Below are 288,358 nucleotides of genomic sequence, written 5' to 3'. Positions count from 1 at the left end.
ATATGAACCGGTATGGTGTAGTAAGAAAACTAGCAAGAGAACCAGTATGTCGATGTAAACTGGTATTTATGAAAAATTCAAGCGGTATGTTTGTTCAAGGTGAACCGGTATGTTGGAATAAGAACCAGTAAATGGAAGTTTTGTATTGGGGTTTCATGACTACTGGTTGGTAGTCTCAGCTTCAAGGTTTCCAGCTGATGCATTCCAAGCTTGTGTGATTCAACCGATGACATCTTGTGATGAGTTAGCATTGTATGAAGACCAAATAGTGTTGCCACGTCAGCCTTGTGCGCGTGAAGGATTTCCTTGAGGATCTTGCATGGAGAGTGATCCTATCTTTCTTGGGAATGTGTGAAGTATCCGTAAACAGTGGAGAGTGCATGATGAGTTATTAGCCTCCTGAAGAGGAAAAGATTGAACATTGGAGAACATCTTGAGATCTCTTCAAGACTGTTGTATTCAATACAGTATGATTAACGGTCAAGATTGAACTGATTGGATTGTTAAACCTAAATGTTTAGGGTTTAGGGTTTATGCTACCAGCCTATCTGTTTCCTATAAGGTCGATGATATTTTTTATTTTAAAGTTGTTGGCAAATGGTATTTGTATATCCCAGTGAGCTATACTTGATTCTTCCTAGACTGGAGAAGTGTGTTCATACCTGCAGAGTGTGATTGCAAAAGAAAAGGAGCTTAAGTAGATCTGCCTTGGCATTGAGTGATGTTATCAGATCAATGTATTACCTGTTGACTTCTAACCATTTTAGCAGTTGGAAAATCCCTTAACTAGGTAGCTTTAACAGGCTTTTGTGTAAATCCTTTAACAGGGTGACTCAATTCAATGAGTTCTTCAAATCCTCTTGCGAGGTAACCTTTAACAGGGTTCTAACCTTTAACCGGGTATTTAGCCATGCCTTAACCGGGTGATCCCTAGCACGATCGGTTCCTAGTAGAACCTATTATAAAAGTCTCTAACCGGACTAGGGTCCTAACAAAGTGGAATTCAAAAGAGTTCAAGAATAGCTTGTGGGTATTCATCCCCACCGTGGTTTTTCCCAGTTGGGTTTCCACGTGAAAAATCAGTGTGTCATGTGTGATGTCTTTCATGTGATGGTTTAGTGCTTTATGTCAAACTGGTAAAGTATGTTGAACTAGCAGTCATTATATTTCTGATGATAGATTACTCATTTATGCATAAGGGTGAAGTGGAAATGAGGTATTAGATTGTATGGAAAGAAAAGGGTTACTAGTTTAAGTCTTTGACATTCTTACTATGTTTTACCAGTAGTAATCTGGTTTAAAGCGGTGTTATCGCTTGCCAGTCAAAGTGCACTGTTTGCAGTCAAACCGGTTTAGGAAAAGTGTTTTTGCCTGTACTAATTCACCCCCCCTCTCAGTATTGGTTTTGTAATAACTATTCATCATTTATTCATCACTTTATTTGAGGACAAAACACATTCAACTTAGCTACCAATTCATACGGTCTCTTTTGGATGATGGCCAGTTATGACTTGAGAAGATTCACACAATTGAAAATCCTGCAGACATGTTCACGAAGGTAGTCCCATGAGAGAAGTTGATTTCCACCTTAGTTTCTCTCAGCCTTCTTGATTGAAAATATTGGAATTAAGGAATAACTGTGTCAAGGAGTTTTATCCAGTGGGAGCTACAAGTTCAGCAGTGTCATCTAGGATCAGTCTCCAGGTGGGAGATTGTATTGGTGTGGAGCCTGATTAGTCTCCAAGTGGGAGATGTTTGATATGGGGCAACTGATCATGTAAGTATTGTACATTTTTTTTGTATCCTCGTTGGGGTTTGGGGCCGGGTTGGGTCACGATTGGTGGTTCGAGTGCAACAACCCTGGAGAAAGCGGGGGTTCAGGGGTGCAGCCCTGGAGGAAATTTTTTTTGCTGTTTTTTGTTGAAAAAAACAGACATTTAAAAAAAACCCTAAAATAGCTGACTTTGTATGTTGCCCTAATAAATAATATATTATAAGTGCCTGGAATGAAAAATGCATTGTAATGGTGTTGTAGTGATTTACTGGATAATAAAGAAAAGATTGGATTACTGTGTTCCGTGGATGTAGCCAACCATCTTGGGTGAGCCACGTTAAATCTTTGTGTTATTTATTTTTCTTCATCTTTTGTGTTTGTATTTGCATATAACTGTTAATTTGTATTTGCTTCGGATCTACCTAAACCCTAACATCCTTAATGACCAATCATTTTCTATAGGTAATGAGAATACAAGCTCTTCCTCTATTGTGTGACTGGACTCTTTGTTTTATGGATACTAATGAGAAGTTATCAAGGAGAGGAGACAAACCTGTTTAAGGGTAAGGATGTGCATGACTTCTGCATGGGCTTGATGATGTTGGTAATTGTGATATGCAACAATCTCTTCTCCTTCTTTGGAGTTTGTTCCACATGCTCTTCACTGTCATGCTTTTCTTTTATCTTGCCTAAACTCTGAGATAACTTGTTCATTCCCTTTAAAATTAAAAAATGTGGCATGAATACCTATCTTTTGAGCATAAACTCAAGATGCATCGATAAAGCAAGCCTTTGACGGGTTCTCAAGCCACCATTTTAGATTTGTACATGAGAAACTTGCAGAAGAATAGTATTCCTTTTGACAAACTACTCAAGTTTCTTCTCAAATAAAATACTAGTTCCATCATGATACATGCAAAAGATTTAAAGATAAGGTATTCAATATGACAAAGGCAATTTTGGACTCTTTACTTCACATACAACATGAGGAAACTTTGTTATTTTAAATTTTTTCCTCCCTCCAACATCATATATGAGTACTTTTTTTTACTTGGACCATTGTGTGGAGAAGGGGAAAAATATTGTATTAAACTTATCAAAAGACATTTGATACAACATTTTGACCCTCCCTTTTAATCATTTAAAACCTCTTTCACACTCCATTGAGGACATATAACCCTTTGTAAGGCTACTTTTGGCCTGGAAGTAAAAAATGGGTAACAAGGTTATATATTGTATCTTTTTTCTTCCATTAAATAAATTATTCTAATAGTAGTCCCACATGTTAAATATTCATATTCTTCTTTTGTGATTAGTTATTAGATATTTCATCTTGGATAGAATTCTTATTTATATAAAATACTACTATCTTCATAGCATATTCCAAGATGCAACTTCTCAAATCCTCAAATTTGGATGCCTAATCTACTTCTCCTCGAAGGCCATGAAATATGCAATCCTCTATTTAGAGGATGCCCTACTCTTTTGCAACATTCCTTTTATCTTTACCTTTGTGACTTTTTAAAATTTTCCTCATTCTATGTCTTAACCTCCTCTTTTTGAACAAAGAAACCATATTGTATATTACCCAATACCCATAGGTGATGTGGTATAAGTAAGGTCCATATGTTATAACAACATATCTTAAAAATCCCCTTGTTGCCACCTTTGCTGAAATAAAAAAAGCCTTAGCAACTTATTAATTCATTCAAAATAATTCTAGCTTGATTTGTCATGTTAGCATATACTAATCACAAAGAATTATCCACCCATTATTGAATTAAATAATATAATTATCGATTAGTATCATCAAATAATATATAATGTGATGACCTTACAATTTAACAATTTTTTACATTAGGGGTATGTGCAAGGTCAAAGGGGTCCAAAAAGTGGTGATGTAAACAAAAAAAAGTGTTTTTCCTTTGCCCAAAAATGCAAAAATCTGCTTTGACTTTTACTTGGGTTGGGGAAAAGTACATGTTGCCATGGTAAAACCCAAGGCTAGATAGATATATGTTAGTAACGGATATCCATTTTGTATAGGATTTAAAATATATAATATATTATAATATAATATATTGTATAGTATAATATATATAATATATTGTATTATGTATAATATTTATACTATATATAATATATATTATTTTTTATGTATAATAATATATATTATATATTATTATACAAACCACAATAGAATTAAAAAACAAAAACCACCACGTAACATATATCCATTTGTAATGGATATTTGTTACTCAAGACAACTATAAAAAAAGAAGACCTGTCAATAATCTTTTTCACCAAAACACATGACAAAACAGACAGAGGATTGAATTAAATATGTGTTCCTCTTTGATATCTATTTCCAAAAACTCAATTTCATTGCCAAATTCATCAAATATATGTTGAAATGATACCTTTTATAGATTTTTTTTGGTTTTTGCTTCATTTTTTGGTTTTTTTTTTAAATTAGGTTTTTTATATATAAATTATAGCCCATAGTGGATTTTTTTTTTTTTATTATTTCTACTTCAATTAGGTTTACCAATGGATGACAATCAAAACACTACCCCACCAAATCCTCCGGCACCACCAACAACCCTCCCCAACAACATCCTCCTTCAATTCATGACCTTATTAATGAAAATTTGACTAAATTGAGAAATATTTCTCAAATCTACCATAGGAACCCTCATTTGTCTCCAATGATAAATGCCTTAGATGCCAACATTTCTAATGTAGAAACCCTCACATCCCAACATGGTACATTTCTACAGTGGTGAGATTCCATGCGACAACATTATGCTAATGGCTTATCATATGACCAAGTTAAGGATTTGGAATTTTCGAAAGCTGAATTAGCCACACTTTTTAGGAATCCCAAAAATGGGGAACCATGTGGTATGCGGAAGCCCAAATATTCAATTAAATGGTGCACACATTAGGGTATGAAAGATAATTTTTTGGATCGTTGGTGGAGAGTTTTTGGTAAACCACCCAACAACAATCTTGATGTCCCCCAAATTTTTTTAAGGAAACTATGTGTTGAATTTATCTTGGGTGAGCATGTGAACTAATTTTACATGAGAAGTTTCCAAGGTGTTGGTGGGGGTATGCCTCAAGATAGACTAGGTGCAATTAGAGTGGTACAAGGTCCATATGTTTTCCCTCCTTCTATTCCTCCCCTACCTCCTATACAACATTCATGCATTGTTCGTGATACAACTTTAGAGAGCATTGTAATACCCACCAAAATACCCTAGAGAAATACTCTAACTAACATGCAAATAGAGATGATTTAAAAAAAAAAAAACATCAACTAATGCAACCATTACCATCATCTAATCAAATGTAATAATTATTCATTAATCAAATTACATCTAACCATCATAGTCAATTCACATAAGAACATAATGCAAGCGGAAATAAACACAACATATCTAACATCCTCTAGGGCATCTCAACTCCATCACTTAAACTAACCATAAGCAATTAACATAACATAATAAACTTGATAACACAATTACCACCATAGTATAAATGCATACTAGTTACTAGCATGATTAATTCTTCCATGCATACATGAACATTCACTATTCTATAACATGAATACATCCATTTACTAAACCTACCTTAACCACCCCATATTAAGTTCATTTTAAAACACCAATACCAAATGTTCCTACTACCAATTATTTATGCATTTTGATAATCTATCATATCTAATCATAAGATATTCTATCATATTTCCAACATCACATAAGACTATAAGAATATCATAAATCAATTTCCATTAATGAACCAATATCACAAGTTACATCATCAATTCTCCTAACATATTATTACAGCATATATGAATACAATATCCTTCATAACAAGGATCATAGTTCTATTTACAATTTCAATTACATCATGAATCATTACATACATTGCCTTATAATCATTTACATCAATCTACTACAAGGATCCATCCAAAGCTGGGAAGACAAGATATCTACATCCACGCAAGAGCATCTAATGAGAACATACCAATGGTTGAAAAGCACCAACCATCTGACCATGTGGAACCAAAGGAACCACCCCCCATGCTAGGAGATGATATAAGATCCCACTCATACTCTAGATCTAGGCTGACACCTAACAACCAAAGCAAGACCAACACAACAAACACAAGAAACAAGAAATGCAAAATTATAAAAACCAATAAGAACTTCAACACAAACCTCGAGAGGTGACACACCAAAGAAGCTCAAGGTGGTAACCTACATGTAGGGAAAAGAGTTTCATCACATGCAACATGTGGGTACCTGGGCACTAGTCTCGGCTATCCCAAAGCACATGTGGAGCCATCTCCCTTTATAGAATGAGGAAAATTAGCTTACCTGGGTTGCCAAGGCCTTCCCGGTCCTATCTCAGTCCTCTACCGGGAGGCAAGGTAAAGGGGCCAACATTTTTATTATCTTATTAAGATTAACTAATCTACCCAACCTAGGTATTTTTAATTAGCTTATCAATTGTTTACAAGGAAAACTTCCCATGAAATAGCCAGTAATCTAGACCCTAGATACACCTGCCAGCCTACTCCATGTGATCCCAGTCACTCATTAAGAAGCCCACTCTTCCCCTAGCATGCACCTAGACCTCAGGGTAATGACAAGGAAAAACCATAACATAAATACTTCAACACAACCATGGGCTCACAACAATACAAGACTGATGCAGGAGCATCCCCGGTTCATGATAGTCTTGCATCAACCAAAAACATTTTCCTTTATGTTTTGTTTTTTTGTTTGTAGTTTTAGTTTTCCTTTCTGTGTGTCCCATTTTTGGCTCACCGAATCTTGTGGAGTTGGATTCTACTTGAAGACTTGATCATCTTTCTTGATTTTAGACTGCATTGCATTTGGATCACTTTCCAACAAGATATCACTAACAGTTTCCATGATAGTTTCTTGTTACCGGTTGTTCCTTTTTTACTGGTTGCCTGAGACCTCTTCTGGTGATCTATCCGAATCCATTCTGAAGCTTGTCGGGCCTTGAGCATTGATTTTGGTGTTCCTTGGCATGTGGCCGACTTTTTCCCATGATCTACGTTTCATCCTTTGTATTTTTTGGAGGAATCTCTTGGCGGAGGCCGACCTTGTTCATTTTGCATGTTGGGTCTTGTTCTTTGGGTTTTGATCCCTTTTGGGCTGACTAGATCCTTTGGATCAATATATAAATATATTTGTAACCATGCTTTAGAAGGGGAGAATCAATCAGAATATCAAATAGATATACTATGCCTAGAAGATAGATCTTTCGATTCAAGGTCTCAGTTGTGACCTATTCTACCAGGCATGTGTGATGGTATGTTGTAACCCGGTTGGATGTAATCAAATTTTATGCAATAAAATTTTTTGTTCTTCATTGCCTCCATCATATATGTGTGTTTCTATTGTGTTTACTCTTGTTGATCGGTCTGGATTGATCTCTTTGAGGTCCCTCCTCACCGATGACTGCTTCAAGTGGTATCAGAGTGAAGTTTCATTCTAGAGGTTGTGTGTCCTGAATTATTTTATAGGGTGGCAGATTGCGGATCTGACCTACAATTGCATAGGACTAGCATGAATAGATGGCGCGAAGAGGAACTAGGAATGGTGGAGCGCGTGGAAATGCAGACTATTATGATGGAGATGTTGTGAGGAATAGCAGTCGGGTTAGAAGCTGTGGAGACAACCCAAAGAAGAGGCGGACATATTGAAGATGTAAGTGAAGATGAAGGAGAAGAAGCCACAAAAGAACAAGTAAACTGACTGGCAGTTGATCCAGATGAAGAAATGTTTTTAAGGGTTTTGAGTAGGGCGAACACTAAACCTCATTTTACCCCACCGAAATATGATGGAAAGTTAGATTCAGATGAATTGATGGATTGGATCTCAGAGATGGAGAAGTATTTCAATTTTGAAAACACTGCAGAAGAGAGGAAGGTGAAATATGCATGTACCTAGTTGAAAGGTCATGCATCTCTTTGGTGGGAGCATTTGCAAGTTGATAGAAAAAATAAAAGATTAAGACATGGGATCAGATGATTGCTAAGTTGAAATCAAAGTTTGTACTGATGAATTATCAAGTGGATTTATTCAAGAAGTTGTAGAATCTAAGACATAAGGAATCTAGTGTGGAGTACACCGAAGCATTTTACAAGTTGAACATAAGATCTAGTCATGTTGATGATGAAGTTGAACAAATTGCAAGGTATTTGAATGGATTGTGGATGTCTATACAAAATGAACTCAATATGATCAAATTGGAGAGTGTTGAAGATGCTTACCATTATGCACTAAAGGCTGAAGAGAAATTGAACAAAAAACATGAGGAAAGACAGAGAGGTAAGGGTGGAAGGTTTACCGAAGGAAGATTTCAAGGAAGAAGAGGATATACCAGAAGAAGAGGAACCAATACATATCAGAACAAGGACAAGGAGGTGAGAAAAGAAGGTAATTCATACCAAAAGGATGATATAAATTTCTACCGAAGGAGAGAACCAGATGGTTACCGGAATGAGAACTTTGGAAGACAAGATAAGAGGAAATTTAGAGGAACTTGCTTTAAGTGTAAAGGAGAAGGACACCATAAATTTGAGTGTAAGAAGATAGAGGCTACCAAAAGAGAAACATTGGTGGAAGAAAACCCCACCAGATCAGACAATAAACTGGAAGATGGAGAATTGTTGATGATGAGGAGAGCTTTGTGTCATACCGGAGGAGATGAAGAACCCTTGTAGAGGAAGAATTTGTTCAAAACCAGATGTAAGGTATCTGGTAAGTGTTGTAAAGTTATTATTAATAGTGGTTGTTCAGATAATCTTATTTTAGAATAGATGGTAAATAAGTTGAAATTGGAGAGATTGAAACACCCTAAGCCTTATCAAATAGCATGGATTTAGGATGAACATAAGTTGTTAGTAAGTGAACAGTGTTTGGTGAAATTGAAAATTGGGAATTATCATGATGAAGTTTTGTGTGATATTATGCCTATGGATATTTGTCATCTTTTGTTGGGTAGAACTTGATAGTTTGATAGATAGGCAACGCATGATGGGAGGAAGAATTTATACACTATTGTGGCCAATGGGATGAAGCAAACCTTGTTACCTTTGGAGGAACATTTGAAGAATGAAGTTTGCACAAATGCCAGAATCTATTTAGTAGATGGAAAGAAATTCATGGATGGACTGAGACATGAGAATGTGTGTTTTATTTTAATTCCTAAGAATACTGAGAGACCAGAACCGGAAGAAGAGCACTCAGAAGAGATAAGAGATTTGTTGATAGAATATGAGGACAACATTTCAGATAATGTACTTGATGGATTGCCACCTGTTAGAAGTATTAATCATTGCATGGACTTGGTTCTTGGAGTTAGTTTGCCTAACAAAGATACACATCGATTAACACCAGTACTAGCAATATTAGCACCTAAGAAGAATGGAGAATGCAGTATGTGTACCAAGTCAAGAGCAATAAACAAGATCACAGTTAAATGCCAATTTCCTTTGCTTACGATGGATGACATAATGGACTATTTGAGTGGAGAAAAATACTTTACAAAGATAGATTTGAAGAGTGGATATCATCAAATCAGGATCAAAGAAGGTGATGAGTCGAAGATAATATTTAAGACAAACAAAGGACTATATGAATGGTTGGTGATGCCTTTTGGATTGACTAATGCACTGAGTATTTTCATGAGGCTGATGAATGAGGTATTGAAGAAATTCTTGGATAAGTTTGTTATTGTGTATTTGGATGACATTTTGATTTTCAGTAAAACAAAAGAGGAGTATGTGTTGCAATTAAGACAAGTTTTGCAGAGGTTGAGAGAAGAAAAGTTGTTGATCAATATCAAGAAGTGTAATTTCATGAAGGATGAGTTAGTCTATTTAGGATTTGTGATATCTGAGGATGATTTGAAGATGGACCCTAAGAAAGTGAAATATATTGTTGAGTGGCCTACACTGGAAAGAATTGGGGAGGTAAGATCATTTCATGGATTGGCTAGTTTTTACCGGAAGTTTATCAAAAATTTCAGTTCAATTTGTAACCCTGTGACTGAGACCATGAGAGGAGATTGGAAGGAATTCAAATGGACCACCGAAGCAAATAAAAGTTTTGAATTGTTGAAGTAGAAAGTGACGAGCAACCTGTGTTAGCTTTACCAGATTTCAATAAAGTATTCCAAGTGGATTGTGATGCAAGTGGAACAAAAATAGGAGCATTTTTTAGTCAAGAAGGGAGAGCAGTAGCCTATTTCGGTGAGAAATTGAATGATTCCCAGAAGAAATATTCAATGTATGATTAAAAAGTTTATGCCATAATTCAAGCCTTGAAGAAAGGGAGACACTACTTGTTGCCTAAGGATTTTGTGTTGTATACAGATCATCAAGCTTTGCAGTATTTGAATAGTCAGAGTAAGTTGAATCAGAGACATATGAGATGGGTAGAATTCTTGCAGAGTTACACCTTTGTGTTAGAGCATAGAAGTGGGAAATCTAACAAAGTTGTTGATGCATTAAGTAGGAGAAGCAATTTTTTGATAGAGATGAGAGTGAGAGTATTAGGTTTTGAAGATTCAAAGACCTTGTATGATGAAGACCCGAATTTTGCAGATTCTTGGAAAGCATGTAGAGAACCGGTTATGGTTGATAGGAGCAAATGGTTGCATTATTTCATTCAGGATGGGATGTTATTCAGGGGAGTGTAGTTGTGTATACCTAAGAGTTCCATGAGAGAGAATCTGATAAAGGAGAAACATAGTGGAGGTTTATCCAGACATTTTGGCATTGACAAAACAATTACATTGGTGAGTGAGTAGTAGTTTTGGCCACAAATTCCAAAGGATGTATGTGTAGAGTTGTAGAGTTTGTCAAGTTGCAAAAGGTAGTAGTCAGAATGTGGGATTGTATAAACCTTTGACAGTATCGGTAAGACCTTGGGAGGATATAAGCATGGATTTTGTACTTGGATTGCCTAAGACACCGAGAGGGAATGATTCTATATTTGTGGTAGTGGATAGATTTTTGAAGATGGCTCATTTCATACCTTGTAAGAAGACATCAGATGAATTACATGTAGCAGACCTATTTTTCCAGGAAGTGATGAGATTGCATGGATTACCTAAGAGCACAGTTTTAGACAAAGATAGTAACTTTGTTGTCTATTTTTGGAGAACACTTTGGAAGAAAATGAAGACAGATTTGAAGTTCATTTCTACTTTTCATCCATAAACTAATGGACAAATATAAGTTGTTAACCAAAGTTTGGAAAATTTGTTGAGATGTTTAGTGGGAGATAAAACCAGAAGTTGAGATTTGATCCTTGCACAAGCAGAGTTTGCCTACAAAAATTCAGTGAATAGGAGTACCAAAAAAACACCTTTTGAGATTGTTTTGATTAATTAGAAAAATAGGTTTTAAGGACCCGAAACCTTTGACAAAAAGAACAAAAGATAGTTCAACAAAGAACAACTAGACGAGCATAATGACAACAAACAAAAGACTGGCAAGAAGGCCAGTAATCTGAACAGACAACAAAAGACTAGGAACATCAAAGCATAAAGAACCAGAAAAAGACCTAGTCAGCTAACAACACCTACAGAGTCTTAAGAAGATTAGTAGCCTTGATGACCAATAGGTCATAATTTGCCGAAGCAACTTTGAGCTCTTCAATTTCCTTGTTTGGGTTTTTCTTCCTCTTCTTGCCTCTGGTCCAGGTTCTTGATCCTTGCACATCTCCCATGCCTTACATGTCAAGTTCCTGCTCCAGGGATCCCTTCTCATTCTCCAGCGTACTGATCAGGATTTTGATGTTGTCAGTCGAGGCCTTCAGAATGTTATAAATTTGTTTGGCAATGCTTCTGAGACAGGTATCAATTTTGTTGAGTTTGTTTTCAGCATCCACCATTCTCTGGTCCCTAGCAGTGTCATTGTTTTTTATTACACCTTTTGAGATTGTTACCAAAGTGCATCCTAGAGGAATATCAAAATTGAGAGACATTAGTAGTGAAGATCGGAAGAGTTCAGAAGCAGAAGATTTTGCAGATCACATGGCAACATTGCATATTCAGGTTAAACAATATTTGGAAGACATGAACAACAAATATAAGGAGAAGGCAGATGAGAAGATGAGACATAAGGAATTTGAAGTTGGCGATGAAGTGATGGTATATCTAAGAAAAGAGAGATTCCCAGTTGGAACTTATAATAAGTTGCAAATGAAAAAGTTTGGACCCTGTAAAATTTTGGGGAAGTTTAGTTCTGGAAATGCATATGAAGTGGAGCTACCAAATAGTCTAATTATTTCACCTATATTCAACATTGCAAATCTTCATGAGTACCATGAACCAGAATTCAGTGAGGACAATGTTGCAGAACTTGAGAAACAATTGCCCCAGAAGGAACCAGATCAGATTGAAGAGATTTTAGATAGTAGGATTGGGTGTAGTACCCAGAACCAATACCCAGAACCAATCAATACAAATAATATCTTGTGAAGTGGAAGGGCAGACCAATTGAAGATTCATCTTGGATTTCTCAGGAAGAGGTAGACCACCTTGGTTACCCTCTGAACTTAGCAAAGTAAGAGGCTCACTTTTTCATTAACCCTAGATGTCTGATGTAGGAGTATCCACATTTCACAACAATCTTACATCAGCCAAAAAAAAATTCCTTTCTATTTTCTTTTTTGTTTGTAGTTTTAGTTTTCCTTTCTGAGTGTCCAATTTTTGGCTCATCGGATCCTGTGGAGTTGGATTCTACTTGAAGACTTGATCATCTTTCTTGCTTTCAAACCGCATTGCATTTGGATCACTTTCTGGCAAGATATCACTACCGGTTTCCATGAGAGTATCTTGTTGTTAGTTAGATGAGAGGGGGGGGTGAATCAGATAAACTCACAATCCAAACTATTCATCAGATTCAACCTCGGTAGAATGAACTTGATAAGGAACTATGACTGTAAATCATTCAAACTCATAAAATGATAAACTTGAAACAACAAAACACATTTAACACGAGATTTAACGTGGAAACCCAAATAGGGAAAAAACACTATGGGATTTTGGACCCACTAAGAAAATATACTCTTCTAGAGTATGCTCGGTTAAAAGCCAATCCTGTTAAAGATTACATAAACACATTGCTAGATGTGACCCGATCAAGGGATTTCCCTCAGATCTATCAGAATCTTGCACTTTGTTAGAAGTGACCTTGTCAAAGGATTTCAAACACTCATTCAGAATGTTACCTTGCTAGAGTATTTACAAATAAGACTGTTAGGTCCACTCGGTTAAGAGATTTCCTGTCACTTACAAAAAAAAATAACAGTAACAAAATATATCTGCAACTTCACATCTAAAATGTTAGAGCAGACTCTATGTGCTCAAAATAATCTTGTCATAAGACTTATCTTCCTCCTTGCTAGGCTTCTCAATCTGTTCTTCAATCTTCTATATTCGGTAAGCACCTCTGCAGTATCACTGCTCTTCTATTTGCCTGCATTCTTTGTTCATCAACTTTTCTTTATTTATAAGCAATTCCTAACCGCTTAATCTCCTTAATCACATTTCCCATGATTAATCTTAGCCATCAGATCTTCAAACTTGACTAGGTTCATTGAATCCTTCAAACTGAAAAATGTTTTATCTTGCCTTGAAACTTGTATACCTTCCTTGGTACTTGTGCTCGGTTATGACCGTTCAATCTGTGTTGTAGATCTAACTCTTGAATTTTCATTGCCATTGATCCTTAACAAATTTCTTGCATGACATTCCAATCTTCTATAAATCTCCAGCTCATTGGCATCCTTCATTTAATAATGTATTTATTCATCCAATTCATTATGTTACTGCTATGTTGCCCACATTCTTTGTTCATCAACTTTTCTTCATTAACCGACACTGATAACCTTGGTGTTTATCGACTAGCTCCTTGCTTGGTAAAATAGAACAGTATCAAACCTTTACTCATTCAGTTGCATGAAATCTTTTCTCCTTCTTATTCAGTCTTAGAATACACATATATAGGATATCAAAACAATGAAAATATCATAATCTCATCACTTTCTAACTCGGTAATAGTTACCCATTGAATAACTTATTACTCCCCTTCATTTTCACATTCTTTCTGTGTCACTTACCAACATCTTTATACTCATAAAAACATACTCTTTAAGATATGGCAACATCATACTGAATCAGAAAATCAATTGCTTGACATCAATGACAAAATAATATTATTAAGATAGTAATCAACCTTTATCAATTATATCATCAATCTCCAACAACCTTCTCAATATCATCATACCAACAAACTTATTGTAATGCCAACAATCTCCCCCTTTGGGATTGATGGCAATACCAACTTGATTTATTCTAATTGATTCAGACTATTGTTATTCTTCTCCTATAATCTTCTCCCCCTGTCATTAGTCCTCTCCCCTTTTGAAAACAATGCCAAAAGTAAAACTAATCCATGATTACTTCCCCTATGAAGTAATTTCCATGTTGTTAAAACATATACAAATGTATCATCTCGGTCTCGATCAGGGCATCTTGTCATCATTCACTGTTCCCTGCACAACTTTAGGCAACCTCCTAAAGTGTGTAAATCAACATCAACTCACAAATAGTATTCTGTAGAGTCATAGAATTTATGCTTTCACCAAACTCTATCAGTGAGTACTAGATAGGGGTAGGACCCCTAACTTACTTCTGAGATACTCAAAAGTGTCCCTTGGCAGTGGCTTTGTGAAGATGTCTATTGTTTGTTCCTTTGTGCTAACATACTCGAGCACAACTTTCTTTTCTTGAACTTCTTCTCTTAGATAATGATACTTTATAGAGATATGCTTTGTCTTAGAGTGCATTACCGAATTCTTTGAAATGTTAATATCACTTGTATTATCATAAAATATAGTTACTGGCTCGATAACTATCTCATTCATACCTTCCAACAATTGTTTGATCCATGCTATATTGGTACAATTCAATGCTGCAGCGACATATTTAGCTTCAACTGTTGACTGTGAAATGCATCCTTGTTTCTTTCTAAGCAAACTCACTAGCCTTTCTCCCAAAAGGAAAGCTCCACCGCTTGTGCTTTTCCTGTCATCAATATTTCCTACCCAATCAGCATCAGTATTGACTTTTAAGTCAAAATCATTCTTCTTTTTATATAGTAAACCATAATCTTCAGTGCCTCTCAAGTATCTGAAAATTCTCTTGATTGTTGTCATATGGGTTTCTTTCGGATCTGCAGAAAATCTTGCAGCTATACCTACTACATGTGCTATATCAGGCCTGATGTGAACTACATATTGCAACTTTCCAATCATAGATTAGTAAAGTGTCTCATCAACAAATGCAGATTCATCATTCTTTGATAGTTTACAATTAGTAGTCATAGGAGTACTTACAGGTTTAGAATCCTCCAATTTCTTCAAGATTTCCTTTATATACTTGGATTGAGTAATGAAAATCCCATTTTTCATTTGCAGTATTTGTAAACCTATAAAATACTTTATTTCACTAATTAATGACATCTCAAATTCTTTGCACATTTCATTTCCAAAGTTTTTGCATGAAGAATCATTTCCACAAAAAATAATATCATCAACAAATATGGTTGAAATCGGTATTCCATTATCCTCAACATTCTTCATATACATATTGTTGTTTTCACTAGTCCTCATAAATCCGATCTTGATTAAGTAGGAGTGCAACCTTTCATACCATGATCTAGGTGCTTGCTTTAGGCCATATAAAGTTGTGTTCAACTTACATACCTGATCTTTATTCTTCTCTTCAATAAATCCTTCAGGCTGTCCAATATAGACTTCTTCTTCTAGTACACAATTCAAAAATGCAGATTTAACAACCATTTGATATACCTTGAAATTTTTGTAAGTAGCATATGCCAACAATGTTCTCACTCCCACAAGTCTTGCCACAGGTGCAAAAGTCTCACCATATTCTATTCCTTCTTCTTGAGCATAACCTTTGCAAACTAGCCTTGCTTTATTCTGAATGACCTCACCTTTTTCATTTAGCTTATTTCTGAAAAATCCAATTTGTACCAATTATATTTTTCTCTTTTGGTCTTGGGAGCAGTGTTCATGTTTCATTTTTCCTGATTTGTTCAATCTCTTCTGTCATAGCATTTGTAGCGTCCTAAAATTGTGACACTTGCTTATGACACCAAAAACTACATTTTTCAGAACCCTGGCCTGATCCCTCCTTGCAACCTGTTGTCCCGGGAGGTGGGACCATGGCGCCTAGCGCCCTGGTCCTTCAGGACTAGGGCGCCCAGCGCCCTGGTCCCTGGCCCTATTTTGGGCCCGGTCTCTTATGGGGCTTCGGGTCTTTAAGTTTGCAAATTGGAAAATATTATTTCCTGGTCAGCCCAAGGTCAGGAAAATCAGTCTATCAGCCCTAATTGACAAGTATATAAACTACATTTCCTCTCCCATTTGAGGAGGTCAAAAAAGAGAAAGGACATATGTGTACAAGAGGCGAAAGCGCTAGGCAAACATTCAAACATCCAAGCATTCAAGCATTCCTTCAAGCAATTGAGCATTCTAAGTCTCCATTCAAGGCTAAGTGTTGCATTCAAGACAAGGATTCAACCATTGAAGAGGAGATCACATACAACATACAACATACTACATACATTACACCTTCGCATGTAAGAATACAAACATTCTTACAACAAGGTATCATTACTTGTTTACATTACAAACATTTACATTTACAGCATTCTCATTTCTTGGTTAATTCCAAAACCGGGGTTTGACCTAAAGGCAAACCCCTCATCCCTAACCCCCCAATCGTCCTCTCTTTTCTGTGTGTAGGTTGCAGGTACGCAGCTGTAATTGAAGATCTGGAATCCTTGTGCAGAGACGAACAGATCCCCCTTCATTTTGCAGATTTTTTGGAGGACCGTGTGCACGCCGGGCGCCATCGTCCCGTCAACTTTCGCTCAAATTTGCAAAACAGCACCGTCTCAACATTTTACTGCTAATTCCAGGTCCGCAGCTTCATCCCATATCCCTATCTCTGTTTATAAGCGAATCTTTCCTACTTTACATGCATTCTTAGTTCAATCTTTCTATCTACATTCTTTACAAAAGAGGGTATCCTTGATGTCTTAACCCTTGAAACTCATATAGAATCCAATCTTGCATTGCGTGGGATTGGATCTTGTGGGTTTCAACCCCTCTTTTGAATGTAAATTCTCCCCTAAGTGAAAACCATCAACCCTAGTGACTCCCCCTTCTCTCTCCTTGGAGTTGGGGAGGGGAGAACGACTAGGGTTCAATTTTTCCGCTTTACATTTTGGTGAACCCGACGTGAACATCCTCATTCTGATTATTCATGGTTAGATCTAAAAATTTTGCTTTCCTAATTATATTTCCATGTTTGATCTTTTGCAAATTTTAGAGGTTGATTGCATAAAAACCCTAAAATTTTCTTTTTAAGTAATTAAACTTGTGAAATGTTTAATTGTTAATGCTTGTTTCAGATCTACCCTTCTATTGTAAATTGTTAATTCATATTTGTGCTTTAATTCTGAAAATTAAGTGGTTAAATGTCAAAACCCTAATTTTTAAGACCTTCTTGATTCAACCTTTGACTGATAATTTCACTAATCAAAACACCTCTAAATCGGCTGTAACTTTGGATTCCGCAATAAAATCACAATATCTTTCATCCCTGAAAATTTGGAAAAAAGTTGCGAGCACCGTGTGCACCCCGAGCGCCATCGTCCCTGACATTTTTTCCGAAATTTCGGGAGCTAGATCTTACTGTATTTTTCTGCTAAAATCCAGAATTTTGGCTGATTTTATCAATTTTAACACTTTCAAAATTAAAGTCAAAGTTGGTCTAGCGATTGCTTGGATTGAGGCTTCTAATCATTCAAAAACTGTTGAAATTGAAATTCATATCAAAATTGTGTTTCTTACAGTCCTAAATCTGAAAAGTGTGTTAGCATTCATTCGAAATTTCAGTGTTTTATTCAAATTTTTGCAGTTTGTGACTTTTGAAATTAAGTGTTTAATTGCAACAAATTTGATTTCCGCTTTCAAATTTGAATTTTGCATGAAATCGAGTCAACTTTTAAATTTCAAAACTTGCATTGCTTTCAGTATTCCTTCTAAAATCATAAAATTCAAAATTTCAGTTTCCCCCTCTTTTTCAAAATTCAAATTTTACATTTTTCAACAATCTTGGTAGGGTTCAATTTTGAGATTGCAACTTTAATTTGGCCTATCTACAGATCGTAAAATCACTCAATTTTTTCAAATTAGCTTTAAAATCATCATAACTTTCATCCCTAAAAATTTTGAAAAAAGTTGCGAGGACCGTGTGCACTCCGTTCGCCACGGTCCTGGACATTTTTTCCGAAATTTCAGGAGATTGTCCTGATTGTATTTAACAGCTTAAATCTAGGAGATTGGCTGATTTTATTGAAATTTGCTACCTCTAAAATTCAAAATCTTCTCTCTTTCTTTAGTGCATGAGTTTTACAACAATAAGCCCTACTTACACTATTCCTGTTAGACGAAGCCTTAGAATTAAGTCTTTCCAAGGTGTAATTACCGAGGAGATGGAACCTAATTTGAATGGCCTTTTTAACGAGGACATGGGTAATTCCTCTAATCCTCTTAATGATGAAGAAGCTCTCCATGAGGTTTCTGTAGAACAACTTTCAAAATTGGATAACCAATTTGATGATTTTCGACAATGGATGTCTCAAGAATACCCCGATAGTCAAGCTCTTTCATTAATTGAGGGTCTAAAACATATGGTTCAAAGTGATAAGAATGGAATTGATATTTTGCGTGGTATTGCACACATTTTGGATTCGAATGTGATGCCTATGAAAAGTTGTGCTGAAACCTTAGGTTACACACAACCTCCTACTCAAGTTAATCATTCTATTCTTTTGACAACTCCTATTGCTAGTATACCTACTTTTACATCAAACATAATGACTACTTCAATACAAGACATTCCACCTATGATCACTAGTCATGGGGGCAATCCCTCTTCTTCAATCAACCCTCTTCCTTCATTCAATCTGACTTCTTCATTCATTCCTTCAATGAGTGTCCCTATTATATCTCCACAAATGAACATGACACAAGGGGGCAATTCATTTAACCCTTCCATTCCTCCTTGTAGTGTTCCTCCTTTCCAATCATCTCTTATGACTAACTATCATAGTGTCCCACCACCTTACTCTCAATCAATACCTTCTTTCAATAACATAACACCTCCATCACAATCTAACACGTCTAATATGAACTCTTCGACTGAAGTGACCATTAACAATCTTGCACAAACTGTCTCTTCTTTACAGCAACAAATTGCCTCTATGAATCAATCTAAGTTTAGTGTGCCCACATTTGATGTTGTGAGCCCACTTTCTCTTGACATTTTTCGAGCTATCCCCCCTAAACATGTTGAAATTCCACATTTGGAGCTTTATAATGTGTAAGGGTGATCCTCTAACACATGTTAAGACCTTTCAAACAATATGTACTGATTTTGCTTATGACCAAAGGTTGCTTGCAAAACTGTTTACTAGAACATTAAGAGATAAAGCCCTACAATGGTATTGCTCGTTGCCTTCTTATTCTATTACTTCTTTCGAACAACTTGCAAATGTTTTTATTCAACAATTTCAAAACAATATAAGTCCTAAAGTTACTTTGATTGATTTAATGCATTGTAAACAAGGTGCTAAAGAAAAAGTGACTGATTTCATTGGTAGATATAAGCATTTGTATGCTCAAATTTCTTTTCCAGTGCCTAACAATGATATTCAAAGAATCTTTATTTCTAATTTACAAAAAGATATTAGAGCAAAACTCTTGTTTTCTGAGTTTACTTCTTTCCACCAGTTGTGCGCAACTCTTCACAATTATCAACTGACTGTGAGTCAAATGGAACAAGCAAATCCTATGGCTCCGGGTGATAAGGGTGATAGTAGTCAACAACCATTTGGGAAGTTTAAACCGAACAGAGAGTCCATTAAATTCAATGAAAACATCATCAACAACAATGTGAATGCAGCATCAGGTGTGCCTCCTATTTCTAAGTTTTTCAAGAAAGAAAGAAAGTTCACTCCTTTGAATGAATCATTGCATAGTATTATGAATAAGTTATGGGAACAAAATGTGCTTACTCTTCCTCCTATAAGGCAAATAGACCCTGCAAAGATTAATTCACCCTATTTTGATAACAAATCTTTTTGTCAATTTCATCGTCATCCTGGGCATGATACTGAAAAATGTTTTGCTTTAAAGGGTAAAATTCAAGATTTGATTGATAATAATAATATCTTTGTTTCTAGTGTGAATGATAAAGGCAATACATCTGTAGCTCCTCCTAACCAAAATCTTAAGATTTTTACTAATCCATTACCTTCTCACACCTCTAATGCGATTAATACTACTGATTCCTCTGTCTCACCTGATGATCTTGTGTCCATGACTCCGAATGTGATTAACTTTGTAGAGCAGCAGAAAATCCCTAAAGAACCTTCCATCACCTTTGATTCCAGTGAAACTATCAGGGCACCTGATGGTCCTTTATATATAGTTGCAAAAGTCAAGAATACACCTTGTCGTGGAGTGCTTATTGATCCTTCTTGCATGGTTAATATCATTACTGAAGAATTTCTTTTTACTTTGCAATTGAATCAAGTGATCTATGACGAAACAAATGTGGTTGTGAAACTATTTGATGCATTTTCTTCTCCTGCAATTGGTTCTATTACATTACCTATTGAGGTCCATAACAAATCCCTTGATGTGGACTTTGCTATTATTCCATCATCCGAACAATTTCGTGTGAAGCTAGGCTATCCTTGGCTATCTTCCATGAAAGCTATTGCTTCTCCTATTCACAAGTGTTTGAAATTTCCCCATAATGGTGAAGTTGTTACTGTCAATCATAGTCTCTTTAAACCAGCTGAAAGAACTTCTAGCGTTCCTATTGATTACTTTTGGCCTAAACAATTCCAATCTCTTCCTCCACGAAGTGATCATCTTTTCAAATCTTATCAAAAGTGGAAAAAAGATATGATCCTATCTCTAAGTGAACCTAGAACACCCAAACTTGATATTCCTACCATTCTTGAGAAGGAAGTTCTTCCTTTGAAAGATAAAACTAATGTCTTTCCTCAAGAAGATTCCCAACCCATCCCTATGGATGTGACTATGCCTATATCTAATAAACTTCCTAAAAGTAGACCTATACCTCCTCGTCATAATGGACTTGGTCTCCTTCCTAAACCAAATATTTCTCCTTTATATGGAGCAGTTCTTCCTCCTTCCTCTTATGGAGAGAAGAGACCTTCCTCTTCTCCTATTGTTCAACCTAAGAGACCACAACCTAAACACCCAAGTGATAAGGATGAGAACATTCCTCCTCCTCAATCTTCTCAACTTCCTACTAAGACTAGACGAAATCGTTATGCACGTGAACGCCGACGAAAGTGTCGTCTTAGAGCTCAGGCAGCTGCTTCTCAAACTTTGCAATCCCTAAAAACACCTTCAACTAATATTATTCCATTTTCTCCTCAGCTGATGATTGAGCCGAAATCTCCTGAACATAAGATGCATGATGGTCTTGATCCTATGCGAGTTAATGATCCTATTTTTATAAATCTTGATGATGACATAGATGAAAATGTTATTCATGATGAAAATGTTACTCCTGTTCATTCTAATAGTGAATATGAATATGTTGATGTTAATAACCATCTCTCTAACGAATTTTCTAAAGCACTTATCCTAGCTCCTAGACAAGAACACCATGGCTTGGGGTATGAACATAGCCCTTGTTTGGATCTTGTGATAGCTCCATCTGCTGTGTTGGATGTTCCTCCTCTAGCGTGTTTCCTACCTTCCCGAAATATTGATCAGCAAGATTGGGGGGTAGATGACGTGCTAGACTAGTTCATTAGCATAGCAGACTCTCTCCTCCTCTCTTTTGTTACTTCTTCTATGTGTTACTCTCATTCTTCTATTTGTTGTCCTTGGTGTTGTCTACTTGAGGACAATGCAAAACATTGAGATCTCTTTTGGTCTCTCTCGTGTTGACTCAAAAGACACATGTGTTCCCTTCTTCTAGGCGACCTTCCTTGATTGGGGAATGAAGAACAATTATGCATACATACATATGATATACATGAATTATCATACAGCATACTGACCCCGAGGAAAGCGAAGTCACCTTGTGCTTTGTGTTTTGTGTCTATTATCCTTGGGCTTATCTCACACTTGGGGGCTAAATCCTTGTGATAATGTGCTCCTTTCTCATTTCTTATATGTATCACTACCTTAAAGCAATCACCCGCAGTGAGGCATGTGCGATCGCTTTAACGTAGGGGGCCATACATCCCGTTCATATCTTTTCAAGATACTTGAAAATTTCTTAACAAATTTAGCTTTGCCTTGAAAATTTTTGATATCTTTCTTGCATGACTCATAGTGAGGGAACCTTACTACTGACAGTCATGGTTCTCCCTCATGATCTTCCCTTTTACTTTGTCAATTGAAGTCGTAAGATCCTTAGTCCACTGGGGGCTTGGAGTATCTTGCCTCCTTGACGTGGTGAAAGTCTCTCAATGTTGTTTCCTTGTACTTTACCGAAAGTATGAGCGTACGCTTATACTCCCGCTAAAGTGGGGGCTAAATGTAGCGTCCTAAAATTGTGACACTTGCAATTTCGACTACATTTGGGTCTTCACGATGGCGGCGCAACACTGAACCTGAATGGAGACCCCGAAACTTGCTTATGACACCAAAAACTGCATTTTTCAGCACCCTAGCCTGATCCCTCCTTGCACCCTGTTGTCCCGGGAGGTGGGACCATGGTGCCCAGCACCATGATCCTTCAGGACTAGGGCGCCCAGCGCCCTGGTCCCTAGCCCTATTATGGGCCTGGTCTCTTATGGGGCTTCGGGTCTTTAAGTTTGCAAATTGGAAAATATTATTTCCTGGTCAGCCCAAGGTCAGGAAAATCAGTCTATCAGCCCTAATTGACAAGTATATAAACTACATTTCCTCTCCCATTTGAGGAGGTCAAAAAAGAGAAAGGACATATGTGTACAAGAGGCGAAAGCGCTAGGCAAACATTCAAACATCCAAGCATTCAAGCATTCCTTCAAGCAATTGAGCATTCTAAGTCTCCATTCAAGGCTAAGTGTTGCATTCAAGACAAGGATTCAACCATTGAAGAGGAGATCACATACAACATACAACATACAACATACTACATACATTACACCTTCGCATGTAAGAATACAAACATTCTTACAACAAGGTATCATTACTTGTTTACATTACAAACATTTACATTTACAGCATTCTCATTTCTTGGTTAATTCCAAAACTGGGGTTGACCTAAAGGCAAACCCCTCATCCCTAACCCCCCAATCATCCTCTCTTTTCTGTGTGTAGGTTGCAGGTACGCGGCTGTAATTGAAGATCTGGAATCCTTGTGCAGAGATGAACAGATCCCCCTTCGTTTCGTGGATTTTTTGGAGGACCGTGTGCACGCCGGGCGCCATCGTCCCGTCAACTTTCGCTCAAATTTGCAGAACAGCAACGTCTCGACATTTTACTGCTAATTCCAGGTCCGCAGCTTCATCCCATATCCCTATCTCTGTTTATAAGCGAATCTTTCCTACTTTACATGCATTCTTAGTTCAATCTTTCTATCTACATTCTTTACAAAAGAGGGTATCCTTGATGTCTTAACCCTTGAAACTCATATAGAATCCAATCTTGCATTGCGTGGGATTGGATCTTGTGGGTTTCAACCCCTCTTTTGAATGTAAATTCTCCCCTAAGTGAAAACCATCAACCCTAGTGACTCCCCCTTCTCTCTCCTTGGAGTTGGGGAGGGGAGAACGACTAGGGTTCGATTTTTCTGCTTTACAGCATTCACCCAATTTTCATTGCTTAATGCCTCTTTTACTATCCTCGGTTCAAACTTGGATATCAGACATGTGTTATGTCTCAGTTTGTTCCTTGTCATCACTGGATCATCCTTATCTCCTATAATCTGACTTGATGCATGATTTCTTCTGACATATTTTGCTAATATAGGCTTGGTAGGCTCTGTATGTTCTTCTTCATCACTCGGTAACTGAGTATTTTCTTCATTGGCTTTCTTGGTTAGACTTCTCAATTGTACATTTACAAACTCTTCATAATCTTCTTGTTCTTTGGAGTTTCCTTCATCATTCCTTTCTGCAAATTCATCAATTTTCACATTTGCACTTTCCACTATTTTGTTAGATGATTTGATCAGACATTTAAATGCTTTACTCCTAGAGGAATAACCAAGAAATGTTCCTTCCTCACTTTTCTGATCAAATTTTCCATTTATGTCATCTTTGTGAACATAACATCTACTTCCAAATATTTTAAAATAACTTACATTTGGTTTCTTGTCATACCAGATTTCATACAGTGTCTTCATTGTTCCTTTCTTCAGTTGTACTCGGTTCAGGGTGTAAACTGCAGTGCTTATTGCTTCTCTCCAAAATATTTGAGGTACTCTCTTTTCTATCATCAAGGTTCTGGCACAATCTACAATTGATCTGTTTCTTCTTTTAGTTATCCCATTTTGTTATGGTGTTCTTGGTGCAGACACTTGTCTCTTTATACCATGATCATTGCAAAATAAGTTAAATTCATCTAAAATGAACTCTCCTCCTCTATCAGATCTTAGACATTTCAATTGTCTTCCTGTTTCATTTTCAACTCTTGCCTTATACCATTTGAACATTTGAAATGCTTCTGATTTCTCTTTTAAAAACATAACTGACATCATCCTTGACTAACCATCCACAAATAATATGAAGTATTTATCACCATAATAACTTTGAACTTTCATAGGACCACAAAGGTCAGTGTGTACAAGATCTAAAATTCCTTTAGAAGTGTAAGACTTACTTGTAAAGCTTGATTTTGTCATCTTACCCATCTGGCATCCTCGGCATATTGCATTCTTAGGTTTTTCCAATCTCGGTAGACCTCTTACTCGGTGCTTCTTACTTATTTTGATCAGGTTATCAAAATTTACATGACAAACCTTTTATGCCATAACCAGGTATCTTCTATTTTTGCATACAGACAATTGTTCCGAGTTGAGTCAAGATGAAATGTATTACCTCTTGTTTGAGTCCTGATAGCAACCAACTTTCCATGTTTGTCATGAACTTTGTCAATTCCTTTCTGAAATTCTATTCGGTATCCTATATTGTTTAGTTGTGCTACACTCAACAAATTGTATTTCAAACCTTCAATCCAATATACATCATCACATTTAGCATTGTCAAGAAGTGTGATAGATCCTTTACCTTTCATAGGACATGGTGCATCATTACCAAATCTTACATAACCTCCATCATAATCTTCTAATTTAACAAAGTTGTGTTTATTACCTGTCATGTGATGTGAGCATCCACTATCTATGATCCAAGAATCATTATTATTTATGTGTGATATTAAGGCTTTTTCTTCATACCTTTCTTCATCTAATCCATCTTTGATAGCCATAGATACAACTTCCTCTGTCTTAGTCCCATCAGATTTATCATCATTGGATTCCTCATCAGCTACTAGGCATGTCTTTCTATCTCTCCTTCTGAAGTCTCAGTGCCCTCTGTATTGGTTGTCTTTTTATTTGTCATCTCGGTATTCTCTCTCTTTCACTAGATTCTTTTTCAGGACAGTTTGAAGCCATATGTCCAATTTTATCACAGTTAAAACATTTCAAAGGTAACTTTCCTTTATACTTACCTTTGCCTCTTGGTAACCTTCTAGCCAATAATGCTTCAAACTCTTCTTGCATTTTGATTTCCTCATATAGTTTGTGTACTTCTTCCATGTTTTTGTGAAATCTCTCACTTACTCCACTGTGATTTCCTTCAGCATACTTATACATTCTATCATTGTAATCATAGATTCATCAAGATGAAAAGAACTAAATGCAGATTCAACTTTGTTAACCGAAGACCCACTGTTATCAAAATTACTCAACTCAAAAGCATGTATCTTACTGATAGTAGCATCCAAAGACACTGGCATGTTTGGTACAGACCTTAATTCATTAATTGCAGAGACTTGAATGGCATAAGCAGGTAGAAGTGTTCTCAGCAACTTACTTGTTACATCCTTTTCTTCAATAGTTCCTCCTACTCCTTTGATTTGATTGACAGTTTCCTTTAACCTTGTACTGTATTGTATTATGTTCTCACCTTCATTCATTCTCATGGATTCAAGTTGTCCTCTTAGACTATCTACTTTTTCTCTTTGAACATGTTCATCACCACCATACATAGATATAAGATTATTCCACATAGCTTTGGCATCATTACAACCTTCTAGATCATTAAACTCTGAGTCGATCAATGCTGATGTTATTTCAATCATTGCTTGAATATGTTCTTGCTTTGCCTTTATCTCTTCCATTGTCATTGGGTAGGTGCTAGGTGCAGTGTAATCATTCTCCAGAAAATATGTTGCATATTCTTCAATTCCTTATAAGTGCAGCTTTATCCTTTTCTGCCATGTGGAGAAACTTGACTTGTTCAACTTTGGTGCATCCCTTTTATACACCTTCGGATCTTGCCTCAAGTTGCTTTAAACTTTTCTTTCGGAGTTCTAGCTCTGATACCAATTGTTAGTTAGATGAGAGGGGGGGGCTGAATCAGATAAACTCACAATCCAAACTATTCATCAGATTCAACCTCAATAGAACTTACTTGATATGCAACTATGACTGTAAATCATTCAAACTCATAAACTGATAAACTTGAAACAACAAAACACATTTAACACTAGATTTAACATGGAAACCCAAATAGGGAAAAACCACTGTGGGATTTTGGACCCACTAAGAAAATATACTCTTCTAGAGTATGCTCAGTTAAAAGCCAATCCTATTAAAGATTACATAAACACTTTGCTAGATGTGACCTGGTCAAGGGATTTCCCTCAGATCTATCAGAATCTTGCACTTTGTTAGAAGTGACCTTGTCAAAGGATTTCAAACACTCATTCAAAATGTTACCTTGCTAGAGGATTTACAAATAAGATTGTTAGGTCCACTCGGTTAAGAGATTTCCTGTCACTTACAAAAACAAATAACAGTAATAAAATATATCTGCAACTTCACATCTGAAATGTTATAGCAGACTCTATGTGCTCAAAATAATCTTGTCATAAGACTTATCTTCCTCCTTGTTGGGCTTATCAATCTATTCTTCAATCAGATCTTCAATCTTTTGTACTCGGTAATCACCTTTGCAGTATCACTACTCTTCTATTTGCCTACATTCTTTGTTCATCAACTTTTCTTTATTTATAAGCAATTCCTAACCACTTAATCTCCTTAATCACATTTCCCATGATTAATCTTATCCATCAGATCTTCAAACTTGACTAGGTTCATTGAATCCTTCGAACTGAAATTTTTTTTATCTTGGTTGAAACTTGTATACCTTCCTTGGTACTTGTGCTCGATTATGACCATTCAATCTGTGTTGTCGATCTAACTCTTCAATTTTCATTGCCGTTGATCCTTAACAAACTTCTTGCACCACATTCCAATCTTCTATAAATATCCAGCTCATTGGCATCCTTCATTTACTAATGTATTTATTCATCCAATGTATTCTGTTACTGCTCGGTTGATACTCGGTAAATATTGAACTTTACTCGGTAGACATTCTATCTTCATTAACCGACACTGATAACCTTGGTGTATACCAACTAGCTCCTTTCTCGGTAAAATAGAACAGTATCAAACCTTTACTTATTTTGTTGCATGAAATCTTTTCTCCTTCTTATTCAGTCTTAGAATACACATATATAGGATATCAAAACAATCAAAATATCATAATTTCATCACTATCTAACTCGGTAATATTTGCCCATTGAATAACTTATTACTCCCCTTCATTTTCACATTCTTTTTGTGTCACTTACCGACATCTTTATACTCATAAAAAAATACTCTTTAAGATATGGCAACATCATACTGAATCAGAAAATCAATTGCTTGACATCAATGACAAAATAATATTATTAAGATAGTAATCAACCTTTATCAGTTATATCATCAATCTCCAACAACCTTCTTAATATCATCATACCAACAAACTTATTTTAATGCCAACACTTGTTACCGGTTGTTCCTTTGTTACCGGTTTCCTAAGACCTCTTTTGGTGATTTACCAAAATCCATTCCTAAGCTTGTAGAGCCTTGAGTGTTGATTTCAATGTTCCTTGGCATGTGGCCGACCTTTTCCTATGATCTACATTTCATCCTTTGGATTTTTTGGAGGAATCTCTTGGCAGAGGCCGACCTTGTTCATTATGCATGTTAGGTATTGTTCTTTGGGTTTTGATCCCTTTTGGGCCGATTGGATCCTTTGGATTGATATATATATATATATATATATATATATATATATATATATGCTTTAGAAGGGGAGAATCAATCAGAATATCAGATAGATAGACTGTGCCTAGAAGATAGATCTTTCGATTCAAGGTCCTGATTGTGACCTATTCTACCAGGCTTGTGTGTCGGTATGTTGTAACCCGGTTGTTACCGATTGGATGTAATCAAATTTTATACAATAAAACTATCTGTTCTGCATTGCCTCCATCATATCTGTGTGTTTTTGTTGTGTTTACTCTTGCTGACCAGTCTGGGTTGATCTCTTTGAGGTCCCTCATCACCGGCGACTGCTTCAAAGACCTGACTGGTGCAGGAGCACCTCGTTTTGAGCTAGTTTTGAGTCCAACTTCTTCATTTTGGTGTGTTTTTTCATAGTTTGGTTTGGAGTGGTGAATAAGAGTCTTCTCATAGGTCTTCATATATTTTTGTAATGCTTTGGTAGGTTGAATGTCCTTAGGACAATGCATTTGCTCAATTTTAGCTTGTAAGCCTAAAATGGAAAAATCTTGCATTTATATGAAAAATGCCTTGAATGGCCTTGGTTGACATTGGGAGATGTTAATGTAATGGTTTTTAGTCATCCTAGATGGTTTTGAGTAGAAAAAAAAGCATGTAAGGCAAAAATGCACTTTTGGCAAAAGTTGTGAAAGTTGCTTGACAACTTTTCGCAACGTTGAGCAACTTTTTGCATTTTTGAGCAAAGGATTGGTTAGGAAACTGATGGAGAGTTAGTTAGGAAAAAAATGGAATATAAAATCCCTGAGAATGAATGTAATAAGGTTGTTGAACGCTTGGAGTAGATTGGAATACAAATTGGAGACCATTTTTTTGAGTTTTACATAGCATTTTCCAAGAATCAGAGCAGCAATCTGTACCTAATGGATTGATTGCATTGATATTATTTTCTTGTTATTTTGTATATGTTCTTGTAGTGCTCAGGGAGAAATTTGGTTAGTTTATTTGTAGGTTTGAATTGAGTTTACAATTTTGCAAGCTCTCGGCCTGAGTAAGGGTTTGAGAGGCACAAACATGGTTCCAGCTTGAAGTCCTTTGAGTTCTTCTCAATATCCCTTGAGACTTGAGCCATGGAACATTTTTATATTTTATATAGCTTTTATTTTCCTTTGGAGGTCATTGAAAAACCAATGAGCATCATTTCCTAGGCGAGCTCAGTCATAGCCCGGTTAGGAAATGAATGAGATTATGCAAGTGTTTGCAGGAATGAGCAAGGTTGGAGTTGCAAAGTGTTTGGAATGAAAAATTGATGTGTGGTAGAGAATATGTGTGAATTTGGAGGTGTGGAAGAACAAGGAAGACACCTAACCCTTGGAAAAAGACCAAAACAAACCTAAAACCACCTAAAACAAGCATTTCTTGGGTTCCATACATGTACGGTTAGACTAAGATTCCCCACTTCATGAATTGGAAAGTACTTCCAAAAGGGTATCCTAATCAGAAAAGAGTTTGTGTGTGTCTTTGGAGAAATTGTGAGAAAATCCACAAAAACCGGTTAGGTAGGGCTAATTGGGGCTCTAGGGTTACTACTCCTAGAAAATAGGAAAAGGAAGGAGCAATGGGGAAATGAATCAAACCCTCACTCAAAACCAGTTGATTATCCTTGAAAAAAATCACAAGAACCTACTACAACCTCTGCAAGAATTTGTTAGGAGTTTAAGAGTGGAAGGTTGGATTTACCCTTGTGAATCTCAACCATGCCTGAGCAACCAGTGAGCACATCTTTATTGGGAGCACTCTTAGAGAGTTGAGTTGTATAAATTGATTAGTAGACTAGATGAAAAATGAATGAATCCCACTAAGACAACACCTGATTGCCCTTAAACAAGGAATTAACTCTCTTTGAGGATACATCCCCATCATAGTGGTATCAGAGCTTCCAATAAATGGGAAGAAGCCAACATATGACAGACACTGAATCAGTAGGAGAGAATAGTTTAAGGATGGTGACCAATGCAGAACTAGAAAAGAAGGTAGAAGACCAAGAAGAAGAAAATAGGCTCCTCAAAGAAATATTACTACAACTGGAGAGCAAACTAGATGCAGTTGAAGATAAAACTGAGAAAGTGACAATCAAGGTCAATGAGGGGAAGGGAAAAGAAGTTGTAGAAGAGGATAGGACTCCTGAACTAGACCCTATTCTACCTAAAGAACCTTTTCTTAAAGCAATTAAATCCTTAGGAGGAAAATCCCTAGAAGGAGTGCCACTTTTTTGTGGAAAAATGGAGCCTGAGGTAGTCCTGAAATGGATAGGGGGATTGAAGAATCACTTTGAATGTGATGGAATCAGTGAGGCACAAAAAGTGAAGGTGTCCAAGTCTAGATTGAGGGGGGCAACATTGACTTGGTGGAAATTTATTCAAGAAGAGAGGAAAAAAGAGGGCAAGAACCCCATAGCTACTTGGAAGGGCATGTTAGCCAAGGTGAAAGAGGCATACATCCCTGAAGATTATGAAATCGAGTTGCACAAGAGGAGACAAAATTTGAGGCAAAGAGACTTGGATGTGAGAACCTATATTGAGGAATTTCAGAAGTTGTGTCTGAGATCCAAGGTGGTAGAGGATGAGAACATAAAGGTAGCCAGAAACTTAAATGGCTTGAGATGGAATATTCAAGAGGAATCAAGCTTGTTATGCCCCAACACCATGCACAAGTGCTATCAGTTGGCACTAAAAGTGGAGGAAAATAGCAAGAATAAATAGCAGAGGTAGGGGAAGATATGGCAGAGCTCATAGAGGTAGTTTTGGTGGAAGAAGTGTAGACCAAAGATCCCAAGGGGAATCTAGGTTGGTTGAGAAAAGTGGGGATTCCAATAGCAAGAGAAGCTATAGAGGAAGGGGATCTAGCAACTCTAGTAGAGGAAGGTCTAGTGGATCGGGAAGGGGGTCCTATTTTGCCACCATGAAGTCCTACAACTACCATCAACTTGGACACCCGGGCTGTAGGTGCCCTGAGAAGTATTCTTCATCCCAAGGAGGTGAGAGGAGAGTAAATTATGCTCAAGAGGATGCAGCAAACATGAAGGCATCAGAAGTAAGCTTGGATTCAGAGGTTGGAGAGAACCTCATGATAAGGAGAGTCTTGATCAAAGAACCGGTTAAGGAGGAACCCAGCCAAAGGAGATCCTTGTTCAGAATAAAATTTAAGATCATGGGAAAGGTATGTAGAGTGGTAGTGGATTTAGGATCCACAGATAACATAGTGTCAGAGGAAGCGGTGAGTAAGCTCAATTTGCCAAGAATACCACATAGTGATCCCTATAGAGTTACATGGCTCAACAAGGGGCGGCATGTTCTTGTAAATGAAAAAAATTGAGTTGAGTTCACCATTGGAGGTTACAAAGACAAAATCTTGTGTGATGGCTTGCCCATGGATGCTTGCCACCTACTCCTAGGTAGGCCATGGTAGTTTGACAAAAAGGCAATACATCATGGAGAGAAGAATGCTTATACATTCCAAAAGGAAGGAACCACCTACAAAATCCAATCCATAGGAGACCAAGTAGAGGGCAGATCCAAAGATCCTAATGTGTTGCTGGTTGGTGAGAAAGAGTTCATCAACACACTCAAGGAGGGAGAAGGAATGGGGTTTGCCATTGTTGTGAAGCCAAAAGAGGGCAACAAGGAGAAGAAGGTGAGAATTCCTAAAGAAGTGCAGCAAGTTCTAAATAAGTTTGAGGACATCCTTAGTGATGGAACACCAATTACATTTCCTCCTCAAAATACCATAAATCATCAAATTTACTTTATACCCGGAGCTTCTTTACCCAATAAAGCAGCTTATAAAATGACACCGGATCAAAACAAGGAGATAGGCAAGCAAATACAAGAACTCCTAGATAATGGACTAATTAGGAAGAGTATCAGTCCATGTGCAGTACCCACAGTTTTGGCCCCAAAGAAGGGAGGTACTTGGAGACTTTGCACTGACTCTAGAGCCATAAATCGGATTACTATCAGATACAGATTTCCCATCCCAAAAATTGAAGACTTGATGGATTGTTTGGGAGATGCTGAATACTTCACCAAGATAGATGTGTGGCTATCACCAAATCAGAATAAAGGAGGGTGTTAAATGGAAGACAACCTTCAATACTATAGAAGGACTCTATGAATGGCTTGTTATGCCATTTGGACTCACAAATACCCCTAGCACATTCATGAGACTCATGAATGAAGTACTCAGGGACTATATTGGTAAATTTGTTGTTGTTTACTTAGATGACATCTTAATTTTTAGCAAGTTTAAATATGACAATCTTAAGCATATAGAAATTGTCTTGAGTAAACTATGTGATGAACAACTAACCATCAATTTGGAGAAATGCGAGTTTATGAAATAGGAATCGGTGTATCTTGGGTTTGTAGTCTCAAGAGGTGGTTTGAAGATGGATACCTCTAAGGTGGAAGCCATAATCAATTGTCCCACACCTAGGACAGCAAGTGAAGTGAGAAGTTTTGATGGCTTGGCTCAGTTTAATAGAAAGTTCATCAAAGGGTTCAGTGAAATATGTGCACCCATGCTTGAGACAATCAAGGGAGGTGTAAGAACCAAGTTGGTATGGACAAAGGAAGTGCAAAGAGGTTTTGATCTCCCCAATACAAAGGTGGCTACTCAATCGGTACTTATCCTACCAAGCTTTGACAAACTCTTCACAATTGAATGTGATGCAAGCAACATAGTGGTTGGAGCAATTTTGAGTCAAGATAATAGACCGATTGCCTTCTTCAGTGACAGTGTAATAAGGTAGCTGATGCATTGAGTAGGAGGTTATTAACAGTGCAAAAGTGTAGCTAAAAAGCATTGGAGTGGATAGCTTCAAGAATTTGTATGAAGAAGATGAAGATTTTTTTGCTGCCTATAGGTTTGCCAAGGGTTTGGAAACTATTTTCATAGTGAATATGCATATTACACCTTGCAAAATGGCCTTTTTTTGAAATGAGGACAGCTATGTGTGCCTAAAGGGTCTATGAGGGAAAACTTGATGCAAGAGAAGCATAATGGATGCTTGAGTGGACATTTTGCTTTGAACAAGACTTTGGAACTTGTCCAAAGATTCTACTTTTGGCCTAAAATGCAAAGAGATATCAAAAGATATGTGGAGCAATGTGTGGTTTTCCAAAGAGCTAAAGGTACATCTTCCAATGCTGGTCTTTATTAGCCTTTACCTATTCCCAACCGGCCATGGGAGTGTGTAAGTATGGACTTTGTGGTTGGTTTGCCAAAAACCAAATCAGGTTTTGATAGCATCTATGTTGTGGTAGATAGGTTTAGTAAGATGGCTCATTTTATTCCATGCAAGGTCACTCATGATGCCAGCTACATTGCTCACTTGTTTTTCAAAGAGGTTATTAGGATTCATGGTTTACCTATCAGCATTGTGTCAGATAGGGATGCAAAGTTTATTGGTCATTTTTAGAAGACTTTGTGACAAAGATTAGGTACTAATTTGTCTTTCAATTCAGCCTATCATCCCCAAAAAGATGGTCAAACTGAGGTGGTCAATAGAACACTTGGGAATCTACTTAGATGCCTAACAAAAGAGTATGGTCAAGCTTGGGATCAAATCATCCATCAAGCTGAGTTTTCCTACAATGATAGTGTGAATAGTCCACTGGTAAAAGTCCTTTTGAGGTGGTGTATGGCATTCATCCTAGAGGATTTTTGGAGCTCAAAGATGTGGGAAAGATGGGATAGCAGAGTGGAGATGCCTTAGACATGGCTCAATCAATTCAAGAGGTTCATGAGCAGGTTAGGACAGCCCTATTGGACACTACTCAAAAGATCAAAGACAAAGTGGATGAGAAAAGAAAAGATATCCAATTTGTTGTTGGTGACATGGTGATTGTTCATTTGAACAAGGCAAGACTTTAGAAAGGTATCCCTAGTAAGCTTGAAATGAGGAGGATAGGTACTTGCCAAGTTTTGGCCAAGTATGGCAACAATGCATACAAGGTAGACTTACCCGGTGATATGGCTTTGTCACCCATTTTCAATGTGGTAGATTTGGTGTAGTATAAGGGCACACTTCCAATTGAAGATAGAAGAGTTTCATAGGTCTCTCAAGCACTTTCAAACCTGCCCTTACCAGCTGCACCCATTCACCAAGCCGAGAAGGCGTTAGATTCTAGGATTTTAAAGAAAACAAGGCATACCACCTACATGGAGCACTTGGTCAAGTGTCAGCACCTTCTAGCATCAGAGGCTACTTGGATACCTGAGGTAGACTTATCTAAGCATGGAGTTACATTTCCTTTTCTGCCTCAAGGAGTCACTTGACTTCTTTTCTTTGGGGGAGTATGGTGCAGGAGCACCTAGTTTTGAGCTAGTTTTGAGTCCAACTTCTTCATTTTGGTGTGTTTTTTCATAAGTTGGTTTGGAGTGGTGAATAAGAGTCTTCTCTTATGTCTTCATATGTTTTTGTAATGCTTTCATAGGTTGAATGTCCTTAGGACAATGCATTTGCTCAATTTTTGCTTGTAAGCCTTTGTAAGCCTAAAATGGCAAAATCTTGCATTCAGATGAAAAATGCCTTGAATAGCCTTGTTTGGAATTGGGAAATGTTAATGTAATTGTTTTCAGGAGAAAAAAAAGCATTCAAGACAAAAATGCACTTTTTGGCAAAAGTTGTCAAAGTTGCTTGACAACTTTTTGCAATGTTGAGCAATTTTTTGCATTTTTGAGCAAAGGGTTGGTTAGGAAACCGATGGAGAGTTAGTTAGGACAAAAATGGTATATAAAATCCCTAATAATTAATGTAATGATGTTTTTGAACGCCTAGAGTAGATTGGAATACAAATTGGAGACCATTTTTTTGAGTTTTACATAGCATTTTCCAAGAATTAGAGCAGAAATCCGTACCTAATGGATTGAGTGCATTGTTGTTATTTTATTTTTGTTTTGTATATGTTCTTGTAGTGCTCAGGGAGCAATTTAGTTAGTTTATTTGTAGGTTTGAATTGAGTTTTCAATTTTGTAAGCTCTCGACCTGAGTAAGGGTTTGAGAGGCCCAAACATGGTTCCAGCTTGAAGTCCTTTGAGTTCTTCTCAATATCCCTTGGTACTCAAGCCATGGAACCTTTGTATAGTTTATATATCTTTTATTTTCCTTGGAGGTCATTGAAAGGCCAATGAGCATCATTTCCTAGGTGAGCTTAGTCATAGCCCAGTTAGGAAATGAATGAGATTATGCAAGTGTTTGCACGAATGAGAAGGGTTGGAGTTGTAGAGTGTTTGGGATGAACAATTGATGTGTGGCAGAGCATATGTGTGAATTTTGAGGTGTGGCAGATCAAGGAAGACACCTAACCCTTGGAAAAAGACCAAAACAAGCCTAAAACCACCTAAAACAAGCATTTCTCGAGTTCTGTACCTGTACGGTCAGACTGAGATTCCTCACTTCACAAATTGGAAATTACTTCCAAAAGGGTATCCTGATCAGGAAAGAGTTTGTGTGGGTCTTTGGAGAAATTGTGATAAAATCCACAAAAACTAGTTAGGTAGGGCTAATTGGGGCTCTAGGGCTACTAGGCCTAGAAAATAGGAAAAGGAAGGAGCGATGGGGAAATGAATCAAACCCTCACTCAAAATCAATTGATTATCTTTAAAAAACATCACAAACACCTACTAGAACCTCTAGAAGCATTTGTTAGGAGTTTAAGAGTGGAAGGTTGGATTTACCCTTGTGAATCTCAACCATGCCTAAGCAACTAGTGAGCACATCTTAATTGGGAGCACTCTTAGAGAGGTGAGGTGTCTAAATTGATTAGTAGACTAGATTAACAATGAATGAAGCCCACTAGGACAACACCTAACTGCCCTTAAACAAGGAGTTAACTCTCTTTGAGGATACCTCCCCATCACTGGCTCACCAAGGCATCAAGAAATCCAACAACAATGTGATCTTCATAAAAGAATACAATAAATGAGCCCGACTATAAGATAATCACATACATAAGCCAAATAATCAAATTATCCAATAATAAATCAATGAAATAAACCTGGAACATCTCAAGTATCAACAAACAGCCTCTGGATTTCGAAAAAGCAAGAACAAAAACTAGAAAATCACCAAAACTGACAAAACTAACAGTTTAGCACATCTTCTATGCAAAACAACACATATGTTGAATACGATAATGCTTTTGTTTATTAGAGAAGCGCTTTCATTATTTCATGAAGCACAAATAAAACATAATACAATGCATAAACAATTAAACAACACATTCACCTGACCTAACAACACATAAAAAACACAGAATTGTGTATTTGCAACAATAAACAACACATATGATAAAAGAAATAGCGCATACATAGTAACAACACATTTACCAAAAATACTCAAACGGAACAGAAAACTTACAACGAGAAAATAAATTAAGTACATAACAAAATGACCCAAATAAAGGCTCATCAGAGTCGCCCAAACAAGGGAAAATTAATAAAACAATAGAATAAATAACCATAAGGCATACTCCAAGATTAAATCAAACAAACCTTCCCTTCTACTCGCGCAAAGAACTCACACAGAGACACATAGAAACAATTTCTAGCTCAATAACAAACCCATAAATACATTCACTGACCCAATACCAACAAAAAAACTCCAGATCTCAACAAAACATAGCCTACAGAGAAACACATTCACAAAACCAGATATCCAATGTCGACCATTCACGACAATGGTAGAAAACCCAAATAATAATCCCAACCAAACTTTAAACTTTATAATATATTTTCATATAAAATAATATCAAACTCTAACTATATAAAAATTATTGAATATTTCCTCTCGAATAACCTAAAGACAATCTTTCTGAAAATACACAAAGAATACAATCTTTTCTGGAAATAAATTTGCATAGAAGGATAATTCCTCCAACCTGGAAAAATAGAAGTAATGGAAGAAATTCGAAGAAGCGCAATCCAGAATCCAAGCCAAGTAATCTTCAAGCAATCTTCAATATCAAATCCTCAGCCAAAATCCCAACTTGCCGAATAATACCCGAAAATGCTAACCTGACAAAATACACAAGAAAGCCAATAAATAGAAAATCAAAGCATAAACTATAGAAAATACCAGCCAATCAAAATAATGCAAAATAATATATTTCTTACCAACCTTTCACATAAACCAAGGTAAGAAGAATAAAATACTATTTAATTTACTTACCCAATAATATAACCAATAGAATAATAGTGTAGGTAGAAAGAATCTACTAATTACCCAAAAGAGTAAAAAGAGAATAATAATTATAAACAACTCATAAAATCACGGGCACAAATAATTATAAAAGCCTATTCAATTAAATAATCAAGAGGTATAAATAAATACCACAAATAATTAATAAATAATAGTTACTCACAAATACCAATAAATAATCCTTGATAACCAAGGTGATACTAAATCATTAACTAAATATAAAACCAAGGAATCCATAATAAAAATATTAATTTAACCATACTTTATTATTAAATATTATACTAACTATTTATTTAATTTATTATTATAAACTATATTAATCTATTATTTTAATTTAATATTATTAAACTATATAAATCAATTTAATCAATTAATTAATTAATAATTAACCAATTAAATAATTACCAAACTACACAAAGCAAGCCACCATAAATTAATCTAAGAAAGCATTACACACTAACCACGACTTGTGCCAAGACTCTAAACTGACAAGGGTAATCAACTTAAACCTAGACTATAGGGTGGGTTCTCATGTCAACTCCGATCAACTTGCCATTGGGATAAGACACACTCAGATTTGTGAAGCCAGGTGGAGTTGGTGTCTGGTACCTACAAACCTGTCACCACCAATATGTATACAACGACATATACAATAATATATGAAACATGAAATAAACAGGCAAGTGATAGAGAATCGCGATGGCATATCATGCTCGCAATGAGTGATATGAAGTCGTCTCTACTCACGCAGATAGTCACACAATAAAACATCAAGACATCACATATGATCATAATCATGAAATAGGGTTAGTAAATCATAAGATATTATCAAATAATCATAGAGCAAACATGATACACACATAGGAATGAACACACATACCAATCATCAAAGAGTAATCCATCATCATAACAATCTAGAAATATCATTGTCCACATGTAATCATGATGCTAGAACCATATATTATGTATAATAGGAGAAAGCATCTAAAATATAGATAAATCCATAAACATCTAGTCAAAGCATCACAAAAATAGTCTAAACTATGCCAATATACTCTAATGATGCACAAAAAGGAAAGATGAATTAGGAAGAGGCACTACAAGCATCATGACCATACACTCTATGACCCGCAATTTGATCACCCAATTCTTTTAGTTAGCTCAACAAGTTGACCTTGATACACCAAGTGGATCAGTTGATGGAGGTGTACCCTCATCATCTCCACATATTTGTGTCACATACTTGCAATATTTACAAGTGCACATGTTTGGGTCCACTTGGAAATCCTACTGAGCCTCCCATTGACACAACCAAGTACAAGGTCCATCACATGTCACATCTAGGAGATAAGACAACATAGACAAGAGCATATGTTGTAGACTCATCAAGTGCCAGAGATGAAATAATTTTAAGACTTAACTTGTAATTTCATAGTACATTAAATTATATTAAAATTAATATTTATAAGAGATAATAGTGTACTAACATGTATATTTAGTGGGATTTAATAGTTTATGTCTGAGGATGATTTGAGATAATTCCATCAGGGCACTATATTGGGCATTTCATTTGGCCTAGAGAGTTACATGATACAGCTTTTTGCACATGCATGTTTACATATTTTATATTGTACATGCATAATCCATTTAAATTATCAATAAATAAGCTATATATTGATTTATATATGTTGATCGAGCATTTTAATCTTGTAGGAAACTCCCAATGTGGGCAAGGAGCCACATTTCCTAGCCTCCGACACCACCACTACTCACCAAGGAAAGGTAATTGAACACAACTTTTGTTGAATTATTAGTTTCAAGAGCTACATGTAATTTACATAACTTATTGTATCATTCAATTTAGATGTTAACTTTTCAATTGTATTAAATGATTATACATGTGCACATAGATTGATTGTATCACATTATTGTCATTTTTATGCAGCAACCAATTGGATTTACATCAATGTTGAATTCTCCCGACACAGTTGACTTTACAATGCAAGAGATATGTGTTTATTTTATATTCTTGATATGTTTAGATAGAAGTATCTATATATATGTTTAGTTTAAGATTTATTGTTAGTTATATTATATACTAATTTGTATCAAGTTTATTTTGTTCATGTCGTGGAGCATCTACCAATAGCATATACTACGACTCTTAATCGTCCAAGGGGAGCACCATATGTGGATCATCTTTCATGAAAAAGATCGACAAATGAGGTAATCAAAAATAAAATTTCAGATAAATTATAATTCAGCATACATATTGATTTTGATGTTAATTTGGTCAAATTATAAATTATCTAGTACATAATTAATATAATTTGTGGTTTGTATTGTTATTGTGTAGTCATCTCCAAAGACACTGAGTACTTCAAAGAGGCAATCCACCAACAGTTTAGGATTTGTTAGAGATGTATAACATGACTTTTGGATCTATATTGCATATGCCACATATTGTATTTAGATCTATATGACATATGCCACATTTTGTATTTAGATCTCTATATGGGATATGCCAAATTTTGTATAACTTTTATTGAGTTGGCATATATATGCCATTTTTGTATATGTACAGGCACAATTATTATACATTTTAATATACAAAAGTTGATAATCGATCTAATTTGTTCCTCATGTGCAACTCTTCCTACTTTGAAACTTATATGTTGAATGTATAATCAATTTAGAATTGTTTAGTTATGAAAAAAAGCATGCTATATAATCTTAAAGATATTGCACTTCAATACAACTTATGAATTACAATTGATAATCCATCTATATTCTAAGTGTTAAATTTGGTTTCCTTTTGCAACTTCACTATATTTTATGACTATCTTTCTAATGTTATCAATCACAACATGGATGCTTAGTAATTACGGATAACAACTAATCAAAATTGGATTCAATTTCATGTTCTAAATCCTTTACTCTTTCTAAATTTTCATGATGTTATCAAACAAATTACTTAGTATGTCTAGATGATAGATGGGCATGATAAGACAAAAAAATTATAATGCCATTTAAACCTATAGAAAAAAAATCTCAACCAATAGGATTGTAATACTTAGACATTGTGGACTCATAGCATCATGACATTGTTCCATGCACAAAAAAACTAAATGAAAAGAATATATTGATAATATTCATGTGGAGTTCACAAAATAGTGATACATAGAGAGTACACAAAAAGTTTCAAAAATTTACAAAAGTTGCAAAAACTTGCAAAAACTTGCAAAAAGTGTCATGGAAATGAACCATCAGTGTGAACACATCTAGGTAGGCAGGTTTATGTTAGGCATGCTCCTACTTTTCTTCCCAACCCTCTCGAACATTTAGAGCTATGTCGTAGCAGTGTTGTCTATTAAGTGCCCTAAATTCAAAAAATTGTCAAACTTTGACAACCCATTTCTTGGAATCTAAGACACATATAAACAATTTGTTTAAACGTATAGGGTCACATGAGGACACTCTACAAAAACCTCATATTTTGAATAATTGAAACCATTTTCCTAGAGTGGTATTTTTTTTGTTGATGCAAAAATCATCAGATGCATGCAATGCAAAGTTGCAAGGTAGCCTAATTTTTCTTCATGTTTGTCATGGGTACAAACTGTCAGTGCAAACAAGTCTAGGTAGGTGGTTTTATTCTAGGCATGCTATTACTTTGCTCCTGATATCGCTTGAACGTTCGGGGCCATACTATAGCGAGGTTGTCTCTTAAGTGTTCTAAGTTTTAAAAATTATCAAACTTTGGCAGGCTATTTCTCATAATCTAGGGTACACACAAACGATCTGTTTAAACCTATGGGGTCATGTGAGGACCCTCTACAATAACCTATCTTAAATTTTGAAGAATCAAAACCATTTTCCTAAGGTAGCAATTTTTTGTAAATGTAAAAATTGTCAAATGTATGCAATGCAAAGTTGCAAGGTAGTCTAATTTGCATTCTCTTCATTGTGGTAATAAATCAGGAATGTGAACAATTCTAGGTTGGCGGTTTTATGCTAGGCATACTCCTATTTTTCTTTTGAACTCGCTCGAACGTTCAGGGCCATACTATAGCGATGCTATCTCTTAAGTGCCCTAAGTTCAAAAAATTGTCAAACTTTGATGAGTTATTTCTTGGAATCTAGGGCACACATCAATGTCTCATTTGGATCTATGGGGTCATGGGAGGACCCTCTATAATAATTTATCTCATATTTTCAAGCCTCAAAGCTATTTTTCTAGGACAATAATTTTTTTATTGATGCAAAAATTGTCAGGTGCATGCAATGCAAAGTTGAAAAGTAGCCTTTTTTTCGTTCATCATGAGCATAAACCGTTAGTGTGAACAAGTCCATGTAGGTGGTTTTATGCTAGGAATCCTCCCATTTTTCTTTCAAACTCACTCGAACGTTCAGGGCCATACTATACCAGTGTTGTCTCTCAAGTGTCCTAAGTTCAAAAAAAATTCAAACTTTGACAAGTTGTTTCTCAGAATCTAGGGCACGTACAAATCATTTGTTTGAGCCTATGTGGTCCAATATTGTTAACTTTTTTTGAATAAAATTTTATTGATTTTTCCGTCTCCCTTGAAAAGTAGTTTTTTACAGCAAACAACATTTTTTAAGAGTGATGTGCATCCTGAAACGCATAATTTTTTTTTCTATAAATGATAAAAACTTAATTCTTTTGAATTTTGGTTTGTAACATCAATACCCGTGGCATGCAGTTGGTTTGATAGTGATATTTTGAATATTTTTTATTTTATTTAGTTTTGAAGTCTGACTAATTATAATTTAGATATAGGTGTACATGTGAACACATAACTTGTTCTATATATATCAAAATTCAATTTTATTTTTTTTTGTTAGAAAGAAGATATCAATACCTAGGACATAGATATTTTTTCAAATTTATTTGAATTAGTTTACTATTTTTCCCAATGCATTGAACAAAGAAGTTCATATTCAGTGAAAAACCTATATTCATAAGAAATAAAATAAAAATATATTAATAAAATTAAATATATTAAAAATCATACTATTTGGAAAGATTATAATAAGGACTAAATACTTTTTAAAAAAACTTCTAAATGAATTCATTTGACCCCCCAAAAGCTAACGTAAAATTGATTTTTTATCTGCATTTGATAGATGCAAAGGAGACTCCATTGCAAGTATGATTTAGAAGTAGAGAGGTTCTATCCAATAATTTTGATCTAAGAGCCTTTGATATAACTCTCTTCAATTAATTACTTCAAATGGGATCTCTTAAAGCTTAAATCATTATATTTTCTATAAAATGTATGATTTCAACAAAAATTAGGATGTACCAAAAAGTGGGAACCAATATTGTGAGTTCACCCTACAGGATCATGTGGGGACCCTCTAAAATAACCTATCTCATATTTTCAAGACTTGAAACCATTTTCCTTGGGAAAAATTTTTTATGTTGATGCAAAATCGTCACATGCATGCAATGCAAAGTTGCAAGGTAGCCTAATTTTTGTTCTATTTGTCGTGGAACCTAATTGTCAGTTCTAATGAACTTAGGACAACCCTCATGAACCTACGAAAACCATAACGAACCTAGCACAACCCTAATGAATGTAGGGAAACCAAGTAACAAAATGATAAATATAGACTAACAAGCCTATATTAAGCCATATTGAACTTAGGAAAGCCCTAATGAATGTAGGGAAGCTAGGTAACGAAATGATAATGAGGATGAAAATCATGAATATAGACTCACAAGCCTATATTAAGCCATAATGAACCTAGGACAACCCTAAAGAATGTAGGGAAACCAAGCAACAAAATGACAATGAGGATAAAAATGATAAATATATGAAGCCATAATGAACCTAGGACAACCCAAATGAATGTAGGGAAGCTAGGTAACAAAATGATAATGAGGATGGAAATGGTAAATATAGACTAACAATCCTAAATTAAGCCATAATGAATCTAGGATATCCCTAATGAATGTAGGGTAACTAGGTAACGAAATGATAATGAGGATGAAAATGATAAATATAGACTAACAAGCCTATATTAAGTCATAATGAACCTAGGACAACCCTAATAGATGTAGGGCAACCGGGTAACAAAATGATAATGAGGATGAAATGAATAAATATAAACAAGTCCTAATCATAATCATCATTTTTCATTTGCTAGTCTATACATATTCTTCATCATAATCATCATAATTTGCATGCATTCCAAGCACATGATAACCATTACACATACATTTAACATCCATGGACATACATAACTACATAAATATACTCATGTACAAATACATTGTGTATATCATTAAATAAAACTACATCACTATCCTCATGTACAAATACATTGTATATTATTCAATATAACTACATCACTATACTCATGTACAAATATATTGTATATATCATCAATATGACTACATCATTGTACTCATGTACAAATACATTAGGGAAGAGGTACCACCAGTAGGTTGAGAATCTGATTCATATCATTAATACAACTACATCAATGTCATCATGTACAAGTATGTATCAATGCATCCTACTATCAAGCTATCCTAGATACACAACTAATACATGTTCCTTCGATATCCTCACATCCTACTCCAAGCTTGTGTAGAGCAGTTTCTGTATATAAATGAATATCTACATAAGAAATATGAAGAACATATTTTTAGGATCATTCTTTGAAATGAAAATACCTAGGAAGTCCTAATGAACCTAGGACAATCATAATGAAAATAGGGAAGTCCTAATGAACCTCTAGAGGACAACCCTAATGAAAATAGGAAAACCCTAATGAACCATTAGGACATTTTATTATGAATAATGAATTATACCTTCCTTTCCTTAGAGTCTCCAACCAAAATAACAACCTCACTTCTTTGATTCAGTAGTTGAATCCGATTTTGCCATGATTTTCCTAACTCCTGCATTCCCAAGCCATGACAAAAACTAAGTTTCTTAACCAAACAAATAATTGGATTGCATTAATTTAATAGAATCTTCTCAAGAAACATAAACAATGTGAACAACAAAGTGTTATATGATCGTTATTTGAAATGAAATGCATGATAATAATTTGAGAGGTAGGAATATACCATGAAGCTACCTCCTTATGAATTGCATCGAATGTTCCCGCAACGTTGAAGCAAAATGTTGACACAATAGTATTGTCCACCAAAAATACCTACATTTGTTAAGAATTGTTAACAAAAACATAAAATCTAACATACATTTCTCAACAATGGTTAAAATTAAACATGAGCATTAATATGAATCTTCTTAAGCTTTCAATTGATAATCATCATAATTATCATGACTATCCCATATGGTAAGAGCTGCATATGCTACTCAAGTGAACTTGAAAGATCATCTCTTACTCTCAACATATTAAGTATTACTTCATGACTGACACTGCTAACTATCCATAGTTCTTTTATTCTTGGTTTGTCATGATGCTTCAATAGCTTAACATTTGTTGCTATAACAAGGTGTGAATACATGATAATAGTTTTGTGTCTCCCATAGTCTTCAAATGCAAGTACGTCATTCTTCATAATCATATGCATTTGCAACCATGTTCCAACAACAACAACTAAACATGCAAGATACATGAAGCCATCATCATCTATCATTGGTTTAGTGAGTTTATGCTTTCCTTGCACAGATTGTGCCAACCAATATTATGATCTCTCTTTATTCCCTTGTGGATCAATAATTGCATAAACATGTCTCGACTATACAATATCTGAATGATGGTCATAGTCAAGTGAACTTTCAATTTCATCATATAAAGAGGATGTGGGTTGAGATAACCGTTGGTTGAAAATTTGTAAACTGGGGAAGTTCACAAAATTGTGGTTTCAGCCATAGTGTGTGAGATTTAATCTCTCCTAATTTATAAGGGAAGGCTTCCCCTTTTGTTTAATACTCTCTTAATCTAGAATACAATACACTCTATTATTTATAATCTAAACATGGGTGGTACATCATCCTATTCTCTCTTTAGAATAGATGGTATTCTCTCCTCTTTTTTTAGGGAAGAATTTACAATGTAGAGCAGTAATGATTAATAAAACTTCAAATTTAAAAAGAAATAACTTAGAGAATATGAATGAAAAATACAAATAAAGAAGAAAATTTTTCTTGAAGGCTCAAAGTCCTCCATTGCTTCTCCAGGACGAGAAAACAATGCTTAATCTCAAAGCCTTACAAATCACTATTATCCTAGAGATCTTTCTTCAAATAACTTTTGTAACCCACTGTGTCAAATAAGATAATCAAAGCAAAGCACAAAGTATTTACCTTGATATCTTATTACAACCTTGGATAATATTTTCTCGAAACAACAATATGAATCTCAAAGTCTTCATGTTATTATCTCCTTCTACCAAGATGACAAAATGAAGCACAAAGTATTTGAAATGCTATCTTATTATAATCTAGCTAAATTTTGTCAAAATAACAAGGTGAAACTGAAAGTCTTCAAAATGTTATCTCTTTCACTAATTACTAATCCTAATAAACAAGAGTTGAAATATGACAAAAAGTTCACAAGCCAACACTTATTCTACTCTTTAACAATACTTTCAACAACACCTTTACATAATCAAAACAATATTTCAATAAGAATGCTCTCACCATAAACACAATGAATCCAACACAAAGTTTGAATGCCAAATATTTCTCCTTATTTGATCAAGTTTGCAAAAATAAAAATAGGAACACAAATTTTCACTTTTTCTCTTCACTTCGGTATAGTTTGTTGCATAAGATTAAAGATTATAGATAGCTATTACAAAGAGCAACCTCACACACACACACACACACACACACACACACACACACACACACACATGTGTGTGTGTGTGTGTGTATATATATATACACATATATATATACAAATATATATATATATATATATACATATATATATATATATATATGTATATATATATATATGCAATGAGCTAATCTAGGAAAACTATGAATAAATCAAAGAAAAGTCCTATTTGACTTAGAACTTGTGCATGTTCTGGATGCAAAATCATGGATACAAAATGATACTTGAAGTGTCAATTGAGATTAAAAACTGACACTAGGCTAGAGATGCATAAAAATGACTAAGTGTCTAGAGCCTCATCTTGTTTCCAAAATTATTCACCAATGGCATCTTCATGTCCTCTCTTGGTAGCCCATTCTTTAAAATTCTCAAGTCCTGATATATGGAATTTGATGTCTGAAATGGAGTTGTAGGAATGGATTTGAAGAATTCTCAAAGTTAGACAAAAAAGACCAAAAATTGCCAATCAAGGTTTAAGAAGTGCATTTCAAACTTATAAGTCTAATTTGCACTTGAGAGACTCAAAAAATAAAATGGTGTAAATCGGGCTTATAAGTCCGATTTGCACCTTGGGAAGATTAAACAATACTAAATGGTGGCAATTGGGCTTATAAGCCCGATTTAAACCTTTCTCAAAGCAAAGGAAAGGAAAACTGCATTTTGGTGTATATCCAGGTTATAACCCCGACATGCATCATGGGAAGGAACCACGGTGTATGGCAGGGTTATACCCTTGACATGCACCATGTAAAAGCACTTGGGAAAATCGCAAAATAAAATGGTGTGCATCATTAAGGAGAGACTTGGCATAGATCAAGGTTGTAAGCCCGATATACACCATTTTTCTTGTGCATCAGTGTTGGTGTAAGGTGGGGTTATGACCCCGACTTACACCCAAAGGGAAGGAATTGATGTATGTTTGGGTTATAGCCCCGTCTTACACCAGAAATAGGTGACTTATATTTTTTAGGCCTTAGGTGTAGTTTGGGTTTATAAACACGACCTACACCTGACATAAATTTTCACATGGCTATGAAGTGGTGTAAATCTGGGTAACAAACATGATTTGCACCAAACTATAAAATTTGAAAGGAAGTGTACTTCAGGTTTGTAACCTCGATTTACACTTGAACACAAAAATTAACTTAAAAGACCAAAAAAAGGGACTAGAAAATTCAAATCAAGAATTGATGGTCCTAAATCATACATGAGGGGGAATAAGTACTACCTCAAAAAGAGTGCTTAGCACATGGATTACAAACTGGACAAAATTTGTAGGGGTTATCCTATTTTTGTGACAGCCAAAAATGAGGACAACAATAAAAGAGTTAGATACTATGGAATCCATGTATCTACCCATGTACTTGAATCACATCGATCCCACTCACATTGGATACAATTGTGACAAAAATAAGCTAACTCTCATGTATAAATGGTCTATGTACTTGGAACTAAGCTTCAAAATGAATGTATCTTTGAAGGTTCTCTAACTGTCTAACAATCCAATCTATCTCCCAATATGCCCTCATTAACCAACCAAAAGAACCTATGCACTTGTGAATCGAGTGTCCCTCCTTGTGACAATGCATGGTTACACTATTCAACAACAAAATGTGCATCTCTAAATGTAGTACCACCTATAATCTTTTTTTGTTCCTTATCTAGAGCTCTCTTCACACATGTACCTACTCCATCATGCTCCCATTTTCCATTCCCAACTTAAGGGTAAATGCACAAAGTTAAGTCCACTTAGAGTGCAAGTTTTGGACTTAGTAAAAAAAGGAAAAAGTGTCAAGTGAAATGGGATCTCGTTATGCTTTGGGGTCCCAAGCGAAAATTCAAAATGAGATCCCATTTCATGATGGGATCTCGAGCCTAAATGTATGAAGCAAGATCTCATTTTAAAACAAAACGGGATCCCTTTCATAAACGGGATCCAATTTCTTTTTATATTGTTTATTTTAATTAAAAATAACTTATATACACATTAAATATAGAATTTAAGAATAGGTCACATTTCCCTTTGTCTTTTTCCTATTTCATTTATATATTGGCAAGAGGTTTGAGAGGTTTCAGGTCTCTAGGAGTTATAATGCAAATTCTAGATTTTAGATCTTATAAATTTTTAGACTTGGTAAAATTTCAATAATCAACAAGCTCCTATCAACATTTTCTAGCTCTCTTTATCTTCCTTGATCTCTAGAATCATATCTCTCCATATCTATATTGGCGGGATGTTTAAAAGTGGTTTTAGATCTCTAGGAGTTACAATGCAAATTCTAGATTTTAGAAGATCTTATAAATTTTTAGACAGTCAAACTTCAGTAATCAGTGGGCTCCTATCAACATTTTCTAAGCCTCTTTATTTCAATCTCTTTATCTTCCTTGAGATCTACACTCATCTCTCTCCATAGAACTCTTCCTCTATCGCCTTTCTACCTCTATATCTCACTCTCTTATCTCTATATCCCAAAATCTAGACCTATCTCTCTATTTATCTCTCACATCCCTAACTCTCTATTCTTTGTCTCTTATCTCTCTACACAGCTCCCCTCACTCCCTACCTACCTCTATTTCTCTACATATATACCTCTCTCTCTACGTATCTTTCTCACCCTCCCTACCAACTTATCTTTCTCTACATACATCTCTCTTTCACTCGAGATCTCTCTCTATCTCTGCATCTCTACCTCTCTACCCCTCCCTCCTTCCCTCTCTACCTTTATCTCCCCTATATCCCCTCTCTACCTCTCTATCTCACTCTCTCCTTTTTGTCCCAAAATATACACCTATCTCTACCTCTCTCTCACATCCTTAACTCTCTACTCTCTACTCTCTACTCTCTACTCTCTACTCTCTACTCTCTACTCTCTACTCTCTATCTCCTCTCTCTCTACACACATCCCCTCACTCCATACCTACCTCTATTTCTCTACATATACATATGTATCTCTCTCTACATACCTTTATCTCCCTCCCTATCAGCCTCTCTCTCTCTCTACCCCTCCCTCCTTCCCTCTCTACTTTCATTTCCCTTCTATATCCTCTCTACCTCTTTATCTCACTGCATCCCCTCTCTCACAAAATCTAGAACTATGTCTCTACCTCTCTCACACATCCTTAATTCTCTACTCTTTATCTTCTCTCTCTCTACACACCTCCCCTCACTCCCTACTTACCTATGTTTCTCTATATATACCTCTCTATCTCTCTCTACTTGTACCTTCTCTCTCCCTACCAACTTATCTTTCACTACATGTGTCTCTCTTCCACCCTTTCTTTCTTTCTTTCTCCCTCTCACCTTCTTTCTCTCTCACACACTACCCCTCCTTCCCTCTCTACTTTTATCTCACCTCTATCCCTTCTCTACCTCTCTATCTCACTCTCTTTGCTCTCTCCCAAAATTTAGACCTGCCACTTTACCTCTCCCTCTAACATCCTTAACTCTCTACTCTCTCTCCTCTCTCTCTACACACCTGCCCTCCCTACCTACCTATATTTCTCTGCATATACCTCTCTATCTCTCTCTACATATATTATCTCCCTCCCTACTCTACAAGTGTCTCTCTTCCACCCTATATTTATTTCACCCTATCACCCACTCTCTCTCTCTCTCACTACCCCTCCTTCCATACCTCTCTAATTTTATCTCCCCTCCATCCCCTCTCTACCTCTCTATCTCACTCTTTCCTTTCTCTCCCAAAATATAGACCTATCTCTCTACCTCTCCATATCACATCCTTAACTTTATACTCTCTATCTCCTTTCTCTCTACACACCTCCCCTCTCTCCCTACCTACCTCTATTTCTTTACATATACATCTCTATCTTTCTCTACATACCTTTCTCTCCCTCTCTACCAGCTTATATTTCTCTACATACATCTCTCTTATACCTTCTATTTATTTCTCCCTCTCAAACTCTTTGTCTCTCTCTCACACACCACCCCTCCTTCCTTCCCAATCTAATGTTATCTCCCCTCTCACACTCTCTACTTACCTCTCCCTCCCTCCATCTCTACTTTTATCTCACATCTATCCTCTCTCTAAATCCCCATCTCAATCTCTCCCAAAATCTAGACCTGTGTACCTCTCTCTCACATCCTTATCTCTCTCTCTCTCTACCTATCCATCTCTCTCTCTACTTATATATTTCCCATCTCCCTCTCTTTCTATCAATCTATATCCTCAATCACTCTCTTTATCTCCCCTCTCATGCACTCTACCCACCTCTTCCTCCCTCCCTCTCTAATTTTATAAAGATAGAGTAGGTGGGGAGTTATATGGATAGAAAGGGAGAGAAGAGATAGAGATAAGTACATAGAGATGGATAGGTAGAGAGTGGAAGAGATGGAAAGAAGGAGGGATCAAGATGTAGAGAGAGAGAGAGAGGATGGAAAGAAGTGGAGAGAAGAGAGTGGGAGAGACAGAGGGGGTGGAAGAGATATGTATGTATAGAAATAGAGGTAGGTAGGGAGAGAGAGAGATAGATAGGTATATGTAGAGAAATAGAGGTAGGTAGGGAGTGAGGATAGGTGTATAGAGAGAGAGGAGACAAAAAGTAGAGAGTTAAGAATGTGAGAGAGAGGTAGAGAGATAGACCTAGATTTTGGGAGAGAGAGGAGAGAGTGAGATAGAGAGAGGTAGAGAGGGGATGGAGGAAGAGTACTATGGAGAGAGATAGGTCTAGAGCTTGAGGGAGATAAAGAGAGTGATATAGAAGAGAGTGAGAAAATTTTGATAGGACCCTGCTCATTGCTGGAATTTGACTGTCTAAAAATCTATAAGATCTAAAATCTAGAATTTGCATTATAACTCCTAGAGATCTAAAACCACTCTCAAACATCCCACCAATATACATGAAATATAAGTTAAAGTATTTAATTATACTTAAATGTTATATTTCATGTATATAAGTTATTTTTAATATAAAAAATAAACAATAAAAAATATAAAAAGAAACGGGATCCTGTTTCGTTTTTGAAATGGGATCCAATTTTCTACTAAATGGGATCTCGTTTCTAGAATGAGATCAAGTTTTAAAAAAATGAATTCCAACATTGATTTTCGCTTCGAATTTCGCTTCAAAAAAAGGCTTGGGGAGTCGACCCTTAGCCTTGGACTGGTTTAACTTGCAACTTGAAGGCCATGTCAGTTTCCGTACAAATACTGACTTTAGACATATCTGAAGACCTTTTCTGATGAATTTTTTGAAGAAATTAAAACCCATTATAGAAGAGACTGTCTAGATTCCATATATATAATTTTGTTAAAAATCAGATTGTATTTTTTATTTTTAAAATAATTTCTAATGAAAGAGATCCATAAACTTGAAATAACATGGTTTCTTATTTTTTTAATAAATTTTTTTATTTTTAAGTTTTTTGTAAAAAAATTACATGGCATCAAACTAGAGACAATTATATACAATTTCAAAAAATAAAAAAAATAAAAATGTTAAGTTTAGGTAGAATTATGCTTGTCGTACACAAGGGTTTTTAAAAACAACAATTATGCCCAATAAATAATTAAAAAAATAAAAAAATTACAAAAAAATATCCTCACCAAAGGTGACTAAGTTTAAATTATTTTCCCAAATTATTTATAAAAATACTTTCATTTAAGTCAAATTATGCTTGTCGTACACGTGCATGGTATGGTCCTGAAAAAATGACTTTTAAACTATAGGTTTTAGAAATGCCTATTCAAAATTAATTTCTATCATTTGGGTATTAAAATAAATTATATATTTGGAAACTAGACTTGGAGTACTATAGTTAATCTTACTACATTTTCCAAGATTCATTCTTTAAGTGCTTCAAATTTTTAGGTCAAACGGGATGAATTCTGAAAAAATAGTGAAAACACTTACACTTTTTGGCCAAAAAGTGGACTAAACTTCTTGCAAGCACCCTTAAAAAAAACTCCATATATGAGGTACACCCCTCTCTACATGCATTCTACTCAACCAATAAATCTTACGACCATTCTTTAATTGACTCGTGTAGTTATCTGATCAAATGAGATTTTGACCTAGTGCAATATCTTTTTCCTGCAAGAACTCAAAAAATTTCTGAAAACAATCTTGCACATACTCTGATGAATGATACCTATCATCACTAATGTAAAAATGGTACTCCCTAATTATCTTCCTATCCTCTTTTGTACTATCATGGGCATGTCTATATGTGATGTGCACGAAAACACCAACCTAAGTAGAATTGTAGTATTGAGACAATATCTCATTTTGTGGTTGCATTGTATAGTTTTTAGCACAAAAATTTTAAGACGTACACAAACAAAATGACTTACAAGATTCAAAATCCCTTTGAGAGATTTGCAAGGTTGGGTATTTTTCACAAAATTATTTATATGAAATTATTTGGCTACATTCCAAGAAATGTTTGGGATGTGGTGTGCAGTCTTTCTTACCAATTCTCAACTTTAAAACATCCTTCATATCGGGTGATACTCTCAATTAGAGTGCCAAAATTGTTGAATTTAATCCTTTACATTCTCAGTTAGCTTCTTGTCAACACGTGAAAGCCTCCCACTAAAAGCCTGTGTATCATTTTGAAGAGGACTATCTAGTCTTGTTCTTCTTCTGAGGACTTACTAGTAAGGTTGTGATTACTCTTCGAGCAGCTATCTTACATTTTCCCTCACTAGTCTTTCCAATAGAATTGAGCACATTGAAAATATTTTGGATAATAATAGCATTTTTCTTGGATGTTTTATTCACATGAATCTTCAATTTGTCTAGCAAAGGTCTCATATTGTGTTTCTTTAGCAATTGGACAAAAAGTTGACAATGTTCAGTCCATGTATTATTGCTAAAGTGTTCATCAAAAAAATTTGTAACCCACAACTGAACGGTTCGAGTTGACCTCTTTCCTTCAAGATTTTCAATTATATTCTCATCAATTTCAACTAACCATTTTGGGGTTCTTGAATGTGTTCGATTTTCAATTTCTCTTTCTTCCACACAAATATCTTCTCTTCTCATGTAATTTGGTGATACATAACATTGAACATTTTCATTGTCAATATTTTTATTAATAATTTCAACATTTTCATTTTCAATATCAACATTTCCAATATCAATATCAACATTTTCAGTTTCAATATCAACATTTTCATTAACAATTTCAACATTTTCATTTTCAATATCAACATGTCCAAAACCAAATTTAACATTTTCATTTTCAATATCAATATTTCCAAAACCAATTTCAACATTTTCATTTTCAGTATCAACATTTTCCATTAACAATTTTAATATTTTCATTTTCAATATCAACATTTGCAAACCCACTTTCAACACTTTCATTTTCAATTTGAATATCATGCTCCACATTTTCAAATTCAATTTCCTCTTCACTTGACGTAACATTTATGAGTAAGGAAGAAAAGTGAGGACATTGATGAGTATTTGATATACCTTGTATTTTCTTCCTATGTCTTTCTTGATCTTTTCTCTATAAGCTTCAATTTCTTCAATTGTAGGTTTTATCTTTCATTTTCATTTTCGATGATTATTGCCCCCCATTAGACTTTCCAAAAAGATTCAAAAAATGATTGAAATCTTGGTTTTTGTTTAAACATCTAGTCCAAAAGGTGAATTTTATTTGATACAAACAAAGATCATGGGTTTTTTGACTGAAAAAAGAATGTGGGGACTGCTAGAATGCTCAAAATGGTTGATTTGCCCATTTTTATATGGAGCACTAAATATATATCTAGTATTAATCAAATTCAACAACAAAGCCAACACGAAGGGCGCCAAAGGTTTTTTTGCTCAAAAAATGAAATAATGGATATCTTTTATTTTACATTATAAATAGTTTGTAAATAGTTAATAATACAAAGAGAGAGAGAGAGCGAATTATTAGAATTGAACCAGTGTATTAATCAGAAACAAACATTATTACAATACACTTGTAGGCTTTGAGCGCTAGCACACAGATTTACATGTTTCTCTTCTTTGGATGAACTCTGATAGCATAACATTGGTACACATTATCACAACACAAATATAAAAGTAAAGGTATTAATATGCCTATCCTCATGAAGTAATGAACCATCAAATGTTACTTCTAATGCCTTTATATTTGATTTAGACTTGTATTATACATAGAATCCTTTGTGATTGAAATACTAACAATCCCCATCATTGGAGAAGGAGGCCCATTAGTTACAATTAGAGATGCAGAGCCATGGGTTTAAGCTTTAAGATTGCCAATTTTAAGAGATATTTCCTTTAGAGAGGGATCCTTTTGGGATATCTCTCATAGAGTATTATCTCACATATACAGGCCTAGATTCCCCCAATTTCATGGAGTAGTCGTGGAGGGAAACATCTTTTCACCATTTTGCTTGAGTATCTCATTTGTGCTTGAATTAATAAGAAATGGTGTGGCTAGTTTTAAAATAGGTCTATGACAATGTAAAGATAGTTCTTTGTATTCCGAAAGTTGAGTCTAACTCCAATTGACAATTTTTAGAGCAATATCTACTAGAAGGGCTTTGGAGATGTCTAGATCAACCAGAATATGAGTGAAAGTGGTGTGAAGGGAATTAGGAAAGGATTTTTCTACAGCTAAAAAGCTACCCAAAATATTGTCAATTTCCTCAAAAAATGATTCAAAATAGATTTGGAGTGGAAATTAGGTAGCTAAACCAAATAGGAACAATAGAGAAATCTTTTGAGGTGGGGTCGAAAGTTAGGTGTGAAGATTTAATCCTAAGCATGTGTTGATCTCGACTTTAGAGATAATAGTAGCAAATTATTATATGATCCAAAACATAAAACAATTTGCTAAAAACTATAATAAAATATCCGCAAGTGCAAAGGTAAATTTGAACATCAACTTTAAGGATCTGGGCCCCCAAGTATTAGTGATTCATTTGTGCAAACTGTAAAGACTTGGCTATAAACAATCCATTCTCAGCAAAAAATGATTCATTTTTTGGAACTTCCATTTCAACATCTTTACCAAATTTCAAGATAGGAGGCTTACAAGAAATTTGGAAGGCCTTGATCTTCTAGTAATATTCAACAACCCTTTATTTAATTACATTACTTCTTGAAGATCCAAAATTGGTAATGGTTTTTGTATACGATGAAAAGTGATGATGATAAACTATTGTAAACCCACAAAGATCCAACCACAAACAACTTAGGTTCTATAATGAAACATTCACCAATATCAATAGAGATACCTAAGATCATGTAAATCAACAAAATAAAAAAATATTACCATTCACATGTCAAGTAGGGTTTCAATCCCCATTGTCTCCTATCTCCATTGATCTTGTTTGATATATTTGATCTTAGATTTTATGTGTGCACAAGAGCTTAACAAAGAACGGATTGTGGTTGATAGCTTGATCGTAAGAAGGCTTGATTGCATAAGTTTGATTAGACACGCTGATTAAATGATAAGGGTTGAAAAGGAAAATGACATCCTCTTATATAGAGAACACTGTAGGAAATGGAGGGATAAGATTAAGAGGTGTAAAGATAAATGGTCGGCTAGGATTAAAGGGTAGGTAGAAGAAATAATAAAATAGTGAAAAGGGGTAGGTATGAGAGGATTAAGAGATAAGTGACGTGTCATAGAGGAAAAAGATAATGAATTAATTAAATAAATAAAGATTTATTTAATTAATAGAGGAAGTGGGATCAATTAAATAAATAAAAATTTATTTAATTAATAGAACTATCAATTTCAGAATCTGTTAATGCTCACACAGCTAAATTTAAGAAGCTGGACTCCCCTTTCACCTTGTGGGATAACGAACTAATGACAGGTTGGAAACTCTTACAAATCCCATTTAAAGGAAGTTTGATGGTAAATGCCCATAAGAAAATCAACAGAAAAGGAATTAGATGGAGATCTCCTTCAAAGCATTCTGTGAAACTAAATTTTGATGGAGCTACGAGGGGTAATCCTAGAGTGTCTAGAATTGGAAGTGTTCTCAGGGATCATTCAGGCCAACGTTAGAGAGCAGGTTATGCAAAAATTCCAGATGGCACAAATAACATAGCAGAGGCTAGAGCCTTACTATTTGGGATTAACTTAGCCATTAAGGAGTAGGTTGAATTCTTAGAGATTGAAAAGGATTCCTTGAACATCATATCAGCCTTAAAAAACTTCCAAGCTCCCAATTGGAAAATAGAGTACATTATTCAAGAAGCTAGAGAGAAGATTTCAGGTTTTCAAGGATATATCATTTCCCATTGTTATAGGGAAGCAAATAAGTTACCAGACCTATTAGCTAACATGGGATGTGTTGGCATTTGATGAATCGGTATGATGATATGATGATAATGTATGTTGTCATTGATGTCAATAAGTGCAAGTGAACAGGTATGAAGATTAGAAGAAATTGGTGAATCGGTATGAAGAGATGTAGTGAACTGGTGTCAGGATTTCACTAAGTGTGACTACCGGTTGGTAGTCTCAACTCTAGGGTTTCCAGTTTGGCAATATATCTTGTGTGATGCAACTGATGATATTTGGTGATGAGTTAGCTAAGAAATAAGGATGAGATCAACATGCCACATCATTTTTGTGCACGTGAAGGATTTCCTTGAGGATCTTGCATATGAAGATCGATTGCATTAAATGTCTACCTCGAGAATGCACATTCTTCTTAGCAATATGAGAAGAAAGCGTGATGGGTTACTGATTTCTATGTGTGATAGAAATTGGACGATGCAGAATGACTTGTGATCTGTTTGAGATTATTTCATTCTATGTGATGTGTTTGGACAGTCAGGATTGGACCGCTTGTAATTGTAAACCTAAGATGCTTAGGGTGTAGGGTTTATGTTACCGACCTAATTGTTGTCTATAAGGTCGATGATGTTTGTTATTGTAAGTTGTTGGCAAAATTTGTGTATGTATCCGAGTGATGAGATACTTGCCAAACCAGTGAGTGAAAACTGCAAAGTGTGATTGCAAAGTAGAGCAACTGAAAAGGATCTGCCTTAGCATATAAGTGTTGTTATCATATTAGAGTTTTACCTGTTGTCTTCTAACCATTTCAACAGAAGGAAAATCCCTTTGTCGGGTAGCTTTAACAAGCTTATTGTAAAACCTCTAACCAAGTGACTCAAGTTCATTGAGTTCTTTAAATCCTCTAGCAAGGTAATCTTTAATAGGGTATATAACCATCCCTTAACCGGGTGATCTTTAACAGGATCGATTCCTAGCAGAACCTTATTGTAAAGTCTATAACCAGACTAGGCTCCTAACAGAGCGAGCTTCAAAAGAGTTCAAAACAATCTTGTGGGTATTCATCCCCGCCGTGGTTTTTCCCATTTGGGTTTCCATGTGAAAAATTTGTGTGTCATGAGTTGTGCATTTTTCATGTGATTATTAAGTATTCTTTGTTTGAGTGATTATGCATGCAGAGCTAATGGTTATGGTATTGTTGATATACCACATGCATATGTTTATGGGTGAAGTAGTTATCAAGTATTGAATGTATTTGAAGTGTTCAATTTTACTGGTTTATGTTGTCTAAAGTCTTACTATGTTTAATAGGTATTGCCATGGTTAAGTTCAGTAATGAAGACAACCGGTTAGCATTGTCTTAACTTGATAAGTTTTAGAGAAGTTTTTGTATGTACTGATTCACCTCCCCCCACCCCCCCTCTCAACACCAGTTAGGGTATTTGTTGTTCATCATTATTCATCAATTGGTATCAGAGCAACTCCAGGTCCTCGGTGATATAAGCTTAACTGCTTGAGGAAAAAGATCTTGCCTTAATGATGAAGAGGGAAGGTCCTAAGTTCAATAGAGATAACTTCAAAATATGGAAGGACAGAATGAAGATCTATATCAAGAGTTTGGGTGCTCAACACTAGAGCTATGTTGAAAATGTCTATGTAATCCCAACTGGCACTTTAACCGATGATCAGAAAAGAGAGATTCAAGAAAATGGGCAAGTCATGGAAGCCCTTATTAGTAGTTTGTCTGATATTGAGTTCATTGATGTACAAGATAAGGACACTCCTAAGGATGTATGGGACACAATGGAAACTATTTATGGTGGTGATGAGCATGTCAAGCAAGCTAAGGAAGAGAGCCTTAGAGGGAAATTTGAAGACATGAGGATGGTTGAAGGTGAGACCATTCAGTAGTGTGGCATAAGGATCAAGACTGTTGTTGGAGATATCAAGAGCACTGGTGGAACAATCGATGATGCCATTGTTTTCAGTAAAGTTTTGAGATCATTGTTATCAATCTATACAATCAGAGTTGCTACTATTCAGTAACTAAGGTTTATTGAAAAAACCAAGGTATCCTTAGACTCTATCATTGCAAAGTTGACTGCATATGAGTTGAATAGCTGTGATGGAAGTGTTTAGAAGACTGAGTTGGCTTTTAGAGCATCTGTTGCACCAACCAGAAAAGGAAAAGAAGTAAGTACCAGTTATGAATCCATGCAAAGCAGGGGTATGGATGATGAAGAGATTTTGATGGAGTTTGAAGCTCTTCTTGCCAAGAGACTTCCAAAAGGCACTGGAAAATATAGAGGTAAGCTTCCTTTAAAATATTTTTCCTGTAATAAGATAGGACATATAGCTGTTAACTATCCTAATAATGACAATAAGGATAAATCAAAGGGGTTTAGAAAGTATAAAGGAGAAAATAGAAGAAATTTTCTTGTTGCAGTGGATGAAGGTGTTACTGATGAAGAATCTAAGGATGAAGAGAATGAGGACATAGTGTTTATAGATGTAAAGGAAGAAGTGTCTGACAAGAAAGCACTTGTCTCTCACATTGACAACTCTAATGAGTGGATTATTGATAGTGGTTGTTCTCACCACATGACAAGTGATCGGAGAAAGTTTCTATCTCTAGAAGAATATGATGGAGGTGTTGTCAGATTTAGCAATGATGCACCTTGCTTGGTAAAAGGAAAAGGATCCATCTCACTGAATGGAAAGAGCAGTGCAGATGATGTCTATTGGGTAGAAGCTCTTAAGCATAACCTGTTGAGTGTTGCTTAGCTAAATGATAAAGGACTCATTTTGGAGTTCAAAGGTGGAGTCTACAGTATAATTAGAAAAAGTGGTGAACTTATTGCCACCAGTAAGCAGACTAGAGTTAACTTGTTTCAATTGAATGCCAAGATAAGTCGATGTTTGATGCCAAAGTTTGATGATAGATGGATATGGCATAGGAGACTTTGTCATATGAACTTTGATAATATTGTAAAGGCTAGTAAGATCAAGGCAGTAAGAGGATTGCCTTTGCTGAACAAACCGGAGAATTCTTTGTGCAGAGAATGTCAACTTGGGAAGATATCTTCCTCAACTTTCAAAGGTAAGTCTTTTTCAGCAGAAAACTTACTTGATCTTGGTCATATTGATTTGTGTGGTCCTATGAAAACTAGAAGTATTTAGGGAGATAGGTATTTAATGATTCTTACTGATGACTGCTCAAGAATGATGTGGGTCACATTCTTGAAAGACAAATATGAGGTGTTTGGAAAGTTCAAAGCCTTTAGAGAATTAGTAGAGAAGGAAAGTGGTCAAAAGATAAAATGCCTAAGGACTGATCAAGGAGGTGAATTCACTTCTAATGAATTCAACAAGTACTATGAAGATAGCGGTATCAAGAGGCAGTTGTCTGCCCCAAGGACACCACAACAAAATGGCATAGCAGAAAGGAATAACGGGACTGTAGTTGAAGCGGCCAGAACAATGTTGATACAAGGAAAGTTTGCTCACACTTTTTGGAGAGAAGAGGTGAGCATTGCAGTCTATACTATGAATCGAGTACTCATCAAGAAAGGTAGAGTTAAAACCCCTTATGAGTATTGGGCCAGGAAGACTCCCACTGTGAGCTATTTTAAAGTATTTGGTAGTAAGTGTTACATCAAGAGAGGTAAGCATCTAAGCAAGTTTAATGCTAAATGTGATGAAGGAATATTTCTGGGATATTCCACCAAGAGCAAAGCTCTCAAGTGCTACAACAATAGAACATAGAAAATTGTTGAGAGTATCAATGGCAGAGTTGATGAATCCCCTGAGGAGCCTGAGGAAACCTACAATGAGGAAGTGGAAGATGAATCGGATATAGCCTTCTAGGAACCAGTTAAGAAAGAAACAAGTAAAGATCTCAGTGTTCCTGTACTGGTAGAAGTTGCAGTAAGTGAAGAAGAAGAGGAAAATCTAGCAGAACCAACTAGACTCATTCCTAGATATGTGAAACTACATCGTGATCCGAAGCAGATCATAGGAGATAAAGATGCAGGGATACTCACAAGAAGAAAAGTGAAAGAAAACTCTTGCATAATTTATGAAATGGAGCCCAAGACTTCTAGAGAAGCACTTACAGATGAAGACTAGATTAAGGCAATGGAAGAGGAGCTAGACCAGATAGAAAAGAATGCAACATGGTCTTTGGTACCCAGACCAGAACATAAGAATGTCGTAGGTACCAAATGGGTCTTCAGGAATAAGCTAAATGAAGAAGGCATAGTTGTGAGGAACAAGACAAGACTTGTATGCAAGGGATATGCTCAGAAAGAGGGAGAAGACTATGGAGAAACCTTTGCTCCTATGGCTAGACTGGAAGGTGTTTGAATGCTACTTGCATTTGCAGCATTCAAGGTATTTAAGGTTTATCAGATGGATGTGAAGTCTGTGTTCTTGAATGGAATCCTAGAAGAGGAAGTGTATATTGAGCAATCGAATGGGTTTGCCTTATCAGAAGATAGTAACATGGTGTGTAGATTACACAAAGCCCTGTATGGATTGAAACAAGCACCTAGGGCATAGTATGAACGTTTACACTCTCATCTTGTGAAAATAGGATTTCAAAGAACAAGTGAGGATAGCAACATCTACCTAAAATCTGAAGGTGATTAGATTTTGATCTGTGAAGTATTTGTAGATGACAGAATCTTTGGAGGAGATGATGAAATGAGCCATGAATTTGTAGATGAAATGAAGAAAGAGTTTGAGATGTCTCTGATTGGAGAGATAAAGTTCTTCATTGGTTTACAAATTCAGAAAAAGTCCAAGAGAATCCCACTTGGTAGTAGTCAAGAGGATTCTTAGATACCTAAAAGGAATTGTTGACTATGGATTGTGGTATCCATAAAATGGTGATTTTAATCTCAAGGTAATTACCGATGCAGATTGGGTAGGTAATATGGACGACCAAAAAAGAACAACCGATGGAGAGTTCTTTCTTGGTGGAAGACTAGGCTCATGGATGAGTAAGAAGCAGAGTTGTATTTCTCAGTCTATAGCTGAAGTGAAGTATGTGGCAGCATTTATGAACTGCACTCAGGCAATCTAGATGAAACATGTATTGGATGGTTTCAAAGTACCTATATCTGAATTAGTGAGTATATTCTATGACAATACTAATGCAATAAATAACTTCAAGAATCCGGTATTGCATGCTATAACCAAGCACATTGAGCTCAAGTATCATTTCTTGAGAGAGAAGGTTCAAAATAGAGAGGTTGTATTACAACATGCTTCCAGTAAGGAGCAGCTAGCAGATATATTCACTAAGCCCTTACCGAAGACTACATTTACCTATTTGAGAGGTGAATTAGGGGTTTTGCCCCTTCATGAAGTAAACTAAAGATGTGTGCTCCACATCAATCAGGTTTTATAGTGATAAATCTTTCAAGATTGATGTGTTCATGAATGCTACTCCATAGGGGGAGCAACATAGTGAAGTATGGAAGCTTGTTCCTCCACTTTGGAATTGTTGTCAATAGGGGGAGAAGATATATAATAGGGGGGGAAGATATGAGATAGGGGAGAAGATATCTGATGTATGATATTTGATGAAGATATTTTAGATGCACTGGTCTATGATTTTTTTTTAGTTGCAATGCTACACCGAGTATTGCCATCAATGCCAAAGGGGGAGATTGTTGGCATTTGATGAACCAGTATGATGATATGATGATAATGTATGTTGTCATTGATGTCAATAAGTGCAAGTGAACTGGTATGAATATTGGAAGAAATTGGTGAACCGGTATGAAGAGATGTAGTGAGCTGGTGTCAGGATTTCACTAAGTGTGACTATCGGTTGGTAGTCTCAGCTCTAGGGTTTCCGGTTTGGCAATCTATCTTGTGCGATGCAACCGATAATATTATGTGATGAGTTAGCTAAGAAATAAGGATGAGATCAAGATGCCACATCAATTTTGTGCATGTGAAGGATTTCCTTGAGGATCTTGCATATGAAGATCGACTGCATTAAATGTCTACCTTAGGAATGAACATTCTTCTTAGCGGTATGAGAAGAAAGCGTGATGGGTTACCAATTTCTATGTGTGGTGGAAAATGGATGATGCAAAATGACTTGTGATTTGTTTGAGATTGTTTCATTCTGTGTAATGTGTTTGGACGGTCGCGATTGGACTGCTTGTAATTGTAAACCTAAGATGCTTAGGGTTTAGGGTTTATGTTACCGACCTAATTGTTGTCTATAAGGTCGATGATGTTTGTTATTGTAAGTTGTTGGCATAAGTTGTGTATGTATCTGAGTGATGAGATACTTGCCAGACCAGTGAGTGAAAACTATAGAGTGTAATTGCAGAGTAGAGGAACTAAAAATGATCTGCCTTAGCATATAAGTGTTGTTATCAGATTAGAGTTTTACCTATTTTCTTCTAACCATTTCAACAGAAGGAAAATCCCTTTGCCAGGTAGCTTTAAAAAGGCTTATTGTAAAACCTCTAACCAGGTGACTCAAGTTCATTGAGTTCTTTAAATCCTCTAGCAAGGTAACCTTTAATAGGGTATATAGCCATCCCTTAACCAGGTGATCTTTAATAGGATCGGTTCCTAGCAGAACCTTATTGTAAAGTCTTTAACTGGACTAGGCTCCTAACAAATCGAGCTTCAAAAGAGTTCAAAACAAGCTTGTGGGTATTCATCCCCATCGTGGTTTTCCCATTTGGGTTTCCACATGAAAAATTTGTGTCATGAGTTGTACATTTTTCATGTCATGATTAAGTATTCTTTGTTTGAGTGATTATGCATGCAGAGCTAATGGTTATGGTATTGCTGATATACCACATGCATATGTTTATGGTTAAAGTAGTTATCAAGTATTGAATGTATTTGAAGTGTTCAGTTTTACTGGTTTATGTTGTCTGAAGTCTTATTGTGTTTAACTGGTATTTCCATGGTTAAGTTCAGTAATGAAGACAACCAGTTAGCATTGTCTTAACTTGATAAGTTTCAGAGAAGTTTTTGTATGTCCAGATTCACCCCCCCCTCTCAGTACCAGTTAGGGTATTTGTTGTTCATCATTATTTATCAAGATGTGACTCAAATGAGGAAGGTTTTTTCCTTTCTCCTAGGCAGGTTCATGAAGATGAGTGTCTCAGTGCACAACTGTCTTTGGATGTGACACCCGATTCCACTTAGATTGTTTAATCTAATTGTGTTTTGTTGTGGGTGCAAGGCTCCTCACTCTTCATAGCATTGGATTATTTCAGAATCTCTCCCATTGTTCCAAGCTATGTATCTGTTTGAGGTTTAATTTTAGTTGGTCTCTCTTCAAGACTCGTCTTGTGGCTTGTGCAATGGAAGGATCCTCTGATGGTACTAAGAGGGGGGGGTGAATTAGTATACCAAAATTTGTTTAACTCAAACACTTAAATAGTTTGGCAGATAACCGGTATGACAGATTTGCAAATAAACTAGTTAAGATAAATGTAAACAAAGCATTCACCCACAAGAGCACAATCACCATAACACAAGATGTTTTGACGTGGAAATCCACATGGGAAAAACCACAGTGAGCAGAAACTCACAAGTAACTATTTGCATAATAGAAACCAGACCGGTTAAGGTCATACAATGTTCTTCTCCAGAACAGATCCTGTTAGGAATCTATGTCTCTATTAGGAGATAAGTCCTGTTAAAGACTACCTTGTGAGAGGATTTCAGATTCACAATTGTGAACCACCTTGTTAGAGGAATTATAAAGGCTTTGTTGGGCCTACCCAGTTAAGGGTTTCAGACTTGTCAAAGATGTGAGTAATCAACAAGTGCGTGATCTAGATACTAGCACAGTATGCTTGGTTAGATCCATGGAAACTCATTATTAATGCATTTCAGCATTACTTCAGTCTTCAATATCTCCACACTCCTCTTCACACGGACCTAATCTTCTCTTCTATGATCGCACATACAAAACCTCATCAACTCCTAAAACCCTAGACATGATGTCCTTATAAAGGAGTCTAATTTCATGTTGGTCCAATAGGATTACATTACAAGTTCCTAGGTTTAGTGCATCTAGACACATTTGGTAACACGACACAAAATCACCGCCAAAGTGTCGGTGGATGATAACTCATCACACAAATACCGGTTGGTAACTCATCACAAAGTAATACTAGTTCATACAGTTTACCGATTACCAGTTCTCAAAATGAAGACTAGAAAAATGTTAACTACAGCTTTGTTCCTTTGTACTGCTTTGAGATCCTCGAACCGCTTGAGGTCTTCATACCACTTTGGGTCTTTAGTCAGTTTGTGACTGGTAAACACCTTCTGCAAAACACCGATAGTCTAAAGAATATAATACATAATACCGGTTGGAACAAGTATTGGTTGAGCATAACTCATACATAAAGAAAGTGATCACAAAGCAAGTGTGTGTCCATCAATGGCAATCACAACATCATCAAAAATGTCAACAATCTCCCCCTTTGACATTGATGGCAACATTTAGGAAAATTTTGACATCTAAGTGTTTTACAACGAAAAATATGCCATAATTAAAATTACTCCCCCTACGAATATACATTATCCCTTTTTGCAGACAATACAATGTATACTACTCCCTTAAAGAGGTAAGATGAAAGTATACATAACATGCATCAAAATTTTAAATACTACTCCCCCTTTGCCAACAATGACAAAGTAATGTAGAATAACCCCTGTTTCTCATTAACATTAAAATAAGTAAATAATTATGACAATAATGAGTGAAACTTATCAAAAACAGAATTAAAATCCTACATAAAAGTCTTCATGGCTAATGACCATGACTCAAGTAATGAGGTAGCAACCTCACTTTCTATTTGCATCTGTGATACATGTTCTTCCATGGCATCAATTGTACTCATCTCTTGAGTTACCGTTAAAGCTTCTAGATTGAGAAAGCACTTATGAAGAATTTGCAGTCTGGGTAATAAAACCAATTGAAGCTCCTGCAAATCTATTGTCCGATTGCTAATCTCCAATTCTATCTTGGCAGACTGAAGCTGATACCGGTGAATAGTTTGCCCATATGTAGTGAAACAATCATATGGCATCTTAAAGTTTCTTATGTATGCATGCAAATCAAATTGCAGTTTATCCTTTTGTGCAAGCACATCATCACAAAATAGATAGGGTTGGCTTATTTTTCTCAACAATAGTTTTCCCTCATCCATCACATCTCTTATATCCTTCTATTGTTTCTAAAGTTGAGATTGGAGCTCATTCAGTTTCTTTACTAAGGTAGTGTTTAGTGCCTTTTGATGCTTCTTTTGTGCATTAGCTTCAGCAACTTCTTCCAGGCATTGTACCTGGTCCTCTACAACTGTACATAGAAGTTTTAGTTTGGCCAGAGAGGAATCGGTACTAGGGAGGTTGGTACCTGGAATCAAACTGGTAAGGGTGTCAATCACAGTGTGAATGACATCCTGCTCTTTTTTCTTACTTAATGTTTCCAGTCTTTCTTATGCTAGCTTTATGCCTTGCAGCAGCTCCGATTCATCTATAGATTGGAGGTCAATAGGATTGGTGATGTTAGCCGGTTTGGCTTGACCACCGGTTGCCTTTGGAGTCTCCGCTTGTTTGTTCTTTTCTGCTTCCTTCTTCTCTTCTACTCTTTTCTTTTCCTCTTCTTTCTCCCTTTGCTCTACTTCATTCTTTTTCTTCTCTTCCTCCTTCTTTCTTTCTTCTTCTTTTTGCTTCTCCTCTTCTTGTTTCTTCTTCTCCTCGTCTTTCCGCTTCTCCTCTTCTTTCTTTTCCTCCTCTTCTTTCCTCTTCTCCTCTTCTTTCCTCTTCTCTTCATCTTGTTTCCTCTTCTCTTCATCTTTTTTCCTCTTCTCTTCATCTTGTTTCCTCTTCTCTTCCTCTTTCTTTTTCTCTTCCTCTTTCTCTGCTTTCTCTTTGTCAGCCTTTTCCTTGTCCAGCTTTTGCTTCTCTACTTTTTCTTTATCATGTTTCTCCTTCTCTATGTCCAGAGTGACATCTTCACCATCTACTGCATCCACATCAATAGTGTCAACCTGTTCTGTAGCTGGTTCTCCTTTGCCATCAAATGCCTCATCTGGTTTTCCAGTTTCTGTTTCCTGTTCAGCTTCTCTATTTTCTTGAGCAACTTTATGCATTTTGACAGCATCTTTAGTATGGAAGTGTGTGTCTTTCACCACTTCAGAGGCTTTGCCTTCTAGTAGAGAGAGTCTTCTTCTTCTCATGAAGAAGAGACCTTTGTACTGGTCCATGATTTCAAACAATTCAGAGTTTGAAGCATCAGGGAAGTATTCTGCAAAAATCTTTTCTCTGATCTTCTGTTCTCTCTCGATGGCAATGCGCCATTTATTATCTAAAGAATTGTACAAAGAATCAGGTGTCTCAGATCTAATTTATGATGGCGACCGGTCATAAACACATAAATAATTAATGATTTCCCGCTCTGCTTCCTCTTTCTCACTATCGGTAAAATCATCAAAATAATCCTTCAAGTCACTAAGAAATTTTCTTTTAATATTCTTAATAGTCCTATGACAATGTGTCATCGGCTTATAAGAAGAGATGTCAATATTTACCAATGTTGATGATGTAGGTGCATTGCCGGTAGTTTTTTCCTTTTTCCTTGTTTGCTTGGTCTTCTTAGGTTGCACTTCTCATTCTGTATCCTCGGACTTCGGTGAGTTTCTTTTGGTCTTCCACTTCCTTTCAAATACTTTAGCAGCTGCAACTTCTGGTTTCTTCTTGGCAGGTGACCGCTTGGTCACTTTTGGGCTGGCTGAGGTAACCGGTTCTAAAACTGATGGCACTGCCTTTCCCTTTTTCACTGAAGGTTCTTCAACCGGTGTTACCCTTTTCAAGTAGGTGTCGGTTCTCTTTTTCTTTGCATTTAAAGGAGAGGCAATCAAGGTAGAGGCATACCCATCCAACATGTCATACATCACCTCATATCCCATTGGTTCTACTTCTTCTTGTCTTGGCTCTACTACTTCCATTATGCACTCATCTACTTTAATGGTAAAGTAGATGTCCTCTTCATATTTCTTAACAATGTCTCCAGATATCCTCATCCTTTGACTCATCTTCCTCTTGAATTCATCAAAATATTTTTTCAAGACCTCAGGATATCTGGTTCCCACCGCTTGGAGACTTTCCCTAATTTGTTTGGTGACTGGTTGGTCAGCAGACCATTGAATATCACCGACTCTCGGGAAATAGCCTTGAAAGTAGAAAAATACACCTACCAAAAGTTATCCAAATTTGAACCTTAGAGCATTGTCCTGTTTGATGGACTTCAAGTTTAATAGAAGTTTCTTCTGCAAACAAGTGCATAGATCAAATGAGGTGTCCTCCATGATCATTTTGTAGGCGGCATTCACCGCAGCAGAAGAGACAGAGTTTATTCTGCTAGCATAAAACGTCCGGTATCCAATCACCATGCAAGCATACTTGACCAAATCATCTTTGATGGTGTTGACGGTCATTCCCCGTTGGTCACTCAGAGAACCGGTGAGCTTAGTCATTTCATTCTTGATGACCTTCCTTAGAGCTGGCACCTCACCACTATTGCAGAAATCGGTGATGACATGAATTGCTTCAAATGTAATGTCATGCGTCCTCTCGAGATACATCTTGTCGCCATGCACTCTTCTCAGAATGATGCAGATGTGCTCTTCCATGAACTCTTCAAGAAATTAAACCGCATTGTGAAGTTTCTTCCTCTCTAGGATGTTGTATTCTGGTTTGATCATCTTGTCATCCCCACAGAATAGACCTAGTTGGGAATGAATCGCTAGGGATCCTAGGTCTTCTAATTTGTAGTCGATGTACCCTGAAATATCTCCTTCGACAATGACTCCGACAGGTATTTGGGATAGGGCATTGTATTTCATTTTTCTTTGAATGAATTCAGCTGAGTCCATAGGTACACTATAACTTGAGTGTGATGCAGAAGCCATGATTAACTGATAAACAAGAATTTCTAGAAATACCTTCAAAATTTCAAAATTTAGGGTTTGCTAATGCAGCTTCACAACACACCACTTTGGTTGTTGGATTACCGCTTGGTGTTCTTCACTTGATTGATTGATAATATCTCTGAATTCTTCTGCAATATTTGAAATCTCTCTGAATCGCAAGTTGAATCACCTTTTGTCGCTCTACACTTGAAAAATTCTTCACTTAAAAACTGATAAGTGAAAATGACGTTGAAAATTTCCTTTTAAACAAGTTCTCACCTACCATAATAAATGCATCACCGTTAGGGCATAAACCCTAATTTTGCCTTTTACTGCTTCCAGTCTTCTGTCGATTGACAGGTAACATATATCGGTTAAGGTCTTTTACTAATATAAGTCGAGGGTTCGAAACATTTCACCGATTTGTTCCCCCTAAGCTTTTTTGAAGCTCAGTTTGCCGGTTCAAAGACTTCCACACTAGGTGCAGAAACCGGTTCATCTTGTGACACTTCTTCAGATTTCTTCTTCCATGTTTTATTCATTCCTTCTTGAATGGTTCCAACATCAATCTTCCCTTCTGGAGTGACTGATATATCATCTAATAGGTTCTTTCTCATTCTGCAGGTTCTGACAGGGTGTCCCGGCTTGTTGCAATGATAGCATACCATTCCAGGTGTTCTCCATGGTCCATTATTCATTCTACCATTCTTCCTTCTACATGTTGTAGCAATGTGACCACTACCATGACAGATCAAATAGGTTTCTCTCCAACCAGTTGTCGCTTGATAGCCACCACTACCTGACTGATGGTCATAGGCATTATACCAGTTTGGATTCCGGTTCACAGAGGATTCAGGAAAAAATCCTTCAGTCCTTTGAGGATATCTCCCAGTGTTGTGCATAACATACCTACATTCAAATTCTCTATGCCCAAACTTGTTGCATGCATAACAATTTCCATTGAATCTATTGGATCTAGGCTTATTGTTTAGAAAATAAGGAAAATTATTGTAGGCCTTATTTCTACACACATTAGCAGGTATGTCCTTCCTTGAGACAATTAAAGCAAATAGGTTTAAACTTTTGCTTACCTTTATCCTTTGATGTTGGTTGCTTCTTTGATGCTACATCTTTTGTTCCAGAGGTCTCACCTTCCTTATAACTGAAGAAACCAAGTCCAGTAGTATTCTTTACCAGTTTTGCTGATTCAAGCTTTTGCTCTAGCTTAGCAGTACTCTTATTGAATTTGGAAAGTATCTCCTTTGTCTCTGTGAATTCTTTGGTAATAGAAGCATTGGATTCCTTCAAGGTTGCATTCTCAAAAATAGCTATGTTTAGTTCACCTTGCATTTCTTCTTTTTCCACTTTACTCTCTTGGAGATGAGCGGTAAGGGCACTGATTTCTTTCTTCAGCTTGGAGATCGCATGATCTTTGTCTTTTACTAGATCTTCAGCTTTCCTTTGGCTCTCAAGCTCTTGACACATTCTGATAGTCAGTCCTTCCAGTTCCCTTCTCAGGATGGCATTAGATTCATTCAGTTTTTCAACTTCTTCAACTAGGGCCTCCATGTCTACTTCATCAGAAGAACTATTTTCAGTAAGCTCCATTAGTTTCTCAGCATGCTCTCTTCTCTTTGCCAGAGAGGCTTTATACTTGACTTGGAGTTCATCATAGGCTTTATCAGTCTGAGTGAGACGATGAGTAAGTTCCCTCACAGTGTATTCCCCCATATCTCCTTCCAAGTGGTTAGACTTATAGAAAGGTTGGCTCTGATACCAATTGATGAATACTAAGAGGGGGGGTGAATTAGTATACCAAAAGTTGTTGAACTCAAACACTTAAATAGTTGGGCAGATAACCGGTATGACAGATTTGTAAATAAACTGGTTAAGATAAATGCAAACCCAATAGAAGACAAATCATTCACCCACAAGAGCACAATCACCCTAACACAAGATGTTTTGATGTGGAAACCCAAATGGGAAAACCACGGTGAGCAGAAACTCACAAGTAACTATCTGCAGAATAGAAACCAGACCGGTTAAGGTCATACAATGTTCTTCTCCAAAATAGATCCTGTTGGGAATATAGATCTCTATTATGAGATAAGTCCTATTAAAGACTACCTTGTGAGAGGATTTCAGATTCACAGTTGTGAACCACCTTGTTAGAGGAATTATAAAGGCTTTGCTGGGCCTACCCAGTTAAGGGTTTCAGACTTGTCAAAGATGTGAGTAATCAACAAGTGAGTGATCTAGATACTAGCACAGTATGCTTGGTTAGATCTATGACAACTCATTGTTAATGCATTTCAGCATTACTTCAGTCTTCAATATCTCCACACTCCTACTCTTCACACGGACATAATCTTCTCTTCTATGATCATAGATACAAAACATCATCAACTCCTAAAACCCTAGACATGATGTCCTTATAAAGGAGTCTGATTTCATGTCGGTCCAATAGGATTGCATTACAAGTTCCTAGGTTCAGTGCATCTAGACACATTTGGTAACACAACACAAAATCACCGCCAAAGTGTCAGTGGATGATAACTCATCATAGAAATACCAGTTGGTAACTCATCACAAAGTAATACCGGTTCATACATTTGATCGATTACCGGTTGTCAAAATGAAGACTGGAAAAATGTTAACTACTGCTTTGTTCCTTCGTACCACTTTGAGATTCTTGAACCGCTTGAGGTCTTCATACCACTTTGGGTCTTCAGTGAGTATATGACCGGTAAACACCTTCTGCAAAACACTAATAGTCTTTAAAGACTATAATACATAATATCGGTTGGAACAAGTATCGATTGAGCATAACTCATACATAAAGAAAGTGATCACAAAACAAGTGTGTGTCCATCAATGACAGAGACAACATCAACAAAAATGCCAACATCCTTGGGCCATGGTTAGCCATGTCACTGCTGACTGGTATGCGAGGACGCTTCCATCCTGGCAAGGCTTTTATGTGGAGTAGTTGGGGATCCTCATTTCTGCATTCTTTCTGGTGGCATGTAGTACGGGATAAGATCAACCTCGCGGCATTGGATTTTCTCACGCTCTGGGTACCTTTTCAATATCTTCACACATGGGGGAAGGACGAGTATCCTTTGGCTTGGGATAGTTAGAGGTACTTCAAGCATGTGGATCTGTAAGGCAGGCCACATGTTCCCTCTCTGTTGCATCCTCAATCCTTTCATTCTTGTGGAGGATCCAAATTTGAGGAAATATCAGGGCTCCCACATATCTGTAAGCTTGCATATCATCTCTTACAATAAATGTGATTATTTAAGGGAATTAAAGAGGACTTGCGTGGCAGCTCAAGGACAAGGAATGAATGCAACTATGATGGTTTACACGAGCTACATTGAATCCTTCACATCATTTCCCAATAGGTTTCTCTATTTATTGGCCAGTGTCAACATGCTTCTTCAAAATTGCAGGTTTGGTTTTAGCTTGACCAAATTCATGCTTTCCTTGTTGATTGAGATCTCGTGGCATTTATGGCCCTTCAAATTTATTTGGAGGGAGTTTGTCTTGGCCAGAGATAGAACGCTTTCACTCATCCTCTGAGACTAGCGGACTACTTCACAATCCTGTGTGAAATTTGTGAGTGGGCGGTGAGGACTATTCTCGGGGAGGAATGGATTGCAGACAACCCAATGGCTTCTCCAAACCTGGTGGCTTCCATATTGGTGTCTATGGTGATGGACCTCACACAGTCTCAGGACTATACAAAGATGGTGGTGGGGGCTTTTGTTCATCCTGCACTATTTTCTTGGGAGGATTTGAACCTGCAACTGGAGAAGTATGATTTGTTTACAGGAGAGGTGTGGTGGGGAGGATTTTTAAATAGAGATCTCTTTGTTTTTTACTCAGTACCAAGATATGTTTTCCTCTCCTTCATCTATGGCTTGGGATACGCATCTCCTCACACTTTTCTTCACTGGGTTCAACAATTTGCAGTTCAAATCGGGGAGTCATTAGCTTCTATTGTAATGGCTAAATTCAGGGTTGTGTGGCAAATCTGTGATCATGCTCTGGTTGACCCTCACAGACCTATCCCTCATCTTTCCCAACTCCAATGGAGGCCGCTTCATCTCAAGAATCAAGAATTGTAATATGATATTTCTCCAGCTGGGGTGGCAGGTTAAAGGTGGTAGAATTTGGGTTGATCCGAGCATGGCATTTTCAATCATGTAGTCTCTTTGTCCTTTTTTGATAATCTCGCGTCATCGATTGTACGGGTTTAGTTTTGCTGTTGTCCATATCGGGAAAGGTTTTGTCTCTCTCAATCTCCAATCAGGGCTTTTTTTCAAATGACCTCATTCCACTTAATGGGGGCCTCTCTTTTAGAATTGTATCTATTAGGGGGAAGGAGGTAGTGTCATTTTCTTTTATCTAAGTATATGTAAATCTTCAATTATTATTAATATATTATAGGCCATGGCCTTTTGCTTAAAAAAAAATTAAATAAATAAAAATATTTATTTAATTTAGGAAAAGGATTATTTAAATAAATAAAAGTATTTATTTAAATGAGGAAAGGCTTAGAAGAGAATTAATGAATTAATTAAATAAATAAAGATTTATTTAATTAATAGAAGACTTAGGATAAAATAATTAAATAAATAAAAATATTTATTTAATTTGACAGGAAAATTTTAGGTGTCTACAGTTTCCAAAGTCAAATTAACCATTACGATACATCCATGTGTAGCGTAATTGATCTCCATGCTAAGTAGTGATCATAATTTAGATCTTGTGGAGCCCCAAATGCCTTTTCTAGATCCACATCAAACTAGTTATCTGTATAAAGGCCACCATCCATTTGTATAAAATTATTTTTGTGATCTCTAAACTCAACCATTTTTGTTAGCAACATTCAATTAATTATATTTTGAAGAGTTATTTTTATTTCCTTAAGACTTATTTTATTTTATTTACTTAATATTTATTGTATAGCTTGATTTTTAAATGTATGTTAGTGTCATGTGTCTTGTTGTCCACTAAAACATCTATTAGCATAATAAACTAATATATATTCTGAATACATTTATCTAAGATAGAAATCTTGAGTTATTTTATTTATTGCATAGTTTTTTTCATCTAAGTTACTCTATAACTATTTTATTTATTCAAAAAAATTATTTAATTTTATCGTATTTGGCAATCAAACCCAAAATCAACCAATCAAACAATGAAGGTTCTTAATGAATCAAACATTTGTCCATGAATATTTAATAAGTATTTATTCTAATGAGGAAACTGAACTTCAATATGGTAGTCATAGTTATGCATAATACGAATCAAACTTGGGGTCAAGGTCAACCTAAAAAATCATGATACATTAGACTTGATTTTTTTTCATATCAAACTATTATGTAGCCTTTAACAAGCTCTATAAAACACTATTAATATAATTGTTAAAAATTCCTTAATGACAATAACAGTACCAATGATGAAACTAGTAATGATAATCAACGATTCACAAAAATTTACCTACCTTATATTATTTTTTAATTTTACATTCACCTTTTAGAAAAATATTTTCAAAACAGAATGCCAATAAAATTGCACAAGGTGTATATCAATATAATCATGTAAGGCCTCACTAAGTGAATGCTCATTACTATCACAAGAAAATGTGGGAGATTGGACCAATATGCAGCTTGTTGGAAAGTGAGATAAGTAAATTCAAAAGAAAATGATAAACATGAATCAACTCTATGAATGAGGGGAAAATCACATCTTCATCCAAAGCAATGTTAATGCTAACTATGAAGAGGTTTCATTTCGGATTTGAATAATATCTCCTTGTCATTCATTTATACCACAATTTATAGGTAGCACTAAATAGCTAAAATTGTAGGCTATAAAATAAGGATCTCCCTCTCACTTACCTAGCACAACCCTCTTCTTGGATGAATTCTAATATATATGGAAAAACCTCATCACTGATATAAGTTTTATTAAAAAGGTTAAATGGTTGGAAAGGATGTAATGCAATATTTACGATACATAATATTTCTATAATCCATGTTAACAAAGATGAATTATATGGGAATTTATAATATCAAAGTTAAAATTATGTATTTCTCATTTCTTCATTCATAATATTTTTTATTAAATTAAATTAAAAATATTAAATAATGATGATTCTCCATTAGATTCTAACCATATGTGTGTAACTCTAATTCTCTAAATAAATAATGGATGCCAACAATGATTTATTATATTATTTGGTGAATATTAAAATTTATTCCAAACAATTTGGAATGGATTTCACATACAATTATGAATAATTTTATGTTGTACAAGTACAACCATATGCTATGCAATGTAATGTCCTAGGCAATTAAATATCTTTCATTAATGAGATAAGTAGATTCTTGCAAGGTAAATATATCACATTTTTATCAAATTGGTGGATATTATAGTTATTAGGTTTACCTTCACTCCAAATTTGATTGGTACTAGGCACAACTATGACTAGCATAGTCAAAGTGATTTTCCCTTAAAATAAATATTTATTAAATATTGATGAGAAAATAAATTTATTAGGAAAGAGTCTTCATAAATTTGTTAGTTGATTTTGATTTTGATAACCAAATCCTTAAGAGGAGTTGAATTTGAATTTGCCTCTTACAACAAAAATTGTTAAATATTAATGACCAAGTTACTTTAAAGTGTAGTTGATAGTACAAAAATGAACTCTTATAAATGTTCAATTATGACGTAGGTTGGAGGGGATAATACATTACAAGGGAAAATTTGCTCGCAAAAGAAAAGTTTGTTCAAAGATTGATTTATTTTGATTTTGACGAGTTAATTTTATTAAAATAATTATGTTAATCTTGAGTTTAAAGAAGTTTTGTTTTATATTATAATTATTTATAATTCTTTAAAGTGGATATGGTTATTCATTTAAAATGTGATGAGATCGATATCTTTTAGCATCTTTTGGATATATTTCTTTAAGTTATCTATTCTAATTATTATTATATATTTTCTAATGTAATGTTTATCCAATAATTTTTTAGTACAAATATAAATTTACAAGCAACACAACTAATATTACAAAATAGAATTAAACTTAAATAGATACTAAACAAAATAACATTTAGGTTTCAAATAATATTTAATTTTATTTAATTATGAATTTTATGTAGATTTTGAATTGTTGATATGCTCGAATTTTTTGCGAGCTTGTGAGGCTTTGATGCTATGAGTCTACTTCTACAGATCATATCTCATGGGGTTGGGTGGTTCTCTTTCATTTTTTTGGTGGTCATCTGGACATTTATATGTATATATTTGAAAACCATGTAATGGAAGGGTGATTACAATCTGATTATGTAATTGGAATTATCGGGTATTTTCTTTTTTGCATTTTTGGGCCACAACCAGAGGTTTTCTTGCGGGTTCTTTCCTGCTGGTATGCCCTTTGAACCCATTGTAAACAAAAAGATTTTTCAAAATTAATAAAATATAGTTTAGTGGCATGCCCACTTATATATATATATATATATATATATATATATATATATATATATATATATATATATATATATATATATATATATATATATATATATATATATATATATATATATATATATATATATATATATATATATATATATATACGTAGATTCTACTCCTTTAAAAGAATAGTAAGATATAAAATAATATATCATGGTCATATATAAAAATTGAAACACAACCAACAATTATTAAAAAATATATATATTTTATTTTTTAAATTTACATAAAATTATTTTATAATTATACTTTTTTTTTCAAATATTTAGAGTGAATACTAGTAAAATTAATTCTATTATAAAACAAATACTATTATAAACAAGTGCCATGTAGTGGCAAGTACTTGTCTTATAGTATTGTAATAAAAATATTTGTTGTAATTCTTAATTATTATAATTTGGAACTATTATTATTTTAAAGATATTATTTTAATTATATTTGTGTAATATTTACTATAACTCTTACTTTAATAAAATAATATAAATAATTACAATCAATTGCACCTTGGTGTGCAATGAGTATGTGGAAGAGGTGTGGAAGGTCAACTAGGGAAAAAAATTGGTCTATTTTTTGTATAAATTTGTCTAGTACATGAGATCAGATGGTAGGCCATTTAGAAAATGATGTTGTTTGTGCAACAAAGGTCTCAATGGAGAAGTGATAGCTTCAAATCAACTATGCATCTAGTTACAATGATCCAATCATAATTGAAATAAAACCTTTGAATCAAGAAAATAATCAAGATCCATTACCAACATGGTTGTGCTATATTTGCAATGGGGTGAGAAGGAGAGAGATGTAGACATAGGGAAAGAAAGAGAGAAAGATAGAAGGGGAAGAGCTAGAGAGAGAGAAGGGTAAGAAGATAGAGATACAAATATAGTTGGAGATGGAGAGGAGAAATATGTGGAGAGATAAAAAGAGAGGATAGTGGAATAAAGATGAAATAAAAAATTTGGAGAGATAGATATAGAGAGGAAAATAGATACAAATATAAAGGTCTAGAGAGAGAGAGAGAGAGAGAGAGGAAAAATAGATAGAGTGATGAAGAGAGGTAGAGGAAGATATAAAGAGATAAAAATAGGGAGATAGAGAGAAAGAGATAAAACAAAGAGATAGAGAGATCTATAGACAGGGAGAGATAGAGAGATAAGGAGATATAAAGAGAGGGGGAGAGGGAAAGAGGTAAACAAATAGATAAACAGAGAGAAATAGAGATAAATAAATAAAGATGGAGAGAGGGTGAGAGAAATAAGGGGGAGAGAGAGAGTGAGATAAATATATTGGGAGAGAGAGGGGGGGGGGAATCGAGAGAGATAGGTATAGGTAGGAGTGAGTGAGTGTGTTTTTTATTTCAATTTATAGAGAGGGAGAGGGAGAGATATAGATAGAGAGAAATATAGAGAGATAGAGAGATGGAGAGGGATAAGGAAAGCAACAAATAGATAGGGATAGAGAAAGAGAGACAAGGAGATAGAGGTAAAAAAAGATATGGATAGAAAGAGATAGAGAGGAGAAAGAGATCAATAGATAGAGAAAAGAGGGAGTGATATAGATAGAGGAAAATATAGATAGCCAGAGATGTATAGGGAGAGAGATAGAGAGATCTATGTAGAAAGAGATAGAGAGAAGGATCAAGAGAGAGATAGAGATATCGTACAAGGTAGATGGAGTGAATAAGTGAGAAAGAGGTGGATATAATGATATATAGATAGAGATGACAAGAGAGAGAGAGAGATGGAGATAGAGATAGAGGGGGAAAGAGTGAGAGATAAAGAAGGTGATAGAGACAAGTAATAGAGAAAAATGTTTAGAGAGGGGGGAAAATAGAGAGATGGAGATCTAGGGAGGGAGAAACAAGGAGTGTGTGTGTGTATGCATTAGAGAGAGGATAAGTAGAGAGATATTAAGAGAGAGAGAGAGAGAGAGTAGATGTAACTTGAAAAATATAAAGGGGTGAGAAAGAGTGAGAGATAGAAGGGGAGAGAAAGAGGGAGAGGGATAAATAAAGATAGAAAGAGGGAGATGATGTGAGACAGGGAGGGAGATAAATAGATATAAATATAAAGATATACGAAGTGATATATAGAGAGAGGTGTAATGCCCCCACTATGAGGCCTAGAGGACAAAACAATAATAAACAATAAAAATGTGAATAATTTTAAAAAAAAATAAACCATACAAATACAGTGAGCATCATGATGATACAAGATAAAGATATAATGAACATATAAAATCATACAAGAGTCCTTAGGGCCCACAACTAAATCTAATCAAATAACTCAACCAAACATTTAAGAATATATGAAAACTTTTATAAATAAGATTACATTTTCCTAACATTACATATAGAAACCATCTCAATAATCATCTAAATATCAAGGCAAAGATATCATCAAATAATCATATCATAATAAAAAATATGGAAAACATCTAATAAGCACATCATAAACAACATCATATTATTCCATCATAGACATCAACATGTAAATCATCATCCACAATCATATAACAGCATTCATGAAATTCATCATTATAGCAACAAACCATAGGGCATGGAGAATGAATATCACATATGAATCCAAAAAGGCATAGCCAAACATCACAACCAAAACCAAAATCAACCATTACCAAAAAGGTTCAAACCAAACAGAACTCAAACCATAAAGTCTGACAAGCCAAAAGAGAGAGGGGCACTACATCCTCCTCCCCTAAGATCAGGCTTACTCCTAGAAGCCTACGAAGAGGAAAGGATAGAACTCACACATACGAGAACCTTCTCCCTAGAAGGAGAGACTCAACTAAAGGTTCCTACTGAACCCTGACTTTCTCAAATCCTCTACCTCTGTGAACCTGAAGCCTGTGCTCCCGAACATCCACGTCCTCGAGGACCTGCTGCCCGACCAAGACCTGATGACTCCACCACCGTATCCCGAATCTCCCCTTGGTGGTTATCAACTGCTGCATCAATCTTGTATCTCCTACATACATCTCCAAATGTAGGCTCTGAAGCAGCTGGCCTACGATTGGATTCCTGAGTACCCTTTTGAGGGCAATACCCAGCTATATGTCTGTGTTGACCACATGAAAATTTGTTGGCAATTGACACTCATTGGATTCATATGTTGTCATTAATGGCAACAAGATTCTCTAGAAGGCATATACCGACAGATACCGGTATTGGAGGCATACACTGACAGATATTGACATTGGAGTAATCAGGGTCATCACCGACACCGGCATCCAGCACTTCAATGGAACCGACATCAGTTCAGGATCCAAAAGGTTTTATTTGTAAAATCATTTTGTAATTATTGTATACAGCCAACGTTGAATATCTTTTGTATTGTAAGCCAACATAAGGCATATTATTTGTAAAGGGTATATAAGTCAGTTTTTTAGGTCATTTTGATATATGACAAGGAAGTAGAATAATGTGATGCAAAGGATATGTATGTAGATCATTTGTATGCAAAAGTAATATCATGCAATGATCAGTAGATGGTTTGTAAATCATTCTTGGAAGAAAGGAGACACCGATAAAAGGGTCTAGGGTTTATGAACTGGTATAGGACAGAGCTGTAACTGGAACTCTTTTTGGCATTGAAGATGCATTTTGTGAGTTCACCATTACTGTTTTATCTTAGAAAAAGCTTGTAGTCAGTGAGACTCTTTTGTGTTGAATAGTGTGCCTTCCTGCATGTGCAGGCCCCCACGCTATGTAATATCTTTCATATGGCCAGTGAATTGATATTGTGGGTCACAAATCCCACCATGGTTTTTACTCTTTGAGGTTTTCTACATATAAATTCAGTGTGTTATGGTCTTCATTCATGTGGCTCATTTATTTACTTCATGTTATATGTTTCTTCATTTACCGGTTTATATGTGTATGTTGTAATAAGGTAAAATCTTATAATACCGACAGAACATTGATTCACCCCCCTCTCAGTGTTCTTGGATTCCTTCTATTCCAGCAATTGGTATCAGAGCTTGGTGCCTTGGATGAAGTTTAATAGCTTGATGAAGATCCTAAAACCGGAATCATTGAACATGACTATGGAGAAGCAACTTGAGATGGCACTTGAGGATTATGATGTTGAAAGGATGAAGAACTTAAAATTGCAAGATGAATTGAATTCTGCTAATGAAATAATTCTTGTTCTACAAGAAAGGTTATCATCAGCTCAAGCTAGGAGGAAGGAACTTTTGCAAAACCAGGATGATGAAGAGAAAAATGCTCTTAAGGAACAATGTCAGAAGCTGAATCAACAAAACATGCTAATGAAGAATGAAATGCAAGACCTAACTATGAGGATGCCAAAAGATATTGAGGACAAAAATAAGAAGGAAGAAAATCTTGATGTATCTCTGAAGAACAAATCTGAAGAATGTGGCAGATTGGCTCATGAGAATGATATGTTGAGAACTGATTTGGTACAATCTCGAAATAATGAACAAGAGCTTGAAAGACAAATAATAAATCTGAAAGATGATCTGACTACTGCAAGTGAGTATAAAGAAAAATTTAGGATTAGTGCTGCACAATTGGATGATTTATTGAAAAGACAAAGGCAAAGTGAAGATTCTAGAGGACTTGGATTTGTACAAGGCGAAAGCTCCGGTACTGCAAATGAAGATCAAACAACCGGTATGCAGAACTCATCAGAATAGAGGAAACCAGTAAGGCAATCTAATGCTTATAAATTCAATGGTAGATGCTTTGTTTGTAATAAATTTGAGCATATGGCTAAGCAATGTAGAAATAGAGAAAATCAAAACTACAATTCAGTTCCCGTGTAATGCACAAATTGCAAGAAATATGGTCATAAGTCAGAAGATTGCAGAATGAATGTTAAATGTCATGCATGTGGAAAGTTTGGACATTTGGCTAATCAATGTAGATCAAGGAATGACACCGGATATGTCAAAGCAATTCAAAAGAATAATGTTAAATGTTATGCATGCAACAAAATAGGTCATATTGCTAAGTACTACATAAGCAAGACTAAACCGGTTAGCAATGACAAAGCAAATGAGAAAGGAAAGCAGAAGGTAGATGAATTACAACAAGATCACACCAAGAGATGGGTTAGAAAGTCTGAAGAACCAAGTGGAGATGCAACTACACCGGTAACTACACCAGTAACTCCATCGGTAGAACAAAGAATTCCTACAACGACAAGAAACTCAACTAGTAACTGAGGCATACGCCTTAGGGGTTCGAAAATTCATTACAAATCTTGCATATTCCCTGGAATAGATCTGGAAAGAGATCTAGAGAGTGGTATTAATTATTGATGGAGGTTTACCCAACATAAAACTGTGAAACCGACATCTGGTAGGGTGCACCGCTATGCATTTATGACAGTGATGAATTAGGGTTTACTCGCTGATAAAAAGGGAAAATGGACTCATTTTCACTCACCCAGCACTCGAGAAAACTAGAGCGAAGAAAAGGTGAATCATAGGCAATCAAGAGTGAGCAAAGGCATTCTAAAGGATTTCCAAAAGTTATCTGAGAAGTAATCAAGATATTTAAACCAATGATTGTTATCCAGGTATTTCTTTGAAATGGCAGATCATCATCTACTCGTACTTTCATTGCAAATCCCACTATTGTTGAGGTTAAGGATAGGCTTAGACCTGTTTTCAAGAAAGTTCCTCAAATTGCAATGAAGGAAGACTCTACTGGCACATTCTTGAGGGTTCCCGATGGTGTATTTTATGTGGAAGATGTCAGGGCTTATATTCACTGCATTTTGGAGGATTTAGGCACTGAGGAAATCAAGGGAATGTATCAATCTATGATACTATGCAGCTCTGGAACAATCAAGCCGGACTATCAAATCATTGAAGACCTAGGGTTAACCAGAATCTTGTATATATCAGAATTCAAGGACAAAATGATTAGATATGTTCTGAGCAGGGTCCATAATGAATTCATCTGGTTGGACTGGCCTCACATGATCACCAAAGAAGCAATTCAGGCGGTCACCAGCTTACCCAAAGTTGGACAGGAACAAGGGAAGAAGATCTCCAACACTGAGGTTGAAAAGCTCACCATTGCAACCCATGATGGAAGGTCAATGAGGGTCAGCACCATTAAAGATACAAATGTGAAATTTGCTAGCATGATCATCGGCTACAAGGTAACACAATCAAGTTGATTGAACTATGTTTCCAGTTCTTGTATCCATGTTGCATATCAAATGATAAAGAATAATGGAAAATGATTTGTGTGAATGGTTAAGAAGTGAATTAATGATAAATCTTGGAAAAATCAAAGGTGTCAAGAAAGGAACATTCCAGTTTGGCAATATTATTGTCTACTTAATGTTGTATTTCATGAATGAGCTACTGGGTTTGGGAAAGAAACAATGGGCTCATGACATACCGGTAGGCATGCAGATTAAAGATGCAATCACCGGTCTTGGCAGAAATAGGGATGAGAAGCTTTGGGGCTTCTTTAAAACTTTTCAAGAGAACATGAGACTGAGGGAGAGAATCTCCAAACACATTGTGGAGAAATACTCCACTGAAATTTGCTTCATGATAAAAACAGATGAGACTATCATGAAAGTGGTGGAACCTAGAACAATATGGGTCACTAAATTGGGATATGAAGTTGATGACATCATCTTGGAACTATATGCTAAAATGTTGATTGATGCTCCTTTGGATGGTAAGGCTGAACACTTTGGTACTGTAGAGGAGAAGGCTCTTAAAGTTAAAATTGGTTTCAATAAGAAAAGGAGGGAAAAGAAAATAGACAAAATGTATGCCTTTTTTCAGAATGTAATTCACAGAATAGACACAGAACTAGGTTCTGGATCTAAACCGGTAGATCAACCAGCAACGGCAGCTGCAGCAACTGGAGTGAAAAGTGCTCCTAAGGTAAAGAGGCCAACAACTTTCATATCTCCTATCACTTTTGACTCTAATCCAGAGGATAATCAACCTCTTGCATTCAGAAGGGTACAAAGGAAGAAAGCTGACAAGCCTCTGGTAGAAGAGAAGAAGGTGGAGCCAAGGAGGAAGCTAGTAAGAAAGGTAACAATAGCATCCACACCTTCGGCAAGGGAACCTACTCAGAAGAGGAAGCCTTCTCCATCCGCTCTTGCAACCCCTAGCAAGAAGAAAAAGAGTGTGATAGATGAAACAATTGAATCTGGTAATGTTACCATCATCCCCCCAATGACTTGTGCAAAATTGATAGATGAGGTAACAAAAGATGGATTTTTGAATAATGTGTCAAATTTCTATGAAGATTTAGATGATAATGAGCAAAATGAAAGGAAGAAGCAATTTTGTTACATTTAGACATATATAAGAAGGATTTGGTAGAAATTTTGAAGGAAATTTATTTATCATTGTATAATAAGTTAGATGCAAGGAGATTAGATGCAATCAAGAGGGACAGAGAGATTAAAGAAGTTGAACTTTTGGGCGTTTATGGTACTATAAATAATGAGGAAATGAAAAGATGTATATAAGTTGCAAATAGAACAATCTTTAACAACAAACCTCAACAAATAAGCTTAATGATGGGCAGAGTCAATGAAATAATAAATGAGACCAGAGATGGTTGGGCTAAATTCTTCCAAAAGAATCTTGATTTCCTTACTTCTCAAGAAGAATTTTCTAAGGCAATAGCTCCCACCATTCCAGACAAATCTAAAGGAAAAGGAATTTTGGGAAGCTCAGATCAAATTTTGAGTGAACTGACAGATAAACCTAAAATTGATGAGAGTGTACAGGCTAAACAGACATAGACAACATTTGTACAGTCTGAGCAAGGTAATGTACAAGATACAGATAATATTGTGGATAATGATCCACTAGCAGTAACAGTTATTGCACCAAGTGGCGAAGCCACTGGTGCAAAAGAGGCTGAGATAAGGGATACACTGGAAGAGGATAAGGAGAAGATAGAAAAGGAAAAGGAGACTAAACCGGTAGTTGATTCCTCAGCAAAACTTTTGGCAATTGACACTTCTCAAGTTGAGAAGAAATCAATCACAAAGATGAGTCCCACAAAGCTAATGATAATGGCTACTCAAAAGATAATGAAGGAGGGATTTGCAGACAAAGGAATAATAGATCAATCAATAACAGTTTTGCACAGATTGATTCCTGACTGTATAATTGAAAATGAAGCAAGCCCTTCCGGCAAGATTAAGGTATTGACAAAGCACATATCTAAAAACTTTCAATTATTACAACAGATTTTTGACGGGCAAGCACTTGAAATATTTACTTTGGCTAAGAAAGTTGTTTTTGACTAGATTATTGAGACAGAGAAGAAGAAGGTTGAAGAGAAACTTATACTTATTGAAAATTCTTTGAAACAATGTACTAACATCTATAGGGTATGTTGTAATATAGAGATTCTTACCGCAAATGTAGATAAGAGGATAAAGGAGTTACAAGAAAAGATTGCTAATATTGCTAATTCTTTTGATGGACTAACTTCACTTACAACATCTATTGATGGACAAATTTTCACTTTGGAGAACCAAATTTTTGCTTTTGAAAAGGAAAGAGACAAGATCAATCAGAGAGCAAGGAGTCTCAAAAGGTTGGTGAGTCCAAGATTGGATTCACTTAAAGTGTACAAAAGAAGGGATGCATGCATATGCTTGCAAAGCCCACACCAGCAGAAGTCACTGATAAAGAAACACTTGCACATTTACTAAGTGGACTTGTATCCATATCTAAAACATTCAAAACTGGTTGGGATACCTATATACAGTTGCTAGAGAAAGCTTATCCTAAAATCTTGAAATTGGTCAAGCTTCCGTAAAGTAATTTGTAACAATTCTTGCACCAGTCTTTGGCATTGATGCCAAAGGGGGAGTATATGTATGTGAAAAATATGTATATGTATATAATCCTAGGGGAGGATATCAGACAAAGAGTATATTGCAAACATAGTCAATCAGCTCAGGGGGAACATGTTTCAGTTGAACCGACAGGGAATCCATTTTTCACATGAGTGTTGCCATCAATGCCAAAGGGGGAGATTGTTGGCAATTGACACTCATTGGATTAATATGTTGTCATTAATGGCAACAAGATTCTCTAGAAGGAATATACCGACAAATATCGGGATTGGAGTCATACACTGATAGATACCGGCATTGGAATAATCAGGGTCATCACCGACACCGGCACTAGCATCCAACACTTCAGTGGAGCCGACATTAGTTTGGGATCCGAAAGGTTTCATTTGTAAAATCATTTTACAATTATTGTATAGAGCCGACATTGAATATCTTTTGTATTGTAATCCGACATAAGGCATATTATTTGTAAAGGGTATATAAGTCAGTTTATTAGGTCATTTTGATATATGACAAGGAAGTAGAATATTGTGATGCAAAGGATATGTATGTAGATCATTTGTATATGAAATTAATATCATGCAATCATCAGTAGATGGTTTGTAAAGCATTCTTGGAAGAAAGGAGATACCGGTAAAAGGGTCTAGGGTTTATGAACCGCTACAAGATAGAGCTATAACCAGAACTCTTTTTGGCATTGCAAATGCTTTTTGTGAGTTCACCATTACTGTTTTATCTCAGCAGAAGATTATAGTCAATGAGACTCTTTTGTGTTGAGCAGTGTGCTCTAGGCAGTGTGCCTTCCTGCATGTGTAGGCCCCCATGCTATGTAATATCTTTCATATGGCCAATGAATTGATATTGTGGGTCACAAATCCCATCGTGGTTTTTCCTCTTTGAGGTTTTTCATGTATAAATTCAGTGTGTTATGGTGTTCATTCATGTGGTTGGTTTATTCACTTCATGTTATATGTTTCTTCATTTGCTCGTTTATATGTGTATGTTGTAATAAGGTAAAATCTTATAATACCAGCGGAACACTGATTCACCCCCCCACCCTCTCAGTGTTCTTGGATTCCTTGTATTCCAACAAAATCAGCTTGTACTCTGGCCAAAACCACTACCACCAGAGGGAGCACTCGATTGCTGATGACCACCCCAGCTAACTACTGGTTGAGTGTTATGCGAAGGCTGGTCATTGTGATCATGCATGTTCCTCTCCCAACTCCTATTCTTCCCTAACTGAGAACCCTCACCATGTTGATAATCAAAGTTCTTACGCTTTGATTGATGTTGTTGTTGTCCATGGGATGATCCCCCTCTAAAACCCTAACCACTAGTGGGTGAACTACCATTATACGCTCCGGTGTGAGTCCCATGTGCCCTAGCAAGTTTCTCCTCAACCAAGCGATCTTTCTCAACTGCAACCTCCATGGTCTTAGGTTCGAAAAACCCGCACATCACGACTAATCTGATCATTGAGACCCCTAATAAAATGTTGCACTAGCATAGTCTCATCATTTTCAATCCCCGCATATCTCATGAGCTCATAGAAACGACGCTCATACTACTCCACTGTCATGGATAACTGACACAAGTCATGGAACTCATCTGCTCTATGCTACCTCTAATGATCCAATAGGAACCGTGTTTGAAATCATTCCACAAACAACTCTCAAGAGATAGTATTGATGTCAAGGCAAAGCTTCTGCTCTTCCAACTACCACCAAGTGGATGTGAAACCCCTCAGGTGCATGATTGTATATCTTGCCTTAGTGTTGGTACTGAAGGGATGCATAGTGAAACATCAGTCTAACTCAACCAACCAATTTTCTACCTCTAGACCAATTCTGATGCCATGGAATTTAGGAGGCCGATTTCTCATCAAATACCTCATGAATGAAGCCTCTCATTCAGTCATGTCATTTACAGGCCTCACAGGTGACCTTTCACGAGCTCCATTCTCCTAGCAGGGACACAATCGGTCAAGGAGTTGCTCAAGCAATACTTGTAACTGATTCCCTGTTGATGTTGACTGCTCACGTTCCTGATTACCAGAATCCCTGTGGGAACTCTATGAAGGGGTACTATCAGATGTTATCCCTTTGCCACATACCCTACCTCGGCCTCTAAAAGGCCTCTACCCCATTTTCTTAGCATCCTTCTGGACAACACAACAACACGTAAGAGTCCAGCTTAGGATGAGAATTAAAACATACGCAAAAGACTAACAAGAAAAAATGAAACCAAGAACACCTAGAGAACCTAGTGTTTGAACATGGGCTCTGATACCAAGTGCAATGCCCTCGTTATGAGGCCCAAAGGACAAAACATAATAAACAATAAAAATGTGAATAATTTGTTTAAAAAAATAAAAATAAACCATACAAATACAGTGAGCATCATGATGATACAAGATAAAGATATAATAAACATATAAAATCATACAAGAGTCCTCAAGGCCCCACAATGAAATCTAATCATATAACTCAACCAAACATTTAAAGAATAAATGAAAAAAATTACAAATAAGATTACATTGTCCTAGCATTACATATAGAAACCAACTCAATAATCATCTAACTATCGAGGCAAAGATGTCACCAAACAATCATATCATAATCAGCAATATGAAAAACATATAATAAGCACATCATAAACAACATCATATAATTCCATCATAAAAGAAGATAACATTAAAAAATAAAGAATACAATTAAAAACAATATAGAATATGCTAATAAAAGAAGATAACAATAAAAAATATTCTTATAAAAAAATATATTAATAAATTATTTTTAATTCAAAATATATGATTCTATAATAACTAAAATTTTAATAGGACAAATAATTATAAATTAAATTATTTTAATAATTTTTTAATAATTATTATTTATAATTTATAAAGAAATAAATAATTTAAGTAAAATTCAAACTTAATAAAAAATTAGTCTTTAAAAGAAGAAGAGGTAGAAGAATTGTAATAATGCTAATTCTTCTTTTTTTTAATTTAATTTTTTTCCTTCTTGAAACTTCAAAAACCAAGATAAAATATCTTAATAAAAGAAATAATATTTAAAGATATTCTTATCACGAGAAAATAATAATAAAATGGAGATTTTTTCTTTTATACACATTCCTTTTCTAAATAATAATATTTAAATATATATTTTAATTTTTTTATAATAAAAGTTCTTTTAAAAAAAAATATAAATGTAAGCATATTGATTCTATGTCTTGCATCCTTCTCCTCAATTATAAACCATAGATTTCAAAATGTAGTAGATTAATTTCATATAGAGAGAGAGAGAGAACATATAATCATTAGGTTTATTTTTAATAAAAATATTTGTATTTAATTTAAATAGTTTGAATCGAATTCTTATAATTGATTTATTATCTATATGTTTTTAAAAAAATTATTAAAATTTATATAGATCTATATAGAAAATCATTTTATTTACAATATTGCAAATTATTAAAAAATGAACAAAAACTATTTAAAATAGATATTTCTTTTTTTAAATATAAATAAATCCAAAAAACCTAAAATATCTATCATTCTTAAAAAATTGCTCCTATAACACCAAATTTTTTTAACCAATCATAGTTTAGATAAATCATTTTTTTTGTATTAAAAATCTAGAGACCGAAAAACGGAGAGTTTATACAAAAGAGGTCAAGGGAGGCAAAGCCTCAACCATCAAGCAGTGAAGACAGAGAGTATCTGAGTGACCATATACAGTCATCCACTAATCAAAAAAAGAATCACTAAGGAGTACTTATAGTTATATTAATAGCAGCATAAGGAAACTAATGGAGAATCTCATCCTGGTTCTCCAGCCACGTGGTCCAGCCTTGTGGTCCTTCCATCCACACCACCTTCTTTCGCTCCAAGATCTGGGTAAACATCTCTAGCTTGTTAAAGTAAGGACCTTTGTTATCTTGGAGTTCCTTGATCAATTTCTTCAATGCATCATCGAAGGTGGTCTAATTCTCTACAATCCTTGCCCATTCATATCCATCTTTCATTTCATAAATTAACATGGTTGCACGGTCGTCCTTGAGGAAATGCAACAGCTTTTCCCTCTCGACGTTCATTAAAAAACATACCTACACAGCAATTTTATAACGTGTGAGTTTTTTAAAAAACCCAGTAAGAGCTCTATCATTGCCTTGAAACTTTTCCTCATTTCTAAGTTTCCAAATAAACCAAAGTATGAAAGAAGAGAGAATTTTCCAGAATAGGTTAGCATCCTTCTTAAGCCCATGAATGAAACCAGTAACAATATCAAGAGTACAGACATGCTCAGTAATAGAAATTCCAAAAATTAACCAGAACTCTCTAGCAAAAATGCAGTCAAGAAAAATGTGACGTGCAGTCTCAGGCTTCCTACAAACAGAGCATAGGTCGTAAGCAACCGAGTTATTACCAATAGGCAGTCTATCCAGCATGAGTTGCCACCTGAAGCATTTGATCTTAGGGGGGATGGGAGATTTCCATAGCTTCTCAAAGGTTTTCTGTCATGCAGAGGAATTGCAATCAACATACCAAAGAGAGTTAACATGATCGATCACCGAGGTGTCATGGTTGAGCAATTTGTAAATAGATTTGGCTTTGATCTTGGAGAGGAGGGAGCCATCCTTCCATAGGAATGAGAGGTATCTATGAGCGTCTACATGAGTGTTCCTGGGGAGATTGAAACTAGCACATGCATTTTTTATCATATTGTAGGTTCTCTTATGCAAGGTAGGGAGACCATACTTATTACTACGATCCTCCCAGCTGATGAGATTATCATGGTCCAAGATGTCCATAAGATACTTAATACCCTTATTATACCAGCACCTAGTAGAGCATCCTTGGGTTAAGGCAAGGAGTTTAGAATTATGGTAGAAAATTCCACCATATCGATCTCTCTCCAGGGAGAGTGTTATTACAGTCAATGCTATAATTGTCAATAAGTTTACGCACATGCTCCCAAGCTTTCCAGATGGACTTAAACACCCAGGTGCCTTGGACAGACACAGAGAAACCGCCTGCTACCAGATCACTAAATGGGGGAGCTTTCCAAGATTTGGCAAACTTGGGGACACCATTTTGTATATTACTTCTAACAAGAATCTTCCAAGGTTCTTGACCTTCTAGAGCATGAAATATCCATTTGGCAGCGAGGGAGATTCCTTGCATTCTGAGATCCTTAAGACCCAGCCCACCAAGTTTTTTGTCTATGTGGCACCAAATCCAGTTGACCGTGTGGGCCTTTCTTTTACCCTTGCCATCAGACCATAGGAAGCATCTAATAGATTTTTGGATTTCAAAAACTTGGTAGTTGCTGAACATCCAAACAGAGCAGTAGTATATATTGTAAGAAGAGAGGATTTTCTGGCAGACTTGAATCCTGCCAGCCAGGGAGAGGATCCTATTGTTCCAGTTGTTAAGCTTTTTATCAATCTTTTCTTTGACCCAAATCCACATGTCTTTAAGAGAGGGAGATATAGAGAAAGAGATACCAAGGTATCTGACTATTTTATTAGGTCCTCCCCATGAATATCCAAACTGTTGAAGCCAGTCTAGGGGTTTATCTTTCCACCCAAGCAAAATAGATTTGGAGTTGGAGATCCGGGCGCCAGAGGCTCTACCAAAGGTGTCAAGTTTTTGATTGAGGGAGTCAATGTTATGCCTAGAGAGCTCCAGAAAGAGCGAGGTATCATCAGCAAACTGAATGTTGAGCAATTCAAAGTCATCTGTCATCTTAATGCCATGAACTCTAGGAGATAGGGTGTCATCTCTTAGGAGGTAGAATAAGGCATCTGAGGCAATAACAAACAAAGCAGGGGCAAGAGGGTAGCCCTGCCTAATGGATCTAGAGAGAGGAATAGGCTGGGAGAGAGTCCCATTAACTTCAATCAGGGCAGAAGCATCTTTGAGGAGGATTCGAACATAATTATAAAATTCGCTAGGGAAACCAAAGGCTTTGAGCATCATCAGGATGAAGTCCCATTCCACCCTGTCATAAGCTTTCTCAAAGTCAACAAGGAACATGGCAGAGTCTTGATTAGAGGTCGTGGCCCATTCCATAGATTCCCAGCTAGTGACAAGGTTTTTCAAGATATACCTACCTTTAATGAATCCAGTTTGGGTAGAGCATATGAACTTGGGAAGAATCTTCTCAAGGCGAGAAGCTAGGGCTTTGGCTAGGATTTTATATGAGACGTTAAGGAGGGTAATTGGCCTCCAGTTTTTTATGAGGGCTTTGTCCCCTTCTTTTGGGATAAGTTTAACAATACCCCTATTGATGAACTCCCCCAGGGTGCCAGTATCAAGTGCTTCATTGTATATGTCATAAAGGTCATTAGTGACCCACTCAATATTGGTTTTGTAGAATTCAACAGGAAGTCCATCAGGGCCTGGGGCCTTATTATCCTTGAGAGCCTTGATGGCATCGGCAATTTCATGCATAGAGATCTTGGCCTTGAGAAGGAGACCTTCATTCTCAGAGATCCTTTTTGGGATAATGTTACTACATTTATTTGTAGCATCTTTCGAAGTTTCATTATCCTCTGAAGTAAAGAGAGTCTTATAAAACATTTTGAAGGCATCTTTGATATCATTGATGTTTAGGAGTTCCTTGTCCTCTACCATGATTCTATCAATTTTCTCTCTAGTCTGCTTTTGTTTGAGAAGGTTAAAGAAAACTTTGGAGCCTTTATCTCCAAATTTGAGCCCGTGATTATGGGCTCTGATGAAGGCACCCCTGATTTTGATCTGTTGATGTTTTCTGAGGATGTCTCTAGCCTGAGAGACCCGTTCAGCCAAGGTAGGGGAGGAGGGTTGTAATTGAATTTCTTGTTCCAAAGAGTGGAGTCGATGAGTGAGAGTTTTTTCCAGAGATCTGAAATCCTTGGCTTTCTTCTGGCCAATAGTTTGAAATATTTTATGCCAAGAGGAGGCGTTCCTCTTCCATCTGAGAGTGTGGGATTGGGTATGCTGAGGCTGCATGTTAAAGAGTCTAACCATTTTAATGGCAATTAGGACATCCTTGTCTTTCAGCAGGGAGGTGTTGAGGATAAACTTCTTATTGCAAGGATTGTTGTTGGAGATGGAGTTTCTAGTATTAATGATAGCTATGATAGGAAAATGGTCGGATAGAGTTACCGGTAAGACGACCACTGCGTTCCCCAAATGGTTAGGGGAAAAGGAGAAGAAGTCATTATTAACATAGAACCTGTCTAATCTGGAGTAGACTCAGCTAGGGCCTTGCTGAAATTTGCACCAAGTGTACAATAGGGCAGAGGTATCAGATTTGGTGCCTTCAAGGGGGTCAAACAACTGCATTTGTTGCTTATACCTGTCACAGTGAGGTTTCTCTAGGCTTTTCCATTCGAAAGGAAGACCCCCAGCCTTATCATCTTCGTTTTCAATCATGTTAAAGTCTCCAGCCATAACCCAAGGGATACTCGGGAGGGATGCTAGCCAATTCCAGAGGGACATTCTTTCCTTGTAATCATTAGGTGCATATATGGAGCATATGCCAAAACAAGAGACTCTAATATCCAGGGTAGCCCAGGCCACTCTATTACATGGGGAGACGCCCTTATCCCTAATGTAATTCGCCCACTTAGGGTTAATGAGAAGACCAACTCCACCCTTTCCTTTAGGTTGATTGGTGCATATTTTGATTGCATCTCTCCAAAAAAATTCAAGTGTAGTGTCAAGAGAGAACCCAACGGCTTTAAGTTCTTGAAGCATCAAAAAGTCTATATTTTTATGATAGTTCAGAAATCTTTTAATAACAAACTTCCTATCAGGTGAATCCAAACCTCTAATGTTCCATGAGATGTATTTCATGAGAGAAGAGGATTAAGAGGGACTGTTAGGGAGACCACATTGATCTCCAAACTTTTTCTTATTCTTGGAACCCACAGGTCTACCTTTCTTCTTAGCCATGGAGGATCCTTTCATGAGGTCATCATCATCCTCACTAAACTCAATCGGCTCAGTCTTACCATCTGCATTTCCTCCTATGTCAGACCCAGACACCTGGGAGCCTGGAAAGCCAAGGAGCATTGAGCTAGACTTAATGTCTTCTAGACCTATATTGGCATAAATAACTTCGATAACATGGTTGTCCTCTATCTCATTGAGCATAGATGCTGACGAGGGGTTGGTGGTGTTAACATCAGGGGTAAGCCCTGCAGATGATGAGGAGTCTGTTCATTTGGGAGTCCCAGACCTAAGCATCATTTTCACAAGATTATCACTCATGCTAGCATCACTAGCACCACGATCAGATTTTTCCAAATTTTTAACCATATTTTTAACCAAAGAATTGGTCGGGGTTTGAGAAGCAATTGGTATGTCATTATTCGCAGGGACGGGGTATTTGCTAGTGACCGCCAATTGGTTGGTAGTTTGATCACTAGAACGGCTTTGATTCAGAGCGTGTTGATGGGCAATTTTCCATCTTTGCTTTCTTGAAGTGACCGTTTGAAAGTAGTCAGAAGGCGAATCCCCAAGAATTTTTGAGGGATCGGAAATAGGGATGTGGGGTTCGGACACTAGAGTTGTGTTGTCAATATGCATTTGATTCAATTCAACAAGGTTGGGGCTAGGGGTAGAAGCATCCTCGCCTACAGAGTGAAGACTAATTGGGTTTGAATCTTTACCGGTGATAGGGTTTTCAGATGTTTCAGCTAGATTAATGTTATTTTTTTGTTTTATGCGGTTAATAATTGGACAATTCTTTCGAAGATGCCCTTCTTTTTTGCAAAGAAAACAGGCGTTCAGACCTCCAAATATTTCAATAGGGCAAACAAAGGTATCCCCATTAATTTTTAGGTTTAGAAACAAAGGGATGTCAATCCCAGGCTTAATAGAGATGCATTCTTGCATCAAGGTTGGGCACCAATCGAGTAGTTTCATCAACCCGAATTGTTTTTCCAAATGGCTCCATTAGTTGGGGGAATAAACGCCAGAGGAAGGGAGGGACATCCTTAAGGATGACCCATCTGGGGCAGGATAGCGCAAGAAATTCCTCATTAACCGCCTCCGGAGACCAGGCTAGGGCACGAAAGGAGGTGTTCTCGACCGTCCAATATTGGCGTTTGAGGGCTTCAACCTGGGATTCATGACTATTAAAGAAAATAATATAAAGGCCTTTCTGTATTTGCCTACAGAACGAAATCTTAAGCCCTAATTTCAAATTCCAGAGATTATTAAACCAATCATCTAAGAATTTTCTAGGCGGGCATCTTTCAATATCAACACAAGCAAAGAAAATGGCAGTGTCACTTAACCTAGATTTTTCCGAGGCAATTTCTTTCAACATTTCATCATTTGGCGAAATGCAGAAGGAGTCTGAGGCAATGTTAGGGCACTTACCTTCCTCATTGGGTCGTTCGCCTCCAGGAGTCTTAAGAAATCACGCACAAGGGTGGACTCCATTAGCAGGCGGGGCGACGGTCTCGGCAAATGATTTTTTCTGGGTTGAGTGAGTCTGAACGGCAAGGCTAGGCCCATTAATGGCACGCCACCCGATTCTGGCTCCATTGGGAACCACAATCGGGTCGCACGAGCGACCAAGGAGGATGCAAAGGAGGGTTAGGTTTGGACGCAAACACATTGCATTTAATTGCCAAAGGAAAGTTAAGAAGAGTTAAAGCAAGTAATAAATGAGCAGGGATAGAGAGTGCAAACCGCGTGGAGGAGATTAACTCCTCTACATCAACGCAGAGGTGGCCACGTCATTCGTCTCAGTTGCCTTGTTTCTGCAATCGCCTCCAAAATTACAGTCGAAAACTCGCAGTCCAAAAAAATGCAGTCCTCAATATTATTACATTGAAATAATTGATCTTCCTAGATAAATCATTTATATAATATATTAAGTTTAAAAAATAATTCTTAACTTTATCAAGTTTATTTTGAAAACAAAAATAATACTCACTTTTGATTGGTGCAAATTAATAGTAATTGAATAGTTAGACAGAATGCAAGTACTCATAACATTAAATTTATTTAAATGTCCTTTATTTTATATATTTATTATTAAACCATTTATGAATTCATTCATTTTTCATGAAATTTTAATGACTAAACAACGGATAATTTAAAAATAAGTTAAAGGCTAAAATCTAAATTAAAGAACAACTTTCTACTATTATTTATTAAATACAAAAAAAAAAATTGTATTTTTAAATCTAGATTTAGAAGAAACAAATCTAAATTAAAAAGTAACTTCCTATTATTATTATTTATTAAATGTAAAAAAAAATTATATTTTTAAATCTAGAATTTAAAAAACTTCTAATTTAAAAATTTTTGTTTTTAAATCTAGATTTAAAAGAAACTTTTTTTTCTTTTTATGCAAATCATTTCATATTCTAAGATAAGACTTTTAAAATTATATTTTTAAATGTAGATTTAAAAAACATTAGAAGTTTCTTTTAAATCTACATTTAAAAGAACTTCTATATATATTTTTATAAGTATTATTTTCTTTAAAATATGCAAAAGGAAAATATAGAGTTGAGGCTTCCTACCATGATTGTCATTCCCATTTTCATAATTTTTTCTTTGGTTTTACATGTCTTTGTTAATGATAATCCATAAATTTATAAATAAAACCAGAAAAATAGTGTTGTATAATAGAAGAATTTGATGAACTTATATATGTTATTTAAATATTTTGGAAAGATTTTTTATTATATTAATTTGATTGATATATATAGAATGTTATAAATTGTATTTTGAATCTACAATATAAAATAGTTATAATAGATGTTATGAAGATATAATTTTTAATAATTTATTTTTCTTTATATTAAGGAACAAACAAGTTTTGAGGGGACCCGAAACTCCATAAAACAAGTTTTGAAGGGACCTGAAACCCTCAAATTTTACTTGCATTTGGAACCCTAAGAGGAATGCTACCAAAAAATTCAACAAAGCCTACGAATAGTCCAAACTAAGCCTACAAAAGAAAAAATCATTGAAGAACTAGTTGAAAGAAGGAGGTTGAATCCATCCATCAAAAGACTCAAGCAACACCAAAAGATGTCAATACAATAAAATCCAAGGGTTTTATCAAGGCTCGCTTAACCTACACCAAATACCAGAGGGTTTTGAAAAGCTCCCCAAACCTTCATATTGAGTTTTGACTTGGCTCCCAAAACCAACAAGTTAAAATCAATAAAGACAATCCACTTGAAAGTCAACACCCAACTAGCACAATTCCTCTCCACCTTAATAGGAAAAGGACCCACCTCAATAGGAACTGGAAAGAGACAAACCACCCACTGAACAAACCAAGCATCATTCAACCCAACCAAATCCAGAAACAAGAGATCAAAACCACACCAGTTTGTTGGAATATTGGGTTTTAAAAAGGCTCCCAAAACCTCAAGAAACAAGGCAGCAAAAACCCCCAAAAGACTCCATCCATCTTCATACAACTAGCCACTCTCCACCCCTATAGAAGAGTTGTTCATCTCAATAGAACTGGCACAGAAAGATAAAAGAGGGAAGGAGATACAAACCTTAACCAGGGCCATCAACAATTTCTCAGACATGAACATGGAAAATAAGGTGAGACCCAAAGCAGTTGCAGAACCCCTCATGAAAAAAACGGAGACAAAGGAGCACAAGGTCCACAGAACAAGAAAAAGATAAACCTTTTGCACCATTGCCCACTCCACTAAAGGAGATCCAACCTGAACAACGAACGTTGTGGAAATAATAGAAACCATGAACTCATGAAGAAGCCAGATAGCAAAGCTTCCCTCGAAGCCAACAAGATCCGTGCAAACCAAAAAACATGGTGCCAAACCCCCTTAAACCCCAACACGCCATCCACAAGATCAAAGCCAAAGCATTGATCACAGAAGAAGGAAGAGGGGGGGCATCGCCCTTATCACTCGCCTCAGAGGAATCACCTTCCTCTCCATCTCCAATGTTGCAACCTATGGAAGCGCTTTCTCTCACACCCGCTCCTCCCGCTGCAAACAGAGGGGAATAAAAAGAACCAACGCAAGCACTAAACAAAAGCACTTGCTCATGAGGAAAATAGGATCCAAGCATGAGTGAAGCAAAAAACAGAGACTTCCGCCCAAAGAGGATCCAAAAGCAGCACCACTTCAGTGCGCAAGATAAAGTGAGGCACCAAGGAAGAGGACAACCAAGAATCCATGAAGCCAAGAACACCCCGCATAAAAGTACCCACCCGAAAGCGATCAGAAGGGAAATCACCCGAAAGCGATCCGAAGGGAAACAAAGCTCAGGCTGGACCACACATCCCGCCAATCACCACTCCAGCCACCAATAGGTTTCTTTTACCCATGCAAGAAGGCCCAACACCCACTACAAGCCAACAAAAGATATGGGATGTCAAAGGGAGCCAAATAGAGTCGGGGTACAGCCTCTCCATCACCATCGCTATCCTCTGAATCCTCTGCAACCTCCCCTGAAACTCTAACCCTAGCTCCTCCCCTGCTTTCACTCTCGCTCTCGCTCCCGCTCGTTATTTCAAAATTATAGTGTTCATGTTATATTGTACATATGATTTCTTTATATCATCTCGTCCATAATTGCATTTCTTTTAATTATTCAAAACTTTTGAACAAATTATTTTCTAATTGATTTGTGATATACTTATTGTATTATTTTTATTCTTAACTTACATATATATGAATTATTTGATGTAATTACGATAAAGTCATTTCATTTTTTATATAATAATAATTTTTAATTTGTTGGTGTATATCTTGTAAGAAGTGCCTCTAAGTGAACTAAGACTAAAAAAGCGTAACACCTAGATAAAATAAAGCACCTAAGTTTAGCTTAAGTGAGAAAAGCAATTAAAGGACTTAATTAATAAATAATTAGATAATTGTCCTAAAATTATACCAACAATTATATTATTTTTTTATTATAACAAAATATGTTCTAACTAAGACAAATTAGTTTTCTTGTTGCATTGTAAAAAAAAAATCATTTCTTAATTTTGTAATTGATAATTTCCATTGGTGGCAGGTCATGCTTTAGAGTATTTTCACTTTTCTTTATGGTTAAATAATTTAGTTTTATATGGGATCATGGTTCAAAGTATTTTTGGAAGTTCAAATTAAAGGAAAAGTGAAGTTGCTAATTGTACAACTATAAACGAAACAGATGTCCATATCGTAGATGGATTTTATCTAAGAAAGATTGTGAAATGAAAACATGTTTACTTTGTATTCAATAATAGTGAAAATATGTTGGAAAAAATAAGGTTTACATTTTATAATAAAGTCATTTTATAATAAAGTCATTTTAATGACTTAGTGTTATATTTAATTAATTATTAGTCGGGAATTAGTTTTTGTAAGGTAGTTTAGGAAGATATGGAGAAGTTAATTCTTTATAAGCATTTGAACAATTCATTGCGAGATTGTCTTGAAGAATCAAATGAATATATCCTTTTATTTTTGTAATAATGATTTAACTTTTACAATTAATTGTCTTCATTTTTCAACATGATATTAGAGCAAGTCTAAGTGGTGAAGCCATCATTGTCGCTAAGTGGTGAATCATTTGCAAGATAGAAATTAAAAAAAAGCTAATGGTCAAACCCATCATTCGAGATACCAACCAACGTGAGAAACAAGCATTTTTCTATTCAAAGATTTTTGCCTTGAAGATGAAAGAGGCTAAAAGTATTTTTCAACATATTAGTACATTTTGTTATTTTCTTAATCAACCTGTAAACAAATTTTACAATTGATGATGATGATGATGATGATGATGCTAAATCAATTTTATTAAGTAGTATGCCACCAAGCTTTGACAATATTGTATTTACTTCATACAAAATAGATTCAAGCTTAGAAATTGTAATTTCTTCCTTGATTGATGAAGACATAAGAGTTGCTAATAATCATATTATTACTAAAGAAATTGCATTCTTTGTAAAGAAAGAAATTGCATTCTTTGTAAAGAAGGCTAACAATTCAAATATAAAAGAATACATATTTTAGATGTTACTATTGTAATTAAAGAGGAGATTCTAGTGAATTGCATGCAACCCGCTAGGGATCTTATTGATGATAAGTTAAAAACTAACAATATTTTGATGGCTATTGAAAATGAGGTAGAAAGATGTGATTTCATAGTACACGATAAAGATTCTTCTCAAAATGACAATGACAAGAAATATTTTTTTTAACAATTAAGCAAATCATATTAGAGGTTGGAGGCATCAGAGGTAAGATATCTATCATCTCAAGTTAGTTTCTCACTCAGAGATGATATACAACATGAGAAACAAAACTAGTTTTATCTTTCATCTTGGGTCCTTTCATGCAACAAGAAGAGACATTGCAATTGTTTTTGGTTTTCAGATAATTGAGTTTGTCTAATCGGTAGGCATGGTGAGTGTCTTCATCCACAATTTTGTAGGTTGTGTTCTTGTAGACAATAGAGTTTGTCTCAAACCACTAGTATTGTTGGATAATCATGACATTTGATTGGACATGAGTAATTTGGGTGGTTGTAAAAAGGTTTGCTGATAAGCTATGACATTTGCCTCGAGATGAGCAGTAGAGATGAGCAGTTTAGGGGCACGGCTTAAAAGAACACACACTAAGCTTTACCACTTACTGTGGAGCCCTCTTAAGCCGTGCCCTTTTCCCGTTTTCGGTTTTCGTTTGTAATGGTAGGGTAGCTGATGTTAGTAGTTCGCACTCAGTCAAAAGGTTAGTTTCTTTGAATTTGTCTCCTCCCGCCCAGATCAAAATTTAAAACATGCGAATGAGCAGGCAAAGGGAAAATAAAAATTTTACTTCCACAAGAGTTGTTTAAGGTTAAATTCCAGATGCAGGTGTTTTTTGAGAGCAGAGGAAAACTGGCGGATGAAATTACGAGAGCGAGTAGATAGAGCGGAGGCTTCCTTGGTTTCAACAATTGTTTTGAACGATGTTTCCACACCTGAATTTTATGACCTGAGTGGTGATATTTCCATTTTCATGAGGAGATTGTCATTTCCATTTACATAATATTTCACCTGTAATTTTTTATTTGGTTGCCTTCGGCTGATTTATAAGCGAACGATTCTTTAGAACGGACAAAGGCAAGCAGATCGCATCTGGGCTCACCAGTAATAAATATGCACGATTGTGAGAGGGATTTTGCATATTAGTTGAGAAGGGTGCAACAATACATTTCAGGTGGCATACATCTCTCTCGTTTGGCTTTTAATTATACCGTAGAATTCGTGGAGGCTGATAGGAAATTAGATTAAAAAGTAATTTATTAACTATGATACTTTGCATCTATGTGATTATATAGTTGGGAAAAAATGCTTAATCAAATTAGACTCTTTGAAAAAAGATGGTCCTATTTTTCAGTCGGATAGAATATATTTATATGGATGTCCATTCTATACTGAAGCAAAAATAAATGTTCAACATGTTAATAGGCATGTCATTCAAAACTGTTACAATGAATCATATCAAGATTCACCACCAAATATGCTAGCAAGACTTTTATATGATTAATAATTATTAGTACACAATTTTGATGTTTTATCAAAATAATGTACTTATAAATTCAATTATAAATGATTAATAATTATTAGTACACAATTTTGATGTTATATCAAATTTTTAATAGAATACTAATAAATCCAATTATTGACCTCCCATAAAGTTTATAAGATATTCAATATAAAAATTATAATCAACATAATCATTACTCCTACTTTGAATACAATTACTAATATTTACTAGCACTTGTACCTAGGTAAGGTGCAATGTGCAATGCTAATAGCAGTTGAAGTGAGGTGGTCCATTGTATATAGCTAAAATAGGCTCCAAGGATTTCACAACGGATACCCTATTCACCGTAGATCTTTCATTCGTATAATTCTTCTAATGAAATCCTAAAACGTATGTGCAATCTACAATTATAATATATAGCTTTTTTTATACACATTAAGGCACAGTGAAACCCATCTCCATGTGTCAAGACACAAATCATCTATATAATGAATGGTCATTGTTTATACTTTAATAAAAATTAAGAATATTTTAGGGTGAGCCTGTAGAATAATGGGCACCTGCTAGCTCCCCAGCAAGGACTAGGACATGATCATATAAACAACAAAAGACAACATGGACTAGCTGAATAGCACATAACAACAACAACTCGTTGTGAAACATAGTAGCAGTACAAAAAACTAGTTGGAATATACTAAACAACATACAATAGCATTACATAAGATGGAATCTTGGAAATACAGTCGTATAAGAGAACAACCAGCCATAACACACGGGAGCTTCACTTAGTGAACCTAGGTTATATCACGTGTGTTCATGGCATACTAAAGAATCCCCCTATTTTCAAAAAATATTGCCTTAAAACTCCATTTTTGTCACCCCCTCCCAATACATAGGCTGAATTAAAAGCCCTCCTATTTTTGCCAAATATTGTATTTTTCATAGCTTGAATTTAAAAATCTTATATTTTCACCGATAGGCAATATATTGTACCCTCATTTTTGGGATATTAAACACCCCAATATGAATGCACGTGATATAATATTGCCTAGCCAGTGAAGCCCCCATGCCATAACACAACTAAGAAAAAAGCAACCAGCTGAAATGCTAATTCAAAATGAAAGACCTTCAACCTTGAGTAATGCAGAGCTTCCTATTCTTGAGCAACTGGGCCACTTGGCGTTTGATGTTGCGAATTTGAAATTCCAACTTTAAATTCTTCCTGGAGGCCTCCTAAAGATGAGAGAAAAGAGATGTAAGACAATAAAAAATGTCAAAGTAAAACTTTACAACTGCAAATTCCTAATGATCATGATGTGTGTGTGTGTGTGTGTGTGTGTGTGTGTGTGTGTGTGTGTGTTTGTGTGTGTGTGTGTGTGTTTGTTTATCAGGGTTTGTCGTAATGCTGGATATTGATGTGGCTCCCCGCGTTTTTGGCGTGGCCCACGGGTTTACACCATCTCGTAAAATAAATATCCCACCACAAAGCATTTATCAAGGTTTCTTGTCTAACGCATGGGAAAATAGGTAACATTGTGTTGGAAATGGTTGTGGCTCCCCACATGCTTGGTGCGGCCCATGCATTTACAATGGCTTGTCCAACCTTGCTAGTAGTGAACACGTGTTGTGCAGATTGCTCAACACCATCATACATTTACCTTTTATTATTGTAGAAAAGTGACGCAATCAAGACAAAGGACAACAAGAAACAATACCAAGCTCCTTCAAGTTTTCTTTTAATTTATTTGGCTAAGGCTTTTGCATCTTTTCCTGTGATTGGAATTATTAGGGTATTATTTTACAGGTTTATAATGCATAGTTGTCCATTACAGACAATAGAAAACATTAACGGCTTGCAGAGAACAAGACAAAGTACAAAAGCCATATCAGACTCCTCCAGGTTTCTAATCCCACCTATAGAGATTCTTACTTTTTATTTATCTTTGTTTTTAATTCAAATGCTTGCAACATTAATATCTCCAACTTTGTGAAACTATTTGTGATACTACTTGTTAGGCATAAAAAATATATCAATTTGTAAAAAAAAATTAGGGTTGAATGAAAAATGTAGTATTACCATACAACAGATATAAGAAATCATTCTAATAGGTTATGGATATCCATCAAAGCATGATGGAAGATTTTTGTCAGTTCTTTCTCGCTGGTGATTGTTTTTGCCCACAAATCGTTATTGGGTAGCTCTACTAAGAAGGGCATAATATATGAACCATTCACTATCAACAAGATATATTTTTCAGATCATTAGAAACTCTGAATGAAACAACATCCCCTGTATTTTCTTATTTTCCCCTTTATTTTCTTATTTTCCATATAGTTTAATGATAATGAAACCCATACAATAACCCCTTACAAAAACAAAATTTTCTTCCATATTTTCTTTGAGCTGAATCTTTGCCATCCACAATGTGACTACAAAGATACTAGTCCTCCTCGTTTAGATCATATTATTGTTAATCCCTGCACCAAAAAGAGTCAGGTAAGTTGAAACTTGAAACAAAACAATAAAATTGTAATCAAAGTTGCTTGTCTTTGCCATAGGCATCTTAAGTTCTTAATCCATTTGTCATATGTTGAAAAAACATTTTCTAAGCCTTGTCTAAGGCCATGAAGTTCTTTAAGGGTAAGAACATTCCACATTTTCAGTACTAGAGATACCTACACTCCTTGTCTAATATCTGCTAAATGTAATTCCAAGATCACATATTCATTTATAAGGCTTCGCTCAGCAAGACCTGCAAGTTTTGTAGCTTGTTGCCTATCATTAACCCATCTCCATAACGTGTTGATTATTTGCTTATGTGTTGTTGAGCAAGATGGAATCCTTATTTGGCAGATCATTAAGCTGGTCGACCATTTCGTTGTCTACATTTGGATCTAAAATGTACCTTTTCTCAATTGCATTCTTTGCTAACTCCTTCCACACGAAGTCAATTTTAACAAGCATGGAGCCAATTAAATTGAAACCCAATGTCTAACCCCTCTATAGCTGTTAGCAATTGGTTTGTAATGCCACAAAATAGAGAACATAACTCCATTAACAATAATTTTTCTTGAACTCTGACTAGCTCCAGTCAAATGGTTTTATGTTCATAAGCTTCCAAATGTGGAGTCTCAAGCATTTTGAGTTTCTACATACATTTATACCACACTAACTCAGGATCATCCTTCCATTGCATTTGTAGCACTCTTCTTCCATCGATGTCCAAGCACTTTACCTTGCATTGCTCAATATTCCCTAAAGCATATGTTGAAAAAACATTTTCTAACCCTTGTCTAAGGCCATGAAGCTCTTTAAGGGTAAGAACATTCCACATTTTCAACACTAGAGAGACCTACACTCCTTGTCTAATATCTGCTAAATGTAATTCCAAGATCACATATTCATTTGTCAATGGAGGATCACCTGACTTCAACCATATGCTGTAAATTTAGATCATACGTGGAGATTCTCAAATGTGATATAAACTACTATCGGCATTACACATTGCACCTTACCCAAGTGCAAGCGCTAGTAATACACATTCTTAAAAATAATAAAATTTATGTATCAATGGTCTCATTAACAATTTCCAATTTATTTTAAACAAATTATCAAATCATAATTTTTAAAAATAAAATTAAAATTAATTGTTAATTTATTTTTTCCAACTTATTTTAAACAATTACCATATTCGAATAATTTTAATAATTATTATATTTTCTGAATAATTTCAAAATAAAGGAAAAAAGAGCAGATTTTGCACAGCCAAATTTATAACTAGCAGCTGCATGAATTCAACCCCTCTACATTTAACCAAAAAAACAAATTATTCATTGTACTAACTAAAAAATTACATTGTTGTAAATGTAAAATAGACTGTTATTGTTTCTGTGCAATAAGATTTGTTGTGGCTTCAATATCTGATATGTTAGAGTCAGATCGAAGAAATGAAAATCGATTATGTCTCTTATCGATTTGCCTCTGTAGGTACGAAGTCAAATGTATATATATATGTCACCGGTGTCTTCTGGTTTTGCTTATCCACATCGAACACCCCGTTAAATAGGAAGGATGGCATATATATATTATTGTCTACATGGAATCGTGCCCCCATAGGGGGTCACGATCCTATGTGGAACCACGTGGTTCCACATAGCGTCGTGACCCCTGTGTGGAGCCACGATCCTCTACACCGGTGTTTCATAACTTTAACCAACCTTAACGTTTGCAAAGTGAATTTGTTAGTTAACACTAACAATAATTCCAATGTTTATTAAATCGAAAATAATAGAATGTGCGCTAATACAAACAGATTTGGTTTACGACTGAGACTATAATTTAACACTCCCTCTTAGTCTTAGGAGTATAGGCCTAAAATTTTAATTGAGCACTAATCTCATGAGAATCACATCACCTAGGTGTGAAGTATCAATGTGTGATACTAAGGATATACTCACTTTGATATCCAAGTTTAAGTATCAGCCTGTGATACTAAGAATATACTCACTTTGATATCCCTGTTTAAGTATCAGCCTGTGATACTAAGGATATACTCACTTTGATATCCCTGTTATAGTATGTGCACTGACATTAATCTACTTACATAATGTCTACTATAACTTATCATGTTACTGATATTCAAATTGTCTGATTTTAGTTTATATGATCTTCCAAACATTTATAAGATCGTCACCTTATAATGTTAAAATACAAGTGTTCATTAACTAAAGAATCGTCATCCTTTAGGAATGAACACAGGGAAAGGTTACATACTTCATATACTCAAATATATGACCAAGAAGTTTACATAATTTAGACATCAATTACATTTTAACCATACCAAGATACCTCCTGAAGTGATCAATTTTCACTCTTGCTAGGGGTTTGGTGAGAATGTCAGTTGTCTGATCTCCTGTATTGACATATTCCAGTCTTATTACCTTCCTCTCTATCATGTCTCTTACATAGTGATATGGGATCTCAATGTGCTTGGATCTATCATGGAAAACTGGATTCACTGAAAGTTTAATGCAGCACTGATTGTCACAATGAATGATAGTAGGCTTCAAACTTTCACCAAACAGTCCTACTATCAATTTCCTCAACCATATGCCTTCCTTAGCTACCATGGATGCAGCTATATATTCAGCTTCTGTGGAGCTCTGAGCTACGGAGGATTGTTTTCTGCAGATCCAAGATACCATAGCTGATCCTAAGCTAAAACAGCATCCTGAAGTGCTCTTCCTGTCTATCACGCTTCCAGCCCAGTCTGAATCAGAATATCCATGTAGTTTCAATGCAGTGTGTTCATAATGCAATCCATAGTCCAAGGTACCTTGTAGATATCTCAATATATGCTTTACTGCAACCAAATGTATTTCTTTGGGTTCAACCATGTGTTGCCTGAGTGCATTTACTGCATAACATATATCAGGTCTGGTATTGACTAGGTACATTAATGATCCAATAATCTGTCTGTATAATGTTGGATCTGCAAATTTGGAATCTGCTATAGCTTCTTTTAGTTTATGTAGGTTTGTTTCCATAGGAGATGACATTGGCTTACAATTCATCATTCCAAATCTCTTCAGAATGTCAATGGTGTATTTACCTTGGTTTAGATAAATACCATCTGGTTTTTGCCATACTTCTAATCCAAGGAAATAATGGAGTAGACCTAAATCCTTCATCTCAAACTCTGAAGCTAGTTCCTGTTTGCATTTTGCAATGAGATGATCTTCGCTTGTAATTAATAAGTCATCTACATATAATATGAGTATCAACATTTCCCCTTTGATTATTTTGAAATATAGATTTGGATCAGCAATGTTCTTAGAGAAACCTATCTCTAATAAGCAATTGTCAATTCTTTCATACCATGCTCCGAGAGCTTGTTTTAATCCATACAGTGCTTTCTCTAACTTGCATACATGTGTTTTAGCATTATTTACCTCAAATCCCTCAGGTTGCTCTAGATATACTTCTTCAATTGTTCCATTCAAAAATGCAGTTTTTACATCCATTTGATGAACTTTCCATCCTTTAGATGCAGCAATAGCCAGGATTGTTCTGACAGAAGTGTATCGTGCAACAGGTGCAAATGTTTCTTCATAGTCAATTCCTTCCTTCTGTGAGAAGCCTCGAGCAACAAATCTTGCCTTATGTTTTTCTATACTGCCATCAACAGCATGCTTAATTTTAAAGAGCCATTTAGAAGATACAACTGATTTTCTTTTAGGTCTAGGCACAATTTTCCACACATCATTTTTTAAGATAGATTGATATTCCTCTATCACGGCACCCTTCCATACTTGTTGTTTAAGAGCCTCTCCGACACTTGAAGGTTCAGCATTTACGAGGTCTGTCATTAGAGTAACATAGCTAGAAAACTTTGAAGGTCTTTTGCTTTCTCTAATTGTTCCTCTAGGTGCTACAAAGCATTCTGCTTCCTGTATTGTTTTAGTGGCCCATAGTGGTCTCTTCCTGGGATTCTCTGTTGCAATGTTCTCAAGTTCCAAGGTGTTATCCTCAGGATGCTCCCTTTGAGTTTCAGAAAGAGAATTTTCTTCCAAGTTAATGGAATTAGTTGGGATTTCAGGTGTGATGGAACTCCTTGTTTTGTTAATAGCTATATTTTCCTCAAATATGACCTCTCTGCTTAATTCTATTTGTCTTTGACCAGGGATGAATATTCGGTAGGCTTTAGATGTTTCACTATATCTTACAAAAATCCCTTTCTGTCTAGTAGGTTCTAATTTAGTTCTTTTCTCCTTAGGTACATGAATATAAACAGGACATCCAAATATTTTGAGATGGCTAATATCAGGGTTAATTCCAATAAAGACTTCTTTAGGAGTTTTGTCACCAATATGAGAGTGAGGACATATGTTTTGAATGTATACAGCGGTATTAGTGGCTTCTCCCCAAAGTGCAGTTTCTAGGTTTTGATCTAACAACATAGCCCTTGCCGCTTCTACTATTGTTCTATTTTTTCTTTCAGCAACCCTGTTTTGTTGAGGATTGTAGGGTACAATAAACTCCCTCTTAATCCCAGCATCTTTGCAAAACTCTTTAAATACTTCTGATGTGTATTCCCTACCATTGTCAGTCCTAAGAGTTTTGATTTTCCTACCAGAGTGATTTTCTGTAATAGATTTGAACTCTTTAAATTTCCTAAGAATGTCTTCAGACTCTTTACTTTTAAAGAAATAAATCCAAGTTTTCCTAGAAAAATCATCTACAAAAATTACATAGTATAATGTGTTTCGTAGTGATGGTTCAGACATAAGCCCACATAAGTCAGAGTGAACTAGTTCTAGTATTTCTTTAGTTTTTCTAGAACTGCAAGGAAAAGAGCTTTTTGTGTTTTTCTCTAGTGCACATCCTTTACAAACATCTGAATGAATTGGCTTTAGTTTAGGTAGTCCTATGACTAATTTCTCCATAGAGGGTAGAGCACAAAAATGTAAGTGCCCCAGTCTTCTATGCCAAATTTCCGCTTGGCCTATGACTTCATGAAGTAGGGTTTGATTTGGCTCATTACACAATTCATATAGGTGTCCTTGTCTGTAACCAGTCACTTGTGCTCTTTTGAAGGTGAATGTTTTTGGCCATGCCATTACCTTTCCTTCTATGAATGAGACTCTATATCCATCATCCTCAAGTGCAGAGATAGAGACTAAGTTCCTTTTGATGCTTGGTACAAATAGTACCCCGGTGAGTTGGATTGAGATTCTAGACTTCAGTTTGATTGTATATGTCCCGACACCTTTTACAGGATGTGCAGAGTCATCCCCTATTGTTACCTCTTCATTTGATCCCTCTTCCATTGAGTCTAGTAATTCTCTGAATCCGGTGACATGTCTTGACGATCCACTATCTATCACCCATGTTAGACTTGTTTGAAGCTTGACTTGATAGTGCTGAATATAATACAAATTTCTCATATTCAAGTTTTGTGTTCCTCTCTACTTTGGCGAATGATGCCTGCTGTTTTACTTTGTCAGGACAATTAAATGACGTGTTCGCACTGATCACATCTATGACATTAGATTTTTGACATGTCTTTCTTATGCACGCTTTTCCCATGATGGAATTTTCTCTTCTTGAAGTTTCTCTTCTTGCCTTTCTTACGAGAGTCAGTATTTAGAATGTGGAGGTCCTCATCTTTAGTTTTGTGATTTCCCCCTTTCATTTGCCTTGACTCTTCAAGGATGCAATCATCCTTTAGTCGATCAAATTCTGTAAATTTATCCTTTGCATTTATGCCTTGTTTGAATGATTCCCAGGATTTAGGTAATCCATCTAGAGTAATCATTGATAGTTCTTGCTTCTCGACGTGATAATCAAATTTTTGCAGTTGATCTCTGAGTGAACCTATCCTCATGAAGTATGAGTTTATTGTTTCACCTTTATTTATACTTATGTGGTTCAACTGTCTTTTTAGAGCTAGGGTTTTGCTCGGATTGTTTATCTCATACATCCTTTCAAGGGTTTTGAACATTTCATAAGCGTTGTCATATTTTGATATAAGTGGTATTATGTGATCCCTTATTGCATCTATCACGATTTTTACAGCTTTATCATTTCCTTCATTCCACACAGTTTTCTCAGGATCGTCTGCAGGTTCGGGCTTGTCTTATTTTATGAATTTGATTACTTTGTTCTCTTTTAATACTATCATAATTCTGACTTTCCAAGCCACAAAATTTATTGCACCTTCGAGTCTATCCTCGAATCTGATTATGTTCGCCATTTTAGAAATCTTCGATTTGCAATGTAAACTTCGCTTTTAGTCTATTCGGATCTTAAGTAGTTAGGCTCTGATACCATGTAAATGTAAAATAGACTGTTATTGTTTCTGTGCAATAAGATTTGTTGTGGCTTCAATATCTGATATGTTAGAGTCAGATCGAAGAAATGAAAATCGATTATGTCTCTTATCGATTTGCCTCTGTAGGTACGAAGTCAAATGTATATATATATGTCACCGGTGTCTTCTGGTTTTGCTTATCCACATCGAACACCCCGTTAAATAGGAAGGATGGCGTATATATATTATTGTCTACATGGAATCGTGCCCCCACAGGGGGTCACGATCCTATGTGGAACCACGTGGTTCCACATAGGGTCGTGACCCCTGTGTGGAGCCACGATCCTCTACACCGGCGTTTCATAACTTTAACCAACCTTAACATTTGCAAAGTGAAATTGTTAGTTAACACTAACAATAATTCCAATGTTTATTAAATCGTAAATAACAGAATGTGCGCTGATACAAACAGATTTGGTTTACGACTGAGACTATAATTTAACAATTGTGACCACTGTTCAGTGTTCATAATTCAGCAATTGGAACATGTATATATTTTGTACTAATTAAAAAATTGCATTGCGACCACTGTTCAGTGTCATTGATTCAACAATGGGCATTGATTACATTTGTGCAGAAGACAAAATATTTAGACACCCAGACGCATGCGTTCACCATCCTACAGTCAAGATTTCACTAGAGCTGTCTGAATGTTGGATCTTTCATTACTGGGCATTGCTGCTGTAACACAAAGTGGTTAATACCTGGCAGGAAACAAAACAATCAAATCAATCCTACAGTCTATTATACAATCACCGAGAGCAATGGTTTTGTTACTATAATGGTCGACATCAATTATAAAAGCACTGTAAAGTGGGCACATTATACAAACTTTTCTAATATTTGCCTATGATATTACATGACAATGCTCAACCACTTCTCCTAGCGGCACCGACAATTGTCAATTTCACCACAAGAACTCAGTATTCTCTGAATTTCCAAAGGTAACTTACAATGGAGGTTAGTATTCTTGAACGTTCAAATCAGCTAGCTTGAGTTGCATGATACTTTCAAAAATCTTGGCTGCTTGCTTCTTTAAGTTACAATGTGCTAGATTAATTTTGCCAAGCACTACTGTCATGCAACTGATAAAAAATGTTCTAGGAGCGAATAAAATATCACCCGTCACATCAACTTTTCCTGTATATCCCCTGGTCTCACTGTGCTCAGAAACTGGAGCGATCTGGAATCAGTTTGACTCAAATCTTAACAATATCAAAGCCAAGTTCAAATCCTCCCATGATTATGCTGCTTATTGTGAAATACTGTATCCTGCCACTATTGCTTTTCCATACTGCCAAATGCGCTAGTTTGAACTTTTAAGCTGGTAATGGCTGGAACCTGAAGGGGAGACTCCATTGGTGAGGGAGTTTCTGAATCATCCTCTGAAGAAGATTTTGCAGAGTAATTCGCCCTTAGTCCTGAACCTGTGCTTACATTCATCACTTCTTTTGGAGTGGAACTAGGACTAGCCTTAGTCAGCTCCACAGAACCTGCTATTTCTGCTGAATCTTCATCTTTCCTGATTCCTGGAAAGCTTGCTTTAGCTAGTTCTCTTAGCATTTTCAACTCGCTTGTTCTGGGGTCAAATTTGATTCCTTTTGATCTTTTTCCTTCTAATGCTCTTGCTCTTCCCCACTGACTCCAGGTTTGACCAGCCTTTGGAGAAGACTCCGCTCTTATTTCACCTGAATCTTGTCCTTGAACTTCACCCTCACTAATTGCAGGAGGAACCGTTCGTGGGTCTATGAAACAAGGAGACCCAGGATGGTATGTAGGAACGTCTTCAGCAACAGTAAATGAAGGTTCAATCTGAGATATCTCAGGCACTCGTTTTTCATGTTCTGCCTCGGGACTAAATGGAACAACTGGAACTAAGCCAATCTTGGGTTGTGAGGGTTCTGGGGTTATGAACTTCGACCAATAATGCTGAGGTATCAAAGGCAAAAATATTCCTCGTACTACCATTTTGAGCCCTAGCTTGAGGGATGGCTTCTGAGATGGTGACAATCTTACAAGGCAATTCATTAAAGCATACCATTCATTAATCAGTTGAGAGACAAAACTGACAAACATAAGTACAAGCATAAAGATGCCAATACATTTGCGATCCTCAGAGGGACTCCCATCAGCTAGGAGCACAAGACTAGCAGCAAAAACCCCTGCCTCACACAGAAGGCAGATACTTTCAACTATTTGCACTCCTCTTCTGATGTATGGCTTCAGTAATACCAGATAGAACAATTGAACTAAAGTAAAACCAAATGCTATACTTGTTTGGCTCCAGGAATGATCTGACAAGGGATATGCCCCAAAAATAATTCCTAATGTTATTCTTCTAAAGAGATCAAGAATAAAGTATGCCGACCTGGCAGATCCAATAACCCTTTGAAATTGTGCTGGTGTTCTCTCTTCGATATCATCTTCAGAATTAACAGCCCTCATCCTTCCAATACCACTTGCACCACTGTCAATCCACTTTGGATTATCTTCATTAACAAATATCAACTTTGCAGGACCTTTACGATCTTCAAATAAAATGCCAAACCTAGCCAGAAAAGATGACGGTAATCCTTCTTTGCGAAACCACTTGCCAATTGCATTCCTACCCACGAATACAGCAATAAATTTACTGCACAAACCAAATTTCTCGTTTTCACTTCTTATTTCTTTGTATTGAGAAAGATCACCCATAAACACTGCAACTATGAGGAAAAGAAAAACTGATAGGAGAAAGGCTGCTGGCAATGCAAGTAATACTACTCCTATAGTGATGCCTGCAGTGGTACCACCTGTATGGAAAACGTACCACCCAAATTCAGCATGATGATAATGTAGCAAGGGCTTCTGGAGAAAAACTGTTTAGCTTTTTTCTATCAAGATTTCAGATCACTCCGTGATCCATCATCAGTTTTTCTCCAGAAGCTCTTGGTAATTTATTACATGGAATGGAAATATCATGTCTTTAATGATGATAAAATGCGTTCACAACAAAAAATTTGTCAGAGCACAGGGATTACCTCTGATGATGAATGCAGATGCTTGACACATGGAAGGAAGTGTAAGTATCAGTATGAAAAGCTCAAATCTAGGAAAAGAAAGAGCTCCTCGGAGAGATGTTTTTGTTCGCCACTTCAGAAAAAGGACTATCAATACATGCAGAGCAAATAAGGCCCCAGCTACAACTCCAAGCCAGAACATATTCATTCCAAAATCCTGCCATCTGCATCAATGGTTATTCAAAAGTAACATAAAAAGCAAGCCCCTTCATGAAAAAGATAACTTCGGAGTTGTACCCCCAGATATTGAACCTCCTTTTTGCTAAGAAACTGATCTGCCCTAACAATGATAAAAAAAAATCTATTCATCAATCCCTGCATATTCTTGAATGTAGATCAATCTTACCCTGTGTAGTGTTTTCCACCATGTAAGAGTTTCGACGCTGATAACCATTCACTTTGATTCTGCAGAAAAATCAGACAATGAAATTAAATTAGTTCGAAGCTTCATAGCAGCAATTTGATGCAATCATTTATTAACTAGAAAATGAAAGGTAGATTGTCTCATGTAATGGATCTGTACATCATTCAGAAGAAGCAAATACTCACTATAAAGTAGCGAATATATTCTCTTAATTCAAGAGCTGGTCCATACATAGTGGAATTTGCTCCTAGCTTCCGCTCCCTATATCCTCTAGCAGTATGCATTACATTCCTAGATTGTTGTAATTCATAATTACAAGCATCCAACGATGGTATCTGCAAACCTGAAAACATCCTTTGACCACCCTTGTGCCAAATGAGTTTCTGACCATGAATGTGCTCCTGTATAAAACTCATGCAGCATTCTAAAGTAGAATGTCTTTCTGCACATAGTTTTTTAATGAATAGTGAGTATTGCAAAGTAGAATCAAGTAAATAATGGTCTCTTTTATGATAATACTTAAATTTGTCAGATATCAAATTGCGCTTGGGATTGACTGTCGACATGGTAGGAATGCCAACCACAAATTGAGGTTCAAAGTTACTTATTAAGGTCTCATGTCTTTTCCAGGGCAGCTTAGCATGAGGAATGAGCCACCTAAGACCCATGGTGGTCTCATGATATTCTATAGGCAAACTGACAGACAACCAACTCGAAAAGGCAAATACTTGTAAATGCCCAGCCATTCCCTGCAAAGAGATTTAAGTTAATAGAGTTATCTGAATGGAAAGAACATAAAACAGTGAAACTCAATAAGAGGAAAACTGCATTTAATATAACTCAACACTAATCAAACAAAATTAAGCATCTTGCATTATAATTAAGAAAGCGCATAACTAGTGTGTCGAGTAGCATATTGCTGAGAAACATGGCTTCATAACCTACACAAATACCACTGCACTGCTTATTAATTGGGTTTGTTATCTACTCACCAAAAGGTTTCTCGATGGATCAGCAATAATGGAACCTGCTATCCCACTTGTTAGAGTTCCTGTAGCTGCTAGAGTAGCTGAGGAGATAGCAAGAACACCAGCAGCAAAAGAGGTAGCTATAAGACCGGCAGCTGTAAATGAATGCAATGCAATGGACATTGCAGGCACAGAATCTGTAAAATTGGATAGAAAACATAGCGAGTTATGTATATTGGTTTAACAGTCTATGACGTCATTTAGGAGAGGGGCAACCTTTCATGCCTACATCAGAATTTTCTAGCTTTGTACTACCTTGTAATGATTTCAAAAGTTAAAGTTCAAACTTACATCTATTCTTGTATGGATATAAACTGAAACAATAATATCTAGCACTTTAAAAAAAGTGAATGCATTACCGAAAAAAGGAAACCATCAGCATATTATGGTGACCAATTAAACAAAAATAGTGAATAATCACATGGTCTTTTACCCAATCTATCTAGAAATGAGAAAAATGCAAGACATTGCTCAGTTACTAATAACTACCCAATGAATTGGCAATCTGATCATGCAATAGCAGGAAGAGTTGAGGAAAGAATATTGATAATAGGCCACTAACTGCTCAATGCAACAAGCACTAATTTCAATACAAATGTGAAAATATTTTCTTTGGTGAAAAATAACACCCAAAAGCACATCAAAAGGAAATACTCAAACAGAATTTAAGAACATCTTTAACATTAAAAAAATATTTATTAGGTTTATCTACCCGTCAGGGCAAAATCTGTTGTAAGATGCATTTATAAAATTACCAATACATCCTTGAATCAGCTACCAAGCGTGGCCATGGTAAAGGAAGTTAAAAGGCCATAGATACAAAGAGGGGTCTTTCAGTTTACATCTACCTGAGAATGAGGGTAATTGTACAGCTCCATTCCCACCCACTTAAAACTTATACTATGCTTCCAATATTGTATCAAATTCAGGTTCAACACTTTGAATGTTGTCAATCAAGTTGATCGCTGAAGTCAAAAGATCCGTCCCTTGACTTTGTATTATGTCCATCCATTCACCTACTGCGATGCCCCTTGAGGTGAGCCTCTCAACTTGCTTGATGGTTCCTTCGTCAATAGATGAAGTTACTAGCTCAACTATCTTAGTAGACTTAGTGATTTTGATCAAAACATTTGTGAGCAATTCTACTTGAGCCTTGAGCGTATCTTTCTTCACTTTCTCATCATATTTGACAATGAGAGATTGGAAGGCCTCTTGAGCATCCTGCTTGGCACCATCATGAGTTTGTTTGCCAAGATCTATTCTTCTCACAGTGTAATCCTCTGCTTGAACTTCATTTGCATTTTTATCCAAAGGAGGTTCCATGACTTCAAAATACTTATTTCTGGCATGATCACTTATTACCCTAGAGATAGTTTTGGCCTTCTTGGTAGTCTTTGGCTTAATAGGAACTAATTGACCAAAATCAAATTTATCTGGAGAAATAGCATGTTTCTTTCTCTTGGGAGTATTTGAAAGTTTGAAACTAACCAATGATGGAAATGCAGAAACATTTTCAAAACTGGAAACTAATGATTGAGAAGCAACCCCTTGATTCTGCAACAGTAGCCACTATAGGTGTAGTAGTTGTAATAACAACAGTTGGAGGATTTTCAATGGATAGCTCATTAGACTTAGTAACTTACAACTAGTTTCTACCAAGAATTTGTCGAAATCATCTAACATGACGGAAGTGACTTTTGGTAGAGAGGAGAAAACATTAACAATATTATCTTGAGAGGTTTCCAATGCAAACTTGTTAGCAAGCACATGTCGAACATTACGAGGAGTAACATTACGAATGGTAGTTCCAACTAGTATTGACTCAATAGTAGAAGTTGTTGGTACATATGAAACTGTAGATCCAAAGAGCACAAAGGTAGGAATAGAAACCTGTGAAGATGAAGTGAACGTTACCAGAGTAGGTGCTTGGGAAACTTGCTCTTGAATCTTCTCTGATTCTCCATCCTTTGAGGTTTCTGGTAAACTTTCTTTAGCAAATTCTTCCTCTTGTCCTTCATCACGCTCTTCCTTTGTAGGTTGATCTTCAACATCTACTACCTCATTGTCTAAATCAAGAGGTTCATAATCCAAGTGTTCCCCTAATACATCTAGTTCCTTCTCCTCCTAAGCACTTGGAGTAGATGATCCAGCCTGCTCCTTTCCTTTACCTTTTCCCACTGTAAATTTGAACCTAGGAGTAGCAGCTGGGGCATTAGGGTCTTACTTGTTCTTTGTTCTCAACTCCAATTTCTTCCCAATAGGTCCTACAATATCTTCTTCTAAACCTGTGGTGAATTCTTTACGTTGAATGACTTTTGATGCGAACCACACATTAGCGTTTGCAAGAATCTTTTAGAACAAGGTTTTTATGGAAACAACCTCCTTTTGTGGCCATTGAATCAAAGAAAGGGGAGCATTGAAGGTCTTCTGGTACATCTGTCAAGTTGAGATCAATTATTTGTTTTTTGGTGAGACGGCAATAATCAAGCTTCTTGATATCCTTCTCTGTCCGACAATCTATCCAAATATATTCAATCCTGTGAACATGAGAATAAGACCTTTTCAACTTGTTCTTCATGCTTTTATAATCAAAATCCTTTCGGGCTCTGAAAAACTTCATTGTGACTCTTCTCATTTCTTCATCCATAGCTCTAGCTTTAAAAACTAAATTAATTGAATACCTCCCAATGGACAAAGAAAACTTGAAACCTAGCCTATGTGAACTTGATTGTCTCTCATGAACATATATACCTAGGTTACCGGTTCCTCAAAGTTTTCTCCTGAATCCAGGTACGATACGATTCAGATTCGGATTCGAACTAGAATCCTTGTGGAATCGGATAGGGTTCCTCCATCTTCCTGCTAAAACGCATCCGCGTTTTGACCCACGAATCCCGATGCATCTGATGTCGACATGGAGATTCCATGGCATATTTTTGATGAATCCACGTCACGCACGATTTTTGAGGGTTTTTTTTGACTTCGTGGAATGAAAATGGGTCATTTAAACCCTAAAACGAAAAGTGAAAATACATTTCGTTTTTGTCTTTGGTGGATAGAGAAAAGGGCACGATGCTTCATTTTTGCCTTTTACGGACAGAGAAAAGGGCACGGCACAGACAGAGAACCGTCCATTCCTTCCTCGCGGCGACGCGCACAGGAGCGACGGCAACGACAACGGCATGCAGGTATGTAAAATGTTTAATTTGTTTCAAAAAAATCCTCTACTATAGCTTTAACTTTTAGATTTTTATTTTTATCTATTTGTTTATTAATTTAGATTTTATCAATGAAATCAAATATAAATTTATCAATTAATGATTTATATTTTAATAGTGTTCCACAACCGCTGGGGACGGAGGGACGCGGGGATGCGGGGACAAAGGGCCTAAGTTTGGGGACAGCGAGGGGACGGCGGGGGGACAATGGCGGGGTGGTGGTGCTGATATAGTTATACATATACTTATAGTACTTGAAAAACTAGTTGTGAATAGATGTATAACAGTAAAAGAATTACATTTAAATGAAACTAAAGGAAATTAGTAAAATTATAAATAGCAAAATTTAAAATACTAAATCTAAATACGAAGATCTCTAAGTTTTTTCTCCTCTTCAGCTAACTGGTAAAAAAAATCAGAATTAGAAATGTGAATGAAATCAGTAGTTTCAGTGGTTTTTAATTGCATTGGGGAAGGGGTGGGGCCCACGTCAAATTAAGGTTACCCCCAAACCCCCAAAAATCTATCAAAATTTTAAAAAAATAAAATTTTCAATTTCTTTTCGACGTATTCAAATGGGAGACTCCTGCAAGTCTCCCCACCCCTCAAAAGACACCTGGGAGTCTTTGAAGGAGTCTTGGAAATGCCTGGAAATCTCCCAAGGAGTCTTGGAAATGCCTGGGAGTCTCCCAAGGAGTCTTGGAGACACCTAGGAGTCTCCCAAGGAGTTTCCCAAGGATTCTTGGAGACGTCAAGACATCTCCCAAGGAAACTTGGAGACGTCTCGACGTCTCCAAGAATACTTGAAGCCGTGGAGACGTCTCCTCGTCTCCGGTGGAGCACCAACGGCGATGGTGGGACAGCGGGAAACGCCACGTCCCCGTTTCCCTATCCCGGAAACGTCTCCATCTTGAAAACACGGGTTTGAGGAGGGGAGAACGCATTTCCATGGAACACTGTATTTTAACTTATATAAATAATAAATGTTAGATATTTAAATTTAATTTAATGTGAAAATAAAATTATTCATAATCTTTAAGTAAACATATATATGATAATGATATTTTTACAAATTTTTAAATTACAAAATAGTTAAAATATTCATATTTAAAAAATAATAATGCAAATTGAAATTAAATATGATATTTAATTTACTTTGTATTATTATTATTTTAAATAAGAATATTTTAATTATTGTGTAATTTAGAAGTTTGTAAATATATTAATATCGTTATAGGTTACTTTCATAATTATTAATAATTTCACTTTCACTTTAAATTAAATTTAAATATTTAACATTTATAATTTATTGTTTAAAATTAAATTTTAATAATTATTTTTTAACTTGTTGTAGATAGCATAATGGCAATGACTGCTAGCTCTATTCCTCAACGGACCTTCAAAACCGACCCAAATTCACCTTTATGGAAATATGTAAAAATAACAGACCAAGTAAAAGAAGGTGGAACATTAAATTGGATATGCAACTTTTGTAGTGCGAAATATACTAGCTCTTATAGCCGTGTCAAAGCCCATTTTTGTGCTATTTCCCAACAAGGAATCAAACCATGTCCAGGAAAGGATGAAAATGGGTTACCACCTCAACAAATAGTAAGATATATTAGAGAGCAAGAGGAAGCAGATGCAAGAGTTGCTCGTGCCTCAAACCATCCTTTGTTGAGAGGAAGAGGAAGTAGATCAAAGAGGCCCCCTACTTCTCCATCTCATAGTATATTTCCCGATATCGTGGTAGAGAGCCACCCATTCTTGGGCAACGTTGATGAAGACCCTGTTATTGTGAAGAGAAGCAAGGAACCATTAGAGAGAGCATTTTAGAATGATGCTAGAGTAATTGCATATCAATCCGTTGGAAGATGTCTATATGCAAACGGTTTGTCATTTAATGTGTTACAATCACCATATTGGCAGGATATGTTGAGAAAGGTAAATGAAGCTCCACAAGGGTACACAAGGCCAGGTTATGAGAAGGTGTGTAGCACCTTACTATCAAAGAAGGTAAAAAGCATAGACAATGCATTGGCTCCCATTAGAAATTCATGGAAACAAACAGGGGTGTCCATCATTTCTAATGGATGGAAGGATACCAAAAATCAGCCATTACTTAATGTAATTGCAATGTGCCCTAAAGGGGCAATGTTTTTGAAAGTTGTGGATTGTGAGGGACATGTGAAGGATGCACAATTTATTGCTAACATCCTTATACAATGCATTCAGAATGTGGGACCTCAAAATGTTGTCCAAGTAATAACGAGCGATGCAAAGAATTGTAGAGTTGCAAGTATGTTGATTGAAACATGGTTTGAAAATATATATTGGACACCTTGTGCTGTCCACTCTCTCAACCTCATGCTACAAATGTTGGGTAAGAAAATACATTGGATCAAACAAATCTATGTTGAGGCTGAAGAGATCCAAATGTTCATCACAAACCATAGCATGTCACAGGCCATTTTCAAATCATTCTCACAGTTGGAGTTGCTAAAGGTAATTGAAACACTTCAATTTTAAAAATTTACATTTCACTTTAGTAACCACCAACTTATTTTTTAAATTTGATCATGTCTTCTTTGTATTTTAATTTTCATTTTTTATTTTTGAATAGGTTGCTAAGACTCGATTTGCATCCAACACAATCCGTAATGCCCCGCCAGGAAACCCCTCGAAAGTTGGATAATTAAGTGATAACCTAAAAATATATTAGGGGTTTGGGTAGCTTAAACATTAATTAAAGATTAATTGTACCCCGCTCATGGTTGAGTGCTAGTACAAACTCAGGATGCAGTGGGAAACCAACAACCTTGTCTTCACGAAAGGATTGTTTGGGTCTGCATGAGACTTGGATGGGGTCGAGGGTTTGGGAGAGGCTACCAAGATAACCCAAGATCGGGGTCGGGCCCTATGGAGGCCTGCCAGGATAACCATTCCAAGCTATGTGATGACACTCTTCCCTTATGGTCACTAGTGTGTAGCCTTGTTGATATCACCTGGAGTTTTGTTGTGGAGTCATGTTTTGGGAGTATATGCTTTATGTGTGTTTCCCGATGTCATGTTTAGACCATGTGTGCATACCTTGTAGGTTGCTAGTGGGTCTTATTTCTATCTCCTAGCACGGTGGGGTGGTTCTTTTTGAGCCACATGGTCGGGTGGTAGTGCCACTTTCCATCAGGTGTGTTTGTTCCTTCTTGCGGGAGTTGGCTTCACAGGCGTTCCAATTGCTCTTTTGGATTTGAGCATCTTGCATTTCCATGTGGATCCTATTTGTCATCTTGGATCATTCATTGTAAATCTTGGACCTTATATGGCCAATTGTATTATTTGTTATGTATGCCTTCATGGCAAGATGTAATTTTAATGTAAACATTATGTGTTCTTATGAGACTCAGTGATTAAGTGCAATGCAATATTATTTCAATCTTGAAATGTAAAAGAAATGTATTGATGAGAATTAGATGGTTAAATGTATATCTTTAATTAGTATCATTGATGTAATGTAATGGAAAGAATCATCAGGAATGAAACATAGACATGTTAATGATATCACATGCAATTGAATGAAATAATCATTGTATAGTGTAATTATGTCTTTATGATTAAATCATCTTAAGTGGATTAATTAACGTTAAGCAATATTTAGTTTAATTATGTAAACCATGTTGGGAAACCCTTTAGGTGTTAAGTCTTTTGTTTGTGCAAATTAAATGTAATGTTTATCTTAAGGCATCATTTAGTTTATTAAAGTTTAAAAAAAGAATTATTTACACTCTCTTTCAAGTGTTTTCGTTTAATCCCTTCGGGGTTTCCTGGCGAGGCATCACACAATCGTCTTGAGGCGACTTAGGAAGGTGCGAGTGCCACTTGCTAGCATGGTAATTAGTCAAAGTTGGTCCCTATGGAGGCAATCCAATACTGAAAGGGCAACAAATGTAAAGCACATGATCCTAGATGACACTTGGTGGGAACAAGTGGAATATCTTTTGAGTTTCACTGAGCCCATCATGAGTATGATGTGTTATATTGACATGGATCACCCATGTTTGGGAGAGGTATACGATGGCATTGACTCGATGATTGAGAAAATGAAAGTCATCATCAATGCAAAAGAGCAAGATTTCGAAGAAACTTTCTTCAAAGAAGTTCAGTCAATTTGTGTTAAGCGGTGGAACAAAATGACCACCCCACTACATCTTCTTGCATTGGCATTGCCTCCCAAATTTTATAGTGATGAAATGCTTGCTAAGCCATCAAGGGTACCACCATATAGAGATTCAGAAGTCAGTGACGGGTGTAGGACAGCACTTACTAAACTCTTCCTCGATTCTAAAATGGAGGATTTAATGACAAGTGAATTTGCTGATTTTGTAGCCTCCAATGGTCAAAGTGTTTCCGCTCTCCGTGACAAGTATAAGAAGGATGCTCATGCTTGGTGGTACCTCAATGGCCATACATCACCACACCTTCAAACTCTTGTAATTAAGCTTTTATCGCAAGTTCCTTAATTTTTATTGCTCTCTAAATTTATATTGTTTACTATTTTAAAATAATTAAATTATTAATTTCAAATTTAAAGTTAATTTTATAATTGCAGCCCTCTAACTTTGTGTCAATTTTTCAATAGGTTGCTAGTTCCTCTTCATCTGAGCGAAATTGGAGCACATACTCCTTTATCCACTCAGTGAAACACAACCAATTGACAGCAAGTAAGGCGGAATAACTTGTTTATGTGCATTCAAACTTGCACCTTCTTACTCATAAACAAAATGAGTACAAGGATGGGGGCACAAAGTCTGGGATGTAGATCTAGAGCGAACTAATTTGGATTTTTCAGCTGCCACAAAATCTGTACTTTCTGGGGAGTACAATAGCCAATTTGTTGCTAGTGCAAGTGGCAGTGAGGCTGCATGTGGTTCCACTACTCTAGCTACATCATCTAATGTCAATGATGATGTTGATCTTGATCTTCCTAGTGACCCATATGATGTTGATTCTAAATTTAATTTTTGTTTCTACTTTTTAGGCTGCATATATGTATTTATTTATGATTTTTACATTTTTTTGTACAAACGTACCCAAACCCCCCCAAAAAAAATTGTCGTACTGGCGTGCCCTACCCACGTACCCTACCCGTACCTATACCGACAACTTAGACATATACCATTTACCATGCTAATTCCATCAAGACAATCTTGTCAAATGGATACCTAGGAAGCATGAATGGTTGGTCGTCAAAACAACCAACTCTCAAGTAAGTGAAGGTGGGAAATTGAAGAAACATGCATCCTTACTTATTAACCATTTCCCAAGCCTGATCTGAAACTCTTTTATCTTCTAGACTCTTGTCAAACAAACAAAAAAAGTGACCAAAGAAAGCATCATTGATTCTTCTGAAATGATATTGACTTTGCTTCAAAGTCAACTGTGGGTAGTACTTCTAGATAGGAATAGACCTTATGTCACCTTCTATAGATAGACCTGGAAAATTTCTCATGGCAGCTCCAGCATATACCAAGTATGAAGTCATACAAAACTTTAAGGTGGTAGGAACCTTATAAAACTAGTCACAAAGTGCATCACTTATTTGCCTTCCCCAAAAGATCCTCTTGTTATTTTGTCTTATGACATGAATGTACTGATAGTCTGATACATACATTCATAGTATGCATCTGAAGTTGGCAAACCTTTTACCCTACTAACAAGAGTGATTAAGCCATTCACTTCTTCTATGAAATAACGTTGGTGAATAGTCTTAGGCCACCTAGCAATGGTTGGCCTAGGAGTCTTCAACCAATTATCATTAATATTCTTCTTGTGCCTGTTAGAATTCTTCTCAGAATAGACTTCAGTTGACTCTATATTTAGATTGGCAAAAGAATCTATATCTGGACATTTGAACAATGTATCAAAGAAATCTTCATCCAAAACTAACACCTTATTCCCATTAGCATCTTTGACACTTCTAGTCATTGGATTAGAACGACTAGCCATTGCAAGCACGAACTCAGGATTCTGAACTGACATAGGAAAGGTTTCAACCAAATGTATACTACTATAGATAATGGGTTCCAAAATAGTAATTAGGAAGATTCTCGACCCTTTTGAGAAACTCATCCAAGCCTACATGACCAACCTCTGTATCCCTGATATGCTCAATGTTGGAGGCCACCAAAGACTCTGGAAAGGTAGGATGAGGATCTTGCTTTTTGAACTTCATCTTTTTCTGACTTGGAGAAGGTTAAGTCATCTGATAGACACTGTGACTACAATGTATTTGTGAAAAATCTCCTGAGTTAGCATGAAGCATCTTCATTGGAACAATAAGACTGAAAATGCTTTGTCTTCAAAGGCCTTCCAAGAGTTGGAATTTTCTTCTCCATACTTAGAAAAATTCTAAGTAAACAAGTGTATCTCTTATATTTCTACACTTAAAATTTCTAAGTGTAGATGTCAATCGGGTCTGTAGGCATGATTTACACCTAGGATAGCTTATGAAATGCAGGGCGCAAATCGGGTCTATAGACCCGATTGACACCAACAAAGGTAAATAAAAAATAAGTGCAAGTCGGGTTTGTGACCCTGACATACACTTGGGGAAGAACGACTCGTGTAAGTCAGCTTCATAGATCTGACTTACAACACAAAGAAATGCAACCACAAAAGGGGGTGGTGTAGGTCGAGTCTGTGAACCCGGCTTACACCATGGTAAAACTTGGTGGAAGTGTTGGTCAGGTTCATAGACCCGACCTACACCGTTTTGTTGGTGTAGTTCGGATCTACGAATCCAAACAACACCATGAACATCAAGTCATTGCTCAACACAATATTGCAAGGGATACGGTGTCGTTCAGGTTTGCAGGCCCAAACAACACCTGAGCTCAATGAAGTTCAAGTCTACAGACCCAAACGACACCGAGTGGCATTGTTGTTTAAAGTTAAAATGCCCAAAAACTACAGACATGATGTCGCTCGGATCTTTGGATCCAAATGACACCATGGCTGTAGTATTATGCTACATGCGAATTTAACCTAAAGGAAGACACAAATCAAAAACCCTAAACACAAAAAGAAGGGACAAAAAGAAAAAAACATACCTAGAGCGATAATGACGAGGGTGATGCTTCTCACAAGAGATCCCGATGCAAACCAGGGCACAAAGAAAGGAAAATAGAAACAGAGAAAGCCAAAAAAAGAAATAAATAAAAATGATTAAGCGTAATCAAACTCAAACTCATTTAATACAAGGTGAATAATAAACTAGGTTGCCAGTTCGGGTTCGGGTTTGAAGAACCCAGTACGCCCGTATGGCAAAATTTTGAAAAGGGGTTTGGGTTCGTTAGTACAAAAACATGTAAATTTTTTTTATATATATATATATTTTGATATTTGTGAAGCCTATAAGCATGAATTAAAATATGCATGTCACATAGCATCATATAAACAACAAAACAAACATAAACTTGTAATCATAGCATCATGATCATACCATAATTGATAATAGCATCATATACATCAAGTTTAATATCAAAATGACAAATATTCAAGTATCATTGTTTCAACTTTCAACAATATAAACTTAAAGTTTAATCATCAAATGGATCATCTAATTCTTCATCCTCCTCCTCCTCCTCCTCCTCCTCCTCCTCCTCATTGACATTGACATTACATGAGCCAATGCCACTTGCACTTGCACTATAAGTTGGCTCAATTTCCGAGTCATCAAGTGTCAATGCAAGAAGCTGAGAAGCAGGAGCATCCAAATCAGTATGCTTTGGCTCTATATCCCACATCTTTGTTTCCCCTTGTGTGTAGTCATGTTGTTTGTGTGAAAGAAGACGTAGGTTGGAATGCACATATACTAAATTCTCCGCTCTTTTTGATAGCAGCCTATTGCGCTTTACTGAGTGGATGAAAGAGTATGTGCTCCAATTTCTTTCTGAAGCAGATGAACTAGCAGCCTATGAAGACAAAGTAAACAATTAAAGTTATACATTAATAAAAATAAAATTACTAGCAACCTATGAAGACAAAGTAAACTATAAATAAACTAAAACTTGTAAATTTAAAATTTTAATTAATTAAACTTACTTGTGATAAAACTTTTATAGCGAGGGGTTGTAGGTGTTGGAAGCATGTGCCATGGAAGTACCACCAACTATGAGCATCTTTCTTGGATCTATGACGAAGTGCATCAACACTTAGACCATTCCCATTTGCGAATTCTATGAACTCATTTGTAACAACATCTCGCAAATCATCATCGGGATATAGTCTAAGAAATGCTGCCTTGTACCCATCAGATACTTCTAGATCTCTCCATGGTGGAATCCTTCCTGGTTTATCAAGAAACTGATTTCTATAGTACTTAGGTGTCAAGGCATAGGCAAGAAGGTGCAAAGGAGTGGTCATCTTATTCCACCTCTCTACAATAATTACTTCCAGTTCTTTGAAGAATTTCTCCTGAGGATCATTCTCTTTTTCATTTATAGTGACCTTTATTTTTTCAAGCATTGAATCAATGCCATCATAAATCTCACCTATGCAAGGCCTATCCATGTCTGTATAGCGAATCATGCTCATGATGGGCTCAATGATACTTAGGAGATATGTAACAAGATCCCACCATTTCTCATTCAATATTCTATCCCTAATTTTTTTTGCCCTCTCAGTGCTACTTTGCTTCCATACAGTCCAATTGGTGTTGATCACCATATTGCATAGTGCCACTCTAACTTTCACAAGTCGTCTTAAGACGATTGTGTTTGATGCAAAACGGGTCTCAGCAACCTATAACACAAATTAATGCCAAATGATTAAAAAATAAAGCCAAACTTTAAAGAAGAATACACAATATAGCTTACACAATGAAATTATTAACATTGAAAATTCAAAAAAATCAGAAAATGTAAAATTAAATTACTATTTCATTTACCTTCAATAGCTCCAAATTCGAATAGGTTCTAAAAATCCCTTGAGACATGTGGTGGTTTGTGATGATCATCTAGATGTCCTCAGCCTCTACATACACATCTCTGATCCATTTTATTTTTTGCCCAGTCCTTTGTAGCATAAGATTGAGTGAATGTACCGCACAAGGTGTCCAAAAGATGTGATCATAGCGTTGCTCAACCAACAAACCAGCAGCTCTACAATTTTTTGCATTGTCCGTTATGACTTGGACAACATTGCGGGGTCCCACAGACTCAATGGCAGAGATGAGAATTTCTGCAATAAATTGGACATCTTTTATTTGGCCCTCACAATCCACAGCTCTCAAAAACATTGCCCCTTTAGGGGACACCGCTATGACATTGATCAAGGGACGGTTTTTAGCATCTTTCCACCCATCTGAAACAATTGTTACACCTGTCTCAACCCATGAATCCCTTATGGGTTTCAATGCATCTTCAACCCTCTTCACCTCTTTCTCCAATAATGTTCCACGTACCTTCTCATAACCGGGGCCCTTATACCCTCTTGGTGCCTCATTAACACTTTTTATCATTTGCTTCCAATATGGGGAGCGAACAACATTGAATGACAACCCATTTGCATAAATGCACCTTACTATATCTTGATCAGCATTGTCTCTACTCTCATTTTGGAATGCGGTTTCTAAAGGCCTCTTTGTTCTTTTACGTGTCAAGGGTGGTTCACTTTGAGGTTCATTTGTGGCAAAGAAGGGGTGGTCTTCTACTACAATACTGGGATTAGAAGGGCCTTGCATTCCCCTTGTTTTCTTTGATGTGGTTTGGTTCAATCTAAGGGCTTCCCTCTCTTCTGCCGCCTCATGCTCCCTAATATATTTCATCACTGTCTCATTTGGTATAGGTTTACCATTTTTTCCAGGGCATTTTTTGATGCCTCTTCCTTTTATTCCACACAAATGGCCTACCACCCGATAATATGAACTATTACGTTCAATATCACATCCATGGCATTTCCAACAGAATCCCCCACCTCCCAGAAGTTGTTTTATAATGTCCACATATTTCCATAAGGGAGAATTTGGATCATTTCTTTGTTTTGCAATTATTTGTTCATTGCCAATGGAGGAAGATGTAGATGCCATTCTAGTTCCTATGGCAAGAAATAAAATAAACATATTCAAAAACAAAAACTAAATAATGAAAAAAAATTCAAGTTTCATGTTTGACAATTTGTGAAACAAAAATAGTTGGAAAAAAATGTTTAAAAACCTACCTCTTGCAGCCAATGGAAGCTTGAAAATGTATGGAAATGATGCTGCAACACTTGTTGAAGCTTCTAAAATCAGTCTTCAACTCCTCCTCTTTGATCTTGGAAGCCAAATTTTGTTCAACCTTTCTTCAACCTGCTCTCATAAAAATTTTGTTTGCAACACAAATGAGGTGAAATGAGTCAATAAAATGTTTTAGAAGTGTTTTTTAGGTTATAATTTTCACTTTTTACAAGGCGGAATTGAAAAAAAAAAAAAAATTCTTTGTTTTTTGACTTTATGGGCCGCCCAACCGCCCGGGTTCGACTGGGTCCGCCCGGGTTCGACTGGGTTCAACCAGGGTCGAACCCACCCTGGATTTTTTGAACCCTGGTCGAACCGGACCCGTACCACGAACCCGGTCGAATCCGGACCCGTACCAGGACGTCCCAGGGGCGAACCCGGTAACCTAAATAAATGATGTATATCGGGTCCATAGACCTGATTTGCATCATTAGGCGCATTTCGGGTCTATGAACCCAATATACACTAGAACTTACCAAACTAGTACCCAATCAGGTTAAGGACCCGATTTGACACAAAACTGAAAGAAGCAAAATAAAACCAACTTAAACAAAAAAATTAAAGACTTTGCAAAGAAAAGACTTAAACAAAAATGGCTTAAGGACTAAATTGATAGGAGGAATTTAGATGTAAATCACCCCTATTGACGCTCTTAGAGTATATAGGCCACAATTCAGACAAGAATTGTGGGGGTTATCATATTTTTTCAGTTTTAAAGGCCAAGTCTGAAAACAGGATAACACACTTTAAAAATTCAATTCAAAGAACATGAATAAACAAAATGGCTAAAGCCAATTTCTGAATTAGTAAGAGGTGTCACGTTCTTGAACCTTCCTTGAATCAAATACATACACAAAGGGAAAAAAAATTCCTTCTCTTGCTTGTACAATTGCAACTCACTAATAGTTTTCTTCTGTCGTGTGAAAATCTCTCAATACATTTGAATATGCCCTTTTCACCTATGCATTGTCCTTTTATCTATCACCATAGAACAGTGTTCAATTTAAGTGGCATCCAACAGCATTGAGATCACTATGAATTTGTCAGTTTTTCCTCTCATTGATGATTTCAATGGCATGTACTTGATGTATTTCTCTAATATAAATTGCATTGCCTCCTTTGCTCTCTGAATGTCGTTGTAAAGAAAAGACTTAGGGAGGCGAGGAAGGAAGGAGGGATTTCTCCATCAACCATTTTCAACACCTTGGGTAGTGGCTCTGAAACTTATTGACCTTCTGTCCAACCATCTTAAAGAACCAATAAAAAACAAGAACTAAATATTTGGGCTGTTTCTGTAATTGCTAAAACAGGATTCTTGATCCATAGTCAATTTGGATATCTCATTTTACAATGCACCAACAGATTAAAATTTAATTATGTGCTGATCCAGTGCAAAATGCTATAGAAACATACCAGCATACTTTAAGCAGAGAATTGATACTTGCTACAACTATAGTCTGCCATCTACCAATTATACAATGTATAAACACAATATACATTATGGCAATGCTATACGTTATATTTCCTAACTCTTTTATGCTACTGCCTATATGTGATTCCACATCCACAAACAATGACGTCACAAAGAAGTAAGCTGATTTTTAAGGTTGTATGTGGTAAAATTCTACTTCTACTCACTGTCAAGTACTATGCTTGCAATCAAATAAACATGCAATTTTTGTGCTTGCTAAGCAATCAACTTTGTTAAGCATTTGCACAGAAGGAAATCAAGCAAGCAAAAGTCTTACAGAAAAGAGGATGAAATTCCACCCAAAATTATTTGTCCTGATCTATTAAAAAATCTTCTCTCTCCTTGTTTGAGGGTCTCCCGGTTCTTTTTTCCTCGGATTTGTTTGGTGTAAAAGATAACCTCTCAAATTATTCTCCTTCCAATCTTCATTTTTGGTTGATGCAACTGGATTGACTCAACCAATCATGGAAATAGATCAAATGTTGACATAAAACTGAATATATGGCAGATAAAATAAAGTTCAGACTCTAGTCAGAAATACAATGCACAAGACTAGATGATGCACTAACCGTCAACTATTCATTCCTTCCAAAATTTAAGTGGATCGATTACTTCAACAAATAAGGAAATATCACATATAACAGGACAAATCACATTTCCTTGACATATCTATCTCTATTCAAACCATAAAATGTTTGTAAATGTGGCTGCAATAAATTACAATGCAGGATATATATAATTCCCATTACAACTATGATACAAAGAGAAGCATCTCCTAGCCATGTCTACAAGTTGATAAGTTGGTATACCTCCTAATGTGGTAGCACAACCTCTTTGCTGGCCTTACTGCTTTTACAAATATATTGTCTTGTTCCCGTCTCATAGAACCATTGAGTGTCTTGTGTCAGTTCTAGAGATGCAATAAAATGCCTTGCTAACACTTATAATTCTTGGAACATCTGCATCATGTCTTTACAAAGTACTTTCATTGATGCTGTTTCATCTCTTTCTTCATCTTTCTGTGAGTTGCTTCCTACTCAACCTTAGGCACTGACTTTTCTTCATTGTTAATGTTCATTACACAATTATGAGCTTCTTAATATGACATCAGTGGTACCCAAGTTATATTTCTCCTTGTGCTAGGAGAAAGGCCCACAAAGATCAGATCCGACAAAAAATTATTTCAAGCCATTGGCCATCCAAATGCTCTCACAAGTTCCACAATGTGTTATGGGGTCTTCCCTATCATTCCCATGAAATTTTGGCAAATTCTTGTTTTATGGAGGTTGGCTCATTGTCTTCCTTCTAGTTGATTTATGCAGCCTTGTATGAAAACTTTCATAACGATGATTCATGTATCTCACATATCACCTAGGCTTGAAGACAAATGTTCAATTGGCTCAAATCTTGTACACTAGAAGCTCCCAAAGAAAATCAAATTATTTCAGTGGTTTGCCTTTGAAGAAAGAAATTTATTTATGAAGCCCTAAAGTTAAGGCATTTAAAACCTTCAATTTGCACCTTCTTCAGCAATTTTCCTAAAGGTATACTTTAGTACTCTGAAGCATGGGATTATTTTTTTGTGTGTGTAATCAAAGATATAAAGGCAATCCTAGAAGAAGTTAAATGTTTGGTCATTTCTTTGCCATGGAAATATGACAGTAAAAAGCATAGTTTATTATGGATTGTGAACCCATCAATCACTATAGAAATTGTGGTTAGAGGATATTCATAGGATTTCAAATATAAAAAGATTATAGAAATTAAAGTTCTGCTCAAAATAGATCCTTAATCAAGAGATTATAAAGTCTTGAGAAAGTAATAGGGATGGACCAAAGAAAGAGAAGTGGTTGTCTAGGTGGCAGTATATCTGTATCAAAATGAATTCTATTCACGTTGCAAAGGGTTTTCAAGCCTACTAGGTGGAGAGGGTACCTTCTAAGACCATTTTGGCAAACATATTTAGATCTTTGCAATTAGATATCAACAAATATAATCAATCAAGTTCAATATTTTGCTCCTCAAGTAATTGTAGTAGCCCTCATTGATGAATTACTCGACAAGTCTTGAAAAACTCGCGAGTTCTCTACTCGGCAAGTAATTACGCCAAAACTCACACAAAAACTTGCCAGGCTTTTGGCGATTTTTTCCCAAAAACCAAGTCTCTGGCAAAAAAACTCAGTTGCATAAAAAAAGAGGCCCAAACCATCAAAAAATTATCTAAATTGTTTTTTCGTCAAGTCAGTCTCATTCTCTTCATCAGAATATATACATATGAAATATAACATTTAAGTATTAAGTATGTTTAAGAGTTGTTTCAAATCTCTAGGAGTTATAATGCAAATTCTAGGTTTTAGAAGATCTTATAAATTTTCAGACTTAAGTCAAATTTCAGTAATCAGCAGACTCCTGTCAGCATTCTCTCACTCACTTTATCTACCTTGAATTCTACAACCATCTCTCTCCCTATCACTATTGCTCTATCCCCTCTCTATACTGCTCTATATCTCACTCTCCTCTCTCCTCTCCCCAAAGATCTAGACCTATCTCTCTACCTCTCTCTCTCTCACCCTCAAACCCTCATGAGAGGTACTACCCTCAACCTTGTTTTGGCAAGGTGTAAGAACCACAACAGACTCCTAAGACTAGACCCTTTAGTTCTACCTCTCCTCTAGTTTTCACTAGAGCTGGGAAGAGGAAGATGTAAAAAAATTTGATCTAGTATTTACTCTCAGTTTTACAAAAACAATTTGCTATTTTCATTTTGTTTCAGACTATCAACCATCAGCATTCCACGTGAGGATGCCATTTTGTACCCAATTTGCATTTAAATCAATCAAATATAACTAGGCTCAGCTTGTTTCTTTTATGTACTCATTTATTGACTCGTTGGATGCATCTCCTCGTTGAATTTGCAAAAAAAAAAGCATTTCTAATGAAATTTAAGCAATTTTTAAAGTTGCCAATTTTTTTGCCGAATTTTTGCCAAGTCGCATGTTCAAGCCTTTCCGAGTTTTTCAACTATGGCAGCCATATATTAGGGCTGAAATCATAGTTTGTAGACTTGGACTTAGAGAGTACTCGGCAAACCCAAAACTTTTGACTCGGCAAAAACTCAGCAAAGACTTGGCAAAAGCCAAGTTTTATTGGAGGGATGAATGCATGGTTCCAAACTTCTATAGAAAAAATCCTTGTGAAATATGCAACCCACTCTGATGCATTTTAGCATGCCCCAACACATTTTTACCCACGTTGCCATGTTTCAATCCCACGTCATGACTTTTTACCTTGGAATTGCATGAAACCCAACAAATTTTCATTTTAAATCTGGCGATTTTTCCTCTGCAACTCGTCTACAAAGAGAGAAATCTCACCCAACTAAAAAATTCATGAGTACTTAGCAACTCGACAAATACTGTGATGTCCCAATCCAAATTCTAATACAAAACAAGACTTTGTTAGGTGCAATTAAGAGATGACAATTAAGGCCAACTACGTGGACAATTAGCTGTGAAAGAAAAGATGATCAATATCAGACATGGGAGAATAATGAAGACAGTGAATTCATATCTTCTCAAATTTCAACAATCAGAAGTCAAACAGTAAAGTAATTATGCTCGACCCGATTAGAGATTAAGACAAGAACATATAGAATGGTGACTTAATAGTGATTAATCCACTATTCAGGAACAGCAATGATTGAACAGCATTTCCTAAGATACTATGACCAAATAGCCTATGTAGTTAATGCCTAGACAATTTAGCGACTCATTACAAAAATCAAAAGCATATGGAACATAGGAAGAAAATAGCGCATGTGACAAATATTATCTGCCATCTGAATTATATCAAAGGATATATAATAATATAAAAATTCCAAAGGTTAATATATAAATCAAGGACTTCATAAGGGACGCTTTAATACAGCCATTATGGATCATAAACTTTAATATAATCATGGGCAAAAGGATGGGCTGCCACTTCATGCTTTCCTTGGACTATGGTCAAATCGTGGAGTCATTAAATATTTGAACGCATCAGATATATAACAAGGCTTATTCTTGCTAAGGTGGTGTACGAACCTTTCCCTTGAATGATTGTAATTTCATATTAATCTGTTAATATCAGTGTTACAAGACCCAGACTGGCCTCAGACTTGGCAAGCTGATTTTGGACTCAGACTCAGACTCAGCACCCAGACTCGACAAAAACTCGGCAAATTGAAAAACCGAAGAAATTCAGAGGTTTTCACAAGTATACATTGATCACATAAGTATAAACACAAATTGATCATCATACTCTGAGAATTTGTTGAGACTCTGCTAGACTCAGTCAAACTCGGGAGTCTGTTGAGAGTAACTTGAGACTCTCCCAACCTTGGCCAAATTCGGGGTTCGTGGACTCTGCCAAGCTGCCTCGCCTCGGGAATCAGCTGGAATTGGCGATTCTAGCAGATTCTTGTAACACTGGTTAATATCTACTAAGGCCAAAATAAAGGAAAATCGTAGAGTTGGAGATTGGTGTGTTAATGACTGAAGGGAAAGCTTGTGGATTATTAAAAGACAGCAATTATTATGTCTTAATGAGTAAAGATTATAAAAGACTCCTAAGGCAGCGTCTATGTAAACAAATTAATATGCAAAAATTAACAATTACAAAGGCAGCTATTAATGAGGTAGCGACTAAACTTTACAAAGGAAGGCAGCAATCCAGATTTAAGAAGAGTTGTGTCTTTTGGAAAGGGGTTGTCTTCATTCTAAAGGATATCTCCCTTCAAGTAAAAGCATAAAGATATAAATCCATAGAGAAGTGGAAAAAAAAGGGGAAAAAAAGATGGGAGGATTATTATTTTAGTCCATAGCAGATTGCTAAGGAAGACAAGTAAAGAGGATGAATCCACCCTTGCAGACCATAAGACGCGTGAAATTAAGGACCTGATAAGAAGAGACAGCATCCACCATTCTCGCAGAAACAAAGGATCCTAATGAGACATAGTGGTCAGACTCAGACTATTGTCTCTTGCATGCAAATACTCGTATGATTACATTGATATTAATCTGAGGATAGCATATGTCTATATAACAAATACATCCGCTCATATATAAGTATACATTCACAATCCACTCCATAATATTTGCATTAAAGAAGGATTGATTTGTAGTTATATCAGACATCCTTCCTTTCTCAGTTCGATGTACATATCAGATTTTGTACTTGGAGCAGAATTGCAGAATCTATAATAAACTTGTATCTTGTCATCATAAGATCATTTGGCAATAATATTGATTGAATTCCTCATTCCTTTACTAAGGAATTACCGAAACAAATATAGATATTCATATATCCATTTGTATTAAGCAATACAATTCTTTAGAGATCACTGATTCATTTGCAATATTAGACACTTACTCATTAATAGTAATGCAAACTTAAATTGGTTCAACAAGGGACACTACAAATACTCACAAGGTTTTCTATCCATGGTTGAAATGACTATGAGTGACATGAGATTCAATAATTTTTTAAGTGGCCCCATTATTGCAGATTCTTTTCAAAAAATAGGTTCACCTGCATTAAGAGGACATGGCTACAAACTTGGTTGCATACCTCCTAACTTTTCCTTCCATAGAATTTTAACCAGTTCACCCTAATGATCTCAAGGTCACATTAACATTTTAATTTGCATATTTCAATAAAACACAAAACATAATGGAAGTATGAGTACTACTTTTTGAATTAGAGGGGGGAATTTCCTTTAACTAAAAACTAACCTCCTATGAACAATATGTACTTGCTTATTTACAATCTTTATAGTGTTGCCTATGAACATGAGAGTGTGCAATATAAACAAGTGAAATAAAGCCTATCTCTCTGTTTTCTTAATCTAAAGCAGAAGACAATCCAACTAAAAGCACTAGATAAGCGATTTTTGAGTGTTTTGTCTAAACGAAATCTCTACAACTTTGTGCTAGTGTTGTTCAACCAAATGTGAAAACTAAACAATGCAAGTAGATATACAAAGTTGAATTGGCTAAAACACACAGACATGAATGTTGTAATAAATAAAATGCAAGAATTGGTACAAAGCGATTATCTCCATCTTCAAGCTAATCTACAATTAAACGCTTGCAAATTTGCAAAAGAAATTTAACCCTCAACATACATAATGAAGCATCTCCCTAAACATTCATCAACAAGATAGGCATAATAAACTTCATTGAGTGAATAACAAATTCAGGATAACAATAACACAAAATACTTGATGAACAACAACTCCATCAATGTGCAAGCATGAAAACTACCATGTATCCAAATAAGTGCAAAAATAAACTTATTTATGCTATTTCCACACGCAACTTTCTATTGAACTAACAATTAAAATCATTACACTCAGTACTTAATGAACAATAACTCCATCAATATGCAAGCATGAGAACTACCATATATCCAACTAAGTGCAAAAAGACATTTATACTATTTCCACATGCAACTGTCTATTGAACTAACAATTAAAATCATTACACTGCATCTTTTACTGCCTATTGAACTAACAATTAAAATCATTACACTGCATATTTTACTGCCGATTGAACTAACAATTAAATCATTACAATTTATCTTTTACTCCTCATTTCTCTTGAATGATGAGATAGGCAATCTCACAATAGCTGGCTCTAGCTCTGGCTAAAAGTAGTTCATTCTAAAATATGCTCCTGTTTGAAAACGATGATGGCTAAACGTAGACTTTTGGAGATCCCAACTAAGTTTTCTTCAGCTTTGATGAAGTCTATCTTTTGACGGAACTTTGAACTCTAATATTCCAAAATACCATGTTTTGGATTTGATAACTCCATAGTCTTATAATCTATTGACTTTTCTGCATTAAAACTTTAACTGAAAATTACAACTTTGAATATTCTTTTTTGATAATCTGCTCTATCTTGCTGTACCTGCTGTAGAAACTGAATTCCTTTATTGGTGTCTATTGTACCTGCCCATCAACCTGTTGTACCTGCTGCTGCTGTTTGTCGGGAGAAATGGAGCTTAGAGGCTCCTTAAATAAATAAGTTACCTTTCAAAATCAGGTGCTGCACTCTATCAATAGCTCTCCCTACTTATCTTAGATGTAACAACCTCCAAAATGGCACTTGTCTTCTAATTATAGCTGATTAATAGGTTATTTTTGAAAGGAGGTGCCTCTTAAATTAGGAGATGAAGATCTATACTTGTCAAAGCTGGTCAGCCAGTATCTCTCAAAAAAAAAATCTAAGTTTCCACAACTTCTGGACATTGCCCTTTGTTTAAGTGCATTCCAGCTGACAGGCACTTGACCATTAAACTTCAAATCTTTCTTTTTCTTAAGATAAAATGTTTCCTTTGCATTGACACACACCTATTCTATGACACATGCCTATATAATGAGATCAAAAAAAAATATTAAGCTTTGCTTTCTTCATTGAGGTGTGCATTTTCCCTAAGATGTGTGTTATATCACTGATTCGAATGTTGTCAAAAACTGAACTTGCCTTCTGAGATGCACACCTCTATCATCATTCACCTTCTTGTTATTTATGCCTGCCTTAGCCACATTGCTTGTCGCAGGTGTGCATTTATGTATTAGTTTTATCATATATTGAGGGGTGTATCCTTTAACTAAAGCACACCTATATACTATTACCAAAAACATTTAATTTTTTTGCTTTAAATACGGCATGCAGTGCTGAATTAAGTCTGGCCAGTTTTTTAAAATTCCCTTTGTAAAGACGCATGTGCCTGTATAGTATGTCGTTTTAATCAAAACATCAATAAGGTCATTATTGTAAATGTTATTCAATTTTCAATTCAAGATGCAAGTTGTATTCAAGGTTATCTTTTCTTTCAAGTATATGTTATTTCTTATTATAATAAATCTGATTATTATCTGGTATGTTGCAGATGGAGAAAGAGCATTTATGAATTTCGATGTTCTTCTCATAATCACCGATTGATATATATATGCCAATAAGGAGGATCAAGCAATACCTTGACCAGTCATGTCTATTAGACATGACCAATCAAGATATTACTTGATCACACCTCTTCAATCATAATCGCATTTAACTTATACCAATCGGTGCGCATATAACTAACAAGTTTAACTGATGCTAACCGATGTGCATATAGTTAACAAGTGAAACCGATACTAATCGGTATGTATGCAGTTATTAATAAACCCGATAACAATCGGTATATCGTGCATTAGTTAAGAACCCGATTATTAACAATGTTATATATAAGAGTCGAGGGATACGATCACAACTAGATCGTATATCATGCATACTCTTATTGATATAATATAAATCGAAAATGACATATCGAAGACTAATTATATTTATCAGATGAAGGAATGATGACTGAAGTCTTATCATAGTCTATCGATGAGATAGATGATTGAATGAGAGACTTCATTTATCTCTCATTCAATCATTTATCTTACCGAGGCTATCATGTATCAACAATTATGAGGTGCATCCCTATCCAAAACTGTGCACCTAAGCACTAGGAATTTTAATACAATCCTTATTCTCTTTCCTCTGAATTTGGCACACCTAAAAGTGAATTAAAATAAGAATTTTATCTTTACATAGGCAAGTCTTTCATTTTGAGAAATGCACCTACCGCAACCAAATTTCACTTTTAAAAACCTGTTCCTTTTATCAAAACACTCAATTCGACAATCTTGCAAAGATTATAAAAGGCCAAAGGACAACACAACACAACAAACGAGAGGCGTGTTAAAGGTTTGCGCTTAAAACAACCTGAAATTTGACACATTACAATTTTTTTGTATGAATAAAACATGTCAGAATGATTTTAGGTTCTTGGAAAACACAAAAACAAGAGTCTTCTTCCTCTTACAATCTAAGTTTTTTCATCAAAGGTAGTCTAATGTCCTCATTTTTACACAGTATTGTTTCATGAGCTTTTGGCCAATATCTGGATTTTCTTGTAAGCCTCTTAGTGTTCTTGAGAGAACTCCAAGTTTCTTGGAGGATCCAGGTAAAAAATTTATTAGCATCTACTTATGGCGTAAGCTCAGATGGTGTTCTAGATTTAGTGACACTTTCAGAAGCATTTTCGAGCTCCTGGAGTGTTCTCCAAACTTCTTGGAGAGCATGTTTATTTTTTGTAAGTCATCTGACTGGCTCTAATCATCATTCTTCATCCTCAGTATCATCTCGGTGTGACCAGAGTTCGATTCCAATTCAATTTCAATGCTTTCCACAATTTGGGTCTTATTGAAAAATTAATTATTATTTCACTAATGTTGTCTAATGTTGAGAAATAATTTAAGGACGACTTAGTGTAATAGCTCGTTGGAAAGGTAATGAAGTGTTTTAAAAGTTGAATGCCTGATGAATGGGTCTTTACACATGAAATGTTTTAGTTATTTCAAAAAGGTCATTTTTGAGGGAAAATGAATTATTTTAAATTTTAAATTGCTCTGTTCCCTCTAAAAATCTATAAAAGAAGGTTTGGGCTCTCTTTTTGCAAAGGTGAAGGTTGGTTATGTTGTTATATTGCCAGAATGAACCTTTGTGTTCTTCCTAAGATTGATTGAGGACAAAAACCATCATTTAATTATTGGTTTCGAATCTGGGAGGCAATTTCTAACTGGTTTGAAGTGATTCTACTCAAGAATCCTCATTGTTATTCACAAAGGTTGCAGATTGGGGTTTTGTAATGAAGATATTCAAAGTGTTTTAATGTGCAGATTTATGGGGGATGGTTTTGCTGTTATTATAAAGATTTTTTATGTGATTGAAAGTGTTTGCAAACAGGGTTTCAACTAGACATACCCTTCCCCAAGAAAAGTCACAACCTCCATGTTTTGTTGGACAAGTTGTGAAAGGGTTTGATAATCATCTCAGTTGGAGTGAGTTATGTTTCCTATCACAAAGTGACCCTTTCTGAAGAGTTTCTTGATAGTTATTGCTGTTGGCACAGTTCTCTAAGCAAGTCGTACCAAACACAAGGGTCTTAGAACTATGGCATGGGAACTAGGAAGCAAATCACTGCCTTTATGACATGACTCTCAACTTGTTAGTTGGCGCCCAGACCTGCAAAGACTGTCTCCTGGGATTTGGCAATGGTTTTTGGCATCTTTATGTGATTTTTGGAAGATTGTACAGCTATACTGTAATGGGCAGTCCCTTGGTCTATTTTTTGTTTGGAGTTGTGTGTTGTATGGAGTTTGATATGATAAGATATTCCAGTATGATAACATATAGTAATGAATAACTTCTAAACAATGATAAATACACTAACTAAACGTAATATCCGATCACAAATCTGATGCAACAGTCCACCCTTGTATTATTTATCATAATATGACAGTACAAATCATGCCCAATGGAAATCACTACATACCCCTTGGGCGCAATCTTCAAGTTACAATTGGTTGTTCACTAAACCTGCTGTCATGAACCTTAGACACCTTCGCAAACTGTAAACACTGAGACGGACGGAAGTAGAGATAGCTTCAGCACACTTCACATTGCTGCGATACCCTAGAATGCCCTCCAAGCCCAAAAATTCTTTCATAGAAGCCAATGTCACAGCTAAGAGTGAATCGGCCTGTCAAGTGGTACGGCCCAGCAGGTTACAAACAGCTTAATCAGCAAACCCAGTACACAACAGTGTGGTGTGACCTTATCAGCAAGTACGGCCCAGCAGATTGGCACGGCCAGCAAATATAATACTACCACTGCTCTAAGAACTCCTGTGAACTGAAATAATGTCTCTATGAATAACTTCCATCACTCAGCAAATTCGATATCAGCAACACTCAGCCCTATGGTCAAGTCAGCCTTGCATTTGGGACAGCCTCTTGCACCAGAAAGTACAGCCTAGCTATGGAAGATTTCTCAGTAAATAACTCAGCTCTTTCCTTATGAAGTCGTCCTTCCCCAAACTGAAATAATGCAACAATAAACTCAATCTGAAGATACCTTTCAATTCAAGCTCAATGTATCTCCTGAAGAAGAAACACCATTAGTTCCTCTAACTGTATCTTGCAACAGCGAGAAGAATGTCATTCATGAGGGATTTCATCCTCACAAATCCTTGAAGATGAACTCTCCAATTATTAATTCACAAATTATCAATTCAAGTTCAACCAAGCATCCGAAATGAACTCCACTAAGTTGCTTTTATAACATTCTCAAGAGGCTCCACTCTCTTTACCAATCCATGTGGGATAAAACATTTCTTCATAAATAAGCCTCACATAAGGACATAAAGGACCTCCTTTTTAAAACAACATTGTGCAACTAGGCCAAGGGGTACAAGTCGCTTAAGTCATAAAGTAACAATATAATAGACTTAAGTAGCTAAAAATCAAAATATATTTCTTTTAACACAATTAAACTTCACCCAGCATATTTCACTACTGGGAAAATAGAGGCCGAGTCACTGCTAAATATAGACACTTACTAAAATAGCAACAGCTAAAAATAGTGTGTCCAAACACCGAACTGGCCCAATCTGGGATGCACTAGAACTTACTATAAATAGCAAGTGCTAAAAATGGCCACTGCTAAAAATAGAAAGTCTTGGACAAGTTGTCTGAAATCACTCCTGAAGGTGTCGTTCATCTCCATTAATCCATCTAAACTCATTGGTGCATCAGAAAGCGCCCCCCCCAACAAAAGCCAACACCAACTGCACTATGAGAGAGCCGTGAAAATGGGGACATTACATATACCATACATGTCCTACCGCGTTGGGAGCTTTTGTGCATTGCTAGGTGTGATTTGTGCACATTTCATTGACTTTCCATAGCTGTTTGGTGGCACTAGCTGGTTAGGAAGCTGTTTGCTGGAGTTGGGAACTTGGGAGTGGTTTTGAATGCCATTAGGGGCCATTGTGAGGCTGTACAGCTCATTGTACCTGCTACTTCAGGGGTTTGCATACCTGCACCATGTCTGATTAGCATTTTCAACCTGATACTTTGTGTTTCCAGTGAATTTGGGGTGCATGGAACTCATATTTCTTGATATTTGTTCCAGTTGCTATTCTCTTGGGTGTGTTGAAAGTGAGATAGAAGCTTGCTGGGCAAATTCCCTTGCTGTCTTGAGTGTAACAACGTGTTACTCATTCATATTAAGACCTGCAACACTCTGTTGCAACACTATATTCAAGGTATTTTTATATGAGTGTTTCATATGTATGTCTAATTCATGTATTGGAACTTTGTGAATGATAACCCATCCAAATATTTGTAATAGCAGATGTATGTATGCTGATTTCTTATATCAGACTGTTTCTATCTCACTTTCAACACACCCAAGAGAATACCAACTGGAACAAATTTCAAGAAATATGAGTTCTATGCACCCCAAATTCACTGGAAACACAATTCCCTTGCTGTCTTGAGTGTAACAATGTGTTACTCATTCATATTAAGACCTGCAACACTCTGTTGCAACACTATATTCAAGGTATTTTCATATGGGTGTTTCATATGTATGTCTAATTCATGTATTGGAACTTTGTGAATGATAACCCATCCAAATATTTGTAATAGCAGATGTATGTATGCTGATTTCTTATATCAGACTGTATGACAGCAGTTTGTTCTATAATTGCAAGTTTATGTTATGATTTATTTGTAGAAAAAATTTAAAATTAAAAAAAAAGTTATAGGCTAGTTATTACAAGAGTATGCATGTAGAGGAAGGTTTGAAAAATTCCACAAACTGCATTTCTCTCTTTATGCACTTGGATATTATTTTTCTAAGCTACTCTACTTGCTTTGACAATTTTGAATTTTGTAGTTTTAAATTTATGTTATTTTACCTCTCCTTTATGTTTCCTCTAGAATCCCTATTTTAGATTGTTTGGAAATTTTTCCTAGAGATATTTAAGTTTGTTTTTTGGCATTGGTAAAAAGGATAAGCATTATGCTCTAGTAAAATTCTTGAAGATTAGATGCAATTCTGCTTCTTTTTACTTCCCTTGTGTTTCATAATGATGGATCCTTAAAGTTTCCTAACATTGTCCTAGCCCCTACTTCAACTATTTGTAACCAAAGAGCATGGGAGGCATCTTACAAGTGATTTGGCCTTTAGTGTAATTACCTACATTTTTTGCCAAATTAGTCTTCTCTTCCAAAAAGTATTTGCTATTCTCTGATCATTTTCAAATGGGTATATAAACTTCTCTTTTTTCTTGTGTCTTATTTTGGACAGCCACCCCTCAGGATCTTTGGTGTGTATTCTAGTCCATAGTTTGTGGACCCAACAAGTCACCGAATACTTACTAGATTATCCCCACCCCCTGCCACACTAATTTTTAAACATTAAATTGACTTTCTTTTGTGCCAACTTTTTTCACAAAACTTGCCAAGTTTTTGAGCATGTACTTGGAGAGTCCAATGACTTGACTCACACCGTGCCTACAACAAATAAAAAACAAAAAAAAGCGGAAAAAGCCCTATTTGGCAATGTTGCATACACACAACATTAGAGCATTCAAGAGCAAATTGGAAGGATTTTTTAGGGGATTTGAAGAACAATTGTCTAAAATTTCGAATTCACAAAAAATAAGTTCATTTTGTTTTCCTTTCTTTTCAAGTATATAAATTTATAAACCATTTCTATTTTTTCAAGCAGTACAAATACAAACTTTATTGCTTTGAATTGATTTAATTTATATAAATTTGTTTGTTGATTAAAATTTAAATGATATACACTTACACAAACTTATTTTGAATCAATTTTTTCTGTTCTTTTATTTTTTCTGATTATAGAGTTTGCATTTTGGATTAAAAAATATTATTTTTGTCAAATTCACTAATTCTATTACCATACTATATTTCAATTTTTCAAATGCATATAAATTTTACAAGATTTTTTTTAAATTCATGTTCAAATTGTTGTATATTTTTTACACTTTTTTGTTTAATATCAATGTTGCAGGTTAATATAAAATGGCATCCAAATCTAAATTAGATTCAGATTCAACAAGTGGAAGCCATCCTATTGGAACTAATCTCCCTAGAAGTTGTGACCCTACTTGGAAACATGCCAGAATGGGTCTAACAACAAGGACTGTGACTTGTACCTTGTGCTTGAAGCAGCTTAGTGGAGACATCAATCACCTCAAATTCCATCTTGTAGGCAATGTTGATTGTGAATTCAAGGCATGTGTAGAGCCCCCAAAAGAGATGAAAGGAGATATGATAGCACTCCTTACATTACTAAATGAAAAAAATTGGAGAGAGCTAGGACACAAGAAGCCATAAAGATTGCCATTGCAACTAATTTGCCAAAATAATTTGATGTAAATACGATAAAAATTGTGAGCTCTAGTCAGAGTCCATGCATACATGGCACATTTGCCTCATCCAACTCAAGTAGAGCTCAATCACAAGGATTTTATGTGCCTAGAAACATACATAGAGCACAACCTTCATTGAAAGATACAATGTGGAACAAGGGAACACACAAAGAAGCAAATAAGACATGTGCAAATTTTTGGTATTACAATAACCATCCCTTCAACATGGCAAAGAATCCATATTGGGATTATTTGACAAGGTTGATAGTTGCAGGGAACTAGTCAAGTGGAAGGTTGTTCCAAGATGCTATTTTAGATACAAAAATGAATGTGGAAGATCAAAGGAAGAAAAGACAAAATTTTGGATGCAAACTCTTTCAAATGGGTAGACAAATGGAAGGAACTGCACCCTCAATGTTTTAGTGACTTCAAATAATGAATTGTTTTTTTCTAAAGTCAATTGATGCCTCCAATAGAAGAAAATATGTAGAAACTTTGAACTTGATGTGGACATACATAACATTGTGCAAGTTGTTACTAACAATGCAACCGCATATGTGATGATTGGAAGATTGCTTCAAGAGAGGCATCTAACACTCTTTTGGACCCCTTGTGCACAATATTCCCTTGACCTTCTTTTGTAGGATATAGGCAAAATTGATTTGTTGGGACTGATTGTAAAAAACAAAAGAATATAACAAAATATATTTATAATCACCAGTGGGTTCTTAACTTGATGAGAGAACAGACCAAAGGGAAGGAGTTTGTGCAATGGGGTATCCCAATGTTTGCAACTAACTTTTTTATGTTGCAAACTATTTCTACTTTATTAGCATCTTTGAAGCAAATGTTTGTGAGTCAAACATGGCTAGACTCAACATATTTAAAGATGACTAATGGATAGAGAGCCACAGATGATGTCTTTGATAACAAAGCTATAGAGATTGTCAAGGTAACTTCAAACTTCAATTTAAATTTCAAATTGGATCCTTTATCTTTAAACTTTAAAACTTAAAAGTATTCAATTTCATTGTAACTTTAATTTATTTGTACTTTGTAGATCCAAGTTGTTGGTGAGGGTATTGAAATCGGTGGATGGGGAGAAAAATCCGATGGGATGCATTTATGAGACCATGGATAAGGGATGCAAATAAATTTGCTCCCATTTGGGAGATCATTGACCGAAGCTACAACAATCAACTCCACTGACCCATTTATGTAGGTAAATAATACCTAAATTCCAAGTTTTTCTTTTCCTAATAACTTCACATATACTATTGGAGAGGTTATGGAGGACCTCTCAAAATGTATTGAGAGTATGTTACTTGAGATCGAGGTAAGAGACCTTATCATTTGAAAGTTGTATAAACATAAGCAAGCTAGGGGGAGGCTCTTTTCCACTAGCCATCCAAGGAAGATACACCTAGACAGTAGGTGAGAAAAACTTAAAAAGTGAAGTCTTAAATCTTGCAAGTTACAAATTACAATTATTAATAAAATATTGTTTATTTATAGACTCTTGGATATCTTATTTGTAAGTTATTGGTGGGAGGATTGGATTGGAAATACCCCCAAATCTCCAAAAGCTAGTCTTTTGAATTATGTCTCAATCTTGTAGTACTCCTGACTATGAACACAACAAGAGTTTTTTAAACACCACTCACATGGAAAAGTGTAATAAGTTTACTCAACAATGCCTCAATGACCTGGGTTTTGTGCAATACAACCTTTGGCTTCACACAAGAAAGATCGATGAGAAATTAGAGCAATCTATTGATTTCGATGAGATTGTTACCTATAGTGATTGGACCATGCAAGATGATGAATTCTCCGTGTTTACATAATGTCCAAAATTTTAGTAATTTTGAATTGTGAACTATTAGCTAGCTTTTGAGTTCTTCCAAAGGCTTCTTATTGTGTTAGGAAGAACTACAAACTTTTGGAATGCCTAGGGTTGGTCACCAGTGACTTTGGTTTATGGCAATGAGCTGAGTTAGTCTTGGTGAATCTAGTGATGCTTTCATAACCAATTTCTAAACATTAGTGTTCTCTCCAAACTTCTTGGAGGAGCAATCTATTTTAAGTAAGTCACTTGGTTGACTTCAATCATCATTCCAAATCTTCAATATCAAGTTGGTATGATCAAACTTTGTTTTCAACGTAGTTTCGGTGCTTTCCACAACCCGAGTGAGTTATTGAGTTACTAATTAATATTTCATTAATATTGTCTAATGTTGAGATATAATAAAAAGCACAACTTAGTGTAATAGCTCATTGGAAAGGTAATTAAGTGTTTTAAAAATTGGACGTATAGATAAGGGGGCCTTTGCACATGAAATGATAATATTTCAAAAAGGTCTTTATGAAAGAAATAGAGTGAATTATTATATTGTTTAAATTGTATGATTCCTTTGCAAAAAGCTAAATAAGGTGTTGGGGTTCATTTTGGACATATGTTGATGAATGATATTGTGTTGTTGTATTGAACCTAGAGTTCTTCCACAATCTTCTAAGGGTGAAAATTCTCTCAAGATTTCTAGTTAGTTTGAATATAATCCCTAGTTAGAACAGTGGTTTCATTCAAAGGCCACCATTATATTGCACAAATGAAGATATTTGTAGTGTTTTCATATTGCAGATCCTGAGGTGTTCGGGTTGCAGATTCCAAAGTTTTTGCTTCCTAGATTTTCAGGTTTATCATCTTGTTGGTTGTACCATCTTACCCCGGACTGGTCATACAAATCTACCCAAATGAAGATATTTGTAGTGTTTTCATATTGCAGATCCTGAGGTGTTCGGGTTGCAGATTCCAAAGTTTTTGCTTCCTAGATTTTCAGGTTTATCATCTTGTTGGTCGTACCATCTTACCCCGGACTGGTCATACAAATCTACCATGTCAGACCATACAATCTTTATTGCAAGTATAAGGGTTTGATGAACATTATTCTAGTTGTTTGTTAGCATCACATAGCCCTTATTGCAAGTCATTCATTGACGAGGACATTGGAAGTCAAACATGGCTGGTCATACTGTGTGTACTTGCTAGGCCATACCAAGCAAGGAAGGCATGTGAATGAGTGAGTGAAGTACTGAATTTTGGTAAGGGTTATCATTTGGTAAGGATATGCCTTGCTCTTGAAACTTTTTGGAACTGGAGAAATGAATGTTAGAGAAGTTTGAATGATTTTTGGGGGGGCTGTACCTGCTGTACCAGAGCCCAAATAAGACTTGTGTAAAGCTGATTATTTGTTACTGTCTGATATATTCTCCTTTCAATAGTTTTGGTGATGTTTGGACATGATTAGGAATGGTTTTGGAGTGTTTCAGTGAAGTTGCAATTTGAGGTTCACATGGAAGTGAATTGATCAAGTTTTCCTAAGTGTTGCTTGCTGTCCCAGACATGTTACAGAATGCTTACAGTCCATTTGCAGACCTGTACCAGCTTTCCCAATCATCTATTTAAGGTATAACTTTTTTAGTTCCAGTTGAGTGAATTGGTTTCGTGATTTTGGGTACCTCTGGGGGTGTTTCAAAGAATTATTTCATATATCAACACTTGTATCAGCATTGTTAGCTTTATCAATAGTTCATTGCAGCAGTTATTCAGTGTTTATGATGTCAAAGGACTAATCATGTAACCCTTCAAAAGGTTATACCACTGAAATTTTTATCTAAGCATTTGCATTGTAACACTGGATGGTAGCACTGCCAGACGGTTGATTTTGGCTTATGTTGTTGATACTTACCCCACTGAATAAGTGGTGGTCATAATCGCCCAACATTGGATAAGTGGAAGGAGCTTGCTTATTTCTCAGTATTTGTATAAGCTTTCCCATTGCTAGAGAATGTGCCCAAATTTGTTATTTACTTTCAGTTTGTATAAGCTTTCCCACTAAATAAGTGGATGTGCCCCCTTGCTCACCACTGAACAAGTGGAAGATGAAATTTTATTTCCAACAATGTATATGCATCCCTCTGAATAAGTTGTTTTGCCAGCTTGTCGCCTGATGCTTGCCTTTAAGCAATTTTCTTTCAATTAATTGTAATTTCAAAACAAGTATGCTCTCACCTTGCCCATTTCGAGATCAAGGTGATCAGAAAGTGGGAAGGATTCTCATTGCATCTTACTTTCAATTGAAGTTATTTTCAAAAAAAAAGAAAAATCTAGGGTGGTTATTACAGTTTACAGAAGAGGAAATTGTTTATTTTGAAATGCAAACTATGGAGGATGTGGCTATAGTAGAAGAAAAGGAGATTGGGTTGTCATTAGATTAATTGATGTGGTAGAGGACTCACTGCCATCTAGTGGTAGGGTGAAGCCACAAGCACAATCTTCTAGACCAAGCAGGCAGCAACAATTGAGTTACCACCTAATTTTTATGAGAAAGAGGAAATTGTTAAAAAACTTGTAATTTTTAACTTGCCTAGATATGCAATTTACAATGATGATTTTCAAAGACAAACATCATAAATTCATAATAGTTGTCAGCTACCTATTGTATTTAGCTCCAAATTATGGTGGGATTTTGTACTTCACTTGTATTCAAAAATAAATCTAATAGAAAACACTTCCCTATGCTTTTTTAGACTCATTTGATACATTTTGTAATTGAATTTTGTCAAAAAAATGTGTTTCTGAAAAAATTTAATTACTTTTTTAACTTTCTAAGTTGGAAATACTTGGCTTGCCGAGAACCTACTCTACCAGGCCTTGAAATCGCTACTCAAACTACTAGAGGCCTCAATCCACTTCGAGGCCAACGAAATGTCATTTTTGGAGGATGGATAGATCAACTTATCAACAAAGAGTGAGTAATGATAAGCCAATTGTTGAGAGTGGATAATCTCTCCTTCAATTCAGGCTTAGCTAGACTAAGGAGGGTATTCCTAGAGGTAACCTTATCTGAGGATTAAGCACAACCAAAAATAGATAAATTGCAAACAAAATAGCACTATCCAATGTACACCTAGTCTGAAAAGTTCTCACTAGACCAAGGACTAACCTACCGAGCATATAACCTCTATTAAGTTAATAGTGTCATTTTTGCACATATGTAAGATGAGGATATGCAAAACATGATTATCTTAAGGAAGAATTCCTCAGGCTTGCTACAAATGTTTCCCTAGATAAATCATTAAATCATGGAAAGCATACAAACTAACAATCCTACTCCAAAAACACAGATTTAAGATGTTTTTCATTTTAAGCACATGGAAGGTCAACAGTTTCTAGGACCAGTGACTTATCATTGGGTAACAAAGTCACAATGAACCATAAGAAACAACATATTGAAATAATAATAAAGATATGATATCTAATAATAGAACATACTTGATAATCCCTCTCCAAACTCCAAAAATCCATATGCAAAAAAGAAAAGACCATCGCATACAATGTTTGAAATGTATTAAAGTGTTGCAGCACTTATAAAATCTTCATCACAATCATGTCAGCAAATGTGGCAAAAGGAAACCCTGAGCTAAGAAGAATTTGTCACCTTTCAATTACAGAATTCTACTACAAACTAGCTATCTCTTGGGACTTGCAAAATATGCTACTCTACAATCCACTGGACTTGCAAGGTTTCCAAACTATTGAGAAATGATGACTATTGTTCTAGCAAATAAACTGATATTTTATATCATTTTGGTTCAACACTAAATCCTTGTGAGAATTCAACCAAGAATTGAATATCATTAATGTGGCATGTGGAACAAATTTAAATTAAATACCATGAAAACTATTAAAATGGTGCCCTAGAGATGGCACCGAGACAATCTACATCAAAAAATTCAACCACCACTCATGGTGGCATGGCATTCTTCATCTTCAACCATTGATTTTGAAAATGGATTTAAATCCTTGGGATAAAGAAGGTTTCTAGGCAAGAAAGACCAATCTAGTAGTTATAGAAGTTAAATCAAACATTAATGGAGCTTCTAGGAACTTGATGAGTGCAAGGGACCATTTCGAAGAAATGTTAAAGGCCAATGAGGAACTAGAGGTGAGAAGGGGAGATGCATGATTTTGATGTGGGACCAAACATTGCAACTAGGCATTAAAAGAAGATTCAAAAGCCCCTCACAACTCTATAGAACGAGTGAAAGGAATAGACAAAATCTACCAAAGAAAGTGCAAGAAAAGTTTGCAAGGAAAAGTTTGTGAGAATGGACATTAGGATGGAGTGTATGAGTGGAAGGAAAGATATCTAGAAGTCAAGTTGAAGTCTACAATAATGAAACATGCAACAAAACGCTTTAGAGACCTTTGCAAGAAACTGATGTTGAAGTGCAGGTGTGAAATGGAAGATGAAATGAAGGTCTAGATGTTTGGAATCTGGATGCATACAGGACTCCCGCAAAGGAAAGATGCGAGTAATACAGAGAAGCCTTGTAGAAGAGGACATTGGAAGTGGATGAAGTTGAATGTCTAGTAACATGAAGAAAGTCTACTAAAGGGAACTAGAAGGAATGTGAGAAATGGAAGCAAAACAAGATGGGAGGTTAGGATGAGGAAGAAACAAGACATATGGGCCACCATCCAAATTTTGTAAACATGCAAAGTAGGGAGATGGGAAAATGCAAAGAAATGTTATGGAAGTGGATAGAAGGATGGCAGGAGAGACAAATATCACAATTCTTATCCGAATCTCACAAATTACGAATATGAAGGGTAACAGAAGAAATGAAAGGAGCTATAGATCCTAAATAACTTTTAAGCAAAACTTGGACACTAAAACAAATATTGGACTAGCAAGAATTGCCTAGATGTCCATTAGAAGTCCACAACATGTGTAAACATTACGAAACAACCCAAAACACCTTATACTTCAAATTTTATTGGATTTTGGCAACTATCAACATTTGAAAAGGGTACGAAGGATGATGACATTCAATGTCCATTTAATTTTGACCAAGGGAAACCCATTCAAAGTCATCTCAAATTGGTTATGAGTGATGGGAAAAATGAGGTCTAGATGCACAAAGGAGTTGGGACTCAAGCAAATTTTGACAATGTCAAATCAAGTCCTAACATACCCTCTAAGTTTGCATCACAAACTACGGTTTCAACAAACAAGTAAGCTACAACATCTTCATGTTACATGTACAAAATCTCACATGTGGTGTTGAAGGATGAAATATGTTTATCTAAAAGTTTCTTTCAATCCCCATAGAACTTTGCAAAACTGTTTCTCAATCCACAAGGAAGCTTCTATTGTTACGTCAATACCAATAAACCAGTTTTATTTTTCCATGGCAGCAATGGAGGTGGATGATAATTGTTGATGTACTTACCCCTCTAATCAACCGTTTCTTGTCATTATTCTTTTTCAATCAAATATTTCTATGAAATATAGAACCAATGCAATAAACTTGAATGATGTGATGGATAAAATGATAGTCTTATGCTGTTCCCCAACAAAAACTCTTAGCATTTTGACTCGATTTTCAATATGACACTAAACAAAATAAATGTGTAGCAGAATTTCTCTTTGAATTGGAAATAGCCCTTTAAACAAAAAAAATCAAGCCAAACAATATGTACTTATTTAATTACAATCTTTACAATGATTTCTAGGGTGGGTCATGCATACATTAAATAAAAACAAATGTGTGTCTTTTTATATTCACCTAGAGAAAATGGTTGACATGCACTTCAATGCAAGGCAAAAGGTGTTTATGTTTATTGAATAAAAATATATCCTACAACTTCACACTTGTACAATTCAATTAAAAATAAAGATTTGCCAATACAAGTACACAAGGATGGAATAGGGATGGAATAGGATTAAGAACCAAGTTTTATAGGCTAAAAGCTACAAGAGACTAAAGTAACACCTACTACAATAAAAAGCTACAAGAGACTAAACTAATACCTACTACAAAACAAAGCTTTAGGTACTATTTAAGTGATACTTAAATCATAATAAAACAATAATACGCAAGGTAGAACATTCCAATAGTAATTTAGACACAAAACAAGTGTATTAAATTCTATTGAATGAAATTATGAATAACAAAGATTTTGGATTAACTTTAACGAACACTCGATGAATAACAATTTTAACTAGGCATAAAATTTACTATTAGAAAATCATTTGCAAAATGGCATTTGTTTATAATGTTTACAAAGCTCACATAAATATAAATAAAATGCTAACTTGCTACATCTACTATAGGAATCACTTGATTGTATGCAATGTAATCTTTATTACAAAATTCTATCTATTAAAACTAAAACTAAAATCATGTTATTTCCTATTAGATTGATGATACAAATTGCTACAAACTAACACTTAAAGCTCACATCTCACATAGGGAAAGAGAAAGATGATCTAAAAATAGTTGACTTCGGGTTAAAATAGAAATCTCTCAAAAGAGCACAAAATCTAAAACTAGCAAACTAAAAATAGAGGAAACTAAAAATAGCATGATCTATAAATATTACAAGCTAAAGATAGAAAATCTCAATATATGCTACTTGAAAATGCTAATGATTATTTTGCTAAAAATGGACTTTCCAATAGGCGGTTCTAGTTGACTTTCATAATTCTACAACTTTTCCTCTAATCATAGCTAATCCTTTTGAAACATCTAAAAAAACCCTAAAAAGCTACTTTGACATTTTGAATCCTTTTGATAGGCACACACCTTTTCTTTACACGTGCACCGATACACTAAACAAAAATTTAAACTTGCACTTTCGATTTTCTTTGCATGGGTGTGCACTTTGAAATTTTATATCCTTTTGATAGGAACGCACCTTTGCTTTACATGTGCACCAATACATTAAAGACTTGCACTTTTGATTTCCTTTGTACAAGTGTGCACTTCATTGCCACATGCATACCTTACAGACGGACTTGAAAGTTGAGTTTGAAATCATATCTTCTTTAGTGAGGTGTGCACCTAACAAAGGCTTTTGTGATGTTTATATTTTGATTTCACTTCTTTGTTGAGGTGCACACTTCTCTTGGTGCACCCCTATCAATATAAAGCTCGATGACTTTAGATCTCCACTATCAAATGTGCACTTGACACTTTCACATGCACCTGTACACTAATTTTTGAACATTTATTTTTTCCTTTATATAGATGTGCACTCCATGCTTTTAGACACACTTGACAATGGGATTTTCAGAATTCACTATGAGCTAAAAAATCTTTGTTGAGGTGTACACTTGAACCCTAAACGTGCACCTCAAAAAGTGAATCGAGACTACAAGTTTGAAACATGGTTTTCCCTTACTTGCATGCATGCACTCCAAGTGCATGCCTATGAATGGGACTTTAAAACTTTAAATTGTGAAATTTAATGTCATTAATGAGGTACACACTTCTACATGGAAAGCACACTAATGGGTTTTGAATATGATCTTATCCCTTTGCGAGGTGTATCCTTCATGCTTTGACGTGCACCTATACACTCTTATTTTCTAAAAGTTGAATCCCCTCTTTCCAAGTATGCACCCCAAACAAAATGTGCACTTGATAGTTTGGTTTTAAACTTTTAAACTTAGAAGTTATTCCTTTGTGAGGTGCATGTCTTACCTCCACAAATGCACCTAATAACTATGTTTTGATCTTCTGAAATTCAAATCTAGTCCTTTAATGAGGTGTACCCCTATCCTTTAGGCACACACTATACGTTAGCCTTTGTTCTTCAATTTGAAAATGAATTTTGGCCTTTGTGAGGTGCACGCCTTTTTTTTACATATGCACATGTATGTGATTCTTTGTTGTTTAGTTAAGAACCTATCTCCATGCTAAAATGCACACCCACAAGTTACAACTGAAAGTTTGATTTTCAATACTGCCATGGACACAAATCTCAAAATGGCTATTTAATCATGATCTATTTTAAAAAATCACTCCCATGACGAAGCAGCCCTTCTATATTAAAGCATTGAATTAAAAACAAATCAACACTCCTTTGATGAGGTGCACCCCGATCCCTCAAACACATGCCTATGAACTATTCTTAAATGTTATATTCAATCATGTTTGAGGAGGTGTGACCTTGTTCCCTTGGTGCACACCTTTGAATAGGCTAAATTTGTTTACTTTGTAAAGTGTACCCCTCTACTCTCCAAAGTTGACCGGTTTTCTTATTTAAACATTTCCCTCTCAAAGATGCATTCTTGATCGCAGCTTTAGAAAAGTTCTTTACAAAAAACTTATTTCCTCCACCATGAGGAATGTCTTCAAGAATTGTGTTCCATGATCATAAAAACATTTAGGAAAGGGCAATAAAGACAATAAAAAAAATCAGACTAATTATATTTGAAACATATATTGTGCTTGAGAAAAAAATAAATATCTTGGCTTAAAATTTGACACAATACAAAAAATTTCATATGGGTAGGTTTTCACATGGCACTTTTGCTTTTGAAATACAGAATACCAGCTTTAGACTCTGTCATCGAAATGTCCTACTCTAACTCATTTGTAAACAATTCGAGATCCATCAATCGGTACTTCCCCATAAACCTTTCTTGTAAATTATCTCCTTATTTTATCATTCTATCCTTTGCATATGGATTTGTTTTGGGTTGGCCTTAAAAATATTACTCTCATCATAAACTAATCTTTTTTCATATCCTTAGCACTTTCTCCTTGGTTGGTTGCGGGTCTACATCCCCCCACCAAGAACTCAAATTTAAATATTGAGGGTACTCTTGAGTCATGCGCTTACACCACAATATTGATTTAATCTCAATTTATCCTATGCTTTAAAGCAAGTTACAAGTACAGCTAGGTACCTGTGGCACCTCAAGATGCTGATTTCTATTGCATTGTGGAGATTGTTGATTTTAAGTCAATCCTAATATGTGTTCCAACATGCAATAAGGAATAGACTAACACCCTTGCGCTGAAAAATATATATACAAAAAAAAAAATTAAAAATTATGTACAAAATCAGGCATAAGCTACTAAGATTATTACAATCTGAAAGACATAATGACATATTAAATATTGTTTCCAAGAGAATCTTAAAAGTGCCCCTATTTCTCACATGATGAATTCATTATTTTACAAATATTATGGATTTAGTTTAAAATATATGAAAACTGCATCCAAGCATCCCATGCCAGCCAACCTAGATTTGTGAACCTCCTTAATTGGGTGAATGAAGCCAATAATATGGTTTTCTATAATTATCAATAAATGACTTCCTAGTTTGCTTTAGTCTTTACATTCACTAACCCTTCATCTTGATCAATATACTAGACTAGATCAATATTAATAATAATCAGGACTTAATACCTGCAAATTTAAATAATTCCCACAAAACAACTAATGCGGCCATGTAGTTGTCTAGGCTTGTAAAGTTTTGACCAAATAATGACCTTTCTTATCAGTATTTCTGTCTCAAAGAAAAGAATCATAAAAAATGAACTGGTATGTTCAAAATTCAACAAGACTATATTGTTTAGAGTGCATGTCAGTTTGAGTTTTAGTTTTCTTGCTTAAAACTATTCCTTAGATTTAGATACGACAACCAAATCACTTTAAAAATGCTTTTAAAAGATTTCAGAGAGTTTGTAGACTTACAATGCCTGACTTGCAATCGATTTGATGCAAGATTCAGATTTCCAGCAATGTCGGTTGCCTTATTTTCTGGAATGAATACTGTTACAACATTCTCGAATGCAACTATTACGTTTACCACATATGAGGACATGGATAGCTCTTTAAATCTGCAAAAATGGAGAAATTTCAGACTTTCTTTCTAATTTTTGTTTTGCAAGTTGTTTGTTCCAAGCTCAATCACAAATACATATAGAACAATGCACATGGTATGTAATGCCCTGACATATTACCTTATATTGGAGGTGACAGAAAATAAAAGACTTCTCATCAGATACATTTAATGTTATCATACACACAAGCATGACCTGTAATATTTTAAAACAACAGAAAGGACATTCAGCATTTGTATTTTTATCGAGTATCATTCATGACAAATGCAGTAGGCACACAATTGTGGATATGCGATCTCCCCTCTTTGTGGTATGTGACTGATCATACTTATTGGTCGGCATGCAATGCATATTCTCAAGGTTAAATATACTTTTGTATCATTTATGTTAGTCACCAATATGCCCGAGTTCATAAACTCAGGGCAACTTCTGCATCTGTACCAGAGCATACATCTCCTTTTGTATTGGCTTTTGAGTTTTCCTTACCAAGTTACTGCAATTCTTGTATAAGAGTTCTGTGAGTTTTTGTTTTTATCCTTCATGAGCATTTTCCATTTCTACAGGGTGCGTTCATTGTCACAACCCTCCTTTATCACTTTTTGATTTAAGTACAATTCTATTATATTTTTGGTTAAGCTATTTAAAATGATTGAATAAATGTTATAAAAGAATAAAAATGAACACACACACACACACACTTGGAGAATATAATTATTTTTATTTTTATTTATTTTCCCACTCACAATTATGGCACATGTTGTAGGAGGAATTAGAAGCTTCTAGAAGAATCTCCACCACCTTGCATGTAATTCCCCCACTAAGTTTTTAATCAATTTGCATGAGTCCAATATTGGAAAAGAATCTCTTTTTTAAATTAAATTCTCTAGATAGTGGAATTGAGGGATTTTTCTTATAAAATTGTATGCAAGTTTCAAAGAAGGGAGTTGATTATGTTTTGAAGAAAATTTCCCAAGTTTTAGTAGTAGGATCTTCTTTGGTAGTCTCATTTTTGTTGCAAGATTTTTAAGTTGTCGTTTGAAAGATTTCTCTCAAGTTGCAAGGAAGGATCAAAAGGATAGCTAGAGGATTCAACATCAAGCTTCGATAAGCCAGGTTCTCTTCTTGTTATTTCACATTCACATATGAAAAATGGTATTATCCAAAATATAGTCTCTAGATCTTCCCTTATTGTAAATCTTTTCTTCTTATTTAGGAATAAATATTGATAAAATACTTTCACATAATGCGTGTAAAAGATAGCTTTATTATTTATTTTATTTTCCTTAGGAAATATGCACATGATCTTGCTTTTTGCTTTTCCAAAGATTTTAGATCTATCCAAAAATCATATTCCCCTTATTTAAAAAAAAATTTCTGAGATTAAAAATCTTCCCTATGTGATTAAATGATATGAACCTTAATATTTATTCTTCTCTTGAATTCTTTTCTTTGGCTCTTCGAATGGAAATCTGAAAGTAAAATCTCATCCTTTAATTAAATTTTACTTCTCTGTGAACAGAAAAGTCTGATAATAAATATAAACCTCGTTGTGTTCATTATTCACTGTGGGAAATATTATTCTTTTCCTCTCAGAAAGCTCTCTCTCTCTGTGAATATTAGTTGAAATTGAGGAATATATTTCTCTGTGAATAAACCTCTGTGTTATTCATCCCTGTGAATAAATCCTTATTCTCATTTGATTACATAAATATTTTTTTATCTAGTTATATACTCTCTCTGTGAATGAAGAAATAAATCTCTCTCTGTGAATGAAGAAATAAATCTCTCTCTATGAATGAAGAAATAAATCTCTCTCTGTGAATGAAGAAATAAATCTCTCTCTGAATATTAGTTGAAAAAAATAAATAAATAAATAAAATAGAATATAAATCCCTCTGTGTGAATATTAAATCTTCTTGAAAAGCTTTGTATTTCTCAGCATAAACATCTACCTACTTCTTTGATAAATTTGTTATCTATGCATCGCTGGAGCAAATTATTTCTCTGTTTTATTTCAAACTATTTCTCTGTTATATTTCGTCCCTGTGATTAAATTATTATTCTCACCCTTGCATTAATATTTTTCCTCTTATACATATGTCTGTTCATATATTCTTCTTATATGCTATTTAATAATCTGGAATGAAAAACTATATATATATATAGGATTAATAAATTTATGTAAAGTAAATTTTATTTGTTTTGGTGCACGAATCAGTACTCCATACGGAATATCGGACCGTCGCAGGTGGGGAGCGGAGTTATTACCTCCGCAGGGGAGTCACTGTTGCGGCAGTGGCCGCAGGGTAGTGGAGGGGACCACGGTGGTCCCCTCACCAATTGGTCTTTGCAAAAGCCATTTCACAAATCAAATTTAAGGCAATTGTTATTTATTAAATCTTTTTTATATAATTTTAGTTCAATAAAATTTAAACTTAGGTAAATTTTTAGATTTATAATTAGTTTTAACAAATTTATAAATTGTAAATTAAATTATACCAAATTTTATATTTAGATCCTTTTAAGATTCGCTTAGCAATTAATCCATATTAATATGATTTGAAGTTAAATTCTATTTTTGGGACTAGTGACTTTATAAGCGATATTCTTGCATGTAACTTACACTACCTTCGCCTCATGCAAATTCTTTACATTGATTACATTTATTGGCGTTTCCATCTCCATGCAAGTTACACGTTTAATCATTAATATGCAAGTTTCCTAATTGTCATTATTATGCAAGTTATATTTCAAGTTTTGAATAATAAATAATTTTAGTTATGGTTTTTATTCCATGTAATTCATCAAGTAGTTATTTCAATTAATTGAGCTTTGCAATGTCTAATTATACGTGTTCAATTCATAATTATTTTCCAAGCATGATGTTTATCATAAGTTAGAAATTAAATAAAAGAAGTCGGTAAACCAAAACCTAGCAACGTTCGGTATATACAGTGCCTCTAGGTCACGCTTACGGGTAATGTCGTCGTGTTGAACTACTGCACTTAACGCCTAATAAAGCTGCATCAACGACGTCTGTGGCATCGTCCCTATAAATCGTCGGGGAGTAATAAAGGACACTTGGAAGTTAAAATCCAAGGGGCGGGTAATCCCCCTTGGATCGATAATTTAATAAGATAATTCTAAAATGATCTTTCATCCGCTGAGTTAAACCATAGTAAACCCCTATAGGGATGATGAGTGAAATGCTTTTATGAAATTGATTTAATCTCGAAGAATTATTGTCGATTGGCAATTGGTCAAGGGTGACGCTCATGATAAGAATTAGGATCTAGTTGTTTTAGGCCACAAGCAATAGGCCATCTTGAGCCTTTGCTTAAGCGCTACCATCGTGGGTAGCAACCCCAGAGAAACTGTCTGGGACATTGACCCTAGAAAGGGTTGCGTACCCACTAATCAGTTTACATCAAACCATAGAGTAGAAAATAAAACTACATACTTTACGCCTTGATCCCGTGCCGAAACGAGTATGTAGGCAGTCTTGGGACGGAGTTGTCCCTAGTACTCAGGCATTCGTGGGTGGGGTCTAGGCTTGGTAAGAAGAAGGATTGAGTAGAATCCTAATTTGAAAGATAAGTATAATAAAATGGAAAAAGTAATTCAATGCATACTCGGAAGGAATCTCGTATGGATTCGCTTGACTTCTCGAGGCTTTAAGCCAAATTTCGAGGCGGAATTCAAGCCTGTATTATGTTATTTAATTACTCCTAAGGACAGCGACTTGTTGATGTGTATTTTGTACACGACCAAACACAGAATAAAATACCTAAAGGTACCTTATCCTCTCTTGAATAAAGCTCTCGAATGCTGAAGATATCGCAGAAGGATCAATCGGAGAAGCTTCAAGGTTCCTGTTATGTAGGATCTCTACTCATGGATAAGCTCTTTGTGGTATGATGTGATTTTGTTGGAATCACAAGGGGACTTACACTTGACGACCTAAACGTCTGATTTGCTGGAATCACAGGATTTCGCTAGCCTAGATTTTTTGAAAAAAAGGAAAAAAGGATGAGGGCGAGGGAAGGATCTAATTCTGACACTAAGAATGTAGGAACAATGAATGACCTTTGATGAAATTCTAACTAAGTCTTGTCTTGACATCCCAGGACCATCTCCACAAGGTTAGTGCGATCTTCGGAGGAAAGCTTTATGATGTTCAGATCATCGCTACAGGCATAGATACCATCAGGCTGATGCATATCAATGAAGAAGCGACAATTGAAGTTAAGCTTAAGCTGAATGATTCCAGTTGACTACACAAGGCAAGTCTGCAATCAACAAACTACTAGTAGTATGGATATACAAATTTCACCATCAATCAAACACATTTCTTCCACTCACCTAATAACATGAAATCAAATCTGAGAAGTATAAAGACCATGCAAATTGTTGAATCAACCCATAGATTTCACCATTTCTTCAATGAAGTTTTACAAGTCTTTTACAACAACATCTTGGCAACAATCTTTGCCTTCTCTTGCTATTCTACTCTAATTGCTATTCTATCAACTGACTATTCACTATTAGCTAACTATTCACCTACTATCAACTATTGACTAACTATTAGCCTTTACAAATGAGGAGCTAGGGCTTATATAGCGCCCTCAATACAATTCAATGGCTCCGATCAACTTAAGATCAATGGCCGAGATTTTACAATGAAAACCCTAATTAGGGTTTGTTACAACAACTCAATTCTGACCAATGAAATAATTGCATTATTTGGACACATGTCTTCTCTAGAATATTCGACCAATGGATAGCCGAGGTAGGTACATCGAAGTTAGTGCCATCTTTTGATGAGTCAGGTACAATGTATCTAGACATGCTGAAGTGGACCAACCTGACTGGAGGAGTGATGACTGGGATGCCACCTCGTCTGACACTTGGTTGATGCTCAATTTGGTGATGCTGAGAAGCTAACTTTAATTAACTCTTCTGAAACTATCTGCTTCTCCAACGGACCCTTGCTTTGATCCTCTTTTGTCTTTGATGTGCAGGATGGATGGTGTACCTTCCCTTAAAATGCTAGGCTGGAAAAAGTCGTCCCTGTCAATGCTGGGCTGGAGGAGGTCGTCCTTGATGATGTCTGCTCTTCTTTCATTTGCAAAACAAATCAAGAGATGATTAAGGACACATAATAAATATTAACATAGCATTTCCTACCTTAAATCATCAACAAGAAGATATCAAAATGAAGTTTGCTTAAAATTCTTTCCAAGGACAGGCTCCATAAGAATTTCGCCCTGGACCCTTTGGAAGGGTCAGGAGCAAATTTTGCATTCCTTGCTCAAATTCTTCTCACCTTGTGATCATACTTGCTTAGATACATGCCCAAGGACGTCCTCATTCTCAACCAACACCAAGCTTGATGTAAATTTGGGGCAAAAATGGAGTTTTTAAGAATTTCGCTCTGGACCCTTTGGAAGGGTCAGGAGTGAAATTCAAGCTTTAGGTCTGAATTCCTCATCTCCTTCACTTCAATTCATCCTACAAGGCAAAGAAACATCATTTCAACCTCAACTATGCCTTAGGACTCAAAGTGTTGACTTGACACAAGGAGAAAATAGGGATTTTGATGAATTTCACTCTAGACCCTTTGGAAGGGTCAAGAGCGAAATTCCAATTTTAGCTCAAAATTCACATTTTTGAAGGTGAAACATCTTTCTAAGGCATTCTAAATAGCTTCTCTCATCCTAGTATAGACCTGACTTAGCACAAAATTTGGAGGATAAGATGGTTTTAGGGTTTTTCGCTCTGGACCCTTTGGAAGGGTCAGGAGCGATTTTCAAGTTTTCTAGCATGTTCCTCCATCATTTCATCTTGAATTCACCTCACAAGGCAAGGAAACACCTCTCTTCTCTCATCCAACCCAAGTTTGACTTGATTTTGCAAGGAGAAAAGGTGATTTTAAGATTTTTGCTCTGGACCCTTTGGAAGGGTCAGAAGCGAAATTTCTATTCTAGGCTCAATTCACCTTCAAACTGACTTGACTTTGTCTTAGACTCAATCCTAGATCCATTTCCTTCCATATCCTTGCAAACTTGCTCGACCACTCATTGACTTAGGCGAGATCTTGAGTCTTTGGTGAATTTTCGCTCTAGACCCTTTGGAAGGGTCAGTAGCGAATTTTGACATTTTAGCCTCTTCGTCGGGATCATTTTATGGAATATAACATTTAAGTATAAGTGATTATACTTTAAGTTATATTCCATATATACTTCCAGGATGTTTGAGAGTGGTTTCGGACCTCCAGAGTTATATTGCAAAATCTAGTTTTTGGAGGATTCTTCAGTTTTCCAGACTTAGTCAAATTTCAGGTTCAGGACATTCCAGACTTAGCCAAATTTCAGGACATTTAAAGATCAGGATGACATTCCAGACTTTATCACTCACCAACTTGACCTAGCTCGGACCTTCAAGAATGATACTCACTCACCAAGCAAGACACAATTAGTAACAAGGGCAAAACCAAGCCCTGAGGAAGACTCTCAAAGAAACCCTAATTCTGGGGCCCTATGGACTCACCCTGGCTCAAGCAAAGCCTGCAATTCAACGATCCCCCCGACAGCACTCATCCTGCAAAGGCTAACAGACAAAACCCTAAAAGACCTAGAAAACAAACCCTAGAAAGCAAAAAGCAGGGGTCCCCATTTGCAATGGGGCGATGTGTGAATACGTCACAACACGACCTCGGTGCACTTCTGTTAGAAGAGTGTAGTACTTAGTGAGTGGCTCAGGGCCCGAATGGTCCCGATGAGTCTAAGTCTCTGGCCAGAGCGCCTCCTATCCCGATTGGATAGATGCCTACCCTGTATGGGTAGATGCCTATCCCGTATTGGATAGATGAAATCTTATGTCCCATATGGACAGATGCCTAACCCGTATGGTTAGATGCTCATCCCAGATGGATGAATGCCTAATCCAAATGGATGGATGCCCAGAGTATGTGATTGAATCAAACACAATGATTAAATTAAACACAAAAAAAAAGGAGGTCGCATTTTGTTGAGTTAAGTATGTTGGGTTATTACATTCATCTTCAGACTCTTTTGCCATTTCATTCTTATTTTAATTATATTATTGGCAATGTGTTTGGATTAACATAGCTCATTTCATTTAGAAGTGCAAGGTTTTATCTTGAACTACAGTTGCCACCCTCAAAAATGCAATTTTGGTGTTGATTCAGCCTAAGATCATACAGCTCAAAAGCCCTTTTGCTCCCAAAATAAGCCTAAGCGCTGCTCTTTCCTCGTATGCTCAAAGCTTTCCTTAGCCATCGATCAAACTTCAGATCAAACAGTCCTTTTTAAGTTTTTGTGCATGCCTAAAAAGGTTCAAATGAATCCACATACACCTTTCTTGCTCATAAATTTAAACATTGATCCAGTACTTCTCAAGCCTTAATATCACACAAAAGGCAAAATAAAGTTTAATATGCATCAATCAAAGATCTTTTTTTGACTACAGAAAAGGTTTTGTACCCCACATATTCCTTTATATAGATGCTTTTCCTTAAACCCCAAAAACCATTGATTTGCCTCTTAATCCAACAGTTAACAAGACCTACATTGCAATATCTTTTCTAAAGCCACATCCCTTACAAAATGTCTCTGTAAGACTTTTAGGCCACATTATGGATAAAAATCTAACAGTCCAAAATCGCTCGAGGCCTTGAAAACCCCCAAATGCCTCAATGATCATTGATCTGGCCATCAACCAAACAGATCATCACTTCTCCTGATTTCATTGGCAAATTCAAGCTTCCAGAATTTTTAAAATGCCTGAAAGGATGTATTGCTTCCCCACCTGCTTCAAGATGTTGTTCCCTTGAAGAACCATTCGCAGAATTTTCAGTAATGAATTTGCATAAGCTTTTCTTTCACCTTCTGCTATCTATTTCTGAGTTCTGCACACAATGAAGGTCTTCCACAAGCCTTCAAATTATTACTCCAAAATATGACACAAAGGTTTTCTGCAACCAGGTTCTCAATGAGCAAAAGATTTAGATGGAAATGCAGAAGCAACTAAGGATAAGGGGATTGAAAACGTGCTGCTGAGAGCTACTGAAGTTGCAGGTAAATATTAATGAAGCTTAAACAAAATTCAACTCTACTGCTGCAACAAATAATTCACTGTAACAAGTGTAAGACCAGCAATGAACAAAAATAGTTGGCTCAACCCATCAAATAAAGAGTTTCTGTGGATAAATTGATGGACCTGATGTCCAAAACCATTTTGGTGAAAAGAAAGCATGCTCAAAATCATTTAGCCATTGCCATCATACATGGTTACTAGGAGACTGGTACTGGTACAAAAGACAGGGATGGATACTGCTATACCATTTTCAACAAGATCAGAAATAGAAGTTTTATTGGTGTACAGGTACCCATCCAATTCTCCTGTACCAGTACCACTCTCCTAGTAAATATGGTAATTAGTTAAATGATTTGTGCGTGCTTTCCTTAACAAATGATTTTGTTGCCAAAAATTAAAAATGAATATTTGAATATATATTTATAGTAAATATTAGATAGATAACAATATAACGTAAACAATTACAGGTTAAACATTATAAGTCAATAACGCATAAAGACCAATATAGTGTCAAAAAACTTGACTCAACGGTGTAAATTATGCATATTGATATGCTGATAAATAAAAGAAAAACAAAAATCATAAATCTAAATCATATGTCATCCAATGGAACAGGCTAAACTCCAACAGTTATTGGTCCATAATTTGCCCTTAAGATGGTTAGCAACTGGGGAATCAAACATAAATTCTCCAGCACTACTTAGACTTCCAAATGATAATGGGGATTAGGAGCAATTCCGAGCTGTTACACATAGAAATGAAATATTAAATTATAAAGATGCAAAGCATCAGAAGTGTTTATCCAGTAAGGGGTGAAAAGCCTAATTGGTAGATGCAATTGCTCTCTATCAGAGTGTATTGCTCACAATAGACAAGTACAAAGTGGTGTACAACATTTGTCAAGCCTGTCACTACTTTATCTCTCCACTTTGAAGAGATAAAACAATTCAATTCTCCCCCGCTTTGCTTTGGACTCCCATTTGGTTCTTGTGGAGTGTTGGAAGACTCCACTTGTGTGTCTGATGCTTTCTATATGGATACCAAAAAGACAAAATCACTGAAATGATTCAAATTCTTCTTGATTTTCTAATTCAGACAAAAACCACATTTCAGTTGGAGGCAGTTTAAAAACTTCCACTGCTGACAGTTCTTACCCTTCATCTTTTGGAACCATAACTTTCATATATAGAATCAAAACAAGCTGCCACTCTTTTTTAAATTGCAAAGTTTTTGAGAGAAATATGATATGTAGACATATTCAACTTTTGATGCCATACAAGCATAGTATTTGGCCCTGCAATGCACTCAGACAGATCAGCTACACTATCAATCTTCTGGTCCTCAACTAGGATGCTCTCCAAATTCTCATCACTCTAAAGCTCAAGTCCCTTTACATGCAGTCAAATTAGGAATACATCATTGAGACCATTCACATCAACCAACTCATCCCTCAAGGATGCAAATACTCCATAGATGAATTTCAGTCCCATTTTGTCCGAGATCCTCTTTTTATCCAAGTCATTATGAGGGAGAAGGCAAAGTGTGCTATGAATGTAGATTTGGCTCTTTGCCTTTTTCAACCTTTTACCTATTCTTTTTCAAAGAATAAATGAAAACATGAGTGCTCAGATGCCTCTTACAAGATTAACATCTAGTAACTTGTGAGAATAATCATATTGCATGCATATGATTGCAATTAAGTGCTACACCTCCAAAGTTCCACCACCACTCTACTATATATAATATATATCATAGAAAGCTTCCACAATAGAAAAATCAACTTGCCCACATGAAAACTTATTTCATTGAATCCTAATAATGGAAGCATCCTCTCCCTGGACATAAATTGACTTCTCCATCCTCGTACAAAGTCTTTTTGGTAAATTTTGTATCATACAATTTAGGATTTAAAGCATTGAAAGCACTAATGAAAAGAGGCATGTTAAGTTTGTTACATCTTATAGGTACTTTTTTTCTTTCTCAAAGGAGATATATAGAAAAGGATCCTTCACAGTTTTTATTCTTCTCGTTTTTTCACACACACAATCGATTTTATTGTAAATCTCTCCCAAAAATTGTTGATGAAATAGCATCGATCAGATGAAGAAATCCTTGCCAAGAAATATATATATATATATATATAATTAATTTATATTAAAAGTTGATAACTCTATGTTATCGGGTTAACAATGAATAATATCCGATTGCGTTTTTGTTTTGATCGGCGACTTGCTTAACATTAGTTAAGCGCCAATCATATGCTATCGGGTTACTAGACCCGATAGCATATTGGTGTCGATTCATAATGAATCGGCACCAATATGCTATCGGGCTATTAACCCGATAGCATACATTGCAGATTCACATTGTTATCGGTTGGCAATACCGATCGTTTGGCATAAACAAAACATTGATCACTGTGTTAAACCCGATAAGCATACACCGATTCATATCGGTTTATTTGTAGAGGCACAATTAAGAGATGTCATGGACAGGCAACGTTGTGGAGACATGTCTGCCCATGACATCTCTCTTGTAAGATATATATGTGCCTGTTATTGTTATCCATAGGGCATCGAAATTATTAATGTTCTTTCTCCACCATCTGCAATATATAGAAGATAATTAGAAAACAAAATTGATATATACTGTGAGAAATATTTGCATTGCAATACAACATCATTATACATACCTTGATTTTGAATTGAAATTTGAAGAACTTTTACATGGTATCAGAGCCAGGTCCATGCTAGGAGCCCCAAGCACACGAGAGGTGTGGCTTAAGGGGGGGTGTTGGTGTTGGAAATAAGCCACACCCGAACCGACAATGGACTGGTCCAAGAGGGGACAGTAGCTCAGTGGTAGAGCACTCCAGCAGCGTATGGAAGGTCCTAGGTTCGAGTCCTAGCTGGTCCATGTCTCAACATGGTATCAGAGCCTCGGTAGATCGAACCTGAGGCATTCAAATTTGTGAAAAATTCAAAGTCAAGAAGATATCTAACATCACATTTCTTCAAATGGCCAGCACTATCAGATTTGAAGATAGACTCGAAGGAGGCGACAATTTCTCAGCATGGAAATTCAGAATTAAGATGATCCTAAAGGAGAATAAAGTTGAATCATTTGTAAGAGTCGAATCTAAAGAACCTGAGAATGAACCTGACAAAACAACATGGATCGAGGGTAATGAAAAGGCCATCAAGATCATAGTTGACGGAGTGAGAAACAATATTATGCCAATCATAAAGAAACATGAGACTGCCTATCATATGTTCAAGGCACTCGAAAATGCATTTGAGATAACCAATGCAAGCAGAACCTTGGCTCTAAAAAGAGAGAGAAATCATATAAGTATGATAAAAGGGGAGTCAATCAATGCCTACTTCATGCGGATATCTACCCTAAGGGATGAACTAGCAACACTTGGATACGAAATCCAAAGCAAAGAGTTAACACTCATTGCTCTAGATGGGTTACCTAGTGTCTGGGAAACGTTCGTTCAAAGCATCAATGCAAGGGCTAAATATCCTAATTTTGAGAGGCTAAGAACGGATTGTCTTCAAGAAGAATCAAGGTTGAATAAGAAAGGGATCAAGCATAAGAATATATATGAAGATCTTCAAGTTCTAAACACCAACTCCAATAAGAAAAGAAAGAAGAAACAATTCAAGAAGAGGAAAGGACATCAAGGCAAGAATACCTCCAAGAAGGATCTCTCTCATATTCAATGCTTCAGGTGTGACAAGTTCGGGCACTATGTTGCTAAATGTCTTGAAAGATCTAAACAAGCTACATTTGTCAAAGTTGGAAAGTCAAAGGACGAAGATGATTCCAAGATATGTGTTCTACTCGGCACTTTCAAACCAAGTACCAAACAAGGCTAACTCATGGGTGATTGATAGTGGCTCATCCAGACATATTACAGGGTTCAGAGAAGTGTTAGACTCCATGATAGAGGAGACTGATGAGGAAGTAACAATCGGAGATGACTCTGCATATCCAGTCAGAGGAATTGGAACCTGCACCATCAGACTGAAGTCAAGCTTATCATTACAGCTTACAGGAGTACTATATGTCCCAAGCATCAAGAGGAACCTAGTCTCCATCTCAGCACTAGAGGATAATGGGTATAGGGTGACCTTCATGGACAACAAAGTGTTGGCTTGGCCAAAGATTTCGTCCATCAAGAAAGCCAAAACCATTGGTCAAAGACAAGGTTACTTATATGAGCTATGCACAGAGCCCAACCTGGCCCTAATCCATGAAGTTGCAGATGCTAATGAAGTTTGGCATAGAAGACTAGGTCACCTGAATTTCAGAGCTTTATCATCTATGGAAAACCTTGTCACAGGTTTACCCAAGTTAAAACAATATCATTCAAGGGCATGCAAGAGATGTGCCCTAGGTAAAAATACTAAGGGCTCTTTTCAAAATAGTACTAGGAAAACAAGCGATGTTTTAGAATTAGTCCACTCTGATGTATGTGGACCTATGTCAGTACCCTCTTTAGGGGGATTTTTGTATTATGTAATATTTGTGGATGACTACTCTAGAAAAACTTGGATCTACTTTCTGAAATGTAAAGAATCAGAAGAGATCCTTAATAAGTTTAAAGAATTTAAAACCCTAATAGAAAACTTCTCAGGTAATAAAGTTAAAACCCTAAGAACTGACAATGGGGGGGAATACACCTCGGATCTATTTAAAGATTTTTGTAAAAAATGTTGGGATTAAGAGGGAGTTTTTTGTACCTTATAATCCTCAACAAAATGGGGTAGATGAGAGGAAAAATAGGACAATTGTAGAAGCTGCCAAATCTATGCTTCTTGATCGGAACCTAGATACCCATCTTTGGGCAGAAGCCTCTTGCACTGCCGTGTATATCCAAAATAGATGTCCTCACTCCCATATTGAAGATAAAACCCCTGAGGAAGTTTTTACTAAAACAAAGCCAGAATATTTGGATGCCCTGTTTATATCCATGTACCTAAAGAGAAAAGGTTAAAACTAGAGCCTTCAGGAAAAAGGGGAATATTTGTTGGGTATAGTGAAACCTCCAAGGCCTATAGAATCTACATAACTGGTCAGAGGCATATTGAACTTAGTAGGGATGTAATTTTTGAAGAAGACTTAGCCTTCATAAAAGCCCAAAGTTCTATAGAACCTAGAGTCCATGTTCCTACTCCTAGCATAGATGAAGATCCTGCTCCTGAGTTTCAAAAGGAGAATCTTGAGGAAAATGAAGGTGAAATTCAAAACCCACCTAGAGAAAATCTCAAGAAAAGACCACTATGGGCCACCAAAACTGTAGAAGAAGCTCATAAGTATGCTGCCCCTTCAGGAACCTTCAGAGAAAGCAAAAGGCCTGACAAATTCACAAGCTATGTTGCCCTCATGAATGACCTTTCAAAAGCTGAACCTACCAATGTATCAGATGCACTTAAACATCGAGTATGGAAGGATGCCATGTCTGATGAATGCCAGTCCATTGTTAAAAATGATGTTTGGGAGATTGTTCCCAGGCCAGCTGGAAAATCTGTTGTATCTTCCAAATGGCTCTTCAAGATCAAACATGCTGCAGATGGCAGCATTGAGAAACACAAGGCCAGATTTGTAGCCAGAGGGTTCTCACAAAAGGAAGGAATTGATTACAAAGAAACCTTTGCACCTGTGGCCAAATACACCTCAGTAAGAGTAGTCTTAGCCATTGTCGCAGCAAAAGGATGGAAAGTACATCACATGGATGTAAAGACAGCATTTCTTAATGGAAAGATTGCAGAAGAAGTATATCTAGAGCAACCTGAAGGATTTGAGATTCATAATGCAGAGTCTCATGTGTGTAGACTTGAGAAAGCTCTTTATGGGCTTAAACAGGCTCCCAGGGCCTGGTATGAAAGAATTGATACTTATCTCACAGGGCTAGGTTTCTCAAAGAATGATGCAAATCCAAATCTTTACTATAAACAAAACAAAGGTGATATGTTGATATTGATTCTATATGTTGATGATTTGTTAATCACAAGTGAAGATCACCTCATAGATCAGTGCAAGAAAGACCTTGCTAAAAAATTTGACATGAAGGACTTGGGACTCCTTCATTACTTCCTAGGATTAGAAGTATGGCAAAATTTCGATGGCATCATACTAAACCAGGGTAAGTATACCTTGGACATTTTTGAAGAGATTTGGAATGTTAAACTGCAGACCTATGACTTCTCCGATGGAAACAAACCTTCATAGACTTAAGGAAGCAGCAGCAAAATCACAACCCACAGATCCTACTCTATACGGGCAAATGATTGGGTCCATGATGTATCTGGTAAATACAAGAGCAGATATCTGTTACGCAGTTAATGCTTTGAGTCAGTTTATGTGTGAACCAAAGGAGATACACCTCGTAGCAATAAAACACATCATGAGATATCTACAAGGTACTTTAAATCTTGGTCTCATGTATAAGAGAGTTGATTTGGATTTACATGGATTCACAGATTCAGATTGGGCTAGAAGTGTAACTGACAAGAAAAGCACCTAAGGATGTTGCTTCAGTTTAGGTTCAGCCATGATATCTTGGATCAGCAGAAAACAGTCATCAGTAGCACAGAGTTCCACTGAGGCCGAGTATATTGTAGCTTCCATGGCTGCTCGAGAGGCAGTATGGCTTAGGAAGTTGCTTGTAGGATTATTTGGTGAACCAATGAAACCTAGAGTTATTCATTGTGACAACCAGAGTTGCATAGAACTCTCAGTGAATCCGGTGTTTCATGACAGATCCAAACATATTGAGATTCCATACCATTATGTGCGAGATATGGTAGACAGGAATGTGATCCAGTTGGAATACATTTGTACAGGGGACCAGACAGCAGATATTCTTACCAAACCACTTTCCAAGGTGAAAGTTGAGCACTTCAGAAAAGGTCTTGGTATGATTGAAAGGTAATTTGCTTCGTAATCTGTACTTTATATTAATAAAGATGTTTAATGTGTAAACTTCTTTGTCATGCTATGACTTTTATGGGCTCCACCCCCTGTGTACATTTCTAAGAGGTGACAATCTCTCAGATAATGGACACTTGTATGTAGACATTATAAGGTGACGATCTTTCCAGATATCATGTGTGATTCCTGGTATGTTATGGATGTGCCATAATTATATTGTGGTAAAGACATTTTGAAATGTCAGTGCACATACCACAATTTGGATAAAATGAGGATTTAATTATTCTCGTGTTTTTATCCTTAGTATTTCTTGCTTTGCAATACTGATATCACATGTTTAGGTGATATCTTGTCATCACAAGTTATTGTGGTGAACTTTTGTATCACGTGTTTAGGTGATACTTCATGTCACGTGCTTAGGTGATATGATTTTTGTATCACGTGTTTGAGTGATATGATCCTCTGTAGAGTGAGATTATGAGACTCCATAAGGAATCCTGACCATCATGAGAAATGTGATGCTAGATATGTTGTCATTCATCTTCTCGAGCTAAGAGGGAGTGTTGATGAAATAGCATCGATCAGATGAAGAAATCCTTGCCAAGAATATATATATATATATACACGTATGTATATATATATATATATATATATACACGTATGTATATATATATAATATATATAATTAATTTATATTAAAAGTTGATAACTATTTGTTATTGGGTTAACAATGAATAATATCTGATTGTGTTTTTGTTTTGATCGGCGACTTGCTTAACATTAGTTAAGCACCGATCATATGCTATCGGGTTACTAGACCCGATAGCATATTGGTGCCGATTCATTATATTGTTGTCGATTCATAATTTGTTATTGGGTTAACAATGAATAATATCTGATTGTGTTTTTGTTTTGATCGGCGACTTGCTTAACATTAGTTAAGCACCGATCATATGCTATCGGGTTACTAGACCCGATAGCATATTGGTGCCGATTCATTATATTGTTGTCGATTCATAATGAATCGGCACCAATATGCTATCGGGCTATTAACCCGATAGCATACACTGCAGATTCACATTGTTATCGGTTGGCAATACCGATCGTTTGGCATAAACAAAACATTGATCGCTGTGTTAAACCGATAAGCATACACCGATTCATATCAGTTTATTTGTAGAAGCACAATTAAGAGATGCCATGGACAGGCATGTCTCCACTTTGTCGAGACATGTCTGCCCACGACATCTCTCTTGTAAGATATATATGTGCCTGTTATTGTTTTCCAAAGGACATCGAAATTATTAATGTTCTTTCTCCACCATCTGCAATACATAGAAGATAATTAGAAAACAGAATTGATATATACTGTGAGAAATATTTGCATTGCAATACAACATCATTATACATACCTTGATTTTGAATTGAAATTTGAAGAACTTTTACAAAAATGACGTTCAAATCTGCAAGTTTGATTACCTTACAAACAGGTTGGATAAATTCAACATCATATTCAACATCATCCCAAAAATGACCATCAAGGACCATGCATCTCACCTCAATGTGATATCTAATGAAGAATTTCTCCAAGCTGCCTATGCATCTTATATTGTGCAACATACTGCCCCTTTAACCGTATAAAGACAATCAAGTATGAAGTAAGAAGCAACCCATGCATCAACAAGTTTGAGTTCACCTTGTCAAATTTTCAATAAATGTATTTTGTGTAGTGATGATTACTATGAACATTTGTATTTTCACGTTATTTTAAAAGAGCTTTGAAATTCACCAAGACTTACCACTATCTTTGAGTTAACTACTCAATGAATGCACATATAACATCAAAGGGGTTATGACCAAGTGTAAGGACCACTTGGTTCTCATGTTGGAAAGTAAGATTCAAATCTCCCTAAGTAACATCTTAGCATTAGCAGGCAAGTTGAAGCAATGGTCCCATTTCAGTTGGTAGGTAAAAGGTAGTTCCATAGAAGATGCTAGTGGAGCACATTGGAGGAACACAAAAGGAAGATAGAAGCAGTGAAGGAGTATCTGCCCTTTAGGAGATGAGAAGGTGAAGCATTCAAGCTAGAGGAGCACATTTGGAGGAACATAGGAGGGATAAGAAGGTGGAGCATTGAAGCTAAAAGAGCACACTAGTGGAATGCAGGATGGAAATAGTGGAGAGAAAACAAAGGAGGAGTGGATGTCATACAAGAAGAGATAGAAGTATGAAGAGCATTAAAGCCAAAAGAGTACAAGTAATAGAAAGAGAGATAGTAGTCTTAAAAGGAAGAGTAGTGGATAAGCAAGGAAATAAGAGAGGTATCCCTACAAGTTGTGTTCTAAGAAAAGTGGTGTCCCTACTAGTTGAATTGTAAGACAACAATATCCTTGCTAGTGGAGTGTGTGTTAGAGTTGTTTCAATGGAGATTGAATGGAAGGGGTGGAGAACCCATTATTAAACACAAAACTAAATTAATTAAAAAGAATGAATACACACATGGCATCCAAAATATACGCTTGTAGTTTTATTGTACCAACAAACCCATTGCTTGACAAAGGCAACATCTGCAACAATTTGGGTTATAAGTGATGTCCCCACCTCCTGAATGGTGTCAAATAGTTGGTTCTAAACAAAATCTGCATTCTCTTCTTGCCCTAAACAATCTATTGCCTTTAAAAATAAAGAACTTTGGTGCACGTTACTATTCTATTGAGAAGCAGATAGTATCTAGTATCTACTTGGCCATCCATCACAATGTTGCACACTTACGTAAGCCACACTCCTTTCGTTGGATGGTTGCTACTCTAGCTGTATTTTCCTTTATCAATAAGACTTGTCAAAAGATTCTCATAACCAGATGGTTTGTAACCTACCAAACCATTGTTAGTAGTTTGGAACATCTCCTCATGGTAGGGTGAGCGAAAAACAGTAAATGGTATTCCATTCACATTAACAGCTACATCAACTTCATCTCAATCATGCACATCAAACAAATTTTCATTGGGGTTTGAGCTGCTAATGTGTGGTCTCTAGTAAGAAGACCCTAGATTTGTGCAATTTGCATTACATCTCTAAAATCACAACTCTTTGGTTTCTTTCCTTAGTTGAATCTTTGGTTTTTATTATTAGAAAAATATCCTATTGCTTAAGTGTGAGCTCAAATGAGGAACTTTCCCATCAGCCCTTTCTTAATTCCTAATTGCCTCATACCATTCTTTCTCATTCAGGCAAAGAACAACACCTCTTCCCTTAGTGTAGGTACCGTGAACTAGCTTGCCACAAAATCTACATGTGATGTTGGCTATTCACCCAAACTCTTTGGCCCTTAAAACAAAATCACATTACTTGGAAAATGGGAACAACCCCCTTTCCTATCTCCAAACATTCTAAACATAAAGAAAAAAAAATTAAATAAAACGTTTATCAAATTTCAAAATTTACTATTTTGATGTGAATTAAATAAACTATAATAAGTAACTATTATTATATTTTATTTGAGTAACATTTAAGTTTATTCTATTTTAATTGTTTTCACAGTTGAACTTTTCATTAACTAAAAACATCACAATTACAAATATCTAATAGATCTAAGAAGTTAAACTTGAAATTAGATTTATAATACACTACAAATATATGTATAAACCAAAAAATAATTTAAAAAAAATTAAAATACTAACACAATTTAGTAAACTAATATTTAGAAATAAAATAAACAATTATAATAATTTTCAATTATTATGCTAAAAAACTTGAAATTTATAAATCTAAACTTGTAAGTTTAATAAATATATTACAAAATACAAAACTAAAAAATTCCTCAAGTAAAAAAGACATCTTTGTTCCACATTGTTTTGGAGATGCAAACAGTAGTGGGCGCATTTTGGGGACAACAATCCAGAGGCTCTTTTGGGGAGATGGCAAGGGGATGGCAATATGTGTGTGTGTGAATCTTTTAGATATAATCAAAAAAGAGAAGTTTGCTTAAAGGAAGCCACGATCAAAAGGGACACCCTAAACAATTACATTGAACTTGCAAGGTGAATCTTCAATAGCAACAAATCTAGCATTTTATTTTCTCATACCTAAAAAGACTCAGTTATCGATTCTTCCCTAAAATGCCCAGCTCCTGGTCCTAGTTCATGCTCGGTCCTGGTCCGAGCCTGGTTCGACCTGGGTCACACCCGGGTCCTACCCAACCACCTGGGAAGGACCAGGGTGGAACCCAGGTCGAACCAAGGAGGACCCGGGTGAACCCAAGCCCGTGGGTTCCCAAAAACAGGACCCATGGGTTAGAAAACAAATAAAAACAATTAAAAATCAAATTTTTTAATCCTATTTTAACATCTAAACCCTAATCCGCCCCTTTATGATGCATTTCATGCATCAAAACATTCATTCAACTCAATCTACTTGCATTTTTGAAGATTTTTTCTCTACTGTCAGGTTTCTTAGTTTTTGTATTTTTCTTCGAAGGTGATGACTACGAAGGTGTGAGACACGCATCAAAGGCGTAGGAATCACTGGAGATGGAAGATTTAGCCATCAAAGGTAAGTGAATCTCAATTTTTTTCAAGTTTTCAAGAATTTTTTCAAGTTTTTTTCAAATTTTTCAAATTTGTTTTTAAGTTTTTTAAAAATTTTTTAGAGAAGTCTTGTATATTTTTTTACACTTTGTATGCATAGTATGGGGTTATAATGCCGAAATTTTAATATTTTTTTTCAATAATGTTGTGCTTTCTCTTTTTATTTTAGGTACATTATTCATATAATCATACATAATGGCTGGAACTGGAAGTGCAAGTGCAAGCTCTAGTTCAATTGCAAATGTCCGAACTGAAAATAACCCCTTTAAAATTGATCAAGATTCACCACTTTGGCATTATACAACAATGATCAAGCAAGTGTCTAGTGGTGGGGGTTTTGTTTGGCAGTGCAACCATTGTGGCACTGAGTATACCAGCTCATACTTTCGAGTGAAAGGCCACCTTTGTTTTATCCCTGGGCGTGGAATAAAATTTTGTAAGGGATCAGATGGCAGGGGGTTGTCAAAAGCTCTAGTTTTGGGATATATTAGAGAACAAGAGGAAGCTGATAGGAGAAGTAGCAAAGCAAAGACTGATCATTCTCTTGTCCATCCAAGCTCGACGTCTAAGAGGCCTTCTAGTAGCATTGGCTCCACAAGACCAGCTGGTTCACATCCTTTCATGCAAAACCCACCAGTTGATGCAGTAGAGAATCAGAATGTTGTGGCTTCACGGAAAAGAGGCCCATTGGATTTTGCCTTCAAAAATGAACTGAGAGAGATTGCAGATTCCAAAATTGGACGTTGCCTTTATGGCAATGGGCTTCCTTTCAACCTTATTAGATCACCTTACTTTCAGGACGTGGTGCATACTCTTTGCAATACACCTTCTGATTATGTTTGTCCAGGGTATGAAAAGGTGAGAACAACCTTATTGGCAAAGGAGAAAGCATCCGTAGAGTCATAGTTGAAGGTCATCAAAGATACATGGCAGGAAACAGGTGTGACCATTGTTTCTGATGGATGGAAAGATTGTAAAAAATAGGCCATTGATCAATGTTATAGCAATGTGTCCTAAAGGGGCAATGTTTTTGAAAGCAGTGGATTGTGAGGGGCAAGTGAAAGATGCAAGTTTCATTGCCAATATCTTGATAGAATGCATTGACATGGTGGGGCCTCAAAATTTTGTCCAAGTTGTAACGGACAATGCTAAAAATCGTAGGGCAGCAGGGACTATAGTGGAGGCTACATATGGTAACATCTTTTGGACACCATGCACAGTACACTCACTCAACTTAATCATGCAAAAGCTTGGCACACAAATTGATTGGGTGAAAAAAGTGTATGTGGAGGGCGAGGAGATTCAAATGTTTGTGACTAATCATAATATGTCACAAGCCATTTTTAGGACCTTCTCCAAGTTGGATTTGTTGAAGGTAATTTATAATTTTACTAATTTTAAATTTTATTTTTTAATTTTTTAGTTTTAAATTTGTATTTTTTATAGACTTACAATTGATATATGCTATGTATTTTGTTATGTCATTTTAGGTTGCTGAAACACGATTTGCATCTCACACGCTCGTCTTAAGACGACTTGTGAAGGTGCGAGACGCCTTGAGTTCTATGGTCATCAACACCTTGTGGAGTGTATGGAAGTAATCCCACACAGAAAGAGCTCTAAAAGTAAGAGCATTGATCCTTAGTGAGAAATGGTGGGATGATGTGGAATATGTTTTGAATTTCACTAAGCCCATCATGAGCATGATCAGGTATGCTGATACTAATCCCCCATGTTTGGGTGAGATTTATGATGGCATGGATTGCATGGTGGAAAAAATAAAAGAAGTAATAAATAGAAAAGAAAATGACCCAACGGAAACATTTTTCAAAGTTGTGCAGAAAATTGTTGTTGACCGTTGGAACAAGATGGCCACCCCCTTACATCGCTTAGCATTTGCTTTGACACCAAAATTTTATAGTGCAGAGATGCTTGCAACACCAACGAGGGTGCCACCATATAGAGATGCAGAGGTTGCTTCTGGCTATATGGCTACCTTTAAAAAGATATATCAAGATGAGGAGACAAGAAATATTGTCTCGGGGGAGTTTGGCCAATTTGTATCCGCAAAAAATCATGATGTTGTAGCTCTTAATGCTAAATATGGGATGCATGTTGATGAGTGGATGTATGTACATAGTCAAGGCTCCGTTTACTTGCAGCCTCTTGCAATTAAACTTAACTCCTAAGTATGTATCTTTTTATTTTTTATTTTTATAGTTTTCCAATTCCATTTGATGCTATCATATTTTTATTTTATAATTTATAAATTTCTAATTATGTTTTAACTTTTAACAGGTTGCAAGTTCTTCTTCAGCTGAGCGGAATTGGAGTACATACTCCTTCATCCACTCAGTCAAACGTAATTGTTTGGGTGCAAAGAAAGCTGAGGATTTGGTCTATGTACACTCCAAGCTTCGTTTGTTGTCACATAAGGACCCTGAATATAGTGAGGGTGTAACAAGGAATTGGGATCTAGCCCCTGAGTGTGCTGATTTAGATGCTACAGTTGCACAGCTTTCCCAAGTCTCTATAGACGAGGCAGTTATGGAATTTGAGAGAGACATAGCTAGTGGGAGTGGCATTCCATTCGATATTGGTTCAATTGATGCTGAATTTGAACCACATGATGACCTTGGGCTTGGGTTGGATGCTTCAGATGAAGATGAATATGGAATTTAAATCCCATAGATGGCTTGTAATTTGAATGTTTAACTTTATACTTTATTGTGTCATGACATTTTCACATTTTGAAACCTGAATCAGTTGAAACTTGAAACTTGAATATTATCTTTTTTGCAAATTATGAATATGATATTACATTTACGATATATCAATATCAGAATATTTATTGGCATTGGCAATTATGGATTTATGATTTATGATTTATCTGTTATCATTTATGTATCATTGTATGGGAAAGTTACATTGTATGTTTCATATTTGTATGTTTGAACTATGAACATATATAATTTTCATGTTTGAACATATATATAATAATATAATTTATGGCATACGTATATATATATATATACGGACGAACCCGTACCCGTACCCAAGAAAATAAAAAATTGCCGAATCCGCGAATCCATACCCGAATCCGAACCGGAACCTGTAACTTAGCTTTCTTCCTTATGATATCTTTCAAGTACTCTATTATTGATGTTAAGAAAATTTTGAGGTTCTCATCTACCAAACACTCATCTATCTTTTGGTTAAACATGCTTTGAATGGGAGGTTGTAGCCTAAAATATTTGTCTTGGAGGCAGATGAGGATTTAAATGCCCCCATTGGACCTTCTAGATGCCTTGGTTGATAAATGGTGCTATTAAAAATGGCCCAAGAACTATTACTACTAAAGTTCCCAAGCTTACCTTGCCGACATCTAGTGAGCCCCAAGAGGAGGACAATTGGTCTATAAAAGTCATGATGGGATTATCAAATACGATGTGCCTAGGAGGTAAGAATGAGGAATAACGATGAGTTGTACATGTTTAAAGGAGATAAGAGGACCCCTGTAGTTTTGAATATTCATAGTAATCAATCCAACAAAGAAGGTAAAATGGTGCTTGATGGGCTTTTAGAGTCAAGGAAAGAGGCTAGTATGGAGAGTGTCCTTGCTCCAAGACAAAGCCCCCTTGAGTTTAGCAAGTCATTTGATCTTGATTCTATGTAGGTGATTGAGCAAGATAGTGTGATCAATGGAGATTAACTTAGAGTTGCAAAATAATATTTTGAAGTACCTTTTCAACAAATATAAATATGCAAATCTAGATTAGATTCTATTCAACCCAATGTGATTGAGCATTCCACTCCCTTGTTGGGTGTTAATAATAGGCAACAAGAACTTGTGGATGAGTTCTACAAACTCAAGGAGGAGAAAAAAATATAGAATGAAAGGATTGGCATGCTTCATAATCAGTTTGGCATTACAAAGAAAGATTTGAAGAAAGTCTATAATTTGGTAGAAGATCTATACAAAATTACATGGCTAGCATACATATGCTCGAGGCCTGAAAAAATAAGTTAGATTAGGAGAGGAAAGAGGAAGATGTAGATTGTATTTGGTTCTTTTTCTCATTTTGACATATCATCATTTCTGGACATTTATAAATTTATATTATAATGCTATTATACATTTGAAGCTAGGAAATTTTGAAGTTTGAGAGTTTGAGGATCATATGACGTGTAATCTTTGAATTATGAAAAAAAATTGATAGTCAAATTAGTTCTCTAAATGCATTAATTTCTTTTTTGTGTTGATTATAAGTTGTTGTTTTGCCGCGGTTTTGCCAAGTCTATGCCGAGTCCTGAGTCAGAGACGAACTTTTGGGCTGTCGAGTCAAGTCCGAATTTGAGTCCTAAAACTATGGTGAAGATCAATTTGCACACTTGCTGGCATAGGAATCTCCATATTGCAAGAATATGACCACAGAATTTCTATATTGCAAGAATATGACTGTAATGTTTATAGTTAATTTCACTGTTTTCTGTTTTCACTAGCTTTCTTTAAGCCCGCGATATATTCATGACCAGTACATCACACGCCATTTGAGCTTGTTATGCCAGTAAAGCAATTTTATCTCAGTGAGATTTAATTTTTATTTCTACATCAATGTTGGTGACAAACGGTGATAGCAACATTGGCAAGATAAATGAGTATGTGCAATGTAAGGCCAAGAAAAGATGTGAAAGCATAAATCCAAATGTTGATCACTCTTTTATCAAGCACTCTAGACTACTTGGTGCTCTGAAAATTCTCCTCGCACATTTATGTCCTTAAACTTTCAACTTGTGTAATCATGATTTTGTCCTTACTTCTTTTGTACTTAAGATCTTATCACCATGTTTGTCCTTTAACAACATTATTTGTTTAATCTTCCTTCATTCTAGACTCCATTAGACCATCTGCCTAAGAAAATCCATTCAAGTTCACCTCAAGTCTAATCTTTTGCCTTTAATGTCCTGATCGAGCCATCATTTACTCACCTTACCGTAGTTGTTATATCCTTTACGTAACTTTTTTAATCTTTGCAACATAAGATTTGTAGGAAAGTCTGTCACAATTGTATTGCATTCACTTTTATGAGCACAGATTTGAGCATATAGGACTCACTACAGATGTGAGTGGTAACTTTATGGAAGTCACATAAGTTACCATCTTGTTTTATCGTTACATCACATCAAAAAACTTATTTAAATGTGTTAAACTACTACATGCATTGTTTATGATGTTTAGATTATTGTTTGTTGCCAAGGCACAAGAATATACCTTGCTAGCACACTTGTTCTTAGTCCCAGACATAGAGGGACTTTTGGCTTTCTGATTCATCTTGAACTTCTCCTCGGTCTTTGAAAAATGCTCCTAAGATTCACTGAATATGGCATAACCCAGAAATCCCATCTCCATTCAGATGTACTAAAGTAGGGCACTAACATACTTGACAGCCTTCTTTTCGTCCACATTCTAATATCTTAGTAGGCAATTTTTAAGTAAAATCCATTAGTGTGATCTAGCACAAATTGGCTTCCCTTTTGCCTCTCTAGTTGCCACCCAGTGAACTAATCATCATAGTTTTTCAGAGAATTGCTTCTATGAATAGCATCCTTAATAATATTTCATTAGCAAAGGAATAAAGAGGACAATTTCAGTTTTGCAAAAGATTTTTTCTTCATATCAGAGAATCGATTAACAAATAAAAATGACTCTACTTATTGTGACCAAGTGTCAAGTGTTATGGCATTAATCTTCACTTGAAGCATTGATATGTTAAATATATAATATTATTTGCACTGTGAATAGAGCATTGCACTGAAACAGACATTCTTGTAGATTGATAGATTTGGGATGCCAGAATTTCCTAATTGAAGCATTAGATAGTGAAATCAGAAGTGACTATTTGTCTTTTCAAAGCTATGATACATTGTCGCATCACTACGTCAGTCAGCAGCAAAACTGTTCAAACTTTAATTTGTAATGTGTAATGTCCCCAATCTGGGAATAACAGTAATAATTCTATTTAATATGTTTATAGTACCTATCAATTCTATTTTAAGGAGACATTTCTGATTAAATCTGAGAATATAATTCCGTATTGATCATTGACTAGCATTAATTGATTATTATGCATGATTTACAATAAAGGGAAGACTCATAACATAAGTCAGATCACACCTTAAGCCTACAACCGATAGCTTGATTATGGATAACCCTGCAATCACAAGGATGTACACACAATACCTACAAGCATATACATATTATAGGTTGGCCTAAACTATCAGTGCTAACATGCAGATAGGGAAAAAAGTATCATAGGCAAAAAGGGATAGCAAGGGACTGTTGGTCTACCAAATCCAAGGGCTGGTTGCTTTTAACCCCCTTGCTAGATGGGTAGTCTCCCTATGCTTCCCCTCAAAACCTTAATACTTTCAAACACTCAAATATCTTCTCTGTTTTGGGAAGACTGGCAGGGAGATTGTAACTGGTTCCTTGACTTCATGGGTCTCTGACCACATGACAGCCCTTCGTTGCCACTGGTTGCCTTCTCCAGTGCTCTCTCCAAGATAGAGTCGAAACACTATCCTCACATTTCTTAATGGTACTCAGAAATATACATCTAATGTATTATCCATTTATTCCATAGTTGTAAGCAAACAGCAATATATACATATATTCAATTCTGTTACAGACTAGAGTTATTATTATAATGCTGTGAACATACAGTGATACTGTAAATGTGATTAAAGATATCATCATAATGCTGTAAACGTACAATCATACAGTAATACTGTGAATTTAATTAAAATTATTATCTTAATACTGTGAATTTAATTACTTTTTAATCTTAATGTTAATGCTGTGAATATTCAGTGTCATGGCTCATACCCATGACCCTTCCTTATGGCCTAAATGCAACTTACCACTTCTGCGGAGGTCTGGGAACTTCCACGATGGGTGTTTCTGTGATTAATTACTTCCAATAATTACAGTTATCTTTTCGTAAATATGTCCAATATCTTTACGTATTTCGATGGTCCCCATATATATATATATATATAAACGACAGTTTCTGTTTATACGTCTATTACTATATATTTACTCGGATCCATAATGATGAATAGTAATTCCCCCCCAACGTCAGCCTGAATGACTTCGTATATGTATTTTATGAAGTGAAGAGTCATATGGTCCTAGATACGTCTCCTCCTTATCCTTAACAATTCCCTCATTTAATGACAATTATCTTAATGACTCCACCGCATAACAATTATTCCTTGGCATTATTTAACGCACCCTTCTATATATATGATAATCGCTGATCTTTGTAAATGGATTACTATTATTTCAAGTGACATCGTAGTCTTCGATATGTTTCTTAATAAACAATTTGTATTAATCATTGTCTCTTAATCGATTAAGGATGCATATCTATCATCTTCTTTGTTATTACTTAACCCATCGATGCTTGATGATAGTTAATCAATTCCTTTCCATTATATCGCTAATCTATAGTGATTATTCTTGTGTCATTTTCTGATCGGTAATGGAGATATCATTGAGTATTATCTTTATTATTAGATGCTAAGGTCTTACTTATGATACTTTGTACCTGGCCACTATATTGTATTAAATATTAGCATTTGATAATCTTACTCGATGCTGTTTACCTTGTGTAACAAGCAAAGGTTTCAATACAATCGTTGCTTTGAGCCAAGTGAGAATTAATTTAGTATTGCTTCTTTAGTCACCGCTGGCATATAGTTTCATGTGTAATCGTTAGCATTCCTTAAAAGTAGCTAATATAAAGATATATTGTTGCAAAGGGAGACCATTCTGACATGCGTCAGATCTGGTCTGCCCAAAGTTTACCCGAAAGAGCAGCAATCAATCTCAAGGAACCGGTGAGTTGGGAACTTTTTATTTGTGTTTTGTCAATAATATAATATTGTAAGATTTTATATTATTATTTGATAAATATGAAATTAATATTAATATTTAATAAATATAAATTATATATTAAATCTTGTTTATTATTATTAAGATTTTATTTAGTTTATTCTATTCATTTATTTGGTTATATATTTATATTTTATATTTTAATTGTATTATTATTTATTATTAAATTCTATTTTAGAGCGGCATTATCATGTTTTGAATGTTTTAGATGGGGACATCACATAATGCCTATAAACATAGGTGCAATTCCTGATGTTATGTTCTATAGACTGGTGGTTATGTGGATATCTCAGATTCCCCAACAGCGTTAACAGAAGTTACAAATTTTGTTATGCAGGCATGCAAGCTGGGGTCACATGAGGAAGAGATGCTCTGAGGTATGCATTGTCAATATGAACAGTGCCAACACACAGACTATGCATCATGACACTGCACATAACTGTGAAGACTGATGTTTTTTCCAGGATTTTGCAATGACTCGCATAATTATTCCAAGTCTGAACATGGAAAACCTTTTTTTGTATTTCTTGTGAATGATTTTTTTATAAACATAATTTGCAAATGAATCCTGTGCTGTCCATTTTTATGACTTAAGGGAACTATGTGTGAGCTGATGTCAGCCATCATTGCTCATTCGGATATAAAGCAATGCTTGTTGCTGGCTTCATATAACAGTGTCAAATTTCGCTATATATCTATAAATTCTATATATGAAGAATTTACAATACAAAGTGCATCAATGTATTCCTTTTAATGTAAATGTAGCTGTTGTATAAAAGCAAATCTGTTTGTCAGTGAAGGCTAGATCTTAAAACGCTATATACAGGTCCTACAGCTGTCAATGTTTAAGGCAACATTTGGAATATACAAGAACGAGATTAAACTCATAAGAGAAAATGGTGTTTAAAATTTGGAATAGTATTGACCATAGGTGTGTGTTGGTTTCTGTGCCTGCCTTTTGAAATCATATACAAGCATTATCATCGAATGCAATGTTCCATGAATTAAAACAAAAAAACAAAAAAAGGTCTAGCTAGGCTTATAACCCATATACACCTGCCTTGCAATCCTCCCACCATGAACTGCAATACCAGAGGAGTAAAACTCAAACACAGGCTCCGTAAAGTCTATCATAATTGTAATAACGTGTGCTTTAGTCTTTCCAGGTGAACTTGTACTGAGATGTACTTGAGGTCTTTTCATATCTGGAACAAATATCGTATCAGTAATCATGAATATGTTGGAGAGAATCTCAGTTATATGTTTCAAAAGATAAAATGTTCACGCAATAGCACATACCATAAAGAAATGCCAATGGCACAGGAGGTGAAACAGCTATCCCTGCTCTGCTAAGAAGGCTGTTTGACTGAAGGTTTACTGTAACAGCTGCTACACTAGCTAGGTTTGTGATCTGTAAAGGCACCAGGATTGTTGTAGCCACGTGAGTATGTGCATGGATTGAAAGATAAAATACGCACACAGTTTTCCACACATTTATCATAAAGCATTAATGGGATGGAAAAATAAACATATCATTTGCATCCTGAAAAGTAAAACTGTTTCTCAAAAATAAAAATAAGGTAGCTTAGTGTACCGTTCCCAACAGAAAACTAGTTAGTTTTCATTCCAATCGTATTTAAAAAATCATTTTGAGGTGATTTGTTTCATTGTTGTAGTATTTATGAAAACTAGCTAGTTAATTTTCATTCCAATCATTTTGAGGTGATTTGTTTCATTGTTGTAGTGTTTATGAGATACAAACAGGAGTAAAGTATACTTATTGAGAAGCAATTAGCGACATAAAGCTTCAACTTCTCATGTCTAGCCAGTGCTTGAATCTGTAAGAACACATCAGACACTGTCATCCTATGTTTTTGACTCCGAATGAACATTCTCTCAAATAGTTAATGATAGAACCTCACAACACCAAACTTATATGATCTGATTTAGACATCAACTAGTTATGAATTTTACAGTAAAATTTTACAATCTTTAGTATGTTCAGAAAAACATAAGACTGCATCTACACATAACAAAGACACATTAAAATTAAAAATTACAAAAATGAGTGTCTATTTTTTGTATTTTGTTTCTCGTTGCATGCCTAGAGGAATCGAACTCTATGTGTTGCCTCACTGTGTGGCACCTATATGAAAGCCATACCTAGTGCATCTCAAGACTATATTATGATCGTTTGCATCCATATACCTCGTATGAATTTTGTATTTGGATTGGACTCAATTCTCTACTAGAAATATTATACTGAAGCTTGTCTGGTTCTCCTGTGGAAAAGGCCCAGGATCTAGTCAGTGTACCAAAGGAAGATACCCTGTACCCTGGCTAAAACCGAGGCCTATTCGGGGATAACCCCATAGGTTCAGCACTTTTTAAAATGAAATCTATATAATAGCAGTAAGGCATAGAAATACAGTGATACAAATGGATCATAAATTTCCATGTAACATCTATTATCTGTCCTGTTGTAGCAGCACTCATTTTAATGATTACTTTGAGAAGTGCATCAAATATTAACTTTGTTAGATAAAATTTCAAGAGCTAGACTGTAATCAGCATTAAGAGATGCCTGATTACTTCCATGTTCATAGATCAGGTCACGTAGATTTGTGCAAATATATTTGCATGTTTGTTATGTTTTGGTACAATTTTCTGTTTGCATGGTGTGCTTCTCAGATTTGATTGTCTAGACATGTGAATTATATTTTGGTCTTTGTTAAATTCTATCAGACACTTTCATAGTAGATTTGCAATTTCCTTTTGTTGATCATGAGTAGCTTCATTGAATCAAGACAGTGAGATTGGATTGCAGGGAATGAAGTGCAGATGATCTGACTTAAACAAATGAATAGTATTATAATATATTTATGGTTTATAGGTGATAGGTACACTATGTAGTTTGACTATTGATTATCGATCTATTTGGAGCACTTTGTATAACTATAAACCATTTTGACTTATCATTTGACATCTGGCATTGAATCATCCATCATATGTAACTTTTTGTTATTAGTTATCTATTTTCTACATATTACACTTATTTCTGTTTATCTGGCTATAATTTTTATTTTTCTATGACTATCAAGACCATTCAAAAGTCAGGGAAAAAACAATTGGTGAGCCACCATACTCATACTCAAACCAGCAACTTAAAGAATTTCCAAATATGAATACCACATTATTACTTTGGGTTGAGATTGTTGAACATATAGTTGAGCAAATTCAAGTTGCCTTCTATGGTAAATCAGACCCACCAATATATTAAATTTTTACTGTGTTCCACCAAGTTTCCGAGATGTGGGGATAAGGGGACATGTTTGGGGGATGGGATTTTTAGAGGCCATTATATATATATATATCAAGGTTACCGGGAGGAAACTTCAGAGATTGGTACCAGTACTGGTACAACAAATTTTCAAAAATAGGACTTGGGTACTTGGAGACACCAATTTTGTTAACGTATTTAATAATTTCCAAAAAATATCATGACATAACTTTGAAAGCAAGAACAGTGGTAAGGTTTTTAGAATATATGCAACAATTTGAAAAAACGAAAACAATTCATGCACAATGAGAAAGCATGATCAAGGCATGCAAGCCATTTGATGGAAAACCTTGTTTACAGAATCTTATTGTTACTGTAGTTTGACCAAAGAATCATAATAAGTTTTAAGCAAGAGTTCATAGGGTATTACAAAATGTAAAGCTATATATTTATATATGAACAAAGGAAGCTCAAATTTATCAAGCAAGCACAAGGAATAGATTAATAAATATTGACTCCTCAAATCATTGAATGAACAAAGATTGTTAAACCATGTAGAGTAAATTAAAACCACATAAGCTCCACAACCCTGCAAATATCAAAATCAAAGTCAGACTCTGAGTCACTGCCACTATGAGGTATGAGGGGTTGGCTCATCTAATCGAACTCCAACCAATCCCTCTCATATCTCTTCCTCATCATTTCGGGTGGCATCCTCTAGATCAACATCCCACCATAAAGCCGAAGCCTGTCAATACTCTAAAGTTTGACGATCCTAGAGTTGCAAAGCACTATGCATGGCCACCAATTTCTTTGCACATCTAGAGGTCAGCCTATTCTTCTAGATAGATTGAATAAAGTTGTATGTGGACCAATTCCTCTCTACAAAGGAGGAACTATCAACATGTGAAAGGAGGCATATAGCGAGCATCCTCAACTCTGGTGCATATTTCTCATGCCATGTCCACCATCCAATAGGATCTTTTTGAGCAAATGTATCTCTATCTATCTTTGCCTCCAGTTTGCAAAATGTTGGACCACGAAGCTTAGTAAAGGTAAGCCATTGTGTGTGAAGTAAACTCGACTCATCAATTGAATACATCTTTCTAGGGGCCTTCATGTAAAAACCATGTTGTTTCTAACTCTTCTACTGATGCAAATATTGTCTTGTTTTTGTATTTTCAAAGGTTTTGAAGATATTTTAAGCAAAAAATAACAAGTGCGCCAGGCAAGAAATGCACATAAAACTGAATTGACAAGTATAGAGCAACTGCAACTTTATTAAGTATCAGGTAACTGCTACAATTGAAACTAATACATAAAACATACCCGGAGGTCCTCAGATTATTTACATAAGAAAATTCTGGAACTTGCCAGCCAAAACTGTGAAATTGACAAAACAAGGTGCACAAGTCCAGAATGCAATTTCTCCAAACCAAAAAAGAGATGGAATGTCCTAATAGTGCTAGGCGTCCACTATGCTGCAATCAAATGCTAAAAAGGGAAAGCATTTCAGCCCCCAATTCTCACGCCCCAGCCAGGTGTTGTCTGTCTAGCAAAGAAGAAGGTATGGCAAGCCAGAAGAAATATACAACTTGCTTATTAAATCCCTGCAACTGCTAAAAGAGGGCGCGTCAACCAAAAGCCCCTTCCTTATTGAAAACTAGAACAATAAACTGATGAAAAATATCTAGTGAAAGCACAAATGGACTCCAAAATGAAGCCCTCTCAATTGCAATAATTCAGCTGATCTTTCAAAACCTCAAAATCACTGATCCATGAAGAGTTATCATTCTTCAATAGCAAACCCTCTGAAACCCTTGTCTCTGAAAATCCACAAAGCAAAAACCAAGCAATGTCAAATAATCAATAATGAATTGAGCTTAAATTGCTTTTTCCTCTTATAACCCCAAATGGCACGAATTCCAAAAAGGTAACACCCAATTGCAATTTTAAATACATTTAAATGTATTTAACTTACTTTCCATAGTTTAAATCGAATTTGGGCGAACTTTATGATTTAAGTGATTTTAAGGAGCTTTATTAATTTTCATAAAGTCACTTTATGACTTTATAATATTCATATAAGTTAATTAAATAACTTAACCACTAAAATATTAATATCTCCCTCAATATTCAGTCTTTTGACAAGCCATCAGAAGCTGGGGTCAACACTATATAACCCCCATGTGTCCAGGTGCCCTAACTAAAAATAGCTTCACTGCCAGATTGACTTACTATAAATAGTAAGTTCCTTAACTAAGCTAAAACACTGATATACAAAGGCCTGGAACTGGACCTGAGACTGAACTGAAGACATGGATTGACAACAATCTCCACTAACTACCATTGAGACTCTCTATCCAAACATATTAGGCTACGAAAGTCCAAATAATAGGCTAATCCCTCGAACTCTGATGCTCACAAAAATGGGGACATTACAGTCCGCCCTCCCTGAAATTGCTTGTCATCAAGCAATCTCTACTGCGAACCAACTCCACTCCACCAGAGGTCCAAAAGATGAACTATGAAATGTCCCACACATTTCCAACCGACCCCTGTAGCACCAACATAAACATAACTACGCAAGGACAAACATCATGCCGACTACCCAACCCTTGCACACAAGAATAATGCATCACCATCAAAACGTCTTCAAGAAGGCCAAGGATGAACTGGTATACTCTCAGCATGTTGAATATGCTGCAATGCTATATATATATATATATATATATATATATATATATATATATATATATATATATATATATATATATATATATATATATATATACTGTAAATCCTGTTTGGAATCCCAATGTACCCAAAGAATCCCAAAATCTATACTCAATGCTCGGCTAAATACCAGGATCCCAAATCTTGAACAGAAGACTACCAAAATGAACATCCTCAGACTTTAGCTGCTCAACACTGATCCCAACTTCACCATACCAGAAGTGGTGAAGCCAACCAATAGGACCCACCCAAACTGTAGTGCTAACCCTGTCGCCACCTGTGTCCCAATGCAACCGAGACACACATCCATCTGTACTGTGGAGATAAGAACTCCTAAAGGTGTCTGTATCACAACCACTATCTCCATCCTCTGCTAGACTACCATGGATGTGTTGATTCTGCAAGTAGTCCCCCACCAACTGGCAGCTGGTGATTCCGTCTACTAAAGATGGTGAATACCCATCCCACCAAAAAGGGTATAATCCCAGAGCCAATCCACACTGACGCATCATCAAGTCCTCCACATGTGGATCAAAAGAAAAATGATGAGCACTCCTCACTGTGTAGTTATGGTAGAAAGCTCCAACCTTTGTCAATGGCTCATCACTGACAACCCTGGAATCAGGAGATGGCTCCAATCTTTGACCCTGAATAGCTGATTAGGCAAGGGCTCTGGTAACCCTCTATACAATCCCAACCACAAAATCCCTATGAGGAAGCATTGTAGTCAAAGTAACTACAATTGCTCCCACAAAATGTTGAATGCCGCATGAACCTCGGATGAGAGTATCCTTAGTGACTCCAAACAGTCCCTCCTGAAACTCTGGACTCTCAAGCAGGTACTCAATAAACGAATCCGTGCTACAAAAACAATATGAAGCAGAATCAACCTTTTCTTCTGAAACCTTAAGCTGATCACACCAACTCTGCGACATGACAAGTTGGCATTCAAAATCAGCTGAATGGGATGAAGCATAGATTAAAAACTCGTGGACTCGCGAGTCCAGTGGCGCCACGAGTCGACTCGCAAGTCAATTAGACGGACTCACGCGACCCAGAAGTTACGCCCAGCAGCCATAAAAAGTGTTTTTTTTTCAATTTTTTCATTTATTTGCTTTTGTTTCTTGGTGAAAACAGATTTGTAGGGTTTGAAGGAGGAGAGCAAAGAAGATTAAATCAGCAAAAGAGATCTAGATAAGAATTTTTCCTCACTTTTTTTTTCATTTCCATGTTTTGAAAATCCAAAAAATCTTGGAAAACAACGGGATATGCTGCCAAAAAAAAATTTATTTCCTTTCCTAACTTATTTCCTTATTTTTTTCTTTTTTTTTATTGCTATTTTTCCCAAATGATTCATTAGCATTTTTATTGTTGATTTTCCACAAAACCCTGCTGATTTTTTTATTTTTTCAAGTTAAATCAGCAATGGCAAGTTCAACTCCAAGGGCAACCCCAAGGCCAGGAAGACAAAGAGATAAAGCATGGAAATATGGGATTCCTAGAAGCAAAAAGGGAGAAGTCACTTGCACAGAATGTACAAAATGGATGACAGGTGGAATTAATAGATTAAAATACCACCTTGCACAAATACCTGGATATGGTGCGGACATATGCGCCAATACAACTCCTGAGATTATTAGAGAGATGAAGGCCCTTCTTGCTGAGCATGATATGCAAAAGGAAGAAAGGCAAAAAACAAAAGAAGCCATGGCAGCTGCAATGACTCCCACATTGTCCACTTCGGGACCCACTGGTCACACTCGTGGTCGTCAGTCACATTCATCTTTTGGTGACAATGAGGGTGAGGCTAGTGCCACTCCTATTAGAATAGATCCTAATTTTTTTGTACCATGCAATGTTCCAAGTGCACAACCTTCACTTGAACGTACAAGATGGAATAGAGAGAAGCATGAACAAGCAAGGATAGCTGCATCAAACTTTTGGTTTTACAATAATATACCTTTCAATGCAGCAAATAGTGTGTATTGGGAAGCTTTGGTTAATGCATTTACAATTGCAGGTAAGGGGTTTAAGGCCCCTATAGGTTATGACTTCAGTGGGCCATTGCTAGAGCAAGCTGTAAGAAATACACAAGTTGTGGTTGATGATCAAAAAAGATATTGGAAGAGAAAAGGATGCAGCAATGTATCCGATGGATGGACTGATGGACGAAATAGGACTCTTCTCAACTTCTTGGTGGCTTCAAATGGTGCAATGGTATTCCTAAAGTCTGTTGATGCCTCAAATGAAATAAAAAATGTTGAGACTTTGTGTAATCTATTAGATGGGGTGGTTCAGGAAGTTGGAGTTGAAAATGTTGTCCAAATTATCACGAACAATACAACTGCATATGTATCTGCAGGTAGAATGCTTATGGAGAGGCATCCTACTATTACATGGAGTCCTTGTGTTGCACATTGCTTGGACTTGATGCTAGAGGGCATTGGGAAGATTACATGGGTGAAAAAGGTGGTGGAAGATGCAAGAAGTGTCACCAAATTCATCTACAACCATACTTGGGTGCTTGCTTTGATGAGGAAACACACAAATGGCAAGGACCTTGTGCGACCTGGAGTGACACGATTTGCTAGCCACTTCATCACTTTGCAGAGCATTCTTAGTGCCATTCCTCATCTTAAGCAGATGTTTGTGTTTGATGCTTGGTTGGGGTCTACATACGCCAAAAAACCTCAAGCAAAGAAGATTGTAAGCATTGTTTTTGATTAAGGGTTCAACAAAAGTGGAGAGTTGACTGCGGTAAGTAACAAACACAAAAGTAAATTTTATACAAGATAATCTATTTGCTGATTTTATTTTTTAGGGGTTAATTTTGTACTAATTTAAAATTTGTTTTCATTTCTTTAGGCGACAAAACCTTTGGTAAGGGTTCTTCGTATGGTGGATGGAGAGGGCATGCCAATGGGTTTCATTTATGAAGCCATGGATAGAGCCAAAGAGGCCATTTCACATTACTATCGTGGGAATACAAGAAAATGTAAAATCCTTTGGCGCATCATTGATCGTAAGTGGACAAACCAACTCCACCAACCGATACATGCCTTCGCCTACTTCTTGATCCCGAAGTTCAACTTCTCTAATTCATTTAGGGCTGATGAGGAGGTCATGGCAGGTGTTATTTCATGCATTCATAAGATGGCACCTGATCCTAAGTTGAAAGACAAGGTTCTTGATGAGTTGGAGGTGAGATTTGACATTTGCAATTGCTTTATGAGTCTATCTTTATTTATAAATTTGGAAATGTTCATTATTGAATTTGAGTTTGACACTTTGACTTCCTATTTATGAATTTGTAAATGTTCATTGTTCAAGATCTACAAGAGTGCAAAGGGGAGACTCTTCTCATCATAACTAGCAATTGATAGGAGAGGAACAACAACTAGGTAAAAAATTAACTTAGTTCAATACTGCAAGAAAAAAACTACAAACTTGATTGTTACATTTTTTTCTCAATTCTAATATTTCTAAATGTTTTTTGTAGATTTATGGTGGGAGAATTATGGTGTTGGCACACCTAATCTTCAAAAGATAGTAGTTCGTGTTTTGTCTCAGCCATGCAGTGCTTCTGCATGTGAATGAAATTGGAGTGTATTTGAGAGCATTCACACAAAGAAGAGAAATAGATTGACACAAAAGCGGCTCAATGATCTTGTCTTCTGTCGGTACAACCTTCGCCTTCGAGTTAGAAAAGGTGGAGGGTGTTTCACATGAGGCCATTGACTTGGATGAAATTGATCCATATGGTGATTGGACCATGAATGGACAAAATGATGGTGATGATGTCCTCCTTAACGAAGAGCTTGCAGAAATAGAGAGAGGAGCATCACAAGAAGCAAAAGGAGCAAGATTGGAGGAAATGGAGGAGGATGAAGATGAGGACTTTCATTTAGAAGACGAATCATCTCACCATTTAGATACCACAACACACACTGCTACTACTTCTATCTCAAGGCCTGAAAAATTGAGTTATATTAGGAGAAGTGCAAAGAGGAAGATGTAGTCTTCTCTTTAGTTTGTTTATTGTTGTTTTTCACATTTGGAGTTGGACATACCATTATATGTAATTTTGTAAACATTTATAAACTTATGCTGCTATTATACGTTTTAGAGTTTGAAACTATGAGTATGATTCTATGAATATGAATGATGAAATTTCAAATATTGAGTGTTTGGAGATCATATGACGTGTAATGTTTCAATTATGGCTCTTATGTTCTCTAAATGCATTAATTTCTTTATATTTTTTTTGTAAAACTACGGTTTTTTTTTTGCCAAGTCTTTCGCGAGTCTTTCACGAGTCCGAGTCCGAGTCCAATTTTTTGGTTTGCCGAGTCCGTGGCGAGTCCGAGTTTTAAAACTGTGGGATGAAGTAACAAATTTGTTTCCAAGAGAGGGGAACAAATCTACATGAGAACCATACTCCCAACCAGATGACACTTTGTGAATCCCCTGTGCAGATGATGAAGTAACATCATGAACTAGTACACCGCTCTCAGGAGAATCCACCACTGCCGCACGAGAGCTATCAACAATCTGACCAACATCATCTGTCATAGTACTAACCTCGGGAGAGCCTGATGCAACATGTGGTTCTTCACTGCTCTCAACCAAAATACTCATCCCATCCGAGACTACTGCACTTGTATCGATGATGGATGTAGCCACATCCCCACTACAACCCATGGATATCAAATCATCACCAACTGCCAGTGTAGGAAACTGTATTGTAACTACAGATGGTGAAGACTGTGCTCGGCTCAACTCCACGGTAAACTCCTCTAACCGTGATTGTGACTCCTGAAGGGCCAACTAGGTGCTCTCCAATGAGTCCATAGTCACCTCAAGCTCATGAGTGATCTCGTCAACCTCCTCTTCCTTCCTCTCCAGTGCATCGTAGCAAATACAATCCCACTCGAGAAGAAAGTCCCTATTAGAAAGTAGCTGCAAGTAATTGTGTTTCATTATCCCAATGGCTTATCGTAGTGAATGGAACTCTGCAGGGAAAGGCCACTATCACCATGCTCATCTAACAGAAGAGTACCCCAACCAAACGTAGCCAACATCTGACGAGCAACATCAAACTGCTCTAAGGTTGTGGCAATCATGCCATCATTAACCTTAAGTTGCCCAACTAAATGCTGAGGACTCTAAAACCAATGACTCCCATGCAAGTGTTCTAACCCAAAATCTGCATTGTGATATGAGGTTGTATCTACATCACTCACCTCATGAGCAACTTGTGTGCTATCATCAGTGCACACATCAACATCCAAGGTATTGCTGCTAAGCACCTTATCGGATGGCATAACTAGCAAGGGAGAAGCTGCTGATATGACAGTATCTTCACACACTTCCATTTCCATGTCAACATATGAACCTTCTAGCTCGTTTTCTAAGGTCTGATATACAACATCAAGACTTTTTGTGGCTTGAATCCACAATACAACCTTCACGTTCAACATGCAAAACTTCAATGCTAATGTTAGGAGACTCCATAGCATGGTCATCTTCATGTGATTTATTTGTCACCTTATGATTTTGTGAAGGTAATGGACTGTTGTTCATAAAATCAGAATTATTAGGACTTATATTTTCTGCACATTCTTCAAGTTTGACACTTCCAATTTGCGTGCCAATATTTGTAGATCCTTCCTCATCATTTTCCTCATGTACCATCACATCTACATCATGATTATGCTCAATAGTTTGGCTGCAGTTGCAAAAATCAGAATTATTGTCATACCTTTGTGTCATGTTTTCAACATCTCCAAGGACTTCCTCCTTCCCTAATGCATCTTTTGTATTGGTATTATTTGCTTTAGCATGAGTTTTCCTTTCTTTTGAAAACAAAGAATCCAATACCTCTGGATGTTGTAGAAGCCTTGTTAGATACATATCATAGTTATGAAAAGCCTGCATGAATTCTACCATAAGTTCCTCAATGGACTTCATCTTTCCCATGACTGAAACAATGCAAGAGTGTTGGTCACTCAAATGTCAACCGTGTGAGCTCAATGATTCCCAATGGTATCACTTCCAATCGATCTCGGTTTCCCTATAAGTCTCCTGCGTGTATAAAACATGTGAGGCCCAAACTGATGTTGATGCATAAGAACTTCTAACCCTCCAAGAAGGCAAGATCAAAGCTCTGATACCACTATAAGAATGTAATATCCCAATAATTTTTTTTTTGTTTTTTAACAGTAAGAGTTACAAGTAAACACAACAACCCGTTAAGGTTAGAGAAATCATCCAAACTGCTGAAAGGGAACCCTTCCACCTTTTGTTCACCGAGAGCCCAAGCTGGGAAGGTGAGAGCATACGGTGTTCTGGGGATCGTTAGCACCATAAAACAAACTGAAAATTACAATGCCTGGGCGGCAAGCCAGCCCCTTCTACTTATCCAGCGGGATAGAAACTAAACTCTTGGCTGTAAACCATCCAAGGAAAACATGACAAGAACTGAAACTCAATCACTCTACCACATATTTCAGCGAGAGGACATTACATTAAGCTATCACTCTACCGCATATTTCAGCGGGAGGACCATTGTATTGAACTTATCACTCAACCACTTATTCAATGGGAGGACTGAGTACAAAAAACTGAATTACAAAACTTAGAAGGCGGCAAGCCAACCTCTTCCACTTATGCAGTGGGGTTTACAATTAAGAGCAGCAAGAAGGGGTGATCAGTACTACTGAAACAACCTTACAAAATAGAGATGAGATGAGAAGAGTAATTGTAGATTTCTACAGCAGGAATATAATTTTCTGTTACAACTAATCTGCCCGCTGAAAGTACAATTCAGCAGCCTATGGAAACACCAAAATGCTCATAACTCCCTCATTTTTCACCCGAATCAATTCAAATCAATCCCAATCCCACAATATAACACTAACAACAGCATTCAATCCAAACTACAACCCAAACAACCCACTATTCATTTGGCACGCATCCCAATGCAAGTGCAAAAACCCACGCTATACTTGGGAAGTTCGATTTTATCTAGTAAATTCATTGCTCATTTAAAACTGCTAAAAACTCACACATTGTATCGCCATGGCTAGGAAGGAAGGATGAGCCGGTACCCAGAATGATGGAGTCGCCTAGTTAAGAGGTGTGAGCAAAATATACTTTCAGTAGTCCTGCGACCAGCAACCAGAAACACTCAAATCCAGCATAGAACACTCCATAATCTGCAACTCATTCACCAATCAGCAATGGGAATACAAGGACACAGCTAGGTACTATCTTGCAAGTACGAAACTGAGACTTAGCTAGGAAGCCAACTTCGAAGCTCAGATTTTCAGTAGCCAAACAGGCAACATAACGATGCAATTTTCAAAGATGATGCAAATGGGAGCCCAAGTCTCATATTTATAACTTCCCTCCTCAAATCCAAATGCAATTCCTCCAAATTCAACGCCTTGCATTTGCATTTCATTCCACTACATGTGGACCCCCAAAAGTGGCGCTATTTCCCATAAGTCAAATCCCACGCCCAAGGCATGGACCCATGATATACTTTGGCCAATATTTAGAGATAAGTTACAAAATAATATTTCTTTCAAATAATTCAACATTTTCTTAATAAACATGAAGCTCGCCAAATATTTAAGAAAAATATGGACATTAATCCCAAATATAATAAATCAGTAGCAAAATCAAATTAATTAAATATTAAACCTTAGGATAAGGAAAATAATATTTAATTATGTCGCCAATGACTCTCGTACTGATTATTATCACAACCAAGATGAAACTGAGCCCGGACGACCACAGAATTGCTGCAAAATCAGAACCCTGTCTACTGCCAAAAATAGAATTGTGCCACACAGCCACTTACTAAAAATAGTAAGTGAAGAACTAATGCTCAGAAAAGCATGATCATCGCGTCCAGAGGCAAAACATGGAGAGCTCAGTCCTCGTTTCATCAATGCTGGACCCTCATTCTTCATTCCACCTAGCCTACGGGTCTCAAGAATAGGCTAATAGACCACTAGAAGGTCATCAGTGAGAAGGGGACATTACAAAGAACCCTGCTGGTTCTAACTCTTCTACTGATGCAAATGTTGTCTTGTTTTTGTATTTTCAAAGGTTTTGAAGATATTTTAAGAAAAAAATAACAAGTGTGCCAAGCAAGAAATGCACATAAAACTGAATTGACAAGAAGTATAGAGCAACTCCATCAATATTAAGTATCAGGTAACTGCTATAATTGAAACTAATACATAAAACGTACCCGGAGGTCCTCAGATTATTTAAATAAGAAAATTTTGGAACTTGCTAGCGAAAATTGTGAAACTGACAAAACAAGGTGCATAAGTCCAGAATGCAATTTCTCCAACCAGAAAAGAGATGGAATGTCCTGATAATGCTAGGCGTCCAATATGCTGCAATCAAATACTAAAAAGGGAAGGCGTTTCAGCCCCCAGTTCTCACACCCCAGCCAGGTGTTGTCTGTCTAGCAAAGAAGAAGGTACGGCCAGCCAAAAGAAATGTACGGCTTGCTTATTAAATGCCTACAACTACTAAAAGAGGGCGCCTCAACCAAAAGCCCCTTATTGAAAATTGGAACAATAAACTAATGAAAAATATCTGGTGAAAGCACAAATGGACTCCAAAATGAAGCCCTCTCAATTGCAATAATTCAGTTGATCTTTTACAGCCTCAAAATCACTGATCCATGAAGAATTGTCAATCTTCAATAGCAAACCCTCTGAAACCCTCGTCTCCAAAATCCACAGAGCAAAAACCAAGTAATGTCAAATAAACAATAATGAATTGAGATTGAATTGCTTTTTCCTCTTATAACCCCAAATGGCACGAATTCCAAAAAGGTACGCCCAATTACAATTTTAAATACATTTAAATGTATTTAACTTACTTTCCATAGTTTAAATCAAATTTGGGCAAACTTTATGATTTAAGTGATTTTAAAATCACTTCATAACATTTTAAGCGGCTTTTTTAATTTTCATAAAGTCATAATATTCATATAAGTTAATTAAATAACTTAACCACTAAAATATTAATATCTCCCTCAATATTCAGTCTTTTGACGAGCTACCAGAAGTTGGGGTCAACACTGTATAACCCCCATGTGTCCAAGTGCCCTAACTAAAAATAGCTTCACTACCAGATCGACTTACTATAAATAGTAAGTTCCTCAACTAAGCTAAAACACTGATATACAAAGGCCTAGAACTGGACCTAAGACTGAACTGAAGACATGGAGTGACAACAACCTCCATTAACTGCCAGTGAGACTCTCTATCCAAATATATTAGCCTAAGAGGAGTCCAAATAATAGGCTAATCCCTCGAACTCCGATGCTCACGAAAATGGGCACATTACACTGTTGAACGTACCCAGGTATCGATCGGTTTGCTTGCAGTTGTCTACAGTTTACTATGGAATGAACTCAAACTATATGTAATGTTGATCTGCTTGTATGTATCTGCTAGAAGAATTATTCGAACTGTTGTAGGTGTTAGATGATATGATGTATTTTATAACTTTGGATTTTATATTTTTGTAACTTTGTAACCTTGTTGCCTAACCTTTTTCGAGAGAGAGGGAGATCAAACTGATATAGGAGCATCACGTCTAAACCAATCAACGCTACCCTATTAAGCAACACGTCTCCCAACCATCATGTCTCTCTAACAATTGGTTAGACATAACACATCGTCAACAAGAAGATAAAACGGTATGAACATGGAATCGAATCAAGAATCAAAACGTCATTAATTAACATGAATTAATAAGTAATTAATTCACACTATGACATAACATACAATCAATTAACATATGAATTGATTCATATGTAATATGCATTACATAGAATCGATTAATAGATATGTTGATCATCGAATCATATGATAGTTGATTCAATACAATGTATATTCATAATTATTTTATTATAACAATATAATTAATTAGTAATCTAAGTTGATTTAGATGACTCAGTCAGATCAGATTACTGACTGACGCTAATCTTCAACATACACTTCATAAACCTATTTTTCACCTCTCCGTCATCATAAGGAGGAAACTTACCAGTTTTTGGTTCATACCACTTGTGATTAAGAGCAAAGGCTGCCATATGAAGCAGGATGTTCATAGTGTTTCCATCACCGCATCACAATCAGCTTAATTTGCTAATCATATAATCCAAAATTAGGATCCCTATTAGAAACCGGTTTCTTTATATTTCCAAGCATACTATAATATGTCTCATGAATCTCTCCAAGACTAGGAGATTCTGTATCAGCATATCTTATGACATCCACAACTGGTGAAATGAAGGAGCAAATATTTCTACAAACAAAAACTTGTAAAAAGACAAGTTAGAAAATTAAAATAAGAATTTTTTTTAAATCAGAAATCCAATTTTAAATTTTAAATTTATTAATAAAATGAAAATCTGCAAGTTATTAAAAAAATATTAATAACACTATTTTTACCTCACATTGGACCATCAATCATCACTAAAAAAAATTGTTTGATGTTTTTCCCTTCCCGCAATGTTCGCATTAGACCATCTAGTCCACTCTAAATGATGCCCATCATCAAGTGTAGAGCCTCTTGCACCTCAAGCATCCTCTCTAACAAAATAAAACAACTGGCATACCCTATCTTGACAAGCTTAACGAAATTCATCTTTTAAAATGTCCTAAGAGAGCAAGTGAGGTGTGATGGTTGCAAATAAACATTTGAATATCTCTAACCTCTACAACCACCTGTTGCACACAATCTATCTTCCCTATGTCTTTCAATGCATTGTTCAATGCATGAACACAACAAGGGGTCCAAAAGATGTGCTTGTAAGCACCCTTCACCACCAAACTAGCTAATTTGCACGCACATGCTGAATTGGTGATCACCTACACAACATTGGAGGTCCCAACCTCCTCTATGGCATCTCTCAAAATATGAAATTAGAAATCCACATCCTTGCACTTCCTAGAACAATCAATAGCTCTAAAAAAATATGTCAGCTAAACATGTGACTACAATGTTGATAAGTGGCTAATGTCTAATATTTGTCCACCAAATTGTTGATTGCAACTAGAATTAAATTCTAGACTATAAGGAATTACCTCTTCTCTATCACAAGTGTTTTAGCAGTGACCACATTGCTACAAATTGCTTTGAACACAAACTAGAAGGCAAGGCCACATTGTGGAAAGATATCTCCCTCCACCACTACCCTATGAAAAAAGAGGAATTTACATCTTACCCATGGTAGATGATGAGTCCAAAGATTGCAAGTCAAAATGTTTCAACTATTAGTTCACAATCCCTACCTACAACAAGTGAAGGATCACCTCCTATGGGGTGGGATTAAAGCTTCAAACATGAGGGATTTTAAGCCTGAAAGAGATTCGATATAGTACATAAAGTTCTAGAAGTGACAAACAATGAATCACCATCTCTTAGGGGCAAAGATGTCAATACCTTAGCTACTAATATTGTAGCTTAGGAAAAAGAAAAAGTTTGGCTGCCCACACCATGCATCTTCATTCCCACTCCAAATGTAGCAATAATACTTTGAATGTTTGTGATAGATTCTAATGAGATCCTTTTGGATCCTCTTGGTCAATGTAATGCAAACATGTTTAAGGATCAAATGCACTTTTTTGTTATGGTTAAATTTTATACCACGAGAGTTGTCCCCAAAACAATAACATACCTATAAAAGAAAATGGTGCAATGTTTTTTATACTAGAATCTATAATGTCCCTGGGCTGGGGGCCTGGCTTGATTGACGAGAGCTTCATGTGGCAGGCACGAGGTCCAATCTCTCCCAGCCCACGTGGTACCAAAGGGCATGTCACACCAACGTCACCGGTCACATTAAAATGTTTACCCGGTGCACTGCAATTTATAGGGGGGCTACCCGATTCCTGCAGTCTAAAAGAAAAAAGAATATATAATTTCCTGAACTAAAAAATATATATATAATTTTTCACTTTCACAATGAACAAGCATGAAACCTTGACACCTATGATAAATTGTTGCACCTCCTAGCACGTACAACAGCCTTGATAAATTAAAGAAATGTAGCAACAAAGAAAGATTTTAATTCTTTTCCAGCAACTATGGCTTGTACTCAATATGTAGCAACAACATTGTAATAAACCTTTCACCTAACTTCAGACACCTCCCTTCATGTTAGTACTTGGTGCTTCAAACAAAGAATATTATCTTCAAAACGCATACAAGAACCTATTAGAACTAAATCATGGCCTCTACCTTAGGTATGACAGGCTGAAAGTAACTTGTACAGCACCTTTAAAATGAAAATAACAGCAGTTATATTGTACAGAACAGATATGGTATCAGGGCCAGCCAAGGAATGGCCTAAAATAATATTGAAGATCTTACACTGGAAACTCAATAAAATTAATATTTGAGATCATCTCACAAACTTACAAATCTGGATACTCAACGAACGGACAACAATTTGTAAAATCACATACCTGAAAAATATTCTAAAAATCCCACAGAAAATAACTGAAATTGGAACATAACTACAAAACAACTAAGAAATCTAGAAATTAACTCTGCATTGATGATCACCAAGAACTCCACAATCAACAAACTGAAAATTGTAAACATTCAGCACTCTGGTAATCCTTGGATTGTATTACCCAAATGAAAAGGAGGGTTTTTGTCCTCAAATCCATTCTTTGCAAACCCACTCTTTGTAAAATTGCAAAAGGGTTTTCCTCCTACGGGAAAAAAGATGAACGATGTTCAATCTCAAAATAAATGAATTCGGTGATATGAATTGGTAACCCTCTCCATTCCTCAAACTCCTTGTATTGGCTTTTCATGCAAAAATAAAATAAAACTATTTTTCAATGTTGCAAGATTTGATAGAACCCCAACCCCCCGTATCCATATGGGTTTGGTTAAGGGTTGGATATAACTCCAAGTCCAAGATGGCTTGGGCAAACCTAAGGCGAATTCAAACGAACTCAAGTGAATCCAAGGGCTGCACAAAAGAAAAAAGGGGAAAAAAAAAGAAATACAACATTTCCAAGAAAGAGCCAAATACCTAGTTTTTCCCTCAAGTGATAAAATTGTAAAATAAGGCATGCACCATGAAGGTTTGTGTGGTTTCAAAGGCCTTAATTTGAGCTTTTTATTGCAAGATTGAGCGTGTAATAGTACAAAGGATAATAACACAAACAAAAACAAAATTGCACAAATAAAAGAGAGGAGACTTGATTATTGGCAATAGAAAATATTTTAATCATAAACTTTGAATGTGTTTTGAACTTTAGGTCCTCAACAACAAAGTGAGAGAATAATAAACATTGAATGTGTTACCCCTAGACCCCCACCAGAGGCATTTCCCTTCAATCTCATCGGGGTCTCCACTCCCAAATGTCAACTAGTTATTGGGATCTCTTGTCAAATAAGAAACTTGACAACAATGAAGGGGTGATGAGGAATTGGGATCTAGCTCTTGAACCACCTTAAACGTTATCGTTGCACAACTTGCTAAAATCTCTTTAGATGAGACAAATTTTACATATGACATGGTTAGTAGAAGTGGCATTGTAACTCAATGTGGTTCAAATGAACTTGAATCAGTTTTTGGCATTAATGCTCTCAATGAAAACAGTATGAAGATTAATGGATATTGATTGCAATTTCCATTGTGCATTGACATTTGACAAATCACTAAATTATTTTCCTCTTTTACAATTTATGAGCTCCTTAAATATTTTGTTTATTGGCAATTAGGAGTATCATTGTTTTTATAATTTTAATATATAGAATTATAATTGTATGTATATACAAACCTATTCCTTAAACTCATCCCCATAATCATTTGAGACCACACAAACTATCATGACATTTGCCATTTTTCAAAATTTTATCACTTTTAACCATCCGAAACAAACCCTCAAAAAAAATTCATGCCTTTATATTAAAGCATTTTCAATAGTTTATGCCTTTTTTCCTCATTTTCATTAACTTCTCTATTTGCCCATCAAGACATGCTAAATCCAATGAGTCAAAAGACTCATCAAGTACTTGAGTCATGAGTCCCAAGGCCTTGTTTCGACCTATTCGTTTTGAGACTCACCGAATCTAGGCAAGTACTAGTGAGTCTTGTAACATTGATACTAATCACTCTTGTATTATAACCATTGCTCCATCCTCTTTTCACTAACTCTCATCCCTCAATTTGGTACTTTTATTTTTAAGATTTTAACTCTTCTTGTGACAACCAAACCCTTTTGAAGGCCCCTAAACTTATTTTCAAAATATACAAGACTTTCTAGTGACTCCAAACTGCCAAAACAACTCAAGAAATTTCATCATGCCTCCAAATCAGTTTTGGCATTCTCACTTCTGCCATCTTGCAAATTTAGGGCCATTCTACATACTCTCTCAAACATACTGGATCCTCCTGCTGCTTATGGTTTTATGGCAATTTGATTACTTTTCTAATGGTTTGATAGTCCTAACTATTTGCTTCTATCCTACTAACAATTGTGTCCAAAATTCCTACATCCATTGTTTGAAAAGCTTCCTTAGGTGGTCGGAAATGAATTCTAATTGTTTGCAAGCTGTCTCCAACTGTATTAAAGAGTTATTTATAACCACTTGTTCATATTTTTTGTGCACACCTTAAATTCTTACATTTCATGTCGCACATTTGTTGTTTTCGTACGTCTTTTAATGCTCCTTTGTGCATTGGCTACTTTATGTGCATTTTATAGACACGGAATATAGAAATACCTCTCATCTTAACCATACAACTTCTCTTTAAACCCTACCCTATATTCCCCAATCCCTCAAACACCGAAAGCTTATCCTGTGAGAGAAAAGCAGGTAAAGACAGAAGACAAACTCAAAAAGGGAAAGAGTAATGCTATTAGTCCTATGCTTCAATTACATCAGAAAATGAAAATGGTGAATACATAAAGCGATAGAGTTGTCTAACAGTCAACTAACCTTTAATTACATGGTCCCTGTTTACTAACTTTTGCAAAGGACTAGTATATTTCAAGATTATGTATTTATTTTCTCTGTCGATGTGCTTTTATAATTTAAGTACATGTGCCTTACATTTAACCATTTTACATATTAACAACTCTAACAGAAGGATAAGCACATGAAAGAGGCTAAAACTTCAACCTAGCAAAATCACGGCATATAATGCCTTTTCGTGACCTTTATTTAAAATTACTCAGCAAACACATTTAGGGACAAGTTCAGAGACAATGGAGTCCTCTATTACGGCATATTAGGGATTATAACTTAATTAGCTTTAGAACAGAAGCAATTCTGATATGATTATGACCCAAATGTGCTGTATGTCAAATATTTCTAGGCTCACTCAATCAACCTCCAAAAGGATGTCATGATTGACCAGAAAACAGAACATCTGAACATGATTCTGTACTTAGTTTTAAAGTAACTACAAAACTTCAAGATTAAGATTGAAAAGATAATATCACTTACTTGAAAACCAAACCTTCGATTCCCATGACTTTTACGATGAATGGGCGTAAGTATCCCAGTATTAGGTTGCAAGTGCAACACACTCAGAACCTCTGCAGTTGAATTAACTATCGGATTATTAAAATCCAAAAAGACTTTCAGACTATCTACTTTGTTTGTAGCTTCTACGGTCCGCAGTTCATTATTAATATTCATTTGTAACTCTGGGATTGATGTCCATAAGTTGACATAAACTGGTCTCTTATCTGCTACAGAAATAAAGAAAGAAAATATGTTAATGTACACAAAACGGCCAAGAATAGGTTAAAGGGACTGGAGTGTAAAACAAAGCAATGATAACATGAGAAAGCCTAATTTTTCTGCCAAAGTGTCAGTCGATTGCAATAATAATAAAAAGTTTGTGTTCAAAAAATGCACATATTTGGAAACAAGGCAAGTATTTATCTTAAGTCTTTCTGTTCAATTCCCAATTAATATACCAAACATCTCAATGAAAGGAAATCTTTTCCTGAATTTCCCACTCACCAAAATGAATAACAAAACTGGAATTCTCTTTCCTCATAAAAGGATTCCCTGCTTGGTCAGTACAGATATCTCTTGCCAAGCTCAAAACAACTCTACCAAACAGAGTTTGAACAGAGAAAGCAACAAGAATGTTGTATTTCAAGCCAGCTTCAATCTTTCTTAAAGAAGATGGTATTACTTCAGCAGGGCCATTTACTGTAAGCTGAGATAAACAAAAAAAAAGTCAATTACACAAATGTCTGAAACTGAGTATCACTAATTGAAGACATGAAATTGTTGAACATTTCTTTCCATTTCGTTAGTGGTAAACTATATGACTCATCCAGGAATAAATTATAATGATGAAACATAAAAAGGTTGACCAGAGATTAAATAAGACCAATAAACAGAAATCATTTAAATTACTCAGCTGACCAAAAAGTTTTAAAAACTTGGAACTCGGGAAAACTCAGCAATAACTTGACAAATTTATCGAACATTAAAAAATACATTAATAAAAAAAAAAAAGCTTCCAAAAACATGCATATTACTAATTTATGAATCAATTACTGATTTTCTCAACATATATCGGAATTAAAATTCAGTCCACTTCATAGACCAAAAAATCATAAACTATCCACAGATGCGAAAAATCATCGATATTAGTGAAACACTGTTGAAAACCTAGTTCGCAGTCACACTTAACTGCTCGTGATTCACACTTTGCTGCTCTGCCATCATGTCTGAAAATAATGAGCAAAAATTTTAAAAATTGAAACTTTTTTTTTATTTAAGACTTTCAGCAATTTTTATCAAAGGTGCAAGGTTTGCAAGGTTTAGGCAATTTATTGTTATTTTTACTGAGAAAAAGCACCACAATTTATTAAAATCTGTCACAAGTCTTACCTGTGATTACTCATGGCCTGAGATTTTCTGTGTATTCGCAGTGTTTTTGAACTATGAATGGTAGCATATGTTGATTTTTAAAAAGAACTAAAAAATGCAATGATAAGAGTAAGAAACTGAAGCAAACACAGTAGCCTTACCTTATATATACATCCTTATTTAGGTAGGAAGCCAACTAATAAATACAAAATGTGCAACAAACTAGCAAGCTTCTGGTTTAGGTAAAACAATTTGCCTACTATCAAGCAAACTCAAGCAGCTAAATTCTTTAAACTTTTAATATTATCTTAATCTCCCCTTGATGAATAAACCAGATAAAACCCCTGATTTTTCTAAGTTTGACAAATTTATCTCTTCCAAGAGATTTTGTCATCACGTCAGCAACCTACTAATTGGTAGGCGAGCAATAAAGACAGATGTCATCATAACCAACCAAATATTAGTGTCAATGAAATTCAATGTTCTTGATTCTGTCATGACAGATTGTATGCTTCACCATCTTAAGCACTCTGATTGTAACTAAAAAGTGAGTTTGTTGTGTGGTCAAGTTGGATATCAACCAATATTCTCCACAACCAGACTACCTCACAACATATACTGATGTTTGCCTTAGGTTGCAGCATTCTCTGCCAAGAAAATGCTTTGGATCCACAAGGTTATAGACTTTAAAGTATGAAGCAATCCCACCCAATCAAAATCAGTTTATCCAGATAGCACGAAACCTACAAATCATCAATAGAGAATGCCAAAGTTGAGAGTTCCTTTGACATATCAAAGCACATGTTTCAAAACTTGCCAATGGTCCTCTTGTGGCTTGGACATGAATCTAGAAAGAGAACTCACTGCAAAACATAGATGGGACCAAGTCATAGTAAATAAATCAAACTACCCTCCGATTGGCAAGACAATGATTCAGTGACTAGTGGCAATTGAAAGTTGATCCCAACTTCCATAGGTGTAGATGTTGGATTACACTCTTACTGTCATAAATTTTTCTAGGAGTGCCTTGGCATCCTTTCTTTGTGAGAAATTTTTTTACATGAGCAATAATGTAAGAGGCCAAGATCTATCATTTCAAAACAGAACAAATATCAGATTTCACTTACTGAACACTATCAGCCAATGTTCCTATTTAATGTGATCATTTCACACATCGCCCCATTAAAATGGGGACCCCCTCTTCTTTGCTCGGTTTTGCCTGTTCTTCTCTCTGCTTTTCGGGTTTTGGGTAAGTGAGTGAGTCGTCTGGACTAGGGCTAAGCCTTAGGGTTTCCTGTTGATATTTTCAAGCCGAAGTCCAGTCAAATTTTGAAGATTATTGAGCTTCCTCCCATAGGTTGCAATTTTGAAATAGGATGAGTCTGTCAGGATGTCAGGTGAGTCTGTCTAGGTCCAGTCGGAATTTTGAAAGCAAGTTCAAATTTTACCTAGTGTTAATGATGGAAATTGTGCAATTTTGTCCGGGTGAATTTTGACCAAATTTTGGGAGGTTTGATAATTGACCCCTGGCCTTGGATATGATCTAATTGTGCCTTGTGAAGTGACTGAAAGCCTAAATTCTTGATATTTTGGCCTATAGAGGTAAGTTCGCTCCTGTCCCTCACCCAGGGACCAGGGCGAAATTGGTATTTTATGCATCTTGGTTATTGACTTGTTTCGTTTGTCTTGTGCAGGGTCGCCAAGAGATACAATCGAGCATGGATTGAAGGTTTTGAAGATTTTTTGAGACTCAAAATGGCAAGTTTTTTAAGGTTTAAGGTCAAATCGCTCCTATCCCTCTCCCAGGGACCAGGGCAAAATGACTTACTTAGGGCATTTTTGGCCTCATTTTGATCGAACTAAAGCATCAGGGACGCAACAAGAGATGAAATCAACATGATGGAGCACCCAGACTTAGTCGTTTGCAATAAAAGTTGAACATTTGACCTTAAGGACAAAAATCGCTCCTGTCCCTCACTGAAGGACCGGAGCTTGTTTCTCAAAGTTGCACTGTCCTTGCAGGGCCAAGACAATCTGTTGATTCGAGGAGATCGAGGAGGGCATGTTTTGTCCATTGAATATAATTTGAAGTAATTGGCAAGCGAGGAAATATGCTAAGATGACAAGTTCGCTCCTGTCCCTCACTGAAGGACCGGAGCTTGAACTCCAAGTTTGCCTTATTCTTGCAAGATTAAATGATTTCGCGATTTGGAAGAGATCGAATGAAGTACGTTTTGCCCATTGAATATAACTTGAATGGATCACGAAGGAGAAAATCGACCCAAGGTACAAGTTCGCTCCTGTCCCTCACCCAGGGACCAGGGTGATTTTCAAATGAAGCTCCTGTCCCTCTCCCAGGGACCAGGGCGATTTTCTTAAAAGACAAGTTTTTGGCGAAGGAAAGGCGAATTTCAAGCTTGAGATGAAGGAAAGGCAACCCAACCAATCCGTCAAAGATGATCTTGAAGGTTGGCAAAACACAAATAAGCTTATAAATGCAAGTTCGCTCCTGTCCCTCTCCAAGGGACCAGGGCGAAATCTTGGTTATCTAGCATTCCCTTCCGAATTTGGTTGAGTCCAGGCCAAGGCACATGATGGTAAAGATGTTTGGAATGCCTCAAAGAGGAACGAAGTTGTAAATAACCCGAGAACTTGATGGAATTGCCCAAGGCGCTCCTGTCCCTCTCCCAGGGACCAGAGCGAAATCCTCAAATTTGCCTTATTGCCTAGTATTTTGGAGTACTACTATCGTTTGCAAGACTCAAGAAGGAATAAGAAACAACGTTTTTCGCTTTGAAGGCAATTGGAAGTTGATATGATCAAGGGTTCGCACAAAGAACAAAATGGCGCTCCTGTCCTTCAGTCAAGGACCAAAGCGATTTCAATAAAGTCAACCGTTCCCTTCAAAAACTACGTCAAGGCAAGGTCCGATTTCAATAAAGTCAACCGTTCCCTTCAAAAACTACGTCAAGGCAAGGTCATGCAAGATCCCAAATGTCTTTAGGAAGATGATAAACAAGGAATTGACCCCAAGACTCAACAAATTTTGGCTAAAATGTAAAGATCGCTCATGTCCCTCAGTCAAGGACCAGGGCGAAAATCTCCAGAATATCAAGTTTGCTTTGCAAAGGACAAGATTGGCATGCGTAGAACAAACAAGGATGATCATTGCCTACCTCGCAAGTTGATTTGACGATTTAAAAAACAAGGACCAAGGAGTTAAAGCAAAAATCGCTCCTATCCCTCACCAAGGGACCAGGGCGAAAATGGTTCTAAGGGCATTCATTCAAAAAATTGAATAGATCAAACTCCAAGCTACGAATGAAGATCCCATTTTGGACATAAAGGAAGTGACTTTGAACGTGAAAATCAATCCAAAAGGGAGAGCGCTCCTGTCCCTCTCCCAGGGACCAGAGCGATATGGATTGATGTCCCAAATTCCTCCCATGTTTAGGCGCCAATAATTTTTGAATTACATTAAGTGCTAATTTCGATAAACTTTGAAATATTTAATTAAATTGGCATTTAAAAAATAGCACATAAGGCATTTAATAATTAATTTAGCCTTTTAAAAAATCGAAATTATTAATTACAAAGGCATTTAAATTAATTAATTATTAAATTAAATAAAAAGGGAGAGTGCTTGGGGTTATATTTTTATATTTTTACAAAAGTCGGCCTCCTTTTTATTTAAATTTTGTTTATTATTTGCCTTATTTCCAAAAGTCGGCCTATGTGAGAATAAGGAGGTGAGCGCCTATATAAGAAGGGTACTTTGAAGCATTTTAAAACATCATTCAATCATTGTTACATGCGATTTTGGAGAAGCAATAGAGGAAGCGAATTTTGATCCAAGGAGAGGAGCGAAATTTCCATCCAAGGAGGAGTGCAAACTTTGTTTGTGGTTAGAGGTGGAGCGAATTTTCCCTTAAGGCGTTGAAGACCCCAAGGGTGGTGAAGTTAATAAAGGAGGCGCATTTACTAGGAGAAGCTCACGTTGAAGACTCCAATCTTCATTTTGCCTAGGCGAATTTCCTAATTTTGCATCTTTTTAGAGTTAGTTCTCAAGAAAGGTATGGCAAGATCTCCCTTGTCCAAATTTTGAATTTTGAATCGTCCTAGCCTCAATCTTGAATTTTGAATTGCATCGTTATATTTAGGAAATGATAATTCAAGGATTTATCATGAAGTTTCCTAAATTTAAATTTTAATCTATATTTCTATATTGCAAAATCTATTACTCATTATGAAATGTTGTGTAGGTGTCACAATGGCGACCCCAAAGGCAGGAGCATCTACCAGTCGTCCAGCCCTCATGAAGGAAGATCAAAAGAACGAAGAATTGGAGACCAAGATCGTGTCGAAGTGGAGCAACATTGGAGATACCAACTTGGGAAACTTCAGTACGAAGAAGTTTCAAGAGGTCCCTTACATTGGCAAGCCATCACCTGTCGCAAGGAGAATAATTGAAAGTGGCATTATCAAGGCGGTCGGCTTCCCTCCAGCAATCCAGTGCCATGAGTTGATGATCGAGTGTGCTCGCCATTATGATCCACAATCGAGATCGATCGTGTCCAAGGAAGGAAACACTTTGGCTTATCTTTCAGAGGAGGCTATCAGTGAAGCTCTTCACCTGCCAGAACATAAAGATATGATTTATAAAAGCTTAGAAGGAGCCAGGTCCATGTACGAAGATGATCCAGACACTTGCTTGAGCATCATCAACAAGAATTGGTTACTCAAGAGTCGTCCTCGCCTGAGCAAGATTCCGAACACACCACATAGGATCGACTTCCAGGAGGAGTACAGAGATTTGATAACATTACTCAACCGAGTTACAGGGGCTCCTCAAGCCTTCTATTTTGAGAAGTGGATGTTCTACTTCATCCAAGTGATAGTTCAAGGAAAAGGAACAATTCATTGGGCTAGAATGATTAGCCATTGCTTGGACATGCAGTTAAGAAGACTGAAGGCTACCAAGTCTTTCCACATGAGTTCATACATCATATATGCCTTGATCAGGAGTTTTGAATATGCAGGACTACCTCACAGAGGAGTGATTGGAAGAGGGCCCGGGGAAGTCAGAGTTTGTGATTCCTATGTTCATTTGCATCATCCTCCAGGAAGTGACTACAAGTTAGTCAATGATACCTTCACGATGAACATCACCAGGACATTGCAAGGCGGGATTCACAATCGGCTATCTCAAGATGCACAAGAGCTTGTAAAGAGGCACGGTGCTTGGTTCATCCAATTTCAGAAGTTTACATATATTAGAGTTCATGGATGTCCTTCACCTCCCTATATGTTGCCAAGATATCCGACAGACAGAATAGTGTTACTTGAGGTAACTAGACAGTTGGCAGCTTATGCGAAGGCATTCAGACACAGGCATGGAAATGGAGTTCCTGTGCCTATCATACTAGGAAATTCAGTTGAGGTATGTCCTAATGCTCTAGCCATGGATGATGCAGAAAAGGAGTTAGCTTTATATTCATTTTCATTCTTTGCCTTGAGAGAGAGTTTTGATCCTTATGGGTATATAGAGGAGACAGTCGGAAGGAAATACAGACATGAACCTCAGGTAGAGGACTTTGTGATGAATCTCTCAAATGATCTTGAAGTGAAAAGAAAGATGCATTCCAGATTGCCTTTAGACTTCATCAGGAAATGCAAAATTTACAGAGTGGCCGACCAAGCTTAGGACAGTGGCAGACATCTCCAATCATCTTATGACCGAGAAAGCAAAGCAGTGAGGCTAGATTGGAATGAACCTGAAATTTTGGATCTAGATACCTTGATGGCTCCAGTTTTGTCTTGTACTCGCAGATGGGTTGATGTGCAACATCAAAAGTTGAGAGAGCAAGGCATATCTATGACTTTTACTTTGGAGGAAAGGCCAGGAGAAGGAGGAGCAAGTGTAAGTGAAGGTAATCCTAATCCCAGAAGCACAAGCGAAGGCAACCTTCGAAGCATAAGTGAGGGTAATCCTCATCCTAGAGGCTCAAAGAGAAAAGAGAGACCTGAGAAAAGGGAATCCTCCAAGAAGAAGCCAGAGGCCAACCGAGATCGTTCATCCGGCACATCTTCTCGACAAGAGAAGAAGACACTTGAAATGGAGGAATCTATGGAATCAATGGTACAGAACGATAAACATGAAGAAGGACAGGCACCTCAACGTTCATCAAACCGATCTCTCCAAGCCAATGAGCTACATGAAGACAAGAACGATGACGAAGTGACATCTCCTCTCAGAGAAGAAGAAACATTGCCTAAGGAGATACAGGTTAGAGAAACAAGATCTGCCATTCCAGATTGGTTAAAAGAGAGATTAACAAGGGTGATTGTGATCGAGGACGAAGATAATGTGATTGATTTAGAGAGCCTTGTTGGGAATTCTCAGGAAGTGACAGAAAAGAGGAAGGCCACTAAGATGTCCAAGATGATCAGAGATGAGACAGGATCCAGGAAATTACAGATAGCTACACCAGCAGTGGACAAGTATGAAGGTGAAATCCTTGCAGAGGAGTATGATGTAGAGACATTTGAGCTTGGTCCACTCACAGCCGAGCAGACATTGGATGAGGCCACTGATTCATTTGAGGCACTTAAGGACAAGCTTAGAGAAGAAATGGAAAAGAATAGAAAGCTTGAGCGAGAGGTCGGTGCTTGGAGAGGCTACTTTAGCCATCTCAATCAGCCTTTGAGGCATCAGGATCCAGCAGTATCTCCTGCGCAGGCACTTCCCCTTGAATCAGTTGGTGAGGCAGAGAGAGTCGAGAGTTTGGTTCAGCTTATGAGCTCTTGGATTGACAAATCCCATACAGTTGCTATTGAATTTGCAACAAGAATGATGCAGACCATTCAACGGGCTATTCAGGTTCTTGAGATCATCCACAACCTAATGATAACGGTAGCCGCCTTTGCTCATACTAAAGATGTTATCATTCATGTCCTGCAAGTAATCAGACAAACATCAAGGAAGATCCTAGCACAAGAGAAGATAATGGATGGAGGATCTCACAATTTACTCCAATGGTCAACTTTACTCCAAATGAAGGAAGTTCTTTTTGAGGACATCAGTAACAAATGCAATCAAGTTGAAGAGATTATCCATCCGATCCAGGACAAGGTGTTTGAAGTATTATGTACTATTCTTGGCAAGAGGATTGCAGTTGAGACAGATGTGGATTTGCAAGAATTAGAAGAAAGAGTCAAGGTCATCTTTTGCAAAGATGAGAATGTTATTACAGATGAGCAACGGGATCAGATGTTTGCTACCATGCTCTTGATTGAGAAAATCAAAGAACTTGAACCTAGATGGGACACAGATCTTCTCAAGGCTTTCGATCAGGTCATCCACTTGGAGGAACGAATGAGGAATCTTCCCGAGATTCCAGTTGCTGAGATCGAAGGAATCGTGTCTAGATTCATTGCATATGCTAAGAAAGAGCATTGGAAAGGGAATAAGATTCTAGAAGAAAGGTTGTTGTAGATGATGTGGCACCTTAATTATCATTGGTCTATGTCTCCTAGGTTTTTGTGCCAAATTTAATATTTGGCTATGCATTTAATATTGTTCAATAAAAAGGGGGCTATTTGTAATAAACCCTAATTAGGGTTTAGGTGTCATAATCTTGGCCATTGATCTTCTTTTGATCTAGACCGTTCATTGTAATTGAGGATGCTATTTATACCCTCATTCATTTTCATTTTGAGATAGAGAGATATAGAATTAAGAGAGAGCAATAAGAAATAATTAGAGTTTAGAGTTTTTAGAGAAGCAAGTTATTTTGTAGCAAGATTGAGCTTTGAAGAAGGAATTTCAAACAATTGTTGTTTATGATGGCTTTGAGATCAATAAAATATTGAAGTTATGGTGTTTTATTGCAATTCTTGTGGTTATCTTCATGGTTGTTTACTTTCTTGAATCATTCTCAGTCAAAGTAGTATTTCAGTTTGAAGGACTAAGTGTTGGGCTTGATCTTTGGTGGGATTCGCATTCCAAACTACTAGCTTCTTACTGATTGTAGGAACGCCTTGTGTGGTCAACTGGAGAGACTTGAATTACTTAAACCTTCAATCGTCATTGAGCTTTGGATATGTGCCTTCGTGGTTGTGTCCATGATCCTTGATGAATTGAAAGATCATTTGTTACCTTAGAAGATCGCATCAATTTCAGTTGAGTTGTTATTTCATGGCAATACTGAAGTTGGTAGAATCTTACCAAGTCCTGCCCGCATTCAGTCATTTTTAAAGTTAGATTAGAATTTATCTCTTGCAAGCCTTACCCTTTTGATCTTTTGGAATTCATTAGTATTAGGAAATCTTGTTCCTGCAATTCGGATACGTAAGGCCCCTTGATGAAACAGCAATCACAACGACCACTGGTGCTTATCCACACGTAGAGACCCTACATAAAAGAACATTGGAGTCACCCTGATTGATCCTTTTTTTGCGACATCTTCAGCAATCAGAGACTTTATTCAAGAGAGGATAAGGTACCCTTGGGTATTTTATTCTGTGTATGATTGTGTACAAAATACACATCAACACTATTGTAGCTTGGACACGAATTGAAAAAAACAACTCACTACAAAACATGGATGTGGTCAAGTGGTAAAAAGATGAATCAAACTGCCCTCCAACTAACAATACATTGATTCAGAAATCAGGGTAAATCAAATAAATTGAGAGTTTAATCCCAACTTCCATAGGTGTAGATGTTGTATTATACTGCATCATCTTGATTTTTTCTAGGAATGCCTTGGCATACTTAGTTCATGAGACAAAATTAGCATGAACAAGTGCCAAAATTCTACGCCTAAGCATAGAATGTAAAAGTCAAGATCTATCATGTCAAAAACAAAATAAATATTAGATTTCAATTTGTTGAATGTTAGTGGCCCTAAAACCAACAACGGCAAGATCATCAACATGGACAATCAAGATCACTATGTCATCTCCGTACATTTTGACCAAAAGGTTGAGATTAGAATAACTTCTTTCAAATACTAAAATTCCAAGATGATGATAACTTGTAGAATACCAAGCTCAAGGAGCCTACTTAACTTTAAGTCCATACAAGGACATAACCACTCTGCAAACCAAATGTTTTTCGCTAAGAACAAGGAATCCTTACAGCACACCATTTACACCTCCTTTGTTAAATATCAAAAGGGTACTTTTAATATTGATTTAATATACCCTCTATCCAAATTGAGCAACAAGAGATATAACCAGCCAAAAGGTTACATCTTTGCTATAGGGGCAAAATTTTATCCATAGTCTACCCCTTCTTGTTGTGCAATTGCATATCCTTCAACATGTTGAAGTTTCTACTTGTCCAATGAACCATCTTTAAACCTCTTTCCTTATTGTGCAGTTCAATAATGTAACCATCAACAAAAACATATCTCTAAAATCATTCTCTCTATCATTTTTGGGAAGCTGTTTGATTCTTCTTTCAACTAGTGTTTTCGAAGTTGCTTATGGTAAAGTTGAAGGCTTTTGTCCCATATCCAATCACACTCCTCACAACTTATATATTGAGTTTCTCAATACATCAGCAAAGTAAAACATTTTCAACTGAATCCACATCAAGTTTTGTGAGGACTTGATAGCTCACCATACAAAACTCCCTCCTTTTAGGCCACATGTGATCACAAACTCTTGATTTTGTTCAGAAATAGGAAAAGAAGTGGCTTTGATGAGCCCACAATCTTGTAACCTCCATGCAACCTTGCTACCACTTTTGATCTTTTACCCCAAATCAACATCTTAAATCTTCATGTGCCCTACTTCAATGTCCTTGACCTTTCGATAATCAATTCACAACTTGAAAGTGATATTCCAAGAGTATAGAAAAATCTAGATGATTGGAATGAATGCATGTTCTTGGTTGGGAGGACTCTTGCTTATTCTGCCATCTTTATTATTTAAATCCACCCTTCAAATCTTAGATGTCATACAAATCAACAAACTGAAAGTTTTGAATCCGTAGGATGTGAATAGATGAATCACAAGATATTAAACTAATAAACCTCTTGTTCAAAACTTCAGATGTTTGAATAAGACTGCTAATATTCACTACCTTTTCTTGTTCAAAGAATGATATAAATCTGCGAGAAACTTTCCCCATGGTGCCTAAAAATGGAGCAATGTCGTAGACCTACTGAATATGCTTTGAAAAAGAACAAATAAAATCCTATCAACAAAGTTTGAAAATTCTGCTGTAATCATTTAAGCCACTTCTGTCTGTCCCCTTGTGAACAATCATGCATCAAAGGAGCAAATCACAGTCCCTTTGAATGACTGCAACTGAAACTTTTATCCTTCCTTTTGTTAATGACAAATCTGAAATGAGAAGGAAGGGTGATCAAACCCAATTTGAAGGAGAAAGATGCTTCCCTATTTATGAAAAATCATTTCCAATTCTAATGGGCATGCTCTTTGCATTTTGATTGCCTTTTCAGCATTTAAACGTGTGGCAAAAACTCCAAACAGCACATCCTAGGGAGCCTTTTTAACTTCGTACAAAGTGCACTCTTTAAATGATTATGCCCCCTTTTTAACTTTTTCAATGCTTGATCATTTTAACTGCTGGTGTGCTCCTCGAGCCATTTGTGCACCATCTTATAAACATTTTGGACAAAAACCACACCAACATGCGCCTTGGGTTGCTTAGGAAATATTTTATGTTTTTAAGTATTCTTTAAATCTGGTCATAATATATCAAAGCACACTCCAAGGTCACCTTTGGTCCTTTGGCCCAAGGCAAGGGATGATTTGCCCAACTTTCATCTTTTCAATTTTTTTGCTATTTGGTTTTATGTCGCACTCTTGGTAATATTTGAGATAATTTTTCACTTTTTGAAATTTTTTGACATAAGGCTTATGAAGTGCTTCAAGACCACTTTTAGACACCTTCATAACTTGAATTATTGTTACATGTGCTCCCTCACCCAAGCTCCATTCTTCATCTCCTTTAATGCATCGAAAAGCTCCTTTGATTGGCCCTGTAAAGACATTGACAATAAAAGAAAAATGATACAAGTTAGCATTTCAATTTGTCACTCTTGTGAAAGCACAAAACAGCACCATGGATGAGGAGGTCCTCTCTTTAAATTCACAAAGCCTCCCTCATCTAATCTTCTCTAAAATCTAAAGCAAAAAAACAACCCTACTAATACGAACAATGTACAATCTATTCTTCGCGGTTTTGCACAAGGATAAAATAAATAAGCAAACTTGACCAATTTGTTTTTAATCTCAGAGGTTAAACAACGAGACTTTAAACAACTACTTTCTCACAACTCAATTTTCTCAATTCATGACAACTAAAATGTAAACAAGAATACTATCCAAGGATTGAAAGATCCTGAGTTGTATCAACAATTAATTTTCTCTTGAAGACAACATAACATATACAAATAACAATGCCTAGAAGGAGAATGGATGAAAACTATTAATTATTACAAAGCATTCAAAGTTGTTTCATATATTCAAACACCGATGTCACACAAAGTTAAAACAGATACTTCTTATTAATTGGATTCTTCCTTGAACTATTACAGCAATTGGGATTCTGAAAGATCCCAAATGGATCCTTTTGCTGTTGCTGCTGTAAATTCTTAATTAAACATACTATATTTTTGTAATTTTCCGGTGATCTTATAGAATAGACAGAAGTTGCAGAAAGGGATTGTTTCTTTTTGGGTTTTGATGTTATAAGTAAAGTAATTGATAAATAGCAACAACTGTGAAACAAAACAGTAAACAATGTTCATATGTAAGAACATTTAAGCAATCTAAAAATAATACAAATCATACTAGGCAAATAACCTAGTTTTGTATTCAGCAAGAATCCATACATTTATTTGGAGCTGTTCTCAATTTGGATTGATGCCAGATGGAGGAATATTACTAGCAACGAACAAGGAAGACCAAATAAGCTGAATACAACCTTTCAAGCCAACATACAAACAAGGCGTGGTTGCAAAGGAGGCGTGGAAGCTGCTGCAAATCACGTGCCAGCTGAAATAGACCAGCTGCCCTGTTGAAATCCCCAACATGCACGCTGAATCTTCAAGACAAGAAGATGTGTCTTCTACCTCTAACAATCTCTGTGCAATCCTGGATAAATCCACTGTCAACTCCTGCTGAGGGCTACGTCCCAGCAAACTCAGACCTGGGGTTTGCGTCCCAGACCAAAATCACTCTTCCAGAGCAATTCCCAAATTCGCAAGTTTCAAAATGATCAAAGATGCTATCAATTAGGTTTTCATCTCCTTGTAACTCCTTTCCCTTTGCAAGTCGAACCATAAAGAATAATAAAGCTTGCGCTTTATAATTAAAGTGACACTTTCCCAATTATGGCGTCAAACTATAGAAAAATATTACTTTATTGCGAATAAATAGCTTCAAGCATCCAAAAAGACTCTGGGAGGTGAGAATCATGTAGCAAAGTTCAAGACCTTTCCAACGAGCTATAACACAGGCATATAAACCAGATGAAACCAAAAACCCCTTATTACTCCGAAATGGCTATATACGTAGCCTTATTTTAATTTATTTAATCGCTAACTTAGGAAATATTTAAATATATTAAAATATTTCCATAGATCCAATAATAGCCCAAAATAACCAACCAAACATAAATCTGACTTTGTCACCTGTCTGTGACTGATGCCGAACAAGATGGGCCAACTGGCAGTCCCATCCCTAAAATCTAGGGATGCTGCTAGAAACTAGGAAACACACCCAATCTTCCTGAAACTGAAACCATGGTATGGTCCCGTGGAACCTTAAATATGGAAACTGCCACAACCTCCTAAAAAATAAGGAATCGCCCTAAAAAGTAGGAACCTCTCTCCAAACACCTGTAACTGCTCAAAAGGATCTTGCTCTACTCCTTGGTCCCCCAGGTGGTCATTCAGTCAACTGCCAGTTCTCCCTAAAAAATAGGAGACCTCCCTAAAATGTAGGAACTGTCGTTTGAAGGTCCAAAACGGCTCACAGAGCCCCTGCAAAGCTCCATGACCCTCAGAATGAGTCCCCTAACCATGTCATTGACCTACGGGAACTCGAATGGTAGGTCAACCCCTGCTCATCTCATGTCACCTAGAAAAGGGGACATTACAGATTCTAGTCAAATGGCCTTGTTAGCATAACCAAGCTTCAACTTCACATTCTTTATAATTGGATTCTTCCTTGAACTATTACAGCAATTGGGATTCTAGTCAAATGGCCTTGTTAGCATAACCAAGCTTCAACTTCACATTCTTTATACAAAGACCCTAAACAATTTAATCAACCTCGAACTCAAATGACAATATTTGCAGCATGTCTGCCATCAACTCTCATTACAATATATGCATAAATGACACATATTCCTAACCTTCCAGCTGCAGCTACTTGAAGCTTCAAAAATAATAAAAAATAATTGCTTTGAAAGAAATTCTATCCCCATATTCTGAAAATAATATAGAAATTACTTTATATTTATTTCTACTTCTCCTCTTGAGCATCCATATAAATCAAGGGCTCTGATCTTGTAATTTTGTCCTTAAATTGTTTTAACTGATCCTCTATCTTGCCTTGGGCATCACTTTGAGCTAAGAGCTTAGATTCATCATTTTTTCTCTACGTTATTCAAGGACGCGTCCCCGGTTTTTTTTCTAGGTGTCCCCGTCCCAAGGACACCCCAGGGACAAGGGACTCCTAGGGGATGTCCCCACAAATTCTGCATATTAACAGTGAATTTTGACAATGAATTCTATAAGCAATTTGACTTTGACTCTCAATTTAACCCAAATTTGGCATAAGAACTCTGCTAGTTCTTATATGTTAAGGTTCTATAACGTATATGTGCATGCTTTATCCATGTTTTCATATGAATATTTTAAATTTCCCTATATATTTTAATTTTCCCTACTTTTATTTAGCCGTCCCCTTTGCTGTCCCCAAAATTGCCAAAATAAAGTGAAATGCGTACCACTGTCTCCTTCCATCCCCGACCTGGAAACTCGGGGTAACATAGTTTTTTCTCCTTTATTTCATTTTATTTGATATCCATCTTTCACTTTGCTTTGTTTTCGACTTCATTTTGGCAAAAGAAAAACATGCTATTTTAGTGCTTGATTGAGTTAGTTGCCCATTTGCTTTTTGGTCACAGTTTTGGTTCATTAACACCAATTTTTGAATAATTAACTCACAAATTTCAATTTCTTCTACATATATTCCATATTTTAATTTTCAGACATTAATTTCAATAAAAATTCAAGTTCTCATTGCTTTCATCTTTCTGAACTCCAATTTTCACGAGACAAATCTTGTAATTACTCTATTTACACTGATGTGAAAAAAAATGACCTGCCATTTGGCTATAAATATGATTAAACATAAATGTTTTTAGGGATAGCAAATTTGAGTACCAATACTAGATACATGATTATGAAAGATAAGATTTTGATGATGACTCACAAATTGAGAAATATGCAAAGATTTGACTCAAAAGATGACTCAATACAAACAAAAAATTGAATCAGTATAACAAACTTGATGTGTGATAAGCCTCATGTGCATCCTTACCTTTAATGTTCAGTCTCTTCATGCTGAGATACTACCACTTGTACAGCCTTAGGAGGCAATTTTTGAGGTCATTCTGACAACTTGTTTGTAAGAGAGATACAAAACCCTATCGTACTTGTAATAAAGGAAAGCAGGAGAATATTATGTGATTTGAAAGTGATATTGCACTTGTCTTATGAGGTTTTGGTATGCTATTTGAGCCTTGGAACATGATGGCCCACTATTGTATTTGATAGTGAATGACAAATATGATTCTTTTTATAGCCCTTTATTGTACCTATTATTTGATGGCAACTTAAGAAAGTTTGAAAAACAATAGTATAGCATATTGGACATATGTGAGTCTAATTCTCTTTGGCAAACTACATCTCTGCATATAAGCAAGAATTGCATCATAAAGCTAAGCATATTGAGTAATGGCATGAATTTCTTAAGCGCTTGGACAAAACCTTTGAAGAAGATTACTTAAGCAATGGACTGCATATGACAGTGAAGGCCTAAAGCTAGAGACATGATTTGGAATTCATTGTAAGCCTCCATTTCTGCATATGTAGTCTCCTTATACAAAAACAGAGGGGACGCTACTTTTATGTTGTCTATCATTACCATAGTATTTCACTGCAGTACCATCTTTATGCATGCATTTCCATCTCTACTTGAATGAGTTAGCAAAATATTCTCTTTAGAGGCATTTAACAAGATGGTTAGTGTATTTCTTAGAGCAACATAAAATTAGTAAAAGTCTCTGCATAAAAAGCCTCACTTTGATGGAATAGTCAAATACAACCGTGCAGCCTTAAGACAATGCCATGAATGGCAACTAGAGATTATGCCATGTGTAATAACAATCATATTTGAGTGTTTGGATGATGAAGCATGGCATCATATGCACTGTGCTTTAAAGAAATCAAAATATTTGTTTTCTTCTCATGCTTTTGGAACAAAAAAATGTCAAAGGGAGACAGTATGTTATGTACCTACGCATATGATATTAAGTAAATGGGTGATGGAGATGCCAATATGTGGCACACATTCTCATTAGTTAGTTGTATTGGGTTAAATACATTGAGTCAAAAAGGAAATTTGTGGAGTTCAGTTATAATGGGAAATGGGTATCATCCTATGTGAGGATTAGTGGTTTACCTCTCCATTATCATTGATGGGATATCTATATAAAGGAGGTGAATATCATTGAAATGGGTATCAAACATGTAGATGGATCCTATTTGGTTGGGACCTCAAGTTGGAGATGATGTATGGAGTTGAAAATATTGTGTGGAGTTGGAGATATTGCTGGAGTGCTTTCTTACTTGAGCAGTTTTGTATGGTGTTGGTATGCCTTAAGGGTAATTATTATATGCCTAAGCATAATCAATATTAGGGCATTTTGGCCAACAAACATCTCTTATGTTATGTGATATGTATGGTACATATGTATTGTTGTTATTTATAATGGTTATGCTATTGGACATTTGGACCTTATCTGTGTAACAAAATTGGATGGCCATGGTAGGCAAGAACCTATAGCTCCTTTCACTCTTAATCTCAATTTTGATGTATCACAGTGACACCTCCATACATGTTTGGAAGATGACATTTGGAAACATTGTTAGAACCATATTATGTTGTACATTCACGATGGGAAAAACATATAATGACACTATAAAACTCCTACTTATAAATTGATAAGATACAGTAGACTCTCTAATGAATGTTTCATAAGGGACCACTCATTGAAGGTTTTGCAAATGAGGTAGCAAGCTAAATGGGCTTGATCTTGGTGGAAACTCCATGTTGAGTTCCCTTGAGTTGTAGTAGTACTAGGATGGGTTACCTCCAAGGAAGTCCTTTTGCTTCACCCCTACGAGCATCACCTAGATGCAACGAGTGTTAAGTGGACCATTCATTCCCATGAGAAATGGGTTCATGTGAACCACTACCTGTTAAATATGAGTCAATGAGTTTGACTCAAAAACTACATAGTTGAATCCTAATAGCAAAATCATAACTATAAAACTCAACAAAGTGTTATGAGGAGATTGCATATAAGAACATATTGCATTCATGTTCCTAACACACAATCCTTGATTGTCTAATAGTAAGTTGGATCCTATAGGGTTATAAGTGTTCATTTTCATTATAGAAAAGTATGAAATGTTCACCTCTGTTTTGCTACCAAATATTTTTGCAGTTTCACCAATTTAACGATAAAGGAATTTTGTCAAATAATTTGCTCACATATAGAAAGTAGCAAGTCTAAGATAGCAGATTTATGACTTCCCAAATTTCATCGGTTTCTTCAATAGTCATAATGCATGGCATTCATCAATAAAATTAAATTGCAATAATTTCTTAAAAAAGGTAACAATTATATTCTCAAACAAGAATCTGCTAATATCATTAGATTATAGAGTTATGTCAAATCCAGTGTTCCACAAATCCGCATCCCCCCAAAAAGACCCATGTCCCCTCCAAAAAAACCCACGTCCCCTATAGGGGGATATTTCCGAGACTTGGAGACTTGGGGGAAACATCCCCCCACAATGCCACCACTTCCACTACCTTTGCCACATCCATTGAGGATGTCGTTGGGTTGCTTGCTATATAAGGCACATGCCATTACATACTGATTACAACCTTTAACTCCGTGAAAACTACTTGGCCTTTCATGAGGCAATCACAGAGATGTTATATTGCAAATTTTACCTTGAAGATTTCAATCAGCCTCTATTTATAGATCAGCACTGCCTCCCCACCACTGCTCCTCCACCGTCACCTCGTCGTCCCCTCAGCATCCTCAAGTCTAGGTCCCCAAAACCCACCCCCACGTCCCTCTGTCAAGAAACTCCATGGAACATTGGTCAAATCACAAGTTTGCTGCAGATTTACATTATTCGGAAATAACATAAACAAAGGTCTGACCTCAAAACCATTGACAATCAACCCCGATCGAGACATTGAAATCACAACAGCAATCTGCAACTTAATACATGGAATAATCGATCAGGTTTGTATTAGGAATTCTCATGCTAGGACTTAGCATTGATTGTTCAATTTATACTTAAATCTTCTAATAGCTTCATGCCACAATCAATATCCAGCACAAGCTCTAATGTGGTACAAATCTCGGCAATCTCCACTTTGAAAGGAATGAACAGCTCATAATGAGTTTTCAGATATGCCACAGATATAAGAGAAATGTCCATATTATAGCTTCAAGAATCCATAAAGAGTATAAATCCTCCCAGTGAACTATTATGTGCTTCAATGTCAATTATAGGAGGCGTTAAAGCCTTTGAAAGGACTCAAAAAGCTTAATGCCAAGCCTCCAATGGGAATTGCACCCCATCAGCTGATATCCTCGCCTTGCTTATTTGACATTGTAGCCTCTAAAATCTGTTTTCACTGGCTTAAAGAGTCACCAAAAATTGTGCCAGACTCATGAAGAATCTATGCCCCTTTCTTGCTTTCCTTGATGATGTTTAGTGCCACATATCATTTGGTTGGGTCTTTCCAAAAGCATTGACCAGCAAGGAAGCCCCTTTAATGCTACGGAAGATAATAACTAGCTGCAATTTCCTCAACTAATGTTGTGTTAGCTTAGGAAAACCAAAATAAAGTTCTAGTGATTAGATTGAGGCTTACAAGCCTCCTACATAAATATCAACCCCATATACCAAGAGTATAGCTCCAATTGTGGGCAGAAATAAAGGGATGGCTGCAAAATTCTTCAGCCAAAACATTATTTTATTTTCTCAGACATGGCACACACTTCACTTATAGAATTCTGCTCTTCATCTGCACACACAACACAAATAAACTTCTGCTCTTTCACCAAACCCGACAACAGATTTATAATTTTACTCTTTACTTGCAAATTGCATAAATTTAAACCTCTGAATCTAGCAAACCTGGAAAAGCTGATCGAAGACCAAACTCTTCAACTCTGAGTCCTACAACGCTTTTTCCCACACACAGAGATCATTGAATCTCACCGCATTGACAAGGTTGGATTTCTCACCACCAGAGTCAATATTCTTCCAGAGGGTCTTCATCCTCCAAAAGGCTGAGATGAACAAAGTTCAATCCCCAAACCTCAAGAGTCTCCCCAAAGAGAAATCAATTTGCATAATGCCAAATGAGCCCCTAAGATGTCTTTCATACTTTTCCCGCCAAACCTTCTGAAAAGCACAATTTAAAAATTCACCTTTCTAATTAAAACTCCATTTTAGCTCCGAAAAAACCTTTTTATTAGAAATATGATAATTATGATACACAAGATCCAAAGTTTGTGCATCAATCATTTAAAAAATTTCATCTCAGTTCTGATGAGCTATAACACTAAGGTGATTTTAAAATTATTTAATAAGATTCAAGCATCCTTAGTAAAGTAATTAAAATAAAGGCATTAATGCACCTATTATGCAAAACTACCAAAAAGCATCAGAATTGAAATCTAATTCCACTGGAGTGATCACAATAATGAATAATGAGAAACGAAGGCAACTGAGTGACTATAAATAGGCAGCCTCTCCAAGGGAATATTGGATAACACACCAAACACTAGAAACCACCCTAGAAAGTAGCATAAGTGTCCTTAAAAGTAACTAAGCTCACTGGCAACATCAGATAACCCCTCGGACAAGACAAACACCAACCAAGAAGGTCAAAGCCAACTACAAGCTAGAGAACCCTAAAATGGGGACATTACAAAGTATGATCTGAGATATCATCATTGTTATGAGAATTATGCTAATAATCTTTCTCTTCATATTTATCTTGAATCACATGTTAGTTTCAAGGGATTGATAATAGCTAAAACCTAGAAATATTCCATGGTTACCATTGATGAAAGCATGCAATGATAAAATGTTATCTGTTCGGTTTAATTGGAGAATCCTTTGTAATATTGATAGTATAAGAACATGGAAATTTATGATGAAGGTTGACATAATGGGTAAACATGGTTGCCTTAGTGTTGTGGTATTTAGTACCTTGGGTCGATGTTTTTTGTTGACTTACAATCTAAGCAGTCAAGTTTGCCTACCGCCAAGCCAAATTCAGGTTCTGTTTATCCAGGATCCAAATACTGGTCCAGTTCGTCTATGAGTTCCAACGGGGTTCAAATTTTTGGTGCCCGATTTGATTGAGGCAAACTCAAATGTGCAACAACTGGGTTTTTTTTAAATTGACTTTGACTGGGTGCCCTCAACCCTAGAGGTGACCTCTAAAACACGCTAGACACCAAAACAAGTTCTTTCAAGTTCATTTCTTTTGCAAACAGCAAATATTATTTCAAAAACTTAGCAAACGTGGATTCCAACTTGTGTCTCCTTTCACACAAACACTACAAGGAAGGGGAGATCAAATTGTGGGATATAGAGCCAAAGCAAATTGAAATATCCCACCCCTCTATGGATATTTAATTTCTGATTTTTTAATTTTTCTGTGCTTTCTGATTTCTAATTTTTTTTTGTGTTTTTTGAGATATAAATATTGCACATAAATGCTTGAAAATAAATTGAGATAACTTTAAATACTAAATGAGGATTTATTACACAAAATCCACAATTCTTTTTCCAATATTTAAAAATAACAAGCATACTAGGTGAAATGTCTTGCCTGGCGGAGAATTATTGGCAAATAACAATTGTCAATTTGATAATTAATCCTTATCAGCAGCAATACAGTCAAACCCCAATTCTGAAAATCTGGAAATGGCACAATTTCCAATACTATGACAAACTCTAGCCAGTATTACTCTAAACACATCCTCAAGGATGATAGGGAATGATTAATGGCCTCCAACCTGCAATAAATTCTACAGTCTGCCTGTGAACAACTCTCTAAACCCCTGAATAACTCCGGAACTCTGAAACAATTATGCCCTGGTATAATCTCTGAATGAGATTATCAACTGAGTGCTCTTGGGTGATCTTTTGTTGAAAGGGGGTGTACTTGATTAACCACGGGCAATATAGACTCAGTATTGCCCTCCCAACCATAGACAATATACTGTTATTGTCTTCCCCGAGCACAAGTGCGTGGTGACCTGCTTGTCTTCTATGCTCAGCTATGTGTATTCGATCTGCTAATTGTCTGTTGATTCGATGTGCTGAAGAATACTGAATTTCTGATGAATGAGCACGATCTGCTTACATAATTTGAACTGCTGAAGGATGATGATAATTCAATTCCTTGGGGGTGAGAAGGAGCGGGTCTATACACCCATACATGGGTGGCGCCAAGCAACACGAGTCACGACTACTCCAAAATTCGGTTTATAATTAAACAACACGCCTCTTCACCAAGGAGCGGATACATTATATCTAACCCGTCATTTCACCAAGGGGACGGAATTGATAATTAGTCATATATGCAAATACAAATACAAAGTCGACAAGGATCTATATTAAATCGGACTTGTTAAATGTGTAAGGCCGATAGGCCACTCACACATTTAATGGCTCATTCGGCCCTGAAGGATCCAACCGAAGCTATACATCAACACTCCCTCTTAGCTAGGGAGGAATCCTTCTAGATAACTGAGTCACATAGTGACATCCACCATGGCTACTCCCAGAGGGTTCCATCATGGCTACACCCATGAGTGGAAATACAAATGAACACAACCATCATGGCTACTCCCATGGATGGTGAAAGAATAGATATCACCTCACCACGACATAACCATTATTGTGAGATCGTCACCTCACAATGATATTCACCATGGCTCATCCCAAAGGATGAACACACAAGTACAAGAAAAATCATCACGGACTCTCTCACGTGATGTTGTCATGGCGTCACACACATGACATCCACCATGACTCATCTCAGAGGGTGGATCCACCATGGCTCATCCCAGAGGGTGGAAATAAGGGCTTTCACCTTAAATCTCTCTCAAAGAGAAACATGCATTAGTATAAGATATAAATATATATCAATGATGCTGAGACTCAATCTCAGCTAGGGCTTCATTCTCCACCATACCAAGCTTATCTCAAAAGTATACAAACTTTATCCTGGAAAGAGGCTTGGTGAAAATGTCTTTTGTTTGCTCATCAGTACTAATGTATCTCAACTAAATAGCATTTCTTTCCACCATGTCTCTAACATAGTGATACCTGATCTCCACATGCTTTGTTTTGTCATGAAGTACAAGGTTGGAGTCTGCACCACTCTTGGTGAATCCCAAGCTCACCAAGTATCCATCTATCCAGGACTATCTAGGTGTCAATATAAAGGCCTTCCAGCCTATATACATGGGACTCCATCCCATGAATCATAGTCCTTTGACTGCTACAATTTCTCAAAGAGGAAATCGATCATCATATCTTACTGATGCAACTTCCATCTCATGACAGAACTGTAGAAGTCATGATCCAAATGTTAGTATACCTGATCACTAGAGAAATCATCTTGACATGGTCCACTCCCCCTGAAACCAATATAACCAAGATCCTCAGATGCCAACTGAAGCAGTTCCTCTAACTGCTCCCTCTGACGTGAAAGCATACCCTTTTCACATGGTCTCAATTATGGAAGGGCTCTTGCTCCAGGAATGCAATCAAGTCTGAGTTGTCTCCAATGACGGGTGAGTCAGCCTGCTCCGCTGCTACTGCTGAGAGTTTAGGACTTTCCTTTATTCTAGATCACTTTATTTGATTCATCCTACAAATTCTTAGTCAAAGTACTGCATAGAGGTCTAGTCCATTGAATTCCAAATTTTGTCCAGAACTGAGTGTCCTCTCTCGATTTCTTCTGCAACAATTCTTCAGTTTGGACGAGCAATTCTATTGTAGGATGTAGTAGAGTTGAATCTCCTGTAATAGGTCTCCTCATCAGAAGCACATGATTAACATTGTTCGCAGGAGCAGTTTCCCATGCACAAATGTACTTGTCTGATTCCATAGTAACAAAACTGTGAATTTATCTCCAGGCATGGCTACACCAAACATTTGAATCACATTGCAGACAATGAGCTGCAATACATGCAATCAGACATTGGACAAGTCTCTACCTGTGACATTGCAAAACACGAGCAATGATTTAAGTCACCTGACTTCCAAGCACGACCCACGTTGCTAACCAAACATCGATAAACACACACTGCATTAGCACCTGCGACACAAGCTTGCCTGAGCCGACATCGCCTGGCACCGCACGGCAGACATGGCACGACAGATCTGCAATGCAACCGAGCTGCATCGTTGCTAAACTTCAATCTGGGACATTTGTCGAGCTGTTATTGCACTCGAGCTTGCATCGACAAAACATTGTTCAAGACAGAGCAGCCGAGCACCAACATCGAGCTTGCTCCAACCCGCTCGAATCGCCCAGCCCAACAGACCTTCGAGTCGAGTCAGGCTCCCCAAACAAAGCGCAAAGTCATTACACAACGAGCGGCAGGCCAGCACATTCAACAACTTACTCTCCTCTTAGTGCATTCAAACGCGGCATAGATATTGAGTTGCGTTGCCGATCACAATCACGACATCGAGCATTAGAATTGCAGACTTCCAAGGAAACATCCGACATCGCTCAGCATTAAACATAGGCCAAGTCTGCAATGCCTTCTGCTGAGTCGAGCATCTCCCAACCGCTATATTGACTTCGCAAAGATCAAACATCCTTTTGTTCGCCCGAGCACAGCAGCAACGAAATTCATCAAGCAAAAGAACCGTGGGTGCTGATCAACATTACCTTGGTTGAGAGGTAAAGATCAGCAATCACAATCTACACAAATCGACCCATAACTCGGCCATCCTTCTTTGCAGCATACTTGACAATCTCCAGACTTCAATATGGCGTCCTAATTGTTGTTGTCTCTTATGTCTTGCAGGGAGATCAATTCAACAATTGAATCGACTCTATAGATGCAATGATGTGTTCACATTCTTCACAACCCACAGAACTTGGCAATTTGTTTGCTCCTTGATACTGCTACATCAAGCTTGCACAGATCACCCAGAAGGTCACGATGTCAATGTTTGGTAATCCACACTTTTCTCCTAAGTGCCATCACATCTTGTGTGTTAATTGGAGAGAACAATCAGTCAGCACGGAGCCCCATGCAACCAAATATGCACCAAAAAAGAACCATAGATCCACAAACTTGGAATCTGCGGGAATAAGAATCGCCGCTACAGTTCCACCATCAGATGACTTCGAGCCTTGATCAAATCAAATCTCCAAAATCGAGGAATCAGTCCCAAGAATTTGCAATGATGTTAGGAGTTGTGGTGTCTTGTTAATAATCCCAGCGGTCTTAGTAAATATTCACAATGCGGCAGGAGGGAGAAGGCTCCATGAATTCACAAAGCAATCATATCGACATTTAGAGACAGTATCATACATCTCTGACAGCACTCTGACGCATTTTAGGATTGACATTCAGCATTGCTAATTTAATATCATCATTCACCAATCAGGGATTGTACAACAAATTCATCCTTTAGCTAGGTTGATCGGAGTCATATAACCATCAACGGCATCATTACATCAGATAGCGACGATATGCTCATTCCTCACTGCGATCTGATTATCCATATCGGATATCTTGCAATTGGCAATAACCTCATAGGTTTAGCATTGGCAATTTGACAGTCAAGATCGAATGGTGTTGCAAGGGATAGACTCTGTGTGATAGGAAATCTACAGGGCCTTTTCCTGGTTTTCGTACCCGCTCTGATACCATGTTGAAAGGGGGTGTGCTCGATTAACCATGGGCAATATAGACTCAGTATTGCCCTCCCAACCATAGACAATATACTGTTATTGTCTCCCTCGAACACAAGTATGTAGTGACCTACTTGTCTTCTATGCTCAGCTATGTGTATTCAATCTGCTAATTGTGTGTTGATTCAATGTGCTGAAGAATGCTGAATTTCTGATGAATGAGCACGATCTACTTACATAATTCGAACTGCTGAAGGATGATGAGAATTCAATTCTTTGGGGGTGAGAAGGAGCGGGTCTATATACCCATACATGGGTGGTGCCAAGCAACACGACTTCTCCAAAAGTCGGCTTATAATTAAACAACACACCTCTTCACCAAGGAGCGGATACATTATATCTAACCCGTCATTTCACCAAGGGGGCAAAATTAATAATTAGTTATATATGCAAATACAAATACAAAGTCGACAAGGATCTATATTAAATCGGCCTTGTTAAATGTGTAAGGCCAATAGGCCACCCACACATTTTATGGCTAGGTCTGCCCTAAAGGATCCGACCGAAGCTATATATCAACATCTTTCACACTTGCAAACACTGTCCTCATTGAGGGAATTCGTCCTCAATAAGCTTGAATCTTCAGCAGCAAATCCTTGCTCTCCATAAAGCTTCATCAATTTTGCAAACAAGAATGAATTAATGAGCTCTCGAGAGCCCATTTATAGCCTTCTCAAAAAACCCACGACTTGGAGGAAACGAAATGCACTTTTATAATTTCATTTCATCTCAATTAATCATTTAAAATTTTAATGTAGTTGGCACCCCCATAAAGGATTAATAAATGACTTTATAATCATTAAAATAACTAATGCAATTAATACCCCCTATATCCTCTAATATAAAGTCATTAATTTAATTAATATTATTAAAATCGAAACTTTAATAAATTAATATTAATCATTAACACTAATAAATGTCAATATTGGAACATTTAGTTAATTATGCCAACTACCCAATAATAGTCACGGTACCATCCATATGACTTACTATAAATAGTAAGCATGGAACCAAAACATCCAAGTGACTTACTAAAAATAGTTTCTATCAAATAGCTCTAAATGATCCCTAGAAGGCAGTCCATGAACCAACTGATGAACTGAGCTGGAGAAAACTGGAAAAGACATCAAAGTGTCAGTTGAAAAACCCTGAACTACCCTCTAAGGGCCCCCTAATCACCACATTAGCTTACGGGGAGCACTAATAATAGGCTAACCTCTGAAAATTACTGATGCTTAGGAAGGTGCAAAAATGGGGACATTACACATACTGACCTAGATGCTTCCACTTACCACAATATTGCATTTGAGAAGTTTGAGAGCTAGCAAGCCCAGCACTCTCTTTTAGTGCAAGTGACACTAGCACTAGCACTTGTGGTTCATCTAATGTTCATACATCATCTAATGTCGATGATGATTAAATTTTATAAGTTAAAATTAATTCTTGAGCTTGACATTATTATTTTAATATTGAACTTGAAGTTTGAACGATGAATATTTATCATGCATATTTTGCATGGAATTGAAATTTATGGTGGTTTTGTTGTTTAAGTGATGCTATGTGATATTCTAATCTTAATTCATGCTTCTAGGTTGCATGTATATTTTAATCTTAATTCATTTTTAAAATTTTTAGTAACAAAACCAAACCCCAAAAAATAATTTTGCCAAACCCATGAACACGAACTAGGATCCATACCAGATTAAGCAACTTGGCTTACGATAAATAAACATGACTATTACCATATGAGAAAATTGACATTCTTTGTTGGCTAATAAAGGCTTCTAGCTGAGTAGAATATTAATTATGTTTTTATGATTAACTTTTGATCGAATGGATGCATTCACTTCAGATGGATCAGCTGCAATAAGAATATACTCGGTCTTAGAAGGTTTCTTATGTCTAAGTGTTGCTTGTAGGCCTAAGAAATGATTGTTGTTATCTGAGAACTCACTAAACTTTTGTATACCCCAATGATAGCTAAATACTTAATTGATCTTGTACTACAACAATGTTTATGAGTGACCTTGGTAATCTTAAATTACCTAGCTAGGCAACAATATGCATATGAACTTTAACTTCAATGCCTTTATCATAGAATAATCTATTTCCTACATAAAGTACCTTCGCTTGTGTGGTAGGCCCAAACATAAAAAGGAATAGAAGCATAGAAACTAATAGTAGCGAGTGGATGACCAACACTAGATTACAGAAAAGCCATGAAAGCTCTAATAGAACGGATCCTTGTAAGCCTGAGATTCAAACTAAAGTATATTGCATATTTAGGTCTTAACTACATTGTACGTTGTACCTCACTAATACACTAGTTGGAACCCTCTTAGAATTTTCTGCTCTAAAAACAAAAGCGTGACTTGAACCTACTTTAATAATTACAAGGGGTCCTTTAACCCCAGTATCTTGAAAACTCCTGGAAATACATTTCAGTACTCACAAAACAAGATTGGTCATCATACTATTATCAAGTGAGAAGGTCTACTTGCAGAGCATAGAGAGAATTGTAGTAATCCTTTGTCAAGAATACTACAAACTCTTCAAAGCATTGAGATCACGATAGACAACAACAACAGTCAATTAATACAATAGGCTAAGGAGAATTGAGCAATGGTGGTAAGAGTATTTCCTATTATTATATTCAAACTAAGTTGCTGGTACATGTATGAGAATGGGTACGGGATACAAGTACATCGGTACAGAAATTTTTTCCCTTACGTACAATACATTTGGGTCGGTGTATATATATAAACAGAAAATTAAAAATTTTAAGAAATATATAGAATTGTAAAACTAAATACGTTTAATAGTATGATACAGGTCTGAAAATTGATGGCCACCCCTACCTATCATATGAATTTTTTATGACAGTATGGTCATTTCAATGCTTTTCATTTGACATTTTAAGGAGAATATATTTGTCGAAAAATATTTAATTTATAAACAATTTTATATAAATTCTTTTAAGTTTAAACATTTTTACCAATTTAACCAATAATACATATTAAATATGAAATACATTTTTAATTTTAATAAAATAATATGCAAATAATCTAGTTATTATTTTTAAGTATATTGTTATCTATAATTGAAATTAACTAATTATTTTTATCGTAATAGAGATTAACTATACACATAATTATATATTATTGCTATTATTGAATCACTAAATCCTTCTCTATGGTCCACCTATACATTTCTTCAATGGTAGTTTGTTTCTTTCTCTTTAAGACATATTTTTGAAGTACTTAAACAAAAAGAAATATATTAATTAGGTGTAAAACATCATTTTCTAAAATAATTATATTACAAACTTGATGATGTTATAAAAAATATTTTTAAATTAACAAAGTACAACTATAGACATAAATCTTATTGATAAATAAAAAGAATTAGAACATAATTGTATGTACTACAAAGTGCATAACTTAGGCTTCACCTATGAGCCAGTAGAAGATTGAAGCTACAATAAAATGTAGATGCACCTGTTTCTTGGAAAGAACTGAAAATCCTTCTTTAAAAATGCAGATGGACCTGTTTCTATGAAAAAAATGAAAAATCCTTGTCCTTTCATTATTCATATCACATATGGATATCTTATAAAGATAAAAGGAATGCAAAAAAATTAGAAAACAATGATAAATTAGTAATATATGCAAAAATCTTAAATTTACTAAGTTTCTAATTTCATACCAAAAAATCTTGTTTACAATTATATTATATTTTGAAAAGATTTTAAATTAATAAATATCTACAATAAACATTATACAATCATTGATATTACATTTTAACATTAAATGATAATCATTTAATAATTATTAAATTACTAATAATAAATGTCATAAGCAAGTTTCTAAATTCATTTTTAAGACAATCTTATTAAATATATTTTAAATATTAAATTGACAAGTTTTTAAATTCAAATAAGAAATAGAAACTATTCTAAAAATTCGTATTAAAATATTATAAAATTAACAACTATATCCTTCTATATCAAAATATTTTAAATAAATTTATATTTTTATAATAAATATTCTAAAATAATATCCTTGTATGTCCGTACATACAAGGTTGTACCCTATGGCATACCTTGGATCCATCTGAACTGTCTGTATACCCAAGCAACCAGCTATCGCTCAATAACATAAGGGGCATGCGCAATCAAAAACCGTCTCTGATAAACAACCGGCAACTCTCTGACATCATCCATCCATGGCTCGGATCCAACATAAGGTCTCCAAGTCACAATGTCCATGGTATCTAAGGTGTATCTCCAAAACTCATGTTTCCCTAGTCTAGGCTGTGAAACAACACCCCGATAAGCATATAGATATGGCTGTCCATCACCCCTGACCCAATCATATACTGGTCGCATTACAGCAATATGCTCCCAGCACCCTATTTGCAATAAGGTGACGCCGGCTGACAAACTGGCAGTACGATCAAGATTATTGCGAGTTTCATAGGAACAAAGGACATAAAACCAATGATTGTCAAAGGTTAAAGAAAACCATTCAAGATTTGATAAATTATGTTATTAGTAATTTAATAATTATTAAATGATAATATGTTTATATTAGATAAATTATAATACTATATAATATATATTACCTATTATATTTTTTTACAATTTATTAATAATTTAAAATGTTATATATAGTCTTAGAAAAAACAGCATGTCAATGCATATGTCCAATAATTTTTTAAGCTGTCGTATATGGTCCAAAAGTGAAAAAACGGCCATATAAATCGTCAAATTCCAGGCCTGGTATGAAACTTTATCATTGATCAATGCTAAATGCCAAAATGGTAGCGATAAAGACAAATATTAAATGCCAATTGATAGTTCAGAATTTTCAATATTATGTCATGTGCCATATAATATGTATCAGCTGCCCTTCAAAATGCCCAAATGAGAAAAGAGAGAGTGAAGAGAGCAAACGATCTTTGTATTGGGTGCAGTGATGCTTTTAGGGGCATTTTAGGGTTTTTGGATGCAAAAAAAGTTTAAAAATTAAAATGTCTTTTTTTGTTACTTTTTGGCGCTCAATGCCTTTGGGTACTGTTGTGACGTTTTCACACATCGCCCCATTGCAAATGGGGAACCCCCACTTTTTTTGCTTTCTAGGTTAGTTGTAGAGTCTTTAGCTATTAGCCTTTGCTTGGAAGAGGTGTAGATCTTAGGTGGCCAGGAGGTAATCAAGTCAAGTCTCTTTCTTTGAGTTGGAATGAGGTCAGTTAGTTTCAAGGCTTAGGAAATGAACGATTCATGATGATCATTCCATTTGATCATCATCTTGCAAAATCAAAAATGAAGTGCTGAAATTTGGCTAAGGCAAATTGAGTCAACTTTTGGAAGGAAGGATAGGCTGTAAGTCCGAATCATCATGAAAAGGCTCAAGGAGAAATGAGTAAGTTATCAAAGTTGACATTTTGATCATCTCCTTTGACCCCCAAAATGTGTGACTTAAGCATTGGCACTTCCTTTGACCCCCCAAAAGTGCGACTTAAGCATTTTGATGAATTCCTTTGATTCCCTAGATCAACGACTTAGGCATTTTGATCATTTCCTTTGCCTCCTACAATCAGCGACCTAAGATGTTTCATTTCCTTATCAGCGAACTAAGGGATTCTACTTCCAATCAAGATCCCAATGTGTGACTTGGGCATTTCGGACTTCATTTCCTTTGAAGGTCTAAAAGTGCGACTTATGGATTGAGTGATTTCCTTTGACCCCCCAAAAGTGCAGCTTAAGGATTGAATGATTTCCTTTGACCCCCCAAAAGTGTGACTTAAGGATTGAGTGATTTCCTTTGACCCCCCAAAGGTGCGACATAAGCATTTTGAATGACTTCCTTTGCCAATGGAAAAGAGCAACTTAAGGATCAGCATTTCCTTTGCCCAGCCAAGGCATTGACAGCATTTCCTTTGCCCAGCCAAGGCATTTACACCACTTCCTTTGCCCTGTGAGATCCGTGAACTTCCTTTGCCGCCTGAAACCAATGCAAATCAGGCATGTCTCAGACCTGAAACCTGTCAAATCAGACATATAAAAGTGAGAAATCAGACATAAATTAGGCCTGAGACACAAATTAGACTCAAAATCAGATGTTTCCATGATCAGAAAATTCATTTCCAGATTTAGAGAAGGTAGTAGGAAGCTTTTAAGTACTTTTTAAAATGTTCTTGATTCAAATCATGTTTGTTTCCAGGTTTGATGCAAGTGGAATGAATATGCAAAGGAATGTGAAGAGGGTCAAGGCTTCAGGGCGTGGAAGGAACATCACTCATATGCAGGCTCAAGGAATCAAACACAAAAACAACAATTCAAGTGATGAGGATCAGCTCCAGGATGAAGGGTCATCAGCTCACATACAACATCAAGATTTCATCACAACTGCAAAGTAACAAGGAAGACTTCAAGATCAACATAAGGATGGCAGCAAATGCAAAGAACGTGATCAGCATGATGATACGCCAATACGCTTCAATTGCAACATGTGACAGGATATACATAGAACGCTTTAACAGTGGGTAGAAGGATGCAAGGAAGTTGCTCGAAGGAAAAGATTTCACAAAATCACATGAGGAGTAGCATTCAAGGCAAGAAGGAAAGATCAAGCATTAGCATCACAAGGTCTACATCAAATGCAGCACTAAGGTTGGAATTCCCAAACAAGAGATTAAAAGTGAAATGATCAAAATAAGATATGCCTCATTCATTTACAACTTGTGATGAGTTACAAAGATCAAGCAAGCCGAGGTGGCGCCCAGTCATCACTTAGCCAATCATATTATTCCAAGCTAAGGCATCCAAGTTCAATGCATCCATCAAAGAGGATAACTACCACATGGGTACAAAGTCCAATGCACCTACTGTCATCATCTATTGGTTGAATATTCAAGGAAGGACATGTGTCCCATAAAATGTAATTAGATCATTGGTCAAGCATTAAATGCTTTGCAATGGGTGTAACAAACCCTAATTAGGCTTTCTATCCTTCAATCTTGGCCATTGATTGTGAATCAATCTGAGCCATTGAATTGTAATGAGAGCACTATATAAGTCTCCACTCTTTCATTTGTAAAGGTTAATAGTTGATAGTAGTAGAAGGTGGCAGATAACAAGCAAATAGTTAGAGTAGAATAGGAGGAGAAGGCAAAGATTGTTGCCAAGACTTTGTTGTAAGAAGCATGTAAACTTCATTGAAGATATGGTGAAATTCATATGTTGATTCAACAATTTGCATGGTCTCTACTTCTCATTTGTTTTAATGTTGGTAATAGAATGGAGGAATTTTGTGTATGATCAATGGTGAAATTCATACATCCATACTACTAGCACCTTGCTGATTGTAAAGTGCCTTGCGTAGTCAACTGGATCTATCTTAGCCAGCCTTAACTTCAATTGCTACTTCTTCATTGATATGCTTCAACTTGAAGGTCTCTATACTTGTGGTGGTGATTTGAAAATCACAAGCTATCCCTAGAAGATCACACTAGCCTTGTGGAGATGTTCGTTGCATGTCAAAGCAAAGCTTAGTTGAATTTCATCAAAGATTGTCCATTGCTCTTACATCCCTAGGAGTTAGATTAGATCTCTCTCAACCCCTATCCTTTTTCCTTTTTTTCCAAACCAAGTAAAATTCCACGTTCCAGCGACATTCAAAGCATTCAAGCATTCAACGTAAGTCCACCTTGTGAATTCGGCAATATCACATCAAACAACTGAGTCTATCCAAGAGCACGTCAAGACCTGACATTCGAGAACCTTGGAATTGTCCCATTTGATCACGCAGCTTAGCATTTGGGGAGTCTTTGTTCAAGAGAGGATAGAATACTTAGTATTTTATTTTGTGTTGCATAGTGCATAAAAACACCATCAATAGGTACTCACAAGTACACCTAGGTAACCCAAGTATGCACCTTGGGGGCACCCAGGCGTACCCTATAGCAAACCCATACCCGAACACACCTAATACTAGTGCAAACAGGTTCTGGGCATACCCAATAACATAGTATTCAAAATTAAGAGAAAAATCTCATTGTGTTATTCAAAAAATAGGGCATTACACATTAGATATCCCAAATGAGCATGCAGAGGTCCATCAATTCCCTTCTCTTTAGCCAAGTTCCTGTTATCTCTAAATTTCATAGAGAATTCATATCTACACTCCGAAATTGTCCTTTTTCCCATGACCTTACTAGACATTTCTCCTTTTTAGAAGAAGAAAACCTTACAAAGGAAAGAAATGTGCAACCAACACACAAGCCCAAGGGAGTTTTAATTCTTAAGCTCTAATGCCTTGACAGAGATACAAAATTATGTCCACTATTGAACAAATAATAGACTCCACACGTGTAATAACACCAAGATGATGTGTCAAGAGAAAGGAAGGAATATCACATTATAAAATAGAATCAAAGTGAATAAAATGATGAAAATGATGGCAGGCAATGCCGCTATTTATATGATTTCTTTCTTGATTCTCTTGATTACCCTTTTTTTATTGACCCACCTTGCAAAAATGGTTTGATTTCCATCATGTCAATCAGCTTCTCTTCTCAAGTCTTCTGGTCTCACGTAATCTTACTCTTCTAGGCTATCCCCATCTCCTCTTCCCCCCATTCCATATACACAAACAATTAACAAAAAGCTTGGCTCATCTCATACATCATTTCTTGTCAATTACCATCCAGTATCCATGTGATAACTAGAAGAGGAGTTAATTGTTGTCTTGCCCCACAAGGCCAAGAAAGTGGCTTGGATACAACGTCCTTCTATCCAACTTAAAAGCTGATGTAACTGTTTTTAAACCTTACAAAATCTGAAGCTGAAACAGACCAGATATCTGAAATTTACAGAATATATGATAACTGTAGAAAGATAGGATTGCAATATATAAAACTGGGTCTCATATAATGCCTAGAATAAGTGCTATGTAAGTGAGATTTGAAATAGCTGGAAACGAGATCTGAAACTTCTGAAAAGCTGAAATAAACTGCTTAAAAAAACACTTAAAACTCTGGTTGTAGTATTATTGGAAATGAAAGAAAAAAGTACAGGTAAGAAATAAGCTCGCTTTCCTATAACAGTGTGGATGCCAACTCAGGCCAACCCCAGTGCAGCAGGGTGCTTCCTTGGCTAAATAAAGCCTTGTGCAAGAGGGTTTTTTGACACCGAAAATACATACTGTTCTACTACCTAGGAGTCTATTAATAACCTTTTTTCCACTATAGCTGTTTCACTTCTTGTGTGTGTGCTAGCTGGCATTCTTCTCAAACCTGCATCCGAAAAGCCCATACATACTTGACTAAACCCCACTCACCAACAAAAAAACAAAATCAGAGAAACAATTTCTCATGGATCTATACAACTCGTCCTGTTAGACCCACAAGGTGCTTATGCTTAGAACTTAAGAGTATCATCATTCATCGTTGTAATAATCCCTTTTTACTCAGAACTTCAGTCCATACAAAATAGCATCAACCATATTTCTATTAATAAGATACCCTTAAAGGATTTGGTCAGTACAAAAAGAAAATTTGACAACACAAAATTAGAATCTATACAACATTGAAGATGGATTTATAAGCAAAATAAAACCCATATAGTCATGTTGCTCAAGAAGGCAAACAGAACGAAAAGCACTATGTAAGAATATATAACGCCAAGTGATTTCATAAGACAGTTTTGGTAAAAGCCATGAAAAAACCCTGTAATAAACCATGGGCATCAAAAAAGGAACACTTCCCAATGAGACAACAGCGTACCTTAAACAAAAATGTTAATTAGCAATGAATGATGAAACATTGACAGGCAAAATTAGCAAACTCACATCACAATCTCTCACACTTGTACATTTAAAACCTCCACGACCAGGACAAGGTTCGCTGAATCTGATGCTTACTAAAACATTCGCAGCACCTGTAAAATTCTCTTGAGTGCTGACAGAAGCTGTGGGGGATATTGTATCTGCAACATAAATACTCCATGTTTTGAAACTTATCACTAGACATCCTTTTAGAAATCTTAACACACCCATTGTACATCAGGATTAAATGCAAAAGTTATCAGTCTACAAATTACATAATCCTACCTAACTCAAAGACATTCATGGATAATAAACAAATCCTTACCGACAGACCACCTGTAGCTAGACGAGGTGTGCTCCCCAAATGATGTTTTAACATTCAAGTTAAAAGTGTGCTCTTGGTTTGCTGATACATTTTTTATGAAGGCAAATTTATCAGGACATGGAAACAAACGCTTTGCGTCCACCTGCTTTAAGGATAAAATCAGATTGTGTTTGCTTGCATAAATCAACTTTTAAACAAAATTGTATTTTGAAAATGATTAAACTACTTTTCAAGAACAAACAGACATCATTAAATTTCAGAGTCACAATAACAGATGTTGGTTAATCCAACCATTCAATGGGTCAATCAAATGATCCAGTGTGTGTTTCAATGTGTAGGCATCCAAACTGATTTATTTCGTTTATGTCTTCCAAACCTTCTATTTTGATTAGAGCAAGACTTCTGTAGTATATTCTCACCTACATCACTCATATACCATCTAATAAAAATTTGCAAATTTTTACTTCATTAAAAATCATTGCGAAGTACTATAAACATGGGGCTGACATCATCATCATCTGCCAACCCCAACCACTACGCATTAGCACATAGTCATGTGGGTGACCAGCACCTAAACAGTGCACCTTGTTTTCTTTTATGCCCTAAAAGAGCAATTTTACAAAGAAGACCATAACTTGGCATATGGTATTGGATTTTTGCAAACAAATAGGCATTGGAAAGTTGGTTCTAAGCACTACACAACCATACAATTGGATTTTCTAGATTTTATTCCAAGTACTTATAATTTTAGTTTGAAATAAACTCTTTATATTTTACTATACTCTTGTGAAAAATTACAAAAAAGCTTAGTTTTATTGCTGTGAGGGGGTTATACTTTATCCCCAAAACATATTAAAGGATCAAAACAATATATTGCTACATATTTCTTAAATTTTGTACTCTTTGAATTTTATTCAAAATGGTTGAAATATCTTCTATTGAATGTCTTAAGCCACGCAATTACTATACCTGGAAGCCACAAATAACCGATTTGCTCATGTCTAAAGGGTTGGGGTCCACTTTGGATGATACAATACTTGAGCTCACTCAAGAATATAAGAAATTTGCATATAGAAACAAGATGGATGAAGCCATGTGATTGATATAACTGCATGTTTTAGTTTCTTGTTGCACATTAAGTCTTGCAAAACACCTAAGCAGATTTGGGACAAGTACAAGAAGCTTTTTGTACAACTAATGAGTTTCGTGCACTTCAAACTGAAGCAAAATTGACTGCATTGGAACCTAATCCCTCCTCCATTGAAGACTTTTTTGTCAAATTAAGTCACTAAGATCACTATTGCATGGTTGTGGAAGGACAACACTGACAAATAATGCAAATTCCTGGTTTTGTCTAAGCTCAAAGGCCCACTTCAAGTCTTCTTGTCTACAATTTATTCTACTATGGATGCACTTGGTCATACTTTCAAATTTTATGGTTTTTTGTTATTGTCTAACACAAGAACAAGCTAAGTTGGTCCAATTAGATGCTATTTCAAGTTCCAAGAACCAAGCATTAGTAGCTCAATCATCCTAGGGGAAGAGGGAGAAGAAATAGAAGCCTAATATAGATTCTACATCAGCTAGTGAGCATCCCTCCAAGCCAAAACAGAATTTAGATCAAAAAAACCAATCCACTTCCAAGAATGATAATTCTTCCAAGACAAAGAAGAAATCAGGAAATCCTTGCAATCTTTGTGGCAAAGTGGCTGGCTCATGACATAACCACATGATGGAAGAGGCTAGAGGTTTTAGAAAAAGCCACAGAATAGCAACAAATTGCATCCTCTAAATCTCCTTCCACACATACCAGTAAATGCAAGCCCTTTCTACAAGGGACTTGTCTTCTATGGTGAGCTAGCTAGTTGACTTGAGCTTCTAGTCATATGACACATTCCCAAAACATTGTCACAACACTTTCAAATTGTAGTACTTCACATATTGCAACACGGGATTCTACATAGCTCCTAGTTTCACTGCACTGGCAAGATATATCAATTCTCACCTCATGATGTGCTTATTCGAGAGTTTCATGATCTTGAGATTGTCACGACCTAAGGATTGTTGATCATGCATCTCGCTCATATAGATTTGATGGTTTTGAGAGTTCCTCGAGATCCTCTCTTCTAGACCATGCAAATTCCTTGAACAAGCTTTTGCATGAACAATGTGGTCATGTCAATTACAAATATCTAGGGCAAATGAGCACACAGGAATCAATGATAGGTCTACCTAAGGTTTCATGCACTAAGGGAGTTTGTCAAGGTTGTGCACTTGGAAAACATCTCCAAGATTATTTTCTCAAAGGTAAGGTCACACGTTCCAAGGCACCTTTGGAGTTGGTACCTAGTGACCGCATGTCATTTCCAACTCTTTTTTCAAGGGCCAAGTATGTGCTCAATTGTATTGATGACTTCTCTAAACGTACATAAGTGTACTTTCTGAAGTACAAGAGTGACATATTTAATACTTTCAAGACCTACAAGGTATTTGTAGAGAAGCAATCTGCTCTTTCTATCAAGAGGATATGCATAAACAATAGGAAGGAATATGTTAATTGGGCTTTCAGGGGTTTTTGTAGTAAGCATAGTATTCAGCATCAACTTATAGTTCGCTACACCCTTCAACACAATGGTGTAGCTAAGAGAAAGAATAGAATAGATGGCAAATTGTATGATTCAATCACTAAGCATGTGATGAGCACACACTTATACTGAGAGGGGGCTTTGAATCAGTGCAAGACAAATTTTTACTTATTTAAAAATTAACAACCACAATAATAGAAAACACACAAGATCCACACAATTAAGACCATAAGATTTACGTGGAAACCCATTTAGGGAAAAACCACAAAGGAGAACTGCTTGGATCTACTGTCCAAATCCAACCACAACAAAAAAAAATGATCTTATAATATTTGCAGGCACCAACCCATTGGAAACACCAATCACAATTTATAGAGTTTGCAAGCACCAACCTTCTGGAGACACCAATCCCCACAACTGAGCACCAACTCAAAAAGAGACATTAGTCTCTTCTTTTAGGAGGCACCGACCTCTTTTACAAAGTTTCACCTTTTGGATGATGTTTCTTCAACAAATGACCAACATATTTTTCTATGCTTTCACAATTCACAAAATCTGCTCTGTATTAATTTTGCTCTACATTAAATCTGCTCTGCTCTATATTTGAATGATAAAGCATTACACACAACACACTGACACAAAAACTTGCTTCACCTTTTTATACCACTTCATGCACCAAAATTAAATGCATTAAACACATAGGTTGGCCATACAAAATTAAATCATAATATTAAAAATTCCATGAGCTTTGGCCTCCAATTACACCTCTTTCAAAATAATTAAATTCCATGAATCGGCCTCCGATTACATCTTTTTCACAATAATAAAATTCCATGAGTCGATCAAACAATTGAAGCCAATATAGAAAACAATCTCCCAAACTTTGACATCAACAACCTTTGTCATCAGTGACAATATTTTCAACAATCTCACTTTGACATTAATGACAATACTTACAACAATACTTACAACAATTCCCCTACTTGAACAAAACACACTTTGACATCAATGACAACATTTCCAACAGTATGGAATCCATCTTTTGGGTTGAAGCAATAATATGCCAATTACATTCAAACACATGCCAGATAAGGCAATAGAAAATATGACCCTTGAAGAGGCTTGGTCCCATGTCAAGCCAAATGTATCTTATTCAAAGTATTTGGTAGTGAAACTAATCACATGCCACATAAGGCAGTAGAAAATATGACCCTTGAAGAGGCCTGGTCCCATGTCAAACCAAATGTATCTTTATTCAAAGCATTTGGTACTGAAACTTAGGCATTTATTCTAATGGTCAACAAAAGGCCACAAAGGAAAAGCCAATCACTCATTTGGTTGGCTACTATGAGAATGTTAAGGTTTATAGGTTATTTGGTCCTATTTCCAAAGATGTCTTGTTCAGGCAAGTTGTCCAATTTGATAAAAGTTTTCCTCTAATGCATTCTCCAACACTAGCTTCTCCTTCATTACCTACTCCATCTCTTTAGAATTTATTATTTCTTGAGGATGAAGATGTTTTAAATCCACCACCTCTAGTTACATGGACTTTGCCCCCAATGGGCCCAAATTATTTTTGATGCAATTGGATCTTTGCCTAATGATCCTTCAAATTCACATCATACCTAGTCGTAGACATCAAGTGTTAATCTTCTAAGTCATGCCATTTTGAATGATCCTCAAAAGTTTTTAGATGCAGTGAGTATTCCTAAGTGAGATAAAATGGCAAAGGAGTATTCTTCTTTGACGAAAAATCAGACTTAGGATATTGTTGTCCTTCCAAAGGGAAGAAAGTTGGTTCAGTCCAAGTGGTTGTTACCACACCAAATATGCAACTAATATTTCTATTGAAAGTGCAAGGCCCATCTTGTGGCTAGGAATTTTCATAGGTTGATGGTATTGACTATTCCAAGACCTTTGAACCCATTGCCAAAATGGAATCCATTTGTCTTGTACTCTTTGGCTTATCACAAAGATGGTCATTTTACCAGATGAATGAGAAGAGCGTCTCTCTACATGGTGTTCTTTATAAGAAGATTTATATGAAGCAACCTCCATGTTTTGTACAAAACTCTTCCCTTACTTGTAGGCTTCCTTGTTCATTATATGGATCAAACAAGCCCTTGAAGCTTGGTTTGAGAAGATGGACCATACCTTTATTTCTTTTGGATTCATCTAATGTCATTTCGATCCCACAATTTATACTTAGAAACAAGGAGACAATCTTTTGATTCTAAAGTTGTATGTTGATTATTTGGTCCTTACAAGTAGCTCATCTTCCATGTCTTAGAGTGTACAATGAGCATTGATGGAGCAGTTTGATGCAACAAATCTTGGACTTCTACATTACTTTCTAGGTTTACAAGTTATTTACTCTTCAAGGGGATTTCTATTTTTCAGTAAAAGTATGCTTTTGATTTGCTTTGATGCAACAAATCTTGGACTTCTACATTACTTTCTAGGTTTACAAGTTATTTACTCTTCAAGGGGATTTCTATTTTTCAGTAAAAGTATGCTTTTGATTTGCTTTAGAGATTGAGGGTCGTTGGATTCTAGTGTTGTATGTTGATGAATTGATCCTTACAAATAGATCATCTTCCATGATTCAAAGTGTACAATGTGCATTGATGTAGCAAATCTTGGCCTTCTACATTACTTTCTTGGTTTATAGGTTATTCAGTCTTCAAAGGGGATTACTATTTTTCAATAAAGTATACTCTTGATTTGCTTCACATTGCATGCTTAATTCAAAAACTACTCCCACTCCATTCCAATCAGATGTTGTATTGTCTTCCAATTGCTCAAGTCTTACAATTGATGCCACATTGTGCAACCAATTATTTGGCAGCTTTTTGTATCTTACACACTCTCATAATGATATTTCTTTTATAGTTGGACTTGTCTTTTATTTATCTCGAGTTCCACATCAAAGTCATTGGAAGGCTACCAAACGTATTTTGAGATATATTCAAGGCACCACACGTTTTGGTATTCACTATACATCAAGAGATTCTCAAGTTGTAAGCTTCACATACCCAGATTAGGCTAATGATGTTGATGATAGAAAGTCTACTTCTAGTTTTGTCTTGTGTGTTGGTTTTGGCCCCATTGCATGGCCTTGCAAAGCAATATGCTATTGCATTATTATCTACAAACACAAAGTATTGAAGTGCAATTCGAGTAGCTAATAGGTTCTTTGGCTTCAATAGTTTTTGGCCAATTTTGGATTTCCTCCTAATAATCCTACCACTATCTACTTTGACAATCAAAGTGCCATTCACATTTCACACAACCCAAGGAAGCATCAACGGACTAAGCATATTGAGATCCACATGCACTTCGTAAGGTAGCTCATCTAGGATTGTTTTCTCAACTTGGAGTATTTCCCTGTAGAGGAGCAGGTTGCAAACATCTTCATTAGCCCTTTAGCATCAACTTGTTATCTTTAACTACGATCAATGCTTGGGGTAAAGGAAGTTGTTGGGGGAGGGTTTTCTTGAATCCTCCTTCCTCCACTAGTAAATGTTTTTCTTTCATGTTTGCTTATCCCTTTTGACATGTTTTCTTTTCATTTTTGTTTCTCTCTTTTGGAGAAGTTTTTTTCGCCCACAAGGTTTTCTCCTTTTCTCTATTTGTAAAAGATATTTTGCACATGAGTACCTCATCAAGCCTAGTTGTTAAGCCTCATCTTTGCTTTTTATGAATTGTTTTGTACCTACCTCAATTGCACTTACTAGGGGTTGCTGGTGTGAAAAGGGTACATTAACTAGCTAGTCACACTTTAGGACCTATTCACACCTTGTTACTTAAGATTGCTTAAGCTATTTTCTTTTTGTGTCACATTTTCTAGGATTTAAACAATTGTCGTGATCTTAGTTTGTCCTAAGTGTTTATCCTTACCTATATAGCAAGCTAATCTTATTATATTGTAACATACTATATTCATTTAAAGCAATCTAGCAATTCTTTATTACATCTCTATCTTAGAAGATGTTTTGATTTTGCTCGTAGATTATATTGTAACATACTATATTCATTTAAAGCAATCTAGCAATTCTTCATTACATCTCTATGTTAGAAGATGTTTTGGTTTTGCTAGTAGATTGTTGTACCTATTAGTTCTTCCATAACTCCAACAAGCATATCAGAGTAACACCAAAAAACTTAAGACAATATCAAATCAAATTCTAGAAGATAGAAGGTCCATGGCCTTCTTGTACCAATTGAACTTCTTTGTGCTCACTAGCTTAGTAAGGGAATTTGAAACATTCTCTGAGGTGTCCACTTTCTATAACATGACTCTACCACCCTCAACCATTTTCCAAACAAAGTGATATTGAACATCAATATGCTTCATGCGAGAATGATACGTTGAGTTTCTAACCGAATCGATGGCACACTAATTGTCACGTTCACTTCTTATATGTTTACACTTAAAGCCAATATGTGAACACAATCTCTTTAACCACACAACCATATCTATTTACACTAAAACTCAATATGTCACATTTGTCCAAGGCCTTTATTTAATCTTTCGTGACCTCTAACTAGGACTCATGCTCCTTTGAAGACAAAAGCTCCAGTCAAAAATCTAGGTCCATTGTTCATACACGACAAAAATACACAACTATAATCAAAAGGGCTATACCTTTCAATCGGATTACATTGCCTCGTAGACCTTTAGAGAGGTGTAACAAGAGGCCCTTGTTGTTCCTCATCAAACTCAAATCTAAACCTTTTCCTTCCTCATTTTGTCCATCCTATTGATATTCTACCCATGCATCTTCTTATGTATCAATCTTAATATCAAAATACACTATTTTGATAGGCTCCATGTGAGATGGTTCATCATTTTTAAATTTTGTAAGTCATTTTTTAAATTTGTGGGCTCTATAAAAATAACATCCTTAGTATATGCTACGGAATCCCAAAGCTTATAAAGATTAATATTCTCACCATAACCCACAAAAATACACTCGTTAGCCTTCAAAATCAAGCTTATAACATTTTTCATTAGGAACATGAACACATGCCTCACTACCAAAAACTTTGAAATTAGAAACCAATGGTCATTTACCTATCTATACCCTCATAGGATATTTTGTCAACGAGAGAAAAAGTGGCAGATTTGTTAAATAGGTAACAAGAAATGTGAATCACTTCAACCCAAAAATGTAGTTCAAACTTAATAATACTCAACATGCTTCTAACTCTATCCATTAAAGTCCTATTCATCGTTTATACCACTCCATTTTGTTGTAGAGTATATGGATTTGTTTTTTGTCTAACAGTCCCTACATGTTTTCAATAATCATTCAAAGGTCCTACAACAAATCTCACCACCATTATCCGTTATTTAAACCTTTACTTTCCTATCTATCTATTTCTCAACAAGTGTTTTAAACTCTTTAAATAGTCCTTCAAAAATTAAACCTATAAATATCTAGAATAATCATCAATTAAAAAACAATAGCAGCAAGACTTTCCAATCGAAGGCATATCTACAAGACCAAATACATCACTATGAATAGCTTTTGGCATTGTTTAGCCCTGGAACTACCAAATTTATAAAAAAAAAAAACTCTATGTTGAGTGCCATACAAATAGTTTTCATAGAAATCAAAACCATCTGAGCAACCAAACAAACCATCAACCATCTTGTTATTTATGACGATTATCAAGCCATTCTCATCTATTTGACACATCCTATGGTGCCATAGTTTACAAGCTAAAGAGTTATCAGTTACATTAACAAAGTTACAAAAAGTGGATGCCTCTAGCCTAAATAGGATGTCGCAGCAAGTGCCCCTAGCCAACATGGAATTTCTTTTACTCATCTTGAACATAGTCTTCTCAAAACTAACATACACCCTTGAATCATTCATTCTTATACAAAAAATTAAATTTCTAACTAAACCAAGGGTATACAATCCTTGAGAGTTTTCACTCTCCCATCATCAAAAATCAATTCCGCCTCCTCTCAACCCACAATCTTTTGTGTTGTCCTCAAAGAAAACTTTCCCACCATCATAAATTGAATGTGTTAAAAACCACTCTTTGTCAAGGTTTATGTGATAGGATGCACCTAAATCTATTAACCATGAGTCATGAAAAGTCAAGTTAGCAAAAATATTAATAGCATCAATAGCTTCATCATCATAGGATCAATCCATAGAGGAATCATCATTATTTTTCTTCTTATTCTTACATTTATTTTTTAGATGCCCCTATTTGCAACAATTCCAACACCTCAATCTACTCTCACTAAGAAGTTTAGACCTTCCCTTGGACTTAGATCAGTCCTTAAACGTGTCTATCATCTTTCTTCTTGTCCTTTCCTCTCTCTTTAGATCTTCCTCACACATTTAATGAATCCTTAGAACCCCTCCACAATCTCTCTCCTCATTTCCTCTATGTGTAAGGTGGCAACAAGGGCATCCAATCTTTGATCATCTATAAAAGAACCATTGATTGCAAGGATCAAATTTTCCTAAGATTCATGTAATGAGCATAACATAGAATGCATTTATCCTCATCTATTTTTCCATCAATTGACTATGACTAGCCCAAAATTAGATTAAATGAATTTTAACTCATAATTAGATTGAACGAATTTAAGTGTTCATCAATCAAGTCCCCATCCTTCATCTTAAGAGAATTTAACATTCTTTTCAAAAACAACAGATTAATGAGACTCTTTATATCTCTCCTATTCTATTCCACAACTTATATACAGTAGTCTCACTAGAAACATTTAATAATATAGAATTAAATAAACACAAACAAATAGTGCTACATCCGTTTTTATCTACTTTTACACATTTCCCATTTGATAATCATTTGATTTCTTCTCATTTTACACAACAATCGATCGATCCCTTTCATGTAATAGGTTTCCCATCTTTACTTTCCATAGCTCAAACCTTGTATCGTTGAACTTTTCAATCTCCAACCGATATGAGCCAGCCATTATCTCATATCATCTTGAACCTAAAACTACAAGAAAACACAAGACACTCCCACTTTAATGGAAACCCAATCACTCACTCAAAAAAAAGAGGCATCCTTCTCTCTAATCAAGCTAACCGTGGCTTTGATATCAAATGTAGAAACAAGATATAACAAACAAGTGAAAATTTGTTGCAAATTTAAAACATATGTACATAAACCATGATGATCAAATGGAATAGAAATAATCATGAAGAGAGTGCAAACCATAACAAAAGATAAAATGGAGAAACCCTTGTAAAATAAACTCCACATCCAAAGAGATCCAAAACTTGTATTAATCGTTCGAATGAGTTACACCAATACAACTCTATCTAAATTCTTGCGCAACTTCATTACTACTATAACCTACAAAACAACTTGTCCAACCTCCAAGACAAAACTCCCATTAATAGAAGAACTACAAGATGAAACCATGGGATAGTTTTGGAAACCATTTACAAGCCCCACAGAGGTATGGCACCCAAATTGGTTGGACTCAAAATCCAGCACCTCCCTTAGGTCTAATGTGCTCTACCTATTTATAGCATATTCCTTACCATAACATAAAAATTTGACTACTCAAACTTGGTCATCCAATTAGCCCTTATTCTTCCATGCATTAGATGCTTCACAACAAGTGATCAACACTATCGTAAGGCTGTTAAGACTCGAATGTAACATCCCTCTTATATGCTCTTGCATGTCATAAGAATCTATTATACATAACCCTCATGAAGACTAGCCAGGGTGCTCTTACACACATCCCAAGATGTCTACACATGTCCAAATGAGACAAGATTGAAGTGGGACACCTAGATCCTCATGTGAGCACAAAATCCAATAAAAGACAAAATTCATACCACTCCAAAATGGAACACCAACTTTGCCATGTGGAGACAAAAGGCACAAAAGATGAAATAGCAATACATGCAAAAAATTAAGACATTAACATTAATATTGAAAGGTTGAGACACCTTATCCCAATAAGATGTATGCTGCAAAATTGATATAAACTTGCAAATTCAACCCTCAATGAGCTAAAATTTGTAAACAATTCTAGGCAGTAAGCATACCTAGATTATATATCTTTGTGTACCCACATGAGTGTAATTTGCACTACATAATGTTTGATTTGTAGCCTAGTTCCAAGAGCTAAGAACACACTTCCTTCACATTTAATTTCCTATTTTAGCATTAATTTACACACTATCATTCCCAATTCTCTTTTTTTAATTCTAGGTTTCATTGTGTGCATTTATTGATATCATTTATTTAATGAGCCTAGATTAAGATTTGGAAAAGTTTTTTCCCCTTCACATTTGTTTAATTGGCTTTCCTATGGTGTATGTACCTATTTATTGCAGTGGCATTGTTATATCTTTCTTTTTAAGGCTTATGAACTTCACTTTAGCCTATCCTACACACCAATGGATACCTTATAAGTGTTTCATTTTCAAATCTGATACATCACTAATATTTGTAATTTTTAAACTTGAAAATGCTTTATTGTGCTTTACTTTTCTATCTTTCACAAATCATGTTACATGGTTTATGTCATGGACTACTTATGATCCTAATCTTCCTTCAATGAGTGCTCACCTAAACCCTAATATGGTTGCCCACTCTAATGAAACTCAAATATATTTCAATGCTACTATTGGGAACAATGGGGATAACTATGATCATAATGCTCGTGTTGCGCAACATGAATTTGCCAATGAACATGCTACTTTGACTCATGCATAGAATCACATGCAACTAGGGAACATGATTCACAAAGAATTTATCAAAAATCCATGTTGGTTAGAGGTCTTACAAGCTATAGATGCTAATACTGCTTCATCTACCTTCTTATTCAGTAAATCTACTTCCCCTCCTCCTCTACCATTGCCCCATTCTCTATCACTATCCCTTCCACCATTGTTCAATCGCATAGTTTTACCCCTACCTTCACTACCGTTCCACCACATGGTGTCTATCTTTTCTCAACCTTCACCTCTCTCTCTGGCCCTCCTCCTAACTATATCACTCTTGAAATACCTACATCCTACATTATGTTATATACCTCTACTCCTCTTTCATCTAAAACTACCCCACCAACCATATCCACCACCCCTCTCTCTTATGTCAACCATACTCCCACCACTCGCTCTATCAATGCCAGTTCTAATTCCAAAACTCCATCCATGCCCATACTCAAAGGAAACCAAAAAATTGGAGAGAGATGGGATATTTTAGGCTTATGTATGAAACAGCCGATTTGTGACACACAACAATTTTGTCCTATTGGGGCAGTTCTCTAACTATAAAAAGCAAAAATTTCATCACATGGCAAAAAATGCCAAAATATACTTTAAATTCCTCTTTCAATTGGTTTATGCAGGCTTATGAGATTCCTAGCATGATTGTTCTAGTTTATTTAGCATACATAACTTCTCATAGAGGCATAGAATAAGGATTGGATGGAATAGTTTGAATCCTAAATAGCCTATTGCAGAGCCAAAATGTCATACTTCATTTTCTACATTAAATTATGCACTCATTTCAATATGCCAAATGGGCATAAACCTACTCAACGCCTATTTCTAGCCAAATTTTGAACTTGATAAAAATTTGTGCCAACGTGGATGCTAATGAAATTGCAATAGTGACTTGGTTAGGGCTTGTAATGTCCCCACTTTGAAATCCAATTTAATGATAATTAATAATGATAAAATTAAAATTAAAATAAATAGATATCTATAAATTAAATAATAATAATATAATAATATAAATAAATAAATAAATAAATAATAATAAAATATAATATTTATTAAGACAACTAAAATGGAAGAGAATTGATAAACAAAAGATAGTAACGTGGCCAAACAATCATGGTACTTCATCCACCAATTATTATCGATGCTTCCCAAGAGTAATATATATTGCTAAGAAAAATTCATACCACTGGCCAGAAGAATTGATGAAAGCATCAGGTGATTGTTCTGAATCACCCACTCTTCACAATGAAGAGGAACATAGAGGGCACGCTAAAGAGATTCAAGACGATCTTTTCACATAATCTCCGATGAATAACGATCCAACAACTAAATGTGCACACCGTTAATTTTGTGAGAAGAATACCGTTGAAAAGGGCCTCAACGACAAGGAACTCTATTAAAGCGACTGAAGAGGATTATCGTAAGATGCTATGAAGACTCGGTCAATGGATAAGGAGCGATACTGGAAGTAATAGGTGTAGGAGGAATTAGTTAAGGATAATGACTACGATATATTCCTAAGTGTTAACAGCAACACTAGTCAATAGCCAAGCAATGAGCAATTAATGATCATGAATATTGATCATAACATGAAACCAATATACCCAGCAATGGTCAACCATATCATAATGTATTAATTTGAATTATAATGATATCGGCTAAGGCAAGGGTACATGTCGGTTAATAATTATGAATAAGATAACATGATGTCAACTAATGATCAGCAGTCACCGATTAAAGACTAATCTCAATAGAGAGACCCGATGACAACCCAATTACCATTGATCATTAGTTTGTAGATTAATAACGAAAGGGATGAAGAATCGCAATCACAAAGAAACATGAGGCACGTCTTATTCACGTGACTTCTTACCCTTAGTGCATCATATAAGAAGGCATTCACAATCTCTTAGTTGGGAAGGAATATATAGATGTTTATTACAGACAAGAAGAGATCAGCAAGAGCCTCTGTCACAACCAAGTAAGAGTGGATGTATTCACCATTTTACAAGGTATAGGCGCATGTATATATAGAAAAGTTAATATCAGGAGTTCCATAATACAAATCAGACTAGCGATAAAATCAAATCAGAACTATAATTTAGTTACAGGCTGTATCATCCTAATTCGACTTATCTTATTCTTGAGTGAGAATTATCCATCTATATTATATTCCCTGTTTCATTTGGATTCGTGAATTTGGGACAAAAAAAATAAGGTAAACCAAAAAGGGGACATTACAGGACTACAATCACAATAGCATCCATGCACAAAGAATAATTTTCAAACAATTAAAAGACGACCCTTGTGACACTTTGTGATGTCCCGTCAAAATTAATACTAATTAGTATTAATTTTGAAATAAATTTATAATTATGAAATAATTTAACTTTTCTTATTCTATATTAGTTCTTATATTGACTAATATATTATAAAAATAGTTAAATAGTTAAATGTTTTTCCAATAAAGCTTAATTAAAGCTAACTATTCATTGTTGATTAATTTTGTTAATCACGAGCAATTGGGCTCTTACGGGAATCTCACATCCTTCAATCCTTACATAAGGTCTCGCACAGATGAAGAATGGCATGGAATATATCGGAAGGAAGAGAGAAAGTCCGTATGGCATTCGACGGGAGAATAATTCCTTTCGCCAGCTCATCTAGCATATTGGAAGCAAGAACTCGCAGCAAAGGCACGCTGTGCAATGGGGTGCTCGGTATTCAATGACAAGGCATGCGACGGAGAAGCATTAACGAACCGTCTATATCAAACCCGATATCGGGTATTAAACAAACCATTCCCCGGCTGTTCACGGAAGACGGAGGTGCACGAGGGAGTAACTCTGGACGCGATAGGTAACAGAAGTCATCGCCAACTAGTGGAGGGTTCTGGAAGCACTTACGCAGGCTCAGCAGTGAACAGCGAATTAGCAGAGGCATTTTATAGTTCCAAAAGTCATTACGAAGTGCGGACCGATTTGGGCAGTTTCAAGGAGAACAGAGACATTGCCCGTAACAGACATACACGGAGAATTGTACAGAAAAACCAGGAAGCTAACGGTGAGAGTGGAGAATCATCGAACACCCTCAGTATGTGAGTCAGACGCCAACAGCAACACGAAAACCATCAGGGGCATTGTTTCAAATGCTTTCAAGGATAATGAATGTAGTTTGGCGATGTTTGGAATATTAGACTTCCTGTATTTAATATCACTGTTGCCTTCTTCGTATTCAATATTTCTGAAGTATTCGTATTCAATATTTCTGAAGTATTAGACATAAAACCCCAAGATAATTAACGGAATTGTAAAGTGAGAATTGGAGACAGACATGAACAGCAATTAGAAACTGCACAGAAAATACACAGACCCTCAATATATAGATGGTTAGTTCACTCTAGAAATGGATATTTATTTGCAATCATATTTAGTCAGACATTTTACAGAATAATTGATTGCATTCAAACCTAGATAGAGGTTTTTTACAGAAATATAATTCGATTGCAGTCAAACTTAGTCAGGGATTTTACAATGGTATCAGAGCTTTTGTGTCCTACCAGCCTGTAGGGTATCGAGATTGCATGAAAATTTATTTACACAGTTGATTATGCACCAAGGAAATTATAATTTCCGAAGTACTAGAGCCCATCAAAATAGGTTTACAAACTCTCCTTTAGCACAGAATAGTTCATCAATTCCATTTGAAATTGAAGATAGCCACACAGAAACAAACAAGGAATTTATTTTTGAAACCAACATGGGAGACCCGGATAACAATAGGGATTTATTAGCTGCATTGATCAGAAGTCAGCAAGATATGCAGGATAATGTTAATAGAATGACCAACTTGATGACCTAGTTTATGGCTAATAATATTAAACAGCATCAAAATAATGGAAGACAAAATAATTAGCATCAAAACAATGGGAATAGAGATGAACAATCAGTTAATAATCAGCCAACGAGATCAGAAACAGCTAGACCATTTATGCCCACATTTACTACTAGAAACCAAGGACCAGAAAATGAACCAACAATAAGAGAAATACAGGCAGAAATACATCAGGATTGGTTAGATTCCGGTGAAGAATTCCGATCAACAATGACCTTTAGAGAATATTTAGATGTCAGAATGAAACATAGGCCACAAGGACAGAGAGGGAATAACAGTGAATTGCAAAGGAAAATTGGAAAAATGTCCATTCCTTATTTTGACGGAACAAGTAAAACAACTGCTCGGACTTGGGTGCAAAAATTAGATACCTACTTCCAATTAAACCCTATGTTGGAAGAGGAGGCAATTAAATATGTTGCATTACACCTTGACGATATAGCACATGAATGGTGGCATCATGGGCAAATAACTTTGGGCCACAATTTGATAGGCACTTATGTTGAGTTTACTGAGAAACTTATTGATAGGTTTGATTCTATGGATCCTGAACTACACCTTAAGGATCTGACTCAACTTAAGCAAACGCGAACTGTGGAACAATATATCTCTGAATTTGAAAAATTGGCAGTTTGAGTCACTGAAATTTCTGAAAGGCACAAGATTGTGATATTTATAGACGGATTGTCTGATTCCCTCAAAGGGTGGGTGAAATCCTTAAACCCCCTTACTTTACAAACAGCTGTCAAAAAGGCAAGAGAATTAGAACCATCTTCAAAAGGAAAAATTTTTAACAAAGGACCACCCCCTAAACCGGAAAAAGACAAACAACCTCGCAACAAAGATGAATTCCCTAGAAACAAGATAGATAAGGAGGAAAGAGAAGAACTCAGAAGGAAAAAACTCTGTTTCAGTTGTAGAGAAGCATGGCAACCGGGGCACAGATGTTTAGGGAAGGGGAAAATTCATTATATTAAGGTTATGTCTGACAGTGAGGATGAAGAAAATGTTGATCCTAACATAGAACGAACACATCAGACTACTGAGTCAGAAACAGGTACTAAACAAGGAGAAGGAGTCATAGCATCCATGATAGGAACCCCTCATTATAATATTTTCAGGGTTAGAGGAGTTTTGAATGGACAGCGGGTAATTGTTATGCTTGATAGCGGTTCTACTCACAATTTTATAGATGCAGCACTCGTAGAAAAACGTGGTTTGCAAACAGAAAAACATGAGGGATTTGATGTTAAAGTAGCAAGTGGAACTAATTTGTCTAGCACTCATAAAGTTCCTAAACTAAATATTACTCTTGCCAATTACACTGTTACTGATGATTTCTATGTGATTGATCTAGCTGATACTAATGTTATCTTGGGCATACAGTGGATGGAAACATTAGATGAATATACACAGAGCTTTAAAAGAATGGAATTCTCTTTTAAAATTGAAGATAAGAAGGTCGTCCTTCGCGGTATGTCTAACAGTGGCCCCAAGATCGTCAGTGTGAAGAGAATGGAAGCTATCTTCCGACATGGAGATGTGGCATGGTCAATGTTTAATCTCCAATAAGGTATCAGGTTTTGAATATAAATCCTATGGAAATGATTTGCTAACAGTATTAGATGCACATCATGTGGTTTTTAGTGATATTCCTCCAGGAGTCCCACCTGATAGAGGTTTTGAACATACTATTGAATTAGAAGAAGGGGCTAAACCAGTGATTACTACCCCTTATAGACACCCTAAAACATTCAGAGATGAAATAGAAAAAGCAATTAAGTAGTTACTAGATATGGGACATATCAGACCTAGTTCTAGTCCTTTTGCTTCATTTGTAGTGTTGGTCAAAAAGAAGGATGGAACACTTCGAATGTGTATTGATTATAGAGCTCTTAACAAGAAGACAATCAAAAACAGGTATCCAATTCCTCGAATTGATGAATTGTTGGATGAATTGCATGGTGCTATTTATTTTTCTAAAATTGATTTGAGATCAGGGTATTATCAGATTAAGTTAAGAGAACAAGACATTCATAAAACTGCTTTCCGTTGTCATTATGGTCACTACGAATTCCTGGTAATGCCATTTGGTCTAACCAATGCTCCGGCAACATTTCAATCTTGTATGAACCATATTTTTAACAAACAGTTAAGAAAATTTTTGTTAGTATTTTTTGATGATATACTGATTTATAGCAAAACTTGGGAAGAACACTTGAAACATATTGATATAATCCTGGATATTATGGAATCACAATCTCTGTATGCAAAGGCGTCTAAATGTGAATTTGGAATGACTGAAATCTTGTATTTAGGGCATATGATTAGTGCAACAGGGGTGCAAGTTCATCAAGAAAAGATAAAAGCCATTTTGGATTGGCCACCACCTCGGAACCTTACGGAACTAAGGGGTTTCTTTGGGTTATGCAGTTATTACAGGAGATTTGTTAAAGGTTTTTCACAGCTTGGGCACCCTTGACAGATCTTACCAAAAAGGGGGCATTCAGATGGACTGAGGGAGCTCAACAAGTATTTGAGAAGCTTAAAGAGGTAATGAGTTCTTGTCCAGTACTTGCTCTTCCAGATTTTAATCAACCTTTTGTGTTAGAATGTGATGCTTCTGGTGATGGAATAGGGGTAGTTTTAATGCAAAACAAACACCCTATAGTTTATGAAAGCAAGAAACTTAATCAACTTGAGAAATTATATTCCATCTATGATAAAGAAATGTTGGCAATCATGCATGCACTGACAAAATTTAGGCAGTATTTGGTTGGTAGCAGATTTGTGGTGAAAACTGACCATAATAGTTTGAGATATTTCTTGGGTCAAAAAGATTTAAATGACAGGCAACAGAAATGGGTTAGTAAAATTCAAGCGTATGACTTTGAGATTGAATATGTCAAAGGTAAAAATAATGTAGTTGTCGATGCTTTATCTAGAAGACCTGAAATCAATGCTTTATCTGTTGTAACAGCTGATTGGAAATCTTTATTGTTGGTCGAGTATTCCAAGGATTCTTTTACATGTGAATTGCTAGATGGTAATATACAGGATGATAAATACAAAATTGTTAATGATGTTATCTATTACAAGGACAGGATTTATTTAACTCCAGGATCGAAGTTAAAAGAAAAAATCCTTCAATCTATGCATGATATTCCTCTAGCAAGGCATCCTGGGTACTTCAAAACATATCGTCAAGTCAGAGAAAGGTTCACGTGGAAAGGCTTAAAAAACGACGTCCTCCGCTATGTCAAGGAATGCACCACCTGCCAGCAAAATAAAGCAGAACAAACGTATCCTGCCGGTTTATTACAGCCACTACATATACCCAATCAGAAATGGGAAAGTATATCCATGGATTTTATCACAGGTTTACCGAAATCCCAAGCTAAAGACTGTATATTTGTCGTGGTTGATAGATTAACTAAATTTGCTCACTTTTTTTCTATCACTACAGAATTTACAGCAGTACATGTTGCAGAGCTATTTTTCAGAGAGGTTTTCCGATTACATGGTTTGCCAAAGACTATAATCAGTGATAGAGACAGCAAATTTTTGAGCCTATTTTGGGGGGAGCTCTTCAAGTTAACAGGTACAAAGTTGAATCATAGCACCAGCTATCATCCACAATCCGATGGACAGACAGAAATAGTGAACAAATGGATTGAAGGTTACCTACGTAACTATGTCGCTGGTCACCAGAAGGCTTGGGTACGGTGGTTGTATTTGGGTGAATATTGCTATAATACTACCTTCCATATGTCAATTGGTATGTCACCCTTCAAAGCATTATATGGCTATGATGTTTCCTCTTTCCTGGACCTTGTTTTTGAGCAAAGTAATGTACCAAAATCTCGTGATTGGCTTCAAGAAAACCAAGAAATTTTGTCGGCACTTAAAGAAAATCTGCAATGTGCTCAGAATCAACAGAAACTCTACGTAGATAAAAAACGTGTTGAACGCCATTTTGACGTGGGTGATTTGGTATTTCTCAGGTTACAACCTTATCGGCAATCTTCTCTCAAACGTAGTGGGTCTGAAAAGTTAAAACCCCGATTCTATGGTCCTTATCAGATAGTTCGAAAAGTTGGTGTAGTAGCTTATGAACTTGATTTACCAGGGGATTGCAGGATACACAATGTATTTCATGTATCTTGTCTCAAGAAAGCCTTGGGGCAGCAGGTGTCTGTCTCCGAAGATTTACCTCCGTTAAACGATGAAGAGAAACTTGAAATGATTCCAGAAGTCATCCTAGACACATGAGACAGGCAACTACGGAACTGAACTATCCCGGAATATCTCATTAAATGGAAAAACTTACCTCAGGATGATGCCACCTGGGAGAATGAACGCGTTTTGGAGTTGCTTAAGGGCAAGCAACACGAGGCAAGGGAGACTGTGATGTCCCGTCAAAATTAATACTAATTAGTATTAATTATGAAATAAATTTATAATTATGAAATAATTTAACTTTTCTTATTCTATATTAGTTCTTATATTGACTAATATATTATAAAAATAGTTAAATAGTTAAATGTTTTTCCAATAAAGCTTAATTAAAGCTAACTATTCATTGTTGATTAATTTTGTTAATCACGAGCAGTTGGGCTCTTAAGGGATTTTCTTACGGGAATCTCACATCCTTCAATCCTTACATAAGGTCTCACACAGATGAAGAATGGCATGGAATAAATTGGAAGGAAGAGAGAAAGTCCGTAGGGCATTCGATGGGAGAATAATTCCTTTCACCAGCTCATCTGGCCTATTGGAAGTAAGCACTCACAGCAAAGGCACGCTGTTCACGGAAGACGGAGTGCACGAGGGAGTAACTCTGGACGCGATAGGTAACGGAAGTCATCACCAACTGGTGGAGGGTTCTGGAAGCATTTCATAGTTCCAAAAGTCATTACGAAGTGCAGGCCGATTTGGGCAGTTTCAAGGAGAACAGAGACATTGCCCATAACAGACATACACGGAGAATTGTACAGAAAAACCAGGAAGCTAACGGTGAGAGCGGAGCATCATCGAACACCCTCAGTATGTGAGCCAGACGCCAACAGCAACACGAAAACCATCAGGTGCATTGTTCCGAATGCTTTCAAGAATAATGAATGTAGTTTGGCGATGTTTGGAATATTAGACTTCCTGTATTTAATATCACTGTTGCCTTCTTCGTATTCAATATTTCTGAAGTATTCGTATTCAATATTTCTGAAGTATTAGACATAAAACCCCAAGATAATTAACGGAATTGTACAGTGAGAATTGGAGACAGACATGAACAGCAATTAGAAACTGCACAGAAAATACACAAACCCTCAGTATATAGATGGTTAGTTCACTCTGGAAATGGATATTTATTTGCAATCATATTTAGTCAGACATTTTACAGAATAATTAATTGCATTCAAACCTAGATAGAGGTTTTTTACAGAAATATAATTCGTTTGCAGTCAAACTTAGTCAGGGATTTTACACACTTTTGCAATTTAGAATGGCTACCATGCGCCAACTCCATAAATAAGCTATATTGAGCCTTATTATCTCTCTTAGAATCTCTTTAGATCTCTTTTATTTCTCTCTTCCATATTTAAAATTCTCCCTTTTTTTTGCTATTCTCTTTGTGAACTTCTTTGTGAACTCTTTTGAAGTTTTCTTCTTTTCATTTTCCAACTTGTTGTACCTTCCTCCATAGCTTCTGCAACTTCCCTCACCATTGTCCATATCTGAAAAACTTGTATCCCCACTCTTGTCCATTTCCAAAACCCTTAGCATCTTGGCAATCCATCACCTCTTTATTCCTCCATTCATAGACCACTCAACACACTCTAGGAAGATAGATTATAAGAATTCTCTTAATACTTATTTTCAGCTAGGCCAGCACCCACTTGATATTTCACATAGACTACAGATTGAGGCTAAATAAACCACAAGGGTCTAACCTATGCATACTCCCATGTAGTCACATTTTTTTCTTGTCCATCATAGATTTCAGCCAGACGATCTTCTTATAGCGATCTCATCTCCAAAATGTGCAAGCATATCAACAAACAACAGGAGAACATACATTAGTTGTAGAACTTTCAAATCTTGAATCACAAAGGACACCACCACTCTAAAACAATCACCATCATGAACTTTCGAATCTTGAATCACAAAGGACACCACATGGTCATACAATTGCTACCACATTGGATGGTGTCTAATGTGAAATTCAACGTTCAATTCACGTTCCTTTTTCTCTCACTTCTACACACTATCTCTTTAGTATTAGTTTGCTACAACACTAATATGGTCGTGACCAAGTTGTAGCAATCTTTATTGCAACTTGCCATATTTTTGTTGAAATATGGCGACTGATAAGCAAAGTATTGTACACTCAGCACGTATCCTCGTCGGGGTCGCCCCCGAGAAAAAAAAAATTTGCCGTTTTTCGTTGATGAAAACGAACATTGTAATAAAACCCTAAAAAGACCAACTTTGTTTGTTGCCCTAAAAACACATGTTATAAGCGGCTGGGATGCTTAAGGCATTGTAAGGTTGATGTACTGTTTTTGTTGGATAATAAGAAAGATTGGACGACTGTGTATGGTGGACGTAACCCATTCTGGGTGAACCACGTTAAATCTTTGTGTTATCTATGTCCTGTTTTATTTCTTTATCTTTTGTATTTAAATCTGCATATAATTGTTAGTTCATATTTGCTTCGGATCTGCTTGAAACCCTAACAATTTTTGCACACAATTTGCTTTTGATTTCCTATATCACACTACTACAATTGTCTGCCAATCCAGTAAAACTTGCTCTACTCCAAACAATGATCTAGGGACAACATTGTATCTTCCTTTGTCTTTTTCATGGCCTAGATTATCATTCTTACTCCCAACTCTTATTATTCATTAGATTAGCACTGCTTGTTTACCCTACACATTTCAGTTTTTAAAGGAAAGTAAGCACTGCACACATAACATAGAATTTACTTAAACTAAAAAGGTTTGAAATTTACCCTATGAGTTAATAGGTTCAATATAATGTCATACGCAAGATAACAGAGCTTACTGAATGGGTGAGTAGTTGTAGAGATCTTAGGGACAGACATAATTTGGTTTCAGGCTAGTTGTGTGTCCAAGAAGCTTAAGATTGTACTCCCCTTCGAAGATAGTGTAAAGTGGGCATTTATCTTCCCTATTGCTAGAGTTTCTCCTAAAATTAGTGTTTTCCAGGTTAAAACCCTAAGTCCTTATTTTATGGTGATTGTGATTCTCATTTTCCTTAGTTCTTTGTTACTGATTTGCTTAGAAGGTGCAATTCATTAATCCCTCATAACAATATTTATGTGATACCAGTAGTAAGGCTTAGCTTTCTCTAGTTTATGAATCACCAATGGCCAAGTCCTAATCCAAACACATTTCCCCTCCTCCTACGTGACATACATCTCAAATTGAGCACCAAGGGTCTTTTATTTAAGGGCACAGTGGGAAGTATTATTGGAATGCATTAGAAAGAATTCTTTGCACCTCTGCATCAGAATCATAACACCACATCATCCAGACAATTCACATTCATGTCTCACATGTCTTCAATCATTGTAAATCAGCAAAGGGGTTAATATCATTACCAATGAAGCTTCATACTTCCCTCTGAACACAGCCAAAACCCAAGGTGCTTTTCACACCCCATTTATCTTAAATACAAGTATAGGAAAGGCAAACACGATATCAAGAGAATTTTAGCAGCAGACAGATCTGCTAGAAGCAAAGGCGTCCAAAGACTAAACCATGGGTGTGGCCTAGCACCTATTTATCACAGTTTGACAGGTGCAGATACAATTCTAGAATCCTGATTCTGATCACCGGGCATGAGATCCAGCACAATCATCATCATCAACATAGAACTAAGCACATTCTCTCTTTTACATTTACCGTTTCAGCTTTTATGTAATTTTGGTGTGATTACTTACGATTGATTTAGCATTAGATATTAGACATTGATTTAGCATTAGATGTTAGACCTCTAAATTAATAATAGGGTGTCCTACAATAAGTAAATGTAAAGTTTAATAAACATAACCCTTGTTTTACCATTACTAAAAACTTGTAAGAAGTGGTACTTCTGGAATAAGTATCCACTTTGATTGATTTTTCAACTTCCATTGACTTAGGAACTACTTGATACTTAGCAACAAAGTTATTTTTTATCATCAGAAGGTAAATTTTATATATATACCAGAGAAATCGTTAGAAAATATAGAACCGATGGTCATTCCCCCTTAATTATTATCTAGCTCCAGACGGATAGATGACAGTATATTATCTAAGATGCTTGTACAAAGAGTTTTGGGCAATAAAAAATATGCTCTATTTTCCTTTAGCATCTTTTGATGAATAAGTTGACAAAGAGAAACTTTTACATGAAATTGCTTATAGATCAGATCCCCAGTAGAACAATGATCAACTAAGATGGAATGGACAGCAATGGCTTCCCTCATTGAGTGTCCTTAAACAGATGATGTCATCGTCCCAACATTACTGCCACTTTGAGGATAATGTTTGTAATCAGCCTTTTATAACTGTAATCAGCCTATTAGACTACATTCACTCCAAAAGCACAAAAAAAAGGATTTAATATTTGTATCCCGTAGTCTTCAACACAATTGGAAGCAAGTAAGAACACTAATGCTATCGAGCAGCCAAGGGCAATACGCTATCAGAATGAATTCTAGGGACAGAGGGTATAGAATTTTGAGGTAGAGACTTGAGATGGCTAAGCATACACAGACAATTAGAAAGCAAATCCGCAATGCCGTCAAATGCAAGAACACGTTGTTTCCAAACATGAGTATAGGAGTTCCACTTCTCGAGATTGATTTTATAGCTTCTCACTATGATGCATGGATAAGAACTTTGCATTTATGGATGTGTTGTTTTGTTCACACCCTTCTTTTAACAGCGGCAATACATAAAATATATATTTAGAATTTGAGAGGATTAGCATTTTACCTAATTTTCTCTATTTTACTTCTATACAGCTGATTCCTCATACTCTTCAGTTTATTACGACCTTCCCAGGCCAGATTCATGTGACTTTAGCTGTAAACTAAACCAGTGATAAATCACATTAAACCCATTAAGTACACTTAGTACAGAATCATATACTAAATACAATTCAAATATTCTAGAGGAAAAAAATAATAATTCTGAGGGAGATTTACATCTAGTTAGATGTCTCCGAATTAGCTTTGACTCGGCCTAACTAGCCTACTTTCAGAATAGTGGCGAAACATACTTTTATTTGTACATGCAGATAATAGCCAACGCGAGTAGCAGAATGTAGCTACTAACTAAAAACAGTTGCAAGAAAACTGTGTTCTGTAGCAATAAGCTATATAGCGTCTCCTCTCAGCAAATTTTATGTTCGCCTATTTTTTATGTTTTTAAGTGGGGGAGGGGTAAATTACTCTTCTGAGGTTGAAAGTGAGAAAGAAACTTTGAACTTCTCAACAAAAGAATAATAAAATGAATCACGATTTTTAGATCATTTAACCCATTGCCTCAATTATCCCAAAGATGACGGTCATTGAATAGGGACCCTATTCTTGGGTAATGCTGTAAAACCCTCAAGAACGCAATTCACACGTGGTACACCCCATTTCTGATGATAATAAGAGCTCACTTTGTCTAGCGAGTGGCAAAAACGAATGGCAGGAAGCCCTGTATAATAGGATAACTCCGTTTCTCGACGCCCACTGGGAAATGACCCCGAAACCGAGCTGTAAAATTTTCACTCGTAGAGCTCTAAGCATTTAACCCAACTGTTTTCCAGCTTGCTTCACCAGTTACAAAGATTAAAAGCCTCCAAATGACAGACGAGATGGTATGTTTTAAAACCTATTCATTATGTTTACAGGAGCTATAAATGAAGCCAATGGGTGAGACAGCCCAAGTGAGTGTAGCGGGAACAACTATCAGTACCAAGTCTCCAATGCAAAAAAAAATAACAGTTTTGAGTTCTCTATTAAAAACTTACACAACCGAGGAGTAAAAAGCGCTAACCTGACATGTGAAGGTGCAGTTAATATCCTTATCCTCACAGGGATTTCTACCTCTCTCGTCTGCTACAGTATATCTAAAAAACGCATCCCTCACATTAGTGGGGTTGTGCGGAGTCTGAGTGAAGTTGATTACCAGGGCTCCTTGGCAAATCCCCATGGCAACTGCCCACAATGCTAATGCTAATAAGCTACACCACTTCCTTAGCTTGGCCCAAACCATCATAACTGTGGGAGTAGCTCTTACTAAATTTCAGTTTTTACAACTCCAACTTTCAGCCCCGCTACATAAGGCATTGCATTGAGAGAAACTAGGTAGTGAGGATTCAGCCCTCACTGTCTGCACAGTGCGCACATCCCAATGCTCATACCCACACTACTTACGGGCTGATAGATGGATAAACTACCTATACTTCGACATGAATGAAGAGAGAAATTAATTGAAAACAAATCACGTGAATCAAGGGTTGGCGGCATTAACTCTAGTCTCAGTGTTCCTCTTCCGCCTTTCTCTGGGGTTGCCCAATTGATATTATTATTACAAAAAGGGGAACAAAGTTTAGCGGACACAGGGAAAGTAGGGAACGGACAATATAGAGCATTCACGGGTTACCGCATACTGTGAGCCTCCAATTTTCCTCGACTTGCGTCAATTGAGCACCAATTTGGAGATGCGCGCTCGTTAATCCGCGTATGCGGTCCAAAGCGAATCTCCCGGGTAGGAATAATTGTTGCTGGCGAATTTCTTCCCGCCATCTTTAAAGAACAGAAAAGGTTTTTACCAGTCTCCATCTTAGTCCTCCCGGGGGTTTGTCAGCTCGTTATTATGGCCGTAAAACTCCCTGTCCCCACCTTCACAGTCTGACAAATTTTTCTCCCATTTCTATTCAAGGGCGCTTCCTTCTTAGATGATTTTCGTCTTATTGAGGGGAAGGAATTAATAATTGCAGGTAAAGGACCTGATAATTGAGATCCTTTTTAATAATAATTGTAGGAGTATTTCATTTAATTAATGAATGAAAGAGATTTTCATAGCAATGATACCGTATTTAGACCATAAAAGTTTTATAAAGTATGAAATTATTATTTTTTTGCCATCAAATCTTTTATTGTGTTTATAGTGTTTATTGAAATATATTATGGTTATTATTATTAGTACATTTTTTTTTTATTTGATATATGTTACAAGATAACTATCATGAATCTCTTAGTTGGTTAGGTTAACATTATGCTCACCTAATTTAATATTATTAAATTTTGATAACATAACGAGATTAAAACAAATATAGAATAATAACATAATACAATATAAAATATTATTAATATAGTCATAAAAATTATAAAATAATAATATAATGTTTAAAATAAAAATATCCTAATAATAAAAATATTAATATGGATCCCCCTTTTTCTTTATCTTGATGGCTGAAGTTCTTGGACGGTCGATTGCTCGCAAGAGAGATCAAGGGTTGTGGAAGGGTATTGAGATTGCCCAAGGGGTGGACTCCACAACTCATTCTCAGTTTGTTGATGACACCTGTCTTTTCGGTGTTGCTTCTATGCACGAGGCTTCGGTTATAAAGAAAGTTTTGGACAGATTTACTTGGGCCACTGGTCAGGAAATAAATTGGCTCAAATCGGAGATCTTTTTCTTCCATACGGAATGTTGGTCTCAGAGAGCTATTGCTAGATTGTTTGGGATTATGATTGGCCAACTGCCTGGTAAGTTCCTTGGTATGCCACTCTTTGCTGGAGCAGGTAAGACTGACATTTGGAAAGGGTTGCTAGATGGTTGTAAAGCTAAGATGGAGGGCTGGAAGAGTAAGTGGCTTTCTTTGGCTGGTCGCATTCTAATGCTGAAGTCAGTTGTATCGGCTATGCTAATTTTCCCAATGGCTTGTTTCAAACTCCCAGGCTCGATCATCAAGAGTATGCAGTAGAAGATGAGAAAGTTTTTGTGGAATGTAAATCAGGAACAGGAGAAAGTTTCGCTCATGGCATGGGACAGAGTTTGTAAACCCAAAGGTGGGGGAGGGGCGGGGCTCCATGATTGGAGGCTTATTAATGAGGCCATGGGGGCTAAGTTGGTATGGCAAATGTATAGTAAACCGGAGCAGAGATGGGTCAGAATTCTACGAGCTAAATATTTGGATAGTAGGGAAAAGGAAAGGATTCTTACAGTGAAAGATCCCCCGAGAGAGTCGGCTTTGTGGAACTTTTTGGTGAGTTGTAGGAGCCTGATCACAAATCACCTTTCTTGGTGTATTGGTGATGGGCGTAAGGCGAACTTTTGGCAGGACTCCTGGGATGGTCATCCATCATTGGAGTCCCAGGCCCCCCAGCAAATAGTTTTAAAGACTTGTCGGGTTTGGGGCTCAAAGGTGGGCAATTTTTTGTCGCAAGATATGCCCTTGTTGGGACAGAGATGGGGATGGAAAGACCCTCGGGTTTTAAATTTGGGGGTAGATGAGGAAAGATATCTGAGCAAGATCCTGGAAAACCGTGAAGTCTCGTTCTCAAGGGAGGAGGATGAAATTGTCTATTGCGGGTCCAAGAGTGGTTGCTACTCTGTGAAAGTGGGAGTCTCTCTTTTGGAAAGCGATGTCAAGACAAAGGAGTGGGAATCTAAGGTGTGTTGGAACAATGCGTGCCTTCCGAAAGTTGGAGCCTTTTCTTAGCTAGCTGGCAATAAGTGGATTCTCTTTGGAGATCGTCTGAGGAAAATGGGGTTTGCAAGCCCTTTTCGCTGTGTGCTATGTGAAAAGGCGGAGGAGGATGTGGACCATCTTCTGCTAAATTGTGAATTCGCTCAGAAAGCGTGGCTTTTTGGGCTACAGAGATTGAATTGGAAGGGCCCTATGGCTGGGAACTTGTGTGATTGGTTGGAATCTTGGCCAGTTTTGGGTAAGACTTCTATCTTTGCCGCCATATGGAAGATTTTGCCCTCTACTGTTTTATGGGAACTTTGGAAGGAGCGAAACCGAAGAGTGTTTGAAGGAAAAGCGGAAAATTGTAAGCGGTTTTTGTTTAGATTGGAGAGGGCCATTTCGGAACTGGTTTCTAATGCTGCCTCTCATGTGAATTTAGCCAAGACTCTTTTTTCACAGTTTGATGCTAGTTTTTTGTCAAGTTGGCCTCTGGTCAAATTCAGGCCTGTTAATGGGCTACTGAGGGCTAATCTTCAAAGTAAGGGCCTACCAATCCCATAGTGGACTCCGCCTGAGAAGGGGTGGATTAAGATTAATTTTGATGGCGCATCGAGGGGCAACCCAGGGGCTTCGGGTGTTGGGGTGATTGCTCGAGATGATCGGAGCAACACTCTGGCCATTGGTGCTAAGAGATTGGTGGATGGAACGAACAACGTTGCTGAATGTCATGCAGTGTTAGAAGCTATCCTAATGGCTGGGAAATTGGGGGTCAAGAAACTTCATTTGGAAAGTGACTCTCAGGTTGTGGTGAATGGGATAGCTCGAGGGCTAATGTAAGCGTGGCTTTTAGACAAGCAGGTGCATAGAATGCAACTTTTGCTGAACGATTTTGAAGATTTTAAGGTGACTCGTGTCCTTCGGGAAGCAAACTTGGAAGCTGACAAACTTTCCAATGTGGGAGCGAATGGCTCCTTGGAAAATATGTTTAGTTTGTTTGAGGACTTTAGAAATTGTAGTCCTCTTGATTATGATTTTGAGTAGAAGGCTTATTTTAGAAAAGTGAACCCAAGCTTGATTTGAAATGACCATTCGTAGCCATGATTCTGTGGAATTTATGTTCCTCGTGGTGTGTGTTCTACAAATTTACTGCAAGTGGCCTTTCGGTGATGGTTGATGATGGAGGCAAGCGATGTGAGTGACTGGTGATGATGTTTAGATTTCAACGAAGTGTGTGAAGTACTCATGACATGTGATGGAGGCGGCTTTAAAGGCCTTTGTGCTTTGATTCCTGGCATTTGGTGGTGACTGCACGGTGGTAGGCGGAGTGTTCAGGGTTTCATTTTTTGCAGTAGAGCGTAAGGATGGAAGCGAATTTTTCATTGGAATCAAATGGACAATTGCCTACGTTTCGTGGGTTGGTCTCGAGGATTAGGCTAACGAACATCTTCAGAGTGGATGGAGACAATTTCTAGAGGGCAATTAGGTTGCTGTTTGGAGAGGAATTCCTAACTCAGGATTGGCAGTCGAGAACAAATCTTGACATTTCGTTGCTCTTTACTACTTTGGCCTTGCAGGTGGGGAAGTCGGTAGAGGAAGTGCAATGGATTACTTCCCTGGTGTTAAGACCCAAATGGGCAGGAGGTTTGCAGGAAGTGGTGGCCCGAGTTGTCATTGGCGAGGGGCTAAAGATGGAGGCAGGCCCGAGCAGGAGGATTGGAGTGGTCATTGGGGAGCTGCAGCCTTTTGTCATCTGGTCGGCTTCTCAGTCGGTTGCTTTGCAGGAGGACGCAAGGAAGGGCTGGGTTGAGATTGTGAACTTTGTTCGCCAGTTGGGGCTGACTGAATGTGTTAAGATCCGCGAGAAGGTGACTCCCATTCGGTCCGAGGCCCCTCTGGACGAGGTTGGGAGGCCTTTGGTTCGGCATCAACTTCCAATGAAATCGGCGAAGGTGGTGGAGCGTAGGTCATTGTGTGGAAGCAAGCTAAGAACGGTGCCAGGTGGAGGGAGTGTGACACAGGAGGCTGGACCCAGCAGGGGTATCCCCAATTTCTCAAGAGAAGAGGCATTGGGGTGGTTTCGTAGCTAGGTTTGGATTGGGTGGGGTCTAATGTGTGGTTTTTTGTATATGTATGCGACCCTTTTTGTGGTTGTGGGTCATGGTGGGATGGTGCTTTTTGGGTTCCTTTTCGTAGTAGGGGAGTGACCCCTTTGTGTTGCAGATAGTCTATCTGCTCTTTGGATGTAATACTTTTCTATTCTAAGCAATATAATACAAATGTTATCAATCAAAAAAATATATATATTAATATGAATAATAATATAACTAGCCTATATATATAGAAATATATATAAAAAAAGTTGAGAGATATCTAGGCTTTCATCTATTAATTTATTAATTTTAAGTTAAATTTTGAAATGAAAGCCTCGATATCTCTCAATTTTTTATATATATATAGGCTAGTAGCATCCGTAGGCGCAATTGTAAAGAAATTAAATTATAAAATATAAATTAATTTAATTTATTTTCAAGCAATAAAATTAAGTTTTTGAAATAGTACAATATTATCTAGAGTCTCTCCTCTCTTTCTTCCTAATTCCCTTTTTTTATCGGTCTTGATTTCACACATATACATTACATTTTTTAGGGTTATGACTCTTCACTTTGTTCAGTGCAACTCTACATTTAATTAACTATGATTAAAATATTTAATTTTAATCACTTTAACCTCTAGACTTAAAAAAATAGCACTCTTCCTACGCTAGCAATCCTCGTGCTTGTATTTTTTACGGAAATTGGCTCCACAATTTGGATACTTCTTTAATCACTCTTTAATTTGTATTTTTTGGACTGAGCTCCGCCACGTGGCACCTCTTGGTTCGCTTGGAATCCACCTTGACCCACCACCAGACCCTGGCTCTTCTTTGTAGCTGGGTCGCGATGGGTAACTGTCGAGCTATTTCTCATTGCGGTCCAGCGACAACCGTCAGATTACAGGTCAACTGCTCGATCTTTAGGGTCCTTGGTTACTTAGCCACCGCCACTTCACCGTCTACATTAACTATCTGCTTTAACCACCTGCCCTAGCCCACCGCTAGTGGTTTGTCGCTGGGTCGCGATGATTAAGGTTCACGCAACTTTCCATTGTGGTATCACGGCAGCCATTGGATCATCTCCAACCTGCTCACTCGTTAATTCGCCTGCAGACCCCTGCCATGTGTCACTTCCTGATTTGTCTACACATCAGTTGGGTGCCACCTAATCTGCCACCTGACCTTGAGTTGGGCCCGCCACTAGACCTGGGTCTACCTAGTGGCACTTCTTGGTTCGCTCGAAATCCACCTAGGCGCCACCTAACCTGCCACATGTCAGCCACCTCAATATCGCTGGACCCACCGTTGGACCTTGGTTCTTCTTTGTCATTTATTAATTAGTCAACAATATAATATATTAGTAATTAGAATAACAAAAAATAATAATCTAATAATTTTAACATTAACAATATAAAATTAACATTTTTATAATACAAATAAAATATAAGATTAGATTATGATTGAAGATCATTTCATTGAATCAAATAGTAATATAAGATAATATAAAATAATAATGTTTTAAAAAATAATTTATCTTTTGTTCAGTAATCACATTCTCAAATAAATAGTAAACTTTAGAAGAGTTTTAATTGAAAAAAATTAAATATTGTTTAAATGAATTTATAAAATTAACAGTTTTACTAAGCCTCTCAATTAAGGTTAGGACTATGATTCAATTAGTGTCTAATCAAAGTTATAAAATAAATTTTTAAGTCTAGATTAAATTATGGTTATAGTTCAAACATGGTTAGGGTATGGATTTAATTAGGGCAAGGGTTAGGTTTAAAGTTAAAATGGAGTTAAGGTTAAGGATCAATTAGGCTTATAGGTAAAACTTCTGATTTAGGGTTAGGGTTAAATTATATTTAGGGTTAAGGTTAAATTATGGTTAGGATTCAAAGAGGTTAGGAATACAATTCAATTAAGATTAGAGTTATAACTAGGAGACAAGACTTTTATTAGAGTTAAAACAGGGTTAGGGTAAGGGTTAAGGTTAAGATTAGTGTTCAATTTAGGTTAAAGATTATTATGCATTAAATTCAAGATTCAATTAAATTTATAATTAACATTCAATTAGTATTATGGCCAGGGTTCAAATAAGATTACAACTTAATTAGGGTTAGGATTCAATTAAAGTTGCAATTACTAGCCACTACGTGGCACTTGTTTAAATATTAAAGTATTAATACATGAAACATGTGTCTAGTATTTAATGCAAGCAAGTGGTGTGGACATGAGTCAATCTGATTTATTGTGCATAAAGATTTTATGTTAAAATATTATATTATTAGAATAAATTAGCAATTATGTTTTTGTGTGTAATGGGTACAAAGAGGTGTGGAAGGTCAATTAGGGAAAATTTAAGTTTGTTTTTTACATGCATTTTTGTTGTACATAGATCAATTGGTAGGTCATTTAAAAAATGATGTTGTATCGAGAAAAAGATATAGGGATAGAAAATGATGTAGAGATGATGAGATAGAGATAGAGGGAGAGATGAACAAAGAAATGTGGATAGATATAGATAGAGAGAAAAAAAGTGGCGTAGATATAGAAGTATAGAAAAAGGGAAAGAGAAAGAAGGAGGTTGGGAGGAAGATAGAGGTAGAGATGAAGATAGGGTAAGAGAGAAAGGGGGAGAAAAATAAATAGAGGTAGAGAGAGATTGGGGGAGAAAGAGAGATGTGGATAGCGAGATAATAACATTAATTGAAAGATAAAGTTAATATTAACAATAAAAATAATTATAAATTTGAGGGTAAATATAATTAGATTTTTTAAATAAATCGAATTAAAAGAATTAACACTATACTTCTAATAAAATGTAAAAAATAAAAATAAACTATATTAAAATTGTTAAAAAATTGTAATTAAAAAAAATCTTAATAATCTATTATTTATTTGAATTTTAGAATCACAACTCTATTAAAAGACAATTCTATAATATAATAATGCATTTTTTTATAATATAATCGTATTATATAATTTTACAAATTTTATAATTAGTCTTCCTAAACATTTTTTTTAAATCATTTAATCTTCTTTTACAAATTAAGTTATTGTCTAATAAAATAAGTTGATAAAGTATATTTTAAAACATTTGTTAAAAATCAAATCGTTGCTTATAAAAAAGTTTTTATTAGATTTACGATAAAATTTATTAATTAATTTTAATCGCAAAACTAATTTATTAAACATTGATAAACTTTTGGCATGTTCATGGCTCTCAATGCCAATGAAAAAGATTTTATGGTAGAGACCAAGTTAAGGATAGGTGAAGATAAATTTTGACAGTGCTTCCAAAGGAAAACCCAAAAGATCCAGGGTCGAGTGTGTAGCATGAAATGAATATGGATAATCTTAGCCATTGGAGCACAAAGATTAAAGAATGGAATGAATAACAAAGCAGAAGCACAAGCGGCTCTGCTCGCGATAAGGCTAGCTATACGAATTGGTGTATCTAAAATTCACCTTGAGAGTGATTCACAGATAGTGGTAAAATGCAATGGCCCAATGAGAAGCTCAAAATTGGAAGATTAATAAATACATCAAGTTAATTTTGAAATTTCTAATATATTTTCAAGATTTTGAATTGTCTCGTATCTTGAGGGAAGGAAATGTACAGGCTGACAAAGCTTCAAACTAGGGGTGTGGATTAGACAACGAGGAGAGGTAAGAATGGTGGGATGATTTGAAAAGGATTGTGTTCTCCTTAGGAGAGGATGTCGACACTACAAGTGAGATGAATGCAAGGAATTCGTAAGGATAATAACCCTATAGAGTAGGCAGATGGGATGGAAAGGGTTTAAAATCTGACTGAATACTTACTTTGTCGACGCTTAGATAGGATGGACGGAGTGATTGGGAGGGACTGACAGACTATAAGACAAATTTGTCATCGTTGGCAAAGGCTCGAATTTCAAGGGAGAGTCTTTTAGGATAGGATGACCTTTAGTAGATCGAGCAAATATCAAGTGCAAGTCTTCAGAGACCGATTGGTAGGAAGGTGTTTACAATGGAAGCATTTTTTTCTTTAGGGACTACAAAGCAACAAGGTATCTTCAAAGGTATCATCACAAAGGAATGCATAAGGCACATATTCAAAATTGAAGATCCAAAATTCCTTGGCATGGTGGACATGATCTTGGGAGAGAAATATATTAAATCTTCATTCAGATTTAGAACAAATGCAGATATGGCCTTCATCTTTTTGGCCTTGGTGTTTGGAGTTGGGAACAAAGGAGGATGCAAAGTGGGTGATGAGAGAATGTGTTAGAGAGGAATGGAAAGAGGGTCTGAATACTTTCTTAATGATGGCAAGGCCAGGTGAAGGTTTTGTGACCAAGGATGGTGAGTGAGTGCATGTTGATGAATTTGAGCCACCTTTGAGACCATTTTTAGTTTTGGGTGTTGATGATAAAAGGGAAGCAAGAAGGTCTGAAGCACAATATCTTTTTTTGTTTTATTTTATTTTATTTTATTTTATTGGCTTGTTGAAAAATGAATGGTCCAAATTATCTCCATCATCTTGCATCTATTTTTGAACAAGTTGAGTCATCAATTGCAAAAGTCAACCAATGTATTTCATATAGTGAAACATATCCAGTGTAAATATTGTATTTATAAGCACATTGAATAGTTTATTATTTTTCTTACTACTCCCCCTGGGGATGATTGAGCAAGCCTGGACAACCCAGCTACCAAATAAACTTCAATGGAGAGAATTGACCTCGGGACCTATATGGAAAAAACCTAAAGCCCTTAGCCAACTACGCCACCCATTCGATATTTTATTAAATTAATGTTCTTTTTAGACCTCAATCACCAATAATTGAAATACCTTCAACATAAAAATTTAAGTGAGGTTCATCAAATGATGCATAAATCACATTTAATACAAGTTTCAAATATGAAGTTTATGTGCTAACACCTGAATTTTAAAATAAACTCATTCTCGATGCACACTAACCCCTCTTAACTCATAGAATTCATGTCTGTGGATCAAAAAATACAAATTAAGGAGGGAAAAAAGTTGATGTATTAAAACAGAGATCTAATAAACTATATATATTATGTATGACAACTATGTCCATTTTTTCTTATTGTATAGATTATTGGACTTGCACAACTTATCAGATTGTTATATTACTCATTTTATTAGATTTTGTATTGCTTGTAATCAAATCAAATATTTTATATTTTCTATTTTATTTGCACTTAACTGCTATGAACTTGGATAAAGGAATTATGATATGTTTTATCGAGTAAAAGGAGAATCATAGTAATTCAAAATAAGACTATTTAGCTTTATTCTTAACTTGGTTCTAGAGTTTCTTTTGTAATTTGCGCTCTATTTTCTATACAAGGGTATCTACAAATACAAGAAAAAAATATTGAGGTTTATAGGTTTTCAAAAGAGTATAACGTTCTAAAAAATTTAGAGTTGTATTTAAATCCTTTAGATTGTATTTTTATATAAAGCTTTCAATTCAAGTAGTGTTCACTATAGGGCTCAATCAAATTCCACATCATTCAATGTCAGAAACCCTTACAAATTCGCATTCAAAATGAATATTAGGATTTGTAAAGATGTTGCTCTAAGGGGCCCAACGGTCACCTATAGTATATAAAGTTTTGTTGCACTACTAATTCTTCTTCTTTTAGAGATGCCCAACAAAATTTTGTTTCTGATAATGATATGATATAAAAAGGCATTCATGTTTTCTAACATGTCTTTCATTCATATTTTATTGTGTAGGTCTCTAGAGCTACTAAATTTGAAAAACAAGGTGATTTTCTTGAAAACCATGCATTGTTTTGTCTTAAAGAAAGAATCTTGATAAAAATTACTATGAGAAAATTGGGCCAACTCAAGAAAATCCTTACAAAAAATTCCACCGTTGCGGCCACATTTAAGATATCTTCTACCATCGTAATAATGCAAAGTATCAATATAAATCATTTACATAGCCCACCCAAAAATTTCTTCAAAATGTATGAAAAAATTAGTATGTTAGAAAGCCTCAACCATCCAATATAGAAACACTCGCTTAACTTGAGTCGTGATGTCCATCTATATAAACATCGATTAATTTGACAATAATATAAAGAAGAGAGAAATTCACTTCTTAGTTCTAATCATTAACCTACTTGGCGGTTTACAAATCTCCATATCTTCTCATATTACTCAAAGTGTATAAATTTAGCATCAACAAAGTTCAATACATTGTATAAAAAAAACATATATTTGCATTTATCAACTTGCCTTTGTAAGTTTAATACATATGCCTTTATCATCATCTATTTTAGCAAAATAACATATACCCTTTGTAAGTTTAATACATATGCCTTTATCATCATCTATTTTAGCAAAATAACATATACCCTCCACATTAATTGAAAACTATGATATGGAGTCAAATGCCATGACAGGTGGACTTGTTGTCGATGATCCAAGCTTTCACAAATAATGAGCTTTCATACCAGTTATACAAATAAATTTGTGGAAAAGCTAAGCTTGTAGAATGAGATGTGATTATGGTTGCTTTGTTCATATTAAAAAGGGAGTAAAAAGTGGGGATAATCAAACTCCTTTGAATGAATATGTGACATGGTATTGCATTATCACTTAGAAGTTTTAAGTCCGTGCAAGAAGCTTTTTGTACCCTACTATGAAAGAGAAAGACCTTGTAAACAACAAATTTAAAATCCCCTTTGTCACCAATCCTACCAATGAAATCATTATCTCAATCATCTTGACCCTTAGGCCTATCGCATAATTTAGTCCTCTAGAATTTTTTAAAGGAATCTATATATTATATTAAAAGAGGATGTTGTCTTTTTTATTTTTTATTTTTTATTATAAATTTGATGGCATAATGGTAGTGATCTATTTTAAAATCAATAATTGAATTTTTTAGGTCAAATCTTAGTTGATAGTTTATTGTTTTTATTTTTTTTTAATAATTCAAATTATTAAATTAATATATTTTAAAATATGTAGTTGAGCATAATGTAGTTGTTAGGAAGTTTGTTATTCAAGCTAACTAAATATTACTATTTCACATTTTAAAAAATCTCCAAGATACAAGAAGAAGACTTATTTAACACAAAGTTAATCTAAAAGAAAGAAAGTGATTGCTTATTCTAGTGTTTAAACTTGATGCTTAGTCCTATCATGATTTGACCATTTGTTTGAAAATAGATTTTACTAAGTCTTCATTAACTCAATACGTCCCTAGAAAATAATGATATAGTCTGTCACAAATTATTTGAGTGGATGAATCAAGCTTTATTAGTCGAAGTTGCCCAACTAGATTCACAAGGATAAGAACTTAAACAACAAAGGTCAATCACACAATGAAACATCTTATGGCAAAAAAGATGAATCTCCCAAAGTAATTATAGACATATAAAACACGAGAGTACAAATAATAAAATGATAATAATTCAAAAAGAAAGAAATGAAATAAACACGAATTGACTAATGAAGGTTCAAGTTGTAGTGCCTCAAGTTCTGAGTCCTTTAATAGCAATATTAAAAATAAAAGCAAAAATGAAATTGTTATCCTCGATTTTCGCATTGTGAAAATTTGAGGATACCCCACAATTTTTTTGCCCAATTGTGGCTTTAATGCTCAATGTATGCTTTACAAGACATTATTGTCATCGTAAGCACGTTTTTTCTCATGGTTGTCTCCTTTTTCACAAGTGTGAAATTTTGGTGCAAATCGGGATTTACACCTCTTTCCTTCCTTTTTGCTCCAAGGTGCAAATCGGGTTTATAAACTCGGTTCACACCTATTAATGGCACTTAAGTTATTAAATGCCCCTTTATATAATCTGATTGGGAGTTTTTTACCTTGGTTTTAATCTCTTTTCCCTATATTTTCGTCCTCATTTTTCATTTCAAATTGGTCGGAGGTCGTGGGAGAAAACATTCGGATTTGTTTCAAAACCTTCAACAATCTATGATTTTCGGGTATGTTGTTTTTGCCATAGTTTTTCCCGTTAGGGTTTCATAATACTTTTTATTTTTTAATGAACAATGATGCATTTTATCTCCTTTCGATTTGCATGAGTTTCATCACTTTTTCACAGTGGTGTTGTGCGGCTTTAATGGCCCGAATGACACCATGTATGTGATGTCATTGTTAGTTTTGATACTAAATGTAAAGTATAGATGCCAATAACTAATAAGATGAGAAGGGGGGGGTGAATCATACAAACTTAAACTTCCATAAAATCAACAGATTCAACCTCGGTAACTTATACTTCAGCAACTTAACCAAAAATTGCTAAACATGCAAACTTATGAACACATAATCATAATAACACTCATAACACCAGATTTAACATGGAAACCCAAATAGGGAAAAACCACTGTGGGATTTCGGACCCACTAAGAAATATACTCTTCTAGATTATGCTCGGTTAAAAGCAAATCCTGTTAAAGATGACAAACACATTGCTAGATGTGACCCGGTTAAGGGATTTCCCTCAGATCTGTTAAGATCTTCACTTTGTTAGAAGTGACCTTGTCAAAGGATTTCAAACACTCACTTAGAATGTTACCTTTCTAGAGGGTTTACAAATAAGACTGTTAAGTTCACTCAGTTAAGAGATTTTCTGTCACTTACAAAATAACAGTAATAAAAATCTATCTGCAACTTCACATCTAAAATGCTAAAGCAGATTCTTATTTGCTCAAAACAATCTAGTCATAGGACCTATCTTGTCCCTATACTGGGCTCTCTACTCTGTTATTCAAATAGGTCTTCAAGCTTTTGTGCTTGGTAATCACTATGTAGCATCCATGTGCATACACTTGCCTGCATACATTGTTTATTAACAATTCCTTATTTATAAATAATTGCTAACCGCTAAATCTCCTTGATCACATTTCCCATGATCAATCTTAGCCATCAGATCTTCAAACTTGACCAGGTTCAATGTATCCTTCCGATCTGAAAACATTTTACCTTACCTAGGGACTTGCATTCCCTTCTTGGAACTTGCATAAGGTTATTGTGGTTCAATCTGCGGTGTAGATCTTCCTGCCGATTTTCCTTTGCCATAGATCCTTAACAATCTTCGTGTATGGCATACCAATCATTTATACATCTCCAGCTAATCATTGTCCTTCATTAAATAATGCTTTTATCCATCCCATGCGCACTGTCATAACTCGGTTGCAACTCGGTAAATACTAAACTTTACTCGGTAGACATTTCGCCTTCATTAACCGATATCGATAACCTTAGGGTTTACCGACTAGGTTCTTTACTCGGTTGCATAGTATAGTATTAGCCTTACAATCAACAACATATGTAGGATATCAAAACAATCTAAACATCATGATCTCATCATTGTCTAACTCGGTAATAGTTGCCCATTGAATAACTTATTCCTCCTCTTTATTTATCACATTCTTTCTGTGTCTTTTACCGACATCTTAATTCTCTTCTAATCAATCTTCTCAAGATATGGCAACATCATACTGAATCAGATAATCAATTTCTTGACATTAATGACAAAATAATGTTATAAAGATAGTTATCATCCTTCTTCGGTTATATCAATAATCTTCAACAACCTTCTCAATATCCTTATTGAATATCAACAATCTTTCTTACTGTAATGCCAACAATCTCCCCCTTTGGCATTGATGGCAAAACCAACAATTAAATGGTAATACCAACAAGATATTCAAATTGATTCAGATTCAGATTGTTGTTAGACTTCTCCTGTTATCCTTGATCTATTGTCTTCTAAAGTCTTCTCCATTTTTCATTAGGCTTCTGAGTTGTTGACTTGCATTTAGTCTTCTCCATTTATGTAATCTACTCCCCCTGTCATTAGTCTTCTTTTATTTTCATCATTCAGGGCTTTACCATGCAGTCAACCATTTAGTCTTCTCCCACTTTGACAATAATGTCAAAAAGTAAAAGAACTAAATCATGATTTCTTCCTCTGTGAAGTGATTTGCTTTGCTGTGGAACATCTCAGTCTCGGTCATATCAACTTGTCTCTATTCACTTTTTCTTGCACACCTTTAGAAAACCTTCTAAAGTGCATAAATCAACATTAATCCACACATAATATTCTATAGATTCATCGAATTGATGCTTTCACCGAACTCGGTCAGTGAGTAGAAGATAGGGGTAGGACCCCTAACTTGCTTATGAGATACTCAAAAGTGTCCCTTGGCAGTGGCTTTGTGAAGATGTTTTCTATTGCTCTTTTGAACTGATATATTCCAGCACAACTTTCTTCTCTTGAACTTCTTCTCTGAGATAATGATACTTTATAGATATATGCTTTGTCTTAGAGTGCATTACTGGATTCTTTGAAATGTTAATGGCACTAGTATTATCATAGAATATAGTTACCGGCTAGGTAACTTTCTCATTTATACCTTCCAACAGTTGTTTGATCCATGCTATATTGGTACAATTCAATGTTGTAGCAACATATTTAGCTTCTGTTGTAGATTGAGAAATACATCCTTGTTTCTTGCTAAGCCAACTTACTAGTCTTTCTCCCAAAAAGAAAGCTCCACCACTTGTGCTTTTCCTGTCATCTATGTTGCCTACCCAATCAGCATCAGTATAAACTTTAAAATCAAAATTATTCCTCTTTTCATATACTAATCCATAATCTTCAGTGCCTCTCAGGTATCTAAAAATTCTCTTGATTGTTCTCATATGGGTTTCCTTGGGATCTGCAGAGAATCTTGCTACAATACCTACTGCATGTGCTATATCCGGTCTACTATGCACAACATATTGCAATTTTCCAGTCATAGATTGGTAAAGTGTCTCATCAATAGATGCAGATTCATCATTCTTTGATAATTTACAGTTAGTAGTCATAGGAGTACTTACTGGTTTAGAGTCCTCCATTCCAAATTTCTTCAAGATTTCCTTTATGTACTTGGATTGAGTAATGAAAATCTCATCTTTCATTTGCAATATCTGTAAACCTATAAAATACTTTATCTCACCGATTAGTGACATCTCAAATTCTTTGCACATTTCATTTCCAAAGTTCTTGCATAAGGAGTCATTACCACAAAATATAATGTCATCAACAAATATGGTTGAGATCAGTATTCCATTGTCCTCATCTTTCTTCATGTACATATTGTTGTTTTTACTTGTCCTTATAAAACCAATCTTGATTAAATAAGAGTGCAATCTTTCATACCATGCTCTAGGTGCTTGTTTCAGACCGTATAAGGCTTTGTTCAGTTTGCATACCTGATCTTTACTCCCGTCTTCAACAAATCCTTCAGGTTGTTCAATGAAAACTTCTTCTTCTAGTATACCATTCAAAAATGCAGATTTAACATCCATTTGATATACCTTGAAATTTTTGAAAGCAGCATATGCCAACAATGTTCTTTTTCCCTCAAGTCTAGCCACAGGTGCAAAAGTCTCACCATAATCTATTCCTTCTTCTTGAGCATAACCTTTGCAAACTAGTCTTGCTTTGTTGCGAATGACCTCACATTTTTCATTTAGCTTGTTTCTGAAAATTCACTTAGTACCAATTACATTTTTGTCCTTTGGTCTTGGGATTAGTGTCCATGTGTCATTCTTCTTGATTTGATCAATTTCTTCTATCACAACATTTACCCAATCTTCACTGTTAAATGCCACTTTCACTATTCTCGGTTCAAATTTAGAAATCAGACATGTGTTCTGTCTCAGTTTGTTTCTTGTCATCACTGGATCATCTTTATCTCCTATAATCTAACTTGATGCGTGATGTCTTCTGACATATTTGGCTAATATAGGCTCAGTAGGTTCTATGTGATCTTCTTCATCACTCGGTAACTGGACATTATCTTCATTTTCTTCAGCAGCTTTCTCGGTAGGATTTCTCGGTTGAACATAAACAAATTCTTCATAATCTTCTGGTTCTTTGGAATTTCCTTCATCATTTCTTTCTACAAATTCATCAATTTTCACATTTGCACTTTCCACTATTTTGTTAGATGATTTGATCAAACATTTAAATGCTTTACTTCTAGAAGAATAACCAAGAAATGTTCCTTCTTCACTTTTCTGATCAAACTTTCCATTTTTGTCATCTTTGTGAACATAGCATCTACTTCCAAAGATTTTAAAGTAACTTACATTAGGTTTCTTGTCATACCAGATTTCATATGGTGTCTTCATAGTTCCTTTCTTCAGTTGAACTCGGTTCAGGGTGTAAACTGCAGTGCTGATTACTTCTCTCCAAAATGTTTGAGGTACCCTCTTTTCTATCATCAAGGTTCTGACACAATCCACAATTGATCTGTTTCTTCTCTCGACTATCCCATTTTGCTGAGGTGTTCTCGGTGTAGATACTTGCCTCTTTATACCATGATCATTGCACTATAAGTTAAATTCATCAAAAGTGAATTCTCCTCCTCTATCAGATCTAAGACATTTCAGTTGTCTTCCTGTTTCATTTTCAACTCTTGCCTTGTACCATTTAAACATTTGAAAAGCTTCTGATTTTTCTTTTAAAAACATAACTGACATCATCCTTGAGTAATCATCCACAAATAATATGAAATATTTATCACCATAATAACTTTGAACTTTCATAGGACCACAAAGATCAGTGTGTACTAGATCTAAAATTCCTTTAGAAGTGTAGGACTTACTTGTAAAGCTTGATCTTGTCATCTTACCCATTTGGCATCCTCGACACATAGCATTCTCAGGTTTTTCAAGACTCAGTAGACCTCTTACTCGGTGCTTCTTACTTATTTTGATCAGATTATCAAAATTTACATGACAAAACCTTTTATGCCATAATCAGGTATCGGCTATCTTTGCATAAAGACACTTGTTCCGAGTTGAGTCAAGATGAAATGTATTACCTTTTGTTTGTGTCCCGGTAGCAGCTAACTTTCCATGCTTGTCATGAACTTTGACAATTCCTTTTTGAAATTCTATTCGGTATCCTGTATTGTTTAGCTGTTCTACACTCAACAAATTGTATTTCAAACCTTCAACCCAGTATACATCATCACATTTAGCATTGTCAAGAAGTGTTATAGATCCTTTACCTTTCACCAGGCATGGTGCATCATTACCAAAACTTACATAGCCTCCATCATAGTCTTCTAATTTAACAAACTTGTGTTTATCACCTGTCATATGATGTGAGCATCCACTGTCTATGATCCAAGAATCATTATTATTTATGTGAGATATTAGGGCTTTTTCTTCATAACTTTCTTCATCAGATCCATCTTTAATAGCCACATAAACAACTTCCTCAGTATAAGTTTCATCAGATTTGTCATCGTTGGATTCCTCATCTGCTACTAGACATGTCTTTCTATCTCTCCTTCTGAAGTCTCGGTGTCCTCTGTATTGGTTATCTTTCTGCCTGTTATCTCGGTATTCTCTCTTTTCACTAGATTCTTTGTTAGGGCAGTTAGAAGCCATATGTCCTATTTTATCACAATTGAAACATTTTAAAGGTAGCTTTCCTTTATACTTACCTTTTCCTCTCGGTAACCTTCTGGCTAATAATGCTTCAAATTCTTCTTGCTTCTTGATTTCCTCATATAGTTTGTGCACTTTTTCCATGTTCTTGCGAAATCTTTCACTTGCTCCATTGTGATCCTCTTCAGAGTACTTACTCATTCTATCATTGTAATCATCAGATTCACCAATATGAAAAGAACTTAATACAGATTCTACTTTATTTACCGAAGACCCACTGTTATCAAAATTACTTAACTCAAATGCATGTAGCTTACCGATAGTAGCATCCAAAGAAACTGGCATGTTGGGTACAAACCTCAATTCATTGATTGCAGAGATTCGAATAGCATAAGTTGGTAGAAGGGTTCTCAACAATTTACTTGTTATATCCTTTTCTTCAATAGTTCCACCTACTCCTTTAATTTGATTGACAATCTCCTTTAGTCTTGTACTGTATTGGGTTATGTTCTCACCTTCATTCATCCTCATGGATTCAATTTGTCCTCTTAGACTATCTACTTTTGCTCTTTGAACATGTTCGTCACCTCCATATATAGATATGAGCTTAGTCCACATTGCTTTAGCATCATTACAACCTTCTAGATCATTAAACTCTGATTCAGTCAATGTTGATGTTATTTCAATCATAGCTTGAATATGTTCTTGCTTTGCCTTAATCTCTTCCAAGGTCATAGGGTTGGTGCTCGGTGCAATGTAATCATTCTCCAGATAATATTTTGCATATTCTCCAATTCCTGATAAATGCAGCTTCATCCTTTTCTACCATGTGGAGAAACTTGACTTGTTCAGCTTCGGTGCATCCCTTTTATACATCTTCGGATCTTTGCTTCAAGTACCTTTAAACTTTTTCTTCCGAAGTCCAAAGCTTTGATACCAATTATTAGTTTTGATACTAAATGTAAAGTATAGATGCCAATAGCTAATAAGATGAGAAGGGGGGGGTGAATCAGACAAACTTAAACTTCCATAAAATCAACAGATTCAACCTCGGTAACTTATACTTCAGCAACTTAACCAAAAACTGTTAAACATGCAAACTTATGAACACATAATCATAATAACACTCATAACACTAGATTTAAAGTGGAAACCCAAATAGGGAAAAACCACCGTGGGATTTCGGACCCACTAAGAAATATACTCTTCTAGAGTATGCTCGGTTAAAAGCAAATCATGTTAAAGATTACAAACACATTGCTAGATGTGACCTGGTTAAGGGATTTCCCTCAAATCTGTTAGGATCTTCACTTTGTTAGAAGTGACCTTGTCAAAGGATTTCAAACACTCACTTAGAATGTTACCTTGATAGAGGGTTTACAAATAAGACTGTTATGTCCACTCGGTTAAGAGATTTTCTGTCACTTACAAAATAACAATAATAAAAATCTATCTGCAACTTCACATCTAAAATGCTAAAGCAAATTCTTATTTGCTCAAAACAATCTAGTCATAGGACTTATCTTGTCCCTTTGCTGGGCTCTCTACTCTGTTATTCAAACAGGTCTTCAAGCTTATGTGCTCGGTAATCACTATGTAGCATCCTTGTGCATACACTTGCCCGCATACATTGTTTATTAACAATTCCTTATTTATAAACAATTGCTAACCGCTAAATCTCCTTGATCACATTTCCCATGATCAATCTTAGCCATCAGATCTTCAAACTTGACCAGGTTCAATGTATCCTTCTGATCTGAAAATGTTTTACCTTACCTAGGGACTTGCATTCCCTTCTTGGAACTTGCATAAGGTTATTGCGGTTCAATCTACGCTATAGATCTTCCTGCCAATTTTCCTTTGCCATAGATCCTTAACAATCTTCATGTATGGTATACCAATCATTTATACATCTCCAGCTAATCATTGTCCTTCATTCAATAATGCTTTTATCCATCCCATGCGCACAGTCATAACTCGATTGCAACTCGGTAAATACTAAACTTTACTCGGTAGACAGTTCGCCTTCATTAACCGATATCGATAACCTTAGGGTTTACCGACTAGGTTCTTTACTCAGTTGCATAGTATAGTATTAGCCTTACAATCAACAACATATGTAGGATATCAAAACAATCTAAACATCATGATCTCATCATTGTCTAACTCGGTAATAGTTGCCCATTGAATAACTTATTCCTCCTCTTTATTTATCACATTCTTTCTGTGTCTTTTACTGACATCTTAATTATCTTCTAATCAATCTTCTCAAGATATGGCAACATCACACTAAATCAGATAATCAATTTCTTGACATCAATGACAAAATAATGTTATAAAGATAGTTATCATCCTTCTTCAGTTATATCAATAATCTTCAACAACCTTCTCAATATCCTTATTGAATATCAACAATCTTTCTTACTATAATGCCAACAGTCATCCAGGTCAATAGACTCGTGCAACACTCAAGTTTTTGTGCTCTTGTGTTTGTTTTTGTATCACATCCCAAGCGCAGTGAGGTGTGGGTCTTTGAACCCAAGCCCCACCAAGTTTGGTGGAGTTCGGGTTCAATGGCCCATATTCCGCCATCTTATATTGCACTCTTTCCTTTGTGGTGTAGGGCAAGGTTGTAAGCCTGCCACACACCACATTTCAGAGTGGTGCGTGGCAGGTTTGCGACCCCACCCTGCACCGTGATTGTTTTACCTTGCACAACACTTTGTTGATTGGTGGTGTTTGGTGGGGCCATAAGCTCACCATTCACCAAAAGATTGGTGTATTGCAAGTCTGCAATCCCGCCAAACACCCAAATATCACTGCTTTACCAATATCGGCTCTTGGCAAGGCTATAGGTCTTCCATTCACCAAGGTTAGGTGTGTGGTAGGTCTACGAGCCCACCAAACACTTGTTTAATCACATGATTTCCCTTAGGCGTGTAGCGGGTTTACAAACCCGCCTTACACCAAAACTTGCTAAGTTAGGGGTGTGGCGGGTTTGTAACCCCGCCCTGCACCTTGATTTGTCATGTTCTTTCTCATGGTGTATGGCGGGGATATAATCCCACCTTACACTTAAAATTATTTTTTGCTTCTTCTCAGGTGCAATTCGGGTTTATAAACTTGAATTACACTTAATTGCAACATTTTATTATAAGTATATTTCGAGCTTATAAGTTATCCAAATTGCACTAATTGCACACATGCAAATGGGATTTTTAAATCCTATTTACCTCGGAACTACCAAGTTACTATGAGGGTTTTGGAAATATTAATGGCTTCAAATGCATCATTTTCAAAAGATTGTTCAATTCATAATGAACAAAATAGTTTATCAGTTGTACCTCTACAATACTAATGAGTTTTCCTGTCACAGTGTTATTATTGTGCAAATGACAGAAGCTTCTCCAAGCAACAAGGCGATGAAGTTCAAGAAGCAAGACCCTCATGCAGTCTTCTCGCCTTCTTCAATTACATCAAATATAGATCACATGAGAGATACAAAAATAGGTCATGTTGACCTCGCTGAGTTTCTAAAGAGGGTTGAGCAACCTTCTTCCTACAACAAAATGGAATCTATTATCAGTAGTGAAATCCATCTAGTGGAGGCCTTCCCTATGTCTTCTCAAGACCCTGAGTTCATCATGGCAAGTGCGAACCACTTTTATCCAGATAGTAAAAGTATAAAAGATGCTAGTGGTAAGAAATTGATCACGATTGATGAGGGTTTCTTTGACACCATCTTCAAGTGTTCCAGCATTGAGAAATACTCAAACATCACTATTGAATCAACTCTAACCTACTATGATAGAAATGTTGGCAAGTGTAGGCAATGTAGACACTCAAAATTGGCCGTCACTCCTAGCCTAATTTTTAACATGTCTTCTATGTCGCATTTGATCTTCATCATATGTTAATATTGTGTCATTCCTCTAGTTTCAGTTCATTTCAAATCCAACCCTAATCGGTCTTGTTCATTCATGTTTGGTCCTAAATCATTATGATTGGCATTTTATCATTTTCAAATCATTCAAATTGGTCTTATCTTGACACTTAGACTTAATTCCCTATTTGTTGATAATTAATCAGTCATTAATTATCAACTTCTTTGTCAATCAATTTCAATTGGTCCTCTATGACACTCTATCACCCTTTCATGACACTTTGTCAATCGATCTTATCAATTCTTTATCAAGTCATTGTCAATTGATCTTATCAATCTTATCAGTCTTTTATCAAAATCATTATCAATCTTGGGTCTTTTTCGACCTTTTTTGTTCTCAACCTCAGTCAATTGTCATTAATTTCTATTAATAATTAGCCAATCAATCATCACTATTGGGACCTAATTCAACAATCGGGTTGGTATCTTAAATTATTTCCCCTAGGTTGATTAATTAAATAATTATTCCTCTTTTGTTAACATGTCCCTTTTTGAATAAATGAATTTATATTTATTTATTCCATGTCACAATTAATATTTTTATATATTAATTGGCTAATTTGAGTTATGAGTGGAATTAATAATTTCAAATTTTTAATTCCACCTCATTTTCCCCTCTCCCCTTTTCTATCCATTTGTCATAGTTTGTGTCGAGTTTAAATGGAATATTTGGAGTGCAAATAGAAGTTCCAGTTTTCTTTTTTATTAACTCCTTTTTCTCTTCACTTCTAATGGCAATTTCCCTTTTAACTCATCCTCTCATGAAATCTCAACCCTCAGATTGAGTTGATCTTTTCCGTTCAATGTGATTTCAAAGTCTATAAATTGTGCTCTTGTCTCCTCATTTTTGGAGATCCTAACAGTTTACATTTGTGCTATCATTCTCTTGAGTTCATATACTTTCAAATCTTCAAGTATTCTCGTTGTAACACTTTTTCCCTTGCTTCATATGAGTTGCACAATAGATTGAGCCAACGTACCAGCATAATTAGAGAAGAAAGAAGGAGCGGTGAGGCCTTTGTCAAAGGAGCTTGGATGGTTTGATTGTTCATTTATTTCATTTATGCTTCATTTGATGGCCTTGTTG

At 36.0% G+C, this 288,358-nt stretch overlaps 2 protein-coding genes across 9 annotated transcripts; one reads left to right on the top strand and one right to left on the bottom strand.

The window, feature by feature from the left end:
* Window positions 1-109,795: 109,795 nt before the first annotated feature.
* LOC131069102 (uncharacterized) lies at window positions 109,796-266,045 on the bottom strand. Of its 8 annotated transcripts, XR_009112232.2 has the most exons (14): window positions 265,139-265,701; window positions 239,849-239,993; window positions 239,548-239,684; window positions 204,500-204,701; window positions 203,975-204,222; window positions 183,742-183,853; window positions 183,503-183,647; window positions 154,690-154,835; window positions 113,814-113,986; window positions 113,007-113,570; window positions 112,804-112,862; window positions 112,419-112,621; window positions 110,352-112,190; window positions 109,796-110,102 (listed from the first exon to the last, which is right to left on the bottom strand). XR_009112232.2 is itself a non-coding variant. In XM_058007652.2 (13 exons), exons 1-13 carry the CDS (start codon window positions 265,734-265,736, stop codon window positions 110,677-110,679), a joined length of 3,657 nt encoding a protein of 1,218 aa, XP_057863635.1. In that variant the 5' UTR covers window positions 265,737-266,045; the 3' UTR covers window positions 110,167-110,676. The 8 variants fall into 8 exon arrangements, 7 of the variants coding, with proteins under 7 accessions (XP_057863635.1, XP_057865008.1, XP_057860720.1 ...); XM_058007652.2 differs by lacking the exons at window positions 109,796-110,102; window positions 265,139-265,701 and adding an exon at window positions 265,725-266,045 and having other exon boundaries at window positions 110,167-112,190; window positions 239,849-239,990; XM_058009025.2 differs by lacking the exons at window positions 109,796-110,102; window positions 265,139-265,701 and adding an exon at window positions 265,748-266,045 and having other exon boundaries at window positions 110,167-112,190; window positions 239,849-239,990.
* Window positions 266,046-266,555: 510 nt separating this feature from the next.
* Window positions 266,556-267,074, top strand: LOC131050447 (uncharacterized). Its single transcript, XM_057984933.1, has one exon. It carries the CDS (start codon window positions 266,556-266,558, stop codon window positions 267,072-267,074), a length of 519 nt encoding a protein of 172 aa, XP_057840916.1.
* The last annotated feature ends 21,284 nt before the right edge of the window (window positions 267,075-288,358 follow it).

This window comes from Cryptomeria japonica, chromosome 3 (genome assembly GCF_030272615.1).
Source record: "Cryptomeria japonica chromosome 3, Sugi_1.0, whole genome shotgun sequence".
Taxonomy (NCBI): Eukaryota; Viridiplantae; Streptophyta; class Pinopsida; order Cupressales; family Cupressaceae; genus Cryptomeria; species Cryptomeria japonica.
Note: the sequence above shows the minus strand (reverse complement) of the source record. Positions and strands in the feature narration are given on the sequence as shown.

What these genes read in the sequence shown, in the direction of transcription:
- LOC131050447 (XM_057984933.1), top strand. Translation starts at nt 266,556, where the DNA reads ATGGCTGAAGTTCTTGGACGGTCGATTGCTCGCAAGAGAGATCAAGGG.
- LOC131069102 (XM_058004737.2), bottom strand. Translation starts at nt 265,360, where the DNA reads ATGATGGTTTGGGCCAAGCTAAGGAAGTGGTGTAGCTTATTAGCATTA. An exon ending in CAAGTGTGAGAGATTGTGAT is followed by an intron (nt 204,702 to 239,547) that starts GTGAGTTTGCTA and finishes TGTTTATCTCAG; the next exon opens with CTTACAGTAAATGGCCCTGC. An exon ending in GGTGGAAAACACTACACAGG is followed by an intron (nt 112,622 to 112,803) that starts GTAAGATTGATC and finishes CCATTGATGCAG; the next exon opens with ATGGCAGGATTTTGGAATGA.